Raw genomic sequence first — 257,780 nt, forward strand, 5'->3', positions numbered from 1 at the left:
GTATCGATCACATTATACAAGCTTATGAGCATATCCGTCACATTCAACTATTCAATGGGTGTATCTGTCACATTCAACAAGCTTACGAGTATATCCGTCACATTCAACTATTCAATGGGTGTATCTGTCACATTCAACAAGCTTACGAGTATATCTGTCACATTCAACTTTTCAATGGGTATATCCATCATATTATAATTATACTGGCAATGAGTATATACATCACCTACAACTAGACCAGGAGTATTTTCATCGCCTACAACTAGACGAGGATTTATCCATCACATTCAACTAGTTAATGAGTTAATCTATCACATACACCTAATCCATGAGTATTTCCGTCACATACAACTAGTCAATGAGTATTTCCGTCACAATCAACTAGTCAATGAGCATAATCATCACATTCAACTAGTCGATGAGTATATCCATCACATTCAACAAGTCAATGAGTATATCAATCACATTCAACAAGTCGATGAGTATTTCCTTCACATTTAACTAGCATGGGTATATCAATCACATCCAATTAGTCGTGGAGTTTATAAATTTCATTCAACTAGTCGATGAGTATATCCATCATATTTAACTTATCAATGAGAATATTGATCACATTCAACTAGTGACTAATTATATCCGTCAAAATCAAGTAGTCAATAAGTATATCCATCTCATTCAACTAGTCAATAGGCATCTCCATCACTTTAAACTAATCAATGAATATTTCCGTCACATTCATCTTGTCAATGAGTATATATCCATCACATTCAACTAGTCCATGTGTATTTCTGTCACTATCAACTAGCCAATGAGTATCTATCACATTCAACAAGCCAATGAGTTTAACGGCTATTGGTACTTTACGGAACGGAACGGAACGGAAAGGAATTTCATTTAAGGTATCCAAAGGCATTCTGGTACAGGATTGTGTAAATGTTCGCTAACGTTGCCAACGTCGCCAACATTTACGAAATCATTACTGTTCACCAACGTCGCCAACATTTATGAAATCAATACTGTTCGCCAACGTCGCCAACATTTATGAAATCAATACTGTTCGCCAACGTCGCCAACGTCGCCAACATTTACAAACTCATTACTGTTCGCCAACGTCGCCAACATTTATGAAATCAATACTGTTCGCCAACGTCGCCAACATTTACAAACTCATTACTGTTCGCCAACGTCGCCAACATTTATGAAATCAATACTGTTCGCCAACGTCGCCAACGTCGCCAACATTTACAAACTCATAACTGTTCGCCAACGTCGCCAACATTTACAAACTCATTACTGTTCGCCGACGTCGCCAACATTTACAACTCAATACTGTTCGCGAACGTCGCCAACATTTATGAAATCAATACTGTTCGCCAACGTCGCCAATGTCGCCAACATTTACAAACTCATTACTGTTCGCCAATGTCGCCAACGTCGCCAACGTTACCAGCATTTATGAAATCAATACTGTTCGCCAACATCGCCAACGTCGCCAACATTTACAAACTCATTACTATTCGTTAATGTCGCAAACATCGTTAACATTTACGAAATCATTACTAATGACTGTTCGCCAATGTCGCCAACATTCAGGAAAACATTACTGTTCACCAGTGTCGCTATCATTGCCAACCTTTACGAAACCTGTACTGTTCACTAACATTTACTGTTCGCCAAGTGTGCGTCAACTTCATTGTTCGCCAAACTTAACATATCATAATAATTATTGTTTACCAAGTTCGCCAACATTGTTTTAAATTTAATGTTGGCCAACTTACTGAAGTTTGCCAACTTTTATAGCCAAGTTCGCCAACATTTATTTTTGTATCTTTTTATATTCACCAACATTTCCAACATTATTTTTTATTTACTGTTTGCACAGTTTGCAAAAAATATTTTTTATGTTTTGTTTAGCATGTTTGAAAACATTAAATTTAGATATAAATATATTATTATAACTTTATGGTGAAAAATTAAATTCGGATTTTGGCCTTATTTAGCCGTCCTTGTCTCTGGAAATACACAAGTTGTCAACATCCGTTTTCTCTAACTTTTCCTGGACCGCTAACTTTTTATTGAGTCTTACTTGGTCATGTTGATGCTATAGAACATTATAATGCTGTGAAATGGTATACAGTATGTCCCTTAAGTTATTTTTGTAAGTTTCAAACATTAAATACCTACTAAAAAATTGAATTAAATTTGAGTACAAAGGTGATCACATTGACACATACTGTATTTTTAATTTAAATTATTTGCGAATATCCATGACCAGCAAATTCAAATTCAAATATATTTTATTGCTAAGGGACTGTGCAATATTTATCTGAGGGTGGGGCCGGTGTACAGCAAATATTAAAAAAAAAAAAACTGTATGCCCCGCCAATATTTATTATAAAAAAAGTTCTTGCCCCGCTTCAATTAATGAAAAAAAAAGTCCTTGCCCCGCTGGAAAAAAAATGAAACACATATATGGAAACATGATATTTTTTAACTAAAATGCACAACATTCAATAATACATGTATATCAGAGTTGATATTTCAACTCAAATGCATTTAATTCAATATTATAAAGATTTTATTTTTGAAGGAAGTCAACTTAGGAGCGCTGTGATTGAATGTAAGGGTACAATATATTTTCTTGTATTTATCTATGAATAATTGCAGTGTGTATATTTACAAAATAAACTTGATAACCTATTGAAATATTTTCTAGACAATTATTTGAAAAGACTTCCAAAATTTCATAAATTTGGTGTAAAATGATAGTGGGCATCAGACTTCAGTTATTTTATACTATTTTGAAGCTTTTTATAAGTACATTTGATTTTTATCACAAAGAATAAAAATTATTCACTGAGAACAATACTGTGTTGAGAAAAGTGCTGATTCATCAAAATAAGTTAAATTGATGGGTACTGATATAAAACTTTATTCTGGGAGTTCAATATTAACTATATTGTATAAAATGCACCAAACTATAGTTCTTTTGTATTTCTTTTCACCTTTCGCAATAAATAGTTCAATTGGAAACACCAGAATTCAAGACGCGACAAATGTTTTTAACTGAGATATTTGCCTTCTTTGCTGTGTAATTCCCTAATGTATCACTTGGGTATTTCTCTAGCTATTAAAATTGGAAATGTTCTGGTTAAGTTTGTACTGTTTATGGAGTAAGGCAATATTTAATCATACTAGAAGCATTTTCAGCGTTAAAATTGTCCATCTAAGAAAAAAAGATGCCCACTTGAGGCCAAATTTAGATAGAATTTATATTCTCCTGTGTAAAGAATTTGTTCACATTCTTGGCAATTCATGCAGAAAATATTTCAATAGTGCTTGATTTTGTAGTTTATATCTTTAATTATATCAGGCATACATAATTTTTCATTTTCTACTGTTTGCAAGGACTTTTGTTGGAAATTAATACTCCCAAGGGACATAATTCAGCTTTTTCATAGATTAAGTTGTAATTCTTTTAATGTTTAAGAATTTAATTTTGTCATGTTAAAGATTTATTTAAAATACAATTGAAGTTGTTTTATGTTTAAGCATTTATTACCATATGTTATGTCATATGTTTAATTTTCAAAACATTGTTTATAGTTTTCCAGAATTTTGATCAGAATTTCATTTTTTTTTTATAAATGATTATTAAAAGCATAAACACACAAAAATATATTGAAGCACTGTATTAGGTTATTTTGTTTTAGATTCAATTGTTCTTTTTCTATCAAGTTACTTTTTTTAATCTGTTATACTCTGATTTAATTTTTTTATGCACACACGAAGGGTTTTTAAAAAAGTGTGCGCCCCGCCAAAGGTTTGTTACAAAAAACTTTGCGCCCCGCTCATTAATTGCATGAAAAAAGTATGTGCCCCGTCCATGTTTGCACCGGTCCCACCCTCAGATAAATATTGCACAGTCCCTAATCAAAGCGCCCACAAGGAGCAGAACAATCAACATTAATTACATACAAATGATTACAAGTGATTTAATATGATTAAGACACTTAATGAATGGCTATTATCTATTTTGATTTTATTGAACCATAAAACTAAAGTAAAATGTGAAGAGTCAAAAATTAGTTTTATGGTTCAATAAAATCAAAATAAATTATTGCCATTCATTATAAATAAATTTCTATCAAAAATAAGGCTCAAAGAACTTTTTATATTATTTATATTAACAATAACAACGTACACACATGTTGGCGTATGAATACACAACGTCAGAGTGGGCGTGTCGCCATAAAAATTGACAACATTGAAAATAAAACTAATAATTTTAACCAATCAGAAGACAGTAAAAACACCAAATTTATTTATGTTATAAATAAAAAAAAAAAAAAAAAATTATTGAGACAAGTAGAAGAATACAACAAGCACAGTGTTTAATAATATAACTAGGTTAAAAAAGGGGGTCACTGGACATTACTATACATATATATCATTTAAGGAAACTTTCCTATATGTGGATAAATTTTCCAATAATTCTCTGAGTTTCTGGAGTATGAAAATATCTTCAGAGGACATTATCCAAATAAATTGTGATTTAATATCTAAACCAATAAAATTTTTAAACCGTAGTTTTATTTTATTTAAAAAGTTGAAACGAATATTTGAATGTTTTTGGCACTGAAGAAGAAAATGAATTTCATCCTCAACCTCAGTACCACACAATTTACAGATACATTCTGACACTGTTAGATTTTTGTACCTTCCCCTCTCAATTTCTAAATCGTGAGCACTGATACGGAATTTCGTTAAATAATGTCTATATCTAAAATTTTCCTGCAAAAGGTAATTTTCTAAGCAAAATCTGCTTTTAAAAAGTCTATAAGTTCTAAGCTTGTTACCATATAATTTATTGCCTCTGAAATCATTATTAAGCTCAGTTTGCCATATTAAATCATATTTTGATTGCATCTTTTTGCATAAATAGTTTTTTTAACTTAATAAAACCTTCAAAAATAGAGTATATATCTGCCCAGTTCACCCATAACTGCAATATTTGTTGCTTTTTTACTTACTCCAAGTATAAATTTACAAAAGCTTAAATGAGCGTTCTCTACTGCCAGGTCTCCACATAGTTTTTTTGAAATAGTTATCCCCTTGAGTGTTTAGTTTGTGAAAGTTAATGTCACCCCATATTTCACTGCCATACAACATGTACAATAAGACTGATTTTACTGTATGGTCAAAAACATGAAGTTAGTGTTTTTAGCATGTTTTAACTTATAAGAATATTCCTTTTTACTACTATTACTATCAGACCACTCAGGGACGAAATGAGACATTTTTAAAAGGGGGGTTCCAGCCTTCACCTGTTCACGCTTAACTTTTGAGTCCACAAGCCAGACACTCAATTTTTTGAAAATTTTAGTTGGATTCTGTTGGCTTGTAGAGAGAATTTTACAAGCCCGAGAGCAATTTTACAACCAATGCCGAAGGACTTGTGGTTAAGCTTGAAGACTGGGGTTGCCAACCTAGGATAAAAGGGGGATGGTCCAACTAAATGTTCCCATTTTAATGCATAGTTTGTCAATTTAAAACCCTCACCTCCCTTGACGACAGTAAACTGGTTAATATAAAATAAATTAATGTTTTTGTTTTAAAATTATTATTTATTTCTTTTCTTATTTTGCTAGTATTTTTTGGCTTTTAAACTAGCCTTGAAACATGAGGTTTAATCTTTAATCTTCAGTGGCGGATCCAGAACTTTTCCTAAGGGGGCCCGTTGGATGACCTAAGGGGGGCCCGCTCCAGTCATGCTTCAATGATTCCCTATATAATCAACCAAATTTTTCCCACAAAAGGGGGGACACGCCCCCCCCCCCCCCCCTCCCTGTATCCGCTTATGATCTTTTCACAATTATTTATAAATTTCCCTTATTTTATTGAACAGAAAATTATTTTTTCAATGATTTCTTCAAGAAAGTTAATATTAATATGATCAGTCATCATTGTCAGTTATGATTCACAGTGGACAGGTGTAGTTACTGATAGTGTCAGAGCTACTAAGTATAACAACTCAATAGTAAAATGGGGGAAACAGTTAAAGAATTGTGATATATTACTCTTTGTAAGGGTAAATGATATTATGTAAAGCAAAATTATATTCGGGTGAAATTTGATCCGGTGGAAAAAATGTCACAGTAGTTGTTCTTATTTTTTTATCCGGAGGAAAATATTTTCCTGGGATATTTTTTCCTCTGCCGTGAAATTCTATCTGGGTAGTTAACTTATAGAATAGTTATTAGAAAAAACTTATCCTTTAAAAATACTATGAAATAATAATAGTGTATTTAAACTAAAGCAAATTGTTAAAAAAAAATGTATTATAATGAGAAATAATTTCACAAATTATCCTTGAAAAAATTTCATGAACATAAGGAAGAAAACCAGAAGTAATTTCAAAGATCGTAATTGTAAAAATAATATGATTAAATAAGGTTAGTGAAATACATGTAAAAGTGAGTTGTTTTCAGATCTTAGTACAAATATAAATTTAAAAGTAAGGTAGAAATATAGTTGCATTACTACTGTAAACAGTAATAGAAGAATTTGCTTATGATGATATTTTTAACTATATAAATAGTTTTGTCTGGGGACAGAGATGTAGTTGTTGATTATATTGAAATCATATAAATCATAGCAGAACAATATATTGGAACAAAAACATGTTTAACAGCTGGATAGTTTTTACCTGTGAAATGTTATCTGTCTTATTAAATCAAGTTGTAAGTTATCTTTTTATATAAATGAATATATAAAAAATAAGATTCAATGAAAAATTTCACTATAAAATAGATTTAGAAATATATTATAATAATATCTTTAAAATTTAAATAGCTCACAATTACCTCCCTTTGATAAATTATGCAAATTTGGTCTACCTTTGTGAAACATTTTATAATTATAATAGTCGGGTATATATTGATTGTGAATAACTTACATAGTAGTTAATGGAACTCTATTTTACACGGTTCTGTGAAATATAGTACGGCAAATATATACCAGTACATACTATCCGCATAACACAGATAGATTTTCACTCCTCTGGAAAAAATCAACCTGTGAAATACTATGCCTGGAAAAAAATTACCCGGACAAATTATCCTCAGGATAAAATATCACAGAGGAAGAAATAAACCGTTACATTTACACTAAAACTGATATTTTTTAGCATGATTTATAGAGTAAAAGTTATAGTTTTGAAGGATAGAAACTTAGAGAACTTATAAGTTAAAATGAAGACATACATAGAAACATAAATGGTGTTTATAATTTTAAACACATTTATTAGGTCTTTCCACTTTTCCATGGAAAGACCTATTGGTTTTCTTCTGATTATTATTATTTTTTTCCGGCTAATTTTTTTCCTTCGCTGTTTTTTTGTTTCGCAAGATGTCGCTTAGATTTTTGGAATATCATATCGAACAGTTTATACGCTTTTGAAACTGACCCTGCTTAACCGAACACTTTCTCATATAAGAGTTATCTCCCCAAACACTGTTTTTCTTGTTAATCGCTTAATATTCGCAACCGTATTTATTTTACCAAATTGCTCGTTATATCCTCAGGATGATTTGATTAATTTTGACCGAAGCTATACAGAGACTCCATATGAGATTTATTTCCCCTTTTATATTTGATATTAGTGATATGCATTTTTAACTGGAAAACCATAAGTGTTAGAGGCCTAGGGTCTTTTGATTTGAGGTTCTTGGTCCCAAAAAAAGAAAATGAGGTAAAGGTCAAAGGTCAAGGTCATGATTAAAATTTTGATTTTGGCTTGTTATCTCTTTTTTTCAGAAATCATATGAGATATCGACAAAATATTTTCACAAAATTGTTAGTTACGACATGTCGTAACACATAAATCTTAGTCGAAAGGGTACGTAGATGTTCCAGACCATATGAGTATTTGGAGCGTACGCGTACGGTCCGGACCATATACGTATACTCGTACGGTCCGACCATACGCGTACGGTCGGACCGTATGAGTATACGTGTATGGTCCAGTACGAGCTGACCATACATGTTATTGGATCATATGGTTTAAATTTAAACAAACATTTATCACAATCTTTATTTTTAGTTTTACAAATTGCTATTATTACAATTACTAGTAGATAGATAAAATGAACAAACGAACAATTGAAATTAAATATTTGTTTAATTGTATATCTGAACCCTGTTTTGGTACTCTCGCCCAAGGTGGCACTTGCTACCACAAGTAACGTAATATTGTTTTCGTTTACATGTTTGCAGTTCATGCATGTTCCTTTGCATTTGCATTTTTTTGTAAAAGTGCTAAATATTCTAAAACAATTGTCCTTCCACATTATGAGGGGGAGGACAGGGGTAAGGGAGACAGGGAGAAAGGGGGTAGGAGAAAGGAGAAAGGGGGTGGGAGAAAGGAGAAAGGGGGTAGGAGAAAGGAGAGGAAGGCTGGGAGAAAGGAGAAAAAGTTGGTGAAAGGAGAAAAAATAAAATATCTCTCCTTTTAAAAAAATTTCTAATATTTCAAGAAAAAATATCTCAAAAGGAGATGTTTTATTCTAATGGGAGAAAGGAGAACGGTGGTAGGAGAAAGGAGAAGAGGGGTGGGAGAAGGGAGAAGGGTACCCCCCTGTCCTCCCCCTCCATTATGTTTACTTACGATATCTTCGATTTCAGTGATCAGAACTAAATGTATTACTGATCGACATGCTAAATACAAGAGATTAACAGATTTAATTAGCGTGAATTTTTGAAATAGTTAAAATATAAAGTTTTTATTTCAATTACCATTGAACTTTTTTATATTAATTTGAGCGTTAAGTTATGTTGATCTGCTATATGCATTTGTATCTAATACACTTGACCAACTTCCTAATATCAGTCAGACCGTACGCGTACAGTCCGACCGTATGAGTATTTTGAAAAAGTACGCATACGGTCCAGACCGTACGCGTACGGTCCAAATACTCATACGGTCTGGAACATAGACATTTGGCGCGAGTTTTCCCCCTTTTTATATCTAATATCATATGTATGGCAATATAACTCATTAACAATATAAAGTAGAGGACTAGAGTCTTTTTATATGAGGTCCTTGGTTTATGACCTTGAAATTGAGCTCAAGGTCATATGCTTATTTAACACTCTAGATTTTGACCTTTGCTTTTACCTCATATGTACACATGATAAAGCCATGGGACTTTTTGCATTAGGTTGTAAGCAATTTGACCTTTAAAAAAACAACTGGAAGTGACATTTTGTCAACCGGAAGTAGCTATTTTTTTTACTAAATCAATGTAAAAGTATATAGAACCATATATTTTTGGAATCAGTGTCAAGTAAACTATCAAACTTTTAAACCGGAAGTAAAAGATTATCTCCCTTTTTTATATATTTTTCTATATAGAAACCATATATTTTTGGAGTCAGCTTAGAATAAGCTGTCATTTGATACTGAAACTGACATTTAAAATCAAATTTTAATATTTTCATTTTTAAATAGATTCTTGCTGGTGGAAAGACCTTCAATTGTTCTCTGAACAATTGGTTTTTAATTGTATCATGTTATGGTGTTTTAATGGAGATGAAATTATAAAACAAATATTTGATTACATGTGTATTCATTGGTCTACACTATATTTTAATTTTTATCATTACCCGCATGATTTTGATTTTTCTTTTAATCTGATGTTCAGTAATTGTCGTTTGTTTATGTGGTTCATAAGTGTTTCTCGTTTTTTATGTAGATTAGACCATTAGTTTTCCTGTTTGATTGTTTTTTTCACTAGTAATTTTTGGGGCCCTTTATAGCTTGCTGTTTAGTGTGACAGTGAGCCAAGGCTCCGTGTTGACAACCGTACTTTTACCTATAATGGTTTACTTTTATGAATTGTGACTTGGATGGAAAGTTGTGTCATTGTAACTGATACCACATCTTCTTCTGTCAATCATGTCTATGACATCCTGTTTGATATATAGTTAAAAAAAGGATAGAAATATATGTTTTCTTGAATTTGACAGTTATATATGCATATGATGTCAAGATATACCTGCTTTTCATTTAAGAATATTTTTTTTAACGTATATCTTGGGAGTTTTATAGCACTATTTTATTTTTATTTAGTTTTTTTATAAAATTATAAAATGTTTTTTTAAATTTGAGGATACATGGTTAAATTAATTTTAAAAGCTTGTAAACAGGAGAAAATTTGTTTACCTCCACTCTTCCAGCTTTGTGCAGTGATGGTGATTTTTTTTTTAAATACAATGAAATCTTATGTGAAATTTTGCTGATTTACTGAACAGGATAAAACTTTATTCATATCAAGTATTTTTTTATTTGAATATGTTGACACAAATAAATTATGCACACTTTAAAAAAAAACAAAATTAACAAAGACTGATATCATAAATATATAGGAAAACAATGGTGGTATTAATTCTAGTAATAATACAATAGTAAACATGGTAAAGTTAAATATATGCATTGAATTTTGACAATTTTTATTTTTGACTTATAGTTCTTTATAAATTGGAAATTTGCACTTTATGTTGTTTTTATGCAATTTACTAATGAACTTATAAGTCAATGCTTTTATTATGTTTATTGATATGCTTTAACCATTGTTACTGCATTACAAAATGGTGATCAATTTAAATATTTGTATTAAATATATTTATTTTTCTGTTTAAGAATTATGGTACTTTATAAATATGAAAGTAGGCATAGAATGTTGATTGTTATAAATGCCTGAAAACGCGAAACCCAATTTGATGTTAATTAAATTTTACAACTTAATTCTTGTTACCTTTTAATGTATTACAATGTACCTTAACATTTGTCATAAATGTACAACATGTACATAGATAAAAACTTTAATAAAGAAAAATTATGAGTAGGAATAGTTAATTTCCGTACATAACTTTAGTTTAAGTGAATGGATCTGTATGAAATTTAAACTCAAGGATGGAAACTTGAAAAGTAAAGTTGGGATTGATTTTTGGGGTTATATTCCAAACAGTTTAGGAATTAAGGTCCTAAAAAGGGGTCCAAATAAGCATTTTTTTGAAGATATTAATTTGATGTTTGGTTTTTTATTTTATCATTGCAAGTTACAAAGAAGTTTGAATTTTGTTGCAGTGTAATGATTTTGGGCAGAGTTATGGTCCTTTTACTTTTGAAAATTCACTAAAATAATCAGTTTTCCTCACCTTTTTGTCATTCTTGAATATATGGATTTGATAATTAGTATATAAATTTATCATAACAAGTAACAGTTCAAGTTTAAATTTTTTATTTGGTCTGATAATTTTGTGCAGAGTAATGGTTGTTGGGATTAGAAAATTATCTGAAATAATCAGTTTTAAACACTTTTTTTGTCATGCTTAAATACATTGATTTGATATTTGTTTTAATGTTTACAATGACAAGTTATAAATCAAGTTACAATTTTGTTCCAATACAATGAATTTTTTAATTTGTAGGGGATTTTGCATTGCCATGCAATACTCACAGAATGCTTATTGTACGCCCGTTTACAGTCAGGGGTACTACTTGTACAATTTATTTTTATTTACTTGAAGAAGTAAAAAAAAATAAGTAAATAAATAATTTTTGAATAATCTCCCCTTAATTTTCTTAAAAATTTACTTGTATAAGTAAATTTTTCTTACAATCCCACAAAAGTTTTGAGATTTAAATTTATGCCTTTCATGATTTTCCCCTGGTTTGCTGATTTTTTTTATTATTAGAGTTCAATGTTTCATCTCATTAATTCAACAAAGAAACTGATTGCGCAAAGATCTTAGTAATTGCGCAAGGCCTTCAAAAATTGCTCCTTGGAAGCTTGTAAATGAGTAGTGTTCTGAAGATAACAGACAAATGAGATTTTCATTGCCTATTAAATTACACCTAAATGATTAGTAAAGACATCTGCAAAGGGCAGATAATTTAAAATTCTATTACAGCAAAGAAATTATAAAAATTTAATAAAAGAAGATAGGATGACTTTTTTACTTTCAAAAGTTAAAAATCTGAATGTTTAAGGGACATAACTCAGCCAATATTATTTTTAAAATATATTTAAATTAATATTACTTCTGCAAGTATTTAAAAATAACTTGTACAAGTATTACTCCTGACTGACGTATTATGGTTTATCATTGAAAGTTTTTCCATCTGTGTGTTTGTTCGTTTTTAACATGTTGGACATTAACTGAAAAACGCTTTAACTAATATGCATAAAACTTTGGTAAATTGTTTATATCTATTGACATGAGTTGCTTTTCTTTTTATAATGATATACTGGATTTACCGTTTCCTACTTTTATTTATTAAAAAAGGGGAGATTCTCCAGTTTACAGACAATAACCTTAAAAATAATTTCACCAACTTGCAAGAAACTGTGGTGAATTGTTTAATTCTATTTACATGAGCTTCCTTTTGATTTTTATAAATTTTATACTACATGTATACCTTTTTTGATTTATGGGGTTTAATTCTATAAAAAAGGGGGATTTTCCAGTTTTCGGACAGTAACTTAAAAATGTCAATTTAAATTGTTTATATCTATATTGTTGTAAGCTTTCTTTTGGTTTTTATAAATTGAAGATTTTACGCTTCCGAGTTTGGACAATATCCTTAAAGTGCTTAAAGCAGTTTTTATTAAGAATTGATGACTTACCGGTATTTTTATTTATTAAGATAACCTCCCTTTAGTTTTTTTTATAAATTTTTGATGAAACATTGAGAAGTTATTGAATAAAATTGAGAAAGGAAATGGGGAATGTGTCAAACTGACAAAAGATTTACTAAGTATTGCCCAACAGCATACTAAGTATTGCCCAACAGCATACTTAGTATTGCGCAACAGCACAGTGTATTGCACAACAGCAAGAAATCTTTAGTTGAATATAAATTGAATTTATACAATGTTCATTTAAAATTGTCTATTTACATGGTTTACTTTAACAAAAATATAATCTGAAACTTGTAGGTAAAATTTTACCAGACATGGCTACAATAATAATTGGAGTATGTATTTTTTTTGTAAAATATGTACTCTGACCCTGTCAGCCTGCCAATGAAGATGGCAGACATGGTAAAAAAAATAACACAGTGTAAAATGCAATTTTGTCTATTATTTAGTTATTAGATAATCTGACAAGAGCAATGTTGGATAGTATGTGTCCTGTGTAGAATATGCACTTAGACTAAGGTCAACAACACAGGCTCTTTAGAGCCTATAGTTATTTTAAAGTTAAAGAATTGAATGCTTTTTACATTTTTTTTTATGCAGATATATAATGTTACGAAGTTATAAATGTCTGTCATATGTACATGTCATTGACCTGATTTTCACTGTTGAGTTACTGCTTTTTATTTTAAAAGCACTTGTTACATTTTATAATGATGTTTAAATGGCTGTTAGCAGGCTGGTAAGTCTTTTTTGAAGATTTTTGTATTCCTTTTTGGAAACTATTTATGGGCTATAGCTATTTAATTATAAAAAATGTAGCACTATTTAGTTTCTGGATAGGTTGCAATTGTTCAACTTGATTAAACTATTAATTTTTAGAGATGGTATTAGATTTGCATGATTTTTTTTTCTCACAAAAGATGGTCAAGTATATATCCCTTATATTCCTAAGTATTGATTGAATTTGTCATTATGAGTTTTTTATTTATTCTTATTTTTACGGTATATGTTTTTTTTTAATGATTTGAATGTTGGCAATTTTAAGGCAAACAGGTGGTACTTGTTTGACAGACTCTTAAACTGTAGAACAGGGGTACTTGTTAAAATCATTTGGAAGTTGTGGAATTTGGCGAACAGGATTATGGGATTATATCTATATATCGATATCCCTTCTGAATAACTAGGTTTTGTTAGCTTTGAGGAATGACAACATTTTTGTGTTTTGTATAGTATATTACCATAAAAGGTTGGTTATGAAATACCTAATTGTCCTGAACATGACATATAAGATGTCTGCATGTTGATTTATTTATGAATTATGTCTTTGTATCAATGATGAAATTTAGTTAATGTAATAACTAGTCAGTGATAATGAAAACCCTGGTGTAATAATTTTTTAGTAATGCTGAGATTTTTTTAATTTAAATTAAATGCATTGTTACAAACACAAGCGAAACTAAGAAGATGTTATATTTAAATAACATCAAATATATTTTAAGTTGGCGAACCTTTATTATGTTTATATTTGGCGACGTTGGCGAACAGGGGTACTGTTAAGAATGTTGGCGACGTTGGCGACGTTGGCGAACAGGGGTACTGTTCAGAATGTTGACAAAGTTGGCGACGTTGGTGACGTTGGCGAACAGGGGTACTGTTTAGAATGTTGGCGAAGTTGGCGACGTTGGCGAACAGGGGTACTGTTCAGAATGTTGGCGAAGTTGGCGACGTTGGCGAACAGGGGTACTGTTCAGAATGTTGGCGACGTTGGCGACGTTGGCGAACAGGGGTACTGTTCAGAATGTTGGCGACGTTAGCGACGTTGGCGAACAGGGGTACTGGTTAGAATGTTGGCGACGTTGGCGAACAGGGGTACTGTTTAGAATGTTGGCGACGTTGGCGAACAGGGGTACTGGTTAGAATGTTGGCGACGTTGGCGACGTTGGCGAACAGGGGTACTGGTTAGAATGTTGGCGACTTTGGCGACGTTGGCGAACAGGTGTACTGGTTAGAATGTTGGCGACGTTGGCGACGTTGGCGAACAGGGGTACAGGTTAGAATGTTGGCGACGTTGGCGAACATGGGTACTGTTCAAAATGTTGGCGAAGTTGGCGACGTTGGCGAACCGGGTACTGTTCAGAATGTTGGCGACGTTGGCGACATTTACGAACATTTCCCCAATCCTGTACCAGCCTGTCCAAAGGGGGCATTTATCAAAATTTCGAAAAATCTTTAAAACAAAACAAACTTTAAAATTTCTGTGTTTTACGGTTTTCCATATACAAATAACACAAATGTATACTTAATCTCATCTTCACAGGTGAAATGTGTAATAATGTATAACATCGGGAAATATTCTGTAGATGAATATGTCGGATTGTCCTGATAAATTATCATGAAATAAACGCATTTGCAAGTCATGCATTATGATATCTAGACTGACCTCACGTCGTCCTTGATTAGAGACAGTGATCAAAATGAATCTGATTTAAACTTTTTAATTTATTTTTCCGTTCCGTTCCGTTCCGCAAAGTACCAATTGCTCTGAGGAATTGGTATTTAACGGAAAAAACGGAAACAGACATCTTTAATGTAATTAAAGCAGTATGATAAAAAAAAATTGTCTGACACCTCTTTTTGCATGAGTGGTATGTGTTTTAGATAGCATTTTCGACTTGATCAATAATAAAAAATTTAACACAAAGGCAGGTTACACAAAAAGTCTTTCTCCTTCCATCGGTAATTATATTTTAAAAAAGAGGCCTTCAACAGCCCGTTCCGACGATGATTAGAGACAGTGATCAAATTGAATCTGATGTAACCTTTTTGATTTATTTTTCCGTTCCGTTCCGTTCCGCAAAGTACCAATTGCTCTGAGGAATTGGTATTTAACGGAAAAAACGGAAACAGACATCTTTAATGTAATTAAAGCAGTATGATAAAAAAAATTGTCTGACACCTCTTTTTGCATGAGTGGTATGTGTTTTAGATAGCATTTTCGACTTGATCAATAATAAAAAATTTAACACAAAGGCAGGTTACACAAAAAGTCTTTCTCCTTCCATCGGTAATTATATTTTAAAAAAGGGGCCTTCAACAGCCCGTTCCGACGATGATTAGAGACAGTGATCCAGTTGAATCTGATGTAAACTTTTTAATTTATTTTTCCGTTCCGTTCCGTTCCGCAAAGTACCAATTGCTCTGAGGAATTGGTATTTAACGGAAAAAACGGAAACAGACATCTTTAATGTAATTAAAGCAGTATGATAAAAAAAATTGTCTGACACCTCTTTTTGCATGAGTGGTATGTGTTTTAGATAGCATTTTCGACTTGATCAATAATAAAAAAATTAACACAAAGGCAGGTTACACAAAAAGTCTTTCTCCTTCCATCGGTAATTATATTTTAAAAAAGGGGCCTTCAACAGCCCGTTCCGACGATGATTAGAGACAGTGATCCAGTTGAATCTGATTTAAACTTTTTAATTTATTTTTCCGTTCCGTTCCGTTCCGCAAAGTACCAATTGCTCTGAGGAATTGGTATTTAACGGAAAAAACGGAAACAGACATCTTTAATGTAATTAAAGCAGTATGATAAAAAAAATTGTCTGACACCTCCTTTTGCATGAGTGGTATGTGTTTTAGATAGCATTTTCGACTTGATCAATAATAAAAAATTTAACACAAAGGCAGGTTACACAAAAAGTCTTTCTACTTCCATCGGTAATTATATTTTAAAAAAGGGGCCTTCAACAGCCCGTTCCGACGATGATTAGAGACAGTGATCCAGTTGAATCTGATGTAAACTTTTTAATTTATTTTTCCGTTCCGTTCCGTTCCGTTCCGCAAAGTACCAATTGCTCTGAGGAATTGGTATTTAACGGAAAAAACGGAAACAGACATCTTTAATGTAATTAAAGCAGTATGATAAAAAAAATTGTCTGACACCTCTTTTTGCATGAGTGGTATGTGTAGATAGCATTTTCGACTTGATCAATAATAAAAAATTTAACACAAAGGCAGGTTACACAAAAAGTCTTTCTCCTTCCATCGGTAATTATATTTTAAAAAAGAGGCCTTCAACAGCCCGTCCCGACGATGATTAGAGACAGTGATCAAGTTGAATCTGATGTAAACTTTTTAATTTATTTTTCCGTTCCGTTCCGTTCCGCAAAGTACCAATTACTCTGAGGAATTGGTATTTAACGGAAAAAACGGAAACAGACATCTTTAATGTAATTAAAGCAGTATGATAAAAAAAATTGTCTGACACCTCTTTTTGCATGAGTGGTATGTGTTTTAGATAGCATTTTCGACTTGATCAATAATAAAAAATTTAACACAAAGGCAGGTTACACAAAAAGTCTTTCTACTTCCATCGGTAATTATATTTTAAAAAAGGGGCCTTCAACAGCCCGTTCCGACGATGATTAGAGACAGTAATCCAGTTGAATCTGATGTAAACTTTTTAATTTATTTTTCCGTTCCGTTCCGTTCCTCAAAGTACCAATTGCTCTGAGGAATTGGTATTTAACGGAAAAAACGGAAACAGACATCTTTAATGTAATTAAAGCAGTATGATAAAAAAAATTGTCTGACACCTCTTTTTGCATGAGTGGTATGTGTTTTAGATAGCATTTTCGACTTGATCAATAATAAAAAAATTAACACAAAGGCAGGTTACACAAAAAGTCTTTCTCCTTCCATCGGTAATTATATTTTAAAAAGGGGCCTTCAACAGCCCGTTCCGACGATGATTAGAGACAGTGATCCAGTTGAATCTGATTTAAACTTTTTAATTTATTTTTCCGTTCCGTTCCGTTCCTCAAAGTACCAATTGCTCTGAGGAATTGGTATTTAACGGAAAAAACGGAAACAGACATCTTTAATGTAATTAAAGCAGTATGATAAAAAAAATTGTCTGACACCTCCTTTTGCATGAGTGGTATGTGTTTTAGATAGCATTTTCGACTTGATCAATAATAAAAAATTTAACACAAAGGCAGGTTACACAAAAAGTCTTTCTACTTCCATCGGTAATTATATTTTAAAAAAGGGGCCTTCAACAGCCCGTTCCGACGATGATTAGAGACAGTGATCCAGTTGAATCTGATGTAAACTTTTTAATTTATTTTTCCGTTCCGTTCCGTTCCGCAAAGTACCAATTGCTCTGAGGAATTGGTATTTAACGGAAAAAATGGAAACAGACATCTTTAATGTAATTAAAGCAGTATGATAAAAAAAATTGTCTGACACCTCTTTTTGCATGAGTGGTATGTGTTTTAGATAGCATTTTCGACTTGATCAATAATAAAAAATTTAACACAAAGGCAGGTTACACAAAAAGTCTTTCTCCTTCCATCGGTAATTATATTTTAAAAAAGAGGCCTTCAACAGCCCGTCCCGACGATGATTAGAGACAGTGATCAAGTTGAATCTGATGTAAACTTTTTAAGTTTTTTAGATGAAAATAACAAATCTTCCAACAAAATGACTAAAATGTATAAAACCAATGCATGAATATCGCCCAGCAAACATCCATGTAATCTATATTTATTGTAGCATGCTAACATAAGAAATCAGAGCTATTTAAAACGTTTCTCTTGTTAAAATGTTTCTTAGGAGAGGATCTGTTTTTGCCAAACTTTTAACAATTATTTAAGAGTGCTCAACTAAATAGAAATTTGTATAGTGAAAAAGTCTTCTCTATAATGATAACAATTATCTTTGCTGTTTCTGAACACCTCAAATATATGTACACAACTCTTAACATGGGCGATCTAATATTAAACAGAATTTTAATTTAACTAAACAAGTTAGTTTAAACAATATTTATTCAGATAAATCAACATTAAACATATTATACAATGAAATAATATTAGGGATTCAGAAACAAGCAATTTGCTTTTACAAATCTGTCTCCCTTTACAGACATAATACACTTATTGAACAATACATAAATATAAATACTGGCATGCTCTGTAATAAATATATGAATATGAAAAAGGTGAAAAAGGAAGAAAAAAAAATTCATGAGAAAAATAAAATAAAAATAATAATAAATAAACGTGAATAATTGTAATTTATATAGTGTGAAATGCTTGGGTTCCTATTGAGCGATGAGGCATTAACATCAAGGGTTAAAACGTTTACTTTTAATAATATATTTTTGCACCAAACTGAATAAAATACTATTTTGCTCATCTGAGAGTACCGTTGATCCAAAAAGCAAAGTTTTTGTGTTTACTTGGACAGGAAGAACTGAAATAGAATCTAATAGTTCATGTCTTAAATTAATGTATATAGGACAAGATAACAGAAAGTGAGTATTTGTTTCTACATCACCACAACGACAATTTGGAGAGTCTACTAAATTACGAACGAAAAGGTGAGAATTCAAAGAACTTGAATCCATTCTTAAGCGAGCATGAAGAATTTGACCAAAACGATGTCCTATATAATAATACGTTGGGACCTTACTATTTTGGGTACTAATTTGTTTTTTGAATAATGATAGAGATTCACATTTTCTTATGTTTAAGTTAAGAGTGTTCCATAGTTTTGTTGTTGCAGGGATGAAATATTCAGAATATAAACGGGTCCGTGTGTTGACTTGGGTAATATTATTTCTTTGTCTTGTATTATGATCATGCCTACTTCCTACTGAATCAGGCAATAAGTCTCTTAAATACTCTGGAGTTTTATTATTCAAAATTTTGTGATAATGAATTAGTCTATGATTGCGTCGTCTTTCAGATAATTTTTCCCATCGAGTTTCAATATATAAATTGTTTATACTGGTAAGTTTAGTACCCCCCGTGACGATACGCGCTGCGTCAAGCTGGATATTTTCAAGTTTAGCAATCAAATTCTGATTTTGGGAGTCCCAAACGACATCGGCATATTCGAGAATTGGGCGAACAAATGATATGTAAACTTTTTCAAGTGAAAATCTATCAAGAACATTTTTCATTTTTCTCATTATATTTATTCTTTTGTAAGCTTTAGAAACTATATATTCAATATGGTCGTTCCAGGATCCGTTGTTAGAAAAAAAGACACCTAGATGTTTGTGTTTGCTAACTGTTTGTAGCTCTTGGGTATTCATATTTAATGGAGGATGAAAGGGTCTATTTACTTTTTTTGAAATTATCATACTTTTAGTTTTTTGGGCATTAAAATTCACAAGCCATTTTTTTGACCAATTATAAATCTTATCTAGATCGTCATTTAAAATTGTAGCTGTTTCTGTTGGATTGTCAACCATAATATATAATGAAGTGTCATCTGCGAATAGCTTAATTTGAGCTTGAATGTCTTCTACAATATCATTTATAAATATCAAAAAAGGAGAGGGCCTAGAATGGACCCTTGTGGGACGCCTGCATTAACAGGTAACCATTCGGAACATGAACCGTTTATAACCACCCGCTGGACTCTGTTTGTAAGATAATTTTCAAACCACCTTAGTAAAGAACCTGATATGCCCGCTTGTTGAAGTTTAAATAGCAGTCCCTTATGCCAGACTCGATCAAACGCTTTACTTATATCACAGAATACTACCCTTATTTCTTTACCGCTATCTAAAGCCTTCCCAAAATCATTTGAAATGTTAATTAATTGATTAACCGCTGAATCCCCCCGTGTAAAGCCTGATTGATTTTTCGTTAAAATATTATTACGCATAAGGTGATTGTAAACATGTTTATATACACATCGTTCCATACACTTTGAAATTACACTCAACAAGGAAATAGGTCTATAGTTTTTAACGTCATTCGGTTTACTATTTTTATAAACTGGGGTAACATTTGTACAAGTTGTACTATTACACCATTGCTCTTGAGGGGATAGAGCGCTCACGGCGACTTGAACAGCGCCTCATTATATAGATCAAGATCCGAAATCGGCAGCTTTTAATTATGCGTGTTATATTTGTTTATTGCTTTTTTTTCTAGAAACCGGAAACGCTGTTTTTCTCGCTTTTTATTGGTTTACATTTAGTAGTGAGTGCAAGTAAAGGGGTCTCTTATAAATTACTATATTGGATGTGCTTTGTTCATTGTTGAATGCCATTAGGCATACGATGTTTTATTGGGGTATACATCATTATTAGTTCGTCTGTTGATAAAAGTTGTCTCATTTGTAATCATACCCATTATGTCTGCTATGTTTATATAGACTACACTGCATTGGCTCTGCGATTCTGAAATTTATAGTAGGATAAACAAAGAAGATTAACACATAAATTTTTATTTATATTCAAACCAAATTAAATCAAAATTCAAATCCCGTGTCTACTCTTAAAAAGTTTGCGTACAAGGATCTGACAACACTCCGTTTTACTTTCTGTCCTGGTAGTTTTTACATCAGCTAATAAAAATTTAAGCTTTCAAATTTTAAAAGTGTGTATTAATCCGACAAATTAAGAGAACCTCAAAAGATCTTTAAACAGAAAGTAAAATTGAGCGTTTTCAGATCCTTATAAGCAACGTATCGACACATTTTATATGATCTTTAGGGACGGACCATTTAACTTGCAGAGGGGGAGGCATGCGCGCATTTTATTTTTATTTTTGGGAAGTGGCGCGACAAATTATTTTTTTCAAATTTAACATTATTTTTTATGGTAAATATCCTCTGTCAAAATTTTTTTTCTCCCTTTGCTGGCCAAACTATTTATTTTCTCTATTCAGAATCAACATATTTATTTACGAAAAAAAACATTAAATCAATTTTCAATAAGGCTCTCTATAGACACAATATTAACAACATGAATAAACATAATCTACTACTACGGGGTTTTTTTAACGACCTTGACAAAAGCCCTTGCACGGTTGATATAAACCAAATCAATCTAGCAATACACAATGATGAATAAAAGTATAAATATTAAATTACATAAACAAATACATGAACAAAACGGATTACATGATAGTGTTTTGAGTTTTATTGTTAAAATATATAATGATTTGTAAGTATACTTGAATGACGATACATTTTTTTGATTTTTTGATTTCTTTGGATAGTGAATTCCACACCTTTTGACCACTAAAAGAAAAGCTTGGTTTGTATAATTCTGTATTTGATTTTGGAACAATACAATTATCTGAAAATGAGAGTCGAGTACTGTATGACTGTTTGCTATTTGTAGTTACAATAAGATTTGACAAGTATTGGGGTACCAATCCATTGTTTTATTCATACATTAATAAGGACTTGTGGTATAATATTCTATTACATGTATTTACTGGAATTATTCCAGATTCTTTAAAAAGTTCAACAGATGGTTTTTGAAAATCTTGTTCATTTAAAATAATTCTAGCTTCCCTTTTTTGTAATTTAAGCAAACTGTCGATTAAAAATGTGTTACAGTTGCCCCATATTGAACAACAGTAGTCAAAATTTGGAAGAATGTATGTATTATAAAATAAAATTCTTGCATTATGATTTAAATATTTCTTGATCCTTTTTAGTAGAGCTAAAGGAAGAATTTACCTTAAAGTTTTTAATAACATATTTGATATGATCAGACCAAGACAGAGTTGCGTCCACAAAAATACCAAGGACTTGTTCACGCTGACTTTCATTAATATATTGATTATTAATGAAGATATTAAAAGGTTCATTACACATGACAGAAAGTTTGTGTTTTGAACATAAACACATTTTCTTTGTTTTGGATACATTAATTAACATTTTGTTTTCATCACACCAATGAGAAATATTTTCTAACACAGTATTTAGTGTCTGGCTATACAACTTTTGTTTTTACCAGTAACAGAAATAGTACTATCATCAGCCAAAAGATCACTGTTATGATTTGGATTACACAAAGGCAAAAAATTAATGAATAATAAGAATAATATGGGACCTTAAACGAACCCTTGAGGTACACCTGTTTTTACTTTTAATACACCTGAAAAAGTATTTGAAATGTATACAACCTGCTGTCTATCAGTTAGATATGAAGTAAGCCAGTGCAGTGAAGAATACGAAAATCTGTATTTTTGTAATTTCTGGAGGAGCAGTTTATGATGAAGAACATCAGAAGCTTTACAAAGATCCAGAAATACTGCTCCTACTAATTCGCCTTCATCAATTGCTTTTAACCATTTATCTAACAAAGTTGTCATGGCAGTTTGACAGGAATGGTTCGAACGAAAACCTGATTGCAGGACATACAACAGATTATATGTGTCCGTATAGTTCATTAAATAAGTTTTTACGTGTCTCTCAAGTATTTTAGATACTAATTGTAAAAATGCAATTGGTCTGTAATTAAATACATCATTTTTTAACATTTATTTTCAAAAACTGGTATGACTTTAGCTAGTTTGAATAATGATGGATAAACTGATTTTTTAATGCTTGAATTAAAAATTTGACATAAGGGAACTGAAATAAGATGAGAAGTAATTTTTAAAAACTTTGCACTGATATTATCAAGACTGCTTTTATTACATTACAGATGCCTGTTTCCGTTCGATTCCGTTAAATACCAATTCCTCAGAGCAATTGGTATTTTGCGGAACGGAACGGAAATCAGATTCAACTTGATCACTGTTTCTAATCATCTTCGGAAGGCCCCTTTTTTAATTTATAATTACCAATGGAAGTAGAAAGACCTTTTGTCTAACCTGTCTTTGTGTTATTTTTTATACGTATGTCAATTTTGACGGGACGTATTATGGTATACAAATGTCCAGTGTCCGTCCGTCTGTCCGTCTGTCCGGTGTAAACATGTCGCACCGTAACTTGAGAACGACTTATCCAAATTTCAGGAAACTTACCATAGTTGTTTCTTATGATGGTAAAATGATCTGTATACTTTTTTGTGAAAATAAGATTACAACTTTTTGAGTTACGGCACTTTGTAACTAAAACAGGGGTGTGTTTTTTTCACATGTCGCACCGTATCTCAAAAACGATTCTTGATTATGGCTTAAAACTTTAAATACTTCTTAGTTATATTAATCTTAATATCTGTATACTTTTTGGTGATGATTCAAAATTTCATTTTTGAGTTATTGAGTATTTTGTAAAAAAAAAAAGGGGGGGGGGGTTACATGTCGCACCATATCTCAAAAACGATTTATGATTATTGCTTAAAACTTTACATACTTCTTTGTTATATTAATCTAAAGATCTGTATACTTTTTGGTGATGATTCATTTTTACATTTTCGAGTTATTGAGTTTTTTGTAAAAAAAGAGGTTTTTTTTCACATGTTGCGCTGTATCTCTATTGCTTAAAACTTAACAGGCTAATGTTGCGTCGGGTTTCCAAATACATCTTGTACAATCTTCCTATTGAGCGGGAATAAGGAATGAGTCAGGATATACTAAGCATGACATCCTGTACAACCCTGTGTTATTCAAAAAAGATTTATGTTTTTTCACAAGACGACGGGCGTATCATGCGCTCATGGCGCAGCTGTTTATTTAAATATTGATCAAGTCGAAATGCTATCTTAAACACTTACCACTCATTCAAAAAAGAAGGGTCTGACTTGTTTTTATCATACTGCTTTAATTACATTAAAGATGTCTGTTTCCGTTTTTTTCCGTTAAATACCAATTCCTCAGAGCAATTGGTACTTTGCGGAACGGAACGGAACGGAAAAATAAATTAAAAAGTTTAAATCAGATTCAACTTGATCACTGTCTCTAATCATCGTCGGAACGGGCTGTTGAAGGCCTCTTTTTAGCTCACCTGTCCCGAAGGGACAAGTGAGCTTATGCCATCACTTGGCGTCCGTCGTCGTCCGTCGTCTGTCGTCGTCTGTCGTCGTAAACTATTTCAAGAATCTTCTCCTCTGAAACTACTGGGCCAAATACTTTCAAACTTTAACTGAATGTTCCTTAGGGTATCTAATTTATAAATTGTATCCGACGTTTTGATCTATCAACAAACATGGTCGCCATTGCTAAAAATAGAACATAGGGGTCAAATGCAGTTTTTGGCTTATAACTCAAAAACCAAAGCATTTAGAGCAATCTGATATGGGTAATATTGTTTATCAGGTCAAGATCTATCTGCCCTGAAATTTTCAGATGAATCAGACAACCCGTTGTTGGATTGCTGCCCCTGAATTGGTAATTTTAAGGAAATTTTGCTGTTTTTAGTTATTATCTTGAATATTATTATAGATAGAGATAAACTGTAAACAGGAATAATGTTCAGCAAAGTAAGATTTACAAATAAGTCAACATGACGGAAATGGTCAGTTGACCCCTTTAGGAGTTATTGCCCTTTATAGTCAATTTTTAACCATTTTTCGTTAATCTTAGTAATCTTTTACAAAAATCTTCTCCTCTGAAACTACTGGGCCAAATACTTCCAAACTTTAACTGAATGTTCCTTAGGGTATCTAGTTTGTAAATTGTATCCGAAGTTATGATCTATCAACAAACATGATCGCCATTGCTAAAAATAGAACATAGGGGTCAAATGCAGTTTTTGGCTTATAACTCAAAAACCAAAGCATTTAGAGCAAATCTGACATGGGTAATATTGTTTATCAGGTCAAGAACTATCTGCCCTGAAATTTTCAGATGAATCAGACAACCTGTTGTTGGGTTGCTGCCCCTGAATTGGTAATTTTAAGGAAATTTTGCTGTTTTTGGTTATTATCTTGAATATTATTATAGATAGAGATAAACTGTAATCAGGAATAATGTTCAGCAAAGTAAGATTTACAAATAAGTCAACATGACGGAAATGGTCAGTTGACCCCTTTAGGAGTTATTGCCCTTTATAGTCAATTTTTAACCATTTTTCGTAAATCTTAGTAATCTTTTACAAAAATCTTCTCCTCTGAAACTACTGGGCCAAATACTTCCAAACTTTAACTGAATGTTCCTTAGGGTATCTAGTTTGTAAATTGTATCCGAAGTTATGATCTATCAACAAACATGGTCGCCATTGCTAAAAATAGAACATAGGGGTCAAATGCAGTTTTTGGCTTATAACTCAAAAACCAAAGCATTTAGAGCAAATCTGACGTTGGGTAATATTGTTTATCAGGTCAATTTCTATCTGCCCTGAAATTTTCAGATGAATCAGACAACCTGTTGTTGGGTTGCTGCCCCTGAATTGATAATTTTAAGGAAATTTTGCTGTTTTTGTTTATTATCTTGAATATAATTATAGATAGAAATAAACTGTAAACAGCAATAATGTTCAGCAAAGTAAGATCTTCAATTAAGTCAATTTGACCAAAATTGTCAATTGACCCCTTAAGGAGTTATTGCCCTTTAAAGACTTTTTTCACAATTTGTTCATCATGTTGCCTTACTTTAAAAAATCTTCTCCTTTGAAACTGCTGTATCAATTTCAGCCAAACTTAGGCTAAATGAGTTTCAGAGTATCTAGTATAAATTTTATATTTTATTTCCTTGTATGTCAAGAAACATAGCTCCTATGGCTAAAATAGAACATAGGAGAAAATGATTTTTTTGGGGGCTTTTGAAGAAAATAGGACGATCCAAAAAACATTTAAATAAATTGAAAAGCCAAAATAATCATTGATGAGAGATTTAACCAAAAGAATTAAGGTGAGCGATTTAGGCTCTTGAGAGCCTCTTGTTTAAAATATAATTACCGATGGAAGGAGAAAGACTTTTTGTGTAACCTGCCTTTGTGTTAAATTTTTTATTATTGATCTGGTCGGGAATGCTATCTAAAACACATACCACTCATGCAAAAAGAGGTGTCAGACAATTTTTTTTTATCATACTGCTTTAATTACATTAAAGATGTCTGTTTCCGTTTTTTCCGTTAAATACCAATTCCTCAGAGCAATTGGTACTTTGCGGAACGGAACGGAACGGAACGGAACGGAACGGAACGGAAAAATAAATTAAAAAGTTTACATCAGATTCAACTTGATCACTGTCTCTAATCATGGAACGGGCTGTTGAAGGCCCCTTTTTTAAAATATAATTACCGATGGAAGGAGAAAGACTTTTTGTGTAACCTGCCTTTGTGTTAAATTTTTTATTATTGATCAAGTCGAAAATGCTAACTAAAACACATACCACTCATGCAAAAAGAGGTGTCAGACAATTTTTTTTATCATACTGCTTTAATTACATTAAAGATGTCTGTTTCCGTTTTTTCCGTTAAATACCAATTCCTCAGAGCAATTGGTACTTTGCGGAACGGAACGGAACGGAAAAATAAATTAAAAAGTTTACATCAGATTCAACTTAATCACTGTCTCTAATCATCGTCGGAACGGGCTGTTGAAGGCCTCTTTTTTAAAATATAATTACCGATGGAAGGAGAAAGACTTTTTGTGTAACCTGCCTTTGTGTTAAATTTTTTATTATTGATCAAGTCGAAAATGCTATCTAAAACACATACCACTCATGCAAAAAGAGGTGTCAGACAATTTTTTTTATCATACTGCTTTAATTACATTAAAGATGTCTGTTTCCGTTTTTTCCGTTAAATACCAATTCCTCAGAGCAATTGGTACTTTGCGGAACGGAACGGAACGGAAAAATAAATTAAAAAGTTTACATCAGATTCAACTTGATCACTGTCTCTAATCATCGTCGGAACGGGCTGTTGAAGGCCCCTTTTTTAAAATATAATTACCGATGGAAGGAGAAAGACTTTTTGTGTAACCTGCCTTTGTGTTAAATTTTTTATTATTGATCAAGTCGAAAATGCTAACTAAAACACATACCACTCATGCAAAAAGAGGTGTCAGACAATTTTTTTTATCATACTGCTTTAATTACATTAAAGATGTCTGTTTCCGTTTTTTCCGTTAAATACCAATTCCTCAGAGCAATTGGTACTTTGCGGAACGGAACGGAACGGAAAAATAAATTAAAAAGTTTAAATCAGATTCAATTTGATCACTGTCTCTAATCAAGGACGACGTGAGGTCAGTCTAGATATCATAATGCATGACTTGCAAATGCGTTAATTTCATGATAATTTATCAGGACAATCCGACATATTCATCTACAGAATATTTTCCGATGTTATACATTATTACACATTTCACCTGTGAAGATGAGATTAAGTATACATTTGTGTTATTTGTATATGGAAAACCGTAAAACACAGAAATTTTAAAGTTTGTTTTGTTTTAAAGATTTTTCGAAATTTTGATAAATGCCCCCTTTGGATACCTTAAATGAAATTCCGTTCCGTTCCGTTCCGTTCCGTAAAGTACCAATAGCCAGTTTAACCCTCACATTCAACTAGTCAATGAGTATATCCATCAAATTCAACAAGTCAATGAGTATATTCATCACATTCAACTAGTCACTGAGTATACGCATCACATTCAATAGTCAAGTATATCTGTCACATTCAATTAGTCAATGAGTTCATCACAGTCAACTAGTCAAAGGGTATATCTGTCTCATTCAACTTGTCAATGGGTATATCTGTCTCATTCAACTAGTCAATGGGTATATCTGTCACATTCAATTAGTCAATGAGTTCATCACAGTCAACTAGTCAAAGGGTATATCTGTCTCATTCAACTTGTCAATGGGTATATCTGTCACATTCAACTATTCAATGGGTATATCCATCATATTATAATTATACTGGCAATAAGTATATACATCACCTACAACTAGACCAGGAGTATATTCATCGCCTACATATATCCATCACATTCAACTAGTTAATGAGTTAATCTATCACATACACCTAGTCAATGAGTATTTACGTCACAATCAACTAGTCAATGAGTATTTCCGTCACATACAACTAGTCAATGAGTATTTCCGTCACAATCAACTAGTCAATGAGTATTTCCGTCACAATCAACTAGTCAATGAGCATAATCATCATATTCAACAAGTCAATGAGTATATCCATTACATTCAACTAGTCAATGAGCATATCCCTCATATTCAACAAGTCCATGAGTATATTCATCACATTCAACTAGTCGATGAGTATATCCATCACATTCAACTAGTCAATGAGTATATCAATCAGATTCAACAAGTCAATGAGTATTTCCTTCACATTCAACAAGTCAATGAGTATATCCATCACATTCAACTAGTAAATGAGCATATCCATCATATTCAACAAGTCCATGAGTATATTCATCACATTCAACTAGTCGATAAGTATATCCATCACATTCAATAAGTCAATGAGTATATCAATCACATTCAACAAGTCAATGAGTATTTCCTTCATATTTAATAAGCATGCGTATAGCAATCACATCCAATTTGTCGTGGAGTTTTTAAATTTCATTCAACTAGTCAATGAGTATATCCATCATATTTAACTTATCAATGAGTATATTGATCACATTCAACTAGTCACTAATTATATCCGTCAAAATCAAGTAGTCAATAAGTATATCCATCACATTCAACTAGTCAATAGGCATCTCCATCACTTTAAACTAATCAATGAGTATTTCCGTCACATTCATCTTGTCAATGAGTATATATCCATCACATTCAACTAGTCCATGCGTTTTTCTGTCACAATCAACTAGCCAATGAGTTTATCTATCACATTCAACAAGCCAATGAGTTTAACCCTCACATTCAACTAGTCAATGAGTATATCCATCAAATTCAACAAGTCAATGAGTATATTCATCACATTCAATAGTCGAGTATATCTGTCACATTCAATTAGTCAATGAGTTCATCACATTCAACTAGTCAAAGGGTATATCTGTCTCGTTCAACTTGTCAATGGGTATATCTGTCGCATTCAACTAGCCAATGAATATTTCGTTCCCATTCAACTTGTCAATGAGTATTTCGGTCACATTCAACTAGTTGATGGGTATATCGGTCACATTCAACTAGTCGATGGAAAAATTAATCACATTCAACTTGTCAATTGGTGTATCGATCACATTCAACTAGTCAATGGGTATAGCGGTAACATTCAATGGGTATATATATCACTTTCAACTAGTCAATGGGCATTATAATTCACTTTCAACTATGGGTATATCGGTCACATTCAACTAGTCAATGGGTATAGTAGGTCACATTCAACTAGTAAATGGTTATAGTAGGTCACATTCAACTAGTCAAAGGCAATATCCATCACATTCAACTAGTCAATGGGTATTTCGGTCACATTCATTGGGTTTAATATCCATCACTTTCAACTACTCAATGGGTATTAAAATTCACATTCAACTAGTCAATGAGTATGACAATTCACATACAACTAGTCAATGGGTATATCTGCCTCATTCAACTAGTCAATGGGTATATCTGTCGCATTTAACCAGTCAATGAGTATATCGAACACATTCAACTATAGTCAAAAAGTATACTTGTCACATTCAACTAGTCAATGGGTATAACTGTCTTATTCAACTAGTCAATGGGTATACCTGTCACATTCAACTAGCCAATGAATATTTCGGTCACATTCAACTTGTCAATGAGTATTTCGGTCACAATCACCAAGTTGATGGGTATATCGGTCACATTCAACTAGTCGATGGGAAAATCCATCACATTCAACTTGTCAATGGGTAATTTGGTCACATTCAACTTGTCAATTGGTGCATCGATCACATTCAACTAGTCAATGGGTAAATCCGTTACATTCAACTTGTCAATGGGTATATCGGTCACATTTAATGGGTATATCCATCACTGTCAACTAGTCAATGAGTATTTCGATCACATTCAACTTGTCAATGGGTATACCGGTCACATTCAACTAGTCAATGGGTATACATTGACCTATAATGGTTTACTTTTATAAATTGTTATTTGGATGGAGAGATGTCTCATTGGCACTCACACCACATCTTCTTATATCTATATAATATGTCACATTCAACTAGTCGAAGGGAATATCCATCACATTCAACTAGTCAATTGGTATATCGGTCACATTCAACTAGTCAAAAGGAATATCCATCACATTCAACTAGTCAATTGGTATATAGGTCACATTCAACTAGTCAAAGGGAATATCCATCACATTCAACTAGTCAATTGGTATATCGGTCACATTCAACTAGTCAAAAGGAATATCCATCACATTCAACTAGTCAATAGGTATAACAGGTCACATTCAACTAGTCAATGTCTCAGTCAACTGGTCAATGGGTATAACAGGTCACTCTTTCAAAAGTACACGGGTACAGTTGTCAAATTCAACTATGTATAGTAAGTAGGTATATTCGTCACACGTAGCCAGTTATTATGTATATTTGTCTCATTCAACAAGTCAGTAAAATATTCGTCACATTTAAAAACTGAGGATTTTCTTATCCCAGGAATAGATTACCTTAGCCGTATTTGGCACAACTTTTTGGAATTTTAGATCCTCAATGCTCCTCAACTTTGTACTTCTTTGGCTTTACAACTATTTTGATCTGAGCGTCACAGATGAGTCTTATGTAGACGAAACGCGCGTCTGGCGTATTAAATTGTAATCCTGGTACCTTTGATAACTAATTAACCAATCCTTAGGCATATTCGTCACATCCAGCCATTCAGTGGGTATGTACGTGATATTCAACTAGTCAGTTGGTATATGTACGTCACATTCTACAAAGTCAGTAGGTATTTTGCGTCACATTAAAACAAATAAGTAAGTTTATTCGTCACATTCAAATAATCAGTGGATACATTTGCCACATCCAACGAGTCCGTGTGTTTATTCGCCACATTCAGCTAGACAGTAAATATATTCGTCTCATTCAACTAGTCCGTAGATATATTCGTCTCATTCAACTAGTCAGTAGGTATATTCGACTCATTCAACAAGTCAGTAGGTATATTGGTCTCATTCAACAAGTCCGTAGATATATTGGTCTCATTCATCTAGTCAGTAGGTATATTCGACACATTCAACTTGTCAGTAGGTATATTCGATTCATTCATCTAGTCAGTAGCTATATTCGTCTCATTCAACTAGTCAGTAGGTATATTCGTCTCATTCAACTAGTCTGTAGGTATATTCGTCACATTCAACTAGTCAGTAGGTATATTCGTCTCATTCATCTAGTCAGTAGGTATATTCGTTTCATTCAACTAGTCAGTATAAGTATATTCGTCTCATTCAACTAGTCAGTATAAGTATATTCGTCTCATTCATCTAGTCAGTAGGTATATTCGTCTCATTCATCTAGTCAGTAGGTATATTCGTTTCATTCAACTTGTCAGTATAGGTATATTCGTCTCATTCATCTAGTCAGTAGGTATATTCGTCACATTCAACTAGTCAGTAGGTATATTCGTCTCATCCAACTGGTCTGTAGGTATATTCGTCACATTCAACTAGTCAGTAGGTATATTCGTCTCATTCATCTAGTCAGTAGGTATATTCGTTTCATTCAACTAGTCTGTAGGTATATTCGTCTCATTCAACTAGTCAGTATAAGTATATTCGTCTCATTCATCTAGTCAGTAGGTATATTCGTCTCATTCATCTAGTCAGTAGGTATATTCGTCTCATTCATCTAGTCAGTAGGTATATTCGTCTCATTCATCTAGTCAGTAGGTATATTCGTCTCATTCATTCATCTAGTCAGTAGGTATATTCGTCTCATTCAACTAGTCAGTAGGTATATTCGTCTCATTCATTCATCTAGTCAGTAGGTATATTCGTCTCATTCAACTAGTCAGTAGGTATATTCGACACATTCAACTTGTCAGTAGATATATTCGATTCATTCATCTAGTCAGTAGCTATATTCGTCTCATTCAACTAGTCAGTAGGTATATTCGACTCATTCAACTAGTCTGTAGGTATATTCGTCACATTCAACTTGTCAGTAGGTATATTCGATTCATTCATCTAGTCAGTAGCTATATTCGTCTCATTCAACTAGTCAGTAGGTATATTCGTCTCATTCAACTAGTCTGTAGGTATATTCGTCACATTCAACTAGTCAGTAGGTATATTCCTCTGATTCATCTAGTCAGTAGGTATATTCGTTTCACTCAACTAGTCTGTAGGTATATTTGTCTCATTCAACTAGTCAGTATAAGTATATTCGTCTCATTCATCTAGTCAGTAGGTATATTCGTCTCATTCATCTAGTCAGTAGGTATATTCGTTTCATTCAACTTGTCAGTAGGTATATTCGTCTCATTCATCTAGTCAGTAGGTATATTCGTCACATTCAACTAGTCAGTAGGTATATTCGTCTCATCCAACTAGTCTGAAGGTATATTCGTCACATTCAACTAGTCAGTAGGTATATTCGTCTCATTCATCTAGTCAGTAGGTATATTCGTTTCATTCAACTAGTCTGTAGGTATATTCGTCTCATTCAGCTAGTCAGTATAAGTATATTCGTCTCATTCATCTAGTCAGTAGGTATATTCGTCTCATTCATCTAGTCAGTAGGTATATTCGTTTCATTCAACTTGTCAGTAGGTATATTCGTCTCATTCATCTAGTCAGTAGGTATATTCGTCACATTCAACTAGTCAGTAGGTATATTCGTCTCATCCAACTAGTCTGTAGGTATATTCGTCACATTCAACTAGTCAGTAGGTATATTCGTCTCATTCATCTAGTCAGTAGGTATATTCGTTTCATTCAACTAGTCTGTAGGTATATTCGTCTCATTCAACTAGTCAGTATAAGTATATTCGTCTCATTCATCTAGTCAGTAGGTATATTCGTCTCATTCATCTAGTCAGTAGGTATATTCGTCTCATTCATCTAGTCAGTAGGTATATTCGTCTCATTCATTCATCTAGTCAGTAGGTATATTCGTCTCATTCAACTAGTCAGTAGGTATATTCGACACATTCAACTTGTCAGTAGATATATTCGATTCATTCATCTAGTCAGTAGCTATATTCGTCTCATTCAACTAGTCAGTAGGTATATTCGTCTCATTCAACTAGTCTGTAGGTATATTCGTCACATTCAACTTGTCAGTAGGTATATTCGATTCATTCATCTAGTCAGTAGCTATATTCGTCTCATTCAACTAGTCAGTAGGTATATTCGTCTCATTCAACTAGTCTGTAGGTATATTCGTCACATTCAACTAGTCAGTAGGTATATTCCTCTGATTCATCTAGTCAGTAGGTATATTCGTTTCACTCAACTAGTCTGTAGGTATATTTGTCTCATTCAACTAGTCAGTATAAGTATATTCGTCTCATTCATCTAGTCAGTAGGTATATTCGTCTCATTCATCTAGTCAGTAGGTATATTCGTTTCATTCAACTTGTCAGTAGGTATATTCGTCTCATTCATCTAGTCAGTAGGTATATTCGTCACATTCAACTAGTCAGTAGGTATATTCGTCTCATCCAACTAGTCTGAAGGTATATTCGTCACATTCAACTAGTCAGTAGGTATATTCGTCTCATTCATCTAGTCAGTAGGTATATTCGTTTCATTCAACTAGTCTGTAGGTATATTCGTCTCATTCAACTAGTCAGTATAAGTATATTCGTCTCATTCATCTAGTCAGTAGGTATATTCGTCTCATTCATCTAGTCAGTAGGTATATTCGTCTCATTCATTCATCTAGTCAGTAGGTATATTCGTCTCATTCAACTAGTCAGTAGGTATATTCGTCTCATTCATCTAGTCTGTAGGTATATTCGTCTCATTCATCTAGTCAGTAGGTATATTCGTCTCATTCATCTAGTCAGTAGGTATATTCGTCTCATTCATCTAGTCAGTAGGTATATTCGTCTCATTCATCTAGTCTGTAGGTATATTCGTCTCATTCATCTAGTCTGTAGGTATATTCGTCTCATTCATCTAGTCAGTAGGTATATTCGTCTCATTCATCTAGTCAGTAGGTATATTTGTCTCATTCATCTAGTCAGTAGGTATATTCGTATCATTCATCTAGTCTGTAGGTATATTCGTCTCATTCATCTAGTCAGTAGGTATATTCGTCTCATTCATCTAGTCTGTAGGTATATTCGTCACATTCAACCATTCCGTCTTCTCATTCAACCGGTCTGTGGGTATAATCGTCTCATTCAAGTGATTCATCTAGTCAGTAGGTATATTCGTCTCATTCAACGAGTCTGTAGGTATATTCGTCACATTCAACCATTCCGTATACGGAGGTATACTCTTCTCATTCAACCGGTCTGTGGGTATAATCGTCCTTCTCAACCAGTAAGTGGATATTTTTGTGACATGCAATTAATCGATTGTAACAGTATCCTCTTCACATGCTTGATATCACTGTTTGACTATTGAAACTATGCCTGTGGGACTGGCTTTTTTAATAAAAAAAATAGTGCTTTCATGCATAATATTGTTGGTAGGATTTATAATGTTTTATATCTGTTTAAGCTGTTGTGAAGTATCCTGCATGGAGCCGATAAATTGCGATTTTTGTCGTACTTCATAGAAGACCTTGTAACGATTCTGTTGTTCATCATATCTTTAGAACATTATTTTGATTTTTTTCTTGCCTAACGTCCAGTGGCAAATATTAGATAGACCCTTTACCTTTGGCCGTATTCACTCCAAAATGCATGGATTTTTTTCTGAAATGACTTTTTGGAAGGAATTTAACAAAATTTCCAAAAGGGATGTGAACTTAACATATTTTGAGTTTAAATTTCTGTTGAATTAAGAATTATGCACTTTAAAATAAAAATACAACAATGTTTGATTCCATTGAAATACAGTATTCCTTATAATGGTCGTGTGTCAGCTAATATTCCAAAACCACATACTAGTGTGTACTACGGTCGAGGTGCGTTTGTTGTATTTCCTTTTTTTCTAAAGTACATGTAAGAATTGTAAAATACGGAGTTCCCCCTTTTTAGCTCACCTGGCCAAAAGGCCAAGTGAGCTTTTCTCATCACTTGGCGTCCGGCGTCCGTCGTCGTCCGTCGTCTGTCGTCGTCGTCCGTCGTCTGTCGTCGTCGTCCGTCGTCCGTCGTCGTCCGTCGTCGTCGTCCTGCGTTAACTTTTACAAAAATCTTCTCCTCTGAAACTACTGGGCCAAATTTAACCAAACTTAGCCACAATCATCATTGGGGTATCTAGTTTAAAAAATGTGTCCGGTGCCCTGCCCAACCAACCAAGATGGCCGCCATGGCTAAAAATAGAACATAGGGGTAAAATTCAGTTTTTGGCTTATAACTCAAAAACCAAAGCATTTAGAGCAAATCTGACAGGAAGTAAAATTGTTGATCAGGTCACAATCTATCTGCCCTAAATTTTTTAGATGAATCGGATAATCGGTTGTTAGGTTGCTGCCCCTGAATTGGTAATTTTGAGGAAATTTTGTTATTATCTTGAATATTATTATAGATAGAGATAAACTGTGAACAACAATAATGTTCAGCAAAGTAAGAACTAAAAATAAATCAGTATGACCCAAATAGTCAATTGACCCCCTAAGGAGTTATTGCCCTTCATAGTCAATTTTTAACAATTTTCTTATTTTCAATAACATTTTCCACAGAAAGTACTGTTATAGATAGAGATAATTGTAAGCAGCAAGAATGTTTAGTTAAGTAAGATCTACAAACACATCACCATCACCAAAACACAATTTTGTCATGAATCCATCTGTGTCCATTGTTTAATATTCACATAGACCAAGGTGAGCGACACAGGCTCTTTAGAGCCTCTAGTTTATTTTTTTTTAAAGATAAATGATTTTGAATTGGACACATGGTTGAAACCCCCCTTTTATCCTGGATTGGATCTCCACCGTATGGTCGCAGGTTTTTCTTGGCTCACGTCATCCTCCTTCTTTTATCGTTTATATATTTTCATAGAGCCTGTCAATAATGTCACTTATTTCGGTGGATTGAAAGTTGATGAACAAGGAATATGAAATTAATGGCATTTATACATTGGTATGAGCATCATCACATATTATGATTTAGGAGATAATGATGATTATATGCAAATGCAATTAGGTTTATCATAAATTTTCATCTATTGATAGTGACATATTCATTGCAGAAATCATTGCATGTACAAGTATCAAATTTATTATAAGGCAGTTACTCTTGATTAACTCTACAGCAGCTAAATTCTGTTTCATGACACAAATAGTTCGAATTGGCATGTGACGCATAAACAAATTGTATAGTTTATATATAATAAATGAATGGTCAACAAGATGACAGTCTTTAATTGTAGAAAACATGTCAATATATATAGTACTCATATAATAGTTATCATAAAATATTGCGTAAAATTTCAATTTATTAAATCCGTATTCGTATAGTAAAAATATCATATTGGACGCCCTCCTCTTAAAAGAATAATCGATTATACTTTTTTATAGATAAATATGCGAGAAATTTCAATTTATTAAATCCGCAAATTAAAAATAGCCCCACCCCCTTAATAAAAAAAGCCGGATAGAAGATTCTAACTTAATTTAAATCGTCCCATTCGTAAATTAAACACATATGGAAAAGCATTACAATTGCCCAAACTTATTGACTACATTTATACTAACTTAGAGGTTAGAATTAATGTTAACTGTAAATAAAGTTAACGAATCCTGCTGACACAAGTGAAAGTCAATTACTATTTTCACACGGACAGAAACATCTATGAACATAGATTTCATTGATAAGTATACAAATATACTAGTAACAAAACAGCATGTTCACGCTGTGATACTCAGTACAAAAGTAACATAAATAGTATACGTTTATCTGATCCAGTTGATAGAGGGGAGAGTTAATTACTTTCTTAAGTAGACCCATCAAACTGATATGACATAATGGCAAAGTTCATCGGGTTATTATTTAAATAAATCCACATTATCATTATTCTTGTGTGGTAATTGAATGATTTTTATGTGCTGACTTTCTGAAGTTTCAAATACTCTTTCATAACATACAAATCATGGCCTATAATTGAGATGTCAGGTTGGATAAAAAATATCGAGTCAGCATAATCATAACAATTCTATTTTTTTCAAATCACGTACCTTTTTATATCTGAGGTTGGGGATTTTTGAAAATTGATATTCTGGTCTCTTAAGAAATAGAAGAAGAAAAAAAAAACTCCCCCAAAGCAAAATGAAAATAAATATTTCTGCCCATTAAAAAAAAATTATTTCGTCACTTTATTTCGGTGATGATAAAAAAAAGGGAGGCGTATGGTGGCCAGTTAAGACCATTTCGCGTTTTCGCCTTTTATATTCTATAGGGCGAAGTCGAAAACGCGAAATCGCGAAGTCGAAAACCAAGTCGAAAACCAAGTCGAAAACGTGAAAAGGCGAAGTTGAAAACACGAAAACCTCGAAGTTGAAAAGTCGAAAACGCTAAGTCTTCGACTTCGCGATTTCGCGTTTTCGCCCTATAGAATATGAAAGGCAAAAACACAGAAACGCGAAATGGCCTTAACCGGTCACCATAGAGGAGGGTAATTTACCATGACTATCAAATTATAAACAAATTTATCCAGTTTTCAAATAAATAGGACCTCTGGCTTTTCCTTGAAGATAAGTCCTGGTCCATGAGTGGCACCCACCATGAGGCTCATGGTAAATCCTACACCATTAGTAGGCACCCATCATGATGCTCATGGCAAGTTCTACTCCTATAATGGCATCCATTGTGGTTCATGGCAAATCCTACTCCGTAAGTGGCATCCATCATGTAGCTCATGGCAAATCCTACTCCATTAGTGGCAACAATCATGAGACTCTAACAAGTCCTACACCATTGGTGGCACCTATTATGTGGCTCATGGCAAGTTCTACTGCTATAGTGGCATCAATTGTGGTTCATGGCAAATCCTACTTCATAAATGGCACCTATCATGTGGCTCATGGCAAATCCTTCTCCATTAGTGGCAACCATCATGAGACTCATGGCAAATCCTACTCCATTAGTGGAACTCATAATGAGGTTCATGGCAGGTCCTTCTCATGTAGTGGTTCATTGCAAATCATACTCCATTAGTGACACCAGGTGACTTCTGGCAAGTCCTGCTCCTTTATTGGCACCTATTATGTAATGCATTGCAAATCCTACTCCATAAGTGGCACCCATCATGTGGCTCAAGGCAGTAAGTGATTGTTTGTTTGCACATTATAATTGTGATCCTTATTTTGATGCCCATTAGGGATATTAAGTCAATCATTGTTATATGTTTGCAATACATTGTTCTAGGTCAAATAGAGTATGAACAAGAATGTGTCCATAGTACATGGATGCCCCATTCGCACTATAATTTTCCATGTTCAGTGGACCGTGAAATCAGGGTAAAAACTTTAATTTGGCATTTAAATTAGAAAGATCATATCAAAGGGAACATGTGTACTAAGTTTCAAGTTGATTGGACTGCAACTTCATCAAAAACTACCTTTACCAAAAACTTTAACCTGAAGCGGGACAAACGGACGAAAGGACGAACAGACCAACGGATGGACGAACGGACATACAGTCAGACCAGAAAACATAATGCCCCTCTTCTATCGTAGGTGGGGCATAAAAATAAATTTGGTAGGTCAGAATAAAGTGGAGAGAATGAAGAATCAAATACGAGCCAAGACTGAAGTTCAATTTGTCTCTTGAAAAAGAAATCATTTTCAATGGACGCTTTTTACTTAAGTTTCAGTTGGGAATTTTTCAAGACCCTGCATGTAAAGCACAAGAAGAAACTTTTTTTCATGTTTCAAGGGTGAAAAAGGATACTATGAATGAGTACCTTTTATACACAGCAAAAGATCATACTGGTCTGCTATAATAATCTATTAACATTCTATTCAAGTCAAATAAAGTCAAAAGACACCAGAGGTACCGTACCGTACATTGAATCTCACAAGTTGAAATTAACTGACAAAAAAAAAATGAAATGGCAAAAAAAAGATGAAAAAACAAACAACAAACAAACAGTTTACAAAACACAACATAGAAAACTAGACTGAGCTACACAAACACCACCAAAACCTTAACTCAGGTGCTCCATAAGGATAAGCAAATCCTGCTCCACATGTGACATCAGTTGTATTGCTCTTGTAAATTAAACTCCAGTGATAAATATAATTCGGTAAACATCTGTTTAAAGTCTGAAAGGTTTGTTTGAATCAAGGAATGTCAGGAGCCTGTTGTTCTGTGGTTGTCATTTGCTGATGTGGTTCATAAGTATTTTTTCATTTCTTGTTTTTAAAGAAATTAGACAGTTGGTTTTCCAGTTCGAAGTAATTTTGAGGCCCTTATAGCTAGCTCTTTGATGTGAAAAAAGGCTCCATGTTAAAGGCCGTACTTTGACCTACAAATGTTTACTTTTTACACATTGTGACTTGGATGGAGTTGCCTCATTGGTACTCATACGACATCTTCTTATTTCTATACACCAAAGAATTGGCAAAATGTCAGGATTAACATGCTTGATATAAATTAATACAATTAATAAGTATGCTCTATATTTATTTAGCTAAAAAAAAATAAGCAAAAAAGAAAACAAAATAATAAGTGATGAAATTACAAAATATGTTATTAGTTCATGATGTACAACATACATATACCGGTATATGAGAAAAAGGATGTACAACAAAGAAAAAATCAATGGACCAGCCATTTTGACAATATAAATATATGTATAAACAATTTTAGTCATTAAACAAAATATGGATGGAATGTCAAACAAGTGGACGGAAAATATCTACAATTCCGATAATCTACAAAAAATGTGTTTTCCATTTGGTCAAAAATAACATATCATCAAACAGTGCCATTTCAAGGGACAGTAAAGTGTGTTCACACCTTTAATAGTGGAAAGAAATACTACTGCTTCTAACAATTTATTTGAATTTTTTTTTGGCATAACATCTTTAATTTTTTTTATATCTATATTACAAATACTGAAATAACCCCCCCCCCCCCTTTTTTTTAAAATCCAGGATCTGCCCTGGTTAAGTCACAAAATTGTTATCTCTAGCAACTTATTAATAATTACATATAAATTCTTATTCAATTGTAAAGACATAAAATATAAATCTTAAAATCTGTAAAAATCTCTGAAATTAAAACAACTATAGGTTTGGGGTTCTCTAACGTTATTTGTAACAAAAGTTCTTTGATTACTTTTGGTTTTGATTTGATTTAAATTGTCCAAATGAAAATCACATATAAACATATATATTGCAAGAGAAGTATAAATATTGCAGATTTATTATTATTATTATTAGTTATGATTGCACATTATTGGAGGCTAATTTTAACCTTTGTCATCGTAAAAATCATTTAAATAAATATGTTAGTAAAAGTACTTTTTGATTGAAGCTTAAAATTGACAGCAATATTTGATAATTTTAATTGACAGCAATATTTGATAATTTTACTACAGAATATTGAAACATGATATTTTTGCAGCAAATAAAAGAAGATTATCAACTTTAGGTTTTTAGTAATTCTATAAATAACTTGAATGTTTTTGGTGTATAAATATAAAAATATAAATCTATCTGCAAATTCAACAATTTAACAATTTTAACCAAAATATTTGTAATGTAACCTTCCCCACAAAGGTTAACATTAAAATATTTTTCCTAACATCATTGCATAAATATATAAAAAAAAATTTTGAACAAAAGTAACCTAAGAAATAACATTCATTTGGGAAAAAGGTCAAAGATTAACAAGGGACATAACTGTGGACAGAAAATATTCATTGCAACATTTGTAATGTAACTCTCCCCACAAAAGTTAACATTAAAAATATTTATCCTAACATCTTTGCATAAATATATTAAAAAAATTGTCATTGGAAAAAAGTAAAATACATAAAAAATCAACTATCATTAAAAAAATTAAGTGAACTAGAAAGGACGGGAATAGATATCATCTATTAACAAGGGACATAACTTGGGATGGAAAATATTCATTAATATCACAGAATGCTTTTTGGACAAGTTTTTTCGTTTTAACAAATATTCTCCTTATTTCCAGGAGAGCTGCATAAAGTTGATGAATATAACATTCAACATGTTCAACATTTCAAAATATGATTAAAATTAACACTCAAAAATCATTATTTAGTACAAATGTATTACAATTATGATATAAATCTCTTGTATTTTGAATCATAAAAATGTTTCTCTACAAATATTCTAAGTTTCTCAACAGTTCATGTAAAAGTCAAATTTGAAAATCTGAAATTATCGCTTTTTTGATTTGAGTTCTTTCTCCTTCTTTGTGATATCTGCTTCAGTATAAGCGATTCTCTTCATCAGATCTTCCTTTTTGGCGAGGAGGGAGACAAGTTTTTCTTGTTCCGTGGGAAGACGACTATCGTGAGAGTTTGTCATGCTTTTGATACCTTCACGAAGCTCTGCTTCATTTTTCATTGTCTGCAATAGATTTTGATAAAGAGTTATAGATTTTTTTAAATAGAAACAAGTTTCAATTAACAATCAAGAAGGTCTTTTTAGAAAAAATCTAACAAAACATGTATAAGCTAAATAAATGTAAAAATGTATCACTATAAACTTCTCATTTCTAAAAATATCTCTATCCCTGTATACAATTTCAAGGGAGATAACACTCATTTATTTTGTGCTTTATGGAATGATATATTTATTGAAATAATAGATACTATGATAAGTTCTTGAAGCCTTCAAAAAGAATTTTTATTTTACTTTTTTAGATTTCAGTTGGTGGAAAACTTTAAGACTACACTAATATGAACAGAATCACAAATTATTATGTCATTCTTCAGCCATCACCAACTCTGTCATTCAAACCTTTGAAGGATAAATAAAATCAAAATCTCAGTTGGTACAGACTCTATAGTGCCTAGATTGAGGATAAAAAGGATTGATAGGTACCAGAGCCCCTTTTTTGTCATTACAATTATTGTACTGTACTGTTTTTTTACTATCTTGAACATTTTGAAATATCAACTTCAATTTTTGTTATATAGTTTAAACATGTTTTTTTTTGGCTAAACATGCAAAAGCAATGAGACACAAGTGTAAGTTAATTTTCAATGAGAGGAACTACTGATTATAAACCAGCTATACTGCCAAAGGCACTGAGGGGAGGGAGATAAATACAGGATACTCAGGAGCAAAAACAATAGTTGGGGTCATAGTTGTATAGTATATATACCTGGGCTAATTCTTCATTTAGACTGTCATTTTTTGTTTCAAGGTCCATCAACTTTGAGTCCAGTAGATCTCGTGTAGACCCAACAGGTGGTGGAGCTATCTGCTTCTTTGGACTGAAATACAAATTTAAATTTATTAAACATTTTAATATAACCTAAGGGAAATAATTTCATTTCACAGTTTCAAATTATACACACACAAAAAAATGATGAGACATGAAATTCACAGAGACAACATCTTTTCAAATATGATTAAAATTATTCAAGTTTATACTCATTAGAATAAAAACCAGTATGAAGAAAAAAGTGTATTTAGGTGAATTTTCTAAGTCCAAGGACCATAACTCTGCACAAAATTATCAGACCAGATCTTTATCCTGTTATTATAAAACTATAAAATAATTATCAAATCAATAACCTAAAGCATGATGAAAAAAAATGTGGAAAACTAATTATTCAAGTGAAAGGAGAAAAATTGCGACAACATCATCAGACCAGAAATATATCAGAACTTGATTTGTAACTTGAAAATATATACCAACTATCAAATTAATATCTTCAAGCATGATGATGAAAAGTGTGGACAACTGACAGACAGACAGACATACAGAGTGCAAGCCTAAAGTCCTCTTAGATTTTGTCAGTAGGGGACTAATAAAAAGAAAGGATGTTCTTACACTTTTGTCATGATAACCTACCTGGATTTTGGTGAAGTCAGTGGACTTTTGAGCCCTCTAAGTTCTGCCATTCTGACACTGACAAAGTCACTGGTTGTCATGATTCCTCCCTTAGCCATTAAGTACTGTCGTAATCTGGCATTACTGGCAAGACTTTCTGCACCATACAGTCTCTGTGACATCCTCTGTACAAACAAACAAAATATAATGTACAAATTTTGTATTTTTTACCAAACTAACTTGACAAAAAATAATTAAAACAACTTTTAACAAACAATTACAATGAACTAAACGAAATCAAATAAACAACATATTTAAATTTTAAATACTTCATTGATGTTTATTCAAGGTGAGAAGGAAGGTACTTCACTTAATATCATACCTTAAAAATATAGGACAATATCAGACTTATCACCAATTATTTTTTTTAAACATTTAAGCAAAATAAAGTTCCCAAAATGTTGACAAAATTGTGATTTTATATTATTTTTTATTCAACAGAAATTTTAGAATATCCCTGCACAGATTTTTAGTGCATGAAAACTTTTAGTAGAGAAACTTGAACTTTACCTGTTCAGAGAAATCAAGTTGTGTTGGTCCTTCAACTTTCATATCTACAAGATCTCCTATCACATTCATCTTCTCATCAGCACTTCTGGTCTGACCCAGGGCTGATTCCAGTGCAGTACGGGAACCAACAGAGGGTGCTCCCATCATGGATGATGCTGCAGATGAGCTATTAGTTCTGGAGAAGAACATATCTTGGCAGACTACTCGTAATGCCTGAAAAATTAAAAAACAAAAAATGAAGTAGATCTATGATAAGAAGTTAACCTGTGTTCATTTTTGTCTAATATTTGACCAAATGTTTGTCAGATATTCAGTAAATAATATAATGATGGCAAAATTCTTACTTCATTGTTCAACAATCATAATAATGAATGCATGTAAAAATTATAATTTATAGTATTTGTTTTTATAGGTGAGCATTTTAATTGACATATACATCACATCTTTTTAAAAATTTTACTTCAATCTGTTAGTTCAACTGAAAATTGTGCATTTCCCTTTCCCTTTTATAAATAAAGCCCAAAAAAATATGTACTTATTTCTTGCTTCCTAGTAGAAAAATATGGTACCAGTAGTTGTAAATTTCTGTCATTTTATCTCTGGTAGGAAGTTGTCTCATTGTAGGGCATACCACATCTTCTTATTTTTATAGGCATGATAGGTATGGTCACCAACTTGTATTTTTAATAATATTTTACATAGACTATCTACGGAAATAATGACTCCTTACTATAAATGTCTTGACTTTAACACTGCTTAACCAAAAATTTATGAAATATGCTATCATGGTCGTGATAATGAGGAGAAAGTATAAAGTAAAGAAATATTTATAAGTATATTGTGTTTGCCTTACCTTGTAGAATTCTCTCAAGAACAATGTGTTGGAATCATCAGTCATATCACCAACTTTAATATGAGCAAGTGTGTGTAAAATCACTACAACAAATTCACCAATGGAATCCATCCTCTCACGACGAACAAATATAATCCTACGACCATTTTCATAAAAGACAGAGTTCCTGAATGCATTCTTTCCGTAGTTGTTTGGTGGAAGATTTGATGCCAGAAGGAGGCTGACATCAGGTGTACCGATACTTTGATGGAGTAAGCGGATGACAAACACACCGTAACGATAGATGACGAACTGACTTGGTGTGATGTTGTTGATGTCGACTGGGACAAGGTCACCTTTACATTGCCATTGTGCGTCCTTGACATCCATGTAAGCCTGGCTGTAATCACCTCCTGTAAATAGAAATAGATTGAAATTAGTCTTTTATTCATTACTAGCCTTTTATGAATGAATATACAGATATGGTTTTGCTAATTGTTAAAGTTTGTACAATCCCCTATAGTTTATAACATTTATGAAAAGTAAAATCACAAAAATACTTAACTCCAAGGAAAATTCAAAAAGGAAAGTCCCCAATCAAATGGCAAAATAAAAAGTTCAAACACATCAAACGAATGGATAACAACTGCCATATTCCTGACTTGGTACAGGCATTTTCTTATGTAGAAAATGGTGGATTGAACCTGGTTTTATAGCTAGCTAAACCTCTTACTTGTATGACAGTCGATGTCATTTAAACTCTGGTGGATAGTTTATATCTCATTGGTGATTATAGAATATCTCTGTATTTTCATATGTGGTTTAAATTATTTTAACTAATCTGGCTGAGCCTAGTTTAAAAGTTATCATGAATGATAAACTATGAATTCATTCAAGATCGCTAAACTTTACTCATAAAATTACTGAAATAAAAAGACATTTCTGTTTCTATAAGCAGTTGCAAAAATTTGAATATCAAAGCTACTTACCCATTATTTTATCACTGGTGGCTCCACCTTCTGGTGTTTTATCTAACATCTCTGCAAGGTCATTAATCTGTTTAAATAGAGGAGACATCATTAACATATTGACCCAGTCTTGTTCCTGGTTTCCTGTTGACACAAAGGAGCCAGGGGCACCAGCACCACTAGGTCCACCTGGAGTGGAGTCAGAGCTGCCACCTACTGGTGGCAATCTACTTGTGAGGTCATCTTCTGCTTGTAATCTGGCTAAATCTTCACGATGTTCAGCATCCATGTCTAACAATGATTCTTTCTCTAACTTAGCCTTATTCGAATCAATACGATTTTTCTTCCTGGCATCCAATCTAGCTTGGAGGTTAGCTTTGCTGCGAGCCTGTTCTTCCTCCATGTTTGATTTCATTTTGTTGATATGTTCTTGATGTTCCCTTAGCAACCGTTCCTTCTCATCTCCATTGACATTCATCTTTTTGATCTCATCTTGTTGACGCCTATCACGTTCCTCAATTTGTTGTTTACGTAATCTTTCTTTCTCTGCCTCTCGATCTTTCTGTCTCTGCATTTCTCTACGATGTTCTTCTTCCATCTCTCTTTCCATATTTCTTTAAAAGATACAGATTTGGATATAGATGTAATGAACAATATTAACTTTATGTTCCTAATTCTTACTGAATAATCATTGAAATTTTAGATTAATTAAGGAATGACTAGCATAGCGGGTTATTTAACAGTGTGCACCACATTTTTTATGTTATTTCGAATAGACAGAAACAATATTACAGTCATTTCTTATAATTTAATTCTAAATTCAATTCTAAACCGTAGAAAACCATGAAAAAATTTTGATGACGTCACGGTCACATGACTAAATGATGTCTATGGGCTAATAACAAAATAACTTCAGCTAATCAGAAGACGCGTTGCATCCAAAATTAAATTATGATTCTATTATTGTCGATAGAAAGAAAGGAATCATCAAGTTAGATGAATTGACCAAACTAATAAAATAAAGAAAATAATTAAAAATGCAAATTTTCATATTTCCAATACAGTTAAAAGAAGATTCATGGAAAAGAAGTTGATAAGTGTATATAAAATCTTCCAAAGGAGATCCGACGAGGTCAACTGCAAACAAATAATCATTTAACATTCATACAAATACCATTAATGTGGTACCCAACACTTTAACTAAAATTAATTTGGCTTGTTTTAATTTCTGAAAATTTTGACAAAGTATTTACTTTGACCCTTTTACAAAAATATAAAAATTTCAAAAAATTTGAACCAACCGTTTTATTAGAAAAATTACACTGGTTATATAAAAGTTTGACAAACACTTATTTTGATCATTCAGAAGCTTGATATTCCCTTAACAACACAACGTAATTAAAACGTTAAGCTGATTTTACAGAGTTATCTCCCTGTAGTGTTAGGTACCACATTAATGCAGAAATTTTCAGATGTTTTTACTTTTGTAAATATTTTGATAATTTCAAGCTTTTAAAGGAGTAGGTCCAGTAAGACCCCTTTTTGGACCCAAAATATAGCAGTTTTATAAAATTGTTCAAATGTAAAATTTTAGTTATTTATTGAAAAGTAGAATGCTTCTGCTACATAAATATGGGCTGTTTTTGAACAAAACAATGCACATATATCGGGAACTAGTATCATTAAGTCATGCTAAATTACTGAAATTGTCACAATTTTAGCATTTGAGTTAAATTTTAGACGGTTTCCGTCGTAAATGAAAGTGGTCGCATTTGTGTTCATTCTTAATATTGAAATGTAAGTTGTATTTGATGATAATAAATAACATAAATAAAGGTTGAGGATGAACACGGATGTGGCCACTTTCATTTTTGACAAAAACATCTGAAAAGTGACATTTTTTGGCATATCTGATAGATTTTTCATATTTGAGCTTGAATCAGACCGTTTTTAATGACTTAATCCGTTAAAATATATCACATAAACTAATTGAATCAACTGAAATAGACACTTAAGTGTTTAAAAAGTGTTCAAAATCTTTCATCAGATGAACCTGAAAATTGAGGCCAAAATCGGCCCTTACCGGACCTACTGAAATATAAACATTTTTTAAAAGATCTCACATTTGGTCTTTTGTTGTACAATCACATTAGTAAAGCACAAAGAATCTTTTCATTTTTTTTAATTTCAATTAACTATGAACCTTATCAGAACAAAACAAGAATGTGTCCACAGTACACAAATGCCCCACTCGCACTATCATTTTCTTTGTTCAGTGGACCCTGAAATTGGATTTAAAAATATAATTTGGCATTGAAATTAGAAAGATCCTGTCATAGGAAACATGTATACTAAGTTTCAAGTTGATTGGACTTCAGCTTCATCAAAAACTACCTTGACCAAAAACTTTAATCTGAAACAGGACAGACGAACAAACAGACAGACCAGAAAACATAATGCCTCTACTATCGTAGGTGGGGCATAAAAACTCACTTAAATTGCTCCATCAGTTTCCTTTGTTTTTCTTCCTCTCGTTGTTTCTGTTCAGCTTTACGTCTTTCGTACTCATCTTGCATCTTTTTCCATACATCGTCTTTATAACGCTTAGCCTCATCAGTTGCTGATCGTGCATCCTCCTGGTATTTTTTATAGAGGGCGTCTTTAGGCGAGTACTGTTTCATGGCATCGGCCAGTTCGTTGAGTTGTTTTTCTTTGAGTTGTAATCGTGCATGAGTTTCCTGGATTTTCTGTTGTGGTGTTGTTTCCTTCTCAGCTTGTTCAAGAAGTTTTGTTGTAACATTGTCAAAGTCCTTTAGTTGTTTCTGAAAAAAATTATAAGATTTTTTTAAAGTATATCATATGTACCAGATTTTGAAGCTATTAATAAAGTATGGTGATCTTTTCTAGTGGTTCTGTAACACCAAATAAATGACTTATGAAAATTTGAAGTACACTACAGTAAGCTTAATTATGAAAGTTACACTGATTCAGAATTGTTCACAAGACTAATCTCTTAGATCACCCCCTATCTAAGAGGGTCTGGATGGGGGTCTGTTATTCTGTAAACATTTAATTTTCATCCCTTTTTTGTCTAATCTTTAAAAAATTAACCCCTTTTTTCTCTCATCTTCAAAAAATTAGACCACGCATTTCTTTAATCTTCATTTTTTTTGCCCGTTATTCTCTAATCTTCATTTTTTAAGGGCATTATTCTTTAATCATTTAACCCCATCAAAACCCTCATCTAAGGTGGGGTTCCTGATGCTCAGTCTTTAGTTTTCTTTGTTCGTTTTTTTTTTTTTTTGCAATGGCATTTTCAGTTTTATTTCCGACTTACATGAGTTTAAATATCCTCTGGTATCTTTCATCATCTCTCTCCATAATCTCAAAATCTAAGATTTATGCTGAGAAAATCAAGAGGTTCCAGAAATCAAAAGGAGTGACTAAAAACCGTTCAAAGGTGGTGCTCCTGACCATATTTAACTTTGTGGAACATACAGATTATATTTCTTACCTCTTGTTGTTTCCTCAGCTGTTCTTTACGAAGAGCCAGTTCTTCAGGTGAAAGGTCACTGCTGTCAGCAATCAGATCCTTCATTTCCTAAAATATCAAATGCAAAACTATTTATAGCTTCATTTAGGTCATTTTTACATTTTTTTTTAATTTGCTATTTAACCAGTCAGCAACAAATGCAATTATTCAATGATTAAAAAAATAGATGTCACATTGTGTCCATTGGACACAGATGATGCCATAGCTTTCATATAACCTTATAAAGGGGCATAACTCAAGAACAGTAAAAGTGACACCACCCAAATTTTGACCTAGGTCTGTGTTTTTTGGTAATATGAATTTTGATTAAATTAGTTTTTAAATATTTGGTAGAGGCAAACTCAAGTTAGAGAACAGAAACCAGTTTTGAGACATGAGTACGGACAAGGTTAACACTTAATGACCCATCCAGTGATGACTGAGTCATAAAAATAAATGAAAACCAACCTCCATATTATTCTAAACCTATTTCCTCCCAATACATACCTCTACTGATCTCTAACAATTTAATCAGTTATGAAAAAATATAACAGGTTTGCATACAAGCCCCATTGTAACTTTATTGGAACAGTTGCCTGTTCAATTTCTGTACCAGTACATACCTGTTCAAATACAGCTAATAATCTGTCTCTTTCTTCATTTCTTCGTGATTCAATGTCTGCACGAGCCCTACGACGTGCTGCTGCCAGTTCACGTGCGAGTTGGTCTTCCAGGTGAATAGCTTCCTTCAAATGTCTCTGTCTGAGGACTGAGTATATCATGTTTTCTGCTGTGTCATCATCTTTTCCCTACAAAACATATTTTCCATCATATTATAACATGTAATAAAATTGAGAATGGAAATGTGGAAAGTGTTAAAGAGACAACTACTTGACCAAGGAACAGAAAACCGCAGAAGGCCACAAATGGGTCTTTAACACAGCAAAAAATATCTCACTACCGGTTCAGCGAGCCCTAAACAAAAATGTTCATTTGTTCAGTGAAAATGGACTTCATACTAAACTTCCGCACTTCATACAAAATGTACTTCAGTCAACGCTTTTACATCCCAATGAAGTTACAAAAAGAAGCATTCTTCATTAAAACTTTTGCTTAAAAGGGGAGATAATCATATAATTAAGTTTTATAAAGGATTGTGTAGTACAGGATCAATAATTTTAGTTTCTACCAATTGTTCCATTATATTTATATTTGTATGCAACGTTTCCTGAAATGGTAATTATTTATCTCCCATTTTTGGCCATTGTTCAACAACTGCAATAACATACAAGGGTCTGAATGAAGATCCTTCAATTCTGTATTCTTATTTATTTAGCTACATTTCTCTTTTCTTTTAAAAATTTTCCTCATATTCTCTAATTCTTTATATTTGAGCACCCCATTATTCTCTTTTCTTACATTTATGGAAATTTTCAGCTATTCTTTATAAGTTGTCCTTTGTTCTGCACGATTTGTCTACCATATTAATCTCTACTCTGTAAACCCCATCCAGACACACATTAATGAATTTACCGGATACATGTATATGTGTAATTAAAGCATTAAAACTCAAGTACTAATAAAAATCTGTAGTTTAAAATGTATATTCCTCCTATATCTACTGGATAACCTCAAACACTAACCTTGACATTCTCAACAAGTGCTGACTTCTCAATAATTCTGGCTAGTTTCTCATTCAGTCTGTCTCTCTCTTGTTGTTGGCGAGCCAGTTCTTGTTCTCTTTCTATCCTGTGTTTATCCTCCAATGTCTCTGCTCTCTTTTTCTGTCTCTGTTTTATCTATTTAAAATATATTCTTATGTAATTAATATAATCTTGAGTGTAATTAAAATATTTATCAATTATAGAAAGCTCTTTACCTCATAGCTTAAAGTCCTCTGAATCGTGGAAACTCTCATCATAACATTTTCAAGTTTCAATTCAAACTAGATATCATTGAGATGGGAGCCATCTCTGTGGGCCCCGCGGTGAATAATGTGCATTAAAAAATTGTATCTTTACCATAGGACATGGGTTTGTCAACTGAAATCAAAGTTTTTGACCTTGACCTTTGACCTAGGAAGTTGTAAATAAATTATGACACACCCTTTGGTGTTGGTTTATAAACATGTCAAGTATAAACTTTGAAATGATAACGGTTCTCAAGATATAGAGCGGACACGATCTTTACCATAGGACATGGGGTTGTCAACTGAAACCAAAGTTTTTGACCTTGACCTTTGACCTAGGAAGTTTTACATACATCATGACACACCCTTTGGTGTTGGTTTATATACATGTCAAGTATAAACTTTGAAATGATAACGGTTCTCAAGATATAGAGCGGACACAATCTTTACCATAGGACATGGGGTTGTCAACTGAAACCAAAGTTTTTGACCTTGAACTTTGCCCTAGGCAGTCGTTCATAAATTATGACACACCCTCTGGTGTTGGTTCATATACATGTCAAGTATAAACTTTGAAATCATAACGGTTCTCAAGATATAGAGCGGACACGATCTTCACCACAGGACACAGGGTTGTCAACTGAAACCAAAGTTTTTGACCTTGACCTTTGACCTAGGAAGTTTTACATACATCATGACACACCCTCTGGTGTTGGTTAAAATGGATGTTAAGTATAAACTTTGAAATCATAACGGTTTTTAAGATATAGAGCGGACACAAAGTTAAAGTGTTACGGACGGACGGACGGACAGACGGACGGACGGACGGACAGATGGACAGACGGACGGACGGACAGACTGATCACTATAGGGCGACCCGCCTTAGTCGGCGGGGCCCTTATTGTTTGTCAACTGAAATCAAAGTTTTTGACCTTGACCTTTGACCTAGGAAGTTGTAAATAAATTATGACACACCCTTTGGTGTTGGTTTATAAACATGTCAAGTATAAACTTTGAAATGATAACGGTTCTCAAGATATAGAGCGGACACGATCTTTACCATAGGACATGGGGTTGTCAACTGAAACCAAAGTTTTTGACCTTGACCTTTGACCTAGGAAGTTGCACATAAATTATGACACACCCTTTGGTGTTGGTTTATATACATGTCAAGTATAAACTTTGAAATGATAACGGTTCTCAAGATATAGAGCGGACACAATCTTTACCATAGGACATGGGGTTGTCAACTGAAACCAAAGTTTTTGACCTTGAACTTTGCCCTAGGCAGTCGTTCATAAATTATGACACACCCTCTGGTGTTGGTTCATATACATGTCAAGTATAAACTTTGAAATCATAACGGTTCTCAAGATATAGAGCGGACACCATCTTCACCACAGGACACAGGGTTGTCAACTGAAACCAAAGTTTTTGACCTTGACCTTTGACCTAGGAAGTTTTACATACATCATGACACACCCTCTGGTGTTGGTTAAAATGGATGTCAAGTATAAACTTTGAAATCATAACGGTTTTTAAGATATAGAGCGGACACAAAGTTAAAGTGTTACGGACGGACGGACAGACGGACGGACGGACGGACAGACGGACAGACGGACGGACGGACAGACTGATCACTATAGGGCGACCCGCCTTAGTCGGCGGGGCCCTAATTAGTTGACAGATAGTGGTTTCTGTACATTGTTTGTGAAAGTAATTCTTACTCAATTTATCTCTTTCTTGACTTGATAATTTTTATTTACTCAACATGTGGCTCGTTTGATCTCAGTTCTTCATTGGTTGAAATACAATTATGATGTTGAAATTTTCTTGCTTTCCTCTGAACTTCCTGTTGTGACAGCATGAAAAAAAGGTGAGGATACCTAATGACTTCACATAGAAAGAACAGATCTTTTTGCAGGTTTTTGAAGGTTAAGATTGTCTGAAAATCAGCTGAGAAACAGATTACACCACCAAATCTTGTGCAGTAATAATAATTATCCACTCTTGATAGTAAAATTTGAAATATTAAAAACACTCAGCAAGCATTGCGTTTTATTTTGAAAATTCAACTTTCTCGAGTGGACAAATACTGTGGATTCATTATTTTTCGTTGGATACCAATTTTCGTGGATTTCTTGGGAACAGTTGATCCACGAAATAAAATGTTCCAACGAATTCAAAATTTTCTATAGGCTTGTATGCAGACTTCGGCAAAACCACGAAATTAAATATCCACGAACATGTAAGTTTTCCTCAATCCACAAAAATTGGTACCCACGAAAATAAATGAATCCACAGTATTGTATCACACTAGATAGTGATATAATCTATATGTAAAGAAATTATAACAGACCAATCACATGCTTATATTTGTAGACATGTGAATCTATAAGATTCATTACCTTTGCTTTTAGTACATTGTTTTGTCTTTCTCTCTCTTCATCAAGATTTCTCTCAAGGGCAGCTAACTCTGCTTTATGTTTGGCCAAGAGTTTCTGGTATTCTGCATCAGTGATATTAGGATGATGCAGTGCGATGTCTCTCTCAAATTTAGACGTGTGGGCCTCTAAAGACTAAAAAATAAATAAAACAAAATTAAAATCAGTTTGGAAAGATTTTATCTTTTAATTTAATAAAAATTGTCTTTGAAATTATAAATATATAAATATACCTAGTTACACAATAAAAAAAATAAATAATGCATTTCAAATTCAATATTGTTTGTCCCCAATGGTTTTTGCAGATTTAAAACTGTTTGTGTGGTTATTATTTTCCATGATCTTTGTGGGTAAAGAAGAACCTTGAAAGAATCTTAAATTATATCAACTAAGAATAACATCTTTTTTCCACAAATACAGATTTTTTTATTGATTTTTTTATTGATTGAACCTTTGCTTTAAAAGGGGAGATAACCATATAATTGAAGTGTATAGCCAGTCAAGGTCGTTAAAAACTTCCATTTGTTAAATGAAATGTAGTAAATTTATCTATTTTGTTGTGGATGACCCATTTCTTTTTTTTTGTTCTTAATTTAGAGCTGTTTTCTTATATTTTATCTAAAATTTCAATCATTCATTTTACTTCCTATTTACAATTTTTTGAACAACCTGTACCCTTGAAAGAAAAAAAATTGATGACCAATATTTTGTTAAATGTATTTTTGAAATTAGCATGATATAAACTTTGTCTATGCAATGAATACTCCATTAAAATATGTTACTGTGGATTCATTTATTTTCGTGGGTACCAATTTTCGTGGTTGGAAGAAAACATGCACATTCGTGGATATTTTATTTCTTGGTTTTGGCAAAGTCTGCATACATTCCTTTAGATAATTGAAATTCGTTGAATATTTAAATTCGTGGTTACCCTGTACCCACGAAATCCACGAAAATTGGTATCCAACGAATATTGATGAATCCACAGTAATAAAACATGTCATACCATTTTCATTAATAAATCCCACTATTGCCAAGTGTATTAGGTATAGTAAATTTCACCATGCAAATAACAAAAATATTATGATATGTGATAATGAACCAACTATTTCAAATATTGGATATCAATGACAGATACAGATAATAGGGAGGAATGTGGAATTTGTGAAGGGTAAAAGATATGCGAGTGTAATCTGTGTGTGTAATTTCAGGTAATTTGGCACATGTAAATAAAACATGTTTCTTGTTATCTTTGTCCTTGTAACAATGTGTATAAATTCTGGTATGGATGTATCAAAATAATTAGATGATTTTAAAAACCATGCATGCACATCATTTACATTAGAGATTTTAATGTAGGATTAGGATTAATACCAACAATAATGAAACAAAAACAACCATGCACCATTTTACTTACCACCTGATAATGTCAAATAAAAAAATAAAAAGTTGATTAATTATGAAAAACATTTTTTTATCCAGTCATGTATAAAGTAATTGCAATTTTGGGTGAAAATATAAATATATAGTTGGGATTGGGATATCAAAGTAAATTAATTTATTTAAGAAACTAAACCATATTTTCAGATTGAATTATAGATAGCAGGCATACGACATACAAATGTATAATTATTGGTCTTTTACTCTGATCATCTCTTCCTGAAATTGCTTTGCGACGTCAAAGGAGAAGGTTCACGAAGGGTAAAAATTGGCCCTGATTTTTTTATGTTTTTTAAATTGGGGCAAAAAATTACAAATGTCACATAGAAATACTTGTGATAATACAACTAAGACAAAAATATTTTTTCTGGCACTTTCCTCTACTATTTATGGAGCAAATGACCCCTTAAATGAGCATAATTTGTATTAAAAGGTCAATTTTGGTACTTTTTGTCCATAATTTTAATTGTTTTTGGCATAATTAATCTTGGCCTTCATCTACGATCCAAAAAGTCTTTATATTGATGAAATCTATATCAAAATTGGAATCTTTTGGTTACAACACATTCTGGATCATAGGTGGCGGCCAAGGTGTTTCAAAAGCTTTTAGGTTTGAAAAATGCACAAAATCATCATATTTTGACAAAATGTCCAAACTGGGCTTCTTTTGGCTAATATCTTGTAGTCTTATGAAAAGAACTGATATATTTAGCATTTATAATTTTGAAATAGACCCATTTACGAACCAAGTTGAGACCTTTTTGGTGTTTTATGATAAAGTTGATATTTTAGGCCATTTTGTGCCATTAGTGAACCTTATCCTTTGCTGGAGCCTGCATAATAACTTTGAAATAGACTTGTATCATCAAACATTTAAAATAGCTTTCTACATGGTATGAATTTTAATCATTGTTGAAGGCGCAGCATGGTTACCTATATTTGCATATATCCACTTCATTTTGGTTTTTGTGGTTATGTGTCTCATTGGTGTCATACAACATACCCTTATTACAAAATTACAGCATGGAAAATTTGTGAAGAACTAAAAATACATGTCATAATACTAAATGTTTTCATGTAATTGTCTGAACAACATACCAATTTCTTCTGACTGGCCATGTTACCATCAATGCTCTGTCGTTCAGCATCAAATTCATCCTCAATGTTTCGGTTCATTTTCCTGGCTTCGTCTAACTGTTTCTTCTCTATTTCTTCCTGTTTAGCTATCTGTTCACGGAGAAGTTTTTCTTGATCTGCGGTCATCTTTTCGCCATTGACCTTATCATTAATTTGCATAATGACTTCAGCTGTGTCAGCATCACCCTTAGCAACCTATAAATAAATTAAATCATAACTGATTAATAAAATCCTTTTTTAGATTGAAGCAATCAACTCTAAGACATATCTTTTCACTTCGTAAGTCATATCTATATTACAATAAACAAGAACGTGTCCATAGTACATGGATGCCCCACTCACACTATCATTTTAAATGTTCAGTGAACCGTAAAATTGGGGTAAAAAATCTAATTTTGCATTTAAATTAGAAAGATCATATCATAGGGAACATGTGTACTAAGTTTCAAGTTGATTAGACTACAACTTCATCAAAAACTACCTTGACCAAAAACTTTAACCTGAAGCGGGACAGACCAACCAACAAACAGACGCACAGACCAGAAAACACAATGCTCCTCTACTATAGTAGGTGGGGCATAATTCTAATGTTAAGTTAATAAAATGCAATAAATGTAAAAAGCGATGAATTAACACATATTAAAACTGTTTCAAATTTGTATTTAACTCACTCCAGTTAATGTGTTTAAGTTATACTATCTAACTTCCACTTAGTAAACAAGACTTGGTTATATTATCTACCGTAACTCCCATTTATCTGGTAGATGTGTTTTGGTTATTCGATTATACTCCCAATAACATGTGTTTTTGTTATTCTATCTAACTCCCACTTACATGTGTTTTGATTATTCTATTTTACTCCCACTAACATGTGTTTTTGGTAATTTTATTTAACTCCCACTAACATGTGTTTTTGGTAATTTTATTTAACTCCCACTAACACATGTTTTGGTATTTCTATCTAACTCCCACTTATATGTGTTTTAGTTATTCTATTTTACTCCCACTTACATGTGTTTTGGTAATTCTATCTAACTCCTTGGAAACTGCCTTCTCCTTTTCAAGTTCATCTTTCAGACGTTTCTTGGCTGCTAGTTTGGCCTTGACCTTGTCCTCCATTTCTGACCTTTCATCGTCAAAACGATTGTTCATCTTTCTCATCTGTTGATGGAACTGACCCATAATACGATCTCTCTCCTGGGCAGACTCGTTTTTCAATATTTCCTTTAATGCATCTTCTTCTGCCTTTCTCTTTTGTTCCTATATAAACAAGATAAAGAATTTATGTACAATTGTTTTAATGTTGAAAAATAAAATGCTTCAAATTTCACATACTAGAAGGTCATTTAGTTATTTAAAAACAAATAATAAAATGAGGGACAGAATATTAAAAAAATTATGTGAAAAATAGTAACACGACAATAAGTCACAAGACAATAGATAGCAATTAATTCAGTTCACATTTATTTTAATTCTTGAAATATTATTTTTTAACTAGATTTAGATAACCTCAATGTAAATTTTGAAAACAAATCAGAGCTTAAATCCTATACTACTAAAATTATGTGTTCTAAAGGTAGGCAATTCATGCATAAACAAAGAGATATTTTATAGAAGTATTTTATAAAAATTGACAAACCTGTTCCATGAGTTTCATTGTATCCAGGATAGCTTGTTCTTCCATCATTCTATCAGCATCATTCTGCATTTCCCTGGCTTCCATCAGTTTTCTCTTTTCCTCTTCACTGAGATTCTGATCTTCATCTGCTGTCAAACTTCCTGCCTTCTTTCTTTCCTTCCTTTCTCTCAGTTTCCTCTTCATTTCTTCAACCTGCTTGCTCAGTTCATGTGACTTTTTATTAGCCAATTGAATCATTTGTTCTTTCTGTGCTTTGGATAAGTCCATGGCTCTGATTTGCTGTTCTAGTTCTTTGTCAATGTCAGCAGGTTTGACCTTGTCTCCTTCATCTGCACTCTTCTTCCTCATTTCTGCCATCATTTCCTCTTGTTGTTTTTGTAATCGTAACAGATCCTTCATCAATTCTTCATAAGATTGGTTTTGGATGCTAGGAACTGAATCAGCAGGAAGTCCCTGGGCCTGTGCTTCACCGATGTGTTTCCTGTGTAAATCTTTCTTTCCCTGTCTACGGTGCTCTAGAAGTTTCTGTCTAAGTGTGTCCAATTGTTTCTGTTTATTTTTCTCGAATGATTCGTTCAACTTTTGCATATTAGTAGCATAGTCCATCATGACCTTCTCTTGTTCTTGTTCAGTTTTAACCTTTGCTAACTTTCTCTCTAAATCAGCCTTGGCCTCGTCTATAGCTCTCTGTTTATTTTTCTCACATTCATCAAGAGTGTCATTAATTGTATCCAGTTCATTACGTTTTAGGTCATTTTCTAGTTTTGCAGCCTCATAAGCTTGCTTTTCAAACATAGCTCTCTGTAATTCTGCTTGAGTGCCTTGATTCTTTCCACCGAAAATATTTCCATCATCTACAGATGAATTTTGTCCTCCTGTTCCAATCACAGTACCGCCCATACTTGAAGTCACATGTTTAACTTCTTCTTTGTCTTTCTTTTTAGATTTTTTGTTGTTATCTTTTCCATTCTTATCCTTATCTTGATTGTTACTTCCTCTGTCCCCATCTTGACCTTGACCTTGGCCCATATTAGTAATGTTTGTAGTGTTTTGAGAACCAGCAATGTTCTTGCCTGAATTGATCAAGTTCAATAACTCTGACGACAAAGTGAATGGTCCTCCTGATTCTAACATGGCTATCAGTTGTTTGAGTAATGGTATAAGTTCAGAGTCTTTTTCACCGGTATTTTCAACATCGCCATAAACACCTGACAATTGACAATCGAAATCACCAGCCAATAGAGCCTCGTGTGTCAATACCATCTTAGCTTCGGTAGCACACAATTCAGATCTCTCTCTAGCATACTCTAGAGCTGAGTGTGCCTCGTCAAGGCCATGCATTCTGGTGATAATATGATCCTGAAGTTCTGCTTGAAGTCTATTCTTAGCTTGACGATATCGTTTCATAGCAGTGTTTTCTGCATCTGGATTCATGGCCCCATCAAGGTCACCTAATTTGTCCTTGAACTGTTTCTCTTCCTGTTGAAGTTTGGTGTAGAATTTTCTAAGAACATCACACAACTTAACATGGGCAGCTATATGAACTTCTTCATGGCTGTGTTCATTGGCATCTCCTTGTGTCAAGACAGCAACGACATCTGGTGGGACAACCAATGAATATTCCTGTTCTGCGCCACCACGTCTCTGGAACTCTCGCTTCTCACTTTCAGACATATTGTGCACTTCAACATCAATATCTTCCAAGAATTTCTGAATTGTCTTAGATGTAACTGAATCCATGTCAAACAATAATTGTTGGGCCGTCTGGTGTTCTTTGTATGTGACTTCTTTCTCGTGTTGTCTTTGACGTCTCCAGTACGTACGACGAGCAACTAACTCCTCCTCTAACATAGCGAGGGCACCTGGTGGTGGTTTTTTCTTCCTAGCTCCACCTGTTGATAGAGTTACTGGTATTGCAAGACCATTATCTGGGTTGCTACGGACACTGATGACAGGGGACATAACTCCTGTTACAGGATCTACTGCTTTCTTACCAATTGAAATTGGCACCAAGCCTGTGAAATAGAGATTAAAGAATGTTTGAAAGTGACACATTTCAATTATCTTTTACCAAAATTGTACAACATGAATGATGGCTGAATATTTACAAAAATCTCATTCTTAAAAAAAGCACAGATTCCCCAACTTAACCATTCAGTAATGTGAAAATTTTGAAGATTTTTGAGAATATTTACAATCAAAATTCCTACGACACTCACAAGAAATCTGACTTAAAGTTAGTGATTTATTGTTGTAAGCTTTACAAATGCTTTAGTTTACTCAATGATGATGAGATATAAACAACTTGACTGATTTGTAAAGAACTTCTCAGTACAAATCCACCATATAAGTGAATTGTTAAACCATAATAAAAATATGTTTTTAGATTCTCATCCAACTCACTGAATTTGTCAGAGCCACAACAAATTTTAAATAATTTTGATATTACTCTATATTTTTTCTAATTGTACAATTTATAGCTCAAAATGAAACCATTCCACTCAAATTAAAATAAATTATCAGATCAGAATCTATGATTTTTTTATAATGGCTTTATTTGGTACATTTGGAGATATGAAGTCAAATGCAGATAAACAAGTCCACCTCAGTGTGCAGGATTTTCTTGCTGTGTTTGGCCTTCCACTGTTTTTTTTTTTACTCTTGTTGTCTTTTTGACACATTCCACATTTTCATTCATTATTTTATAGTGAGACTATTTCTAACTTTGGCTGGGAGAGTTTGTTTTAAAAGATCTTAGGCCACTTCTATTTTTTTTAGAATAAGTATAAAATAATATAGCTTTACCTCCTCCTTCAGGATCTTCCATGGTGCCACCTAGTGGTACTGTGTTTCCTGTCTTTTTGTCTGTGGCAGCACCTAGAATGGGTACTTCCTGTCCACTACCTGCAGGGTCCATCATGGTTGTTCCAACAAGAATGGGTAGCAATTGTCCAGTCTTTGAAAATTCATACATGCCTGAAAATTAATTAGATTTTTGAACTAGAGCTTCTTTTGTCAATCATCTGACAAGTACAATAGTTAATCACTTGAATTTACTTTCAGTAATATTTGTGTAATAGACAAATTCAAAAGAAAAGAGTTAGGAAGATTTTTTTGAATAAATTTGTTGGTAAAAAAAAATCCCGTTTTTTAAATTTAATTTTGCAGGCCTTTTGAAGCTGACTATACGGTATGGGTTTTGCTGATCAATGAAGGATGTAGTGTGACCTTTAATCTAACATCCATGTCATTTGGACTTTGATGGAAAGTTGTCTCTTGGCAATCAAACCAAATCTAGTTATTTTCATCTTCATGCATGGTAAAGGATTTGTTTGATGTTTTAGGCTGTAGTCCTCTAAAGTTGCTCATTTCCACATCATTTGTACACTAGTGGATAGTTGTCTCATTGTCAGTCATACCACATCTCCTTATCTTTATTTTCAAACAATTCTAACAAGATCTTACCTGGACAGCCTCCTGTGACAGCTAGTACTGAGGCTCTCTCAAGTCTTCTCTCAGTATCATGTTGATTTCTCAGTAGATGTGACTTCATACGAGCTCTAGCCTTCTCTAGCTCGGCAATGGCAGCCATCATGTTACTCTCTTCCAGTCTAACATTGATGTTGGTACCAGTCTGGTTAAAAACAGCCTTGGTGTAATGATCCATGACGTCATTGACTCTGGCTTCACAAGCAAATACACTGGAATCTAACAGAGCCTGGAATCCACCAGATGATGGTAAGACAGTTGTATCTTGTAAGATTCCACTGTGGACTCTTACGACCTTGCCACTCAATGGTTCCACATAGAGGTCACCTGGAATTATGGGTATTGGTCTTCTGTCACCCTGTTTGACTCCTCCTACTGGAACAACATCACCTTAACAGAAAAATAAAAAAGATTAAATATAAGATTATAAAAAAGCTACTTTGATTGAAGAGTAAATTCTGTTTTCAGATAGCTTATTTTTTTTTAACCAGAACTTTATAAAATGATGGCTTTTGTTGCAAGGCCAAATATTTTTTATTGATGCTTCGTTATGTGTCTGAAAGACATGCAATTATTACTTGTCGGGTAAAAGTTCATAGGTATAGTTTCTTTTAAGAAAAGGTCTATTTGAAATAATTACCAAGGTGAGTTGATTTCTACTTCCCTAAATATTCCCAGGAGGTTATCCCATTAAATCTCTATATGAAACATTTATCTATGGATAGCATGAAGGTAGAACAATATCAGTTAAAATAGTCTGGTCATAAAGGGAACTATTTTTTGTGGATGTTGTAAGTTAAAATGATCCACTTATATAAGTGTTGAATGAAAAAAGTTCTCATAGGCTCTTGATCAATGAAAATAAATTAATTCACAGCAATGAAAAAAAAATCTGCATCTCACCTGAAGATGGATCCAGGGAGACGGCTAAGATAGGTACTGCTTGTCCTGAGTTAGGATCAACCATTACTGATCCAACTTCTACTGGTGTTGGTAAACCAGTCACTGGATCAACATGAGTACAACCAATTGGTAGAATAGCCCCAGTCTGGGGGTGCATTGTAACAGCCATGATGGGTACATGAATTCCTGTTACGGGATCAGAAATAGGTGCACCAAATTTCATGTCACTCTTGTGCTCCATTGGTTTAAGCTTAGTTTTGATTGGTTGACCATCTCTGGTTGGGAATGGTACGAAAGGTATAAATGGTTCATCTGCTCTGGCTGCCTCACCTTTTGAAAATATAAATCAAAAGTTTATAACAAGATAGCCAGCTAGAAAATAATAAACCCCCACTTCAATCTATTGGTATGGAAAGAAATTGAATAGAGATTTACTGTAAACACTTATTTTCATGGATATTTTGTAGTGTTAAGCCCTTTCTATCCTTTAATGAGACAATATAATTTCGAGATTTTCAAATTTACTTGAAGTAGTTGAATAACAAATGATCTAATTCTTACATATATGTGACGATTTATATTTGAGTTATGTTTTTAACTAGGGAAAGTCGCCAACAATAAATCGCTCAGGAAAATAATTTGGTTTACAGTATTGCTGTCAAAGTCAACAATATAACTCTAACCTGTTGCTGAGTCTACAACAAACACAAGTCTGGAAGTGACAGGGTCATATGCTACATTTCCTTGTATTGGTAAAACATGGCCTGTCTGTGGATGAACGAAATGATTTGGTGGAACATCTATTAAGCTGCCATCTGCTAATACTATTTTGGTTCCTGGTTTTGGTTTGATTAACCCTGTGTTGTTGTCTATGGCAACTAGATCAGTGGCCTTGACACTCATATCAGGTCCTATAAATAGACATAAAATATAATGAATTCCAAGCTCATATCATAATAATATTTTGTTTGCCTCTATCAAAATCAAAATGCATTACTTAGTTATAAAATATGTCTGAAAATTCTATTCAACTCATAGGTTACTAATAAATTGACTGGAGAAAGTACAAAGTTGAAAAACCTGGAAATAATGAAAAATTCAATATTTTGCAAAAGATAGTATACAGACAAAATATATTGTAATCCTAAAATCTGTTTAATTTCAGAAATCATTGATGCACGAAATTGTCAATCTGTTCCCCTGTACTTACCAAATAGTTGGTCCCTCTTCATTGGTGATGTATTACCAGCCCTGACCAGACGACCTCCTGTTCCTTCTCCAGTAATTCCCCATGCTCCAACACGCTGACATTCAGATTTACTCTCGTCCACCATGTTAGATACTAGCATTGTGACACGAGAGTTATTCGATGTGTGAGCTTCTAAGTCGATGTCTCCATCTTTATTTATTCCTCCTTCCTGTATGTGTTTGACATGCTCCTGTAATGTTCTCACTGCTTCTCTGAGAGAGGCTTGGTATTCAACCTGAAATACAACAAATTTTGTAATGTTTTAATTGTTGTCACATATCAAGGTACATTTGTACTAGATTTTGTAAAAACAAAAACTTGCATTAAATTTTTTTGAAATATCACAATAATTAATCCCACTTTTTTTTCAGTTGTCCAAAAAGCACAACAATAAATGCATATATAAGTTTTCAAATTCACAGTAGCAAACAACCTGTCAATCTGAAGTTTTTATTATTGTGAATAATGCAACTGGACAAACAACCTGTCAATCTGAGGTTTTTATTATTGTGAATAATGCAACTGGATGAAAATCACAATAATAAGAACTTCGATGTGCAGTCTGACACATATATTAGTATCCATATTTTCTTGTAGTCGCAATAATTATTCTCACTGATTTTGGTCCGTCATGTCCAAATTTCAATGATAAAAGCAAGCAGAAATTTCTAAACTTTACAGTAGTGACCAAAAATTTTCTCTAAATTTTATACAAATCAAGAAACCTTTGGTGAGCAAGCCTTACATCCTGCTGTAAATGCTGTTTCCTTTATAGATACATGTAATACAGAATGTCAAGAGTGGAGAAATATCGTAATACGCGAGTTATAGTGGTGGAATCTATTTTTCTAATGATTTTTATCCTTCTTTTTCAAAGATTTGAAGAAAGTTGTGTACTTTTTATGTGATGTCATCAGGCATGGTCTCCTTTTTTCATGACGTCACAATAGGAAAATTCAGAAGAAACCAAGAAAATTTAATGACACAATTAATTTTGACCAATCATTTGCCGATAACAGATTTTTCTCTAGTGAAGAGAAATATTTTTCACATACAGATCAAGAAATATAAAAATAGCGCAAAAATTAAAATAAAGTAAATTTCCCCTACCTGATGTTTTTCTCTGCATGATTCATCATCTGTCATCAATTCTTTCTGTCTGATGAGGATTTCTTCAAACTGTCGTCCTACATCCTTCCTTCTCTCAAGTTCATTTTCTAGAGCTCTCAACTTTTCATCATACACTTCAATGTCACCATCTGTAGCCAATACACCAGGTCCTTTCAAATTCATCTTGGCAGCCCAGAGTCCTTTCAGAGACTCATTTTGATTGGCTACTCTTTGATACATGTTTTTGACCTAAAAACATATTGATGTTCAAAATTAGTAATATCATATTTAACAAATTTATTACATGTACCACCTATTAGTCGTAATGAAAGAAAAAAAATAATGATAACAATGGATTAGTTTTTAATGTCCAGTGGCAAATATTACTGGGTTATTAATTAAGATGATGTAAATGTGAAATTCATATGAACCTGTTTTTATTTTCAGCACAGAAGTTTACATGCTGGTTAACAAAAAACAATAAGCAAGAAGACATTGCACCCCTGGACAGATTATTCCAACTCTTAGCCGACCAGTCTTTCGTCAAATAAATGTTTGATAATTCATTATTATGAGACTAAGAACCTAAAACAAATTACAGCTTTGTAAGTTAAATCTTCCTACTAAAATATAGTAACAAACCTCATCTTTCTGTCTGCCGATTGTCTGTGTGACTTTGTTAGATTGTTTAGACAGTGTATCATATAGTGTCTTTGTGTTGAAAGCCTCTAGGTCACATTGTCTGTCATAGTCCCAGAAATCATCACTCTTCACTTCAACAGCATTGGCTGGAATTGAAAAATGTTATTTATTACAAAGACAAGAAAATATTGGTATATGGGTGAAAAAGTATTTACCTCATCAAGACATAGCAGTTTTAGTTTACAAATTAAGAAATAATTGATGCCAGCTATACTTTATTGTTGTAACATGGGTAGGCATTATATTCGTGATTATTTTTGCCAGAGCGATAGCGATAGTGTACAGTATTTATGTAGGCTCTTCCATCAACCTCCCTTTCGATTTTTATCCAACTAGTTCAAACCAGTTTAATTTCGCAAAGTTGTATTTCTAAAATTCAAAATTGAAATAGAAATTATCAAATTTATTAACTTAAACAATATTTGTGTCACAGATGAAATTCTTTATTTTTGTTATACATTTTTAGCACCCCATTATTCTCTATTCTTATTTTAAGCACATATCTTTGTTGACTTTTTATTTTTTGGGTCCATTATTCTAAATTCTGTAACACCCATCCAGACACACATATAATATTTCCCAGCCTTACCGTCCAGTATAGCAAGTCTGTTATCATCTGGATTATCTCTACGTAGAGCAGCTGCCTCCATATTCCTGTGGAATTTCCTGGCCGGATGTACAGTGGATCCTTTACTGGAATAGTCATCAAAGTTATACTTCCTGGTTCTGGCTCGGTAGAATGGGAATAAGTATGATGTCTTTGTCCAGCCATATTTACGGAATAACACCTGAAAAGTAATAAAAAATATTTCAAATACCTTGAATATCTAAGAAAAGTATGAAATTTTGGCCGGCAAATTTAAAATGACTGTATGAAAGATATATTATTACTGACAAGAATTTCAATATTTGATTAAAATCTTATTTAGGATTTAAATTGGAACAAAATATTGAACAATTTAAAGTAGCTTGGTAATTTCTAAGGAAAGGGTGAGAAAAGGGTTATGAAATGATAAAAAAAAGTTGAAAAGTGAGCTTCAAACCTCTTCTATCCATCAACCCCATAATTTAACAGTCTTGGTTTTATACCTACCAATGCAATCAGCATTATAACCATGGCTAACAAATCTATACCTTTTTACCTACCAATGGGCTAAAAGATCTTAACCTTTTGGTTTAATACTTACCAATGCAATCAGCATTATAACCATGGCTAACAAAGCAGCTCCTAGAATGATGAAGATGATAGCCCAGTCTGGAGCTTGTAGGATGTCAGAAGCAAGTCCAATACCATTCTGTATAAAGTATCGTGATGTAGGTGGGAAGAAAGGTCCATCTTCAGAACACACTGAGTTCTGGGCCATTACTCGAATGTACTGAAAGATATCAAACTATTTTAAGTAACTTTTAACAAACTAATTCAAGTTTTGTTATCCATTACAAATTTTACATTGAAAGCAAATCTTTAATTATCTCTATTAAATATATTCACAACTGGTCTAGAAAGCAATTTAAAGATTAGTATAAGGTGTGGAGATCTTGCCTTATGCTGAAGAGTTATATCCTTAAAATCCCGGAAAATCACCTGCAAACTGTCTGTGTGTGGGGGATTTCTGCCATTAAATTGAAATTATGAAAGAGCAATTTGTCCTCAATTTATAACAGTACAATCAATTTTACCATAGCTATGGGATTGTAAGTCTGAAGAAGCCAAAAAAAACCCCACACACATTAAAATAGAAGACCCCCTTGAAGGTTTTGTAGGTATAAAGAACTATCTTGCCAACAAAACCCCCATGGGCATTTAGAAATGTTGGCAGGTATGGAAAATTGATACCCTAAAAGGGTAGCCAAATCAGATATAGTATATTTATTACTTACCATTTTCTTGTTGACATCATTGCTGACATAAAAGACGTAGACACCAGGGTCATTGAACTGGTAGAAGAAGAGAGTGGCTGATGAGGTGGACTGAACCATACTCTCCACTAACAGTCTGAAGCCTCCATAGTCAAAGTTACCATTCGTGTTGAACAAGTTGTTTCTGAAATAAATAGTTGAACTATTAGCAATAATGATCACTTATATTCTAATATACCCTCTTTGAGTATACAGAAAATAGGAAGTTGATAAGCGATGAATGTGAAAACATATTGCACAGTAAGAATACTTAATGCTTGTTCCAAATCAGAAGCCTGTAATTCAGTGGTTGTCGTTTGTTGCTGTCATACTTTTTTTCGTTCATTATTTTTAACATAATTTAGTATGTTAGTTATCTTGCATGAATTGTTCAACATTTGCATACCTGCCAACTTTTCAAAATGCCCATGGGGGTTTTGCGTGAAAGATGGCTGTCATAGTCCTAAAAAAACCTTCAAAGGGGCCTGCAAATACATTTTAATGCTGTTTTTTGGCTTCTTGATACTTTTATAAGCCTAAAGTCATTGTAAAATTAATTGTTTTGTTTAAATTGTGGACAAAATTGCTCTTTCAAAATTTCAATTTGGGAGCCTCCATGAGGGAAATCCCCCGCAAATAGTGACAGTTGGCAGGTATGCATTTGTAATTTCCTTGCCTTTTATACCTTACTATTTGGTATTGGTGTTGCTCATTGTTGCAGTGACCTATAGCTGTTAAATTCTGTGTCATTTGATCTTCTGTGGAAAGTTGACTTATTGGCAATCATACAACATCTTCTTATTCTTATATCACTTCAAGTTTTATTCTTGGAATTGATTTTATTTTATGAAAAATGCAATAAAAATGACATATATAGCAATGTTGTGTATAAAGAATACGTAAGTATTTGGTATACAGAAAATTGAATGAGAAATGAATGTAAAAAAGCATCACACAGTATAGCATAATGGTAGAAAGTATGCTACCAATATTCTGGAAGATCAACATTTTAAGCTTAGACCCTTTATCTAGACTCCAAGCAGATGATATAGTACTTACATGTCATAAACTGGGTAATATGAGTTACTAACTGCCCATGCCATTATTTCACCATATTCCAAACACGTTACTGGATTAGCTATTCCAGTAAATGTAGAATTTGCCAGTGATGATGTAGCCAGCAGACGACGCCTTCCTGTATATTGGTTACTATCTACTGATGCATTGTAGGTAATTGATGAGTCCTTGACATTGGATGTGAAAAGGGAGACAACATCACTAGTGGTGGGATTATACACGCCCAAAAATCCTGACGGACCCGATTCAACAAGATGTATTGTGTTTTCTGTACCATCTAACAAGCTACACTGATCCTGAGTAATGGCCTCTCGGGAATTAATGGATGAAAGCATGTTGTCTGATGTTATTTCATGCTGAAAAATTAAATAAAAATCATGAAAACTAGTCATTAAGATTTAATATTCTATAAAATAGTGTGGATTAATCATTATTTCTGTGATACCAATTTTAATGGATTTCATAAATATAGGCAATCCACAAATCTAAATGTTAGGCTAAGTTCAACTTTACTATTAAAGGTTTGTATGCAAATTGTTATCATATATCCATTAAACTACAATTTTTTTTTTAACCAGGAAAAATTGATATTCACAAGAATAAATGAATCCACAGTAGAGGGGGGATAGGACCTTTTTCAGGACTCTGGGATCGGGTGTTATTAAGCTCGGGATTTCAGGATTTACCCATTCAGGATCCGGGAATTCTTTTTTTCAAATTACAGGATCCGGGATTTAACTTTATTTAAATTCGGGACCTCTGGATTTTGTGTTCTTAAGCCCGGGATTTCGGGATCAGGACCCCTCCTACCCCCCTCATAGTACCTAAGTTAAAATATCAATCACCATGATCATGATCTTTTGAATAAGAATTAAAAATATACTGTAGTAGTTGTTTCGATAATCATGAAATTATCTGTCAAATCAATGGTTTTGCAAATAAAATTTATACCAAATTTCTATTTACATTCCTGGTCATCATTCAGTATTGAATTTCAAAATTTTACTTTGTTTTAAAATCATATTTTATACTTATCTAAACAGATATGCAATTTAATGCCATAAAGCTTACAGAAACATTTTCAAATCATATCCTCAATGTATATTGACAAGATTTAGATTTTCTTATCATATTTATCATCTAATATACAAAGATATATTCATATTTATCACATAATATACAAAGATATATACTGCTTAAAAACTTACAGAAACAGAATCATTTGCATGTCGTATCACAACGTGTACTTCTAATGGAGGTTCAGCACAGACAAGACCAATTCTATCACGCTGAGCTATTCTACATTCCAGGTTACAAACATCCTCCAAGTAATCTGATTGACATAGACATACGCCGATGTAACGATCATATCCAACGTAAGTGTCACACACCTGTATAAAGAAAATATAATAACGATATTTACGAAGATAGAAAATATATATGCAATATATAATAATAATATAATAATTTTTAAGGGAATAGGATTGGGGAGTTTATATCTCTTGAATTCAGCTAGCAAAAAATATAAATTAAAAAAATACATATGCAACAATCATTATAAGAAGCATTATTTTCTCTCTTGTATTTAGAGCCCAAGTTAATACAGGGTATTTATAACAATGCTGGCATGAAACAGCAAGCAATAATTTATCAGTTCTGACTGAACAGAGCAAAACTTTGAAGATTTGTAAAGTTGCTTTAATCAAATACCTAGACAATTGGGCACTAGGGAACTGTAGGTAAAATGTGATGTTGATATGACATTTCACTGAACACAGCAAGAGAATTTTCAGTTGATTAGAGATTAGACAACTAAGTCAGTGTGAGTGAATTGTGAAGATAATTTGACATTTTGCCACTATGACACTGTGACTAAATTGTAAATTGTAAATTCATTTAAGCGTCCCTTACATAATTACTACAGTAGTCCTCCCATTCTCCATCGGTTAGACACTCCCCATTCTGTGCTCTTGTTGTTCCTGACAAGCAGAGGTCATATACTTTCTTTGTACAATCTATTATATCTGTGTTCTCAATGAATCCTGCTCCACATGGACAAGTTCTATCACTCTCCTGTAAAAAGAAAAATCAAAGCACTGAAAGAACTTTTAGAATGTTCCTAACAGACAATAATTACAATATTATTTTTTTTTTACATTATAAATTAGGTAAACATGGTAAAGTCCATTATTCTCTAGACATTTCTGTCTCAAATTCAAAGCAAAATACTGAATCATACTTTAACAGTGAGTAGTTCTAAATTTCTGTAAATTTAGAAATTATTACTGTTATTTTTGTAATATGTAAAATTGCAATGGGAAGTGTTTTGCAACTTAAAAACTGGCATGCATGCATTCTGAAAGCATAACTTGTATGAAGCAATTTCTGAAATCCCATTAATAAATCTCCCTTTGTCCGTTGTTCAACATTGTCAATAACAAATTCAAACATTAATTTCTGAATTAACATTATTCAAAACAAGTATTTATAATCACTAAAACTTTTAAGGTAAAATACTATTTAATAATACTGATATGACATAATAATCTGGAGGGTTAAGTAATATTTTTGGTATGTTTGTGTAAATTACCTGGAAATCTCTTCCAGATCCTGTGCAGTCACAAGTTGTCTGTCCTCTCTCAGATTGGAAGGCCTGACCTCCACAGAAATAACACCCTTCTTGTGCCTCCCATTTGTTGAAATGATTGACAGGGCAAAGTTCACAGTCATTTATACTCTTTCCTTCACTGTATGCATTGTAACGTCCTGCAGGGCACGGTGTGGGAGAAGAACTATTCTGTGGACAGTAATATCCTGTAAACGAAAACAAAAATTACCTACTAGTACCTTAATAACATTAAATCCAAAAAAGTTCTTCAAAGGAACTATATATTAAGTGCTATTTTCAGAAATTTGTATGCACAATCCCTACACCATCTTTGCAAAAACAAAGGCAAGACAATAGTGCTGTAGTTGGTCATTTTTATCTCAAAGTGAAATCAATATCTTCAATGGCAGCAATGCTTTGATATAAACTATTATTTATAAATATGCTCTTCAAATAGAGTTTTATGTACACTTACTGACTGACTAATCATGGAATAAAAAATAATCGAAATTCTAATATTTAAATGGTTAAATAAAATAAATTTCAGTCAGTTGACTCAATCAAAACTAAATTAGTTAAATACAGATATATAATTGCAGATACTCTATTTCACGTTAAGTCCTTTTCAACCTAACACGTGGCGATTTAATTTCAAATTTACTTGATGAAAATGGCTTGTGACTTTTTGTTGATCAACAGTATATAAACTTACCAGCTGGACATAGGTAGGAGTTTGTAGCATTCGGTCCAAATATTTCCGCTATAGAACTGGCATTTGCCACAGGTTGATCTGTTGTTGCCATTGCCAGACATACAACTCCCGCTCGACACGCTTCACATACAGCTCTGCTCGTGTGTGCTCCAAATGTTCCTGGTTTGCATGGTTCACATGTGTCCTCGAAAGTGGCTCTGGGAGATCCATCATATTCCTTGTAACCAAGGGGACACATGACAGGTTCAATGGCACCTGGGAAAAAAATGATCATATGGAATACACTTTATTAATTGTCATTGAGTATTTTCAAGAAACTCAGACAAATAGTGTGATTATACACATAAAAATTTATATTTTGTGATTAAAATTGCAGAGTGAATATCATAAACTAATTCTCGACATTGGCATGAACATGATTTAAAAATTGTTCATCTTGCTTCCCTTTATTAAATTTTACTTAAAATGCTAGAGATAAAACTTGGAAGATACTGCTATTAAGCCAGCAACATCAGGTTATGATTGCATTTTTGCAAACTTGTTCCACCAAAACTTCCAATATATATATAGATAAAACATTACTTCTAATGCAATTTGTATGTAACAATTTTTTTCATTGGCTAAAAGTTGCCGTCAAATCCACAGTTGACCAGGCGTAACTAAGGATGGACCCGCCATTTTGAATTGTTGAATCAACAAATGTTCGATTACTACTATATAATCGAAAATAAAACAACACCTACCTCGAATTCGCCGTTTTAATGTAATTTTATCCGAATTTGAATCGTACAGGTAACGTAAAAATCTCTAGTTTGTAAGTTTTCATTTGTATGACGTCACGTTTAGCCATGACGTCTTTGCGCCAAAATCATTCATGAAGTTTCGCGGATTTTTTTTATTTGTCAAATTTAGACCTTTTTTCAAGTTTTATCGTAATATTTCTTTTTGTAATGCATTAGAATCGGAATAACAGTACTGTAGTTGAAGAGTTGCCATCGTCAATTTTGATTTGACGGTCGCAAATCTCCGTTTTACTGTCTCCGCTACGCGTCGCCAGTAAAACTGCATTTGCGACCGTCAAATCTACAATTGACGGTGGCAACTCTTCAACCACAGTACTGTTATTCCTTAAGTATCTGGCACTCAAACAGATAAAATGCTTCCAAAATATTTATTTTTTCACTTAAAAATACATAAATGGTTCAGTTAAAATAGCTTATGCTATGCTAATGATAAAACCTTACCTGCATCTGAAACATTACAACTGTCCAGTTTTCCACAGTAATGACCTTGTGGGCAGGGTATTGGATAAGCTGTTCCATTAGGGCAGTAATACCCAGGTGGACATGGGACTTGGGCCATAGAGAAGTTACAGTAATATCCTGCTGCACAAAGGACTTGGATCTGTGCGCCATCAGGACAATGGTATCCCTCGTCACACTGTATTCCTGAGTAGGTCATGCTTTCGTTTGGACATCTGTTTCCAGCAGGACAAAGATGGCAATCTGAGATATTACCAGCTGCTATTGTATCTCTATAAATAAAACAATTACAATCAGATATCAAAAGTGTACTTTATTTCTGTACAATTGAATTTTTTGGGCCATTTTCACTATTATTTTTTTGTTGTTGTACATTATTCTCTATACTTTATATTTTAGCACCCCCTAATTATTTTTTATTCATTTATTTAATATTAAAATAATTACATAATCAAAATCTATTATTACTATCAATAGGTAAAATTTCAAACTGAGAGTAAAACATTAATAAGCTATTAAAAATATATTGAATTTTTTTTCTTCTTCAAAATTACAAAACAATTTATTACATTAGTATTTTTCAAGATTCCATGGAAAAAACTGGATTTACAAATGAGGGCCCTCATGGGGTTTTTGATTATGTGATTACTTGGCCGTTTTTTTAATGATTATTTGATTATTAAGCCAAATATTTCATGATTATTTGATTACCTAGGACTGTATTTTTAGTTATGATTATTTGATTACTAAAGATAAGGAAATATTTAATGATTATGTGATTATATTGGCAAAAAAATGGTGATTATGTGATTACTAGGACCCCCCCCCCCCTTCCATGAGGGGCCTCACAAATGAAATGATTCAAACAGAAACTTTGTATCCTATTCATATTGCACAGTTACTCTATTGAGAGAGCAATTTACCTGTAGGTTCCAACAGGGCAGGGCAGTATATCCAAAGACCCATTTGGACAATAGGTCCCCACAGGACATGGATATATAGTGTAGTCTGCTATTCCAGTTTCATTACATCTATATCCAGACGGGCAAAGTTTACACCAGGCAATGTCGTCTGCTTCTTGAAGGTCATTGTATGTCTCTACAGGACATGGGACAGGATTGGCAACTCCAAAGGGGCAATAATATCCACTGTAACATGGTTCTGACAATGTGGAATTGTGGGCACACACTCTTCCTCCTGGACATTCATTACAATCGGCAGAACTGTTGGCGCCCTCTATGGCGATAAACTTTCCAGCTGGACAAGTCAGCTTATCTGGTGTTCCTGTAAATAAATTATAATTAAATGCTTTTTAAGAATTGTTACAATGTGAACAAAAGTCTGGAAATAGTTTATATAAGAATGTTTCAGTAACTGTTATAATTATGAATATTTATGAATTGAACCGAATTTCATTTTTCAATTTTCAGTTGTGCTTAGAAATAACATTTAAATTGAATTTCATCTAAAACTGTATAATGAATTTTCGAATTGGCTGAGAGGTTTTGACATGTTAAATAAATACCTAATAGAAGTTTATGGCTTAGAAAATATTCCCTATCATCAAGTAGTATTATCCATTGAGGCAGAAACCATTTTCAAGTCAGGGGGGAGTTGTTAGGATAGAACTTGATATGTTAGTTCAATAAAATTGTCTAACCAATGTAATACCTACCTTCAGGGCAGTAATATCCATAGGGACAGAAACCACCATTAGGTCAGGGGTTGTTGTTAGAATGGATCTTTTTATAATACCTTAATACAAGTTTTTAAAGTTTTCTAACCAATGTAATACCTACCTTCAGGGCAGTAATATCCATAGGGACAGAAACCACCATTATGTCAGGGGGGAGTTGTTAGAATGGATCTTTTTATGATACCTTAATACAAGTTTTTAAAGTTTTCTAACCAATGTAATACCTACCTTCAGGGCAGTAATATCCATAGGGACAGAAACCACCATTATTAGGTCAGGGGGGAGTTGTTAGAATGGATCTTTTTATAATACCTTAATACAAGTTTTTAAAGTTTTCTAACCAATGTAATACCTACCTTTAGGGCAGTAATATCCATAGGGACAGAAACCACCATTATTAGGTCAGGGGGAGTTGTTAGAATGGATCTTTTTATAATACCTTAATACAAGTTTTTAAAGTTTTCTAACCAATGTAATACCTACCTTCAGGGCAGTAATATCCATAGGGACAGAAACCACCATTATTAGGTCAGGGAGGAGTTGTTAGAATAGATCTTTTTATAATACCTTAATACAAGTTTTTAAAGTTTCCTAACTAATGTTAAACCTACCTTCAGGGCAGTAATATCCATATGGACATAGGCCACCATCAGGGCGTAGGGAGTTGTCAGGGTTTGGTATAGTCATATTAGCCAGACAGAAGTAACCTGCAGCACAAGGACCTGTGATTTGGCCTCCTGTACAGTACTTTCCTGAAAAATATAAACAAATCAATTGTTATTATTATAAAAATAAGTGGAACTCTTTGCAGATCATTAGCAGCAAAATGGTTGTCATATCTCAAGCATGAATTAGAGAATGTTATTATATAAAGAAAACAAATAATTTAAAATTACTTTATACTTTGTCCTTTTAAATTTTTAAATTTCAGTTGGTACAAAGGAGTAGGTCCAGTAAGGGCCTATTATGGCCTCAAATTTCAGGTTCATCTAAGGAAAGATTTTAGACACTTTTTAAACATTTAATTGTCTATTTCAATTGATTCGATTAGTGTAGGTGACAGATTTTCACTTATTTAGTCATTAAAAACGCTCCGATTCAAGCTGAAATATGAAAAATCTATCAAATATGCCAAAAAAACATCACTTTTTCAGATGTTTTTTGTCAAAAATGAAAGTGCCCGCATCCGTGTTCATCCTCAACCTTTATATATGTTATGTATTATCATCAAATACAACTTATATTTCAATATTATGAATGAACGTGAATGCGGCCACTTTCATTTAAGACGGGAACCGTCTAAAATCTAACTAAAATGCTCAAATTGTGAAGATTTCAGTAATTTAACATGACTTCATGATGCTAGTACCCGATATATGTGCATTGTATTGTCAAAAACAGTCCATATTTATGTAGCAGAAGCATTCTACTTTCCAATATATAGCTAAAAGATTACATTTTCACAATTTTCTAAAACTGCTATATTTTGGGGCCAAAAAGGGGTCTTACTGAACCTACTCCTTTTCATGGATTGAAGAAAAACTGTATTTGCTATGTTTGATTTGAACATAATTTTGCCTATGTACCCATGAAATTTGTACTTCATTGGACATATACATTTGTGGTTAACATATAGTGACTAAGCCTATACCAGCAAAATCCATGTAAATTTGTATCACAGGAATAATAATGAATCCTCAGTATTTGAAATTTATAATTACCTGCTGGACAGTAAGGACAATCATCTGCTCTTTCTAATCCTGTTGTGGAGTTGTCTGTGTATTGACCGTCTGGACATTGTATTGGATTGATTGTTCCATTTGGACAGTAAGAGAATGGTGAACATGGCTCGGGATCACTGGAATTTAACATGCAATAAAAACCACTTGGACAGTCGATACATTCTATGGAACCATAGTTTGGCTGGTACTTTCCTAGAGAAATAAATTATATCCAATGTTTACAAATAATTCAGGTCATATTCAAACTAATACAAGAACAGGTCACCAAATCAACAAGTTGTATGTGTTGTCCTTATACCCCTACTGTTATCCAAAGTATCTGAAGACAGGAAGTGTCTGACAGATCTGAAAGTGTTTCCATGGCACAACTTACCACTGTCAAGCTACTGACCAAATGTGAAATAATTCTGTTTTGGACAACGGGAGAAAAGGTGCAATGAAGACATTAACCTTAGTAAATTTAACATATCATAAATTAACAAATTATCTGCAAACTGGAAGTAGAATTCTGAAAGACTCATATGTTACAACCTATCACTTCCATGCTACTGACTGAAAATGTAACCATTCGATTACTAAATATTTGTTAAGCTGCTCCCTAAGAAAAACCTGGATAGATATTTTTGACAAAGTTCATTTATTCCTTTACCTGGTGGACAAGCTATTGGATTAGCTGTTCCTTGTGGACAATAAAATCCAGGTGGGCATTGGTAACCAGATGGTGCATCACTCTGGATCTTAGAAGTATCTGGACAGTAGTATCTTTCCTGACATACTCCGGATGGACCTAACATTCCTTCGTTGGCACAATAATATCCAGCATCACAAGGGAAACAATCACTCTCTGATGCTCCATTTGTCTGGTTACGTTGGGTTCCACGTGGACAGAGAGTGGCTGCTACTGTACCTGTAGAAATTCAAGAAAATATTAAATTTGCATCCATTTAAAATTGTTACATTGATGTGGCAATTGACTTTCTCATGTTAATTATATTTTATATTGTTCTTTTACTTGTCTTTGTAAATTATTAACCTTTACTGTTTAGTACATTTTTGGTTATAGCATTTTTGGCAAATCAGTACTTATATCTCCTGAACTTGTGCTAGAGTGCTATGTTCTTTTTTTGTGTTTTTTGTTTTTCATTTTTGCTTATGTGCTTTGTCTATAGGCCATGTTTTTTTCTTTGTTGACATATTTGTTTATTTGAATAAAAGGAAAACTTGCAAGAACAATATTTTTCTTACCTTCTTCACAGTAATAACCATGAGGACAAGGTCCATTGACTCCATCATTTGGTGCCGCGACTGTGGCATTTCCTAAACAGAGGAAACCAGCAGAACAGTTACCAGCAGGGGCAGATAATCCAGACTGGTCACAATACAAACCAGGTGGGCAGGCAAGACATTCATCTTCTGATGACAGGCCTTCATGTGGATTGTAGGTTCCTATAGAAAAGATATAACTTGTAATTAATAGAGCCATTTTAAAATTTGACCTATTATTATTTGACAGCAATTTGAAAAAAAACAACCATATTTGATTGATTAAAAGATTTGAAAAAAGTCTGCCATCTCCAAATAATTAAAGCAGAATGACAAAGTCTATGTTTTGGTACTAAACATTTTAAAGAGTTGTAAATAAATAAAGTGTGACAGCAACAAAGACACATATTATCTGGATTTTTCTCAATGTGTCTCTTAATTACCTATAGAACAGGGTATTCCATCATTATAAGTGCCATTCAGACAGTAGTGACCTGACGGACAAGGTAGTGTTGCATTCATTCCCATAGTGGGACACGTTGTTCCCTCTAGACAATCCAAACAAGCACCTGTCAATAGAAACATAAATATGAAGACAATAGTTCTAAAAACTTGAATAATATTTATAATTATAGATATCCGATATATAGGCAAACAATAAATTTTAACATTCAAAGAATTAACACATTTTTTGTTTTTTGCAAAATTTGTCAAATTCAAAAAAAAAGCAGTAAAGAAAATACAATTGTTTCTGAATCTGCAAATTGGTTCTAAAAAAATAAAAGATTCACGAAAATGTATTAAAAAACAAAATTTATAAAATTTTGGCAATAACAATGCCAACTTTTTTTAATTTTAGGTCTTACAGTTATCTTTTCCATCATGAAAATCTCAATCTAATTTGCCTTTTCAGAATCTTCAGAACCGTAGAAAATCACATCATTGGTTAAATTTCCATTGTTTATGAAGTTACTAGCCAATCAAAATATTTTACACTTTTTAAATTTTTTATCCAGAATGCATCAGACTCTGAAATAGCAAATTACTACTAATCATCTTTGTACCCACCTAATCCAGTACTTGGAGCATATGTTCCAATATCACAAGGAGTTTCTGTGACAGCACCAGATAGACAGTAGTGTCCAGCAGGACATATGTAGCCAATTAATCCATCAGTAGGACTAGCAACATTGGATCCTGTCATACATATGAAACCAGCATCACAGGGCAAGCTGTGGCCTAGAAAAGACAAATTGTTAAATTACAAACCCATGCTCTCATAACTGACCTGTTTTAACAGTTTGGTTTGATCCAAGCATTTTTCACAAGGGTTAAAAAGGACATTTTTTTCCAGACACCATACCAATTGGTGTTTGAATCAAATCATTTCACAGCTTTGCAAATGTAACCTTGACACTATTTGAATTTCTATACACATATTTTCTGATTCATGACACAAAAAACTTCACATTTCATTTAACCAAAATCTAACATTTTTTAATTCATTATGTCTTAAACATAATATTCGAACTAATCTTTTTATGCCATTGTTTTATAACTTACCATCCAATATGCCATTGTTTTGTTACTTAAAATTATCATTCAATATGCCATTGTTTTATAACTTAAAATTATCGTTTCAATATGCCATTGTTTTAGAACTTAAAATTATCATTCAATATGCCATTGTTTTATAACTTAAAATTATCACTCAATATGCCATTGTTTTATAACTTAAAATTATGTTTCAATATGCCATTGTTTTTATAACTTTGCATATTTATGTCATTGTTGTTACAAGTTATAATTTTTCATGCCATTGTTTCATTATTTACCAAATTTTATAACTTACCATTTTTAGAACTAGCAGGAGTACAGTAGTTTCCTGGTTTACATAGCTGACAGTCGGTAAGGTTGTCATTTCCTGTAGAGGCCGCTATAGTTCCATCGGGACAGGCAGTCGGTTGATAACTTCCTTCTGGGCAGTAATTACCAACTGGACAAAGACCGTCTGATGGATTAGGATCAATGGTGCTTCCATTACAATAGTAACTGAAAGTGGACAACAAAAAGTTTATATGATTTTCATGGAAATACAATATACATTAATCTTTATCATGTTATTGTATCATTGCGTTTTTTTTTTTTTTTTTTATCAAATTCCTTGTGGTACAGGGAAATCTAATAATAACAGAGGACTATTTTTGCAGATTTTGTGAGTACCAGTGTATTAAAGTAAACCACGAATGTAAACATATACAGGTTCAAACAATACTCAGTCCGGCAGTGGGTGGAGCTTTAAAGCGATATCTGTATGGTATACAGATACAGCATAGCGATATCTGTAGGGCTGTATCTGTATAGTAGGACACCCAATTGCAGGATAATATTTGATAATGGTTATCTTTGCTTATTTTGTTTTATATTCTTAATCAAATATGATTTATTAATGACATTTAAATGTTTGAAGTCAGTTATTTAAGTTTGATGTTTTTTTCTCTAAAAAAAGGGTGAAATTAGGTACGTCCAAATTCATTGGGAATACAAAAATCACAAACTAAGTAAATGTAAAGAAAAAGAACATTCTCTCATGTATCCTAAGAAGTAGTAATGAAAATGAGAAAACAAACCCCTGAGGCTCTGTCAGAATAGTAATATAATACATACCCTGGAAAGCATAGTCCTTGAGGCTCTGGAAGACCCGTATTCTGACAATAATATCCTGGTGTACATTGCTGGCAGTCTGTCTCATTCACCATACCACTTCTGTTGTTAAAGGTACCAGATGGACAGGGATACTGGTTACCATATTCTGTCTGGCCTGGACAGTATTGACCAAGAGGACAAGTGTAGTTGGTCAGATCTCCTATAGCTTCTATGCTGTTATCACAATAATAACCTATAACATAACAAAGTACAATTGAACATTTATACATAGAATTAAATTATATGAGCAAAACTCATGCCGTCTCTAGCTGTCTTATTTTAGCTTGCAAAAGATATTCCTAAATGAAAATCATATCTTTAGTAGCATAAAGTTTGCACTTAACTTTTATACCGAACTGTGAAAAAAAACAGTTCAAAGGATAATATTGTATTTTATTTTTTCTGAGATGATTTTTTAACATCGCTATTTGTTCTTATAGTATGTGGAATCATTTTTATTCTTCGGGTTAAATATTTTGTGGATTTCAAAGCAAATTTTTATCCTCTAAAGTAAAAGAATCCACAGTAATAATTATGAATCATAAGCAATGTTTTTGTCATACCTTCAGTGCATGGTTTACAGGAGTCCTTCTCTAACTCATTTTGGAAGAATCCATTATTACATCTGGTGGGTGTGGCTGTCTGTACCAGACAGTAATGTCCCAGGGTGCATCTGTAATCATAGGGGTTAGGTTGTGTCTGTCCTGGTGGGCAATAGAAACCTAAAATAAAAAATATGTTCAATTACAGTATTATGCAAACCTCTTAAAACATATGAACAAATCACCAATGTCATATTTTGTGTAGTTTCTCTTCAGATTGTACATCATAAAAATATTCAAGGTCATTTTAAATTTATTGTTTTCTCCAATAGAAAATAATCATGGGTGCCATTGTGTCACTAAAAATTGTTACTTTTTGTTTAATGTGGTATGATTACCGATGAAACAACTATCCACCAGAGACAAAGCCAGTTCTTAAAATGGTATATTTCAAAAATAAGAATGTGTCTATAGTACATGGATGCCCCACTCGCACTATCATCTTCTATATTCTGTGGACCGTGAAATTGGGGTAAAAACTTTAATTTGGCATTATGATTAGAAAGATCATATCATAGGGAACATGTGTACTAAGTTTAAAGTTGATTGGACTTAAACTTCATCAAAAACTACCGTGACCAAAAACTTTAACCTGAAGTGGGACGAACGAACGGATGGACGAACGAACGAACGCACCCACTGACCAGAAAACATAATGCCCCTCTACTATCGTAGGTGGGGCATAAAAACATAATGCCCACTATGGGGACGGAAAAATTTATTTTAGTTTCTGCTTCCAAAAATAAGTCCTACCTGCATCACATTGTCCACTAACTGCATTTAGTCCTGTTCCGTTACAATAATATCCTCCATCACATGGAGTACAATCACTAGGGACCTGGAGACGTATTACAGGTCCATAAGTTCCATTAGCACATGGGTCTGGGAGGTCACTTCCTGTTGGGCAATAATGACCGACTGGGCAGTCAATCTGTTGTGGTGAAGTGGAACTTGCTGGGCAGTAGTAGCCGGCGTCACAATCTGCTAGGGGTGCATCCAGGCCATTAGTTGGGCAATATTTCCCTGCTGTGCAGTTCTGCATTTCGTATGATCCTTCAGGGCAGAAATTACCAGCAGTACATTCACCACCTGTTACGGTAGGCTGTAAAATATAACAAGATAGTTTAAAAGACAAGAAACTCAGGTTTCAGTGCAAATGAGAGCAATTGAAAGAGAAATGGAGATTGGACAACACTTTTTCATGTTTAACCCTGCCATACATTTTTTTCTGTAGTAGTCATTACCATGAGCTAGTTTGTATGAATGAAAGGAGATGAAAATAACATTGTATGTTTACAATATAACAGTTTTGTTTTTAAAGATTTTTGGGCATCAATTCATTATCAAATTGGTTATTTGATGATCACAAACTGAGTTAACTGGAAACAAATAAGAAAAGCCAGTTATGCACAGTCTATTTTGGAACTACATGCATCAAACTATTATTACAATTTTAGACCTGTCTTCCTCAGAGAGGGGGGGGTAGGAGGTGTCCTCATCCAGAAATCCCGGACTAAAAAACATGAAATCCTGAGGTCCCGAATTTAAAGAAATTTAAATAAAGCCATCACGAAATTTCGAAGAAAAAAAAATCCTGAAAGGATCAATACCCAAATCTCAAGCTTAAAAACACCAGATCCCAGAGTCCTGATAAAGGTCCTTCCCCCATCCTCAGACAATTCTGTTAAAGCTTCTGAGAACAGATATTAAATGCAGACAAAGATGTGCTTTTAAAACTCTCAAATTGGACAGTTTATTTTGAAGAAGAAAGATGGCAATTGCCTTTAGCTCCTCCCATCACTTCTCACCTGTGCTATACTTGATCCATTAGTACAATACCATCCAGCTGAGCAGTTTCCGGTTGGGTAAGCATTTCCGTAACCTTGACAATACATTCCCTGTGTACACGATTCACATGCTGCTATACTGTGCTGTTGTGTCAAATTGTTGAAGGTACCAGGCGGGCAGGGATACTCATAAATGTCTGTGGTATTCAGCTCACAGTAATATCCACCGGGGCAGATATTTGGTGTGTAATCTGAAGTGTTAGCATAACAGTAGTGACCCAAAGGACAGGCCTTACAATAGTTCTGATTGGTCAGATCTTGGTAAGATCCAGCAGGACAGCCAATGGGATACTCTGTACCAATTGGACAATAGTGTCCTGCTGGACATTGGTGACCAATGATTGGATGGACAGTACCAGTTGGACATTGTGAATCGTTCAGCATGAGTGGATTTGCTTTGTCCACACCAGAAACACAGTAGTAACCTGCTAGACAATCTCCTGTCGGCTGGGTAAGGTTTGTTCCTGTAAGATAATATGAAACAATGAACTACATTAAAACCTGTATACAAACGTAGCCCTGTTCACCAGAAAGTGACTAAGGATATTTCTGAATCTGTAGTCAAACCTGTTTATAAAGGTAATCTTTTGGGAGCGGGGAAAAAAAATCACCCTTTAAAGAGAGTAGACAATTGAACTAAGGTTTGAAATGCATAGGTATTACTAGACCCAGGCAAGAAGTGATTGAACTGACATAAAAACTTTTTATTTTGCAAAACAACAAAGAGGTGACTTTATAAACGGTTTAACTGTTATCATAACATGTCTAAATTGACTTCTCTGTTCAAAATATATTTGTCTGATTTAAGAATGTGCTCAGTGAAGAATTTTCAACTTGACAAACTCACTACCATATTAACAATCCTTTCACAAATAGTTTCTCACTTTGAAGGATAAATTAGAGAGTAAGGTCATACTTAATTTTAACTACATGAGTTTAAACTATCATTACAGAAATTATACCTTCACAATATTGTCCTCCTGTGCATGGTGTACAGTCTTCAGCTTTCTTCAGTCCCTGACTTAGACCATAAGTTCCAGCTGGACATGGCTGCCAGTCATGACCTGTTCCATTTGGACAGAAGAATCCCATTGGACAGATATTCTTGGCTGAAGCTGAATTTCCTTCTATTGAGAGTTCTGGTACACAATAATAACCTGAAAAGCAATAATACAAACAAATTATATATGTATAAAAAACGTAAACTATTTGCTTACTCAAATTGTATTGATTGTATAATCCTTTGTGATATACATTGACCATATAAAGCCTTGTTTGCGATTTTGATGACATTATATCTTTGTTTTTTCAGAAGTTTTGGATTAATCTAATGATAATTTACTTATATGTCTTATATGTTTAAAAAAAAAAGAGGCTTATATCACATTTTAGCATCATTTGTTTACGTTTCCTTGTTGTGATGATTTTCGGTTTCACAAGCGGGTATTTTCCCGTAAAATGCTTATATTCTTACGTCATCTTTCTATGACGTCGGGAAGCTCATTCATAAAAAAGCATATGACGTGGTAGTACGATCGGAACAGCCCAGGAAATATATTTAATTTTACCACTGGTGTGTACTCAAAGCATTTGAAGGACGTCATGTTAGAATTAAACAATATTGAGTTAGGTGAAAATAAATTTTCCTTTACCTTCAGGACACACTGAACATGCTGCAGCACCATCGTAGTCCACAAACATTCCTGCTGGACATTCCTGTGGAGTGGCACTTCCTGTAGGACAATGCATGGCTGCTGGACAGATTATCTGAGTCTCCACACTAGAACCGTTGGGACAATAATATCCTGAAAAAAGATAATAGGAATTTGTTTATTCACTTTTTTTGCAATGAGACTTTTTCTGGACTTGAGTTACTTAGAAAAACAAGATGGAAAGAAGAGTCCAAGCAACATTTAACTCAAATCATAACATTTTTTTTCTTAAAAAGTAAACTTTGAAATAAAGAGACATACAACAAAACTAGGATTTTATTCAAACAAGAAGTTGATAGTCTTATTATATTTCTTATTTCACATTTATTTAAAGCGTTCAGTTGACCATATAGCAGAAACTTTGAAAAGGACAGAAACATGTTAGGCCTTATTTCAGCTATTTTTTAGATGAAATCTGAACTTTATATTCATGGTACTCATATATATATATATATATATATATGTTGTAATTTATTCCAATGAAGAAGGCCGTAATGGCCGAAACGTATGGGAATTTGTGTTATAGTTTTTATTATATATATATATATATATTCATTAAATAAAATAATAAAATAAGTAAAAAGTTAACAGTTCCATTCTATCGATTTCATCCTTCCATTGGGACTCTTCAGAATATATATATTCTAAGACATCATTTTAAATATGATGTTAATATTTCTGAGTCACAAATACGTACTATTGAGCAGCATGATTTTTGTTGCTTAATCGTCCCGTTATAATGTAGTGTTTTGTGGACTTTTGTCTTTTTGTCTTTTTTTTTTTGTCATGATAGTTGTATCTCTCCTCGGTTAATAAGTTTTGATTCTTCCTCAAGTTTCATTCACCCCTTTTTAAGTATTTTACTCACCTTCTTTACAAGGTCCTGTTACATTTGTCATTCCAGTTGTTTCACAGTAATATCCTTCGGTGCAGAGACTGCACTGTGATTCCATACTAAGTCCTCCCACATCCGAGTACTTTCCAGCAGGACATGGTACTGGATTTTCTGTTCCTATTGGACAGTAGGCTCCAGCAGTACATATGATCTCTGTTGATACTTTAGACCCTACTGGACAATAAAAGCCTGGCAGACACTGGCCAACAACAGCTGTCAATCCTGTAATATAAAAGTACACATGATCTTCCTTATAAAACAAATCAGGCCTATACAAAGCAAGTGTGTACTATTGAAAAATAAAATTTGATATGACTTTTGTTGATCATAAATATACCTTTGTTGTAAAAAAAATCAAGTTGACAAAGCCCAAATAGAACAGTTGATAGTGTAATATCAAAGTACATATAACTTTTGAGTATAAAAGTGCTTTTACCCTTTGTTGTTATATATCAGGCCTAAAAGACATAAGCAAACCAGAACAGTTGAATGCGAAATATAAAGGTATATATGACCTGTAATTATAATAGAAACCGGTGTCTTATAAATTGGTCTGGAGTCAGTTTTCCATACGGTATTTTGACAATAGTACAAAACAAATGATTATCTCTTATTGATTTAACACAGCTATTACAATGTCTTATTATATTGTGCAAAAATCCCAACCTATTCAACGATGAAATCTGCAAGCTAATTTTAAATTTCTCTCTTTGGTAAAATTTTCATATACTAAATTAAATCATCAGGAGAAAATATGTTCTTATATAAAAAAGAAGATGTGGTATGATTGCCAATGAGACAACTATCAACAAAAGACCAAAATGACACAGACATTAACAACTATAGGTCACTGTACGGCCTTCAACAATGAGCAAAGCCTACCTGTCTCATTACAGTAGTAACCTCCAGTACAGTTGATACACTGACTTTCCATCTGTAGTGCCATGGCAGAGCTGTAACTTCCCTCAGGACAACCTATTGGTTCTGCTGTCTCTACTGGACAATATGATCCTGCTGGACACTGGTCAGCCAATGATCCTATAAAAGAAAAAATGAATGTGCATTTTAGACCTAAAGTAATGTTTAATGATCCTATTTTAGTTTAATCTTACATTTTTTATACATTTGAACTTATTATAATTGTCCAGAAATGTTCCATCCCCTTTTCATATTACAAGCATTCAAACAAATATCTCATTTCAGTACATCTTAAAAATAAAGAGAACATTTCTTTAAAGACAATTTTAGAACCTTTTAATATGTATGGAGTACATTTTGCAATAAAAAAAATAGTTTTTTAAGAGATTTATATTTTGTGGTATGGAATTTTTAACTATCAAATCAAAGAAAAATTTCTGTTTTAAAAATATTTACAATTTGCAAATATTAATTCATGTAATACCACCATTGCAAAACACTATAAGATTTACCTAAGCTTGGTGTTGTTGAGTCAGCACTCTGTCGACAGAAGTATCCAGCAGAACATGGCCTTATGGGATAGGTCAATCCTTCAACATCACATGCCATACCTCCAACACACTCCGAACACTCAGAGGTACTGTTCAAGCCTGTGTAAACACACGTACAAATATGTTAATACATTGTTTGAATAAAGATATCACAAAGGGTGTCCTAATTTCTTATTTCATCACCTTTCATTTATTAAGTAACTAAGATATATTAATATTTGTCATCATTTTCAGCAGTCCATGCTACTGACAAAATTCATAAAATTCTTCATGGACATATTTAAAAATATCAAAAAAATATCGTTTCAACTCCCTCAGGCAAAGTTGACCTTAGGTTGATCTGGAAATTCAGAAATATTTCGAGGTTTTTATTAATACATATAAATCAAATGGATGAGTATCGCAATAATAAGAGCTCACAATTATATATCTGATACTTATATTTGTAAGCAGATTTTCCTACAATTGCAATTATTAATCTTGCATGTTTGTCAATTCTTTAAAAACTGCAATAATAAATGCAAGCAGTAATTTGGGAATTTAACAGTATTCTTGCTCACAAATGTTCAAATTCCTGGTTTTAGAAATTTTTCAATTGAACTTTCCTGATGAACGGTTGCAAAAGCTTTATCACACCTTTAATCTGTATGACGTCACGTCATTGATTGCAGTCACTGTTGCAAAGGCTTTATCAAAACCCTAATCTGTATGACGTCATGTCAAACCTATAATCTGTATGACATCATTTCAAACCTTATCTGTATGACGTCATGTCACATAAAAAACATCTACTTGAGGTATATGTATATAATAAAGTGTATATGATATAGCTTTTTCAATATCACACACCATATCAACCCTCAACCAATATAGTCCCTCGAGCAGAGCTCTTGGGATTATATTGGTGTCTCGGGTTTATACATATGCGATATTGAAAACGCCATATGATATTCTCTATTTACGTAGTAATCTGACAATATCTCCAGTCTAAGGTATGTACCTGTTCTATTGTTGAATGTTCCTTCAGGACATGGGAATTCCTCTGGATATCTGGTTCCGTCTGGACAGAAAAATCCCTCTGGACAGATGTAGGTAGCATAGTTAATAACTGGACCAAATGTGGCATTACAGTAAAATCCTGCTGGACAGGTCTTACATGTACTTTGAATTGGTTCATCCTAAAATACAGTAACATTATTATTACCCAATGAATGGAAGATATATACCCACTTATTGAAAAAATAAATAAATTGGAGGCCAACCTTAAGTGTACAGTTGACATTGTCTGCCCATCATCTTAGAAAGTAGAGATTATATTATTTTAATTTCCTTTCGAGGAGTATGGCACTTTGTTGTATGTAAAATTACTAAAAAAAGTATGTTAACATTTAAACTGTTTTTTGCAGGAAAAACATACAATAATATAAGGGTCACACTTCATTTTTTCAATTGTGGATAAAATGACTTTAATCAGCCAATTTTGTATTGTCATTATAAATCACATTATCCTAAATTTATAAATATAAGATATGACTGCCAATGAGACATCGATCCACCAGAGTCCAAATAAGGTGGATTTAAGCATCTATAAGTCTCTGTACATCCTTCAACAATGAGTACAACATTTAGAGAATGTTTACTTTTTTTTAAGATAGATGCATACCTGATATGTTCCTGATGCACAGGGTTCTGGTAGCTCTTTCCCTCCCACACAGAAGTATCCTAATGGACAGCTATAGTTGGCAGGTGTGGCCACAGTTTGACCTTCAGGACAGTAGTAACCAGGGTCACAGTCTCCAGTTTCTGCAGTAAGTCCATAGGATCCACAATATTTACCTACAGTGAAATCAGTATTTCTTAATATTATTTTGAAAAGTATGATTTGATTCACAAACTCTATAACAATTAATTTGGTCTTATGACACAATCTTTGAATTTTTAATCTTTTACTTAAAACAGCAATTAGTTTTCAACCTTTTTTCAGATTAATATATTTGACTTTCAATAAAAAAAAAACTTTAGAGTTATATGGAGTACAATATTACTCATCTATTTAAACATCTTATACAGTAGCGGATCCAGCCATTTAAAAAAGGGGGATTGAAACCTAACCCAGGACAAAGGGGGTGTTCCAACTATATATTCCCATTCAAATGCATTGATCGGCCAAAAAAAGGGGGGTTCCAACCCCTGGACCCCTCCTGGATCAACCAATGTTATACAAATCTAAAGTACATATGACATGAATTCAAATGTCATTATATATAAAAGTACAACTGACCTTTTGTACAGATGACACAGTCTGATTCTTGTGTAGCTCCAGTTGATCCATAGTAATATCCAATAGGACAAGGTGTTGGTGTACTACTCTGTATTGGACAGTAGTGACCTGTTGGACATCTGTCACCTGTCATACCAGGAGGTGGTGTCTGTACAAAAGCACTTATGTTACAATAGTATCCTGTGTAAAGAAACAATATCATGTATTTAACATGGAATTTAAAGAAGGAAACCTTCGGTAGGGTATATGTCAATGAGACAGCAACCTGATGACACAGCACACTGAATGGCATTCAGAGGTCAACATACAATCATGTCATAAATAAATATGTGAATGGAAATGATGTTTCTGATTAATTTTGTGATCTGAAGACATGTTTCAGAGAAAATTCTCCATACATTTTTATGAAAGTTTAACTGTTTATCTACCTAGAAAAAGCTTAGTGTAGACTTGTCTAATTTCTAAATATTCAAGCAATTTTTTCAATATGTAATTTTAAAGCTATTATTATTGCAGAAATAACCCAAAAAAGGTATTTTCATTATTTTAGCAGAATATAGACTGGATGATGTAAGATTAGTGCACATGTACTCACACAGAATTTATCAAACATCTACCGATGAAGGTTTCTAGTTAAATCTAGAATATAACACTTTAATTTGTCAATTGTTCTTGTTGAAAAAGATCCTGTAATTCCAGATCCTTCACATTAATATGAAATTAAATATTTTACTCTACCTTGGAAACATATTCCAGTAGGAGTGGACAGTCCAGTGGTCTGACAATACTCTCCTCCTGGACATTCTATTGGTGCTTCACTACCTTCTGGACAATACTGACCAACACTACATCTACCTCCCTGGACAGGGTCAGAGGGCATGGCCATAATTGAACTTCCATAACAATACCAACCAGCACTGAAAGAAACGTACAGCAAAATATTATTATATATCTCAAAAATTAGCAAATTTCCAAATGTCAGATATAACAACCTTTAGTTTTCAAGGTTAAAATATAGGACATGCTGTAAGGTAGAAACTTTTGGTGAGGGTTTATATGCTCATTTTACAACTAAGGTTGAAATGGTAAAACTATTTCTTCACATAAATTTGAGCTTGTAGAATATCAGATACCTTACAACCTAGTATGGACTTTGAAAACTAAAATTTAAACACCTTTACAAAATTTATTTAAGAAAGAATAGAAACAAAAGACTATTTATGTTAATATTGTACATTCAATGGATATCTAATAAATTGTCATTTTATCACATATGATTTTTAAATTCAAACAACTGTATAAAAATTCCTACCTGCAGTTACCAGCAGGGTTTTCAGCGCCATCTGATGGACAATATTTTCCTCCGTCACATTCCAAACATGATGAGATATTTGTTTGTTGTTGTGCTGGATTGTATGTTCCCTTCAAACAAGGATACTGGTTAGCATGAGTTGTACCGTTTGGACAGTAGTGACCAACTGGACAGGGCTTGTCAGAGAAGTCGGTGGAGTTGGTCGTACAATAAAATCCTTCAGGACATGTCTTACATGTACTTTGACCTTCCTCATCTTGATAGGTACCAGATGGACACTCTGTAGGTAGCTCACTACCAACAGGGCACATGTATCCCTTTGGACAAATGTCACCATATCCTGCAAGATTAATTGTTTTTTGGGGTTTTAAAATTTATATTTTCTGAAGTTGTCAAATAAATTAATTTTTAGTACCCTGAATTTTGAATAAAATTACTTTCCCGAGAAAAGGAATACTGTAACAATATTTAATCATTTTAACATCAAAATCAGTCTACTTGGGAAATAAGTTCTTTCACATTATCTATTCATTTAAAAATAATCATGGAACCTTTAATCACAATATTTTTGCTCTGTTCAGCTTTACAGAATTTAATGGAACCATTTCATATTACCAGTATAAGTTTCTTCAACCTTAGTTTTAAATCACTTTTTAAAAAGGGGAGATAACTAATATTGACTTACCTGTATGACCTCCAATCAGTGGACAGGTTGGTGGGTAGGAGCTATTTGTGGCAGAGTTATCTGGGTTTGGTCGATCTACTCCTGACTGACAATAGTAGCCTGCATCACAGTCACCTGTTACGGTAGTGGCTCCATCTACTGAGCAATGTTTTCCTCCATCACAATCAGTACATTGACTGACCTGTTAACCACAAAGAAAAGATAAATCATGTGAAAACCCAATGGCTTTTTTCACAACAAATCTGACAAGTACATGTACGAATATAATTACTATTATTTTTTTGCAGTAAAAATGGAAAAAAAAAGATTTTGAAAATTCAGCTCTGTAGTAATAACACTAGTAAGTCATGAACATTTCAGAATTAGGATCAATTTTTTTGTGTAAATAGTTGCAGAAGCATTACAAGTACAAAATCAATGAGCACAGTAAAGGGGGCCTCATTGGGGGTTCCAATCCCAGATCCCGCTTACTGTTTGTCAGATTCCCGTATCTCGCTTACACTATGTACGTAAGCAATTCTCATTTTTTTGTCATTTCCCGGGTCCCGCAAAACCTCATTTCCCATTTTCACAACACAATAATTTGACTTTCACGTATCACGCTTACAAAAAATTGGCAATCCCGCGTCACGTTAAGACCCCAATGAGACCCACAGTAAAGGCAACTTTTGTTTTGTTTTATACCCTTCACAGAGATCCTATTTTATCTTAATTCCTAATTTATTTCTGGGCTACTTTTATTCTGAACATCTAAAAAAACATTCCTACTTACTGCTGCAAAGTTATATATATAAAGGTCAGGTCTACTTTTCACATCTTAATTAAGAGTAAATAAATATAATACCATGTATAAGTTAGTCTTGGCACTGTATGTTCCTTTAGGACATGGCATCCAGTCTAGTCCAGTACCATTAGGACAGTAGTATCCGGCTGGACAGTCGAAATAACCAGAGGTAGGTACACCTGCTGTTACATTCTCTGGTAGGCAGTAAAATCTACAGACAAAAAACATAAGCTTGTTAATACAGAACTTTAACTAGAACACTTTATACAGTAGCGGATCCAGAGGGGGGTTCCGGGGTTGGAACCCCCCCTTTTTTCGTCCGATCAATGCATTTGAATAGGGACATATAGTTGGAACCCCCCATTTATCCTGGGTTGGGAACCTCCTTTTTAAAATGGCTGGATCCGCCCCTGCTTTATATTCAAGCATTTTTGCATGCATTTATTACCATGATTGTTGAATCATTTTCAAAAGATACAAGATTTCAGATAATGCTGCATACAAAGGATGCTATAAATTTTAAATGAAAGTTTTAATCTTAGGATAACTTATTCCCTCATAATTTTTGCAATGACTAAAACTTCAGAATTTTTTTTTTTTAATTACAGTAACTGTAAAATTCATCTTTTCAAATTTCATTTTTAATGTTTATAGTTTAGAAATCTTGTTTCAAATGTTTCTTGTCCAATTGATATCATAATGCATTTCTCTTTTTTTTTCATATGGTAATTAGACAAGGGATGCAGCTCTGACATCAACATTCAGATAGGTATAAAGCTTCCACTTTTGAGCCCTATAAGGTTGTATTGTTATCTAGTACAGAACAGGGGAGGTAATCAGACTTACCCATTTGGACAGATATCACATTCCCATTCTCCAGTTCTGTTGGTATAGTAACCAGATAAACATGATCTTGGTTCGTCACTTCCTACAGGACAATGTAACCCTATAGGACAAATAATGTTGTTTGCTTTGTCGGAACCTGTAAAATCAAAATAAAACAAATTACTATCAGTTCAATTTATTTAGTTACTTAATACAAGTATTTTAGTGGCTTATTCATTAACAAACTTTTTATGTCATTTCATACTGAAAAACTACATCTACATTTTATTATTAAATTGCTAAGAGTAATCGTTTTCATCATTAACAGTCAACAGCGGAAAGTACTATTAAAATAAACTGGGTCAACTCTGATATTCAAAACCCTTCCAAATTATTTTATGGGAGTGTAAATTTGGAAGTTTCTAGGGTCAAATAAGTTTGAGAGGTTTTATAAAGATGTTTTTTCTCATTTCTTATCCTGATCTTCCTTAAAGACCAACAAGAGAAAACTTTTGTGGGATCTGACAATCAAAAATGAATTAATAATATTAGAATTACATAGTAAGGATAATTTGTTTGGCCTAACATACCTTCAGGGCAGTAGTATCCTTGAGTACAATTTCCCTCCACGTCTGTTAGTCCTGTAGATTGACAATAAGACCCTTTAGTACAGTTTGTACACTCTTCTACTGCTGTAAGACCTGTTGTATTGGAGAATGTTCCGGCAGGACATCTGGTTGGCGTGTGTGAACCTTCAGGACAATACCTGCCAGCCGTACAGATCTCCGGGGCATGGTTATCCGAGCCCACAACACAGAAATATCCAGCTGTACATAGACCAGTTGGTGCGGTCAAAGCTGTGTCATTACAATAAGATCCTGAAAAGTTTAAAAAGATAAAAATCATTAGCCATTTAACAGAAAAAAATGACAGTGAAGTGATCCCTGGCAGTTTATTGTGGATTACAATTGACTAACAATCTGCTAATCTATTTATAATAAAGACACACTCCTGCAACAGGAAACATATCCCATGGTAAAAATTTGGAAAATAAATTACTGCAATTTTTTTTAATTTTTTGTGCTTGATATGACATTTCTAATGAAGAACCTGTTCATGAGGTTTAGTTATTGAATATTGCTTGTTCCTTTCTATTATTTTCCTTATAAAGCAATTTCCTGTGAAGAGGAAATGTGTACAACTTTCAATTGATCACTAAATTAGCGAAAATTAAACCCTTTGCCAAAATTTGTAAATGTACATTCTAACATTTTTTTTACGGATTACCCATGTTAGACTCTTTGTGTCAGAGACAAATTTCTAAGATATGGTAAATGCAGTACAATCTGACTCGTCGCTGTAAAAAGCCATATCTAAGACAGAGCACATTTAAGTCTATTTTTTCTATAAATTATTACCTTGAGTACATGGAGTACAATCTGATTCATTCCTTAGTCTGACATTGTTGGAAAAAGTTCCTCTAGGACACTTTATTGGTTCAGTTGTTTGTTCTGGACAGTAGTGACCGACTGGACACTCGTCAGCATTGACCCCTTGACTTGGTGCTGCAGTCATGGCTCCGGTATGACAGAAGAAACCCTCACTACAGGGTAAGGATGGGTTTGTTGTACCACTGGTACAGTAATATCCACCTGTTATAAATAAAGATAATAGTTAGAAATTTAAAAATGGACACAAATACATACTGTTATCCGACTAATTTTTGCAAGCTATTCACAAGACCAAAACTATAGTGAATTTAAATTGTTTCAGATTATTACAAAATAGGATCTTCCCTTACAAGAATACATCAACGAAGTCAGGATATCAAAACATCCTTCTGAAATTGGCAAGAAAGGGCTAAATCCCCCAAAATGTATCATTCAATATGAGTTGCTTTACAGCTGTCCAAAATCTTATGTTCTCCTTTTTATCTTGTACATATGACTATAAAGACAAATTACCTAGACAGTCTGAGCATTCAGTATCTGACCGAAGACCTGTTCCATTGTTGAATGTTCCAGCTGGACATGGGTACTGGCTGGAAACTTTGGTTCCATTTGGACAATAATGACCTGAAATCACAAGTACTGACTTTAAAATTTTGTCTTTACAATCATAATATTAAAATAAAATAACAAGATATAAATATCGGGTGGAAAACATCTTTTTCATCTGAACAATATATTATGAAGTGAAAATCACTACCATAATAGCTTTTTTATCCCTAAAGATCGAATAAGGGTGATCTGTTCCTTTATAACAAAATTACCATAAGAAAACTAACTAAGTTTTAATAAAAGTTTCAATAATATCTCCAAAAACACTGCCAACAGTAATAAATTTATGAAGGGTGTATAAAGTACTGGAAAATAGGTCATTTTCAACGCACTGTACAAAAAATATGTGCGAAATCAAAAAAAATATTGTTTAAGTCTTAAATTTACTTTCCATTAAACAATAATCTTAAAGGGCATACGATACCGTTACAGGGGAGGTAATGACGTTGCTAACGTAAATTGTTATTTTCGCGACGTCAAACTATGACTTATCGTGAAAAGATTCAGTTTTTGACTGATTTTTACCATTCAAACTTATTTAACTTGAAAACAAGTTCATGGACCCCTCTTTTTAAAAATGCCATTTGGTTTAATTACGTGAGAAGATTATGTGTGCCAATTTTCATGTAAACGTAAATAGTGCATTTTTTTAAAATTTGATAAATATACAGCAAAAAATGATGTTTTTTTCTACATTCATGAACATTTGATAAATATGAGTTATTTCTGAATAAAGCATGTATAAATTTTTAGGATACTTATAAATTACAGAAATTACAAATATTTAACAAGAAACAATTTGTGTTTATCTTTTAAAACAGAAAAGTTATGTCTTTCTTTCTAAAGGGAAAATACGGCCACAAATCCGAATTTTCAGCAAATATACAAAATTTCGGCCTCATTTTTCTCAAAAAGTAGCACATGAAGGTATATTTTTTATTACATATTTGATTTAATCAGGTAAAAAATAGTCTATATGGAAATTTTTATCAAACTGTAAATACGGGATCAAAACTGTATCGTATGCCCTTAATATATGGTTCCTTATGATATGATGAAAACATATTAAAACTGAAGACACTTCCCCATTATAACATTAAACCCACCTTCGGGACACACTTCCCCATTATAACATTAAACCCACCTTCAGGACACACTTCCCCATTATAACATTAAACCCACCTTCGGGACACACATAAAGTGTGTAGTTGACTATTGGTCCTACAGAACTGTCACAATAGAAAGCTTCAGGGCAATCTTTACATGTTGACTGACCAGTCTCATCTTGGTATGACCCTGACGGACACAATGTCTCACTAGGTGACCCCAGTGGACAGTAATACCCTGCTGGACACAGGTATGCTGAGGGATCTCTGACAACCTGGCCCTCGGGGCAGTAATATCCTAAAACATAATTAATCTCACATTAAATCATATATTTCAATGTTAGGCAATAGAAGAACGTATACTTCATCGGTAATTCATTCAAAGTATTAGAAAACAAGAGAAAGATATTTTAACAGATCCAAAATAGCTCTCTGCAATTACAACTTATCACTATGGACCTGCTCATCATTTGAGAGATCATTTTGTAGTAAGTATAATGGATACAGGAGAAATATGTGAAAAAAAGTTCATTCAACATATTGAATATTTCTATGTGTCCACAAACAGGAAGTAGATATCTGTGGCATCTGAAAAATGCCCAAACGTTAAATACAACTGATCACTGTAAAGCTGCTTACCAAATATGAAGCTATTCTGATTGGTACTTTCTACACATTCTAAGATACATTTGAAGAAAATATTTGTTGAAAGACAAGAAGTACAGACATGCACTTTGACATATAATGGTTTACTTTTACAAATTATGACTTGGATGGAGAGTTGTCTCATTGGCACTCATACCACATCTTGTTATAACTAATAAACAGGAATACATATCTAGAGTGGGGGTTTATATAATCAGTTATCTCAATTAAGTATACTTGAACATTTTTTTCACTACACATGCAGAAGACCCTAAATAAATGGTTTGCTTCGGAATTTATCACCCCTAACATACCTGCATCACAATCTCCATCTTCTGTTGACAATCCTGAAGCATTACAATATTTGCCTCCTGTACACAGTATACACCAGGTGACATTCTCTGCTCTGTAACTTGGCTGGAAATATCCAGGTGGGCATGGACTAGGGGTGTGGCTTCCGACCTCACAATAATAGCCTGGGGGACATCTGTCTCCTACAAAATAAATAAATGATAAAAAATGAACAACAGAAAATCTCCTGAAGAGAAGGCAAAATTTCAAGTCGCTAATAAATAAGTTGAGCAATGTCTGAAAAGGTAACTCCCAATCTCATCAAAAATAACGTTAAAACATTTTTCATCTAAAAAAACCATTCAATTTTCCTTTCAACTTTGACTTTTTTTGAAACCCCAGGATTCCATTCACATGTATTGCACACAACTATACCACAAAGAAATGACATAGAGATTACATAGGCTAGAAAAGTTGTTTTATCAACATGACATGGTCTATCAAATCAAAAATGCTTACAGACCAATCACATTATATAATGAGAATAAGTAGATATGCAAATCATATGCAAATTATCATGAGTTATCTCCCTTACCTCCAGTTCCTGTTGGTTTGTCTGTTGAAGAGTTGCTGTTACAGTAATAACCAGTAGCACAGTCACCACGTGGACTGCTCATCATGTCCACATCACAATACTGTCCAGGTTCACAACCCAAGGGGGCGGAGCTTCCCTGAGGACAGTACTGACCAGCCACACATTTGCCACCTTCTGGTGAGGTGGGTTGGGCTAATGATGACCCAAGTGTACAATACCATCCAGGGTCACACATGTCTGTTGGCATAAACAGTCCTGGAGAGGCACAGTAATGTCCTGGGCTACATTGTTCACAGGCAGAATCATTGGCTTGACCTAAAATATAAAAAAAAACCATTCATATATTAAGAAATATGATCTACTTAAGGCACAATGAAGATGTATGTTGTATTTACCAATAAAATAAATAAGTTGGTATTGCTGACTAATTATAACTCTGCTTTAAGCATTAGTAAACAGGTTGTTGATAAGCTTTGAGAGAGAAACTCACCAGACAGTATAACATGCTCACATGAAGCTTGATATAGAGTTTCAGGATGCCCTGATTTGTAGTCTCAGAAAAATGCAATGAAGGTTCATAAATGGCCATTGTGTGTTAAAATAAATAAATATTCTGTTAACTGGAAGGTGTTGAGCCATGAACTCAAAATATCATCACATTTCAAGCTTCATGAAAATGTCATGTGACAATGAACCAGGTAGATATTTTGAGAGCTTACCTGTCAGATTATTGAAGGTTCCAACTGGACAAGGATACTGTATATCATACTCTGTAGATGTTGGACAGTAGTGACCAGATGGACATATCTTGTCAGAGTAGTCTGTACTGTTAGAAATACAGTAATATCCAGCCATACATGGTTTGCATGATGCTTGGTTCTCTTGATCCTAAAAAATACATATATCTATAAGTATATGGTATTTCATTTGTGACTATAGTACCAGTCTAAAATACTACGGCCAATTATTTTACATGTTGTTACATTATTAAACATTCAGGTAATAGCTCTAAATATTTCAGTAACAGAGCTCTAAATATTTCAGTAACAGAGCTCTAAATATTTCAGTAACAGAGCTCTAAATATTTCAGCAAAAGAGCTCTAAATATTTCAGTAACAGAGCTCTAAATATTTCAGTAACAGAGCTCTAAATATTTCAGTAACAGAGCTCTAAATATTTCAGCAACAGAGCTCTAAATATTTCAGCAACAAAGCTCTAAATATTTCAGCAACAGAGCATTTTACATGTTGTTACAATATAATGACATACTTTTTGAAAAAGATAAAAGTTTTTTTTATAAAATGAAGACCAATATTATTATTTTTCAATTACAGAGTATAAAGTGTGGATATTTCTATCAAAAGAATAAAATTGAGAATGGAAATGGGGAATGTGCCAAAGAAACAACAACCCGACCATAGAGCAGACAACAGCAGAAAGTCACCAACAGGTCTTCAATGCAACAAGAAATTCCCGCACCCGGAGGCTTCCTTCAGCTGGCCCCTAAACAAATATATACTAGTTCAGTGATAATGAACGCCATACTAAACTCCAAATTGTACACAAGAAACTAAAAGTCAAAATAATACAAGACTAACAAAGGCCAGAGGCTTCTGATTTGGGACAGGCGCAAAAATGCGAGACATGTATTGTTTATCTACATGTATCATACTTTAATAATGAATAGAGGCAAAACACTTGAAATTTTTCTGGACAGTTTGCGTTGCAGGCCATATATTATCCATAATACAATTACTGTACCTGGTATGATCCTGGTTCACAGCCTTCTGGTAGTACAGTTGCGCCAGGACATTTGTATCCCAGTGGGCAAATTCCTCCTGTTCCTGTATGGTTCCCTGTTGGAGTTGGGGTGTCTACACCAATGGAACAATAGTATCCTGGGTCACATGATGCTACTGGTGCTGTAAGATTTGTCCTATCACAATACATGCCACCAGTACATTGTTGACATTCTGATTGGTCAGCCAGACCTAACTGGTTACTGTATGTTCCAGCTGGACAAGCAGACTCGTTCCTTCCTGTTCCAGCCAGACAATAAAATCCTTTGGAACATGACCTGTATCCTGATGTTGAATTTCCTGTAACCAAGAAAATAAATATACATTCTATGTTGTATCATAATATCAATTTAAAAGAAGGAATTTATATTTCATCATATGAGACTTTGAGGGGAAATTAGAACCAATAGACCACTTTCGAGTTCATCCGTCACCGGAGAAAACTCGTCAATTATACACACCTTTGTGACATCATTTACCAGATAGAGGGGATCGCCTGTATCCCTGCACTATAAACATTCATCAAGCGTCTACTTGGTCGTCATTTTGCAGTGTAAACTAGAAATAATATTTGTTCCGTAGGTAACTTATCACAATTCCCTAATGACAGCAGTGCAGATTGTCAATTATGAGAGTTTGATTTGCCGAATTATTCGTGCAATATAACTTTATAGTTTTTCAACCACTCGCTCAACATTGAAACGGAAGTCATGACGCACCTAAACGCACGAGTGACGTTCACTAAAACCAAAGTTTTTGACGGAAATGCATCGAACTCGAAAGTTGTCTATTAAAATGTAGTTTTATTAGATCACATGTGAAACAGGAAGTTTTAGATTTAGTTAGAAATATCAGTGCTTATCAACTTTTCATTCTTTGACCATAACCCCACTCCCAACCCCCTCAAAAAAAAGAAGGGAAAAGAAAAGGAGTGACCTCTTCTAATTTTATTTCTGTATATTGAGAGAAATTTACATAAAAAGCCATGTCATCTTTTAGGAATACTGTTGTAGTAATTCAAATGAAGATCAAGCTAACAATAGGGTCAGCGTGATATTGAAAATGGCAAACATACCTTGAATAACTTCTTCTGGTACACAATAGAATCCAGCAGGACAAATCAGACATTCTGATTGCTGTGTCAGATTGGTATGACTTCCTGGTTCACATGGTACTGGTAGACCACTTCCCATTGGACAATGAAGACCAATTGGACAAGGCGTAACAACTGGGTTTGGTACTGAATCTCCTCCTGGACAATAGAATCCTGGATCACAATCTCCAGTATATGTTGAAAGTCCTGTTAAAAGTTCAAACATGGGTTAAAAGACCATGCAACCTGTATATATCATTTTTGTATGTTCAAAGCCCTGTACATAGCGACGTGTGCTAAAACTCATTGCGCAAGCTGTTTGCAATTTTCATTGCAGGTCTTTTTTGTGAAGACATTTATTATTCAACATCTTTCGTGCAAATGGTAATTAAGCAATTTGCTGTTCATCATCAAACAACTTTTGTATTTGCCCATAAAGATTCATCCAATATCTCTAGATCCTAAGTAGATATTTCATGCATACTGGATGGCAATGTTTTGTTTCAAATTTAGGGGCCAGCTGAAGGACGCCTCCGGGTACGGGAATTTCTTGCTACATTGAAGACCTGTTGGTGACCTTCTGCTGTTGTTTTTTATTTGGTCGGGTTGTTGTCTCTTTGACACATTCCCCATTTCCATTCTCAATTTTATTACTATGAAATGTAAACTATTTTGAATGGCTCATTATTAAAGTTTCTTTTCCCTGTAAACGGATGAACTTCCGACAAACCATAAATTCACTATTTTTCAACAGAATTTCACATTTAAACTTAAGTATGTTTTACCTGTATCATTACAGTATTTTCCAGGATCACATGATGTACACTGGGTTACGTTTGCCAGACCTTCTGTGTTAGTATAGGTTCCACTTGGACATGGAGTTGGGGAACCAGATCCTTCAGGACAATAATTACCAACAGGGCATATGTCTCTTCTTGAATGGTTAGAGGCTATCTCACAGTAGTATCTGAAATTTTAAAATGGCAAGTTATGAAAATATGCTTGTAAAGGTGTATCACCAAATGAAAAGAAACATACAGTGCCTCTTTTCAACTGTGTAGTACATAAGTCTCCAATCATCAACAGTATGTTTGATATAACTTAGTACTAGCGCTATTATTTAAAGACAATATTTAGATATTGCATTGCATAGTGGGGAAACCACTGATTAAGAGTTTGGGATTGATCAACATCTCATTTACAAGGACCATCACTGTCATTGTGGAAGTGATTGAGACTGCAAAAAATTATTTACAAGAAAAGATGTGCAACTTCTGAAAGAGTCCATCAATCAAACATTATTCACCACCGATCATGAACAAGGTGTATTGGCAATGCCTTTTTCAACACAGTTTGATTAACTCACCCTTCAGAACATGGACCACTGGTATTGGTCAAGCCTGTTTCAGCACAGTAACTTCCTGCTGGACATAGTACACAGTCCACTTCAGCCTCTAGTCCAGTACCATTACTGTAGGTACCTTTGGGACAGGGGATAGGATTAGCTGTTCCCACCAGGCAGTAATATCCTTCTGGACAAATATTAGCATCCACTCCTAAAAATATAAAGAACAATAAATATTAGCATCGAATCTTAAAATCATAACAGAAATACTTTCATTCACAGTAAAATCTAAGTTGCCAAAAAAAAAATAAGCATTGGAAAATATTTGACATCAAATTTTCTTTATTAACACTACAATCAACAAAATAATTATAGTTTACAACCTTAGCAATTTTTATACTTTGCCAAAATTGCTACATGACAGGTGTTCACAAATTAAAAAGTATCATTTTTAATTTTGAAAGCATTAATTGTATGCAGCATTCCAATTTTTTAAATAATTGTTCACAATATTATTAGAAATGTTTTAGCAAAAAATTCAACAGAAATTGATATGAAAAAACATTGATTTCACACATTTGACAAGAACATAAATTCCTACCTTGATCTGGTGCTGAGATATTGGCAGACTGTTTACAGAAGAATCCTGAGTCACACATGTCAATTGGTGTTACCATGCCAACCATAGGACAATAATATCCTCCTAAACATGGGGTACAATCTGATTCCATTTGAAGACCTACAAACATAAGTAAAAGTAAAATTCATACCATGTATCAAAATCTGTGCATGAGTATCTGACTTATCCTCTTGGTTAGATTTTAAACCTTGATTTAATCAAGTGCTGTTAAAAAAGAGTATTACTAAACCATATTGTGAATGGTTTTTTTTCCCATTAAGATGGAAATAATCATATTCAACAAGGAAAAATATGAAAAAAAGACATATAATTCAAACTTCATAAATTGTAAAAAAAAAAAAAAAATTAATAGAGTATTGAAAATTATGCCAGATGTCTGCAGTTTCAAAACATATAAAACTTCTGACCAAACAAAATAGACATGATAAAATTTCCTTTTTTTCAGCTATAACATGATATCGAACATTCCTACAAAATATATATGCCACAAGAAAAAAGGTCTATGTAGAATAATGAAGTCTTAAAATCAGATGAGTAATTATACCTGTTCTGTTATTGAAGGTTCCAATAGGACATGGGTGTTCCAAGCTGTACCTCGTTCCTTCTGGACAATAGTATCCCATCGGGCAAATGGTCGTTGTGTTGTCAAGGACAACAATACTGACAGTATTATCACAGAAGTAGCCAGATGGACAGATCTTACACAAACTTTGTGTTTCCTGTTCTTGGTATGTTCCATTCTCACATCTGAGGGCTGCATCTGTACCCTCAGGACACCAATGGCCAACTGGACAGCTGCAATGGTTAAAATATTAAGTTATATACATAAATACCCATACTGCAGATGTTCAATACAGTTTGAACATTTTATTGTAAATTGATCACAGTGAGTCTCAACATACAATGTATAAATTTGGATACAGTTTTGACACACATCTTTTGAATATCCATGACTCATTGACATATAAATGCCTATACATTGGAATATTACGTCCCTGAAATTGCACCCCATTTATATATATCTGAAATTCTCAAAAAGTGACCCATACCAGTGACATGTCTCTGTATACCTACCATATAGAAGACACATCCCCATGAAATTGATTGAATTATTTTAAAGATTTCTTTGCCATTTTTCTGTTGCTTGTCAGTATTTTAATGTCTGTACCAAGTTAAGCTACCTGGACCATGTGTTGTTTGCTATTGTTTGCTATTGTTTGCTTAGCTTCTATCTTTTAAGGATGGTGGGTGTGGTCTGTTGTGCTGTAACTCTTTTTATAAAATACTAAATTAATACTGTCTCCTTTAAGAAGCTGCATCAAGGGAGACAACTGCCTGCTTTAATCTTAAATAGTTACTTCAGTTGCATATACTTACTTGTATTCTGTAGGCATTGACATGTTTTGACCACCAGAGCAGTAGTACCCAGCAGAACAGTTACCAGTAGGTAATTCTAGACCAGATCCTGCACAGTACTGACCACCTGGGCAAAGTTTGCAATCAATGATTTCGTCCTGTAAAGTAACGTCAAGATAATAACCCATGGTACAAGGTTGTTTGTCCGCACTTCCCTCTGGACAGTAGTGACCGACTGGACATTCATTTCCTGTTATGTTGTCAGTTGGGTTGGGGACTGAAGCCTCCAATACACAGTAATATCCTAAAATAATAAGACATCAACTTTCAAACCAGTAAAAAATCAATTTAACTCCAAAACAAATGTTCAATGAGGTCTGAAACAAAAGTACAACAATTTTTGGACAAACTGATGTTTGTGGCTGGTTTTATAAACAAATTATGGGATAATGTTCTTGCCTTTTTACATATGTCTATAATATATTCTCTGTCATTTAAGACAAGATGAATCTTTAATAATAATCGAGTACAATTTTTAACTTAAAGGAGCATAACACCTTCAACTCATTTCATTGTGATTTAACTGTGTTCTAATAAGTAACAGAACTGGCATGAACAACACAAATGGTCCATGTACTGATCTCTAATTTCAAATTATGGTTATAGCACTTGTTGCTTAGCACATCAGGATGGTGGTACAGGAGGTTGAAATTCAACCTTCGATATCCAATCATGTTAAAATACTCATATTTTAGACTGGAATAAACATGGAAGGAGGTTTGCCCATCCCCCTTTTTTATAAATTTTAATGTTGGTTTTATATGCATTTGGCTTGTTCTTGTTGTTTTTAACCAATTTCTACCTTAAATCTCAGTTTTCACTTTAAAGTTATTACAAGAAAATACATTTACCTGCTGTACAATTGCCAGTGGGTGTGGCTAGTCCAGTTGTCTGACAGTAGGTTCCTGGTGTACATTGTTGTTGGGCGTAAGATCCTTCTGGACAGTAGAACCCTGCCTGGCATTCCCCACCCTCAGGACTAGTGGGTGTGGCTGAACTAGAATTACTAGTACAATACCATCCTGTAAAGAAAAGGCAATATAATTTTGAATCTTTGGTCATTTACTTTAAGATAATTATGTTTGCCATAAAACATTGATTGATCGTTGGTTGCATCAGCCAAAAAACATATCTATCTTGTAATATGAGAGCTTTGTTACTGAAGCATAGTGGTTCTTTAATAAAATATTAAAATTATGACTTTAAAATCATTTTTTTTTCTCTAAAACATTATAGCATTCTTATTATGTCATAATACTATTAATACAAATGTCAAATTAAAAGCACAATCCTGATTCAGCTGAAAATGAATGATGTTTGAACTAAAGATGACTGAAGATTGTTTTTCTTCAATTTTGATTTAGATATCAAATCTTTAAACTGTAATTCTTAGTTTCATGGATATAAACATATATATGGGAGATATCTATCTTTATATTGGATTAACAAATTATGATAACAGATAATAGTACACCTACTGAACATTAGAATAATGCATAAATGAAAACTTCAAGGGGGATAACTTATAAATATACCTTGTGAACATTTTCCAGTTGGATAACCGAGTCCATCTGTTGCACAATATTCTCCTCCTGGACAGGGGAGACAATCCATTACATCTCTTGCCATTGTTAGGTTGTAATAGGTACCAGCAGGACAGGGATACTGTGTAGATGAAATAGTACCAGATGGACAATAGTAGCCTGGGTCACATGGTGTAGCTGCATATTCTTCAGCACCTGAACAAAATAAAAAAATAAAAAAGATTTGAATATAAAGATGTTGCTGCAAACTGAAATAGTAAAATATTTATTCAACATAGGGTGAAAAGTACATATAATTTAAGTTGAGATCCATTTCTATACTAAAATTAAAACAACATTATTCTATTTTAATAACATGTTTTAGTATTCGTATAAGGCCAAATAAAAATATATGTGTGGTTCCAGTGACCCTACCTTCCCTTCTTTTTTGTCTTGAAATTAGCCTACCCTTAAGGTTTTATTGTCATTTTTATTAAGCACTGTTAAAGTCAGAATGATGCTCCCATAGACTCAATGTAAAAAGAAAACCATAAAATAAAAAAAAATCCCTACCTATCTATCCTAACTTTTCTTCAGATGTAACTGGAACCACACATACTATTTTATTTGGCCTAAGAAAATTTACTGTTTTGAATTTAACCTCTCCTTGTGGACTATTAACACCCTTGGTACTCAGTACCTTGGTTATGGCTTAAAAGTACTGATACTTTTCAATTTACATTGATGGTTAAGAAAAAAACAAGAAATTTTGGAAAGTATTTCCTCATACAAGCAACTGAAGCTTGTGCTTTTGAACAAAGAAAAGATATAAGTTGTTGAAGTTATAAATTTGTATTGTTTTTTTTAATAAGCCATCAAGCCAAACAATATTTGCACACAGCTACTCTTATTTCATGCTCAATTTCAATGTTGTTGATGCTATTCCAAACCAGACTAATTTGTCTAATCAGCATATGGACAAAACTTGATTTGCATCAATTCATTATAATGTATGTTTACCTTGTAGACAGTAATATCCCTCTGGACAGTTGTAACATGTAGATAGTCCTGTCACATTACTGTATGATCCTGCAGCACATGGTATAGGATGGGTTGTTTCTATTGGACAGTAATGACCAACTGGACAGATTCCTCCAACTCCAGTCTGACTACCTGTTATTATATACACAATAAAATTTTAGGTATTTTTTTTTATTTACAAAAACTGATTTTATAATAACCATTAGAAACTAAAATTACTTTGAATAGACAAACAAGATAGCTGGACTTCATTTTAATTTCACAATTTTAATTAGAAGTATCATACTTTATGAAACATCTTAATAAAGATCCATAAGATTTCATAGTAGTGGCACTTATTACTTCAGCATTTTGATTCCTGGGAATGAATCTCCATATCTACACTTCAGGGATGAAGAGAGTAATAAATTTGCGTAGGAAGTATAGTACAATTTTAAATTAAAGAAAGTCCTGTTGATTATAATCAATAATGCCATACTAGAAAAAATTCAGCGCAATCTTTCCTAGATAAGTAAGGATTCCCTCACTGTGTCGTTTATAACCATATGTTAAAAAACAATCAAAGTATTAATTACAGGGAGGAGTGTAGTATGTATAGGTTTACCCACCTGGACCAGTACACGTTCCATTTCCATTTGGATCATGTCTATCTACACCGTATTCACAGAAGTAACCAGCCAGACATTGTCCGGAAGACGTAGACATTCCTAGGGAGTCACAATAATGGCCGCCTGGACATGGTTTACATTCACTGTCTATGGTCAGTCCAGTCTCGTTGTTATAGGTACCTACTGGACACTGCTGCCAATCAAATCCTGTTCCAGCTGGACAATAGTGACCGATCGGACATTGACCCACTACAGATCCTTGTTGACAATACCTAATGTGAAAAAGTAAATACATCAAAATACTGAATTACTGAAGATTTATAAGTCATAAAATTTAAAATATCATGATAACAATTATCATACCTGTCAACCTGTGACGATGAAAATGCAGGCCATGACCTGCATTGAAGAATCAAATCTCAGGTCATAACGCGTACGAACTTTTTCGAGCTGAATTTCAGTATTTATGGTACATTTTCTTATAATGTATATCAAAGATACCAAAACATCAATGCATGTTCACTTAATGGTTAAGTCATTTAAATCCTATTAATTATTATTTCATTGCACTTTTACTGATTTTTATGAATTTGTGTAACACAGTCTTATGTTCTTTACTTTTTGTCATCATCAAATACTACAATTATTTTCATGTAATTTTAAGATGTTTGAGACTACTGGCTATGTAGTCTTATAAAACATACCATCAGCCGTTTGAAGAGGAAATTAGACTATGATAAAATATAGTAATACAGTTAAAGGAAGTATAAATGTAAAAAATAATTTTCAATTTTTATTTAAAAATTGTATAAAGGTATAAAAATAATGGAAAGTTATTTTTAAATATATATTTGAATTTTATATTTACATGATTTAATCTTTTTCACCCATAAAACGTAAATATAAGGAATAATTTTGAATGGTGACAAATAAGGGGAAGTAACTCTCTAGGTGAAATATGTTTGTAAACCAAACAAACAATTATTAACGACCTAAAGCTAAGGTAATTGGTGTTAATTAACAGTGTGTTTGACACCAAAGCTGTCAAGTGAAGCCATGGGTCACTTCATTTGACAGTTTACATAGCTAGATGAACTTCCTGTTCATGGAAGAATTACGAATTTGCCGATATTTCAAAGGAATATTACTTATGAAATCAATCTCAAGGCTAAGAAATACGGGTGAAATCGGGTCATTTTCGGAATTCCCGGGTTATTTCAATGACCTGGCGGGTGTCCCGGGTGATCCCTCAGAATTGTGAAAATCTCGGGTCACACCCGCAGAATACGGGTCAGTTGACAGGTATGAATTATATCAGGTTTAGAACCATCAAATTTTCAACTACCGGTACACAACAATACTTGACAATTTTACAATCAGCTGGAGACAAAGAGTCAATCATATAAAAATATATCTGTAAGTCTTGTGTTTATTTAGTTGTGACAAACCATTAAAACTTATGTAAAGAATTCAACTAATATTCTAAAAGCTTTGTTTTCTGACAGTTTTCTTTCATGGACTGTTTAAATATAGAATCTATTATGTAATCCTGTTGATTACAATATTTATGCACTTGAAATTGCTAAATTTTTGAACTTTAAATTTCATATTATCTAATATACCAATCAGCAGCAAGAGTGATAACTACCAGTAAGGAGATAGCATTTGTTTTTATTAACCACCATCAAGGGAGATAACTATTGTACATATCAGCCATTAGCAAGGGAGATAACTATTGTACTTATCAACCAGCAGCAAGGCAGATAAGTTTTGTACTTACCAACCAGCAGGACATGTATAGCATTCTGATCCTTGGGTATGATTCATGTATGTTCCATTGTCACATGGTATTGGTTGTGACGAATTGATTGGACAATAATATGCCACTGGGCAAGGATAGTCTGATGGGCGAGATGAATTTTGCCCAGGTGGGCAGTAATAACCAGGTTCACAAGGTCCAGACGTAGCATTCAAACCTTCGTCCATACAATATTGTCCTTCTGTACAAGGTGTACATTGATCAGAACTGTTTAATCCTGTGTAGGAATTAAAGGTGCCCTGAAGGAAAGAAATCAAATTCTTAAAATATCTTCAAAACAAAACAACAGGTAGTATACCTTTTACTTAAGTGCTATTTCAGAAAAAAATGTATGGGGGGGTTGGATAGCACATTATATTAATAATACATGGGTGATGGGTATCAGAGCAACTTTTCACACTATAATGCACTATAATTCTCAATTATAATTGTCTGGGTGGCAGGTGCTGACAAAAACTGCCTTCCAACCCCCCATACATTTTTTTCTGGAATAGCCCTAAGTCAAATAGCACTGCATGCATACTTTCTTATGTAATATTATTAGATAAAATCTCCTGTCATACTTTTTTTCACTTTTCAACCTTTCTAGTCTTTTTTGAAGGAAATTTAAAATCTAAAATCATTACTTTGGGTATTTATAAAAGAAAAACAACCTTGCAATATGTTTTATATTTATATTAATTATCTACTAAAGAAAATCTTGAAAGATAAATCTCATGTGAAAAATATATGTTTTTTCAGTATGCAAGACCAGTAATTTCTTATCACTAAATGCTATAGATCACTATACATGCTTTTTTTGGAAAATATTTAAATAAAGGATCTTATGGACAAACATAATAAAGGGTCAGCAGCTTATCACATAACTTACCTCTGGACATCTCTCAGGTGTACCTGTACCCTGTGGACAGAAGTGACCACTGGTACATATCTCTTGGTTAGGAGAGTCTGATCCCTCTACACAGAAGTACCCTGCATTACAGAGACCTTCGTTGTTCAACAGTCCTGGTGTCTGGCAGTAGTATCCTGCTGTACATGGTGTACATTCAGTCACATTTCTCAATCCTGTTGAGGCTCCAAATGATCCAGGTGGACAAGCCTCAGGAGTAGTGGTACCCATGACACAATAAGACCCTGAAGTTAAATAGAAGGATTTATTTTAACTTATAATAATTTCTTTAGTGTTAACATTATTTGGTAGATAGAATGCATTTATAGATAGTGGATGCTAATAAAACAGCAACCCAAATGACAAAACAAATCAACAATGTTTGGGTTTTAATCAATAGTATTTTCCTCTTGCATCTTGTATATAATGTGCTAATGAACATGCAAGTTTTGTCTAAATGAATGTTTTGGATATTCTGAGTTTAGATTAGTCTCAATGTCATGCATATGGTTGTTGAGAGTCTCAGTCTGAGACTGTTCAATGTCATGTATATGGTTGCTGAGAGTCTCAGTCTGAGACTGTTTAATGTCATGTATATGGTTGCTGAGAGTCTCAGTCTGAGACTGTTCATTGTCATGTATATGGTTGCTGAGAGTCTCAGTCTGAGACTGTTCATTGTCATGTATATGGTTGCTGAGAGTCTCAGTCTGAGACTGTTCATTGTCATGTATATGGTTGCTGAGAGTCTCAGTCTGAGACTGTTCATTGTCATGTATATTGATGCTGAGAGTCTCAGTCTGAGACTGTTCATTGTCATGTATATGGTTGCTGAGAGTCTCAGTCTGAGACTGTCCATTGTCATGTATATGGTTGCTGAGAGTCTCAGTCTGAGACTGTTCATTGTCATGTATATGGTGGCTGAGAATCTGTATTTTGACTGATTTATCTCTATATTTACAAGTTTTTATTTCAAGTTTTCCAGTTCCAGTATCTAATTACATTCATTTATTCATTAATACTATATATGGGCTAATTATCATAGAAGACATTTATCCCCAAAATTTACCCTACATGATCATTTCACTGAACGATTGAAGGCCATGTTCAAGGGCATGAGGCAAGAATTTTGTACAATACTTCATCTAGGGCCCAAATCTTACAAAAATAGCCAAATATATGATATTTTGGACACTATATGATTGCATCAGAGGTCTTATAATGTAATCTTTAGTACCTTGAGGACAAGTGTCTGCATTTGTTGTTTGATTGGGTGCTGACATCTCGGCATATCTCTTACAGAAATACCCTGCATCACACTGAGCTGTTGGTGTAGATTGTCCCACAATTCCACAGTAATAACCACCAGTACATGGGGTACAGTCAGAACTCTGATTCAAACCAGTTAGATTGTTGAATGTTCCTAGTGGACAAGGCCATTGGTTGCTTCTCTCAGTACCTAAAAATAACAAATTGTTGAATGAAACTGTCCCGACTTCTCATTTTCAGAGAAAATGCAACTTATTTTGAGAGAAAATACAAAAATTATATTCAAATAAATGATAAATTAAAACGAAAGACCCACCCTCCCATAAAATCTCTAATCTATAGTCAAATCCTACCTTCTGGACAGAAATATCCCTCAGGACATGTGACTGTGTCATTTACGACAACCACTCCTGCTGTGTTGTCACAATAATAACCACTGGGGCATAATTTACAGTCCCATTGGCCCGTCAAATCCTGATAGAATCCACTTGGACAAATTGTAGGTGTCGCTGTTCCTTCTTTACAATAATGGCCGACAGTGCACAAAAATGGGGTGTCAGTTGTCTGCCCTTGCGGACAGTAGTAGCCAGCAGTACAGTTTCCTGGAAAATAAATGAAATATTTTAAATTATTAATTTTTTTTTTAATTGTGAAAATATTTGGTCTTTTTAAGCAATTTTACAACAATACCTTTTCAAAGCTTACCTTTTTTTTCATCTAATTCCTTACGGTGATATAACATTCTCATATATGTTTATGGCCTGTTATATATTTCACCCATGAATAAATATTTCTCACATCACACTGAACAGATTTGTTCTGTAACACCTGTTGCCTCCCTTGATCAAGAAAATATTTGTGTCTAAGGATGCAATATAAACCCAGTCATTTTTTGGATAGTAGGTTTGACCAAGGTTACTTTTCTGTCAAAAGAATGCACAAAATCATATCCTAAGATGATAAAATATATTAACCTAGCATTAAAAATTTGTAAATAGATCCATGCAAGAACCAAATACAAGCCTTCTTGATTTTTTATGAAAAACTTTCAACTCAAGGTCATATTTTGCCATTTTACCTGTTGTTTCAGTGAGATTGTAGCTGCCACAGTACTCTCCAAAGCTACACTGCAGACAATCACCAGACTGTGTGTTTCCTGTACTACCAGAGTACGTTCCAGGGCTGCATGGTGTAGGGTAAGATGCTCCTGCTATACAATAATATCCAGCAGGGCAAAGGTCACCAGTAGTGCCATCTGTTGGTGTTGGAGTTGTTGCCCTTGCTATACAGTAGTACCCAGCAGAACAGTTGTCTGTTGGCATGTCTAGACCATCAAACTGACAGAACTGGCCTCCAGGGCATGGTGTGGGATCAGAAGAATCTGGAATGAATCAAAAACAAATATTTTTTTATAAAAAACATTTCTTTGCATTTAAAAACAAAATACATTTCTGTATGTTACAAAAACTATAAAGGAGAAAGTTTTGTAAAAATAACTCATTTTAAATTTTGATAGCATTATTTGCAAGCGGTGTTAATCTCCTATTTCTGCACATTCTTCAACAATCATATTAATAAATACACACAAAAATTTCTGAACTTCCAATATCAATTTTACACAACAGCTCTTTTATTGATGCATTTAATTGATTTTCCTTTTAAAAATAAGTCAAATTGACCTTTCTTCCCATGAAATAAACCAAAATCTAATGAAATTTTCAAATACTGTAAACTAACTTATTTTCGCAACTTTCTCAAGTAGAAAAATAACGTGAATATAAATTGTCACGAATATGTTAAACTTGGATTATTCCTTATTAAACTTCATGAAGTAAGTCAGAAAAATGCAAAATTAAATAGCCGTGTAGTGGTCCAGAAAGGGTAAAATGCAAAATAAAGTATCCGAGAAAATGAGTTGGTTAACAGTAAACAGAATAACCTCCATGGGATTTATTGTTTCTTAAAATTATGGTGATACTTACATATAATTTTTTATTATATTTTCATTTTAAATTTACATTTCGAATAATAACTTGTTCTACCACAACAACTTACGTTCAGGACAATAGTATCCAGGCTGACATTTCCCGCCATTTGTTGTTGTATTTGGACTATCTGCACCACCAGAACAGTACCATCCTGCTGTACAATTTCCAGTCGGTGCAGAGTTACCTACTCCTTCACAATATTCTCCACCAGGGCAGTCAATACAATCGGTCAGTGATGTTCTCTGTGTGGATGGGTTGTATGTTCCTGCTGGACATGGGTACTGTGTTCCAAACTGTGTACCATTTGGACAGTATTGACCTAAAGAACAGTGGTAGAAATAATACATTATATTACATTACATTCTCTGAACATGTTTATAAAAATTCTTTTTACCACTTTTCTTTAAATTTTTTACTCTCGAATATGAGTCCTTATTTTTTTTCCCTGAGACTTATATAAAGGTGGAAATTTGTGTCTTTAATTTGAAATTTTTCTAAAACTGGAAAATTGCCATAGTTAATTTTCTGCTTATTTCTATCTATATGAGTATAGGTGAACTATAAATCTAAATGTTTATTGAAGTACATATTTCCCAAATGCTTGTTAACAGAATTTCGCAAAACAACAATATATTCAAACATCCACATATTTTCCTTAAAGTTAAACCACTTAAAATGGCAATTTCAGACTACACAATAATGCTTTGTAATAAGATACATACCAACTGGACAAGGTGTTGACAAATATTCTGTAGCATTGGTCAGGCAGTAAAATCCTTCTGGACATGTTGTGCATGCAGATTGACCAATCATATCAGTATAGCTTCCAGCCAGACATTCTTTGGGTACATCAGTACCTGTTGGACAGTAGTGACCGATTGGACAGATACCTCCCACACCAGTGAAGTAAGTCGTAGATGGACAGGAACAGTTTGCTGTGGCTGTGTCGTTACTGGCTCCAGGCATTGAACGATCCACTCCTGATGTACAATAGTAGCCTGAAAGATAAGAAATAGTGTTAGATTGGGATTGCGCAATAAATACTTTGGACAATCAATACAGAAATGAAGGAACCTTTGGTGAGCAAGCCTCCACCTATGTTAACAAATTAATATAGCATATTTTCACTGCTTTAATAATTGCTCCCATTGTAAAGAGGATCAGCTAATTAATGTGGGATTATGTTTTTTCTCTTGATAATTTAGCTTTTAGCGTGTCATTTTTGTGATTTCGTTTAACCATTCAAATTCAGTTCATTATTATATCTCAATCTTCTTCTTAAAAACATATTAATCATAAATTGTTATCAGGCAAATGCATGTGCCTTTCCTTTATATAAACAATTTTCGTGTTTTATTTATTGAAATGAAATCATAATTCTAAAATATTAGTAAAACAGTTTTTAAAAAGTACTTTAAAATATAACACAAACCATACCTGCAGAACAATCTCCACTGTCAGTAGTAAGATGTGTTCCCATACAATATTTCCCAGCAGTACATGGTAAACATTGACTCTCCTCGTACAGACTCAACGCATTAGAATATGTCCCTGATGGACAGGACATCCAATCTCTTCCAGTACCTGTTAAAAAAATTAAAATCGTAGTTTTTCCTTCAAATTTTTAATCTTTCTTCTACAGAACTTCTAGTTTTGGTATCACTATAATATTGAATAGCCTTTTAAAGATCTTGATGTTATATCAAATTTGTTAACACTGTATTTTGAGGTGCAAAAATATATTTGAAATAGTTCATAATACTATTTCAAGGTTATCTAGTATTAGGAAATGTGTTTTTTTTCCAATATGCAAATCAAATCTATGTTTTTTTTATATTTTTGTGTTGTTTGGAAATGATATTCTCTGTAGGATGATCTCACCAGTTATTGGTGTTGCTGTTTTGTTTGCAGGATAGTAAGCTATTCAACCAAAAGTTCCAAATGGTGAAGTTGAAATCATCCCTTCATAAATTTTACGGACGCCATCACAAGTTGGTTGACCGTTATGGAATAACCGTTTCACAGATGATATCCGATATATTCCTTATGTTGTAACTACAATCCCCATCCCTTTCATGAATGTGACCTCCCGAATTAGCCTTACCAGATTTGTTATAACATGAGCAACATGACGGGTGCCACATGTGGAGCAGGATCTGCTTACCTTTCTGGAGCACCTGAGATCACCCTTAGTTTTTGGTGGGGTTCGTGTTGCTTATTCTTTAGTTTTCTATGTTGTGTCATGTGTACTATTGTTTGTCTGATTGTCTTTTTCATTTTTAGTCATGGCGTTGTCAGTTTATTTTCGATTTATGAGTTTGACTGTCCCTCCAGTATCTTTTGTCCCTCTTTTATAGTATTAAAGAGTGTTGCATAATTAGTCAATTATAGAGACGGTCTTGGTCTTGCTTAGAAGTGGCAGTTCTTTAGATCATTGTTGACACTGTATATTTTACTATAACATAAAGAACATGTATTAAACACCTTTCCTTACAGAAATTATCTATTATGATACAATAATGGGAGGTAATTCTATTTTCTCACCTTGAGGACAATAATATCCTTGTGGACAATCTTTGATGTTATCTGTAGAGTTATCTGGTATGACAGGGAGGCAGTAGGAACCTTGAGTACATACTGCACATGAACTCTCCCCTGTTGTACTGGTGTAAGTTCCATCTGTACATTGCTGTAAAAGTTATTCACAATTAGTTAAACGATGTTCAACAGTTTTCAATGCACCGATAAATCCCTTTGTTCATTGTCTATGATCCAGTACTCAAGTATTCTATCAAGTATTTCTACCTTATTACTTTTGTTGTATTTTTTCTTCTTCTTGAATTTTAAGATGTCTCTGAGTTAGATGAATTAAAATAAGTCAATTATGTGAAAAACATATAACTTTTGATGGAGAAAGCAGTATCATTGTTTAAGTGGAAATAGGGTAGAAATTAGCATTTGGCATTCATTTACAGTCAATCTTTCCTTTAGATGTTTAACGGTCATAACTGAATTATTAATGTTGATAGATGTAACATATATACAAAGTATGGCTCTGTCATGGTTCACTTGAGATTAACTTAAATATTACCTTGTAAATTTCACTTCCATTTGGACAATGCAGTCCCTGTGGACAGAGGTACCCCACAGGGTTTGGAACAGATATTCCTGTGGGACAGTAGTATCCTCCCCAGCATTGGTATCCAGTGTCTGTCATTCCTACAAAACATAAACATAAACATATATGTATATTGAAAAGTGGTGAATAATCACAGAGTTTAAGTTACAAAATTTCAAATGCCAAATTTGTTTATGATGGTTTATTTTCATATTTTTCTAATCTTTGATTCTTACTAAGCAAAGCATATTTTAAACCTTGAATTTAGTAAAAATGAACCTCAAGTGAAAGTTTTCCCTTTTATAAAACAGTAATCTAATTCTGTTATAAAAAGATTAAACAAGTGAATCTGAGAATAAGTGCTCACTGACAGACTAACAGATGGACAAACAGACAGAGGTAATACAGTATACCCCATTTTTAATAGGGAGAGGTATAATGAAAATTATTGTTTCTGTATTACAGTTAAATGCACATTTTCAAAATTGAAAAGACATAAATTGAATGAGCTATGATGAGCCTGCAATTTAGAGGTTGTCGGTAGTTGCATTTAAATATATCCTATTTGTGTTTTGTTTATTGTTTTGTACATTGATCAGGATGTTAAGTTTTCTTGTTTGAATTGTTTTAAATTTGTTCTTTATTGGCCTTTGATAGAGTGCTTTGAAGTATGGGTTTTGCTCATTTTTGAAGGCCACACAATGACCTTTCATACTAGATAGCCTTTTTATCAAATGAAATAATTACCTGTATCAGGACAGTAGTACCCTCCAGTACAATTAGTACACTGAGCTTCTGCTGTGAGTCCTGTCATGTTTGAGAAAGTCCCTGCTGGACAGGCTGTTGGTGTACCACTTCCTGTTTGACAATAAGATCCAGCTGGACATATAATGAAGGCAGCTACATCAGCCTTACTGGGGCAGTAATATCCTGGAAAAAGTATTACATTTGCATAAAAATGTATACATCTTATTCAAATTAGATCATTTTACATTGTAAAAATATTTTTTAAAACTTATCAAGGAGTTTTTCTAATAAACTGATCTCCTATATCCTGTATATTTAGAAACTTAAAATTGTTTTTATTCAAGAAACATTTCTAGTTTTATCTTTTTTTTTGCATTTCTTGGTCTGGCAAAAAGTACTGTTTTACATTTTCAAAAGAAAAGATATAATTAATATATCTTGCCTTCTTGTAGAAATATCAAATACCTGCTAGACACTAATCAACAAACATGCTAGACACTAATCAACAAATGTGCTAGACACTAATCAACAAACGTGCTAGACACTAATCAACAAATGTGCTAGACACAAATCAACTACCAACTAAACATATATTTACTTACCTGCTTGACACAGATCGACTGCTGCTGTCATGTTGTAACTAGGACAATAATAACCAGAGGTACAATTAGTACATTCATCTACACTCTGTCTTCCTGTTGTAGGATTAAATGTTCCTGGAGGACAAGACTGAGGGCTGACTGTACCCATTGGACAATAGAGACCTTCAGGACAGATATCAGCATTACTTGGTTGAGACGGTGTAGAACTATTTGCTCCATAAAGACAATAATAACCCGACTGGCATTGTCCAACAGGTTGACTGAGACCAGTTTGGTCACAGTACATACCACCGGAACATTGTTGGCAATCACTCACTGAAGATTGGTGTGTTCCGTTATTAAATGTTCCAGTTGGACAAGGGAATTCATTGGACATGGTTGTATTTTCTGGACAGTAAAATCCTGTTGGACAGTAGGAATTGTTGTATAGTACCACCGGATCCATAACGTTATCACAGAAAAATCCGTCTGGACATCCCTTACAAATCGACTGTCCGAGCTCATCTTGGTATGAACCTGAAGCACATCGCAATGGTGCTGAACTACCCTCTGCACAATAATGTCCTAGTGTACAATTGTATCCCGTCGGCATGTCCGTGTCTTGACCACCTGGACAATACCATCCAGCACTACACAATCCATCGGGAACACTGTTACCACTTCCACCGCAGTACATTCCAGGCGTACACAGAATACAGTCTGACATATCGTCATTTCCCGTACTATTGAGGTAATATCCTGCTTGACACAGGGTAGGAGATGTACTTCCTTCTGGACAATAAGCTCCCTCTGGACAGATGTTTCCTGTATTATATCAGATCATAAAATTTATGAAATTAACTATATTTACTACAAAACTTTATATACAAAATTTACTAATTTGTTTTGAATGCCCATATTCAATATGTTATAACTAACTTTGTAATCATTTGATTTAAGTTCCACAATACTATGCATTGTACATAATACAGTTTTAAGAGTTGTGATAAGTTCTTAAATTTGCATTTTGAAGGTCAAAGGGAAATTTCTGTATGAATCAGACAAGGGAACTGCCAGACTAAAAGTCTTTATTATGCCATTTACAATTCAATCTACTCCATTCTGGCTACCAATGAAATTCCCTAACCACAAAATGAGGCGTTACAACTACAGAAAATAAATGAAAAAGGTATTAATTCCCCTCTCCTACTTAGATTCCTCATTTCTAATCTATTCTGTTTAAAAAAAAAACTGGATGATAAGAAAAATTTGAAACAATGTTTTTAAAATTTACTTGTATACCTATGAATCTATACTTCACATGAACACCGCCATATAAATTAGCAGTTTAAGAAATGAACTGGTTACCTGTTGTTCCATCAATAGGATTAGCTACAGTAGCAAGACTGGTACAGTAATATCCAGGATTACATTTTCCAGATGTTTCGTTAAGTCTGTCATTAGCACAGTAATAACCTGGGTCACATGCTACAGCAAAAGCTGAGGCTTCAGGACAATAGTACCCTGCAGTGCAATGGTTCCCACCAGCACCAGATGGCATGTCAACAATGGAGCCACCATCACAATAAAATCCTGCAGCACAGGGACCAGATGGTTCAGATAAACCAGTCTGTCCACAGTAATATCCTCCTGAAAAAAGGAAAATCAATTAAAAGATTTCATTCAGGCCAAGACAACAGTCATAAGGGGGAAAGTCCAATTTGAACCTGTCACCTGCTAGGGAGGTCAAATTCTTTCAGTATGAATTTGGGTATATCAGCTTTAGATATCTCAACTTCATAATAAAAAGTAAACCTGTTCCAAAACTCCAGCTTGAGATTGTTAATAACAGAATGAAGATCTTTTATAAATAGTTAACATCAAGATATAACTCACTGTTTGTAATTTTGAAGGTTGAAAATAAAATGGCAATATGTAAACATGTATAAACTATGTAAAACATTCAAAGTCAGCAAGACAAATACTAAGATATTTATACCTCCACAAATATGCAGTTTATTTACAAATTCTACATAATTTCTGGCTTAAAGCTTGCTTAAATTTAATGAGGTTTTCTAGACTTGATTTTAATAATGTGTTGACCTACCTGTACAACTTAGACAGTCTCCACTAGCAGTTCTCATTGTTTGGTTGTTAAATGTTCCCGAGTTACATGGATACTGGTTCCAGTTCTTGGTACTAACAGGACAGTAGTGACCAGTAGGGCATGGGTAATCAGTATAATTGGCTGTTCCTTGTGGGCAATAATAACCTGAAAAAATAATTAACATAATGATATTTCCTTGCACCTTTATCTCACTGCTCAGTTGCTCGATTATTCTCATATCATAACTTTGAAATGTCATCTTTGTCATCGGTCAACAAACATAAAATTGTTCAGGAGTGAAAACCAGAAACTGTACTTTAAACAGATTATCAATTTTTTTGGCATAAAGATATCATCTTTCAGCTGCTAAATACATTGTGAAGTTCTTCAGCCTGTTCGCTACGCTTTTTTTTTTTTTTCTCGAGGAAATGCATCAAGAATGCAGAAAATACTGTTATAGGTCATGTACAGATAAAATCTTACCCATTGGACACTGATCACATGATGATAAGCCTTCTACATTTGCATAAGTTCCATTGTCACAAACGATTGGATAAGATGTTGCCATTGGACAGTAGTGACCACGGAAACAAATACCACCATATCCGAGCTCTCTGTCATCATAACATGTGTTGTTGAGCAGACTAGATTGGTTAAGACCATTTGGATAATCTCTGTCTATTCCCTGCATACACCAATGACCAGCAGAACAATCACCTGAAATATTAAAGCAAATATAATTTTGAACATCATCTAAGTTGAATTATTTGTACCAGCTATCGAAGTGTTAACAAATTTCATAATCATCTTGTTCAATATAAATACACATAATAATAAGTGTATACTGTGGGTTAATTATTTATCCTGTGTTATTATTTTTTCGATGTTTTCATGAGGAGGGTGAAACTATAAGTTTAAATACTTGAGAATCTTTTACAGAAAATGGAATTATTGTGGATTTTTTCTCAAAAAACTTTTTCAAGCCCAAAAATTAGTGGTATATATTCCCATTACAAATTCCTCTACCACAAAAAAGTATTTGAAAAACTCCCTATGTTTTACCTGAAGGTGTTGTAAGATGTTCCCCATCACAAAATTGCCCAGCAGGACATGGTTTACATTGGCTTTCATCGTATAGTCCTAGTACATTACTGTATGTTCCTCTTGGGCAGCTCTTCCAGTCCAATCCAGTGCCAGCAGGGCAGTAGTATCCTGCAGGGCAGATCTCACTTTGGCCTGAGATGGCACAGTAGAATCCTGCTGGACATGGGTAGCATTCAATGGCATGGGTGTGGTTATTCTGAAGAAAAAAGTTGTTATAATGAATGTCACAACAGCTTCCAAAATAAGTCCTGATATCAGCCATGTTACTAAACCAAGGACTTAAATGAATAAAAAATATATAGCATATGCTGTTTTCATTTCATGTGTTTTGTGCTTGAAGCCCACTATTTATTGTTTCATGGCAATTGGTTACCCAGCAATATACAAGCAATTTTTCCATTCTTCGTTCTTCTTAGTACACCTCCCTTCACGACAAGAAAAGAAAGGTTTGACATAGCACATTCTTACTATACATACCTCTGTCTGATTTCTACATGGTATAGGTTGGGAGACACCTGTTGGACAGTAATTTCCTACTGGACAGAAGGTCAATGGTGGTTCTTTTTGTATGGTTCCATCTGGACAATAGTATCCTGAAAATAAACAAAAGTATGAGGTTAGAGGGTTAAACCTGTAATATACATGTAAAAATAAGAAAAAAAGTCTTTCAAACAGTATTCAGATATTATCAATATATGTATAAACTAGATGTGTCAAAGTGACATGAATGGCCCCGTCTCAAAAAGTTGAAAAATCTGCAATTTCAATAACACATGTGGACACAAACATGATGGTAGTCTCACATATCAAAAATCAGTCTGTATAACTGTGATTTCAACAATTTATCAAAGTCCATAGCCCATAATTTCGGCAAATATTAGCCGAGCAGAACATAACTTAAACTTCATCTGTAACTCATCATGGTTAAACTCACATGCCAAAAATCAGCCCAATATCTGAAAGCGTTTTAAAAAAAGTCTGTATAACTGTGATTTTCAACAATTTATCAAAGTCCATAGCCCGTAATTTCGGCAAAAATTAGCTGAGCGGAACAAAACTTGAACTCAATCCATAACTCATCATGGTTAACTCACATACCAAAAATCTGCCCAATATCAGAAGGCATTTAGAAAAAAGTCTGAATAATGGTTTGTTGCGGAATGACAGAATGGCGGAATGACAGAATGACGGAATTATGGAATGACTGTATTACGGACAAGGGTAACACTATATGGCACCGACAACTTCGTTGCAGGGCCATAACAAAATTCATTGAATATATCAAAATATTATTGATATTGAATAAATACTACATCATATGCAGTTTGTGAGTTAATATATATATATGCATTTTCATCAACTTAAAAGTTTTTACTCAGGTAAATTAATCAATGAGTGATCGATTTCTCTTTCTTAGAAGACATTTAAAGGTCCCTGAGAATAAAATACACAGGGAACAATAGCTATTGGATTTATTCAATGGGACGATAGAACAGACAAAGGTTTGAATACCTTAACCAAGAGGAGATAACTCTGTAGAAAACTTTCATTTGGTTTGCAATAGATAAACTATGAGAAGATAATTCTCCTACCTTCTCCACACAATCCTGTTGGTATTATGAGTCCCTCTGTTTCACAATAATAACCACCTGGACAAATTGTACATTCAGAACTCATCTTCAAGTTGGTTGCATTTGAGTAGGTTCCTAAAAAAATTAAATACAGTGTCATTCTGAATTCCTGATTCCCTATAGATGTCAATTCAGAAATTCCTGAAAAATAAAAGCTCAATCATGGTTTCTAGAAAAAGTTCCTTCCGCCTTTCACTTATAGACTAAAAAGCATGGAGAGGAAACATGTTACATGATAATTAAAAAAAAGAACAAAGTATTTTATTTCTATGCAAGCCAAATTATTATTTCATACCATTTGGACACAGTGTGGGTACAGCACTTCCTGTTGGACAGTAGGCACCCATTGGACAGTCCAGGAATGTAGCCAGGTCAGAACTTTCAGGACAATAGTATCTCTCCTGACAGAAACCCTCTGGATCTAGTAAAGCAAGCTGTCCACAATAGTAACCTGAAATATATGAATGCAATGAAATAGTGATTTTTCATTAAAGTAAAAAACTAATGGTTGCTCTTGTTTAATTAATCAGATAATAATGTGTGTTGATTAGTTGCATCACAAATGAATTGAGAATGCCAAAAATATGATAAAATTCCTTAGATTTTGTTTTACTTGATTAAAAAGGCCATGGCCAAAATTGTAATAGAAAGAACAGCTAATCAAAGAATTTAGATATTAAATCATATTCATTTCAAGATCAAACAACAATTAAAACTAAAGAGTGTTTTTTCTGTCATTATGTAATTAAATAATTTTCTATATCTTGAATTCTTGGAATAGCTTTTCTGTAAATATCACCACTGATTTTGATAGGCTTACTCAGGCCTTTTGGAAATCTAAAATTGATTATCTTGTTTCAAATCATGAAGTCACAGAAGCATAAACTATATCAGTTTGTGGTGTTGTTGAGTTGACATCTTTTTATTCTTTAAGGTGGTACCTAACACTACAGGGAGATAACTCTGTAAAGTCAGCTAAACGTTTAATTATGTTGTGTTGTAAAAGGAATATTAAGCTTCTCAATGATCAAAATTGGTGTTTGTCAAATTGCTATATAACCAGTGTAATTTTTCTGGCAAAACGGTTGGTTCAAAAAATTTTTAATTTTTATATTTTTGTTTAAGTGTCGAAGTAAATACTTTGACAAAATTTTATAAAAATTAAACGAGCCAAATTAATTTTAGTGAAAGTGTTGGGTACCACCTTAATGTTTAATTTTATCTAATTTTGTAGCATACCAGCCAATCAATGAGTTGGGATATAATAAGACATTACCTGCAGTACAGTTGACACATTCACTTTCTGCAATCAGTTTGGTCATGTTTGAGTATGTTCCTTTTGGACATTTGACCGGTTCAGTGGTCTGGATTGGACAATAGTGACCAGCTGGACATTCATCAGCATCTGTTCCTTGGTTAGGTGTTCCAGTCATTGCCCCTTGTCGGCAGTAGTATCTGAAAAATGACATTTGGATTTAGATATCATCATTAGAGCAATAAAACAGTCAGCTATGTTATTCATTCTGTTTAATCTTTAAAAATAAGTTATGCATGCAAGAGTTGTCATTGTGAACAGTCTCATTAATTAAAACAAGTAAATGCTTGCAAGATTTGTCATGGTGCTTCAATATAACACTGTGAACACTATAAAACTTCAATAAAACCATCTAACTCCATCTGTAGACATGTGTAGTTCCTTTCTGTTATTGTGGGACATTTTTGTTATTGTGGGACAGAGGTAACTTGTGGCTTTTTGTGGGAGTATATATCAGGGACAAGTCACATGGTATAGTTCTTGAACACCTACCCTGCAGAACAAATCTTGGAATAATCTGTCTGGGCTTGTAAATCACAATAATATCCACCAGGACACAAGAGACAGTCAGACTCCGTTTGTAGACCTGTGTAGTTACTGTATGTTCCAGTGGGACAAGGGTACTCATTGTCATACTTAGTACCATTTGGACAGTAATAGCCTGAAATTAAAATAATAGGGAATATTGACCTACATCATTCTTTCAATGAATAAAGTTACTGTGATTAACATTGCTTTGATCAAATATTTTGATATAAAAAGTTTGCAATAACAACCAATGATATAAAGGTTAAAATTTAACGCTATTAATAAAAAGTAATAGGTGTTGATCAAGAATCCATCAAAAATATTTTCTTTGGGGCTTATTTATTTTGAAAACAGTCTAGCTGAATTTTAAAAATCATTTGTGTAAAAAGTGAATTACTAGGTCTATGGCAAAAATGCATCAGATAAAAATAGTACCAGTAAAATACTTTTTTTAAGGGTTTTTTAACAGAAATCATTTTACCAACCTTCTAGACAAACAGAACTGTTATACAATACTACTGGTGCTTTGACATTGTCACAGAAGTAACCAGTAGGACATACTTTACAGGTTCCCTGTTCAGTCTCATCTTGATAAGTTCCTGAATCACATCTGATTGGCTGATGGCTTCCTTCTGGGCAGTAATGGCCTATAATTACAGAATAATATTTAAGCCCATAACATTTCATTTTTTGTTCTTTTTTTCTACTAAGTAATTTTTACTTTCTTATTGTATATGATGATCAAACAGGTGTCACTACAGAATGTAAAGTGAGTGGCTTTGTTGCTAATTTTGTACCCCTAAGATTCCAGGCTTCTAAAAAAGCTCCAAGGAGAAGTTTATGTCTGCTTCTATTTTCAGTATATTTCTGTGTGTTGTTCCCTGAACAAATACTCCATATTTTTCATTTAGGAGTTGACTTTTTGCTACTTTATATATATTCACTCATTCAGTAAAATTGTGCCTGCATGTATATTATTTATGTAATAGAATACCACTGCATGAGTGTGAAGCCTGTTATTGATTTTTTTATAACAATCTAAAGGCAATATATCGCAACATACCTTGAGGACATGTGTATTCTCCTGGTGTTGTGATATTCATTCCAGTAGGACAATAATATCCCACAGTACATGGTCCTGATGCTGCAGGGTTTCCATACCCAGCACAGTAATACCCTTGTAGACAGGTATGACAGTCAGAGAGGTCTGTACTCCCTGTTGTATTAAGGTAAGTCCCTGGGGGACAGTTAGTACCACTTGGACTACCAATAGGACAATACTGACCCATTGGGCATACATCACCTGGAATTTATGGAAAAAAATATTACTATATAATGTTAATATAGGATCTATAAGAATGACATTTGATAAATTGAATATCATACTTTAGCATAGAGTTGAATTAAATTATTTAAAAAAAATAAATATTTTGTATGATAGCCAGTACAGCTGTTGCTAATAGTCAACAGTATTTTCATGAATTCTCCTTTATGAACTTTAAGAATCAATTTTTCAGAAATATCAATTATCCTAGAAGCCACTGTCAAATACACCAATTTCACCCTAATTTACAAAATACAATGGTTTACCTAAACTAGCATTGACTTTCAACATGTCTTGACAAAAAAGATCCTCATATATAGCTGGTTATTAATGCACGCCTGAGGAAATAGGTGAGAGTGGAAAATATTTGATGTAATTTCAATAAATCTGGCTCACAGGTTATGGTGTAATCAAAAGTACTTTCCAAATCAGATATAGAAACAAAGACAAACAAAGAATACATGGTCCAGATAACAGGTACAAAAACAAAATGTTGTATGGTCTGGACTATGTTGTCTAGCTTAAACAAACAATAAAACAAATACTTACCATAAGCCTGACCTACTGGTGTTGGTGTAGAAGATCCCCCATTACAATAATATCCTGCTGAACACAGACCAGTCTCATTGGATAAACCTGAAATACAAATCATTTTATTCGTCATAAAATGTCCTGCATCTGCAAAATTAAATTTTGTGAGCACATGGAATTATAATTCTATTGTTATTATATTGTTGAAACCTTTAGTTTTTAAACCAAATGTTGTTTTACCTTTTTTTCCTCATAATTGACTAAAATGATTTTAAATTGTCCAGCTACTTTCAAATGGTCATGCAGTGTTACAAAATATTCAATTCATCGTCTAATTTAACTTTGTTGTCAAAGATTTGCAAGAATACAAGAAATTTACAACTATTGTCAAAGATGGGCAAGAAGGCAAGACATATTACCATTATTGTCACAATAGTATCCTGGTGTACAAGGTGTCTGTGTAGAACTACCATTAGGACAGAAGTTGCCTGCCTGACACTCCCCTCCTTGGGCCACCACATTAGGTTCTGCAAACTCTGATCCTTCTATACAATACCATCCTCCATTACATTCCCCTGTTGGCATGGCAAGTCCTTGTGTTTCACAGTAATATCTGTGGTAAACAAAATTAAGAAACTTCATAAATATTTCCAACTCATAATGCTTATGTCATAATTCTTAAAATTTGTTTTTGGCTTAAAACACTATATTCAATATAATTCTTTATACATTCAAATTATTAAAACACTAGCTCAGCATTTTTTAATTTGCAAGAATTTGTATACATGTCATTGTGAAAATCAATACATCTATGGAGTTTTAACCTAACATCATAATAACCACCTATACTAGTATTAGACCCATAAGGAGTTTTACATTTTGTATACGTAGATATTTCAAGACAGATTGTTGACCTTCAGTTCTTTATTGAAATTGGTATTCAACACCACCTTTAGCCATCTTTGATATAGCATGATGGCTATTTTTTATTTGTGGAGGAAGAGCCATAGATCACATATAGAAACAACGATCATTGACAGGAAAACAGACAGCCCTAGCCAATTAAGGATGTTCGCTCCTCTGTTAAAAAATAACAAGCTTTTTAAAAGACTATTATAAATTGATAGTATATAAATAAAGTAACTTAAGGTTCATGTGGACCCTATGGCTAAAATGGCCGTATTTTCACCTCAAAAGTTACTCTGAGTACAGACAAACCTGCGCATCTGTAAAACAATTAAGGCATAGCATGCCCTAGATAAATGAATTTTAAATATGTTTTATGATTTAGAAAAATAAAAACTTACCAGGATTTTGCCATGCACTTTTTTTCATTCCTCCAGAAGGTGCCAAAATAAACTAAGTTGGGAAACAGGTTTGAGAACTTCCCCACAGGTAAAAATTAAAGTGAGCATTTTTAATTGACATGGACATTAGATGGACAATAGATACCTGACAATAATTGGTTATTTAAACTGTGTACCTGAGTGGACCATTTCAAGGTAAACTCAACTGTTTGTTAATTTTATCACAAAAAAAGTGTACGGCAAAATCCAGTTAAGTTATGAATTTTCTAAATCATACAATGCATTTGAATTCTATTTATCTAGGGCATGCTATGCCTTAAAACTTTTCCAGATGCACAGGTTTGCCTGTACTCAGAGAAAATTTTGAGGTGAAAATACGGCCATTTTAACCATAGGGTCCACATGAACCTTAAACAGTAGAAAAAAATGGAGGGTCCATGTGCTTGTTTTCGAGATATAAGCCATTGAAAATATGGAGGGAAATAATTCTCTCTAGGTTTTTCATATATTTAACATTGGCACCTTATTCATTTCAAAAACTATGAAAAAGTAACAAGAATTTTATAAAATTTTGAAATATGGCTTCTTAAACTTTATGTTATAAAATTATGAAAAGAAAAGTAAGGGTTAGTGGGCAAATTTTTTTCATTGACAATACCTGGATAAACCAGAGGATTCCGAAAATCTGACAGAAAATCAAAAAATAGAGTTTGCAAACATCCTTAAGACTGGAGTCAGACACACCTGCTGATTATGAGATTTCAACCGAAAACTCTGTGTTGACAGGTAAGTTAAACAGTAGATGCACTACTTGACCATTTTGTTTTTGTCATTAAGTTTCTGTCTCATTCATATATTCCTCACATCATCTTGAATTCTTATATAAAATCATCACAATCCTGTACTCACCCTGGTGGACAAGCAGTACAATCTGTAGCCTGATCCTGTCCAGTGTTGTTATTGTATTTCCCTGTAGGACATGGATTTGCATATGGTAGCTCTGAATTGATAGGACACCAGTATCCCATGGGACAAGGTTCTGGACTTGATGTACCGACTAAGCAATAGTGTCCGACTGGACAATTGTAACATGATGCCATTCCTGTCTGATTGGTGTAGTACCCTGCTGGGCATGGTGTAGGACCTTGTGATCCAATCTCACAGTAGGATCCTGAAAGTAAAATAGATCAATGGTATAATGTAACATGATGCCATTCCTGTCTGGTTGGTGTAGTACCCTGCTGGGCATGGCGTGGGACCCTGAGATCCAATCTCACAGTAGGATCCTGAAAGTAAAATAGATTAATGGTATAATGTAACATGCTGACATTCCTGTCGGGTTGGTGTAGTACCCTGCTGGGCATGGTGTAGGACCTTGTGATCCAATCTCACAGTAGGATCCTGAAAGTAAAATAGATCAATGGTATAATGTAACATGATGCCATTCCTGTCTGGTTGGTGTAGTACCCTGCTGGGCATGGCGTGGGACCCTGTGATCCAATCTCACAGTAGGATCCTGAAAGTAAAATAGATCAATGGTATAATGTAACATGCTGACATTCCTGTCTGCTTGGTATAGTACCCTGCTGGGCATGGCGTGGGACCTTGTGATCCAATCTCACAGTAGGATCCTGAAAGTAAAATAGATCAATGGTATAATGTAACATGATGCCATTCCTGTCTGGTTGGTGCAGTACCCTGCTGGGCATGGCGTGTGACCTTGTGATCCAATCTCACAGTAGGATCCTGAAAGTAAAATAGATCAATGGTATAATGTAACATACTGACATTCCTGTCTGGTTGGTGTAGTACAGTGTTTCTAAATGCATTATTCCTACTTTTGATTTATTTTATAAAGAATAATATAATATTTTAAATATAGAAAACTGTTGTTCCCGAGATGCATTGGGCCAATTACTATATCTGACAATTTAAAAAAAGTGAAGTGCATTAAACAAAAAATTCAAAAGCAGGACCTAAAGATAATGATTGTTTGAAATGCCACTGATTCAAAACATGGTCATGTTTGTGTATGAAGGGAATATATGACTTCCTTAAGTATCTACCTAATTATTGTCAATTAGATAGACCTGGGTTTTTTTAGTGTACATTTAATAAACTTGTCTCATCAGTTATATCCCATAATGAAGGCATGATATGCATGTTCCTTTTTTAATGTATCAAGTACAATAACTCCTCAATGTCATATTACAAATTTATGAAAAACTAAAGGGAGCTTATTTTAATAGATATAAACCAGTCTCATTTTTTTCCATCTAAAATCTGCACCAAGTCTATACATTCTTATATAAATAGCTAGAGTGATATTTGTTTGACATACCTGCAGGACATATATCTCCAAAGGTTTCATTGACAGGTGTTGGTTCAGGTGATTTAGCGCTACAATAGTACCCAGCAGTACACTGTGGTCCTTTGTCGGTCATGTTCTGACTGGGACAATAGTATCCTCCATCACAACTTGTACAGGCAGCCTCAGATTGTAGCTTGATCGAAAATCTGTAATAATGAAAAAAGTAAGGCTGGTCCTAAATTAAATGTGAGGGAAGGAGATTTTATAATTAACAACCTATTATTAATTTTTAGCTTGTTCTCAATGATTTCAAAGATGTTATCCAATAACCCTTCAATGAGAATAAAATATATCCTTTTTGAATTAGATTGACTCAGAGTTTAATAAAACTTGAACACTTGATATATATATAATTTAATTTATAGTGCAACCTGATATAACATTTATTTTACATACATTGATACAAAGTCAATCAGCCAGCCTTCAAAGGCTTACGAAGCACTGTCAATTAATATCTATAATTTGCGCTAATATAGAAAATATGAAATTAATACTTCAAGAACATTTTATAACAAGATTATTTAAATATCACAATGAGAAAGTAACTGAGTTCTGATTTTTGAAATATTGAATGTATAGTTTGACACTAGTTTACAGTCTGTAGTTAGCAATTTAATGAGTATTTCGTCAACCATTGAAGTATGACCAGCTCTGTAAATATTAGCCACAACCCTAAAAACTAAACAGCATTTGATTCATTTATTTTCATTGATTTAGAAAAAGTTGTATTATCTAATGCAGCCATAAATCAGTTTAGATACATTTTTTTTACAAATAACTGTTAATCAGTTTTGCAAATAAAATAAAATAAAAAAGTTGGAATTCTGAGAAAAATACAGAATCCATAGTAATGAAAATTATGTTTTGAAGGACAACCAAGGTCATCACAATAGATACACAAAGAAAATCAACAACATTTTACTGGATATATTTTTGTTCAAGACAAAATAAGTAATAGAAATTATTCAACAATAATCACTATGGTAACCTTTGTGATGTACTTACCCATAAGTTCCGGCTGGACAGGATGTTGGTAGAGAACTCTGCTCAGGACAATAATGACCTTTTGGACAAACGCCAGAAATGATTCCAGGGTCGTCACCAGGGGTGGACACTCCTGATCCATATTGTGAGAAGTGTCCTGCTTGTATAGGACCTGTTACATTGGTGAGAGCTATGGAAAAAATAAAACATAGAATCAAAAATATGCAATGGTTTTAAAAAAAAATACTGTATTTCATATAATTCATTGTCAACGTTCAACAAGTTTATAATGTATTTGAAGAAAATATAGAAATACGATAAACTGTCAAGATTTCAAGACTGTTTAATTTTTGCTATATTCAATTTTGTCATTCTTATGCTAAATGCTTATGTCACTGAATTTTCTTGTTCTGTAATCCTACTCTAATATAATAACAAATAATGAAATATATGACAAAGATAATGCCCCTGATGGCATAACAATGGATTGAGGCAATGACAAAGATAATGCCCCTGATGGCATAACAATGGATTGAGGCAATGACAAAGATAATGCCCCTGATGGCATAACAATGGATTGAGGCAATGACAAAGATAATGCCCCTGATGGCATAACAATGGATTGAGGTAATGACAAAGATAATGCCCCTGATGGCATAACAATGGATTGAGGCAATGACAAAGATAATGCCCCTGATGGCATAACAATGGATTGAGGTAATGACAAAGATAATGCCCCTGATGGCATAACAATGGATTGAGGCAATGACAAAGATAATGCCCCTGATGGCATAACAATGGATTGAGGTAATGACAAAGATAATGCCCCTGATGGCATAACAATGGATTGAGGCAATGACAAAGATAATGCCCCTGATGGCATAACAATGGATTGAGGTAATGACAAAGATAATGCCCCTGATGGCATAACAATGGATTGAGGCAATGACAAAGATAATGCCCCTGATGGCATAACAATGGATTGAGGCAATGACAAAGATAATGCCCCTGATGGCATAACAATGGATTGAGGTAATGACAAAGATAATGCCCCTGATGGCATTACAATGGATTGAGGCAATGACAAAGATAATGCCCCTGATGGCATAACAATGGATTGAGGCAATGACAAAGATAATGCCCCTGATGGCATAACAATGGATTGAGGCAATGACAAAGATAATGCCCCTGATGGCATAACAATGGATTGAGGTAATGACAAAGATAATGCCCCTGATGGCATTACAATGGATTGAGGCAATGACAAAGATAATGCCCCTGATGGCATAACAATGGATTGAGGCAATGACAAAGATAATGCCCCTGATGGCATAACAATGGATTGAGGCAATGACAAAGATAATGCCCCTGATGGCATAACAATGGATTGAGGCAATGACAAAGATAATGCCCCTGATGGCATTACAATGGATTGAGGCAATGACAAAGATAATGCCCCTGATGGCATAACAATGGATTGAGGCAATGACAAAGATAATGCCCCTGATGGCATAACAATGGATTGAGGCAATGACAAAGATAATGCCCCTGATGGCATAACAATGGATTGAGGTAATGACAAAGATAATGCCCCTGATGGCATAACAATGGATTGAGGCAATGACAAAGATAATGCCCCTGATGGCATAACAATGGATTGAGGCAATGACAAAGATAATGCCCCTGATGGCATAACAATGGATTGAGGCAATGACAAAGATAATGCCCCTGATGGCATAACAATGGATTGAGGCAATGACAAAGATAATGCCCCTGATGGCATAACAATGGATTGAGGTAATGACAAAGATAATGCCCCTGATGGCATAACAATGGATTGAGGCAATGACAAAGATAATGCCCCTGATGGCATAACAATGGATTGAGGCAATGACAAAGATAATGCCCCTGATGGCATAACAATGGATTGAGGCAATGACAAAGATAATGCCCCTGATGGCATAACAATGGATTGAGGCAATGACAAAGATAATGCCCCTGATGGTATAACAATGGATTGAGGCAATGACAAAGATAATGCCCCTGATGGCATAACAATGGATTGAGGTAATGACAAAGATAATGCCCCTGATGGCATAACAATGGATTGAGGCAATGACAAAGATAATGCCCCTGATGGCATAACAATGGATTGAGGCAATGACAAAGATAATGCCCCTGATGGCATAACAATGGATTGAGGCAATGACAAAGATAATGCCCCTGATGGCATAACAATGGATTGAGGCAATGACAAAGATAATGCCCCTGATGGCATAACAATGGATTGAGGCAATGACAAAGATAATGCCCCTGATGGTATAACAATGGATTGAGGCAATGACAAAGATAATGCCCCTGATGGCATAACAATGGATTGAGGCAATGACAAAGATAATGCCCCTGATGGCATAACAATGGATTGAGGCAATGACAAAGATAATGCCCCTGATGGCATAACAATGGATTGAGGCAATGACAAAGATAATGCCCCTGATGGCATAACAATGGATTGAGGCAATGACAAAGATAATGCCCCTGATGGTATAACAATGGATTGAGGCAATGACAAAGATAATGCCCCTGATGGCATAACAATGGATTGAGGCAATGACAAAGATAATGCCCCTGATGGCATAACAATGGATTGAGGTAATGACAAAGATAATGCCCCTGATGGCATAACAATGGATTGAGGCAATGACAAAGATAATGCCCCTGATGGCATAACAATGGATTGAGGTAATGACAAAGATAATGCCCCTGATGGCATTACAATGGATTGAGGCAATGACAAAGATAATGCCCCTGATGGTATAACAATGGATTGAGGTAATGACAAAGATAATGCCCCTGATGGCATAACAATGGATTGAGGCAATGACAAAGATAATGCCCCTGATGGCATAACAATGGATTGAGGTAATGACAAAGATAATGCCCCTGATGGCATTACAATGGATTGAGGCAATGACAAAGATAATGCCCCTGATGGCATTACAATGGATTGAGGCAATGACAAAGATAATGCCCCTGATGGCATTACAATGGATTGAGGCAATGACAAAGATAATGCCCCTGATGGCATTACAATGGATTGAGGCAATGACAAAGATAATGCCCCTGATGGCATAACAATGGATTGAGGCAATGACAAAGATAATGCCCCTGATGGCATAACAATGGATTGAGGTAATGACAAAGATAATGCCCCTGATGGCATTACAATGGATTGAGGCAATGACAAAGATAATGCCCCTGATGGCATTACAATGGATTGAGGCAATGACAAAGATAATGCCCCTGATGGCATAACAATGGATTGAGGCAATGACAAAGATAATGCCCCTGATGGCATAACAATGGATTGAGGTAATGACAAAGATAATGCCCCTGATGGCATTACAATGGATTGAGGCAATGACAAAGATAATGCCCCTGATGGCATAACAATGGATTGAGGTAATGACAAAGATAATGCCCCTGATGGCATTACAATGGATTGAGGCAATGACAAAGATAATGCCCCTGATGGCATTACAATGGATTGAGGCAATGACAAAGATAATGCCCCTGATGGCATAACAATGGATTGAGGCAATGACAAAGATAATGCCCCTGATGGCATAACAATGGATTGAGGCAATGACAAAGATAATGCCCCTGATGGCATTACAATGGATTGAGGCAATGACAAAGATAATGCCCCTGATGGCATTACAATGGATTGAGGCAATGACAAAGATAATGCCCCTGATGGCATTACAATGGATTGAGGCAATGACAAAGATAATGCCCCTGATGGCATAACAATGGATTGAGGCAATGACAAAGATAATGCCCCTGATGGCATAAAAATGAATTGAGACAATGACAAAGATAATGCCCTGATGGCATAACAATGGATTGAGGCAATGACAAAGATAATGCCCCTGATGGCATAACAATGGATTGAGGCAATGACAAAGGTAATGCCCCTGATGGCATAACAATGGATTGAGGCAATGACAAAGATAATGCCCCTGATGGCATTACAATGGATTGAGGCAATGACAAAGATAATGCCCCTGATGGCATTACAATGGATTGAGGCAATGACAAAGATAATGCCCCTGATGGCATTACAATGGATTGAGGCAATGACAAAGATAATGCCCCTGATGGCATTACAATGGATTGAGGCAATGACAAAGATAATGCCCCTGATGGCATTACAATGGATTGAGGCAATGACAAAGGTAATGCCCTGATGGCATAACAATGGATTGAGGCAATGACAAAGATAATGCCCCTGATGGCATAACAATGGATTGAGGCAATGACAAAGATAATGCCCCTGATGGCATAACAATGGATTGAGGCAATGACATAGATAATGCCCCTGATAGCATAACAATGGATTGAGGCAAACTAAAATTAGAGAACGGAAACTACTTTCGGTAGTACAGACAGACAAGAGTAAAACTTGGTGTGACATAAGAAATTTACTTCTTGTGAAATTTGCCGTATTTATTACAGTGAATGAATCTATAGTCATTAGTAAAACCTACCTGTGGTTTCACAGTAATATAGTAAAACCTACCTGTGGTTTCACAGTAATATCCTCCATCACATGTTGTACAGTCTGTGTCCGCCTCCAGACCTTCACGATTACCATAGGTCGCCACAGGACAGGCCTTGGGTTGACGTAATTGTTGGGCGTTTGTACTAGCTGGGCAGTAATATCCTGAAATTATTTATTTAAACATCAAATGAAATACAAATAAATTTCAAAGTTTTTGTTATGTTTTCGTTCTGCGAAAAATTACAACAGGAAAGATTTTTTGCAAAATTAAAACTTGCATATCCTGATATCGTAAATATAGATTCCACAACTGCAACAAGTGTATTACGAGATTTATCGACTCAAGACAGTTAAATTTTAATATTTAAAGTGTGAGGCTTAAAATTTAACTGTTGAGAGTGGAGAAATATTGTAATACACCAGTTACAGTGGAGGAATTTGTTTCTCTAATGATTTTTTTCCTTCCTTCTCAAAGAATTGAGGAAAGTTGTGTACATTTGATGTGACGTCATCAGACATTGTCGCCTTTTTTCATGACGTGACAATAAGAAAATTCAAAGGAAATCAAGAAAATTTAATGTCACAATTAAATTTCAACCTATCATTTGCACAGAACAGATTTTACACTAGTGAGGAGAAATATTTTTCTCACACCAGTCAGGAAATGTGAAAATAACACAAAAATTAGAGAATATCACACATTGTTGTCCCTCACCAATAATTCAAAAAATTATACATGCAAAAAAATTCTAATTTTTACCACAACATCAACATTTTTTAATAAAATCAAATCTAAACTTCTGGAGATTAAGCTTTTTAGAGAAAATTATGCCAAACTTATATTTTAATTTAACAAAATTGTTAACATTATTGATAACAATTAGTACCAGCTGCCTGTGTAGTTAAAGTCAAACCAGCACAGACAGGTATTGTTGTCATAGAAACACATCTTACCTTGTGGACATATTTGTGGTGCAACACCTGGATAACACATGTATCCTGCTATACACAAGGTACACACAGATAGACCAGTGTTGTTGGCATAGTAACCAATGGCACATTGTTGTGGTGCATCACTTCCTGTTGGACAGATGTGATATAGTGGACAGATGTCACCCTCGGTACTGTTAACTGGGTCAGGAATCCACGATCCTGTTGTGCAATAATATCCAGCATCACAATCACCTGTGAAAAGACAAATGAAATTCCACATTATGAAATTAATATTTACTTAATATAGTTTTCTTTTTCTTTTGCAAAATAATTAGTTATTTGCACCAGTCACAAAATAGAATATCAAGCTTTCTAAAGTTAGATTTTTTACAGTAATTAATTAACTGTTGTCCTTATTCAGCAAAAATATTATTAAAGTTATTTTTACTGCAATGTTGATTTCACATTAGGTCACATTTCTTCACATTGAGGCTAATTTAGGGATGAAAAATAATTTGTATTATTGTTTTTAAATTTTAATGACTACAATACACCTTTATGCTATTTGTCCTCCATTACTGGACATCACACAAGTTCCCGTAAAATTTTGACATCATAATATAAAAAGAACACATGAATTCCTGACAAACAGAAACTGCCACTTACCAGAAACATCAGTGAGTGCTGTGTCGTTACAATATGTCCCAGGATCACATGGTAGACATGCTGCTGCCTCTGACGTGCCGCCTCTGTCAGGGTTATATGTCCCTCTCGGACATGGTGTCATCACTGCAGTACCAGCCAGACAGTAGTATCCAGGATGACAAGAGTCTCCATATGTAATTATTGTCTTATTTCCAGCTGTATCATTGTTATATACAGGATCATCCGACAGGGCGTTTCCGTAACAAATGTGGCCAGCTTTACATGGCCCCGTTACATTCACAGAACCACGATCCTGACAAAATGACCCAGCTGGACAGTCGGTACAATTAAAAATGTCTGTCATATTCTCTCTGAAATTCAAATTTTATATGAAAAATTTTGGCAATGTTATTAAATTATAAATCTTGCATTATTTTCATTGTAAAACTTTCTAACTCTACATTTCTTATAAGAATATTTATGATAACTTTAGAGTGTTGATACCAATGTTAATGTATTAAATGCTCATTTTCAAGAAATAAGTAACTTTAATCATGCTTGCGGTCAATATCTCCAACCCTTAAATCATTATTTGCACTCTGAAACAGTTGATAAGAACTTAAAAATAGAATCTCAGTTTTTTAATATAGTTTAGACCGTTGGTTTTATCTGTTTCAATGGTTTTACATTAGTCATTTTTGGAGCTCTTTATAGCTTGCTGTTCAGTGTGAACCAAGGCTCCTTGTTTAAGACTCAGTGTGAGCCAAGGCTCCTTGTTTAAGACTCAGTGTGAACCAAGGCTCCTTGTTTAAGACTCAGTGTGAACCAAGGCTCCTTGTTTAAGACTCAGTGTGAACCAAGGCTCCTTGTTTAAGACCGTCATGGACTTAAAATGATTTACTTTTACATATTGTGACTTAGATGAAGAGTTGTCTTATTGGGACTCAACCTATACCTTCTTACATCTATATATCAAGCATCATTATATTGGCTGTAAGTGAATTTGTTCTTTGCAAATTGATTTCTAAATAAGGTATTATACTTTTTCTAGCTGTTCTTATAATTCACGTAAATCTACCTAAAGTGTGCCTGTCCTAACTGCACTAACTGCAGCAACTTTTGAATTATACATTTACCTATCAGAAAATGTTCCTGGTGGACAATCTAATGGCACATAAGTTCCGTTTGCACAGTATTTTCCAGCTGGACAAATGAAGAATTCTGTCATGGCTTTATTTGGACAGTAGGCTCCAGGTGGACACTCGAAACATTCAGCGTAACCATGGTAAGGCATGAACGTAGCTATCTCACACTCCTCCTGGGCTGTAGAGCCATTTATAGCAAAGTGACCTGAAAACGCATTATTATGGATTAATTTTATTTATGTGATATCAGTTTTTCGTGGATTTCATGGGTAAAGATGAACCACAAAATCAAATGTTCGACAAAATATGAATGTTCTATAGGCTTGTAGGTAGACTTCAGCAAAACCTTGAAATTAAATATCGACGAACAAATTGATATCCATGAAAATGAATGAATCCACAGTATTTCATTTAAGAATAAGAGCAAAGACTGGTCAGCTCCGAGTCAGAATTATGAGTCAAGGTAATGTGATATGTCTTCCTACAGACAGTTACCTTGTCAACTAGGATGTTAAAAATCAAGCTTAGTTTGTCGGTCTAGTACATATTAAAGCAGGGATAATATCCTATTTCATCAACTCATTCTTGTCCTGAATATGCGTTTTAATTTGCCACTGGACGTTAAGCAGCTATCCATTACTATTTTGTACATAAATCTGGCAGTTAGTTTTCTCATTTGAATTGTATTACATTTTTCATTTGTGGGCATTTTATAGCTTTCTATGTGGTATAAACTTTTCTCATTGTAGAAGGCCATACAATAATATATAGTTGCTAATCTTCTACAATCATTTAGTCTGTAGTGGAGAGATGTTTAATTGATAATCATACCACATCTTCTTATTTTCAGAATCCAAAAAATGAATGTTTAAGGCAAATTTAACTGTTGTACACCAGTTTATTTCTTTGCAAGTTGTTGTTTCATGTTTCATGTTTTTGATACATACATTTTAGTGTGGAGGACAAATTCTAACATTAACAATCGCTTGGGATTACATATTGTGCAATATTGTTGCATTCTAGATACTATTTGCAAGTAAGATATTTTGATTTTGGTGCATTTTAAGTGATAGCAAAATGAACCCAGTCGCAAAAATTTCCATAATTAACACTACTGTTGCTTCACTTGGATACCAAATTTTGTGGTCTTTGTGGGAAGAGGTGAACCACTAAGTCAAATGATCAACCTATTACAAAATTTCTAAAGGCTTTGAATGCAAATTGTCAAAACCAAAAAATCAAAAATCCTTGAAAATGGAAGTCTTCTTTAATCCAAAAAAATTGATTAACATGGAAATAAATGAATCCACAGTATTACGTAAACTTTTCCTAAATCTTACCTGGATCTGTCTCCCACTGGTATGGTACTTTAGCACTACCATTACAAAAATGTCCTCCCCAGCACTGTCCTGTAGGAGCACCTCCAGCCACGGAGGAACAATAATATCCTTGGTCACAGTCCGTACAATCATAATCATTCACAGCTCCAGAGGTATTACTGTAAGTTCCTAATGGACATGGCGCTGCTTCATAGGAACCTAAAATTATAATTATATGAACGTACAGTCAAACCAGGACTTAAATATCACATTTGGAATCAGAGAGAAATTATCTAAAAAGGGAGGTGACATTTTACTAGAGGTTCAAGACACACACATAATCAAAAAGGAAAAAAAGGGACAAAAAGAAAGTGACAAAAAAAAAAAGGATTTGGCTTGATAGAGGTTACTTTGATAAAAGTTACCTTATAGCCACTTTGACTGATATTTTCACTCCCTATGAATGCATCTTTAAAATATTCAGATGTATTTTCTAAATGGTTTCACATTACTCTTTCTTTGTTCATACAAATTTTACATAAAAAACCAATAAGCAATGAAACAATACAATTGGCATTAAAATAAACAATTTTTCAAAATATTTTTGAACTTTTTGTACCTAGTACACAATATCCTCCTGCTGGACACAATGATCCAGTGACGCCATCTGTTGGTGATGAACTGGTAGCTCCTAGAATACAGATGTAACCAGGGTCACAGGGAGCTCTGGGCTGGAGGAGACCTGGTGCATCACAATACTGTCCAGGGTCACAGAGTGGGCAGCTCTCCAGGGATGGTAGTCCTGAAAACACAAAATTACAAGAATATGCAAATATCTGGTAAACTAAGCATTTGACTGTATCATTGAATCATATTGACAGCTTCTCCTCAGGTGACTTAATATTTCTACAGTAAAAGGGGGCCAAAATAGGATGCTAAAAATACAACTTTTTTCACAAGGCATTTTAATCCATTATTTAAAAAGTATTGGGAAAAACTAATAGACTGCATATAAAAAGGGAATACAGAAATCTATATCTTTGAATGATTAAATGATTATTTGACTCCACTTTCATGTTCCCTACGTCGTAACTACAATCCCCTTCCCTTTCATGAATGTGACCTACCGAATTAGACTATTTACCGGATTTGTTATCACATAAGCAACACGACGGGTGCCACATGTGGACCAGGATCTGCTTACCATTCCGGAGCACCTGAGATCACCCCTAGTTTTTTGGTGGGGTTCGTGTTGTTTATTCTTTAGTTTTCTATGTTGTGTCATGTGTGCTGTTGTTTGTTTGTCTTTTTCATTTTTAGCCATGGCGTTGTCAGTTTGTTTTAGATTTATGAGTTTGACTGTCCCTTTGGTATCTTTTGTCCCTCTTTCAGTATTCAGATCATTATTTGTTGGTGGAATGTCTGGAGTAAACCACAAACCTTCAGATGGAAAACTTCAATTTAGTCAAATAAGATCTGAGGGGGAACACATTTTGTCATAAAGGGGTTTGAATTTACAACCTTGTTGTTTAAAGGCTAGTGATAATGTAGATGAACTACTCAGACCTCTCTGTCACTGAGGTCAAATCTAATACAATATGATACGTACCAGATACATTTCCATATCTTCCTATAGGACAAGGTTCTGGTTTGGAGGAGTTGGCAACACAGTAATATCCTCTATCACATAGGGTCTCAACACTGGAGGCTATGGGACAATAATATCCAGCACTACAGGGTTTACAACTGGCTAGATCAGGGGTACCCTCAACATCAGTGTAGGTACCTTCTGGACACTGGGCCTGTAAAATGAAATGACAGAATATGTTGTAAATTCGGAAATTTCATATACTTTTATTTTTGCTTTTTTTTTAAGAATGGACAAAAATCTGAGAATAATTATTGTCATCTCAGTAAATGCTGTATACAAGTATAAATACTATCAACATTTCAATTAATTTTTTTGGCAAAACCTATAATGATATAATTTTTTGCAATAACAAAAAAATCTCCAACAATTTTGAATAAACAGTAACAGTAAGTTAAGCCTCTTTAATTGGGTAAAACAAATTTCTGTTAAGTGGAAAATTTCACAATGAGTTGAATTTTCTATAGTTTTGCAATCGATGAAAAAGGAAAATTGTCCTCACAAAATTTTGATCTATATGGAAGATGAGTAAGGAAAAGAAAAGTATAAAATCTCATTAACAGATCTGTACTTTTAAATTTAAGAAAATAAGCCATTTTACATTAACTGTAAGTTTTACCTGTCTAGAACCATATGAACCAATCAGAGCTGGCACTGAGCCGTAGGTATTAGTTATATCGGTAGGGCAGTAGTATCCTTTCTCACATAGTCCCGTAGGTACTGACGAGCCTTCCAAACAATAGTATCCAGCATCACAAGGAGCACAATCAGTAACAGCTGCTGCACCAACAGTCTTTCTGACTGTTCCTACAGGACAGTTTGTTTCCTCAACAGTGGCTGGAGTAAAAGATTATCATGAATTGGACAATTGTAACTATTATTCAAATGATACATTGCAGAGAAAGTGATAAAGCAGATTGTTACCCCCAAGAACATTGTGAACCAAGACAAAGCAAAGAACTTGAGCAATGTTTTTATAATTATCAATGTAAATGCAATTTATTGTCTTTTAATTTAATAATATTTTTTTTATCACATGGAGAGGACGACATTTAAAATTATGTCTCATAGCAAAGCACTTCAGATAATTTCTGTCAATGTCTTGATCCTTTCATGTAGCAAAAAAATAATTTTGCCTATTAATCAAAACAAGTTTTATTTCTGTACCTTCTAAACAGTATTTTCCAATAGTACATGGAGTGGCATCACTGAGAGTGGTTAAACCTGCCACACAATAACTTCCTGCAGTACATCGTTTATCAGTCAACATGGCTTCCTCTGATGTAGTGGCATTGTCACAATAGTGTCTGTAAAAATAAATAAATTAATATTTTAAGTTTAATGTTGCTTTTTTAATGATGAAATACTGTGGATTCATTAATATTTGTTGGATACCAATTTTCGTGGATTTCATGGGATCAGGTAAACCACGAAATTAAATGTTCAACGAATACCAAATTTTCCATAAGTTTGTATGCATACTTCAGCAAAACCACAAAATCAAATATCCAAGAACATGTAAGTTTTCCTCAATCCACGAAAATTGGTACATACAAAAAAATGAATTTACAGCAATGTCTTTATTTGTATTTTCATTCAAATTTTTCCAATGTCAAAAAGTAAAAGGCATTCACACTACATATCAATTTAATCTTATAATTGATTATCATACTTTTTACTGTGTGCCTACATGATAACTAACTTACCCGATTTCACAAACTTGACATATAGATTGGCCTGGTTCAGAATACCATCCTACAGTACAGTCTATAGGTGTGGTCGTTCCTGTACCTTGAGGGCAGTTGAAGCCTCCTGGACAATCATAACAGTCAAACTGTCTTTTAGCTGGAGTGCCTGAAAGTAAAGTAAGCACTGCATAAATATTCAACTACGAGATTGCATCCAAAATTTTTTGCACTGAAGTTATTTGTGTAGAACTGTCTTTAAGTAGATGTGTCTGTGTTGTAACCCAAAATGATTGCTTTGAAGTTAGACATTTTGTAAAATTTAGTTTTTAACAATTATGCCTGAAAGTATATTAATCAATGCATGAATAGTAAGTAATTTATCTTGTGTAAAACCAATCTTTATTTACTTTGTTGGTGTCCTTAAAACAAATTGTAAATTTCCAAAAAAATTATAAGTATCTAACATCAAAATAGTAGATATCAAGGAGAATAGCACAATAAGCAAATAATTATAAATAAAATTGAGAAAGGAAATGGGGAATGTGTCAAAGCGACAACAACCCGACCATAGAGCAGACAACAGCCGAAGGCCACCAATGGGTCTTCAATGTAGCGAGAATTCCCGCACCCGTAGGTGTCCTTCAGCTGGCCCCTAAAAATATGTATACTAGTACAGTGATAATGGACGTCATACTTAACTCTGAAATATACACAAGAAACTAAAATAAAAATTCGTAAGGGTTCCACGGAACCCAGTGTCTCGCCTACTTTTGCTGTTAATCGCAGACTCAACAAAAATGAGGAAAAACATCAATAAAAATTTCCCTCTCGATACTGTCTTTAGTTTGAAAGAAGCTTCCAAGTTTGGTAAAAAATCCAGGATAGTTTATGAATCTAATAAATGTTTTATAAACTTTAACTGCAGACTGTATGTAATGTTAACTGGAAGAAAAACTAAGTCCATTTATAAATAAAATACGGAAAAAGTGAATTTTTTTTTTACAAAATTTACTTCTGAATAATATCTTATGATCAGAAACAAGCTTTTGTCTAAGCTTGGTAGAAATCCAGGATAGTTTAAGATCATTATAAAGATTTTAAAAACTTAAACCACAGAGTGATTAAATTATGTTTTGTTTCTGGCAAAAAAACTAAGTCCATTTATAAGTAAAATACGGAAAAGTGGAAATTTATTTTTACAAAATTTTCTTCTTGATACTATCTTATGATCATAAACAAGCTTCTGTCCAAGTTTGGTACAATTCAAGGATAGTTTATGAAATTATTAAAATTTTAAAAACTTTAACCACAGAGTGAATGTAATGTTTCCTCGCAGAAAAACTAAGTCCATTTATAAGTAAAATACCGAAAAAATGGAATTTTATTTTTACAAAATTTACTTCTGGATACTTTCTTATGATCATAAACAAGCTTCTGTCCAAGTTTGGTAGAAATTCAGTATAGTTTAAGAAAGTTATTAAAATTTCAAAAACTTTAACCACAGAGTGAATATTTGTGGACGCCGCCGACGCCGACGGAATGTAGGATCGCTTAGTCTTGTTTTTACGACTAAAGTCAAAGGCTCGACAAAAATCATACAAGACTAACAAAGGCCAGAGGCTCCCGACTTGGGACAGGCACAAAATTGCGGCTGGGTTAAACATGTTTTTGAGATCTCAACCCTCCCCCTATACCTCTAGCCAATGTAGACCCCACTTTACAGTAATCTGAATCTCAAACTCATCCAACAATCAATTTTAGTTTGATAATCATAAACACTTTGTTTAATGGCCAGCTGTAGCCTGCCTCAGAGTGAAGTATTTTCTCGCTATGTTGAAGACCTATTAGAGACCTTTGGTTGTTTTCTGCCCTTTAATCGGGTGGTTGTCTCATTGACACATTTTCAATTACCATTCTCAATTTTATACTGTAACCAAAATAATAATTATCTCAAAGTTCATATCTTATTTTTACAAATATAAACTAACCTACGACAACCCCAAGTGTATCTGCTCCATAAGGCATGTAGGTTCCAGCCTCACATTCAGTTGGTACATACACAGCAAACTCACAGTAATGTCCTGAAATACACATACAATAGATTAAAATCCCTTATTTCATTTTTGAAATATGAAATTTTGTGTACAGGTTAATTGTTTTATACTTGATAAGGTAGATATTGTCACATGTTGTATTTCAAATTAAATTTTTTACCACCCCCCCCTTTTTTTTTGGTATTTATTGTGGGTCTTTAGTAGTCTTTGGTGGTCACTATTGAGTTTATTGTCATTTATGAAGGTTGTCTAAATATAGAAAATTTAGAACTTGCTATACAATTCATACGTTTAACTGTTATTCTATCAAGTGATCCAACACCAAGTGGTAATTGTGTGGTAAGGTAAAAACGAGTGGATACCGCTAGGTATTCACAGTTGTCTTAAATAAATAAGAATATGGTGCCACAAAAGACAACACTCAAATGTCCTGAAGATGCCACGCTTGCTGGAGAAACATGTCAACCTAATAAACCAATATCATGCAGTGAAAACTTGAGTGTTGTTGTCTTTTGTGGCGACAAATTCTTACATTTGTCTAATTAACATAATCTTTGTAAATTCGGCAAATAGTTAGTTGAAAGGGCTTAATAAACAGATGGGAAACCTACCTAGTGTACAATTTTTACACTGAGACTCAGCATACAATCCTAGTCCATCATTATAGGTACCGTTAGGACAACCAAACTCTGTAGCTATTCTAGTCCCCTCTGGACAGTAGAACCCTGTCGGACATATCCCAGATACTGCACTTTCTCCTCCTGTAATTCATAGATATCTGATATCTTAATACTATTTAAATTATATTATTATAGCCTTGCATAGATATGTATACTGTAGAAACATTAATTTTCGTGGGGTTAAAATTTCGTGGTTTTGTCTCTCTGTAAGATTTCATGGGGATTTAATTTCGTGGTTTCCTTAAACTGGAAGTGGTTTTATATGGAAGTTAAATTTTCGTGGGGGTTTTAATTTCGTGGATATCTACTTTCCACGAAATAAACGAACTTAAATCCTCCACGAAAATTTCTGCTTTTACAGTATTACACATTTGCAACTTGAGCACATGTTACACATTTATATTGGATTTGTTGCAAGAATAACATATAAAATGTGGTACAAATTATATTAAGTACAGTTTTGTATAAGATATTAACATTTTGACATGGCTTCATTCATCATTCAATACAATTTATTTTTAAAAGTACTCACCATTACAGTAATAACCCTGGGTACATGGTGTACACTGTGAAGCATCATACAAGTCTGAAGCAGTAGAAAATGTTCCTGATGGACAAGGGTATGTACTGTCCGATGGTGTTTGTAGTGGACAATAGAAACCAGGCTGACATGGCTGTGGTGGATTATCGGGCCATCCTGCAAAATAAAATAGGATTTATAAATTGTCATTCAAGATCTTTAAAGGCATTCTGGGTACTGTGGATTCATTTATTTTTCGTGGATATCAATATTCATGGATTGCTGAAAAATCCCATATTCGTAGATATTTGATTTCGTGGTATTGCCAATCTTTGTATACAAAGCCTATCAAAATATGGTATTCGTTGAACATTTGAATTCATGGTTCACCTGTACTCACAAAACCCAAAGAAATTGGTATCCAACAAATAATAATGAATCCACAGTAATATTTCAAAAGTAAACAAGAATGTGTCCCCAGTACACGGATGCCCCATCCGCACTATCATTTTATTTGTTCTGTGGACCGTGCAAATGGAGGAAAATCTCTAATTTGGCATTAAAATTAGAAAGATCATATCATAGGGAACATATGTACTCAGTATCAAGTTGATTGGACTGCAACTTCATCAAAAACTACCTCGACCAAAAACTTTAACCTGAAGCAGGAGAGACGGACGAACGGACAAACGGACGAACGAACGGACCCACAGACCAGAAAACATAATGCCCATAAATGGGGCATAAAAACAAACATTGTGATTGGCTAACAGCATTCCAGAACAAAAGCAGTTTAACTAATGAGTTGATGCTGTATTCAAAATTCATAATTACAAAATCACAAGCATTTTGGGGAATATTTTTAAATGCATCATACAAACTATTGTTGTTAGGTAAAAAACATCCTAATTCAAAGTTCAATAAATAAGGTGATGCTAATTTCATTTTGCTTACAAATTGAATCTACTGATGGTAAATATCACCTGATTTAGTGGGCAAAACATTTTTCTCTAATTGGTCATGTATGGTCAGGTCATATGTTTTCATGAATTTGTACTATGCATTCTTTTTCAATGGAATTTGTGACGTCACAATTCATTCTTGCGATGTCACAATACATTCTTAATTGTACGAAAACCCATTAGACGAGGATAAACAATCTGCTTGGCAAAGGGCTTTTCCATAAATTTGTAAATTATTTTTAAGTACATGTGACCTCACCTGAAGCCCAATCACAATACATTCCTAGTGGGCAAGTGCTGCATTCGTCTGCAGACGTCAAGTTTGTACTGTTTGTGTAAGATCCAGGCGGACAAGGGAACTGGTCATCCACTATAGTTCCAGCAGGACAAAAATAACCTGTTTGAAGACAAAACATCCTTAGTAAACAAGATAAACATAACAAATTTTATGCAGCTTGGCCATGCCAAATTTATTCAGTTTTCACAAGTTCAAATCTACAAATTCTATGCAGCTTGGCCATGCCAAATTTATTAAGTTTTCACATGTTAAAATCTACAAATGATGGAGACATTTATCTTATTATCCTTGTACATAAATTAAGTTGCCAAAAATTCTCAACATCCATGCTATATATTCAAATTTTCTGTTCCCAAGTTGGAACATTGTTTTTCTATCATTATCATTCTTTCTTTTGTTAGTCAATTCTTACCATGCTTGCATGGCATTGTTGATGCAGTCTGGTTGATTTCAGGACAGGCAAAGCCTTTTTCACATGCTTTACAGTTGAGAGGGTGACCAGTATGTTCTGTTGGATTGTAGGTTCCTGGCTCACATGGGATTGGTGAAGTCCTCGGTTCTGACTGGGTTCCTGCTGGGCAGTAGAATCCAGCTGGACATGCAGTACATTCACTGGCATCTAAAAGAGACAGAAGTCAAACATATTTTTATTGCATAATGATCATTTTATTTTTCTCAATATTTCTTTTAAGAATTGTTACTGTGTTTTGAAACATTTTTGCTCTCAGTTATTAGTATGGTTCGCTTCTAAGACACATTTTAGTATTTATTTTATCATGTGTTTTCAATTTATGTAGTTAAGTATTTTTTTATTTTTGTAGAACCGGTTTCATTTATCTAATGGATTTAAATGAGCTAACATTTTAAAAAAAAGTTGTTTTTACAATTAAAATTTTCTATGCATTTATGCTAATTTTTTAGTATCATTGGTAACAGTTACACCAATAGTCAAGAGTATATATGATCAAATCTCTTCATACATTGACATACAAACTAGATTTCTTTTCAAATTTATAAGAGTCAAAATGCTTCTTCTATACTCAAATTTTGATTTTGATAATTGAATTGAATGCATTTTATGAACTTTGGTATATTTAAGTGTTAACTAAGATTTTGTTGTCGTTTGTATACAAAAATGTGAGAAAGGTCAAAAATCAATCCAAACTAATCTATGTAGGTGGTCTATAAATTCTGAGTTTTATTGTGTCATAAAGCTGCACTTCATGAAACTATCAACCAATCAGAAAGCCTGAATCAGGGCTCACACTACTTCAGAATTATAGGGAGAAGTGACTTCTCTTTTTGAAACTGATAGGGAGAAGTGGTGAAATTTGAAAGAGAAGTGCTCATTCGCGCGGTGCGCTACAATGTTTGGATTTTACAATAGTATAAAGGGCCATATGTAAATAATGTTCTTTTTATGTTGTTCAATTCATATGAGTAAAAAATTACAATTAAAGTAACATTTGAAATTAAAAGTTGTTTAAGTTTTACTAAGGTTCTTGTGAGAAACTACCAACTAAATATCTAGCACTAAAAAAAAAAAAATTTATTTTAAAAAAATGTAAAGAAATTATAATATATCAATTACAATTTAATTAAACATTAACATTATCTTGTGTATGAAATTCAGTGTTTCTCATAAAAAAATATAAAAGTTATTAAGCTGGGCCATAATATATTGATATTAGTATAATAGTCTCAGAGTTAAGCAACTTTAATCAATAGTTTGAAACAATCCATAAAAAATATAGGGAATTATATACACCAATCAATTAGATGTAACCAAAAGTCTCTTAATGCGTGTGGAATGCCTAATTTTTCCCTTTGGGCTCAATATTCTGTTAGCTGTTCCATCCGTACGTCCGTAGTAATTATTGTAAAATTACGGATTTCGGTCATAGCTGGTCCGGTTCAGATCCGTAGTTTAGAATCGGTCAATGGCGGACGAATGGAAGAAAATTTACAAAATAAACGATGTTTGACAAGTTATTTGGAAAGGAACATGACGGTTTTAATGCAATAAATGGATTAAACATTTACTGGAGGCAACTTTTATCACCTTTAAATGAAGTAACAAACTTATTTTGCCGCCGAAATTTAGGTTGATGTACGTTTTCGAGTAACAAGCACCGGAATTTGCGAAAATACACGAAGTGATAAAAAGTTGTATTTTTATCAAATAACCTGCTACACACTGCGAAGGCAATGCTTCAACCTCTTTTCTAAAGATTATGAATCGTTTATGTCTGAATTTCTTTAATTATCAGTAAAAAATTGATGTTTCATCAACTTAGTAAAAATTGAAAATGTCCGATGACGGAAGCGACTGAAAGCGACTGTCATCAAGAACAGGGCGACTTGTTTTCGCTTTTGGGGGTCGGGGAAAGCGAAGTGATGGTCGGGAAGGCGACTTCTTCGCCGAAGTCGCCTGGTAGCGTGAGCCCTGCTGAATTATATGATTTCATAAAACTATCAACCAATCAGATGACCTGATTCATTTGATGCAAAATATAATGTAAATATTGACATTATCTATTTAAGTATGATGCTCTTTAATGACTTACTTTTATAACCAATATCTGGTCCATACGTTCCAATGGGACATGCATTCTGGAATCCTGATGCTTGATTTCCAACACAAAAGAATCCTGCTGGACAATCTATTCCATCTGTAGTGGATCCTTGTTGACAGTATTTAGCTTCAGGACATGGTTTACACAGGGAAACACTGGTGGCATTCATCTCATCAAGATAGGTGCCACCTGTTATAGTGAGGATATAGTATTATTGTATTGGTAATATTCCTGTATAATTTTATGAATTCAGAAATTCATGCAATATTTTTATAATTGTGATAAATGTGCCGAGGAAGATTTTGGAAAAATAAATCATATTTGATAACTTTATTTGATTTACCATTCCCTGAATTTAAATAAACTAATCTAACATTTAAAAAAAAATCATTCGCCTTATTCTTACACATTTTTATTTCTGATTCACATCAAATGACTAACATTTCAGATTATCTTTGCACTTTCGAGTTTCGCACCCCTGAATATTTACATCCTCTCCCTCTCCCCCTCCAAAAATAAAAGATCAAACAGCCAATAAAAGGAAGAAAAAATATAGAGAACTATGCTCATTCAACTTATTAAGAACAATGAAGTTAACAGTTTACAAAAGGCAAAAACAAGAAGGTGTCCCCAGTACACAGATGCCCTATCAGCCCTATCATAAGTTCAGTGAACTGTGAAAATGGGGGAAAACTATAATTTGGCATTAACATGAGAAAGATCATATCATAGGGAACATGTGTACTAAGTTTCAAGTTGATTGGACTTCAACTTCATCAAAAACTACCTCGACCAAAAACTTTAACCTGAAGCAGGACGAACGGACGGATGAATCACGGGATGGACGCACAGACCAGAAAACAGAATGGCCATAAATGGGACATAAAAAAGGGGCATAAAGATAAATAATATTATTTCCACTTTTGATGTACTAATTGAACCATACTGGTACTATACTAAGCTGCCCAAGCTCAGAAGTAGTGAATAGAACAGAGAACTGGATTCTGGTTATTTCCCTTGTTTCAACTTATCTACCCTGATTCTTACCTGGACATGGGTACTGTACACTGAGTGTTGTCCCAGATAAGCAGTAGTGACCTTCAGGGCAGGGATAATTATTGTAGTCCACTTCTCCAGGTCCTTGGCAGTAGTATCCTATGATATACAAAAAGGAATATGAAATATAACAAAAATAGAGTAGTGAATATAAAGATGATTTGAATGAAATATACTTTAAAACTCATGCATTTAATTCCATAACCAACATAGCTTATCTTGAATACAGATAATGCTGAATCCATTGTTGGAAAAATGTTGAAACAATGCAGACATACAGTATTAACACATTTTAATTGGATCAATATCCATGAAATAGCACCAAAAGAAATCAGTTTTACATTATGGATGTGTGTTCAATTGTGTTGTTGGATGTCATTGTAAAATATCAAAAACTGCATTTAATAATTTTGTATCTATTTTCACTGTCACTTTTACCATATAATCTCTTAACAATAAATGCATATAGACTCTTTAAATGGTAGGCTAACAATAGATAAGACTATTACTGTCTAAGACATAGGACAAAATATATAAAACTTTTACAGCAGAATGCATTGAGTGTGTAGGTAAAGGATGAATCTTTGGTTGGCTTGCTTGTTAGCTGAACCGTGAAGTCATTATAAGGTTAGGTAAACTACCCTCCTTTAGTAGTAGACTAGTCTGACAGATAACAAATCTCTCTGTCTGTAGCAGAAGCGAATTCCTTTGTGAGAATAAATTTGGTTGAATACTTAGGGAATCACTGAAGCATGACAGGAGCGGGCCCCATTTAGGCAGGCAAGTGGGCCCCCACTTATGAAAATTTCTAGATCCACCACTGTGTAGGACTAGACTACTCTGAATTGATGAGGTAAACAGATATAAAAAGGAAAGGCTGGTTACCTGGTGGACAAGCTACACAAGCACTTGCATCTGTAGATCCATTATATTGATTATAAAGTCCTGGTTCACAACGGTAAAAGTTCTTCCCGTCACACCATCCTCCAGCTGGACACAAGCCATCAGCTGGTGATGGACTGGTTGATCCCATAGCACATTGGTATCCTTCATTACAATTAGAACAGGCAGTAGCACCACCATTAGAATAGGTCCCTGGAGGACATTCTGATCTTCTTGAATCTTAAAATAAAAAATTCACAGAAATGATTCTTCACTCTGAATACAGTCTTTAATCTATTCTCTATCCTTATTTTACAAAAAACTGGCACTATCTTTTAAACAAAATATTAATGAAGGTACTGCAAATTTTGTGATGTTTGCAATGTTTTTATTATTGCAAATACTTCTAAAAGAAAACTCCTACTTTTATAAAATTTAACTATCAATCTAATTAATTGTGTTTAATCTCATCTTTGAAGCAGGAGCTATTCCATCATAATTAACTACTATATAAGGTACATAATTGACCACATGTCAAACAACCACTTACATTCCGGTTCAGGACAATAATATCCTGATTCACACCCAGTACAATTTGTTGATCCAGCAGCACTGTAGAATCCTGGTTGGCAGATTGTTTGGCCCTGTGTTGTGTGTGGACATTCATAACCTTCATCACAAAGAGTACATTCCTTCTGGTTGCCAAGGGAATAGTAACCAGGATCACAGTTTTTACTGTAATAAATATATTCATAGAGTTAATCAAATCCCAACTATTTTCAAATATTTAATGATCAAACTTTTTGGTGTTATTCAAAATTTGAAGGGTACAAAATATAATAAAGTATTTTTTTTCTTTGAAAGCAAAATTGATATTGCATCTACATATTTGAAATTGAAGTTCGTATAACATTGTAGTATTCTTTTCCTGTGAGAGACTGGTGTGCACTTCTGATATCTTTTAGTAAACAGCAGTAATTTAAAACATTGAGTTTGATTGGCTAACAACTGAGGTCACATTATTTATGTTTGTACTTGTGCTTGTATGGTCAGATCCTATGTTTTCGTAAGTCATATGAATTCGTATTATGCATACTTTTTTAATGAAAATTGTGAAGTCACAACGCATTCTTAATCATGTTAATATCACAAAACCCATGAGAAGAGGATATATTGACAATATGTACAAACTGTTTGACTGGCTAATAAATAAGATCACATGTCTACTTAATTTTTGTAATTTGTATTTTGGTCTTTTGATTGGCTACTGACTTAGGTCACATGACTACTTACATGGTAGAGTTTGTGTCTACATCAGGGAATTCTTTTCCTATTGGACATTGTGTGCAGACGGTCTGATTGTCTAATGAGTATGTTCCTGGGTCACATGTTATTGTATTTAGACTTTTTCATTGGCTAACTAAGGTCACATGACTACTTACATGGTAGAGTTTGTGTCTACATCAGGGCATTCTTTTCCTATTGGACATTGTGTGCAGACTGTTTGATTGTCTAATGAATAAGTTCCTGGGTCACATACCACTTCTACATCTTGACTTGTTGTTGGGCACGCCCTGTAAAGATAATGGGAACAGTTGAGATTTGATTATGAATCTGTGACTTCTGCATTAATTGAATAAATTGTTAATCATTAATCATATTTTTTTCATTGGGGGGGGGGGGGGGGGGGGGGGGGGGGTCAGATTCACGTATCTCGCTTACACTATATACATAGGCAATTCTCATTTTTTGAAGAATTTCATGTGTCCCACTCAACTTCATTTCCAGTTATCATGGCACAATAATTTGGCTTTCACATTTCATGCTTACAAAAATCATCAATCCAGCCTTACCCCTAGACCCCATTGAGAACCACTTTACTGTTATTTGCTTTAAATCTATTCGTGAATACTATAAAATTTTTGACTTCATTTTTCATTGTGATTGTTAAATGGCAAAAAAATGCAAAACTAACTAGCACACTTTAAAGAAATGCGGAATACAAGTAATGTGATATAATATTGTTAGTTTGAAATGCAATATAATCAAGTTCTAGTTTTCAATAATGCGAACTTTTATAAATTTCTAAATTAACAGTTCATTATTTCTATCAGTTTATTCTACAAAATAATATTTCTTTGCATCACATACAAGTTCATTATAGTTTTTCATGATTGGTTATAAACAAAAAAATATAGATTTACTGCAATATAAAAAAGCAACAAATATAAAGATGTTTGAAATAGATTTGAAAGATATTTTGGTCAGGTGATCAAGTTTCCTATACAATAACATTAACAACTTCTATTTAAAATATCATACTTTCCAGCGGGACATGGTGTACAAGATGTTGACTTGGCAATCGAATATGTCCCTGCTGGACATTCATCAGTTTGTGTTGTTGTTGTGGACGGACAAGCATGACCAGCTGGACAATCGGTACAGACAGTCTGCCCAGCGGTAGAGTAGGTTCCTGCTATACAATCTTGTATGCCAGTACCATCTTTGTTTGGACATATTTTTCCAGCCTCACATACTGTACAAACGGTTGAATTGATTAAGGAATAATGACCATCTGCACACGGTATCTCTACACTTGACCTGCAAAAATAAATAATTACTGATTGATTTTTTATTTTAAATTCTCAACATCACTCAAGTACATAATACTGTTTTTACCGCCACTAATGAACAATATCTGTGTGAACACTTGCACTACAATACTTGAAATTGAACCGGAATTTACATAAAAAAATCAATGGTTCATAAAATAATGAGTAATGCAGTAGTAGTCACTAGTAATACAGGAACCAAGTTCACCTCAAGTTTATGCCAGGATGGAATCATAATTTTTCTGCCTAGTGCATTTTGATGTGTGTTTGTAAAATACTTTTTTATCTTATTTCCTTCGGCCTTGTTTTTTTTCTTCATCCTTTCTGATTGTATTACATTTGCAAATAGTTACATGTAAAATTTAACAGAGGCAGGAGATAATTGATTTGTAACGAAAACTTAATTTGAAGACTTCAGCTTTTCAAAGAGTACAGACCATTCAAAATATCCAGATACTTACGAAACACTAAAACAATAAGATCCAGCTGTACATGGAGTACAAGCCATATCTCCAGCAACTGAGTGCCACCCGGCAGCACATTGTTTATTTTGGGATGCATCGGTATTATCTGGACATTCGTAACCAGCTGGACACTGGACACACTCGGTAGCTCCTGGACTACTAAGATATCCTATAAAAGAAAAGATAGTTTTACAAAATTTTAACTCAGTGGATGATACAATACACCTTATGGCTATTTGTCAGCCATTACTGGACATCACAAAAGTTCCTGTTACATTTTGACTCCACAAAAGAAAATATCTAACGCCACAATGGAAAAGTGATTGTAGGCTACAATCTGTAGCATGACGTCAATAGTTTGAGAGGCACAGATTCTTGGGTTAAGCAGGGCAGATTTTGAAATAGTGATAAGGTCTATGAACACTGTTGTAAACTGTATTTATTGTACATGATCAACTTATAATATTGAGGATAATCAATAGCCTATGAAAAGGTAAAAACAAATATAGAAAATGTCTTCACAATTTGGTTAAGACAGATATTGTCAAATGCTACTCATTAAAACATCAGAAAATACTAGAAATACTGAAAACAGTTTCCACATTATGCAATCCAAAACTTGAACCAATTCTTTGGTCAATCAACTTACCTGCACTGCAAGCTATTGGACTAGCGGTTGTTACTGGACAATAAGAACCTCCTGGACAGGTCGTACAATTGGAGGCAGATCCGGCTAGATTGTATTCTCCTGGATCACAAGGGTTTGGTGATGTTGATTTGTCAAGTACTTCATATCCTGTAAAAAAAAAAATACAATTGTTAAGAATTTGTTTTTCGGTTAAGACAAACAAAATAAATATATCCTCCCTTTTTGCATAGGGTCTTATCTTTTTTTCATCTTTTAATTTGATGAAATTCTAAATTTCATGTGTTTCGTTTTATAAAATTCAAACTTCGAGCATACTTGATAAGTTATTTGAGCAAGCGTCAAACATGCAATTATAGATAAATGTTCAAGGGTCCGTAAACAGTCATATTTGTCAGTCATGTCCTAAACTGAAAGTGTTTGTCCTAAACGTGGAATTGGGATTTAGGACAAATTTTATTTTACAACAGAAATAATTTCGGTAATTTCATCGAGTTTTTAAATTGCCATTTTGAACTTGTTTTTGTTTTGGTATTTCTTTCCTATAATAAAACTACCACTCCAGTAAAGTGTTGTAATCCTGAGGGCCCTCCTAATTAAAATATTAATGCATTGGGGAAGTATTGGCTAATGATCGCTAATCTCTTTATCTGTGTTTTTAATTCACACCTGGCTATTGATCACAAGCTCAGAACTAATATTATTTAGAAATTAAAATTCCATAACAACTGTCGTCATTGTTAAATTACTTTTAAGCTAAGACAATTGTCAATTCTGATTTTAAATTAAATTAAAACTTGATTTAATTTACGTAGAAAAAAGTGTTTTGTCACTACTAACACCCATGCTTTGTTTACTATGAAATATGCATGTCGAAATCCTCTTCCGCAGATTAGACACTAAAACGTAAATATTCAAACACTATCAAAGGTAAAAAAAATTAAAAAGCCGATGATTTCTTGTGAATTTGATAAATAAGACTAAACCCGGAAATGAGTTTGGAATTACTCGTTTAAGAATTTCTCAAAACATCCGGTTTCAATTTTGTCTTCTAAATCGAAAGAAACGTAAGCCTTGTCTGAGAAATTTATCATTTTGAGTCATTAAAATCATTTCATTTTTAAACTATTGCCTTCCCTCTTTCAATTGCTCTTGAACAATTTTAGGGAAATGGTAGGACAATTCATTAAGTAAATGCGATGCAAGCAACAGCAAGTTCTTTGAGGCTACGAGTATGAGCATACTCAGTGATGTGATTTTGGCAATCTTTTTTGAAAAAGGGCACCAACTTTTAAGTTATCTCAAAATGACTGAAATTAGGTGAAAAAATTTCAGGGTCCTTGCATATGTTCAAATAAAACTAATATCATACTGTTTATTGTAAATCCTGACAAATAAATTAGATTTTGAGTAGATGAAAAACAATTATAAATCCTGCAACAGTGGAATTGAGAAAGTATTATAATTTTAAACATGCAACAGTACAATATATTAGGAGCACATATCATTAAGTTTTACAATATAAGTGGAGCAATATAGTTTGAAAATTTTCAAATGTTTTACAATAATTGTTAAAAAGGTTTAAAATATCTATAAATTGATACCACTTGCAATACTCATTATTTTATGAGTATGTGTAAACGTAAATTTGTGTTTTTTAATTTTATGTAAATAAAAGGAAAATAAAACCTTACGATTTTATCCAAATTTTGCTGATTAAACAAAAGTTCCAAACTTATTTCATATAACCTAAACATTTAGGGTAAATGCTAAGAAATCAAGTGGTTCTGGAAATTCAAGAATGTGGGAAAAAAAATTAAGGGTGGAGGACAAAAGCTTAAATAGCTTGTGATCCTTGTGAAATATTCAAAAAGTAGTTATAAACCCGATGATCTATGATCAACCTACCAGCCCCAGCTGCTGTACAACTGGTTTGTAATCCAAATGAGTATGTCCCAGCGGCACAATCTGCAGACTGAGTTTTATCAGAACATTCCTTCCCGGGTTCACACGGAGTACACGTTGCTTGACCGGCGGGAGCATAAAATCCATCAGGGCAATCTGTTTCAGCAGCAGCTTCATCTGGGCAATACTTCCCAGCAGAACAAGTAGTACAGGTCATTGCTGTAAACAGATCAATATATATTTTTTAGTATTTATTAGAATAACAATATTCAGGAACTAGGGAAATTGTTCATGTTCCAAGCTTTGATAGTTAAACCATGTAAAAATTATTTACCCTAGCAAGGGTCCCATTGGTGGTCATTGGCTGTTATCTGTTATTTGGTCAGGTTCATTCTTAATTTTATCATACATAGTAAATTAAATATCATTGATTTACCATTATTAATTCCACTTAAACTGCTATATTTTTACAAGTACTGACAACAATGCCTATGTCTAGCTTTTTTACTAATTTTTTTATTTGTGGAAACATTTTTCCTTTTCTCTTATCATGCTTATAACCATTTGTGATCTTGTCTTTGGAAGGTTTTGAACTTGAAAATACAAAGAAAAGTTTTTTTAAAAGTTGAACATACATTATTAACCAATCCATGAAATGATCTGAATTTGAGCATTCCATGGAATCTTTTGAACTTGAGCATACTATGAATCCTCATGAACTTGAGCATACTATGAACCCTCATGAACTTGAGAATACTATGAACTCTTTTGAACTTGAGCTTACTTTGAACCCTTTTGTACCTGACCTTAATAGGAACAATTTTGTACTTGAGCATAATGGGAACCCTTTTGTACTTGAGCATAATAGGAACCCTTTGTACTTGAGCATAATGGGAACCCTTGGAAGTTGAGATTCTATGTTTAAATATTCCAACTTACTAGCAGCAGCACTGTACTCTCCAAGAGCACATTTTACTGGTACTGATGCAGCCGTGTCACATTTATATCCTGCTGGACAATCTGTACATGACATTGCTCCTGCTGCTGAATACTGATCTGAAAAGGGAGATAATGTAAATCCATTAACCTCCATCGGCAAAAAAACATGCATGCAATATCAAAAACATATATATGTGATATTAAATAAGCCATTCATATTAACTGAAACTATACATTAAGGTGGATTTCTAACCTATTAGTACACTAAATGCATCATGTAATGCTAACAATAGATGTAAATTGCCTAGCTTGTCTGGAGATAGGCTTGACATATACTTGTTTTTACATAGTCTTTTGTTAAAGAAAATTATGTTGCCTTTTAAATGCCTTTTCTAAATCCCCTCTGGGATTCCCTCTTAATGGGTCATCTCTCACATCTCTTTTCTTTAACAGATATAATTATGTTAAAAAAAAAATTGCTTACTTGCAGGGCAAACTACAGGAGTGGCTGTTGTTGTGGCACAATAACTTCCTGCAGGACATGTTGTACACGCAGCATCTCCTAACGCTGCATATTCTCCTGGGTTACAATCTACTGGGTCATTTCTGTAAGTAAACATTTTTCTAATGATTGATATATATTTTAAGCACACCTGATTTTCAGCATTGAATATATTTTTTTCTTAAATAACTTCTATAAGATTTAAATTTTATATAGCGAATCATTACCAAGATCTTCAATATAAGATATCACAGTAAAAGTTACAAAATCTTAATCACAACTTCACAATAAATCACTGAATTTTAAACCATGTTTTAACATTTCTGTAAAATAGTCACAAATATTTCAAAGGTTTCAAATTTATAGCAATGTCCAAACACAAGCATACAGGAATGAACTGAGAAATGTGTACTCCATTTGAAAACCAATATTGGAATATTGATCGAAGAAAACTAAATGAATTGGGAAAAATTTTCCAATTGATAAACCATATTTCTGTTACCGGTAAATATGTTCCTGTTCCCCAATTTTTGACATTTTTACCTTTGACTGTGTTTGTTTATTTTGTTCACACATTGCTGTCAATATAATTGAATTTTGTGTGACTGTCATACAAGTGAGAGGTTTAGCTAGCTATAAAACCAGGTTTAATCCACCATTTTCTACATAAGAAAATGCCTGTACCTAGTCAGGAATCTGACAGTTGTTATCAATTCGTTTGATGTGTTTGATTTGTTTGAGCTTTTGATTTTTACATTTTATTTATTTTTTTCCTTCACCAATGTCATGTTGAATATACTCACGTTGGATTTGTACATTGTTTTCCTGCAGGACATTGTTCACATATATTCTGGGTAGTACTTGCTACTTTATCTGAAAGGAAAAAATAACGTTACGGAAATAAAGCAACAGAGAAATATGCCTTCCAAAAATGTTTAATTTAAAATAAGAGGAGTTACATGAAAGAGCCTCATTAAATTCTGATTTGGCAGATTTGTTATTCTTTCTTAAATATGTCAACATCCTTGCAATTTTCTAAAATTACCTTTGATTTTACCTATGATAATTTTCAATTGCACCCTACTTGAGTGGTGTGGATTTTTCTCATACAAGTAAAAAATAAATGAACTATAAACAGATCCCTATAGCTAGGACAAGTTTTAAAATTGGTATTATTACTATGAAATATACTGTGGATTCATTATTATTTATTGGAAACCAATTTTCGTAGAATTCATGGGTATAAGTGAACAACAAATTTAAATGTTAAATGATGCTAGTATGTAGACTTTGTCAAACCCTAAAATCCAATATTCATGAAAAAAGCAACTTGTCCTCAATCCATGAAAAATTGACACACAGAAAAATAAATGAATCCAAAGTAATTGGCTTTTTATACATACCGTTATCACAAAGTGTACATGTGGATGATCCCGCTGCAGCCACATAGCCTTTACCACAATCTGTTGGTATTGATGTGGCATTCTCACATTTCTTTCCTTCTGGGCATGTGTCACAAGTAGTAGATCCTGAAATAAGTTCAAATAACCTTTAGTAAGCAAAAAAGAGTATATTTACCAGTCCCTTTTACAATTTAGAATACTCTTGCAATTCATTTCTTTTCAGTAATATCAAATTTATCCAGGATGTTGAATTAGTCATTAAAATTTGAAGATTATTTGACAAAAAACAAAGGAGTTAAAACTGGCAACAATTAAATGATGATAGATTGATTGTATATAAATATTTTGATGCCCTTTCAAAAAAACATTTGTGGGGTTTCATAAAATTAAGATTACCAGTAAAAAGAAAAAAAAGAAAAGCCACAATGCAATGTGTAAAAAGTTATAGAAATTTCCATAAACTTTACAATGGTTGATGTAGTAAAATGAAACTTTACAAAAATTTACTTTTTTAGATGTTTTCCAATCCAGATGATTAAGCTGCATCCTTTTTTTAAATATAGTTTATGTGGATACCTAGTGTTATAATTAATTACCCGTTGAGCCTGTATATGAACCAGGGGCACAGGCTGAGCATGCTCCATCACCAGCATTGCTATAGAAACCTGAAGGACAGGCAACTGCTGCCCCTTGATTTGGACAACTGTGACCTGCTGGACACTGGGAACATGACTGCTGATCTATAATAAAAAGAAATTCATTTAAATTCAAATTCGAAAAATTGTCTATTTGTAAGGAAAGCATATTTTAAATACCTTAAAAGATATTTCAACAAATGTAAATTTCTGGTGTTTTTTTCCACATTTCTGATTCCACATTCAACTAAAATTCCTGTTTCTTGAACCCACCAGAAAATGCCATTTTTCAAATTCATTTCACTTCCATTTTTCAAATTTGGATACCGGTAATACACCCTTTTTCCACTTAATAATTCATTTGGCAGTTCATTTTTCTAATCCAGTTAACAATATAAAGGACAATTTTCCCATAGCAAAACTGATATCATAGATCATAGACTCTAAGCATGCCATCCTTTTTTCAAATCTAAGTTCAAAGTCACAATGCCAAGGTCAACTTTCTTTATATCAGACTCCTTGCCACAGAAATCAGCAAGGCCACAAAAAAGTTTAAAAAAATTATTGTTTCCTGGCCCTTGAAGAATACACTAGGATGTGCAGGCAGATAAAATACTACCCTTAAAAAAATATTTCATGTGGACTATGAGAAAACTGTGGTCTTCAGGGTTGATATACAATGTACCAAATATTTTTATAAAAGGTGTTAAGGTAGATATGAAATTTTAGGGTAGGTAAGAGACTGGAAACTGAGATATGTATTTTTTGGTCTAAAAGTATTTTCTAACTTACTTGAGCTGGCTGTATGTTGTCCTGCTGCACAAGCTCTAGGCCCATCATCTGTTGCTGGACAGTAACTTCCTATTGGACATGGTGTACAGCTGTCGTCTCCTCCTAGAGAAAATGTTCCATCAGCACAGGAAGTGGGGGTTCCTGTTCCTGCTGATGGACAATATTTACCTTTCGGACAAGAGATGCATGCGGTTGCTCCTGGATCACTGTATTCTCCAGCTGCACAATTCTATGGGTTGAAAAAGAAAAGAATATATGACTTTTCCTCAATGAACAAAAATAAATTAATCTACCTAAGTTGCGATCTAGAATGATAATATTTTAAGAAAAGAATAATACCTAAAAAAACATCATCTCAATGATTGTATGTACCAAAAGTATACATGAAACCTGAGAATAAACTCCAATAAAGTTCTACATGGTTCTATCAACAGGCAATACACAGTCAGGAGCCTGAAATCCAATAGTTGTCGTTTGTTGATGTGTTACTGACTTGTTTTTTTGTTAATTATTTTGTACATAAATAAGGCCATTAGTTTGTTTGCTTGAATTGTTTTACATTTGACATTTTGAGATAAACTCATCATAGATACCAGGACTAAATTTTGTATATACTCCAGATGCGCATTTCGTCTACAAAAGACTCATCTGTGACGCTCGAATCCAAAAAAGTTAAAAAGGCCAAATGACCTTTTAAAGCTGGCTAAGTGGTATGGATTTGGCTCATTGTTGAAGAACTATAGGTCACTGTATGTAATTAATTTCAGTGTCATTTGGTCACTTGTGGAGAGTTGTCTCATTGGCAATCATACCATATCTTTTTTATACATATACTTACTAAACAATCTGTTGAAGCTGATTTACTAGGATCAGGATTGTACGTCCCAGCTGTGCAGATCGTCTTTGCACTGGCTCCTCCTGGACAGCTGTAGAAATTTAAAAAATATTAAATTTTACTGATCACTGACACTTCATACATAGTTTTGGCATTTTTTAAGAATACTGTCGATTCACTGACTTTCATATGCATGGGTACTAGTTTTTGTGGATTTAGGAAATCTAGTCTGTTTATGGATATCTAATTTTCCTGGTTATGCCAAAGTCTGCATAAAAGCCTATATATATAATTTCTTATTTGTTCAACATCTAAATTAATCATAGGCGGATCCAGGGGTGGGGCCCTGGGAGGCCCGGGCCACCCTTTCGTGGGAAAAATTTGGTTGATTATATAGGGAATCATTGAAGCATGACTGGAGCGGCCCCCTCCTTAGGTCAGTCAGCGGGCCCTCCCTTAGGAAAAGTTCTGGATCCGCTACTGTTAATGGTTGTGTGACCTGAACTCATGAAATCAATGAAAATTGGTATCCAACGAATAACGATGAATTGGCAGTAACACTGCAGACATGTTCTTGACATGTTCTTGACACAGAATTTGCCAAGACAGCTGAAAACAAGAATATTGGTCCATCATATCGATAGAACATCATGCCAAGCTAGCGCAATTACACTTTCATGTTCAGTGAACTGTGAAATGTATGTCATTACGTACCCTAATTTGGCATAAATATTATTAATAAATAGTTCAATTAATAGTGTTCTTAGTTTAAAGTAGATGTGGCAAACCACAAATACCTAAAACCAAAACTTGAAACTGAGACAAATAAACTGACAGTCCTGACAAATCATACAGTACAGATAGGAACAATGTACATTGATACATGTTGCATTGTATTTGTAAGTCCTCAGTACTTTATTCATTTATATGTTCCATTATTTAATTTTGGATGCAACGCGTCTTCTGATTGGCTGACTTTATTTTGTTGTGAGCCCATAGACATAATCTAGTCATGTGACCGTGACGTCATCGACGTTTTTTCATGGTTTTCTACGGTTTAAAATGGCATTTAGAATTAAATTATAAGAAATGACTGTAATATTTTTCTGTCTATTCGAAATAACATAAAAAATGTGGTGCACACTGTTAAATAACCCGCTACACGCGTTATTCAGTGTGCACCAAATTTTTTATGTTATTTCTTCATAGACAGAAAAAATATTACAGTCATTCCTTAAATATATATCACTTTTTTTCTTCATATATGGATGTTTACTGTCAATGGTGCCCCTTTCCATCATGTGCCTTTCTTACTGCATTATAAACCCTATTAGAACTTTCTATCTGCATTTGTACGAGATAATCTACATTTTATACAAAATGAGCCTTTTGTGTTATTTTGAAAAAAACTTTATTTGTAAAAGATTTGAAGCATAATCTATGGATAAAGATATTTATTTTTTGTCAGATATAATAATAACAGTACATGTATTCCAAATTTTTCAATGCATGGGATAAATGATATCAGAACCTATATGTACAAAATGTATGTATAGTGTTGACTTTTCCTCATTCCGGAGGTGATATAAAACTTTGTTTGTAAAAGACTTAAAGTATAATCTTGTCAGAAACAGAGTATATGGAGCTTGATTTATTGTAAATTTTATATTGTTTACCCACGGATATTAACGGTTATAAATTCTTGACGATTTCTATATATCATGTGACGGGGATCTACCTTTAATAGGTTCTACAAACAAAAATTGCAGATTTTATGATGTAGTTAAACCTATTTACCCTGTAATGTTTACTGTAAAATCAAATTTGTTTAGAAATTTCAATTTAACTTGCTTACTTGTATAAGGATCAGCACACACAGAAAGGATTATGTAACTAATTTTTTCTGTGTTTTATGCAAAAGAAAAAAATCTAAAGGCATTTCATTATAAGTTTAAATATATTTATTTATATTGGATTGGGAAACAAGTTTTGCAACTTATATTAATCCCTTTCCACTTTGCGGGTGCGAGTGCTGCCTTGAAGCGGCATTAGCCTACTCTTTTTCAAAATCTACAAGGGTGTCTTTAATGTGCAAGAGATATGGCTCTCTCTTTCATCATTAAACAACAGTATAAGTAAAACTTTAAAGAAGATAGCCTCTTCTGGTTTTTGGTTTATTGTTGAATCATGCTACTCATGTATTTCTTTTTATTACCGTACGGCCTGTGCACATGTAACTGTTGCATAAAAGAGGGTCTTACTGAATGGGGTTTACAGAATAGGTAATGGGTTTAAAACTAGAGGCTCTTAAGAGCCTGTGTCACTCACTTTGGTCTATGTTCATATTAAAAAATTACACAGATGGATTCATGACAAAATTGTGTTTTGGTGATGGTGATGTGTTTGCAGATTTTACTTTACTGAACATTCTTGCTACTTACAATTTTTTTCTATCTATAATAAACTTGGCCCTTTCATTACAGAGGGATATGTTTTGTAAAAATTTACAAAAATTTACCAAAATAATGAAAATTGTTAAAAATTGACAATAAAGGGCAATAACTCCTTAAGGGGTCAACTGACCATTTTGGTCATGTTGAATTATTTGTATATTTCTATCTATAATAATATTCAAGATAATAACCAAAAATTGAAAAAATTCTTTGATAATTACCAATTGGAGGGCAGCAACCCGACAACCAGTTGTCAAATTTATCTGAAAATTTCAGGGCAGATAGGTATTGACTTGATAAACAATTAAACTGCTTGTCAGATGTGCTCTAAATGCTTTGGTTTCAGAGTTATAAGCCAAAATCTACATTTTACCCTATGTTCTATTTTTTTGCCATGGCGGCCATCTTGGTTGGTTGGCCGGGTCACCGGACACATTTTTTATAACTTGATACCCCAATGATAATTGTGGCCAACTTTGTGTAAATTTGACCCAGTAGATTTTTTGTAAAAGTTAAGGACGACAGACAACAACGAAGACGGACGCCAGGTGAGCTAAAAATCTGAAAAATAGCTTAATAAATGAATAGAAACCTTCTGTCAAGATGGAACTCTTACTGTATACTGTATCCCAATTACAATTTGTAAAGACACTTGACTCTTTTCACAAAAGGTGTAATGATTAATGTGTACCATACGCCAAACTGAATTATAACACTCAGGAGAAATTTTCATGATAAAAAATTTCATGATTTTCATAATCTCCATTGTAAATCATCTACAATATTGAAGGCTTATGGCACATTTGATTTTTAAAGAAAAGGGAGTCTGGGGTTGATGTAGAAAACAGGAATATATATATTTTTCAAAAAAGTTCTTCTATTGTCGTTCTTCATCCGTTCATTTTTATCCGTCTTATACTAAATTTGTCAATGTCAATTTTGACTTAATTATCGTGTTAATGCATTGATGCACAAATTGTATGCAATGTTTAAAATTCTCATACAAATTAAATCACTTCAGCTAATATTTTATCCTTCACGAAAAATCAAATATTTTAAAAAAACTCAATGCATATGGATAATTTCATCTTTAATAGGAAAACGGATATCTCAATAGAAGTAATTTTAAACTTAATTGGGAATCTATATTTTAATCCTATAATTCTCTATAGTTACCAAATATACTTAAGACAGAAATGTATATTTGTACTACATTTAAATAAAATACCCTAAACACAATTATACCATTGTATACTGTCAGGCTATTCAATAAGTTGACATTGATATAATTTTTTTCAGTTAATTATGCTATGTTTTATTAAATATCTTGTTTTCCATACACTATACTTGAAAATAAAACAGACACACATGAATACCAATACATAAAACCATCCATTGGCCATGTTTACAGGAACTAAATCTTTAATGTGTTGTGGAGAGAAGTTTTAATATCAAGGAACTCATTAAACAACAACTTTTATCTTTATCTGTTTATTTAACAATGTTTAAAATTAATAAAGTTCACAATGATGTGGAAGCACATCTTAAATAATTTCTATTTAATTTATTCACATCTTTTTTAGAATCCAAAACATGACAATCTTTATTAACATGTTGTATATCAATATCTATCATTTTGTTTGTGTCTATCGATGACCTTGACCTAATAAATTCTCATGTCCTTTTCATGATTTCTGTTATTGGGTTACTGTCTCATCTGCCTCACTGATGTTTACATTTTTACCTAACATCAATTTTTATAAAAATGTCTTGTGATAAAGGGAATCCAGTGTAAAGAGTATCTTTCTTATTCAATTAGGTCCATTAATAATTAATGTATGCCATATGTGCAGAATGACGGCCAAATCATAACTTTTCAAAATATTATTTAATATCCACATGTTTTAACCAATAATGTCACCAAAATTATTACAGTCTTCAATACTCCTTTACATGCATTTGTGCCCTCAATTAAAATGTGTTTTCTGCATACCGTTCAGTTAAATAAATATTTTAATCATGCATCATTTCAAAATTTAAAAAATATGATTAAATTTTTCAATTTCATTGGCAAGGCATTCTAGAAATTTTTGTTTTCTTATTTTTCTTTCAAAATATTAATTTTTAAAATTAAATATAAGAATTAAATTTAAAAAGTCAACTTTTTATTTCTAATACCTCTTGTAATGTCTTATTTCAATATTGACATTTTACCAATGGATTTAAACAAACAGTTTATAACAGGTTATAAAAGCAGGTCTTGTTCACATGTTAAAATAAAAGTACAACCAAATTTCAATGTATAACTTAAGAAAATTTTAAATCACAAGTACAAATATTTAAAGGAATTGAATTAACATATATAATGAATTTCGAAGAAGTAAAACTAATTCCCTGTGAATACAGTCAGTTGTCTTATATTTGGAATATATGCAATATATTATCAAGAAATATCTAATTCTTAAAATAAAATGCTTTAGAAAACATCCCCAGTATATAAGATAGACAAATATTTTTCAATGGGTTTACATGTACCTAAACTTATATTTTAATGGATCTTGACCTACTTTTTTTAACATAATGATTCTTAGTTAATGAGGAGTGTTCAGCATATATTCAGTACATTGCAAGCAAAGGGTTTAATCATTAGCAAGAAATACATGTACATTTAAACGTTTAAACCCATTGGCACTCATACTACAATTTCTTAACCCTTTCCTCCATGGATACTTTTTTTTAAATACTTGATTTGCATAGAATTTTTCAATAAAAAAAATTCTGCAGGTTAAAATTATTAATCCATTGCCAAAACAAATATTTCATCAATAAATTCCAGTCATAGATTCTCATGAATATCCTTTTTCTATTAAATACCATTTTTATTTAGTCTGATGAAGTTTTTTGTAGGTGAGACGTTTCAAATGAGGGACTACGCAGGCGTCATTATGGAGTAAAGGGGGTGGCATCAACAGGCATCATTATGGAGGAAAGGGTTAAATCTTCATAAAAATGTATACAGGAGTTAGTTTTAAACCATGTTATAAAACTCGAAAACTATTTTCATACTAACAATCAAGCATGAAAATTTATATATCTTATTTACTGCATAAAATCTCCTATAAAAACTTTATATATGTTATATTTTGAATTCTATAGTTAAACTGTGGGACTTTACTGAAAGGTTACCACAATTAACTGCATCATTTCACAGTTCAAAATACTTCAAATGAAAACTTTAAAATTTTAAATTAGGATATTTAAAAAGCCAATTTGAATATATGCTAACTTTTGAATTGATTAATCAGTGAGTTCTAATATAATTTGATTTCAAAGGTTTGATTTTCTGAAAAAGATTGAATTGCTCTACGACAATGACCCAAAAAAACCTGGTTCACATTATGTGGTAACAGCACGATTTAAATCTCAGCTTAAAAATGATAAACCTTCTAGAACTACAAATGAACTACATATCTTGACAAAAATAGGTATAATTTTAGACATTTCTATTACATGACGTACACCTTATAAATAATTATTTAGTAGTGCAAATGTACTTATTTATTGAACATCAGTCATTCCCTATTTTGTGTATTAGACCAGGATAACCAGCAAGCGCTTATATTATATCATGAATATTTACACAGATCTTTTTGGTGGTAAATAATGTTTAGGACCTATTAGCATGATTAGTATATACTTTTTTTGAGACAATTGACCAGTCAAACCATGTTTATTTCCTCTACTCTGGAGACTTAACTATTCTACCTTGATACTAGATCTAGACTGTTAATTGTAACCTTTCAAGGACCCATAATATAACTCTCTGATTTCTAACTTATATGTGAGAATTCAATATATAAATTGAGTTGAGAAAAATCAAATCAATTTAAAATAGTTATACAGTTATTTATTGTCGGAATGTTAGTATCAACTTTCGTACTGATCCGTACAAATTTGTTAAAACACATTATTTGGTTTTCAAATTACAGTAATTATTTATTTTCTGTCATGGTTTTATTCAAACAGACAAAATATCTTGGCATCACTCCAATTAAAGGGGTGGTTTAACTAATAAATTATGTAAAAGAAAGTAACTGATCTAGCATGTAAGGAAGTAAATCTACTAGACCTTGGTAAACTTAATTTTTGTTTATTTAATCAAATGTCTTGTTTTATTATTTGTACTTGCATAGACTGTGCCAATAAAAAAACACTAGCTCTTATCCTGGGGCTATTTAGTCCTGATTCATGTTTAGGAAATGTTAAAAAAAAAATGGTTAGACATTGGTCATGTTGGTTAAACTTCAGTGTTTGTTTATTAAATCAAATGTCTTACTTTATTGTAAGTACTTTGCATGCAAAGACTGCCAAAAACATTAACTCTAAGCCTGTAACTAGTTAGTCTTGATTCATGTTAGTGAAATTTTCCAAAAAAATGGTTTGACATTATGTAAGTGTTTTCTCAAATTAACTTTCTGACTAGGAGTTTTTTTTGTCAGCCTGCCAGCCCAATCGAAGCTAGTTATACAGTTTTTATGTCAGCCTGCCAGCTCAAGGTTCTAGGGTTTGGATCCCCCCCCCCCATTTTTTGACGATCAAATCAATGCATTTGAATGGGGACATATGGTTGGAACCCCAACCCCCCTTTTTCGTCTTGGTTGGGAACCCATCCTTCTTAAATTTGCTGGATCTGCAACTGAGACATAAGTACATCAGAAAGTGCAAATAAGCAAAACATAAATGTATAAAGATGATAATCAATTCAGCGGCCCCAAAAATAATTGTATTTTTGTGGTTTTTATTTCCTTATATTTGACAAATTCTGCATGTAACATGTGATCAGACATGTGACAGATTGTAGTCCACATTTTAGGCAAAACTACATGTGTGTATCTACCATTACTATTTTATTTTATTTCAAATATTATCTCCCTGTTCAAAATAAGTGTTGTACTTACTAGTAACCTTGGGGACATGCTTTACATAATCCAGTATCATAGTAAGTTCCTGCAGCACAGCTAGTGAGACAATCTGTTGCACAGTTACATGCTGAAATAGATAGAAAAAATGTTGGATAGAATAAACTTTTTTAAATGTGTCTACCAGTACTCTCTATTTGTTCAGTCAATAGTTTTGTTTGACATGAAAGATTTTTTAGCTGATTTGTTAATCCTTTGTTAACTGAAAAATGTGGAATGGGTTAGAGTGGGGGGCCCATATTCGCCGGGGACACAATTTCGCCGTTTTATGATTTTGAGGTGTAAACACTTCAAAGGATGGCTGAAATGGAAGAAATATGCGAATAAATTATAATTTTATAACAAATATGATTATTTTTTAAACTTAAACAAAATTACGGCACTTACTGCAAAAGATCGAAAAACGGACAACGATTTTCGGTCAATTTCCTGAATGAAAAACAGGATTTTCATAGATTTTTTTCTTCGCATTTTTTTGACTGATTGGCCTAAATTTCTGTTTTTTACACCTTTGAAATGTCTGCTGTTCATCTATAATGAAATTTATTTGATAAATATTATATAAAGCTGCAGTTATTTGGTTTTAAATAGATGTGTAAAAACGGCGAATATGTGTCCCCCATTGACAAAACTTCAGGAAATTTCAAACACCTTTTAATCTAACTTTACAGATGATTATTTTCAAACAAACATGTTTTCAAGCTTAGGAATGTTTTGCATTTGAAGTTATCTTCATATAGAAATATCAGTATACTTCAAAAACATATAGACCTGAACATAAACTGTAGAAAACATGGAAAGATATGGCGAAAATGAGCACCCCACTCTAGTTCATTGTTGAATGATTTATGGTTATCTATACATGCAGATGTAAACTTAAATGTCATTTGGTCTCTGGTAGAGAATTTTCTCATTGGCAATCATACATGTACTTGTACCATATATTCTTATTTTCATAATACCTTACATGTATATATTGCATTGATCTGAGGCACACTCCAAAAACAAAATAATCATTCAATATTTCAGGAAATTCAATTAGTTACGAATAAGAGTTATTGCCCTTATTTTCTTTCCTTTTTACAAACAAGAATAACATTTACTTTGTCAAATAACTATGTTCTATTCAAAACACTCACATATTCAAGCCCCCATTAATTATTTCAATTCTAATAGGACAAATACATTTATTGTTTTGGATCGAAGCGCTCTAGGTGGAGGCAAATATTTGCCTTTCCCATAAATAAATGCACTATCAAATTGGCGTAAACGAACGGAGCAAACTGAATGTTTTGGAGCTGTCTTAAAATAACATAATTTATAAAAGTGAAGCTGGTGCTTTTGCTACAAAGTTTACATATTGAAATGTATCATGCATTTTCATTTCAAAGAACAATCACTTTATAAAATTGAGAATGGAAATGGGGAATGTGTCAAAGAGACAACAACCTGACCATATATAATAATAAAGAGTGCTCGATTAGCACTTTCTTGTCTGAAAAATAACCATAATTTTCATTTCATGTCGGGGGCCTTTTATAGTTGGTTATACAGTTTGTGTTTTTCTTTTGTTGAAGTCTGTACAGTTGCCCTTTGATTGATAAATTGGTGTTAAACACCAATTTCTCAATCAAAGGGCAACTGTACAAACTTCAACAAAAGAAAAACCCAAACTGTATAACCAATTTCAACAGTCAACACTATTATGTGTTTTCATAATTGTCAGATCTATTGGTGGAGCGTGGAAGCCAGTGTCCTCAGAGATAATTATTGACCTTCGATAGGACAACTAACAATTAAGATGATAGAGTTGAGTGTACCAGTTAGACCCACCAGGATTCAAACTCACAAACTCAGTGTTGACTGACTAGAGATTACAACAGTAGTTAAACTACTCAGACAGTGAGTCAGACTACTCAGCTACAGTGTACCAAGGCCTCCAGGTACCCATACATTTTTTTATGTAATTGCTTAGGCTTAAATTAAAATATTGTTTGTTTGCAGTTTACTGACCGTCCCTTGAAAATCCTCCCGACTGTGAAAATTTTATTGCTTTAAATTTTAAGAAATTTTTTTAATACATCTATTGACGCGATCCAGAACTTTGGGTCCTTTCCGGAAATGATTTAAAGTCTGGGTCAATTACGCATTTCAAGTTCGGTTTTTCTTAGCTTCCCGTCAAGCGTTCATGTGACCATTTAATGATAAAGCACATGGAAATTGTTTACAGGTATCCATGAAGTCACGGAGGAGTACTTTACGCTGTCGTCTCGTATCAATTTTAAGACAAATAACTGCCCCACTCATTGCAATTATTCTCTTTCTTACAATATTAAATATACCCCAAACTGTGTGGCCTGTGTGAATTCAATTAAGAAATGTCCTTGGGAGCTATTCTGCCAATTTTTTTTTATGCATTAAAAACATTTCAGTACAGACCATTTACTTTTAATGGGGTGCTATGGATTTCACCCCAAACTTTAGATTTCTTTGGTTTTCATTAAAGCCTGTTAAAAATATAACCTTGGTTTTCATTAAAGCCTGGCAAAATTATAACCTTATCACATATAATTAAATATTGTTAGAAATATGAAAACAGTCGAATGTCTTAATACTTTTTTTTCAAGTTGCCTTTTTTTCAATTGAGGAAGATTCAATGGTTATTTTTTTTAATTAAAAATACACTCTTTAATACATTGTCTTATAAATCTTTAATATCTACATTTTTCTGATGAAAATACTCTACTCATGAAAACATTCTAGTCAAGAAGCATACATGTCTGAATATATTTCTTTAAAACAGTTCTAGTCATAATGACATTCCTTGTTTATAAGTGTTCCAGTATTTAATAATTATACCATATTTTATGTCATAAATTGGATAATGACACCAAGTTTCAGTTTTGGTTAAAAGTCTTTTATCTGAAAATGCCTGTTCATTTGATGTTGGTTTTCAGCATGACCAGTGTTTGTTGTTTTAAAATGGTGTTTTTTTTCACAAGAAACTTGGTTTAGTGTAACTGCTTGTTTAAACTGTATTTTGGCTGATAAAATAAAATATTTTTCCTACCTACCGACCCTTCAGTCTGAAGGTACAGTCGGAAAACAGCAAACAAACATATTTTTAAGGTTGGCCTTACATAACTTCCTTTGATCTTTTTTAGATGACTGTCTCATTTACAATCATACCACATCTCTTTTTTGATGAATTATTGGTATCTTTTAGTAATAAAAAGCTTTTTCCTATAGTTAAAATTGTGTTTTGCAATGAAGAGCATTGATCTTCTCATAGAAAACAAAAATACATACATTTGTACATGTAGGGCATGAAGAAAAGGGCTAAGTAGTGCACAAAAAGGCATAGGGGAACTGCACCTAACCTTAAGTCCTAGGTAGACACTGATTAAGCTAAGATATAGGATAGACAAACGGTAGATATACAAAATACTCGGAACTAACATTAATCAAGATCAATATGATATATGATATAAAAAGCCAAGGTGACATACTGAAGTCCGCCAATTATAAAATCAAGTCGTAATTACACTAATTATATAGAAGTTTTAACTTGTATGAATGTTATTTCTCAACCAACTTTTTAACTGATACAGTAATTTCTTTTTTTTTAGCATAGGTATATAACTCTTGCCAAATTATTTACATAAAATCTCAAACGAATATTTATCCAAACAAAATGTATTTGTTTAAGTGATTTAAATGAAATATGCTGCCTTTGTCAGTGTTATTTATGAACAAATTAGGAAGACCTTCTAATGTTGTAATTTTCAGGACAAGTACGTCAGACTTTAGATTATTTACTTATTTACTTGGGCGACACAGGAGGCCATCTTTTATAATGAATAAAACATGAAGTTTTAAAGCTAAAATCTGTACTTGTAACATGTATGTAAAATTAAAGAATTAATGGGAAATCTAATTTTACAAACTTGTACAATGTAGATAGACCCTTATAAATTACATTTTAAATTTTGAATAGTTCTCAACCATTTCAATTTTCTCATTATATTTTGAATTTTCTAATGAATTTGGCATGTACATGTATTCTTGCAGAACAGATAGAAAAAAATATATAGGTGCATAAACAATAGTTAATATTTATCATAATGGGTGTTATATTGTAATCTTAAGTCTTAATTATGAGAATTCCAAATTTTTTACATAATTTAGTAAGTTTACCATCATAATATATAATAAGTTCCATTTATGATTTGACTACAGGGAATCTGTATACCAATAATTTCATTACTTCTCTTTGATCTTAATTTAAAAGATTATCAATTACAGATTCCACTCAACATCATTTATGGCCCTTTATATTATATAAATGTGGTAAATTGTCAACGAGACAGCTTTCCTCAAAACTTAGAAAGACCAAAGGATAATGATGTTAACAACTAAAGTTCACTGTACGTCTTTCAATGATAAGCAATACCAATATCTTATAATAGGTCCGAGTACACAGTTATCGTCCCTTGATTTTCGTTGTCCACGAATATAGTCCCTACTGTGGACAGTGTGTTACTTGTCAATTTTTTTTTATACCCCTTCCAAATTTATTTATTTATGTTTTATGCCTCAAGTAGCAAGAAGGGGGATAAAATTACACTGTAAAAAAATTTGATTCATGAATTATAATGTAAAGTAGTGATTTGATCCAGTTGAAAAAGGTCAAAAATTAGCATTTTGGAAGCTGTCAAAAGATTTCAAGCCCCCCTTCACATAAAATTGTCCATATTTTGAGTTAGAGCTGCTGAAGTTTTCTATAATTTTGATATAATTTGTCCCAAAAGTAGTACAACACACTGTAAAAATATTATGGAGAAAGCGCAGGTGGGATTTTTTTTATTTCCATTTACTGTCTAAAGGAAATGCACTACGAAATAACTGTGTACTCGGACCAATATATGAAGCTAAAAATGTATAAAACATTATAAACGGTATGTGATGTTAAAATGTGAAAAGTTTCAAAAGATTATCCTGGTTCTGATATCTACATCGTGTACATGTAAAACAGAAAATAAAAAGATTAGATTGAATAAATTTTAATGCCATGAATGATAAATTCCTGAAAGTGCCAAAAAAGATTAGATTGAATAAATGTGTACGTCTTTTCCTTACTTTTATTTTCAGATTGAGTGGAGATTTCAATTAATTTGTCAGTGTACCAGCTTGAATCTGAAGGCAGAAGGGTGCCAGTTGAAAAAAAGGCACTTTAGAATAGTGTGTCACTGTATTTTTTTTAGGGGTTTGATTCTGAAGTGAGTCCAAGTCTATGGTGCTAACCTGTTACTTAGGGGAAATATCATACATATGTTAGCTACATGTACATGTATATGTCCTTGCATTCAGTCTCCTCTTTTATAGAAAAGATTCGGCAAATCAAACATTTCTCACTTTTTAAAGATTTTTTTTGGAAAAGAAGGTTATTTAGAAATTCTTGGGAACAAACTGTCTATTGATTTGTGTAGATTTAGGACTACAAATCACAAGCTCCCTATTGAACAGGGTAGATGGTAAAAAATAGTTAGAAACAATAGAATTTGTCTTCTATGTAACAAAAATGATATTGGTGATGAATTGCATTATATACTAGTATGTAAATACTTTGAAGAAAACAGGAAACATTGTCTGTCACATTATTATTTAAAAAATGCCAACATTGTCAAATACAAACAGATTACGTCTTCAAAAAACAAATCAGAATTGATTTAACTATGTAAATTTATAGATTATTAAAACAGGTGTATGTACTCCTGGCTAAAATGGACTTCATATATTGTCTTAGCAATTGCTTTGTTTGGTCCGTCTTGTTGTAAATATTGTACATAATTGTCTTCTCTATACCTATGTATATGGTTTATTGAGAATAAAGATATTTATAAGTATAAGATCTTAACAAAAATTAAGTGTGTATCAGCTTGGAGATCGGGTCATACCCTTGTTTATTGCACAGGATGACACTTGTTAGGATCACAGTCAATTGAACACATAAATATTGATGGCTGTTGATTGTACTAAATTCTTTTATATACAGTGTTTTCCATTCGGCATTTAAGCCGGGTGTGCCGACCACCTTCTTTTGAAAGCCGACCACCTTTCGATTTTAGGAGGTGGTCGGCTTTTTTTTCAAATTTCGGATTTTTTCGGTTCCGTACCGTTAAAATTTGAATACTAATCGCGCCTCGCTGATTTGTTTTCATTGACAAAGGTGGTGTCCAATCGTCAAATTTCAATGTTTTCATTTATCAATCGGGGTACAAGAAAGGCAGATGATGATGATGATAAAGAAAATACTAGACCAAATAAGTTAAATAAAATTGATAGTAATGTTGAAGTTGTGGAAATTGAACAAAAATCAACCAAACAACGGAAAAGACACGCAAGTGAAGACAAATATGAGCAAGACTTCAAATGGCTTATAAGTTATAGTCACAGAGGAAGGATACTACTGTTCTATGGGCCTAAAATACAGCACAAAAGCAAGAAACAGGACATAAAATTATAAATGAAAGAAGAGAGAAAAGAGATAAATTGTTGAAAAAAATCAAATCAAAGAATATTTGACAATTAATATGACTACGTCTATTTATGTTTGTTCAACTCCATTAAATGTGAATATTATACTAATCTTTATTTTTGTGACCCCCACGTGCACCCACAGTAAATTAAAAAAAAACGGGTGGACATTTAAAAAAAACCCACCCGGTTGCAAGTGATTTTTTTAAAACACCCACCTTCCCTTAGTGAAAAAAGGAAAACACTGATATACATGTATGAATTTATTATGATCCAATAATCTTGAAAACTTACAGTGTTTTCCATTCGGAATTTAAGCCGGGTGTGCCGACCACCGTTCGATTTTAGGAGGTGGTCGGCTTTTTTTTCAAAATCCGGATTTTTTTCGGTTCCGTACAGTTAAAATTTGAATACTAATCCCGCCTTGTTTTCATTGACAAAGATGGCGTCCAATCGTCAAATTTCAATGTTTTCATTAATCAATCGGGGGAAAGAAAGGAAGATGACGATGATGATAAAGAAAATACTAGACCAAATAAGTTAAATAAAATTGATAGTAATGTTGAAGTTAAGGAAATTGAACAAAAATCAACCGAACAAGGGAAAAGACACGCAAGTGATAGTGTTTCCTACAGGTGGTTTTGGCGTGTAATGGCGCCCTGCCGCGATTTCTCGACGCCCTGCCCTTTTTGGGAAAAAAAATTGGCGCCCTGCCCTAATTTTGTCGAAATTCCTGACGCCATGCCTTTATCGTCGTAATTAACAACCGGTACTGAAAGACATATTTTATGAATACCGCTCGAGTTATTTCCCTTCAAAACAAAAGTTCACTAGGTCGCCATTTTGTAATCGATTTCGTAATCAGCTGATTAGCAAACTGCAATAGATTGAATAGTGAATACAGATACTAATCACGGGTCCTGATTGTATCCCCCAAGTCCCAGAAACAACGTTTTGCCTAGAAGATTAATGATAAAACATCGATGTGATGCTTAGATAATTTTTTTTTACAGCTGATAGATTTCTAATTTACATAATTTACATTGTTTGCATGGTTGAACAAGCCAATGAACGGCGATCATGAGACATTTGTCAAATTGAAAAGTAAAAATTCTTTGCAAACTATTTTTTAAATACAAATGCTTGACTGTACCTTAAATAAAATGAATAAAAATCCAAACTAAATTATTAAAAGCAGAATAATCCAGAAAATAAATGAATTCCTTGATCAAGTGTTTTCTTTTGTTTACAAACATGTCACATGATCATTTTAGGCGGGAAAAATACTTGGGAAAACACCTAAGTAACAGACAACTATGTCTGGCTATTTATAGACATTTAAAATAAACAGCTGATATGGTAGTGCCATGAAAGTAGTAAAACTTGTTGTATCTATATTAATTTAATTTGGAAAAGGGTGTAGAGGGGAAGGGGTTAATTTTGTAAAGTTATTTTTTTTTGTAATTTAATAAATTTTGGTTACTAAAAATGACCCTGGATATCAGGGAATGTGTCAACCTGTTTTTAGGGAAAAAAAAGGAGGATTTGTCAATGACAATTGATATGACCAAAGCAATATTTTTATATACCTGTATATGACATAGTGCTTTCTTGTTTTTAAAGAACTGATTTTGTTTTTAATTGTGTTTATTGTTTTAAATATTTCATATATATATGTTTTAAACACTTTTTCTTGTTTAACAATTTGTTTTAATGATTGATTACAGATGTATATGTCCTTTTTATAGTATTAAACTAGTATGTTTTAAATGAATCCATTTTATAGAAATTGCCTGTTTATGTTAAGTAAGTGCCCTAAAATTGTTGTCCATCGCGCTTAATGTGCCCTCTGAGCTAACAATTACCCTGCCCTTTTTAAAAGCTGCAGGAAACACTAAGTGAAGACAAATATGAGCAAGACTTCAAAATGACTTATAGTTATAGTCACACAGGAAGGATACTACTGTCCTGTGTGGCAAAAATACGGCACAAAAGCAAGAAACAGAACATAAACCTGGATTGAAAGGCCTTAAATCCATGCTGATGCATAAAATTGTAAATGAAAGAAGAGATAAAAGAGATAAATTTTTGAAAATAAAATCAAAGAATATTTGACAATTAATATGACTGCTTCTATTTATGTTTGTTCAACTCCATAAAATGTGAATATTATACTAATCTTTATTTCTTTGACCCCCACGTGCACCCACAGTAAATTAAAAAAGGTTGGACATTTTAAAAAAACCACCCGGTTGCAAGTTATTTTTTTAAAACACCCACCTTACCTTAGTGAAAAAAGGAAAACACTGACTTATAGTAAAAATGTAATCAACTCAGTTGTTTTATACTCATCCAATGTGAATATTTGTCAACGGCCAATTTTTTTTACGTAACATCCTTTACATTATTATAAAATTCATAACCCTTTATGAATTACAATATATATTTTCCTTTTTATTCCTTATAAAAATAATTTTTTATTGGGTTTGGATCAACTTTAAATATGGGGCCGGATCAACGTTAGGCCAGATCGACTTTGGAGGGATTGACATGAAAGTGGTTCAATGTGTGTGCTTCAGCATTCATGTTTCCAAGTATTTTTTTCCGTATTTCTGCAGGGTTTTTTTTGGTGCTTGTCCCACATTCCATTAAAAAGTAAACAGGGACAAATTCAAAGTCAGTCGGAATTTGTTTTAAATTATGAATAACTTGTTCCAACGATATCAATTGTTCTCTTTATTAATAGCCCATTACTATGAATAATTTTTTTTCAAATCAGATGCAACTAGAGCAGGTTAGTGACCACAGGCCTAAGGTCTGCATGTACATTAATGACTGCATGATCTCAAAAACGGCTGGGTAATATCTCCTGGTTTGTTTTTCCCAGATTTTTATTTCAGTGCAATGTTTTTGTGATTTTTATTCATGTGTTTTCGTGTTCAGACCTCTCTTTTCCACCCTCAATTAAAATTAGTATAGAATAGACAAGAATAGATAAAAAAAAAATTAGAGAAAAGTAAGCAAGAAGGGTTGAAAATAAAGAAAAATAAATCTTCTATCAATATAAAATTGAGATGCAAAACTTACTTTGAGATTTGACTAATGGTATTTGTGACCAGCACAAACATATCAATGAAATTAAAATAACTTCCTCTTTCATAACGGGTAGTCGGTGTGCAGATTTTTTTTTATCCCAACTACTGTTGTATTTCAACACTTATTAACAACACAATTTAAAATAAAGAGACCCGCTCTTAAAGTACTGTATGCATATCGAAATTTTGGTTCCTTTTTACATGATGGTGTTGCAGCTTTTCACATAAAATTCGAAAAATTAAAGCTACGAAATAACTTCCATTCGTCCCAGTCTTGCACCCGTAAACAAATATTCATGCTACATCCGGTTTGAATTATAAGCATGCGCCAGACGGTTACCTGGTAATTATGTCAACATTGTAATTTTTTGAAAACTTTTTTAAATATAGAAAATTAGTAATAACATAAAAGGGATCAAAAGGGAGAAAAGGAAGAAAAAAAAACCTATCAATGGAATATAAACAGCGTTAATGATTATGGTTTTCTTTGACGTCCGCGTTTGATATATAATTCAATTGTTTAACAACATTGATATTCACTTGGTTAATAGAGACATATATACACATATGTTTCTGGTTAATCATAACTTGAATCTTCTTTAGCAGTTACATTAAACCATCAACATTTTGAAGATTACTTTCTGTATAACGTTTTCGACAATATTGCCGTATTTATACTACAAGCTTTTTTTTATCTGGAAAAGTTTTAGATAATGGCTGGAGCAAGGACGTATAACTAACATACGTCCTTGGCTGGAGCTAGATAAATTAAAGTTAAGTTATAGTTATTGACCAAGCAAGTCGGATATTTCAGATCCGGACATCCTGGCATTTAAATTTTTCAAGGGGTGATGCAGATAGGATTCCTCTAGATTTTTCATCTATTTGAAGGTGATAACTGATTATTTATATTGTTGATTATTTTTTAACCAGAGGATATATAGTATGATAAAAATCAAAATGGAGATATTATATAGTGTCTTTAACAATATTAAGTGGGTAAAATAACTAGATTCAACTGGCGTCAATATATATATCAATTAAATTAATCGCATTGAAGTGTATGGAAAATCTAGAGGATTCTTATCCGCATCACCTCTCAGCATTGTTTATATAACACATATGCTAATCATTGATTGGTCAGTTACATGTTGTGATGTCACTGCAGATCTGAGATATTCTCATTGCCATTTAATCTGCACAGCACGAGATGACCCAATAACCCGAACGACGTAGGAGTTCGGATTATTGGTCATCTCGTGCTGTGCAGATTAAATTACATATACCGACTTGCTTGGTCAATAACTATAACTTAACTTTAATTTTGAATTAAAATTTGAATCTGGAAATTTAAATAGTCGTAGGGATAATAGTGAAGAATTATTGGTACAAGTAAGGAATAAAGTCACAAAATTTATTGTGGACAAGATTGAAAATGAATTGGATAAATTATCTGACAATATTACTGAAAATAATGATAAATCAAAGGATACACAAGATCATGTTAATCAACAAAATGTGAAAGATAATTCAGAAAATCAATATTCTCAACATAATTGGGGTTATCAAAATTATTATCAACAATATCCATATTATTATGATCATCAGAACTCATATTATATAAATAATTATGGAACTGAAAATGAGAGTCATAGCAATTCAGAAAGTAGATGTGATTATGAAAATCAATGGCTTCAAGATTCGTCTCCGTACAATATTCAATCCGTTACTCATGCGAATCTTATTGATGTATTAGCGTTAAACAACCAAGTAGGGACACATTGTGATTCACAAAGTAATCGACCTAGGAACTATTTGGGACAAAACTTATATTTCCAAAGTAATAACATTGCCAAAACTTTACATGGAAATAATTTTTTATGGAAAACAAGCCTCAGTGTCCAACCGACATAATGGAACAATTAAATCATGAAAATAGTGAGAATGATAAAAAGAAGGAACTTAATATTTTAACTTTTAATTGTAAAAATATACAAACATGTGGTATGCTTTTTGATGAACTTTTTAAATCAACAGATATATTTTTAATTCAAGAACATTGGCTGTTTAATTTTCAACTGAATTTACTTAATGAACTCCATCAAAATATTCGTGGAATTGGAAAAGCTGTCGATGATAAAGACCCAATAAATCCAAACAATTTACCTCGTGGTTATGGGGGAACAGGAATTTTATGGAGAAAAGACCTTGACAATTTTATAAATCCATTAGATATAGGAAATGATAGAATTTGTTGTGTTGAACTTTTAGGATCTTCAAAGCTACTCCTAGTATCTGTTTATTTACCATGTAAAGGAACACCATCTGACTCGTTAGAATTTTATAACTGTATAAACCAACTACATGAAATTGTCCAAAGCTATAGCGACTCTCACTCTATCATAATTGGTGGCGATTTTAACGAGAATATTTTAAGTTAAATTGATACGAGAAGAAACAAATATTTAGTAGACTTTATGAATGAAAATAGTTTATATACTGAAGAAAATGGAATTACTTTTGTAAATTGTAGTGGTAAAGGAACTTCAACTATTGACTTTTTACTTTTTAAACAAGATTTTAAAGAGAATGTGATTAATATGGAAACAATGGACAATGTGGCTACTATATATATCATTTTATTCTGGTATCACCTAAGTTGGACAAAGGTATACAGAAAAACACATTAGTTTACATTACATTGCATATATGTACATTTGTTGAGGAAGCATTAAATATGAGTTTTTTACAACGGTATGATCAGTATAGCCGACAGGTTAACATCAGAGAGAATCCAGTTTGTCATTTATAATTCTAATAAATTGGCACAATTTTCGAAGTTTAGATTTCTGTTTTTGATTCATAATAGCATTAAATTTTAAAACATTCAAGTTCGTTAGGTATTTCTTGTCAATAAGTAGTGTTCTATCTGTCAAGAGACTGCTGCATTCCATTACATAGTGGTATTCGTCACCTATAGCAACTCTGCACAACGGACACTTTCTCTGTTCTCGGGGAATGTTTTGCCATCTACCATTTTCAATTGGCAGTTTATGGTTCATTGTCCTAAACCGCGACATTGTTATTACATCTTTATCATCAAGTACGTTAAGGTAGTGTTCGAAATTGTGTGATGTCTTGTATAGGCGATAATTCAGGGCTTTCGGCGAATCGTTTACCTTTCCTGACCATGACTGTGTAAACTGATCTTCTAGTCTTTGTTTAATTATCGATTTAATGTTAGGTGATGTGTTTTGGAATGACCATAAGTAAGAGAATCCACAATTGTCTAGAATACTTTTCATCTTGTCTAACGATCGCGATCGAAATGTTGTTTCTTGTGCTAACTTGAAAAGGTATCTAAACATTACAGCAGCGAGCTTACTTTCTTTACCGGTAATTAACTTTGTCCAATAAGATATAATTCTAGTTTTTATATCTATTTCTAGGGGATACAGACCCAGTTCTCCATAAATGAAGTCGTTTTGAGTAGATGGCTTAAGATGTAAAAGTAGCTTAAAAAATTTAGTTTGAACTCTTTCTAGTATATCTAAGTTTTCGTAACCCCATATTTCGCATCCATATAGCAGAATAGGTTTTACCAGTAAGTCAAACAAATCTACATGGCATTTAATTGATAAATTGTGAATTCTTCCCTTCCTTAAAACTTCGTACATTGCACTTGTTGCTTTGTCCTTTAGATGTTGTTTGCATTGTTTAAAGCTGCCTGTTTTGCTGAAAATAATTCCTAAGTAGTTAAAGTGTTTTACAGTTTCAATATGATGGTTGTTGAATCGGAAAAGTGGAGGGTTTGTAGTTCTTCCTTTTGAAAAAATTAAGATTTTAGTTTTAGCAACATTTACTCGCATCTTCCAAGTTTCGCAATACTTTTTAAATTTGTTAAGTGCATGTTGCAGTTGGTCAGGTGATTCTGCCATGATTACAGTGTCATCTGCGTAGAGAATTATGAATAATTTCATTAAAGTTCCAAGTTTTTCTTCTATATCTTTACTTATTGTGTTCATACCTAAAACATTTTCCGAGATGAGATAGTCTTCTAGGTCATTCAAGTATAAAGAAAATAAAAACGGTGACAGATTTTCTCCTTGTCTGACACCGATTTCACAAGCGAAAGGTTCACAAGTTTGACCATTATAGCTCAAGCTGGATTTAATATTCTGGTACATGCTAAAAATAGTATTAAACATTTTCCCCTTTATATTATTGTTCAACATTTTAAACCATAAGAAATTACGATTAACCGTATCGAAGGCCTTTTCAAAGTCTACAAATGCGCAAAATAGTTTCTTTTTTGAGTGTTGTAAAACTTCAATTAGAGAGTTCTGAAGAAACGCACAATCAATTGTTGAGTATTTTTCTCGGAAACCATTTTGATTTTCTTTAAGAAGAGATGTTTGTTCTGAGAATCTTTTAAGGCGTTCATTTAATACCGCTGTAAAGACTTTTCCGAAACAGCTCACAATAGTTATTGGTCTGTAATTTTTGGGGTTTTATCATTCCTTGGACCCATTGTTTTGGGATTTTTCCGGAGTCGAAAACTAGGTTGAAAATTTTCACATATATGTCGATAAGAACATGAGCGGATGTTTTTAAATATTCATTAATCAGTTTGTCTTCGGCGCATGCTTTGTTATTTTTCAGATTTTTCAGCGCTTTAAGAATTTCATGTTTTGTAATTTTGCTATTTAACTCATCGTTTATTTCTTCGTGGAAAATAGTACTTTCGATTTGTTGCTCTTCTGTATCATCACTCAGATCACTGTTTAACTCTTTGAAATATGAGACCAATTTGTCGAAATCAATCTTAGGCTGAGCTGTACTTTTGTTTTCATTAAGAAGTCGCCAAAATTCCTTAGCATCCTTTTGCTTTAGATCATCCATTTTCTTTCGGAAATCGATTCTGTATTTCTTATGAGCTTTATTCATTGTATTTTTATATCTCTTCTCGGCATCTGACACAAGTGCTGTGTGGAACGGTGACTTATTTTTATTTCGTTTCATCTTACGGAATTCTGACCTAGCGGCTTTGCAGTCATGGTCAAACCATGGTTTATTTTTTCTATGTTCTGACTTCTTTCCTGCACTGACTTTAAACCCAAAAGTGTTTCCCGCTGAATTTATTAACACTTTGCCTATTTTACTGATTATCATATCTACTGTTTCTTGCGTCACTACTGTTGTGCCATCAATTTCAGAATTAATATTTTCTATTTCTGTAAGGTTCAAGCATTTGTTTATTTTTTGTTCATTTGTTCTAGTATCATCGCTACATTTGGTGCTGACTTCTTGATCTGGTTGTTTCAAGGATATCTCGATTGGGGAATGAACATCTGAATAGAGACTTGAAAAATCATGTACTTTAAAATCGGTAAAATTTTGAATAAGTTCTGCGCTGCATAGGCAATAATCAACAACGCTTGAATTACGGCATGTGAACTTTCCATCTATGTCACCTAGAGTTCTCCCATTCATGATGAAGAAGTTATTTCCCTTGCAAAATTCTAGTAGTTGATTTCCAAACCTATTCTTGTTTTTATCTCTACTGTTCCTTTTGCGAGAAAAATCATACTGGTCTAAATTGCAAACAGCATTTATTTGTATATTTTCAATATCTACGACATGAGATTCACTATCGGGAACAAATATAAAATCATCCTCGGACCCGGTTCTTGCGTTAAAATCACCAACGAGTAAACATTTTGAAAACTTATGTGATAGTTCAAATAATTCCATCTCAATTTCGTTTATTGCATCAATGGATGAATATGAAGTATATTCAGGAGGGATGTAAATAATTCCCAAAAGAATGTCATCTAATCTATTTATTACTTTCGATATTTTACACCACAAAACAAATTTACTTTCAGTTTTGATATATGCAATGTTATCTTTGAGATGGTTTTTGTACGCTACAGCTAAACCCCCCGACCTTCTTTTGCCAATTTTATTTCTGTTTTTATAAATCAATTCATATCCCTGTAATTGTATATCATCAATATCGTCTAGTTTTGTTTCTACAATGCCAGCAATATCCGTTTTATACAGCAGTTCCGTAAATTCAGGATATTTGAGTTTTGATTTAATTCCACAACAATTAATACAAGTAAGATTTAAATAATTTAACTGATCATTCTGATTTTTTGAGGACTCTCTCGACCCGTCCTACATCGGCGTGGTTATGGTTTCCTCATTAATGGCGTCATTGTTTCCGGATTCCTGTCGGGACCTTTTAAAAGGGCGTTCATTTACAGTTTTGTTTCTATACGAATTTTGTTGGGCTTGACGTAGTAGAACATCCCTATATTCAGTGCCGTTTGGTTTTGTGTCGAGTGATACATGCGGTTTCCCATTGATATATAATTTATCTCTTACCAGTTTAACTTTTTTACCCTCCTTCTTAGCCTTCTTCATTACAGGGTAGAGTTCTTTCCGTTTTCTTTCAATTTCAATCGGGAATTGTTCGCTTATCCCAAATTGTTTCCCTTTCAGCTTGAATGTATTTTTAAGTACATCTTCAAGCTCATCTCTGCGGATAAATTTGGCTACAATAGGACGGGCTCCGTTCAGTCCGGGTTTTCCAAATCGATGAACGCTACCGAGATTTACTTTATACGGTATGTCCAGTTCGTTTAATAAAAAGTTCTGAATTTTCAATTGGCACGATTCTTCCCGCTGAAACGCTAACCCGGAGAATACTAGGTTATCGCTCATGCTTCTGCATTTTAGGTCTAACATATCGGCTTTTAATTCCTTAATGGCTATGTTTGAGGATGTTCCATTATCCTCCCTATCGTCTCCATCCTGTCTTTTATTTGAGATATTTCTTCAGCATTTGCTGAATATTTGTCAACTATAGTATGAACGATCTGACCCATTTTTTCAACACTTTCTTCAACTTTGCTATTTCGGTCTTGGATTTCGACAATTGTTTCCTCATTTGTCTGTACTCTTGTAGACAAATTTGACAGGCCTTCCTTTATACCATCGATTTTCTGTACTTCTTTCTCTATTTTCTCGATCCTATCCGTTAGAACTCGTAGCGACTTCAGGATTTCCATAAGGATAACTTTAGCATCTTTGTCATATAACAGGTTTCCCGATAATTCATCGTCGGTTTGTTGGGTATTCGCGGCCATTTTGACGTTGCTTTGGTTATCCGATTGTTTTCAATTGTTCCGACGTATAGTGACGTTATGACTATAGATACAAATTCCTTCTTGTTTTGCCTAAGTTTTTTGTAGAAAACGGTTTTAAGAGAATATGGCCAAATAAATCACACAAAGATCAGAGTTAATATCAAACGAAATCTTCTTACCGTTTTAAATCGTATATTTTAGTTGTTCGGCTGATTATAGTCAATCTTGTAGCGATTTTGTTCAAGAGCAAATTTTGCGTGCTGCTTCCTCAACAACGTACCGGAAGTCCTACTAACGTATCTGATAATTTTCCTGTTAAAGCGAGAGTGAAATATATCATCAATGCTATGTATGTGAAGTTAGCAGCCGGTTCGTTATTCGTTATTCGATATTCAATATCCAACCAGCTGCTAGCAGCCGGTTTGATATTCAAAATCTGGTGAAAAATTATACGAAAATTAAATACTTGATAACATATAAAGCATGATTTTCATAGTTAAAAGGACTGATAAGATATGTAGAAAAATCGTTAAATGACTTATTTGAGCTGTCGTAATTTCTCGTTGTCCTCGCATGTAAACCCTTTTCCATGTTAAATATTTTGACTTTATGTGATATAGAGTTTTGTCAATAAAACGACTTCAAAGATGTACTTTTGTGTATAATGTCTTTAAAGACAAAAAGAAAAACCCATAACTCTAGGATATTGATAACTATAAATAGAAATATATATGGAAAGCCAAAAAAAAAAAATTCAGTCAAAAGCTGTCAAAATTTTAGGACAAAGGGCACAGGGTTATGGTGAGATCCCCCTGATCTCTCAATCTTTCTAATATTTTACAGACATTTAGTCAATAGGTAGATACGAACGTGACTAAAAGGAATTTGTGTACACTTCATGTCTTCTATGTTTACGGTACGCCAAAAGTGCCAGTTGGATATTCAAATTTTATATCAAAAATCGACCCGAGACCGCTTAAATGAGGTTGAGACCCCCCCTGGTTTTTCAATGTCCATAAAATTCAACCAAATCATTGACTCTATATATATAAAGGTTGTATTGGATGGATTTTTGCGAATAACGTCATCTTCAATATCTACGGAGTGCTTAGGTAGTCACTTTTCAGTCAAAAAATCTCAAAACTTTAGGACAAAGGGCACAAGGTAATGGTGAGAGCCCCCTGATCTCTCAATCTTTCTAATATTTTACAGATATTTAGTCAATAGGTAGATACAAACGTGACTAAAAGGAATTTGGGTACACTTTATGTCTTCTATGTTTACGGTACGCCCAAAGTGCCAGTTGGATATTCAAATTTTATATCAAAAATCGACCCGAGACCGCTTAAATGAGGTTGAGACCCCCCTGGTCTTTCAATGTCCATAACATTCAACCAAATCAATATATATGTATCTACCTATTGACTAAATGTCTGTAAAATATTAGAAAGATTGAGAGATCAGGGGGCTCTCACCATTACCTTGTGCCCTTTGTCCTAAAGTTTTAGCATTTTTTGACTGAAAAGTGACAATCTAAGCACTCCGTAGATATTGAAGATGACGTTATTCTCAAAAATGAGGTTGAGACCCCCCTGCTTAGATTGTCACTTTTCAGTCAAAAAATGTCAAAATTTAAGGACAAAGGGCACAAGATAATGGTGAGAGCCCCCTGATCTCTCAATCTTTCTAATATTTAAAAGACATTTAGTCAATAGGTAGATACAAACGTGACTAAAAGGAATTTGGGTACACTTTATGTCTTCTATGTTTACGGTACGCCCAAAGTGCCAGTTGGATATTCAAATTTTATATCAAAAACCTACCCGAGACCGCTTAAATGAGATTGAGACCCCCTGGTCTTTTAATGTCCATCAAAGTCAGGCAAATCATTGACTCTGTATATATGAACGTTGTATTAGATGGATGTTTGAGAATAACGGCTTCTTCAATATCCAATGAGGGCTAAGATTGTCACTTTTCAGTCAAAAAATGTCAAATTTTAGAACAAAGAGCACAGCGTAATGGTGAGAGCCCCCTGATATCTCAATATTTCGAATATTTTACAGACATTTAGTCAATAGGTAGATACAAACTTGACTAAAAGGAATTTGGGTACACTTCAAATCTTCTATGTTTACGGTACGCCCAAAGTGCCAGTTGGATATTCAAATTTTATATCAAAAATCGACCCGAGACCGCTTAAATGAGGTTGAGACCCCCCTGGTCTGTCAATGTCCATAAAATTAAACCAAATCATTGACTCTGTATATATAAAGGTTGTATTAGATGAATTTTTGAGAATAACGTCATCTTAAGTATCTACGGAGTGCTTAGATTGTCACTTTTCTGTCAAAAAATGTCAAAACTTTAGGACAAAGGGCACAAGGTAATGGTGAGAGCCCCCTGATCTCTCAATCTTTCTAATATTTTACAGACATTTAGTCAATAGGTAGATACAAACTTGACTAAAAGGAATTTGGGTACACTTCAAATCTTCTATGTTTACGGTACGCCCAAAGTGCCAGTTGGATATTCAAATTTTATATCAAAAATCGACCCGAGACCGCTTAAATGAGGTTGAGACCCCCCTGGTCTGTCAATGTCCATAAAATTAAACCAAATCATTGACTCTGTATATATAAAGGTTGTATTAGATGAATTTTTGAGAATAACGTCATCTTAAGTATCTACGGAGTGCTTAGATTGTCACTTTTCAGTCAAAAAATGTCAAAACTTTAGGACAAAGGGCACAAGGTAATGGTGAGAGCCCCCTGATCTCTCAATCTTTCTAATATTTTACAGACATTTAGTCAATAGGTAGATACAAACGTGACTAAAAGGAATTTGGGTAAACTTTATGTCTTCTATGTTTACGGTACGCCCAAAGTGCCTGTTGGATATTCAAATTTTATATCAAAAATCGAGCCGAGACCGTTTAAATGAGGTTGAGACCCCCCTGGTCTTTCAATGTCCATAAAATTCAACCAAATCATTTACTCTGTATATATAAAGGTTGTATTAGATGGATTTTTGAGAGTAACGTCATCTTCAATATCTACGGAGTGCTTAGATTGTCACTTTTCAGTCAAAAAATGCTAGAACTTTAGGACAAAGGACACAAGGTAATGGTGAGAGCCCCCTTATCTCTCAATCTTTCTAATATTTTACAGACATTTAGTCAATAGGTAGATACGAACGTGACTAAAAGGAATTTGGGTAAACTTCATGTCTTCTATGTTTACGGTACGCCCAAAGTGCCAGTTGGATATTCAAATTTTATATCAAAAATCGACCCGAGACTGTCCATAACATTCAACCAAATTATTGACTCTGTATATATAAAGGTTGTATTAGATGAATTTTTGAGAATAACGTCATCTTCAATATCTACGGAGTGCTTAGATTGTCACTTTTCAGTCAAAAAATGTCAAAACTTTTAGGACAAAGGGCACAAGGTAATGACGAGAGCCCCCTGATCTCTTAATCTTTCTAATATTTTACAGACATTTAGTCAATAGGTAGATACAAATGTTACTTAAAGCAATTTTGGTACATTTTCTTTCTTTTATGTTTACGGTGCACCCAAAGTGCCTGTTTGAAATTCAAATTATTTAGCGAAAGCCTACCCGAATCCGCTTAAATCAGGTTGAGACCCACCTAGTTTTTCAATGTCCATTAAATTCAACCAAATCATAGATTCTATATATATAAATATTGTATGAAAAGGGGAATGCTGTTGAACGGACTGTTCGCTTCTAGGACCAAACCAGAACCCTAGTAGAACCGAGGACCTTGTTTCAAGTACAAACGGGGATGATTTACAGACCTTTACAACGCACCTTCGCACAGCTCACACAAGCACCCCTTTTGATGTAAATTCCAGGTCCAAATGCATTGCTGACGGCTATTTCAACCAGGCAACTTAGGGCTCCAACACCTCATGCTGGCAGAATTGTGTTCGCCAACATAGACTTGCATTGCCCTTCCCGCTTAAATGGGTAGGAATCCACTTTCTTTTTGAATGTTTTTTTTTCAATTGTGTAGTGCTTATTTCCATAGTCGTACCACTAGAAACGTTTCTTAGGAGCTTGGTGATATTTTTTAATCTGTTGCTGGGTAAGCACATCTTGTATTTACCTTGCAGGTTTGTGTGGGATAAACGAATGGTGAACAGGCAACCTTTTTTTGCTGCTCCGTGTAATTTATTAGCTTGACCTTTTATCAAATTCAACCCGTATTTTGATAGACTATTTTCTCATACCTCTCGAAGATGAAAACGGATGGTGATATATTTACTGCGGAGATTGATAGGATCACCGTCTTGGTCGGTTACGTATGTCTGCATGCGATTGAAAAGCTGTAGATATTGGACTGTTGGGTGGAGTTTACGTAGCTTACATTGATGATGCCAATGTTCACCAAGATGCTGTTGATACTGCTGATGCTAACAATGTAGTCAATCTCTTCGTAACTGTTTGTTGCCTGATCAAATGTGTAGAGCTGTCGCTAAAATCCCAATACGGTCTTCGATTTCTTAAATTGTAGGGGTGAACCGGGTAAAATGCGGCTATCGTTTCCAGGGACAAGGATGGAAAACCCTTGCTTTTAGTCTGTGTGGTCGACGATTTGCTGCAACAGTGTGGTGTCCATTTACTAGTACATGTATTCATTAAATAACGACGTTCATCTTCTGACCATCCGATTCGAACTGGAGGACTCCTTCGGAGATTGCAAGTACAAATGCTTCGGTGTTGGCGGGAACATTACGCTCGAATTCCGCTCGAATCTGGAAGTCCACTCGGGCGAATGACTTACTTCGATCACAAACAGCGGCTATAGGTAAATAAAATCAGAGGGGTTGACACCACCGTTACTGAGAAGGTTTTCAATGTCGTAGAATTTCTTTCTGAAGTCTACAGCCTCCTTGAACACTCTGGCAACCTTGTTTTGTAAAAACCAGGCATTAAAGTCGACGGCTGAGTCGCGTTCAGCTTTGAGGGTGACATAGACACTTTGCGAAAGAGGATCCAAGAGATCTTATACAGGATTATTTTTGCCACGTTATTGACGGCGGCAGCCCTCGTAATGACATTGGCATCTGAATAGCGAACGAGTGGAAGTTCGTGCCTGAACCCGTACACTATTTTATAGTAATAATCCCATAATATGTTTCAGGGGAATGGCAAACGAGTACGATCCTTTGTTGGTGGGCTTAGTGATAATGTATTCATGCCACGCTGTAAATCCAGTATTCTCAGTCTCGGCATCGTTAGAAGAATCCTTATACCACAGTCGGTTGAGACCCTACGTTTTGAAAAAGTCGCTGAGGAAGGTTTACATTCCAAGCATAGTGGTTGCGATGCCGGGGTCGTTAATGTGTTCAATCTGCTGACCGGAGAGTCGATATCATATAGTTTTGAAGAGATACATGATACCATTGTGAATGAGATCAACGTCTGCATATGCAGTGCCGTCGTAATTTTGAAGTCTTCCTTCTACTAAGAAATAACTCTCGATTTTTGAAGGAACAGGTCTTGTGTTTCGATGTTGATTCGGATCTCCGCTTCAGAGTTGGTAAGTAGGGCGCCGGCTTAAGGTACGAATTCGTGAACCTGGTATTAATATTTTTTAAGATTTCCATCGTAGGTTAATCCTACTATGATTGTAAGGATGTCGGCATTATGGATTTAGTGAAAGCTTTGGACAAAATCATGGACGGTAGCGATGCCACGGGAGATGGGATTGTTTAACTGTGTTTGGTTTTGGGGCTTACTGCGTTTAATACTGAGCTGTTAATTGGGCTTGCTGCGCTGGACACTGGGTTTTCGAAGGCGGGTCACTTTTTCAACGACATGGTCGACGACTTTGGCTACCCCCTTTCAACTCCTATCATGGTTGCATTGGTGTAAGCGCTCATAGTCTTACTTTCTAAGGCCTTGGCAGCAGAGGAGGTGAACATGCGACCAGCGATACCGGCGATAATGTCAAACAAACTACCGCCGTATGCATACTTTCGAACAAAACCTTAAACATTTAGTTAGAGGATACTACGATGGAATTGCTTATTTTCCTTGGTGCTGATGTGTTCACCTTTCTTCATGGCATCGAGGATCGCCACAAGCTCGTTGCACACACCATTATTTCAAGCACGGTCGGCAGCGTAACACAGATCCAGGCGATATATGGAGGAGCTAGTTAAAGTCAGAGTGTCGAAATACGGTTTGCAGTCCGCTACAATGCTTATCTTGCTTTAGATGTGCGACACAATATTCGTCCACTTGTAACTTTTTCATCGCCTTCGAGTTCTAGAGAGGGTCAATTGCCTTGTCGATTTATGGCACCGAAACTGTTCAGGATCTCTGCATAGTCGACAAGGTTTTAAAACTTCGGGCTCAAACGATTCTGGTTTCTTTTTCACCATGAGTTCCAAGAGGTCAAGGGTTCCTTTGTACCTCAGAGCATTCCCGAAATATCATCACTGTCAGAAGTAACTGGTTAGCTTCCGATGAAGATACCATCGTTTTCAGAACGCGATCTAAAGGTGTGGTCGGCGGAAGGACTGTTACTGAGCTGCAAATACTGCTGTGCTCGAGGTCCGAGGACGGTGTCTGAAGGTGGTGCAATGGGTAGTGGGTAGGCAAACATTGGTGGTGGAGGAGGGAGGACTGTCACTGCTGCAGGAAGGTATACAATCGTTTTGGTATTGCTGAAGCTGCCTCTCGCTGAGCCTCAACCACAGGCTTAACACCTTTGAAAGGGCCCGGTTGAGTACAATCTTCTCGAGCGGATGCTGCATGTTACTGGCTTGAATCTTCCGCTTGATCTCTTGCAACTCCCTGGCGAGCGCCTCACACTGTTTAGTGTCTGTAATTTTTATAACGTCATTTATTTATAGCGTTGTCATGACCTCCCTGAGCGATGGTTTGAACACATCTAAGCGTTTGTTTGAACGCTCCTAAGCGTTGGTTTTCTGAAACCATAGGCATACATCTATCAAAAGGTAAAAAAAAATCACATGCATTTCTGCTTGTTTTTTAATAAAATTGAATTGAAAAGATCGATTTTTTTTAGCTATTGGATCAATGTCTTTATCCTAACAATCCAAGATAAAATCAATTTAGGTCACCCAAAACCACTATCCCCAATTCAATGTTTTTAGACCCTGTTTTTGATCTTACGGTCCTATCGTCAAAAAATATACAATTCATGGTAATCATACCCGGTACGCCTGTTCTTTTGTTTCATTCAATAGCTCACAATTTGAAGATCTCAATCGTTCCCTCTCTTTTCCAAATTGGTGGTCAGCGGCTTGTTTAATCTCTTAAAACCCCAAGTGGTGATAGTTGCCCCCTTCCAGAATAAGGTTTTAACTTTTGTCTTCCTATTAACTAAATGTCTGCATAATAAAAGAAAGATTGAGAGCTTGGGGGATTCTTACCATTGCCAAGTGTCCTTTGTCCTACATGTAAAAGTTTGACAATATGTAGCTAAAAAGTGACAATAAAAGGCCTCCATAAATATCGAATATGAATTCTTTCTAGTACAACCTTTATATACACAGCGTCTATAATTTAATTAAATTTTATGGACATTGAACGACCAGGGGGTCTCACACTCATTTGAGCGGTCTCAGGTACGTTTTCACTGTATATTTTGAATATCCAACTGGCACTTTGGGCGTACCGTAAACATAGAAGACAGGAAGTGTACCCAAATTCCTTTTAGCCACGTTTGTATCTACCTATTGACTAAATGTCTGTAAAATATTAGAAAGATTGAGAGATCAGGGGGCTCCTACCATTACATTGTGCCCTTTGTCCTAAAAATTTGACATTTTTTTACTAAAAAGTGACAATCTTAGCCCTCCGTAGATATTGAAGATGACGTTATTCTCAAAAATCCATCTAATACAACCTTTATATATACAGAGTCAATGATTTGGTTGACTTTTATAGTCATTGAAAGACCAGGGGGGTCTCAACCTCATTTAAGCGGTCTCGGGTCGATTTTTGATATAAAATTTGAATATCCAACTGGCACTTTGGGCGTACCGTAAACATAGAAGACAGGAAGTGTACCCAAATTCCTTTTAGCCACGTTTGTATCTACCTATTGACTAAATGTCTGTAAAATATTAGAAAGATTGAGAGATCAGGGGGCTCCTACCATTACATTGTGCCCTTTGTCCTAAAAATTTGACATTTTTTTACTAAAAAGTGACAATCTTAGCCCTCCGTAGATATTGAAGATGACGTTATTCTCAAAAATCCATCTAATACAACCTTCATATATACAGAGTCAATGATTTGGTTGACTTTTATAGTCATTGAAAGACCAGGGGGTCTCAACCTCATTTAAGCGGTCTCGGGTCGATTTTTGATATAAAATTTGAATATCCAACTGGCACTTTGGGCGTACCGTAAACATAGAAGACAGGAAGTGTACCCAAATTCCTTTTAGCCACGTTTGTATCTACCTATTGACTAAATGTCTGTAAAATATTAGAAAGATTGAGAGATCAGGGGGCTCCTACCATTACATTGTGCCCTTTGTCCTAAAAATTTGACATTTTTTTAACTAAAAAGTGACAATCTTAGCCCTCCGTAGATATTGAAGATGACGTTATTCTCAAAAATCCATCTAATACAACCTTCATATGTACAGAGTCAATGATTTGGTTGACTTTTATAGTCATTGAAAGACCAGGGGGGTCTCAACCTCATTTAAGCGGTCTCGGGTCGATTTTTGATATAAAATTTGAATATCCAACTGGCACTTTGGGCGTACCGTAAACATAGAAGACAGGAAGTGTACCCAAATTCCTTTTAGCCACGTTTGTATCTACCTATTGACTAAATGTCTGTAAAATATTAGAAAGATTGAGAGATCAGGGGGCTCCTACCATTACATTGTGCCCTTTGTCCTAAAAATTTGACATTTTTTTAACTAAAAAGTGACAATCTTAGCCCTCCGTAGATATTGAAGATGACGTTATTCTCAAAAATCCATCTAATACAACCTTCATATATACAGAGTCAATGATTTGGTTGACTTTAATAGTCATTGAAAGACCAGGGGGGTCTCAACCTCATTTAAGCGGTCTCGGGTCGATTTTTGATATAAAATTTGAATATCCAACTGGCACTTTGGGCGTACCGTAAACATAGAAGACAGGAAGTCTACCCAAATTCCTTTTAGCCACGTTTGTATCTACCTATTGACTAAATGTCTGTAAAATATTAGAAAGATTGAGAGATCAGGGGGCTCCTACCATTACATTGTGCCCTTTGTCCTAAAAATTTGACATTTTTTAAACTAAAAAGTGACAATCTTAGCCCTCCGTAGATATTGAAGATGACGTTATTCTCAAAAATCCATCTAATACAACCTTCATATATACAGAGTCAATGATTTGGTTGACTTTTATAGTCATTGAAAGACCAGGGGGGTCTCAACCTCATTTAAGCGGTCTCGGGTCGATTTTTGATATAAAATTTGAATATCCAACTGGCACTTTGGGCGTAACGTAAACATAGAAGACAGGAAGTGTACCCAAATTCCTTTTAGCCACGTTTGTATCTACCTATTGACTAAATGTCTGTAAAATATTAGAAAGATTGAGAGATCAGGGCGCTCCTACCATTACATTGTGCCCTTTGTCCTAAAAATTTGACATTTTTTTAACTAAAAAGTGACAATCTTAGCCCTCCGTAGATATTGAAGATGACGTTATTCTCAAAAATCCATCTAATACAACCTTCATATATACAGAGTCAATGATTTGGTTGACTTTTATAGTCATTGAAAGACCAGGGGGGTCTCAACCTCATTTAAGCGGTCTCGGGTCGATTTTTGATATAAAATTTGAATATCCAACTGGCACTTTGGGCGTACCGTAAACATAGAAGACAGGAAGTGTACCCAAATTCCTTTTAGCCACGTTTGTATCTACCTATTGACTAAATGTCTGTAAAATATTAGAAAGATTGAGAGATCAGGGGGCTCCTACCATTACATTGTGCCCTTTGTCCTAAAAATTTGACATTTTTTTAACTAAAAAGTGACAATCTTAGCCCTCCGTAGATATTGAAGATGACGTTATTCTCAAAAATCCATCTAATACAACCTTCATATATACAGAGTCAATGATTTGGTTGACTTTTATAGTCATTGAAAGACCAGGGGGGTCTCAACCTCATTTAAGCGGTCTCGGGTCGATTTTTGATATAAAATTTGAATATCCAACTGGCACTTTGGGCGTAACGTAAACATAGAAGACAGGAAGTGTACCCAAATTCCTTTTAGCCACGTTTGTATCTACCTATTGACTAAATGTCTGTAAAATATTAGAAAGATTGAGAGATCAGGGCGCTCCTACCATTACATTGTGCCCTTTGTCCTAAAAATTTGACATTTTTTTAACTAAAAAGTGACAATCTTAGCCCTCCGTAGATATTGAAGATGACGTTATTCTCAAAAATCCATCTAATACAACCTTCATATATACAGAGTCAATGATTTGGTTGACTTTTATAGTCACTGAAAGACCAGGGGGGTCTCAACCTCATTTAAGCGGTCTCGGGTCGATTTTTGATATAAAATTTGAATATCCAACTGGCACTTTGGGCGTACCGTAAACATAGAAGACAGGAAGTGTACCCAAATTCCTTTTAGCCACGTTTGTATCTACCTATTGACTAAATGTCTGTAAAATATTAGAAAGATTGAGAGATCAGGGGGCTCCTACCATTACATTGTGCCCTTTGTCCTAAAAATTTGACATTTTTTTAACTAAAAAGTGACAATCTTAGCCCTCCGTAGATATTGAAGATGACGTTATTCTCAAAAATCCATCTAATACAACCTTCATATATACAGAGTCAATGATTTGGTTGACTTTTATAGTCATTGAAAGACCAGGGGGGTCTCAACCTCATTTAAGCGGTCTCGGGTCGATTTTTGATATAAAATTTGAATATCCAACTGGCACTTTGGGCGTAACGTAAACATAGAAGACAGGAAGTGTACCCAAATTCCTTTTAGCCACGTTTGTATCTACCTATTGACTAAATGTCTGTAAAATATTAGAAAGATTGAGAGATCAGGGCGCTCCTACCATTACATTGTGCCCTTTGTCCTAAAAATTTGACATTTTTTTAACTAAAAAGTGACAATCTTAGCCCTCCGTAGATATTGAAGATGACGTTATTCTCAAAAATCCATCTAATACAACCTTCATATATACAGAGTCAATGATTTGGTTGACTTTTATAGTCATTGAAAGACCAGGGGGGTCTCAACCTCATTTAAGCGGTCTCGGGTCGGTTTTCACTATATATTTCTTTTTTGGGCGTTCCATAAATATTTCTATTCATATTTCTTAATGTTTTCTAGAGTAAGCGGGTTTTCTTATTGTTTTAAGAATTATCATGTAGAAAATAAATCTTTGCAGTTTTTTTATTGACACCAATTTATATTATATAAAGACAAATTTGCAACTTAGAAAAGGGTTTATATTCTAGGACAACGAGAACTTACAACAGCTTGAAGAGGTCATTTTGATAAGTTCCTACGTATCTTATCAGTCATCTTAACTATGAAAATCATGTTTTTAATGTTATCAAGTATTTTTTTTTTTATGATTTTCAACAAAATTTTGAATATCCAACCGACTGCTAGCAGCCGGTTGGATATTGAATATCGAATAACGAATAACGAACCGGCTGCTAACTTCACATACATATCAATGCTAAAGAAAAACTGAAATGTTCAAATTCAAATATTTTACCCTCTGGGAAAACTCCTTGGAAAAAAATAGATAAAGACGCATATAAAACTTTAGTTGAAAATGGTTTAGATAATTTTTCATCGTCTTTAGAAAATAAATATGAAGTGGATATTGCTTTTCAAAATATGAACAGTTTACTCTTCAATTCAGCAAAAAGTTTCTGTCCAGCTCCTCGAAAAAGATATAGAAAACCAAAATTAAAAGTAATGAATGAAGATATTTCTGGCGCAATTGCAATGAAAAAAAAAGGCTTTTTATCAATGGAAGATTAATGGGCGGTCGGAAGATCCAAGGAATGAACTTTATATTCAGAAAAAAGAGACAACTTATAATTTACGTAAACACTGTCGTAAGGCAGTTGCGATGAATAGAATTGATGAAAGAGAAAAAATAATGGAAGCAAATATCAAAAACAAAAATTCATTTTATAAACTTAGAATCATATTCAAAACAGTGTAGCTGTGGCCATTGATTGACAACCTTAAATTATCCCATTGACTGGGGCAGATTATGTGAACGTTTGTCTGTAACAACCGCTTCTCACTATGTACTTGTTAAAGGCACTTAAACTGTGGGGTCACAAAAGGTTCTCAACACCTAAATAAAAAAATTAGAAAAACTAATCAGGAATAACACGATGTTTTGATTGATATCAATAATATAAATCAAAACATAAAGTTAATATTCCTGATTAATTTTTCGAACTATTTTAATATTAAAGGCGTTAAGAACCTTTGGTGATCCCACAGTTTAAAATCTATAATAAGCGAGTAGTGAGCAGTTGTCGTTACAGACACACGTTCACCTAATCTGCCCCAGTCCATGTGATAATTTAAGGTTGTCAATCAATGGCCACAGCTACACTGTTTTGAATATGATTCTATTAAAAAACAGAGGGGAAGATTAAGTAATCATATAGATGAACTATCTGTAGGAGATACAGTGTATAGTACAGAAAACGACATTCTAAGTGGATGGAAACATCATTTTGAAAATTTAACAAAAAATTATATTCATGAACATTTTGATAACAAATACCAACAAAAGGTCGAACAAGAATATATTGATATAATTGACATTTGTAGAGCTATGTTTCAGCACCAAAGTATTACTGAAAGTGAAATAGTAGAAGCTTTGAAATTATTAAATTTAAATAAATCACCAGATATATTTGGAGTTTCAACTGAAAACTTACTATATGGAGGACAATCTCTTATTTATCACCTTAAAGCACTTTTGGATAGTACTTTTAGACTTTGTTATATACCAGACGAACAGAAATTAGGGATAGTAATTCCACTCTTTAAGAATAAAGGCAGTTGTAAAGACAGTAAGAATTATCGTGGAATAACAATTACTCCTACATTATCCAAACTCATTGAGGCTGTTTTAAAGATCAGAATTAATCCTGACATTATAAAATATCAAAATCCATTACAACGTGGTTTCACTAAAAGAACAGCTTCATTAAACTGCTCTTTTATTATAGAAGAATATCACAAGGAATGTATTGAGTTAAATGATCAAACAATAATAACTATGCTTGATGCAAAATCTGCATTCGATGCTGTTAAACATGCTGGGCTTATCAGAAGATTATATCAAATGAAAATTCCGGAACAATCTATTTTAATTATTGATAATCTATATAAAAATGCTGTTTCTTGTGTTAAATGGAATAATCAAATATCGGACACTTTTAGAATAGAACAAGGCGTAAGACAAGGAGGGCCTCTTAGTGCAGACTTGTACAAAATCTATATAAATACACTTTTAGACATTTTAGCTGATTCAGGATATGGAGGGAAAATTGGATCGATTTCTTGTTGTGCTCCTACTTGCGCAGATGATTTAGCCATTCTTAGTAACTGTCCATATGAAACGCAAATTTTAATTGATATGGCCTTTGATTTTAGTAAACGTGAGGCATACTTACTACAACCAGCCAAAAGTTGTGTTATACAGTCGAAATCACGTCATCATGAGAAAGTAAATGAAAATTTTTGGAATTTAAGCAATTCTGTTCTTCCAACTTCTAATAAAGCAACACATATAGGAATATGTCGTACAGACGATGATTCATGTAAAGCTACAATAGATGAGAATTTAAAGAAAGCAAGAAGGACACTTTATAGTTTAATGGGGGTTGGACTTTATGGCGAAAATGGACTAGATCCACAAACCTCAATGTCAATTATGAATACTTATATTATACCAATAATGTTTTATGGATTGGAAATAGTGATCCCTAGAGGAAGATGTTTAGAAAATTTAAATATACAATTTAAGAAGTTCTTGAAACAATTGTTATCTTTACCAAAAACAGTAGCAGATCCTGCTATATATATGATTTCTGGGATGTTACCTGTAGAAGCTCAAATAGATGTAAAAATTTTAACTTTTTATGGAAATATTACTAGACAAGGAAAAAATTCTATTGAATGGCAACTAGCGGAAAGGCAATTAAATGTTAAAGCTATTAATAGTAATAGTTGGTTTAGTTTACTGAGGAAAATATTTTTGAAATATGAACTTAATGATCCTGCACAATACTTAGTTAATCCCATTAGTAAATGCCAATGGAAAAGGGAAATAACTTCCAAAGTTCACAAATTCTGGATTGAGAAGATACTGAATAAGGCAAAACTTTATACCAGTTTAAAATATTTATCGTTGATATATAAACCAGGACAATGTCATCCTATTGCAAATACAAATACTATGAATTCAAGGTAAATTATTAGAATTCCTACAAAATTGAAAATAGCTACTGGGAGTTACATTCTGCAAACAGTTAGAGCCAAATTTATAAGTAATACAGAACTGTCTATATGCAAACTGTGTAATGAAACAGAAGAAACTTTACCACATTTTTTATTAACGTGTAAAAGCTTAGAAGATATTAGAAAACCAATTTTGGAAGATTTAATTAATTCCTGTAGTGAAGAGTTAGCTGTCTTTAATATGAAAGATGAACATTTTGACATTTTACAACTGATCATAGATCCCTTTACTTACATGACAATGTTAAGTTTTCCTCAGTTAAGAAATGAAAAAGTTTTTAAAGTGATACAGAACATTATAGATCCAAAATGTAGACGATTATGTTACAATCTCCATTGCGAAAGATATAGACTGTTGCAATTAGATGATATAAAGAAAAAGTAAAGAAAGTAGATAATAACATTTTATGAATCCTAAGTGAAGATTGGTTGTCTACTCTTAAACAGTGATAACTTTTGATAAATATTTTAGATTTTAAAATATTTAATGAGTTGATGATATTGACATTAAGCCCAATTTTATCGTCAAGAATAAATTGTACAATGTAAATAGTGTATACACGGCCGACACTCGGCTAACTGAGAGATTGGTCGGTTAATCTATATTGAGTATGTGGCTATATCGGCGGTGGGTCTGTTAATCGGGTTGGCTAAAGTCTGTTAATCAGGTGTTATCGAGGAAATCATTGGAAATTCTGCATGTTTCATTGAATAACTTTTTAAATATATATTTATCATAAAAATTATTCATGTCTAACAAAACAATTCAATGTACTGAATCCAGTGGTGTAATTATTATTTTTCTAGCTTCGATGTACGATCTATAAAATGAAAAGGCGTGTTACTCATCAATAAATTTATACACATTTTACACACACAAAATTTACACAAAAAGACACGTTGGTTGAATTTACTTGCATGCGATATTTTTAACATCGAACAAAGACAGGCATTATGTTTGTCAACCAAATTGATATCATTGTGTGGAAAATCTACACAAAAATCTGTATTTTGGTGACATAAATCAATCTTTATTTAAAACCTGGTCTGTTAATGGGTCGGATGTATAAAACCCGGTCTGTTAGTTGGTCTGTTATGAGTAATGAATGGCAATAAAAGTATAATTTTATTGCTGTATGGGTGTTATCGGATAAAATGGGTAGGCTCAAGACGAATGGCTAAAATATACGGAAACAACACATGAGCAATGAAACATAATGATATATACGGAAACACTGACATGAACAATGAATTTATGCCATGCATATTGAAAACTGATATAAAAAAGTGTAATATTAAAGTATTATTATACATCATGTTAAAATGCCATATTTTGATTGCCTAATACGAAGGTGTTAATTTACTCTATCACATGGCTGAGCGGGTGACAATTTTTTGGAATGTCACCCTCTCGGCTAGACCAATCAAAAATCGGCAGTTTAAACGACAATGAATTGAATCTACATCAAGTTATTTTATAGACAATGCTTAAAGTTCTAATTTACTGTACAACGAAGCGTGGAACGACTCAAACTTATTTCTTTTACAATTGTTGGAAAACGTATTTCACTTGTTAATATTTTTACTTTAAAACCTATAAATCGTTGTGTGTTATGCTTATTGTTGATATTAAACGCATTCGTTCACCATCGATGGGTTTCAACTGGTGATGTACATTTCATCATGTTCATTGTGATGTATATTTCTCCGCCAGATATGAGGCCTTTTGAAAGGGGTATTTACCCAAAATTTAAATAAAATAAATAACAATAACAAAATAACAACAATTGAAAATATTTTTTTTCTTGATAGCAGAGCTTTTTTTTCCCGTTTCGGCCTAATCCTTGTATCGTTTATATGTCAAGTCAATGCACTACTATTGTCTATTTACTTCACTTTTGATGATTTTTCAAATACCCGTTACGCTGTCAAGTACGTGACTACATAGAAAATACTTTATAATAAAACTCATCTGTTATAGAAAATGATGATAGGACATTCATTATAATAAATCAAATATCACATAGCTCAGAGGGTGATAGAGCAGATTGGTATCCCTCGAAAAAACATTGTCAACCTTGGCTTCGCCGCGGTTGACAATGTTTTCTCGGGACCCAATCTGCTCTATCACCCTCTCAGCTATGTGTTATTTATATCTTATCACATATTTGTTACGGATACGGATAAATTTTTAAGATTTACCTGTTATGTTTCATTAAATTGTTATAATTGAACTATTTTTCCCTCTTTTCTGCAACACTTAAATGTGATAAATAGCTTAAAGATTATAACATGTTTTTCCATATTTGCCCTGGTATCATCCCTCGACCCATATCGGCCCTCGGCTAAAGCCTCGAGGCCGATATGGGAGTCTCGGGATGATACCAGGGCTAATATAGAAAAGGGCATGTTATAATCTATACATATTGATTTCATCCAAGAATGGTCGCATATATCATGTGGATTCTGTTTAGGTTGTCATGAATGACACTAATTTGTATCTAAATTGGTATTAACCAGTATATAAATCAGAGATAAACGTCGTAATGTAACTAAACATCAGTAAGTAAAATATATTGGGATGCTAGAATATATAAAGAATAAAGAAATAATAATGAGTAAGATAAAATAAAATGTAGAGAAAAGTAACAGACATTTAAAGAATATAGAAATAAACAACACCCCCAATCCGGACCCTCAAGGTATACACGAGAATCTGGACGGAAACACAGAATATATAGAATACTAGATAAGGACAGTAGGAAGTGATGCATTAATAAAAAAGATAGAAAAAAATAATAACTGTTTGAGAATAAAGACATGAAACACCCCTGGGTGTTGAAACAGTAACGGATTGCTATGTACTCATATTGGTAATAAATGCTAAAAGTTTACATGCGGACAACTACAGTTCTCCTCTGCACTTATGTAGAAAGGAACTAAACGGAACAAAATGAATTAAAACTTAAGATAACCAAATGTAGCTGCATTCGCTCCTTTCCATTTACTTCTTTAGACTGATTTGTAAACAACAGATGATTCAGTAATAAAAGAAAAGAACCAATCGGATGATGTTGACCATTTAGAGTTTAACGTTTAGTGACAAATATCATGTGCATATGAGAATGACAACACGTTATATGTACCCTGTGTTGTATTAGAAAGACACTTTCGGACGGATTTGAGAACGTGCTACTTTGAACAGACACAAAAATTAAGGCTGAAGAAAACGTTAATAATAGATTCATGCATATTCCAGCAGGCAATCCATATTCATATATTGAAGTGACACACCCCTTAATAAAATGCAAAGGAAGTCAAAATAAAAATGTTCTTACTATAAGGATACTGTTGCAGCGTATTGTCATTTTTTTTTTACTCAAGAGCATCTCATTCTTAACTTTTTCAAAGGGAAAATACAAAGGTAGCACAACTATTGTCGTGGCTAAATAACTCTTAACTGACACAATTTCAATTGTCCAACCCATTAACAGACTTTATTCCCATAATGCTCACTAAAACGTGGTATTACTCACGTTATATTACAATTATGAAATATTTACTAATTTCAATTTATATTTTAGAACCAAAGTACGATTTTGTGTCCTTTAAATGATATCTAGAATTGTTTTTTTTTCGCCTTTCATTACAAAAATTGCTATGCGTATAAGCATAAATACTACATACTTGCTCGACGCCTTTTAGTTTTACTGAAAACTGCGCAGACTATGAAATGTTTTTACAGTTGGAAAATGTTCTATGATATATGTCATTTTGTCAGACACTTTTCTTTTTTTGATTTGATTCTTATAATGTACCTAAAATCTGTATATTAAATAGATTTTAATATTAAAATTGTGCGTTTTACTCTTAACAGACGTATAACCAACCCGATTAACAGACCAACCGCCGATATAGCCGCATACTCAATATAGATTAACCGACATATCTCTCGGTTAGCCGAGTGTCGGCCGTGGTATAGTGATATTGGTGGAAGATATTTTTATTCATATTGTGAAATCCAATACTCGGAAGAGGTGTGCCTACACTGGCAGAATTTATATAACAGATTACAGATTACAGATTACAGATTTGATTGGCCAATAACTGTTTTAACACATGACGCAATCAATTTACGTGAACGTTTTAGAAATGTGGACGTTATTCCGCAATCCACTGATCCTAGGAAAGTTTCTTGTAGAGGAAATACGACTTTGGTAAGTTTAAAATTAATATTTTTTTTTATATTTAGACTCATTCTAAAATTGCGATTTAATGGTGTATTTATTTTTATCGTTTCCGTTAAATTTATTCCCAATTTTTATTAAATTGGTACCGATTAAGACTTTGACAAATTGTGTACTTTCAAATTAGTGTATGAAAAGAAAAATAACTGCAAGGGTTATTGAGTTTAAATTAGATTAATTGCTTTTGAATTTCTTTCCCTCAATGATATGCTTAGAGAAAAAAAGAACCGAGGAAGATGTTATATTGCCTAAATTTTAAATGTTAAATAAACAGAAAATACATGTCTCTTTTAAAACATTTACCCCCCCCCCCGCCAACCATTTTCCTTTTTATCTACTGTATTACTTTTTAAGACATGCACGTCCATCTAAATAAAGTCTGATTGATCTCCAGCTAACCAGCTAATCCCCGTTTTGAAACTAACTTAAATATAATCCTCATTAAATTCCACCCAATCCTTTACTTTTTAGCCTATAATATAAGAAATTTGTTAGCATTATTAGTCCCATAGTATAAGTAACAAATTAAGACCGTGAGACCATGCGGTCTAACAAATGTCTTATAGAAGCAATAAAAAGTATCATAATCCGTACTTCCCCTGCATTACTGTAAGACGTTACAGTATCCGTTTTAACTTTTATAGCAAGCTGCCGCCATTTTCATGTATCACGAAAACCAGTAGGCAATATATATACATATATATTGAGAAAACCAGATAAATAGTAAATATATATATTATACTTATATAATAGTACATATTATATGTCTCTGGTAAAAGTAATCGTGACTATTTCCCGCACCGTTTTTTTAAAAAGTTATATAAATAGCAAATTAGTATTGGTTTCCTTCCCCTTACTTGCATTCCCCTGCACAAACATCCTGATTTTCGTTGTTACTGTTAGAATAAAGTACGCAGAAGGAGAAGTGTTGCTTTTAACTGCAATATTGTTTGCCGGCGGAACAAAACTATCCATAACCGCTTCATTTTTATGCATCTGTCCTGAAACAGAAGCCTGTTGTTCAGTAGTTGTCGTTTGTAGATAGCCATAGGTATTTCTCCGTTTGTATATACTTCTTCTTCTTCTTCTTCCTTTATAGTACAGGCCTCCCAGGGGAGTATTATCGTACTGTTTTATGTACATGTTCGATGTGAGAACAACAAATGTGCGGGTAGGTGCGAAATATCTACAGTGAAACGGTGATTCTTTAAAATAAGGTTAAAAACAAGGTTGTACATCTATCGAAGCTGGACCACTTGCACACCCCTTTTGAATGAATCAAGGGTTGTGCAGCTTACTAGTTGTTGTGGCAGTCCGTTCCAGATTCTGATGGTGTCTGGGAAAAACGAGTATCGATATACTTGAGTCCTGGCAAAAAGAACAAGGAATCGTTCTTTGTGCCCTCGTACTGTTGTTGTTACTGGCTGTAAGTTTATAGATGGGATAGCAATGAGTTCGTGCACTACTCTATAAAACATGATGGCTTTACATTTAGCTCTTCTTTCCTGTAATGTATCCCAATTTAAAGTTTGTAGCATTGTTGTTACGCTGCTTGTTCTTCTATAATCATTAAGTACAAATCGTGCGCATCGTCGTTGTATGGCTTCTAATTTGTTTATATTGTCCTTAGTAGCTGGATCCCAGATGGTGCTCGAGTATTCCATGAGTGGTCTTACGAGCGTTTGATAGCATAAGGCTTTTGTTTCACTAGGACAATTTTTGATGTTTCTTTGAAGAAAAGCTCGGGTCGAGTTGGCTTTCTTTGCGATGTTGTCTATATGTTTGTTCCAACTCAATGTTTTGTGTATAGAGAGGCCTAGATATTTCGCCGAGTCAACCTCTTCTAGGATATGGCCATGTATGTTGTAGTTCGCCTTAATCGTGTTCCGCTTTGTTGTTACTCTTAGGAGTTGGCATTTTTGGGGATGGAATTCCATCTGCCAGTCTACCTCCCATTGTTGTAGTCCATTTAGGTCGTTCTGAAGGGTGGTCGCATCTTCTTGGTTTCTTATTTGGCGGTAGAGGACACAGTCGTCTGCGAAAAGTCTAACGTTTGATGCTGACACATACTCTGGGAGGTCATTTATGAAAATGAGAAACATCAGAGGGCCAATCACGCTACCTTGTGGAACTCCAGACTGCACTGGCGAGGTTTCTGAAGATTCTCCTTCCAGGAGCACACATTGCTGTCTGTCGTCCAGAAAATTTCTCAGCCAGTTTATTGTTGTCCCTCTTATGCCATAGTGGTCGATCTTGTACAGTAGTCGCTCATGTGGGACTTTGTCAAAGGCCTTTGAAAAGTCTAAGAGGATGAGATCTATTTGCTCTTTATTGTCGATGTTCTTTGCTAGGTCTTGAATTGTGAGAATCAGTTGGGATTCACAGGACCGTTCTTTTCTAAAGCCGTGTTGAGCATCGTTCAAGATGGAGTGACATTCAAGGTGTTTGATGATGTTGGTACAGATGATATGCTCCAATAATTTGCATAGAATTGCAGTTAATGAGACAGGTCGGTAGTTTGATGCTTGGCTACGATCCCCTTTCTTGAATATTGGGACAACGTTTGCATTTTTCCAGTCAGATGGTAATGTGCCTTGATCGACAGAGGCTTGGAAAAAGGTGGTAAGTATTGATGATATATCAGGCGCTATTGATTTCAATAATCTTGTAGAAATTTCATCTGGCCCAGATGCTTTATGTATGTTGAGGTTTGAAAGTAGTTTGTGTAGTCCGTTCTCCGAGATAGTGATGTTTTTCATCTCTGGGTACGGGTTTGTTTTCATTTTCTTTATGGTAGATTTGTCTTCATTGCTGTTGAATACTGAGGAAAACTGGTTGTTAAGTATGTTTGCCTTCATCTTGTTATCTGAGTATGTGAGCCCATCTGTGTTTCTAAGTGGTGCTACTCCTCCATTTTCGCATCTTTTATTCTTTATGAAGCTCCAGAACTTCTTTGGATTGGATTTCTGCTCTGGGCTGATAATGTCGTGGATATATGTGGAATAGGCTTTCTTACATTCTTTCTGTGAGCTCTTTTTAATAGTTTTGTATCTCTTGATGTCTTTTGCTGTTTTTGTTGTTTGAGCTTTTTTAAAAGCTTTCTTTTTCCTTCGTGTAATACGTTTGATTGTACCAGTTATCCAAGGTTGATGGAAACGTGTTGATGACATTTTTGATGGTACGTTTTTGTCTTGGATGTTCTTGAGTCCTGTTTTTATGAACTCCCACATCTCTGATATTGAGCTCTGAGCGTTATACAAGCCATGAAATTTTTCAGATAGTTCCTGTGCATCTGATTTCATTTTTTCTATGTCTGCTCTCTTCCAGATGTAAATTTTTCTTTGTGTTGGTTTTGGGTGCATTGCTATGGCATTACTATCAATAAAGACGATGTCGTGGTCGCCTATTCCAGGAATTGGCTCGCATCTATTTACCAAGGATGGTCTGTTTGTGAGGAAAATATCGAGTGTTGCGGATCCTCTAGTGGGAAATGTTACCACTTGGTCTAGGCAGCAGTTATTAACCATATCTACGAACCTATTATTCAGTTGTGTAGAATATTGGTTGCCGCATACTGAGTTGGATTTCCAGTCAATATCAGGAAGGTTTATGTCTCCTCCTATCCATACTATAGATGATTTATTCTCTTTAAATACTTCTTCTGTTGTGTTGCACATTTTTTCCATGTAGGTGATATCGCTACTGGGTGGTCTATAGAGACATCCTACTATGATAGATTTACTGTCAGGTGTTGTTACTCTGATATATAATGATTCTGTGTCACTTTGTATGGGTAGGTCTTCGCTGATGATGATATCTCTGACAGCTATCAATACACCTCCGTATCCATCAGAACGATCTTTTCTATATACTGAATATTGTGGTGGAAATATCTCAGAGCTTAATATGTCTGGTCTTAACCATGTTTCAGTCCCTAATATAATTTCGGGATTTGAAGTGTCTATCATGTTCAGTAATTCTTCTTTTTTATTTTTAATACTTTGAAAGTTCACAACTACGATTTTTGTGTTTTTACCCTTCTTGTTTTGTTTCTGCTGGTCTTTTTTGCTTTTCTGCTTAGGTGATGATGAGTATGTGGGTGGTCCTGGGCTTGATATTGATGTTTCACTGGATAAAGATTGGAACGAGTTATAAGTTGAGTCGATGATGAAGGACTCAAATAAGGATGACGAAAAATTCGGCATTCCACAATTTACACAGTGCCATGAAATGTTGGAATTGGCCAGTGCGTTATATACAGGTGTAGATATTAACATGCAGTCTGCGTGGTACCATTTACTGCAGTCATCACACGCCACCCCTCTTTGTTTCCATGTTACCGCTTTGGAGCATATTTGACAAGGATATTTAGGAGTACGTGGACCAGGATTTAGTTCGATATCTGCTGATCTTATTAATAAAATAAAACTCAAGTATATGAGAGTGTGTTGTGTTTTTTATTTACGTTGTTCAGGGACTGTAGCTTCCTAGTTTTCGATGTCAGCTGAATACTACGTGCAACCCATGTTGTTTGGTCGTTATGATGTTTAATATTTATTTGCTGCGTTGTGCCAATAGTTGTGGTTTGTAATTGTTTATTGTAGATAATTGCTATCAGCATACCCGACAGCAATACTACTCGAATGTTGATCAAGTTCATGTTTGTTTACATTGGATTCAAAAATTTTATTGGACAAAATTACAAAAATATAGATTAGATCGTTGGTTTTCCTGTTTGAATTGTTTGACACTAGTCATTTTGGGGTCCTTTACAGCTTAATTGCTGTTGGTCTAGGCCAAATCCATGTGTTGAAGGCCGAACTTTAAATGGGAACACCCCTCCAAATGAATAATCCCTTAAATGAGGGACTGTCCCTCAGACAAGGGATCATTTTACTGTTGTAGAAAAGAAAAACTTAGATTTATGAACTTCAAAGGGGGCAAAATTCATGAGATTTAAAACAACTTATGGGCCATTTTAAAAACAATGAGGATTTTTACTTTTTGTGGTATATTTTTATATTAGTTAAGTTTAGAATTATAACACAGGTGTTATAAAATGCAGAATAGTCAGGGCTAGCTTGCTGTCAAGTTTCATGAAGATATCTCAAACCACTTCAGAGAAATGTTTTAAAAACAGGCCAAATTGTCAGGAGTGTGACGCTTTTAGCGTGACATTTAAAAAATTAGAAATTTTCAAAGTAGTATTGAAAAAAGTGGATCGTGTTTTTGCAGTATACTGAAATATTTCTGGTAGTTGCTACATTATTAGTCTTAAATATTTTTGTAATTTTGTCCAATAAAATTTTAAAATAAGTAAACACTGACCTTTATTGTGAAAGTATGTACAAAAAATAAAGCTTTCAAAAAATGACACTTTTAAAATTAAAGCTTCCTTGTAATTATGTTTAAAAGTCCAATAATGTCAGTATGTGAAATAAGTTTGTATTGGTATATTAGCACTATAATTAAGGGTATGTTGGTGCTCTAAATCACATATTTTATTATTTTAATGGACACCAAAGTGAGGCATCCAAAAATGTCAGGAGTGTGACAACTGTCTTTAAACATCTACCAAAGAATACATAGGACTTAAATATTTTCTTCTTCTTTATTTTTCAGAAGTGGCTATTCCAAAGAGAAGAAAAAAAATTATTACAACTGTGATATGTTTATATCATAGATGTGGGAGTGCATTATATATGTCAGGAGTGTGACGTTTTTTTTGAGGCATTTTCTGTCAATTCATAATTTCACAAGGACAAGTCCCACAAGTTTCTTTGTGTTAGAAATGTTAAAACCAAGTTATATTCCTATCATTTACCTCTTAAATGTGTTATTTATCATGATTGTTTGGGCACAATAAGTTTTAATTAGTCATTTTTCTATTTTTTGTGCACAGTAATGCAAATTTATCAAAGGAAATAAGTGTGTACAACTATAATATCATATAGGAAAGTGAGGAAATGTGTTTTGTACAAAATAGAACAATTATTTTGATTTAAAATGGTATATTTAAAGATGTTTCAAGGATTAACCATTCAGATGTAATTCGTCACACTCCTGACATGAATTTAACAATTTTTAAGAAAAATATGAACATAAGCTTTATTTTTAGGACAGATAGTTGAAAGACAGCTAGTAAAATGAAGACGCTTTTGGTAAATCTTCCATTCCTTAAAACATCCACTAGACTTGCTGACATAAGCCAGGCAAAATTCTCTAGAAGAAATGATTCAAAGAAAGAGACTTGGAAAGAGAGAACCCGCTAATACTGGCTGAATATAAAATTGAAAAATGATCAGAGGAAGTTGGACAATCTTAAACAAAATAAAAAACTACAAAACCAAGCTAACAAAAAAAGGCTTAAAGAAAGAAAAGTTTTTGTTCGATTCTAAGTCCTTATTCAACCCAACATCTTTTTCATCTTTCTTCCTTTTTTCTACTGTTTCTCTGCCACTGCCTTTGTTTTTCTTTATATTGTTTATCAAATTTGGAATTCAAAGTTCTTCTTTCTTTAAGCCTTTTTTTCTTAGCTTGGTTTGATAGGTTTTTATTTTGTAAAAGATGGTCCAACTTCCTCTAATCATCTTTTAATTTCAGATTCATCCAGTATTTGTGGGTTCTCTCTTTCGAAGTCTCTTTCTTTGATTGATTTCTTCTAGAGAATTTTGCCCTGCTTATTTCAGCAAATCTAGTAGATGTTTTAAGGAATGGAAGTTTTACCAAAAGTTTCTTCATTTTACTAGCTGTCTATCAATTATCTGTCCTAAAAATAAAGCTAATTTTCATATTTTTCTTAAATTGTTAAATTCATGTCAGGAGTGTGACGAATCACATCTGAATGGTTAATCCTTGAAACATCTTTAAATATACCATTTTAAATCAAAATAATTGCTCTATTTTGTACAAAACACATTTCCTCACTTTCCTATATGATATTATAGTTGTACACACTTATTTCCTTTGATAAATTTGCATTACTGTGCACAAAAAATAGAAAAATTACTAATTAAAACTCATTGTGCCCAAACAATTATGATAAATAACACATTTAAGAGGTAAATGATAGGAATATAACTTGGTTTCAACATTTCTAACACAAAGAAACTTGTGGGACTTGTCCTTGTGAAATTATGAATTGACAGAAAATGTCTTAAAAAAAGCGTCACACTCCTGACATATATAATGCACTCCCACATCTATGATATAAGCATATCACAGTTGTAATAATTTTTTTTCTTCTCACTTCTGAAAAATAAAGAAGAAGAAAACATTTAAGTCCTATGTATTCTTTGGTAGATGTTTAAAGACAGTTGTCACACTCCTGACATTTTTTGGTGCCTCTCTTTGTATTTTTTTTAAATGGCCCTAAACAGAAAGTCCTGTTCTATGGCAAAAGATATCAGTAATTGAAATCAATGATATAGCAATGTGTTAAGTGAATTTTTGTGAAAGTTTAAAGCATTTTTCAATCTTTGTAACATATGTCAGGAGTGTGACAAAATACTGAAAATAGAAGGCTTTTTTCTACATACAATTACATAAAAACGGTACAATGAAATGATATTTTTTTTTTTTGCAAATGATCACAAAAACTCGGGGCGTTCAAAGTTTACTATTTTAACTGAAATATATTAAGATTCTTTTTATTGGCAAAAACTTCAATCACTAGTTATCATTTTTTTTCAAATTAAGCTATTCAATTTGATTGTTATTATATGATTTAGCAGAAAAGATGGAAATTTTGGTTTTAAAATTTTTCTTTTTCTATTGACTTTCATTTGGAAAAGGTTTGAGCAATGTTTTCTTAACTGTTTTATTACCAAACTTGTTTATAAGTAGTATGGTTTCTGTTTAATTTTTTTGAGATGTATGTTATTAAAATTTAAGATTATTCAATGTGTCTGTTTCATTCTGCCTGAAACTTTGGAATTATAAATTTTAAAGTATCGGTAATAGGGTAAGACAAAAAGAAATACAAAATATTGAGTTGGAAATTGGACCCCCCATCATGGCCATGTCACACTTTTGCTTCATTTTTTTAAAAATGGCCCTTATCTAAAAAAGGAGTCCAATTATTTGTTATAATAAAGAAGATAAATGAAGGAATATTACAAAATTCTTGGACATGTGTTGACCATATAATACCAGATAGATGTATAGTTCTTCGGGAAAAGGTTTTCACATATTATAAATGTGTGCCCTTTCATACTAAAAAGTGGTTTTTACAAAAAATACTTTATATTATATACTTATAATGTACCCCTAATAAAAGGGATAGTTACTGCATTGAGGAGTTGTTCCCAACCTGATTATGAATTGGATGGAGAATGTCTCATTGACACTCATACCACATCTTATTTATATACAAATTTAAGTGCCAAAAAGACAAAGAACATAAATGAGAACACTAAAACCACAGAGACACAGATACCCAACACACATATAAAACACAAAAAAGACATTGTACACACATCAACAAACCGCTCAAACCCCAAAAACCTGAAGGTGAACGCAGGTGTTCTGGAAGGATGAGCAGTTCCTGCTTCTTGCAAGACAGCCGCCATGTTGCTAGTTATAAGTCATATGCAGAAAAGGAGGAAAGACATCTAAGACAATTCAATGGAGATAATTTAAAGCAGTTGAAATAATAATTCACTTATAAACTAGAGAAATGTTAGAATACACCTGGTAAATCAAGTTTTATACCATCTTGTTTTGATTAATATTGTCAAAACCTATTATTTTATGTTTACAAAAAAATATATAATCGCTTGCCTTTACTTTTCAAGCTTCGCCTCAAAAATTTGCAAATAAATTTTATTCTTATTAAAATTTTCAAATTGCTCGCTCTCCCCAATTTTTGTAGTCGAAAATTCCTAGAACAGGAAATTAAATTGGTGTGGCCTAAGGCTTAAATGGTCTCAATCTTCGTCTACCTTTCTTGTCAGATGTTTAATAAATTAATATTAAATTGAGAATGGAAATGGGGAATGTGTCAAAGAGACAACAACCCGACCAAATAAAAAAACAACAGCAGAAGGTCACCAACAGGTCTTCAAAGTAGCGAGAAATTCCCGCTCCCGGAGGCGTCCTTCAGTTGGCCTTTCTGATAGAGTGTTGCTGAAGTGTTGTTTTCATGCAACATGTTTTGCCATTTTTATTTCACGTGCAGCCTTAATTAAAAAGGTTCGTTTTTCACCTAGTTTCGTGAAATCTGGTTAAAGAGCAACTGGCCAGCATTTTTTTTTCGTTCTGTGTATATTTTTTTGTGGGCCAATAACATGAGAGAGCCCGCTGCCCTTTGGAAATTGGTTCTGATTATCATCTCTTTACTGGCCTTAGTGTAACTTCAGATTGTAGAGGTACATGTTATGGTTTTTTGTATGACATTAGGTCTGTCAACTGTCGTGCATGTTGTTGACGGAAGTTTAGGATAAACCAATTTTAAGCATTGACCAAATATACATCCCCAATTCAAATGCATTGATCGTCAAAAAAAAGAGGGGTTCCTGAACCCTCCCTCTGGATCCACCACTGGTACTAATGATATTCACAATATTAAATGATTAGATCTTTTAAAATTGTATGGTTGATAAGGGTAATTTAGGCTACACCACTGAGTATACAATACCAGAAGTCCATTACTACAGGCAGTCTGCAAGCTGTGTTATATATATAGTCCATGGGCAATCTGAATGTCCCTATTCTCAGTGGAAATCAGTTTTGATGGCCCTCCAAAATCTTGTTTTGCAACAAATGAATCATATTTAAAAATATTACCATAGAACAGACAGTTACTAATTAGTCTCCCTCAGTTTTTAGCTCACTTTTACTAAAAGGAAATGTGAGATTGCTTTTGCTATCACTTTATGTCCGTCATCGTCCTTCCTTTCGGTGTAAACTATTTCAAAGATCTTCTCCTCTGAAACTACTGAACCAATTCTAACCCAAATTAAGCTGAATGAACCTTAGAATAAAGTGTGTGTTTTATATTCTGTCTCGTCAAAAAACATGGCTCATCGTACATCCTTCTACAATGAGCAAAGCCCATACTGCATAGTTACCTATAAAAGGCCCTGAAATGACAAATGTAAAACAATTCAAATGACCTAATTAATGTTCAAGTAAATGAAGGAAAAACAAATATGTATTATTTACATTGTTACATAGCAAATGTAACACAGCAACAAACGACAACCACTGAATTACAGGCTCCTGATTTGGGACAGGCACATGCATACATAATGTGGCGGGGTTAAATAAGTTAGCGGGATCCCAACCCTCCCCTAACCTGTGACAGTGATGTAACAGTACAACATAAGAATGAACTATAAAAATCAGTTGAAAAAGGCTTAACTCATCAGTTGGATACAAATTGAAATACATGTGTAATCTTTTAGAATAAGTTTGCTAACTTTAAATAATGTTTTCCTCTGAAACTACTGAACAATGCTAGTGTTTTATAAGCATCAGCTTTTAATTTGCACATTTGTTTTGCCATGTTTTATCTTTATAAAGGTTCAATGTGACTGTGGGCTAATTAATTCGCAGTGTGCTATGCATAAATTATCTAGACCCAGAATTGCAAAAACAAGATTGCTACGTCATTTAAAAAAAAAATAACACAATAAGCATTTCAATAGTTTTTTTCCCTACTGTGTACTGTCTATAAAGCATGATGAATTTATGTCTGTTTTTTTTTTTAGATTAAATGCCTTTGGTTAGGAAAAGAGGAATACCTTATGCCCATAATACATATGAGAAAGGTAAAAGGAAATTAAAGAAGGGTGTTCAGGTCATCAAAAAAATCAAACAGGTAACAAAATCTACATCTGGACTCCAGTTTGCTTCCATACATTCAGGAAATGACCCCAATTCAAATCCTCCTTGTTCAAGTTCATCAACTGTTGACATTGAAGAGGAAGTAACAGGTAACTCATTTATATTAAAAAAAAAAACAAACAGATTTGAATGCTGAATTTCTAAAAATTTGAACAAAAATTATAATTCATATCTTTTTTAGTTCACCTGACCTAAAAGCTCTACTTCATAGGACATACCATTAGGGAAATACATACAAATGTTTTCTTTTGGAGAACCACTGGATGGAATGAAACCAAACATGGCTTGAATGATCCTTATGAGGTGCTTACCAAGTATTGTTACTTTGTAGCCGATTCATTATCAAAGATGGCTGCCAGTGGGGGACTTAGTTTAACATAGGAATCTATGGGAAATTACATACAGATGTCTTCTTCAGGAGAAAAACTGAATGGAATGAAACCAAACAAGGCATGAATGATTCTTATGAGGTTCTGACCAAGTGTTGTTACTTTGTAGCCAATCTATCATCCAAGATGGCTGCCAGTGGGGGATTTAGTTTAACATAGTACCCTATGGGAAATACATACAAATGTCTTCTTTAAGAGAATGACTTAATGGAATGAAAACAAACATGGCTTGAATGATCCTTATGAGGTGCTGACCAAGTTTTGTTACTGTCATTTGGGCTCTTGTGAAGAGTTGTCTCATTAGCAATTACACCACATCTTTTTTTATATTTTATTGTATATCAAAGGTAATAGTATTATACCAATGTTTAAATAATTAACAGTCAATATTCTTTTTTAATTATATTCAGGTAGGTTTTATACAAGTGACATAATTTATATACTCCTGAAATTTGGTTTGGTGTAAAACAATATATACAATTTACCTATTTTTTTCCTTCAGCATATTCAAAAGCTAAATCCAAGCGCCTTGAAAACTGGGAAGGGTTTAGAAGTCAGTTATTGGAGGTCTATGTCTCTCATGAAGAACTGTGTAATTCCATATGTAATTTTTGTGGTGTGGAATCTATAGATTTGTACAGATGTCTTGACTGTGCATTGTGGATAACAACATGTCAGTCCTGTATGACAAAAAGTCATTCCTTTCCACATCTACATACAATTGAGAAGTGGATGGTTAGTATTAATATAGTGTACTTCAACTACATCATAGTCCAGTGTCCAATTTATGTAAAGCCTTTGTTGAAACACTTGATTATTTTTATTTCTAAAAAATATTATTTTTGATGCAAAGTATTTAAACTAAAACCTTTATTAAGATAAAAAGTTATAATAATATTGTAACCTTCATAAAAATTTATGAATTGATTCTGGTGTCCTCAAGATTATGTTTTGGCCTTACTTTATTTTCATTTTTTAGAAATGATTAACCAGAAATGTTAATAATTGGAATGTCCCAGGTGATGGATTCTGCTGATCAATGCTTGCTATAAATACCTGTCAATAATAAAGGAAACCTTTAATCACTTAAAAATACCTATCAACTTTATAAAAATTGCATCTTGATTTGCAAATGAAATAGAAATGTTTTATGTATTAATAAAACCAAATCATGATCATCTTATTTAATATTCAATTTGTTCTTTACATAACCATCATATCAGCCATTATCTTGACTGGGGACTTCTAATTAATAATATCACCAGTAAGGCAACTTAAACATTACTCTTTGTATGTCGCACTATGAAAAATTGTACATGCAAGGTTTAAGAAATATATTGATCACATGCTACAATTTTTTTATTTCTGTATGGCCAGCAGCTAGATTGTTTGAATGCCCATTGCCTAGTGAAATAGCACATTTGGAAAGTGCTTTATTTATCGTTTTTAAAAAATAATAAATAAATGTATCATTTTTATGTCAACTGCCACATATAGGGATCACCATTGGTCCTCTTGTGTCCGTGTCATTGTCTGTTTAGATATTATTACTGTTGCTTATCAATTTTTGTTGAAATTTGTCATTTTTTAGTTGAGTTGCAACAAAGTTGAACTCCAGTATTGATTTGGTGATGGCAACTACTGGCGACTACTGGCGTTAGCAATTGGTTGTCATTGTGTCAAAGGTCAAGGTAACAATTATATCTATATCTGAAACAATATGGTTTCTTGATGATTACCACAACTCGGCTTGTGCACCCTGGTGCCATTACATTATTTTATATGAAATTCGTGAATTGTTGATTTTCACCTATTAGTTTAAAATATGTGTAAACTACTTAATATTTGTAGCATGGAACATTTATTGAATGCCCTTTAAACAGCAAAGTGTGGAAAAGAACTGACCATGCATGTGAGAGCAACTACCAAAAAGAGTTGGTGATTGTAGATGACAAAGGTAAGTGTACTCTTTACAAATATGGATACTGACCATGCAAGGGGTTTATAGCCAGTCAAAATCCTTAAAAAAACCATTATAATGCATTCATTCTACATGAGCAGCCAAAATAACATTCATGCACTGAAAGTATATCAGTGTAATCCTTATTTCTGATTTATTTCAACAAATCAGATATGTTAACAGGACACCATAAGTAACTTTTTTTTTCATTTTTCATTTGAGCTCCTCAAAGGATTATTAAAAACCAATTTAATTTAAAATATTTGTTATATCTGAAAATAATTGAAAAAAATAGCTTTATACAGTGATTAAGATTGTAGTATAGGAACAATAATAGTGTCATAATGATACATGTACTATATATTTCTGATTTGGCACAAAAGAGAAAATGCTTGGCACAGCCTGTATACATGAATGAAAAAAACCTTCCATTCATTAATTAAACAAATCATGCTTATATATGTTCCTTAGGCTGAAAGAGTTTGGTAGATCATTTTTCAAGTAAACAAAAACCAATCATTTTTCATTATTTTCATATTTTTTTAATATAATTTCTAAATTATTAGTGACCATAAAAGGAATATTGGCCATATTTCTGATACTGACCTTTATCTTGGTGATTATCCAGCCCTATCTAGAGAATTATTGAAAAATAGGATAAGGTCAAAATTGTGTTTAACATTACTTTATCATGTAAGAAATGTTGGAGAATCCTTTAAAAAATATTCATTTTAGAAACTTCTTACATTAGAAATATTTATATGATTACTCCGATTAAGATATGGAAAATGAAAATTTTAAGTACTCCCCTAAAATTCATTTTTAAATCATCTCAACTACAGAAACATAAATATAATCCACACATTTCTAATAATTCATGCACTTTCATTTTTAGACAGACAACATTTAAGACATGTTCAGTTTTGCAGTTGTGAGCAGGAACCTATAACATTGCTACGGTTTAACCTATGGCCAGCATCACCAAAACACCCTAGACTAGCATTTCATGTTCAACTTTTGATGCTCTTGAATGGACTTCTTTTAGAGAGCCATGTCTTAGTAAAAAGCTTCTGTGCTGTTTTGACGGCTAGACATTCAAAACACAATGCTTTTTATGCAACTAAAGAGGTTTGCTATTATTCCATCTTACAAGAACATTTAGTTTAAAGATATTTTAATTTTACACAAATGTAATGTTACACCCTTTCATTGGTTTTCATAATTTAATTAAACTCCAGTCAATTATGGCCTGCCATGAATGTGGATTGGTCCCACAGATTTACAGCTGTCACTGTAGATATGTCCATTTATATCGAATTAGTTTTGCGTTTAGCTCCATTTCTCTGAAACAATTAGTATTATTCAATGATATCTATACACTACAAGCTCCTTGTATAGTACGATACAGTTCAGAATCACTTGAGTCACTTTGACCTACATTTCTTGCTTTACTAATTTTAGTTAAGTTTTGCATTAAGTTCCATTTCTTTGATACATATTGTATTTTAACTATTCAGTTTTCTAGTATAGTACAAGACAGTTCAACAACAATTTCATCACTTCATTTTACAATGTTTGAAGTTCAAGAATGGATAAAGACTAACTAGCACCTTTGAAAAAAATATATTTATAATGTGGCTCATTTCTTCAAATTTGAATTAACTATTGTATATGAATGATTACAGAGGCAAGACCTGTACAAGATCCTGATGAAGGAAACAATTCAAGAGTTTAGACATCTCTTGTACAAAAAAGAACATCCAAAGCACCTTTGTGAAAAACTTGATGATGGCACTGAATGTCCTGCTTGCTATAATGTAAGATTTTTCATTAATATGCTGATAAGGTATTTTTTTTTTAATTACTGTGAAAATATACTATTATCGTTATTTTACAGTGGTTTCAATTTATGTCTTCCTGATAATAATCCTTATTGTACTTCCTTATTTCTATATCAACCTGCTCAGCTGATTTTTTTTTTCATATTTAGGCTTTGTGACATGGTAAAAAAAAACTATTTCACCTGAACTTATCCCCCACTTCATAATGTTTGACCCAACATTATCAAAAGTTGAGAACTTCTCAGCCAGCTTTTCATGTGATAAATATTTTATCTAATTTTCTTTATAAAGATATGGTAAACTATCAGGTGTTTGTAAAAACAGGAAGGTTTTTAGCTTGTTTTCTGCACTCACTTGCCAAAAGACATATTTTCATCTTATTTGTTTTATGAAATCTATATGCAGAAAACCTTGGTAGTACTTCTTACATATCTTGCAGGTGAGCATAATCGAAAAATTACTGCCAATTTCTTAGGGAATTACTAAGGCCCCAATAAAATATTGTTGACATGTTATTTTTCAGTATTCTATTAATGATAGGTGATGATATTTTTGATTATCGTTACAATGTAGTGATATTGAGGAAAGATAAATGTCAATGCTAAATTTATTCTAGTCTCCATTCAAATTGGTCTGTTTTCATGCAGTTCAAAGGAAAATGTTATAAATTGTGAAAGCTTCTATAAAGTTTTACTGTTTTATACATCATACATATATATATATATTATGTTACACCTTTAAATTAAACTGACGAGGAAAGTTACTACCGGGTCACCGAAAGCCTGATTTTCGTCGAGCCTAGGTGGTCAAGAGGTTTAATGGGCAGTATATAATGCAAGGCGATTTGGTGCCACAATATCACAGTAGCATGAGTTTGAATCCCGCCGAGGGAATAACAAAAATTTGCAAAAGCAAATTTTCATATCTTACATTGTTGGGCTGTTATTTAAAGTAATTATATATATAGTATGTGTTTTCAGCCATGTATCACCTTCACTGGTGATCCAATGGAAAAGTTTATCGTAGAGTTGTCACTTGTTCAGACGTACTTAGTTCGAATCCCGGCTAGGGAAGAACAAAAATATGCGAAAGCAAATTTACAGATCTAACATTGTTGGGTTGATGTTTAGACGAGTTGTATTTACATTATGTACACAGCCATGTATCACCATCATTGATGGCGATCCGATGGATACATCTGTTGTAGGGTTGTCACTGACTCAGACGTACTTATAAATATAATTATTTTCTGTGACTGTATCTTACATTAATTTGTAGGATCCTTTACTATAGATAATTTAGCTGATCTGTAACAATAACATCTCCATGCCTTATATATCATGTACTGCAGTACGCCGCTAGATTAAAACTGACGTGGAAAGGTAACACACGGCCAGCGAAAGCTCTTTTTTTGAGAGCCCAGGTGGTCGTGTGGTCTAGCGGGACGGCTGCAGTGCAGGCGATTTGGTGTCACGATATCACAGTAGCATGGGTTCGAATCCCGGCGAGGGAAGAACCAAAAATTTGCGAAAGCAAATTTACAGATCTAACATTGTTGGGTTGATGTTTAGACGAGTTGTATATATATATATATATATATATATAAGTGCCTATAAATAGCAGCACATGACATACAAATCTATGGGAGTGTGGATTAATCAGTACAGATATTAATTCAATTACACAAATAAAATTATAGATTGCCTAACAATGTAATTTTAACACACTATTTAATATGTAAATATAAGAATGTTTAAAATATTTACAAAATGATGAAAATAAACGCAATATTTCGCTAGACCAACTAGCTTTATCAAGCGTGCATCTATCCAGGTGAAATCGGATGTAGATGATAAGAAACTTTTGCAGCTCAATGTATATGTTGAACTTAGCTGCCTTGAAAATAAGAAAAATGTTTAAGAAAATTTTGCAGCCTAATGTCTATGTTGAATTTGGATTGAGCTGCCTTAAAAATAAAAAAATAAATAAATTTTTGCAGCTCCATCAGTTACAGATCTGTTAGATAGCTAAATCCAAGAGCAACATATACATGGAGCTGCAAAAATTTATTTATTTTTTTATTTTTAAGGCAGCTCAATCCAAATTCAACATAGACATTGAGCTGCAAAATTTTCTTAAACATTTTTCTTATTTTCAAGGCAGCTAAGTTCAACATATACATTGAGCTGCAAAAGTTTCTTATCATCTACATCCGATTTCACCTGGATAGATGCACGCTTGATAAAGCTAGTTGGTCTAGCGAAATATTGCGTTTATTTTCATCATTTTGTAAATATTTTAAACATTCTTATATTTACATATTAAATAGTGTGTTAAAATTACATTGTTAGGCAATCTATATATATATATATATATACAGCTTTATAAATGTTTTAAACCAATAATAATTTAAATTTATGTGCTGAAAGAACTTATAACATACATCCACAATTTATAATTAAAATATTATCTTATATTTACTCATACATTTTTATTGGTAGGTTACTCAACCTATTGTTTCATTTGATGCCGACTTTCAGCTTGTAAGGAAAGGCTCATCAGGAAATAATTGGAAACCACCAAATCATGAAGGACACTTTTTTGTTAATCAAGATTCTGTGGACAACTTCATGTCAGAATATACTACTGATAACAAAAAAGAAGATGTGGTAAGTGCTAAATCATGGAAGAGGAGGGAAGCATAAAAAATAAATAATTAATGGTTAATCAAGGACAGCATTCTAAAAATTTCAATTGTGATGCCCCATTTTTTTTATCAGGTTGAAAAATAAACTATAGAGGGATGGAACCACAAGAGAAAACAGTATAACCCCAGATTAGGTTTATTCCAGATTGTACTATAAATTATTTTGAATTTGATATATACAAGAAACAATTTTGTAGTTTTTTATTGTAGAGAATCTGCACATATAGCATATATATATACTTTTGCAATCTTTGCTTCAGGAATGTAATGAATTTCAAGCTGGAAATCAGTTGAGATCCAAAATAAAGAACAAAAAACTGTCTGAAACAGCTGTGTTTGGGTCTATTTGTCGCCATGAATGTCCACAGCTGTTCTGCAGTCTAAAACACGGTGAAAGGTAGTTATAGTTAAGACAAATACAGATCATCTACCACTTAAAGTAATGGAGAAACTTGTGATGTAAACTTTGTGAAAAAATAATAATAATTAGAAACCAATATAGAATTCTAAGTTAAAGTTTTAAAAATAAAAACGTCAAACAGACTTGTTTACCATCTATTGAGTTATTTTCATTTGAAGTCTTATCAATCAAATTTAGCAGCATTATTTAAAAGGATATATTGTATGCATTTGAACTTTTATTAAATCTTAATATTAGCAGTATTATTTAAAAGGATATATTGTATGCATTTGAACTTTTATTAAATCTTAATATTAGCAGTATTATTTAAAAGGATATATTATATGCATTTGAACTTTTATTAAATCTTAATATTAGCAGTATTATTTAAAAGGATATATTATATGCATTTGAACTTTTATTAAATCTTAATATTAGCAGTATTATTTAAAAGGATATATTATATGCATTTGAACTTTTATTAAATCTTAATATTAGCAGTATTATTTAAAAGGATATATTATATGCATTTGAACTTTTATTAAATCTTAATATTAGCAGTATTATTTAAAAGGATATATTATATGCATTTGAACTTTTATTAAATCTTAATATTAGCAGTATTATTTAAAAGGATATATTATATGCATTTGAACTTTTATTAAATCTTAATATTAGCAGTATTATTTAAAAGGATATATTATATGCATTTGAACTTTTATTAAATCTTAATATTAGCAGTATTATTTAAAAGGATATATTATATGCATTTGAACTTTTATTAAATCTTAATATTAGCAGTATTATTTAAAAGGATATATTATATGCATTTGAACTTTTATTAAATCTTAATATTAGCAGTATTATTTAAAAGGATATATTATATGCATTTGAACTTTTATTAAATCTTAATATTAGCAGTATTATTTAAAAGGATATATTATATGCATTTGAACTTTTATTAAATCTTAATATTAGCAGTATTATTTAAAAGGATATATTATATGCATTTGAACTTTTATTAAATCTTAATATTAGCAGTATTATTTAAAAGGATATATTATATGCATTTGAACTTTTAATAAATCTTAATATTAGCAGTATTATTTAAAAGGATATATTATATGCATTTGAACTTTTATTAAATCTTAATTTTAGCAGTATTATTTAAAAGGATATATTATATGCATTTGAACTTTTATTAAATCTTAATATTAGCAGCATTATTTAAAAGGATATATTATATGCATTTGAACTTTTATTAAATCTTAATATTAGCAGTATTATTTAAAAGGATATATTGTATGCATTTGAACTTTTATTAAATCTTAATATTAGCAGTATTATTTAAAAGGATATATTGTATGCATTTGAACTTTTATTAAATCTTAATATTAGCAGTATTATTTAAAAGGATATATTATATGCATTTGAACTTTTATTAAATCTTAATATTAGCAGTATTATTTAAAAGGATATATTATATGCATTTGAACTTTTATTAAATCTTAATATTAGCAGTATTATTTAAAAGGATATATTATATGCATTTGAACTTTTATTAAATCTTAATATTAGCAGTATTATTTAAAAGGATATATTATATGCATTTGAACTTTTATTAAATCTTAATATTAGCAGTATTATTTAAAAGGATATATTATATGCATTTGAACTTTTATTAAATCTTAATATTAGCAGTATTATTTAAAAGGATATATTATATGCATTTGAACTTTTATTAAATCTTAATATTAGCAGTATTATTTAAAAGGATATATTATATGCATTTGAACTTTTATTAAATCTTAATTTTAGCAGTATTATTTAAAAGGATATATTATATGCATTTGAACTTTTATTAAATCTTAATATTAGCAGCATTATTTAAAAGGATATATTATATGCATTTGAACTTTTATTAAATCTTAATATTAGCAGCATTATTTAAAAGGATATATTATATGCATTTGAACTTTTATTAAATCTTAATATTAGCAGTATTATTTAAAAGGATATATTATATGCATTTGAACTTTTATTAAATCTTAATATTAGCAGTATTATTTAAAAGGATATATTATATGCATTTGAACTTTTATTAAATCTTAATATTAGCAGCATTATTTAAAAGGATATATTATATGCATTTGAACTTTTATTAAATCTTAATTTTAGCAGTATTATTTAAAAGGATATATTATATGCATTTGAACTTTTATTAAATCTTAATATTAGCAGTATTATTTAAAAGGATATATTATATGCATTTGAACTTTTATTAAATCTTAATATTAGCAGTATTATTTAAAAGGATATATTATATGCATTTGAACTTTTATTAAATCTTAATTTTAGCAGTATTATTTAAAAGGATATATTATATGCATTTGAACTTTTATTAAATCTTAATTTTAGCAGTATTATTTAAAAGGATATATTATATGCATTTGAACTTTTATCAAATCTTAATATTAGCAGTATTATTTAAAAGGATATATTATATGCATTTGAACTTTTATTAAATCTTAATTTTAGCAGTATTATTTAAAAGGATATATTTATATATGCATTTGAACTTTTATTAAATCTTAATATTAGCAGTATTATTTAAATGACATTTAAACTTTGTTTGCTTTATTTTTTTTATCAATTGTCTACTTAAATGATGTCTACACAACATAGTAAAGTAGAAACCAATAAAAACAAACCAAACCCTTAACGTGGGCATAGTATAGACCTGCTAAGTTCTGAAAATAAAATAAAATGTGACAAGATACGACTCGACACTTGACACATTTCACTAACCTGTCACACTACCAAAAATCCTAAAGAAAAACTGTTTTATAGAATCAATAATATGCCTTTTTTACATTAGTTAGTGTTTTTGATAGATTGTTATGCTAATATTTTTTGCACTCTCATGCTTATAATCTTTATAATGTATGACACATTTAATATTTTCTGAAAAAAATATATTGTTGAAATTATATCTTATGTGTTACTTAATTGTATGTATTGCATAAAGGTATCAAACAAAATATGTTTTTACCCTTTAATGGCAATGATGACTTTAATTTACAATGTAGACTTTTTATTTAAAACATTTTTCTCATTTCAGAAATACAAAGTTGATGTTCTTGATCGTATTTCATTATCCATTCCAATTTTCCACTGCTTCGGGCATAAGTTTTCATGTCAGGTATTTTGATTTATGCAAACTTTTTTATTTTACAGACATCAATTATTTTTATTGATGAAGACTACCTAAGTCAAAGAGAACTTCCTATTTCAGCAGTTCATAAGCAGTTTTATAGCAGTTTCTTGAGTTATGGCAGTTTAAAGCAGTTTTATTTTAGGCAGTTAAAAATATATGTTCAAGCCTGCTATCATAATCTTGCTTTATTAGTTAATTTCTAGGGATTTTACAAGCTTAAAGCATGCTTTTACAAAACTAAAATCACCCATCTTAAAAATGGTTTTGTATCATAACAAATAAGTTTTTTCTATGTTATGTCCTTTGATAGACTGCATGATAGTTATTTCATTTGGATGGATTATTGAAATCTTACAGATCTTTGGGAAAATAAAAAAATAAATGAAGTGAGATTTGTATAAACAATAAAAATATATATATATTCGTAATACACATTGGTAACACGATAAAGTTTTAGGTTTTTTTCCCCCAGTTTTAAGGTACCACACTTTATGTTGATTGAATATCATAACATGTTGTCAAGGTCAATAAAAAAAACTTGTTGATGTGACCTCAAACATTCCTAGTTGATATTGAAGTCAAATCTTTCCTTTGTAGCTCAGAACATTATTATATGCATGTATGAACACTATAAAATTTCAAATTGTGAAATAAAATGGTCAAATGTTTAATTAGCAACCATTTAATCATAAACTTAAATGAAACTGTGTCACTGTTTACAATGTTATTCCTAAAATTCTATAAAAGATAATTTTATTTCATCAGATTCTTTTTAATCCAAGGAAAACACTAGGCATTGGCTTAACCGATGGTGAAGGCATGGAAAGGTTATGGTCTTACTTGGGGAAATTTTCAAGTATCACTAAAGAAATGACCCCCGAAAACAGGATTGACTTACTGACTGATGCCTTGATATATTATGGGCAGAAAAAGAAACAGAAACTGGGTAAGTAATTTAAAATTGTCATAATCATGCAGATTTATTTAATTGTCATTAAATTTTATTTTTTTTAAACTGGCATCAGATAAATCATGAGGGAATTTTTCCTAAAAGCTTTGAAAATAACCATACTTACCTCAGATATTGTTTTGGTGTGTTCTCCATGCTAGACATTCCAGAAAGACAGTCATGCTTGAACTGGTCCTAGTCCTAGTCTTACAATGCATTTTTAGCCCATTTGAAATTGTCAAATGAAATATATACATAGTAGTTTGAATGAACGATGTCTGATATATTGAAATAACTTTTTTCTTTTATTGAATACTTATGGATGGACTGTTTTGGTCAGGTTGTTGTGTCTCTGACGTATTCCCATTTTCCATTCTTATTTAATGATAGATATTGCATGCATTATTAATTTAGTGTGCATGTCCTTCTGTGTAATCAACATTTCAACTTATGAGTGTGTGAAACCTACATGCTCTGTTCTGATATTAAAACAAATACTTTAACTCTGCCAAGCCAGTAAAGATCTAGGATTTCTTTCACTTATATGAGAAATTCTATGGCTTTTACTCAATCAATGCAGTTCACCTGTGAAAAAACACAATTTCTTGCACTTGTTGAAAAAAAATACCACAGATCTAAGCTAGCCACTAATGTAAAAAGAACATCTATAGGTCTTCAACCTCCAAGTCCTATAGTCCATTCTAATTCATTTCCTCTTTCTTACTTTTATCTTCAAGATTTATGTTTAAGGTGCATCATTGGTGACTAAAATAGAAAAATCCAAAAAGTTACTGGAGACAAGTGAACAAGTCTTAAAGGATTTACTTTCTCCCTTTCAAGGTAAGAAGTTTAACTTTATTTCATATTTATTTTGAATTATATTGTTTGCATTTAATGTATATTGATAATAGAATATATTATAATAAAAGGTGTAAGATCTGAACAACTCAGTTGGTTGATTATTAGTCTTATTGGTTGCTTGATTTACAATTTATGAACAGGCAAAAAGACTGTTTTGAGTTATTTGGATCAAAAGACATCATGTTAACTTATTTATTCAACTTTAACATATATCCTCTCTTAATAATTTTACATTCATCTGACAACTGTGAAATGCCATTATGCACTGACTTGTTGCTTATTCAGTTTTCATGTTTTTTTTCATTCTCTTATCATACAGAGGAAACAAAGTTGGAGAGGTTATAATTAAACACTATTATTATATAAATCTGACTAGCATTATAATTCAGGTTGATGGTATATTAAATATCAAAATAATAATGTTTTTTTAGGTACAGATAAAGAAACTATTGGTAATTGGTTAAATGCAGAGATCATTCATGCTTCTAGCAAACAGGTCAATGTTGATGGTTTGTATAATTTATTTTTGCCCCACTCTTCACATCTTCACTGGAAGTACCACTTTTATCGACCAAAACAAGAATGTTTTTCTGAAATTGTTAAAAACTCCTTCAGTCAAATGGGTTTTTAATGATTAAATGGCTAAAATCATCAATTCGGTTTATAAGTCACAGTTAATATGCTGATTTTCGACACATCTCTAGGTTACTTGCTATTCTCCATGTAGTCACACCTACATAGGAATATTTCAACCTCTTCATCTGCACAGCATTTTTTTTATATTTTATTGAACACTTAAATTCATGGATAGAGCCATCCATGAAAACCACTAAAATTGGTATTCCACAAATAAAAGTCCTATCACACAAACTAAATTCACCTGCTGTAATAAAGTTATTATTTTGCCTTCATGCACTACCACATTCAAAATACTCACCTAAGATATATATTCTAGGCATGCTAATAAAGATTCAAAATGGTTGAATTTCAAAATTAGCTGATTACTTGTTGAAAGTTATTTCTGAAAAATAACTGGAGGTGAGAGTCTCTGTGATGAAGAAAATATTATGACCGATTTGGGTCAGGTGAACCAACAATCGGATCATAAATTTTAAAATATGATTAAATTAAATGAAAGCACTTTAAATTAGTATCAGAATATGAAGTTTTAATCACATTAAGGGCTATTCCCTTAAATAGAATAATAAGCACTCTGAAAATAGGTCAGCCATACATAGAATCAGTTTTCAGATTTTTGGTGATTTTCCTCATCAAAACTTTGAAAATTGCTACCATCAATAGCAGTGATTATAATCTAGGAATCCATGTTTATTTGTTCAATATAATTAAGTTATCGTTTGTTTTTCTCTCATTTTCAATTGGAAACATCAGTATGTAATGAATTTGGAGAAATTGTTTTCACACAGGTATCTATTTAACTATCATTGTTCCACCCACTTTTGACCTGTGTCAAGGTGAAAGCAGGTCTAGTAACCGCTTGACTCCATCCTGTCATTCCGAAGGAAATGTTTTTGATTTGCTAAATAGAGCAAATAAATATGCAGTGATGCAGGTCCAGACTAGTATTGGTCTTGAATGCTGGATACTATCCATGCATGTCTGTATCCACACTTGTTGACTTCATTGTTATATATATATATATACACTTAATGCATTGAGTTTTTCCCTGTAAAAAATATTAACACAAATTATCTTTGATCACCGGATAGAGAGGTCATCAGAGATAATGTTCATCAAATACTCACAGTGAATGTTATTATTTTTTTTATACATAGCTTTTTTCAATAAATGTGGTCTTCAAAATCTTTATAATATCATCACATATATAAGAAAGAAAAAGGGTTATTTGATGATGAAATGAAAACTTTGTTCTTTGTATACTAGTATTTATCTGTCTGTTTTCTAATAAAATTTTTTGCAAGGACATCACTGTCACAAAATTCTTGAATTTAATTAAATGAATGTTAGGTATTTTAAGATAGGATGAAGTCAGAAGTTCAAGCAATTACTTTTTTCTTCTATATTTTAGGGCAAAAATAGATCTTTATGGTGAAAATCAAGCTGAGAAAGAAGTCAAAAGGTAATTTATCAAGCATTCTGTTAGTATTGCTATGGCATTATAATATTTCCTGCCACTCGTTGTTGAAATTTTTTATTTTTAGTTTAACGCTAGCAAAATTTTGAGCACTTATGTATCTCTCACAAATAAATTGAGATCAGTGTCATACTTGAACTTATAAATACATGCACCAATACCTTAAAACAATAAAAAATTAAAAATTAAAAACAAATACAAAATGACCAAAATGAATTAAAGCAAAAAAACAACAACATTGGAATCAACATGAAACTCAAAGGTAAGAAGGTGACCAGGGAGATAATCTTTTCCTGATTTACATGTGGAATCTGTGATGGCGCTTTAAGACTTGTATGATACCCATGTTACAAATCTGGTGAAAGGCTTTTATTTTAATTTGACAATTTGCAATAGTGGACATTTAATTTTTCTATCCATTATATAGTTTGCCTTTTTTTAATTTGAACTCCAAAACATTTGATTCTCAATACAACCAACTAGTATTAAACAAAATTATGAACAAGACAGTATTCTTAGGAATAATTCTTGAGTGATTCAGAAATAACAATTTCAAACTTAATACAAGCTATATAAAAAGATGAACCATGTATTTTTAAAATCAACTTATTTTTATATTTTTCATATGCCTAATATATGCACTTGCACAGTATTTTATTAGCTTTTTATATTTATGTGTAGACTAGAAGCTAGCTTGCTGAAAATTGAGAAAAAATATAAAATTCAGAGCTGGGACCAAAAGTGTGAGGATTATACTCAATTTCTAAAACAAGCCAACAAGCAACAAAAAATTAAACTGCTGGCAAGTCTTAAACAGTTGGTGGTGGAGAGATGTTTTCTTCTAAGTCTTGTTAAAAGATATGCAAGTATGTACTATCTATAGTTGAAAAAACATTATACAAGTAACAAAAGTAAAACATTGACAAAATAGTTATTAAATATTTAATATTTGCATAGTTAAGATATATAATTATCTCTAGTAAGGTAAAAGTGAAAATGTCAAAATTGAATTGTACCTCCTTTTTGATTTAATGGACAACATATCTGAATTTGGATAGGACAAATGAAAATGCAGACATTGTGTCAGTGTTCTCTCCACAAATTTCAAATAGCATCCTGGAAAACAGGCAAATTTGAAATACCACCTTGTTTCTAAAAAATACAGCATTATATCCATTCACTTTTAAATCAATGCGCAATGATGTTTTTTTACTCAATGTTAATGCCTGATGCGAAATATTTACAAATTTCGACTTAAATTGTTTCTTTATCAAGACGATTTTTATTAAAACACAAAAAACGGTTTTAACACTGTTATTTGTCACTTTGAAAATAATAAATTTTAAATGATTCTCCTTTGCAACCAGACTTAGCATCGTAATAGAGTACTCAGACCCTCCTTGGGCCTGAGTAATAAAGTGTTAATTTATCAATTTTTTGCATTTTTATATTTTACAGAAGGACAAGCTGTAGCGATTAGATTAAATCGTCAGCTTAAAAGAGTAGGGAAGAATATGACAAAGGCCCTAAACCAGTATAATGGTATTGGTGAACACACTGGGCAGCTTCCTGACCTCCTAGAATTTAATGACATTAAGTCCTCAGACTGTATCATCAGTTCCATATTCTGTTAGAAAGGAAGCAGTGGAAATTAACTGTATTATAGAACGTTGCCAGGAGGAAAAGATCTTAGTTGAAGAAGAAATGAAATCATTGATGAGTTGGTTACTAAATCAGCATACTGTTCTTTTAAACACTATTGAAAACAGTGATAGTAATAGTTCCCAAGGAGTGGGATCTATGCTGTGTAAAGAGGCTCTTTACATTGAAATGGAACTTGATCGAAATAATTCCATGTTTTCGCCATACATAGGCCCAACCATAATTCCAATTACTTTCAGTCAATACTGTTATGATGAAGTGAAAGTTTCTGAACTTCTTAACTATATTGCTGAATTTGAAAACATCAAAGAGGACATTGAAACAGAAGATGAAAGTGATAAAGGTAGTGAGTGTGACAGTGATATGGATAGTGAAAGTGATAGAGATGAATGAATGCAGTTAAATATTAATTCTTTTTTTGAACTTTTGTGCTTTTAAAAGATTTTTTCCGGCCGTCAATTTTGACCCCAATTTCACGGTCCACTGAACATAGAAAATGATAGTGAGAGTGGGGCATCCGTGTACTATGGACACATTCTTGTTTTATATGTCGTGCTGTATCTCAAAAACAATTTATGATAATTGCTTAAATATTTACACACTTGTTAACAGTGATATTTTAATGTTGTAATAAAGTTTTATATTTAATATATGTATATTAAAAGTGAAGCATGTGTTATAACTGGTACAAAACTTACTAATTCCTTTCCTATCAATTTATGGTGAAAAAACAAGGGGACAATCTAAGACCCAAATTTCTTGAGAATATTTTTTAATTATTTACCCTTTCATCAAAGGGTTGTATAGATTTAGTAATGTTACAGCCTGAAAAGATAGACTGTTTTGTGTATGCAGACAATATCATGATATTTTTCTACAGCACCACATGGCCTTCAAGGTAATTTGAATGCTTTAGTAAAATATTATGAAGATTTGGGTATGAAAGTTTATAAAACAAAAAACTACTTATTTTTGATAAGGCTAGGAGAACTATTAGGAAAAATACAATGTAATTAAATAAAAAAAAAAAAATTGAATGTAACATCAAGTTATAAATGATTTGATTTCCATTTCAATAATAATGGCAAAATATGAGCCTCACAAAAAAGCTGAAAGTTCATTTTAATTATGTAAAGATTTCTTTTACCTCAATCCAGGAATAAAAACTGCAGTGTCAACATATTTGAACACACTAGTAAGACAATTTTTTTGTTATGGCTCTGAGATATGGATGTTACTTAATGTGAATAATTCAAAAACTTAACCAGTCCAACATTTGCATTAGTGATGATTTCTACAAGAATTTCAAAGGGAAGAAATCATTCTAAAATTCTGGAAATTCATACATGGAATTCATAAAAAAAAAGGGTTAACCATGCTTCACCTTCAGAATTAGGTAGACAATCTTTTGCATTATGATATGGATAAATCCATGATAAAATATTGTTATAGAATCTAACAACAGAGTTTCCATTGCTTGAAGATGCTTTCACATGTAGCAAACTATTCCAATTTAATCTTATTTTATGTATTCAACTTCGTTTATTTTCAAATAAACAAAACATATTTTTGATATTTAAAACTGTGATGATTATATTATTTGAACTCTGTTGATAAGATTCCTCCATGAAAATCAGCAATAATCATTGTAAAATCACTGAATATACAGAATTTATTCAAAAACAAGATCCAACAAAAAATAAGCATATTTTTGTACTTATAATTATTGTTACTTGTTTGTGTATGACCTGAGGATTGAACTTTTTATGTATACTATTGAATAAGAATGGAAACAGGGAATATGTCAAAGAGACAAAATGCTAGAAATCAGGCACCCACAGGAGGGCTTAAACAGGCATCGAAAACCTAATGTATACTATATCAAGAAAATGGACGCCATTCTACACTTTGAAACACAGAAAAATCAAAAGTAAAAAAAAAATATACAAGTCTAACAAAGGCTATAGGTTCCTGACTTATAGGACAGGCACAAAATATTGCAGGCTTAAACATGTTTTGTGAGATTTCAATCTTTCCCCTTCACCTTTAGACAATGTATTTAACTACAACGTCGGCAATTTATGTTCCATTGGTTATCAAATCTGCACAGAAGCTAGTCTATCGCCCACTTGGTTAGAAATTGTCACAAGAGCTACATTTTTTTAAGCCTATCTGATAGATAACAATGCCCAAATGAAGCATATAAGTAATGATACCTTAGTTAATTTACTAAATAGTTTTCTAATCGAAATAATTGAAAAGCCAACGTTAGGCATACACACTCTACTTCTGACAAGTCATTGTAATTACTTGGCAGCATTATTTTGAATTGAAAAATCATACAGAAGCCTTGAAGTAAGATTGTAAGCCAAGCAGGGTTCATTTTAATTGCCTTCTAACATGTTATCATCTTGATAGGCATAAAGCCTTGCTATAATCATTTGTGAGAAAATTACCATATCCCCTGTATAATGTAAGAATTGGCACAAATACATGTTAAAATATAACTGCACAAAAAAGAGTGTTAAACAGTGTATACACTAGTATCTAAAAAAAGTGCTATGTTGGATTTGCCACTGGACGTTGCAGAATTTGTCAAAATATAATTGTGAAGAGTAGAAAGCGAAGCACAATGTAAGATTTGCCACTGGATGCTTCATATAAATACCTGTCAAACTATAATACTGAAGAATAGAAACCTAATGCCATATACCAGAAGATAGTAAATATTGCTATTTATGATCTCCTTCGCTTTGCTCATACGAACATAAAACTTGTCTTAACTATGCGTATAAATAACTAAAAGACCTAAATGGAATTGAGAAGTTCACACTGACCAGCTTTATTCTAAATGTTACATTGATAATGTTCCGTAAATTTTGGAAAATAGATAGATCATTTGATATGGTGCCTTCAACATCAGTTATTACATTTCATACATGAACACAATCTACAAAAGAAAACAAAAATTGATAATAACTGTAAAATGCACGACTATTCATTATAGCTTAAAATAAATGAAAATATAAGTGTCAAACTGGTCAGGTGTGAATTTTTTCTAGACGGAAGAAAAGCGGGAATATTCGTGCTTATAAGCAGGTGAAAAACCAAATCACTTCATGCGTAGGAATAAAGAACTTGAAAAATCTCCTAACGCAACGTTAAGAAATGAATGTAAGATTAATCACACTCAAATACATGTCAAAATAAGATTGCAAAGAATAGAACCTGAAGCGCCATAAGTTTGAACGTTGTTTTCAATTTAAACTTGCTTTTACAGATATATATATATATATATTGTAGTGCTGTGTAAGATTTGCCACTGGTCAATACACACAAATACATCAAAATATAATTGCAAAGAATAGAACACAAAACACACTATTTACTATACAGAAAAAAGTGCTACGTGAAATTTGCCACTGGACGTTACACATACAGAAATACATGTCAAATAAATAATTTAGTCAGATATATTAACATGCCTTCCTGTTTAACCATGTTCTAGTTGGTTTAATGAGAAATAGCGATGATATACTGGTTGGTTTAGCTTGATGCACTTTTTAAAGATATAACCATGCATGTCTGCCTGAATAACCCTGTAACAAAGGGGTTTTATTAGAAATACCGATGATATACTGATTGGTTTAGCTTAATACAATCATTATATTGAGATATATTACCATGTCAGCCTGTATTACCCCGTAACAAAGGGGTTAAATGAGAAATAGCGATGATATACTGGTTGTTTTAGCTTGATGCATTGATTATATTGAGATTTATAACCATGTCTGCCTGTATAACCCCGTAACAATAGGGTTTAATGAGAAATAGCGATGATATACTGGTTGTTTTAGCTTGATGCATTGATTATATTGAGATTTATTAACCCCGTAACAAAGGGGTTTAATGAGAAATAGCGATGATATACTGGTTGGTTTAGCTTGATGCATTGATTATATTGAGATTTATTACCATGTCTGCCTGTATAACCCCGTAACAAAGGCGTTTAATGAGAAATAGCGATGATATACTTGTTGTTTTAGCTTGATGCATTGATTATATTGAGATTTATTACCATGTCTGCCTGTATAACCCCGTAACAAAGGGGTTTAATGAGAAATAGCGATGATATACTGGTTGGTTTAGCTTGATGCATTGATTATATTGAGATTTATTACCATGTCTGCCTGTATAACCCCGTAACAAAGTAGTTTAATGAGAAATAGCGATGATATACTGGTTGGTTTAGCTTGATACAATCATTATATAGAGATTTATTACCATGTCTGCCTGTATAACCCCGTAACAAAGGGGTTTAATGAGAAATAGCGATGATATACTGGTTGGTTTAGCTTGATACAATCATTATATAGAGCTATATTACCATGTCTGCCTGTATAACCCCGTAACAAAGGGGTTTAATGAGAAATAGCGATGATATACTGGTTGGTTTAGCTTGATACAATCATTATATTGAGATTTATTACCATGTCTGCCTGTATAACCCTGTAACAAAGGGGTTTAATGAGAAATAGCGATGATATACTGGTTGGTTTAGCTTGATACAATCATTATATAGAGATATATTACCATGTCTGCCTGTATAACCCCGTAACAAAGTAGTTTAATGAGAAATAGCGATGATATACTGGTTGGTTTAGCTTGATACAATCATTATATAGAGATATATTACCATGTCTGCCTGTATAACCCCGTAACAAAGGGGTTTAATGAGAAATAGCGATGATATACTGGTTGGTTTAGCTTGATACAATCATTATATTGAGATTTATTACCATGTCTGCCTGTATAACCCCGTAACAAAGGGGTTTAATGAGAAATAGCGATGATATACTGGTTGGTTTAGCTTGATATAATCATTATATTATCAGATTATTACATGGCATTTTTCATATCGCATGTATTATCAGCCCTAGGTTCAATATCAGCCCAAGAGCCGCATGGCTCGAGGGCTGATATTGACCGAGGGCTGATAATACATGCGATATGAAAAATGACATGTTATGATCTTTTTATAATATGCTTCAACAATGGAGAAAAATAACAAATTCATATATTGATCCTTTTACGTGGTTCTCAAATAGAAGTTCAAAGATTGAAAAGTTCAAGGACGTCGGACCCAAATTTAGTACATTCGATATCAAATCTTTCTACCATATGCCTCAGCAGAGCAGAACACATTTTTAATATGGACGACTCGACCAAAAAAAAACCAACAATATACATAATGAACACTGTTTGGAAAAGTCAACCTTTTCAAAGTAACTTTCTAAATTATGTTTGAAACTTATAAAGAATGCATTTATTTAATATTTTTTTTTTTTTTTTTTTTTTTTTTTTTAATTAATTTACACAATATACTTTTCAGTATCAGACTTAGTAAATAATTGTTTTGTACACTATTTCGTAATGTTTTTCACTGAAAACGTAGCATTTGGGTGTATTTTCCGGAATTTGCCGAGTATCACCGGAATGCCATGTGATAACGTTACGGAAAGGCATGTGATAACAATTGAAGCATGTGATAAACTTTTCATATCAGCCCGCTAAGCACCAATTCGAAAAATATGGAATTTACGTTAATTTAATGCTATTATCATACAGTAAAAATCATATGTTATTTAGTCTAAGTATATGATAAAGAGATATATTACCATGTCTGCCTGTATAACCCCGTAACAAAGGCGTTTAATGAGAAATATCGATGATATTATACTGGTTGGTTTAGCTTGATACAATCATTATATAGAGATATATTACCATGTCTGCCTGTATAACCCAATAACAAAGTAGTTTAATGAGAAATAGCGATGATATACTTGTTGTTTTAGCTTGATGCATTGATTATATTGAGATTTATTACCATGTCTGCCTGTATAACCCCGTAACAAAGGGGTTTTAATGAGAAATAGCGATGATATACTGGTTGTTTCAGCTTGATGCATTGATTATATTGAGATTTATTACCATGTCTGCCTGTATAACCCCGCAACAAAGGCGTTTATTGAGAAATATCGATGATATACTGGTTGGTTTAGCTTGATACAATCATTATATAGAGATATATTACCATGTCTGCCTGTATAACCCAATAACAAAGTAGTTTAATGAGAAATAGCGATGATATACTGGTTGTTTTAGCTTGATGCATTGATTATATAGAGATATATTACCATGTCTGCCTGTATAACCCCATAACAAAGGGGTTTAATGAGAAATAGCGATGATATACTGGTTGTTTTAGCTTGATGCATTGATTATATTGAGATATATTACCATGTCTGCCTGTATAACCCCGTAACAAAGGGGTTTAATGAGAAATAGCGATGATATACTGGTTGGTTTAGCTTGATGCATTGATTATATTGAGATATATTACCATGTCTGCCTGTATAACCCCGTAACAAAGGGGTTTAATGAGAAATAGCGATGATATACTGGTTGGTTTAGCTTGATACAATCATTATATAGAGATATATTACCATGTCTGCCTGTATAACCCCGTAACAAAGGGGTTTAATAAGAAATAGCGATGATATACTGGTTGGTTTAGCTTGATACAATCATTATATTGAGATTTATTACCATGTCTGCCTGTATAACCCCGTAACAAAGGGGTTTAATGAGAAATAGCGATGATATACTGGTTGGTTTAGCTTGATGCATTGATTATATTGAGATTTATTACCATGTCTGCCTGTATAACCCCGTTAAAAGGGGTTTAATGAGAAAAAGCGATGATATACTTGTTGTTTTAGCTTGATGCATTGATTATATTGAGATTTATTACCATGTGTGCCTGTATAACCCCGTAACAAAGGGGTTTAATGAGAAATAGCGATGATATACTGGTTGGTTTAGCTTGATACAATCATTATATTGAGATTTATTACCATGTCTGCCTGTATAACCCTGTAACAAAGGGGTTTAATGAGAAATAGCGATGATATACTGGTTGGTTTAGCTTGATACAATCATTATATAGAGATATATTACCATGTCTGCCTGTATAACCCCGTAACAAAGTAGTTTAATGAGAAATAGCGATGATATACTGGTTGGTTTAGCTTGATACAATCATTATATAGAGATATATTACCATGTCTGCCTGTATAACCCCGTAACAAAGGGGTTTAATGAGAAATAGCGATGATATACTGGTTGGTTTAGCTTGATACAATCATTATATTGAGATTTATTACCATGTCTGCCTGTATAACCCCGTAACAAAGGGGTTTAATGAGAAATAGCGATGATATACTGGTTGGTTTAGCTTGATATAATCATTATATTATCAGATTATTACATGGCATTTTTCATATCGCATGTATTATCAGCCCTAGGTTCAATATCAGCCCAAGAGCCGCATGGCTCGAGGGCTGATATTGACCGAGGGCTGATAATACATGCGATATGAAAAATGACAAGTTATGATCTTTTTATAATATGCTTCAACAATGGAGAAAAATAACAAATTCATATATTGATCCTTTTACGTGGTTCTCAAATAGAAGTTCAAAGATTGAAAAGTTCAAGGACGTCGGACCCAAATTTAGTACATTCGATATCAAATCTTTCTACCATATGCCTCAGCAGAGCAGAACACATTTTTAATATGGACGACTCGACCAAAAAAAAACCCAACAATATACATAATGAACACTGTTTGGAAAAGTCAACCTTTTCAAAGTAACTTTCTAAATTATGTTTGAAACTTATAAAGAATGCATTTATTTAATAATTTTTTTTTTTTTTTTTTATTTTTTTTTAATTAATTTACACAATATACTTTTCAGTATCAGACTTAGTAAATAATTGTTTTGTACACTATTTCGTAATGTTTTTCACTGAAAACGTAGCATTTGGGTGTATTTTCCGGAATTTGCCGAGTATCACCGGAATGCCATGTGATAACGTTACGGAAAGGCATGTGATAACAATTGAAGCATGTGATAAACTTTTCATATCAGCCCGCTAAGCACCAATTCGAAAAATATGGAATTTACGTTAATTTAATGCTATTATCATACAGTAAAAATCATATGTTATTTAGTCTAAGTATATGATAAAGAGATATATTACCATGTCTGCCTGTATAACCCCGTAACAAAGGCGTTTAATGAGAAATATCGATGATATTATACTGGTTGGTTTAGCTTGATACAATCATTATATAGAGATATATTACCATGTCTGCCTGTATAACCCAATAACAAAGTAGTTTAATGAGAAATAGCGATGATATACTTGTTGTTTTAGCTTGATGCATTGATTATATTGAGATTTATTACCATGTCTGCCTGTATAACCCCATAACAAAGGCGTTTAATGAGAAATATCGATGATATTATACTGGTTGGTTTAGCTTGATACAATCATTATATAGAGATATATTACCATGTCTGCCTGTATAACCCAATAACAAAGTAGTTTAATGAGAAATAGCGATGATATACTTGTTGTTTTAGCTTGATGCATTGATTATATTGAGATTTATTACCATGTCTGCCTGTATAACCCCGTAACAAAGGGGTTTAATGAGAAATAGCGATGATATACTGGTTGTTTTAGCTTGATGCATTGATTATATTGAGATTTATTACCATGTCTGCCTGTATAACCCCGCAACAAAGGCGTTTAATGAGAAATAGCGATGATATACTGGTTGGTTTAGCTTGATACAATCATTATATTGAGATTTATTACCATGTCTGCCTGTATAACCCCATAACAAAGGGGTTTAATGAGAAATAGCGATGATATACTGGTTGTTTCAGCTTGATGCATTGATTATATTGAGATTTATTACCATGTCTGCCTGTATAACCCCGCAACAAAGGCGTTTAATGAGAAATATCGATGATATACTGGTTGGTTTAGCTTGATACAATCATTATATAGAGATATATTACCATGTCTGCCTGTATAACCCAATAACAAAGAGGTTTAATGAGAAATAGCGATGATATACTGGTTGTTTTAGCTTGATGCATTGATTATATAGAGATATATTACCATGTCTGCCTGTATAACCCCATAACAAAGGGGTTTAATGAGAAATAGCGATGATATACTGGTTGTTTTAGCTTGATGCATTGATTATATTGAGATATATTACCATGTCTGCCTGTATAACCCCGTAACAAAGGGGTTTAATGAGAAATAGCGATGATATACTGGTTGGTTTAGCTTGATGCATTGATTATATTGAGATATATTACCATGTCTGCCTGTATAACCCCGTAACAAAGGGGTTTAATGAGAAATAGCGATGATATACTGGTTGGTTTAGCTTGATACAATCATTATATAGAGATATATTACCATGTCTGCCTGTATAACCCCGTAACAAAGGGGTTTAATAAGAAATAGCGATGATATACTGGTTGGTTTAGCTTGATACAATCATTATATTGAGATTTATTACCATGTCTGCCTGTATAACCCCGTAACAAAGGGGTTTAATGAGAAATAGCGATGATATACTGGTTGGTTTAGCTTGATGCATTGATTATATTGAGATTTATTACCATGTCTGCCTGTATAACCCCGTTAAAAGGGGTTTAATGAGAAAAAGCGATGATATACTTGTTGTTTTAGCTTGATGCATTGATTATATTGAGATTTATTACCATGTCTGCCTGTATAACCCCGTAACAAAGGGGTTTAATGAGAAATAGCGATGATATACTGGTTGGTTTAGCTTGATGCATTGATTATATTGAGATTTATTACCATGTCTGCCTGTATAACCCCGCAACAAAGGGGTTTAATGAGAAATAGCGATGATATACTGGTTGGTTTAGCTTGATACAATCGTTATATAGAGATATATTACCATGTCTGCCTGTATAACCCCGTAACAATAGGGTTTAATGAGAAATAGCGATGATATACTGGTTGGTTTAGCTTGATGCATTGATTATATTGAGATTTATTACCATGTCTGCCTGTATAACCCCGCGACAAAGGCGTTTAATGAGAAATAGCGATAATATACTGGTTGGTTTAGCTTGATGCATTGATTATATTGAGATTTATTACCATGTCTGCCTGTATAACCCCGCAACAAAGGCGTTTAATGAGAAATAGCGATGATATACTGGTTGGTTTCTTCTTCTTTAGGTTTCTAGCGATCCTTCAATTATTGAAGATTATTCGCCGGGCGTCGACTATAAAATTTATAATTTACACTAATTTAGCAACAAAAAATCAAAAATAACAAAATCAAAAAATCAACATAACGTATGTACATTTGAAAAAATAAATTGTGATAAAACTATATACATTTGATAACAGAATAGTTAGGGATAGAATATGGGGATGAGAGCAGATTCTGAGATCATACTCTTGAATCCCTCTACTGTACTGCATGATACTATTTGTTGTGGCAGATGATTCCAATTTATAACTGTTCGAGGATAAAATGAATATTTATAACTGTCTTTAGATGTTTGTATTTGCCTAAATGAGTGTGGATTGCTATGTCTGGTTCTATTGTCAAGTGGGATCAAAAGATTATGTGTAGGAACTGCAACAATTTCATGAATAATTTTGTAAAAGAAAACAAGTCTGTATCGTAAACGCCTAATTTCGAGTGGGTACCAATTTAGGTCTGTCATCATTTCAGTAACTGAGCTGGTGTTATGGAAGCGGTTGCATGAGAAGCGTGGTGCTCTTCTCTGAACCTTTTAAATTTGTAGAGTTTGTTGTTTTTGATGTGGGTCCCAAATTGTTGAGCAGTACTCTAATTTTGGTCGGACAAGAGTTTTATATGCATGAGCTTTAACTTTCGGTGATGCTATTTTTAGGTTTCTACGAATAAATCCAAGGGACTGGTTTGCTTTTGATGTCATGTTATCTATATGTTTGTCCCATTTTAAATTTGATTGAAGAGTTAGGCCTAAATATTTTGTAGAGTCAACTTTTTCTAAAGAGTGATTGTGTAATTTATAGGTAAAGTCTAAAGGTTTGCGTTTTTGGGTTACACTGAGAATGTTGCACTTATCAGGGTGAAAATGCATGAGCCAGTCCTGCTCCCACCTGCCGGCCGCTTCTAAGTCAGACTGTAATTTAAATGTGTCATCTGTTTTTTTAATTTCCCTATAAATAATGCTGTCATCTGCAAACAATCTTAATGTACTGTGTTCAATATATTCTGCCAAATCATTAATGAAGATTAAAAATAAAATTGGACCAAGCACTGTGCCTTGAGGTACCCCAGATGTTACAGGAATTTTATTTGATGTTTCACCTTCAAGGACTACTGTTTGTGTTCTGTTTGTTAAGAAATCTTGAATCCAATAATATGCATTACAATTTATACCATAGAAACCAATTTTATACATGAGGTGGTGGTGTGAAACTTTATCAAATGCTTTTGCAAAATCCATTATTATGATGTCTATTTGGATGTTTTTATTATTTGAATTTGCAAGATCTTGATACAATCATTATATTGAGATTCATTACCATGTCTGCCTGTATAACCCCGCAACAAAGGCGTTTAATGAGAAATAGCGATGATATACTGGTTGGTTTAGCTTGATACAATCATTATATAGAGATATATTACCATGTCTGCCTGTATAACCCTGTAACAAAGGGGTTTAATGAGAAATAGCGATGATATACTGGTTGGTTTAGCTTGATGCATTGATTATATTGAGATTTATTACCATGTCTGCCTGTATAACCCCGTAACAAAGTAGTTTAATGAGAAATAGCGATGATATACTGGTTGGTTTAGCTTGATACAATCATTATATAGAGATATATTACCATGTCTGCCTGTATAACCCCGTAACAAAGGGGTTTAATGAGAAATAGCGATGATATACTGGTTGGTTTAGCTTGATGCATTGATTATATTGAGATTTATTACCATGTCTGCCTGTATAACCCCGTAACAAAGGGGTTTAATGAGAAATAGCGATGAAATACTGGTTGGTTTAGCTTGATACAATCATTATATTGAGATTTATTACCATGTCTGCCTGTATAACCCCGCAACAAAGGGGTTTAATGAGAAATAGCGATGATATACTGGTTGGTTTAGCTTGATACAATCATTATATAGAGATATATTACCATGTCTGCCTGTATAACCCCGTAACAAAGGCGTTTAATGAGAAATAGCGATGATATACTGGTTGGTTTAGCTTGATACAATCATTATATTGAGATTTATTACCATGTCTGCCTGTATAACCCCGCAACAAAGGCGTTTAATGAGAAATAGCGATGATATACTGGTTGGTTTAGCTTGATACAATCATTATATAGAGATATATTACCATGTCTGCCTGTATAACCCCGTAACAAAGGGGTTTAATGAGAAATAGCGATGATATACTGGTTGGTTTAGCTTGATGCATTGATTATATTGAGATTTATTACCATGTCTGCCTGTATAACCCCGTAACAAAGGGGTTTAATGAGAAATAGCGATGATATACTGGTTGGTTTAGCTTGATACAATCATTATATAGAGATATATTACCATGTCTGCCTGTATAACCCCGTAACAAAGGGGTTTAATGAGAAATAGCGATGATATACTGGTTGGTTTAGCTTGATACAATCATTATATTGAGATTTATTACCATGTCTGCCTGTATAACCCCGTAACAAAGGCGTTTAATGAGAAATAGCGATGATATACTGGTTGTTTTAGCTTGATGCATTGATTATATAGAGATTTATTACCATGTCTGCCTGTATAACCCCGTAACAAAGGCGTTTAATGAGAAATAGCGACGATATACTGGTTGGTTTAGCTTGATACAATCATTATATAGAGATATATTACCATGTCTGCCTGTATAACCCCGTAACAAAGTAGTTTAATGAGAAATAGCGATGATATACTGGTTGTTTTAGCTTGATGCATTGATTATATTGAGATTTATTACCATGTCTGCCTGTATAACCCTGTAACAAAGGGGTTTAATGAGAAATAGCGATGATATACTGGTTGGTTTAGCTTGATGCATTGATTATATTGAGATTTATTACCATGTCTGCCTGTATAACCCCGCAACAAAGAGGTTTAATGAGAAATAGCGATAATATACTGGTTGTTTTAGCTTGATGCATTGATTATATTGAGATTCATTACCATATCTGCCTGTATAACCCCGGAACAATAGGGTTTAATGAGAAATAGCGATGATATACTGGTTGTTTTAGCTTGATGCATTGATTATATTGAGATTTATTACCATGTCTGCCTGTATAACCCCGTAACAAAGTCGTTTAATGAGAAATAGCGATGATATACTGGTTGGTTTAGCTTGATACAATCATTATATTGAGATTTATTACCATGTCTGCCTGTATAACCCCGTAACAAAGGGGTTTAATGAGAAATAGCGATGATATACTGGTTGTTTTAGCTTGATGCATTGATTATATTGAGATTTATTACCATGTCTGCCTGTATAACCCCGCAACAAAGGCGTTTAATGAGAAATAGCGATGATATACTGGTTGGTTTAGCTTGATACAATCATTATATAGAGATATATGACCATGTCTGCCTGTATAACCCCGTAACAAAGGGGTTTAATGAGAAATAGCGATGATATACTAGTTGGTTTAGCTTGATACAATCATTATATTGAGATTTATTACCATGTCTGCCTGTATAACCCCGTAACAAAGGGGTTTAATGAGAAATAGCGATGATATACTGGTTGTTTTAGCTTGATGCATTGATTATATTGAGATATATTACCATGTCTGCCTGTATAACCCCGTAACAAAGGGGTTTAATGAGAAATAGCGATGATATACTGGTTGTTTTAGCTTGATGCATTGATTATATTGAGATTTATTACCATGTCTGCCTGTATAACCCTGTAACAAAGGGGTTTAATGAGAAATAGCGATGATATACTGGTTGGTTTAGCTTGATACAATCATTATATAGAGATATATTACCATGTCTGCCTGTATAACCCTGTAACAAAGGGGTTTAATGAGAAATAGCGATGATATACTGGTTGTTTTAGCTTGATGCATTGATTATATTGAGATATATTACCATGTCTGCCTGTATAACCCCGTAACAAAGGGGTTTTAATGGCTATACCGATGCTATACTGTTTGTTTTAGCTTGATCCAATGTTAATATTGAGATATATTACACTGTCTACTTGTATAACAACTATATCAAAGATATACTTGTTAATTTAGCTGGATGCAAAGATTTTATTAAACAATATCACCAAGTCTGCCTGCATAACCCTGTTACAATCTCATAAGTAGAAAATGAGATAAGCAAAGATATACCGAGATATATATCTCATTAAAAAACCTTTAATATGGGGTTATAATACAGGCAGACAGTGTAATATATCTTAATGTTATCATTGTGTTAAGCTAAAACAACCAGCATAGCATCCGTATATCTTACTGAACTACACTTCTGGAGCACCTGGTTGTCTTGCAAGAGGCAGGAATTGCTTACAAAATGTGGACTAATTAATTAGTTTTAAATAGTCCCAGATTTCATTCCCATTTTTTTGGAGTAGTATGTGTTGCTTAATAGTGTTTTTTAATTATGTGGTAATGTCCTTTGATGTCTTGTTTACTTGTCATTGGTTGTGTTTCCTCTTGTTTCTATTGATATTTTTGGGGTTTCTAGTGTCTTTGCCTTAATGTTCATATCTTACAAACCTCAAGTATTATATATCAATGATCCTAGTATAAACATATAGTTATAAGAATTAAATGCTTCTTTAAATGATTTTATAGAGATGTAAAAGTGTTGATTTCCCACATATTTTTAGAATTAAATTCTTATATAACATTACATTTCAATAACAGTTGCATACCTGTGACCTTTATTTAAGGGCACAGCATCTTGTATATCATTGACAATTTTTTTAATTTGTTTTTCTTCTTAAAATTTATAAAAAAAAACAGAATACTTTTCCTTGAGTTTGGAAGAAGAATTAAGAAATTCCAAAATGTGAAATGTTTTACCAGAAGCACATGTACATGACATCAGACATTAGACAAAGTGCTAAATGATGGCATAAGCTTGTGTGGACTTATGGTCTAGGTGACCTTAGTAAAATTTTAATTCACAAATTGCTTTTAAATGAAAAAAGTACTTGAGATTCGGTCTGACCTGCATAAAAAAATAAAATAACAAAACATCTCATTTCATAAAATAATATCACATTTATTCATCAAATTATATTTTATGACAATGTAAAATATAACAACATAAATAGTATTGATATAGAGGTCTTTACATGAATATAAATGATATATATTTCAAATCTAATCTGTACTAGGAATAGGTCAATCATAAAGCTTTTAAAGTAATAAAAATATATGTTTATATTTTTATATGATGGTGTCTGGTGGAGTTGCACACATAAGGATTGATTTGTTATTTTACATGTGAAAATTTCCATAATCTCCCACCAATTTTGTTTTTAAAATTAACCATCAACACAACATTGAACTTTTAAATTAACAAAAAGAAATATCAATGATGCGATTTGAAAAATTGTTAATGGCATAAACAAATCCTGATCAGTGATTTATAAAATTTAGAAAAAATATTGTTTGGTGTTGTTTGGTAGTTATGTGAAAGGCTCACAAATGGTGTAATATGGAGCGACAATGGTGATTTAAAATTAAGTTGAGTTTCAAAAAATACATATCTCAACAAATATTAATATTTAAGGTTTAAACACAGATTCCAAGTATTGTGAAGATGCCATCGAAATTTTGAACTAAATAGATGTTTGGAGCAAAATTCTAGTTAATTTATTATGACAGCAATAAGTGTGACTTAAATATATTTCATTCATTTATATTTTTGATACAAAGGTCACATAATTGTTAACACATGATTCACACTTCCAATAAGTTTTAGCTATACTGTTTGGAAAATATAACCAACGAATCAGAAGATATGGTTCTAGATTGTCACCAGAAAAAGGTAGAAAGACTGAATACCAAATTTATTTTACTCTTATTTTTTCTTATTAAAATTTGTTATTAGTGTTTTTGGAATATTCACAGCTGGCTCCCAACTGTTGGATTCACTGGAGTATCCTTCCCATTTAATATAATACTGTTTTTTGTTTTTTATCTTTTTACACGCTAAAATCTCCTCGATGATGTACAATTTCTGTTCTCTGAACTCTGAAAATTATAAAAAGATGATTTTACTTTAATTAAACTTGAAACTGAAGTTTACACGAAAAAGAAAAGTTTTGGATTGTCCAATTGGTCCTTAATTTTTAGGGCTGATATATCCTGACCTATTGAACATTTTTACCCCGTGTCAGATTTGCTCTGAATGCTTTAGTTTTTGAGATATAGGCATGAATCTGCATTTGACCCCCATGTTCTATGTATAGCTATGGCAGCCATGTTTATCGATGGATCAAAACTTTGGACACAATTTATAAATTAAATACCCTGAGGAACATTATGTTAATGTTTGGAAGAATTTGGCCCAGTAGTTTCAGAGGAGAAGATCATGGCATAAGCTCACGTGGCCCTTTGGTGAGCTAAAAAAAGGTACACATGTTATGTATGTTGCTTCAGAAATGACTTGTAAATTTCTTTTTAGAAATGAAGATAGTAATCTAAATAAAATATGTAGAAGTGTTATACAACTAATGACCCTTGAGTTCAGACCAAATAGTATATAGTTTTAACTGTAATATACAAATATCTGATCATATAGAACATAATAATGGTTAAATAGATAAATACAAACCAGGTTTTAATTCAATATTTTCAGTACTACTTTCTCCAACAATGGCAAACAATGTTTCTTCTGCAATATCTATGAAAGAAAATTACCCTAAGAATTAAAAATGGTCATCTTTTTCAATGTTTTGTTAGCATTCATCCATTTGAACTGAAAACAGTTTGTTTCATAAAAAGGTTGGCGGTTGCTACAGCTCGCTCCTTGTCAGAAATTTGCAGGAATAAATTTTAAAAAAAAGATTTCCTCAAAAGACTAGGATCTGGAACATTATATTAGTATGCCATGGTATAATGCATCAGTATCTAATGAGTTTTAATTTTGATTCCAAAATGTTTAGGATGAATGCATCACTCAAAATAATTTTATATGTAAAATGCAGTACATGTATGAAGTAAAATATTTTTAAGTCAAGAATATTTATTTATCTTTAATAAAAATAATTGACTGACTCGTTTTCAACCATTAAAAATAGAAGTATTCAGTGCTAACTGTGCGATTTTTCCTACTTCAAGCTGCTGCAAAAAAACTTTAAAAAATATTAGTTTTGCCTGTTCAAAGCAAACATAATTCTTTACTTACCAGCAGGAATATACGGTGGATCCAATTGTTCTGAATCATGTACCATTTCTGAAATTTTATTAAAAACATTTTGAAATAAAGGTTGATTTTATTATGACACATGATTGTTGTTTACCAATAAAACTACTAGATTTTTATGAAACATACATCTAATGTAATCATTTGTTTCTATACTTAATGCTTAAAAGTGTGACATATTATCTGTTTCTGTCTTTCTCTTCAAAATTCATATATATAGTGACTTAAGTGTGAATTAACAACATATAATAAAGCAAGAGAACGTAGTGATATATCATTGATATATTTCTTTAGGTTTCTGCAAAATAAACAAATTTAAAGCTTAACCAAAGTCATTGTAGCATAAAATGTAATTCATAGTGTCACAAGTGTATTGAGATGTATTGTTATACATGTATGTAAGACACATGAAGTTAACAATATCAATGATATTTTTACATCAAAGATGAACTTCACATTGTAATGAATTCCTACACAAATTTTTTTAATGGAAACATGAACAATATCTTTCAGCCATTGAAAGAGAGCCTTTAAATTTAATTGGAACAAGTGAAACTGCGAGCTACTGCTCACTGATGATACCCCCGCCGCAAGTGGATAATATTAATAGTGTAAAAATATGCAAGTGTTCGGTAAACAGGAAGTTGTCAAGTGATGAATCTGAAAACGCATCACACGGTATAGCTGACTTATATAAATCCTGAAACCAAATTTCAGAAACCCTTGTATTATAGTTGCTGAGAAAAATGTGATGAAAATTTTCAACTTGGCTATCATGTGTAAAATCATACAAGTGTTCGGTAAACAGGAAGTTGTCAAGTGATGAATCTGAAAAGGCATCACACGGTATAGCTGACTTATATAAATCCTGAAACCAAATTTCAGAAATCCTTGTATTGTAGTTGCTGAGAAAAATGTGACGAAGATTTTCAACTTGGCTATCATGTGTAAAATCATACAAGTGTTCGGTAAACAGGAAGTTGTCAAGTGATGAATCTGAAAACGCATCACACGGTATGGCTAACATATATAAATGTTGATACCAAATTACAGAAAGGGTGGATGTGTAGTTCCTGAGAAAAATGTGACGAAAATTTTCAACTTGGCTATCATGTGTAAAATCATACAAGTGTTCGGTAAACAGGAAGTTGTCAAGTGATGAATCTGAAAACGCATCACACGGTATGGCTAACATATATAAATGTTGATACCAAATTACAGAAAGGGTGGATGTGTAGTTCCTGAGAAAAATGTGACGAAAGTTTCATGGGACGGACTGATGGACCGACGGACAGACAGAGGTAAAACAGTATACCCCCCTTTTTTAAAGCGGGGGTATAATTACATTACATCAGTTTTCTAAGAAATGGACCTAAGCCAAATCTGAATGCATAAATTGACAAACAGACAACAGATTGACAGTGTGCATAGGCTTGTTTTAACCTCTAACCAGTACATTATTCACTTAAGGTAAATTTGTGTTGTATTAAAACATCAAATATACAAACCAATAAGACCTAAAGGGGAAGATATCTCTGAAACAATTCTTTCAGCACAATACTCTGAAAACAAAATAATATATTATTATCATCTGATAGATAGAACATTTTAATTATCAGTATCTAATGGAAAACTGAAAAGCAATTTATAACAAACCAAAACATCATATTATGATAAATATATTGCCTTTATTTCAAATATGTTGAATGTTGAATTAAAAAAGACAATTTGTACCTCAATAACAATTTCCTCTTATTTTTTTTTTCAAATATCTTTAATTTTAGCTTTACCAGAATTTAATCGATAAACATTTGTTTAGAAAGAATTATTATAGTAGTTGTATATGCAATTCAGAATAGCTTTTTTAAGGTAATGGTGCATTTCATAAAATTATAGTAGTTAAAAATGCAATTTAGAATAGCTTTTTTAAGGTAATGGTGCATTTCATAAAAATACCCTGTTTATTAATTTTGTTGTAAAACCAGAAATAAATTATTCAATTCCATAATAGAATTTGCACAGCTTCAACATGCCTGCAAGCTTCCTGAAAAGTTTCAATATGGGTTGATAACTGCAGGTTTTAAATGATTCCAATATAGCAGGTGCACAACTTCAATATATATAGAAGTTTCCTAAAACTTACAGGGATCTGAGTTGAAAACTGTAGAAGGATTTGATTACACAAAACATGTACCCTCCTTTCTTGTTCTTGCTTAAAAAATGATGAAGTTCCAAATTTGGAAAATTGAGACGAAATATTAAAATGATTCCAAAATAACATCAGCCAGTTTTACGAACATGTCATTAGTGATTAGCCTAATGTGTCATTAAGTCTTCCTAAGCCTAATTCATCACAAGGCCTAAAAGACACATTAGGCTAATGGCATGTTCGTACAACCGGCTGCAGGTGTACAACTTCAATATATATAGAAGCTTCAGGACTGTAAAGTTTCAAGGATCTGGTTTGAAAACCAGTGGAGGAGTTGATTACACAAATTATTTACACATTTTCCCGTCTGCCAGACATCACCATACTATACGATTTTGATTTCATCAAACCCAGCAAAAAAATAATTTTGACATCTGAATGCCTTAAATACTGGTGGATAGATTTAGTCAATCAATGAAATTGTAAGGTAGATAAACATTTATAAAAAAAGACCAACCTTGTATACTTCCTTCACTGTCAGTTTGTTGCACAGTTGTACCTAAAAGGGTAATTAAATGAGAATTTTTCATTTTTGTTCATGGTGGAGGTTTAACAAATGAAAGGCAAACAAAAGTTAGAGAACAGATTCCACAAATTAGGACTTTTTTCCATTAATAAAGGGCATAACTCAAGAACAGTAAAAGTGACGCTAACCAAATCTAAACTTGATTAGTATTTTAAAGTAATTAGCATTGTGTATAAGTTTCATAACATTTTGTTGAGGCAAACTAAACAAGAGAATGAAAACAAATTTATCATTTTTTTCCATTATTAATAAAGGGTGATAAGTCAAGAATGGTATAAGTAAAGCCATGCAAATTTAAACTTATTTTGAGGTAATGAGCATTGTGTTAAGCTTTATAATATTTAGTTGATTGAAACTCAAGTTAAAGAATTCAATCAATTGAGGGAACTACATTAGTACAGACAGACTAGGGTAAAACCTTATTCCCCCTTCGCCTAGCAGCAGTTGCAAAGAAACTGAATTGCATATGTTTGGCTAATTCATTGTTTATGTACAATATAGTACGTTCAAAGAAAAAAGAATGCTGAGATAGTACCTAAAATCATTTTCTTCTTTGACAGTACATTGCATAATTTAAACACTTTTTCTTGCAATTCAAAACATATTAATATACATAATGAAATTGAAATGAAAGTATTAATTTATCTCACCTGATTGACTGCCAATACTCTCGTTTCCTTTATTAGCAATGACCTTTTCTACAAAAATAAATAAATAAAATAATTCATTTCTGGATTGCGAAAATTTACCTTAAAACTGGTGTACAATATTTATTTAAACACTTTTTTGCAATTCAAAACATATTAATATACATAATGAAATTGACCCATGAGTGGTATTACTGCATTGTTATTTAAACATGTACTGTGTATATATATTATGTTTTTGTAAATAAAATTGAATTACAAATATTGTTTGCTTTTTTTATTCAGAAATAAAAAAATATTTTTACCAGTGTTCATTTGTTATATTATATAAAGCAGCTCCCCACACCCCAAAAAAATAGAATATATATTATAGGATATGGAGAATGTGCTTTTATGATATTGAAGACAGCAAGTCATTACCACTGTCCTAGCTTAGGCTGTAACATGTTGTTTGAATATTCTATTTGCAATCATTCCATATTAGGATAAATGGGTCAGTTGACATTAACAATGGATTTCATATAAATGGCCAAGAATTATTCCCCCAAAAATATAGTGTCCATTAATTTTAATGTCAAAACTGTTATTTTCTCAAGTTTCCCAAATTTCTCCTGTCTAGTCGTTCAATCAGAACTAGTCCGTTTAATGAACTTCAATTATATACATAGTGTCCATCCACTGTGTTACATAACATAATTATCAATTAAAATACATTTGATATCAAGTAATTGACTTCTTTGACACCTTTATTGTCCGCTATTATAACACAGGTAAACTTGTTCCCATTGTAATCAAACTACGATCTTCTCTAGTTTTATCGTATTACGGTAACGCAACCACGTGGTAATTATTTTTCTCCCTCTGGTTTTATCGTTTAATCAATGTAATTAATATTGCATTAATAGCACATCTTTTAAAGTCCTTAAAGTGACTAGTACCTATATACGAAAATGTTTAGAACATAGAAATGAGATTTTATCTTGTTAATAATAACATATTATTTCTATTTCATCATGCTGTATCCATTGTAATAATGTATTGTAACATGGGCCTTTGCCAATTATTGTAATTGTGTTTGTGCCAATAAAATATTTGTATTTGTAATGTTACGATTTTTCTGTTCATACAATTTTCCAATAACTAAACAATTTGGCTTCTTTTATCTTTTGAAATATCATTTATCTGTGTTTTTCCAACATTTAATGTTGTTGCCAGTTTCTTAAATATTCGAATTGACAAAACATACGCAACAGTCGGGTCAAATTATAGGACGAACGATCTCCTTTCAAAATAATAACATTTGTTTTACATGAAAACATCGGTTGGTTGTATTTTTCTAGAGGATTTTAATATTTTCAACTTGAAAAAAACGGCAGCTGACCATATTTGGGTAGGATTTTTAACTTTCAAACATGAAATTACTGGCCGCTGGCCGGATAACAGAATTGGCCGTCCACGGGAGGTACTTTTGCATGTAAATGCGTTAATGCAAGCCAAATGTGGCCACACAAAGGAGGTGGCCATCCCAGGGAGGGGCTGTTTCATAGAGGGACTACTGTATTAATTTATCTCACCTGATTGACTGTCAATACTCTCGTTTTCTTTATTAGCCTTGACCTTTTCTACAAAAATAAATAAATAAAATAATTCATTTCTGGATTGGGAAAATTAACCTTAAAACTGGTGTACAATATTTATTTAAACACTTTTTTGCAATTCAAAACATATTAATATACATAATGAAATTGAAATGAAAGTATTAATTTATCTCACCTGATTGACTGCCAATACTCTCGTTTCCTTTATTAGCAATGACCTTTTCTACAAAAATAAAAATATAATAATCTATTTCTGGATTGGGAAAATTAACCTTGAAAGTAGTGTACAATATTACTTTACATGTGTACTGTAAATTCATTTTTAATCGTGGGATAACAGTTTTAATGGATTTCGTGGGCAAAAACAAACCACAAATTTAATGCCTGACAAATAACAATGACAACAATTGTGTTGCTTGTTCAAACTCTATTTGACGACAGTCGTATATTTTCAGTGCTTGTTCTATAATTTAGTACCCTTTTTTGTATGACGTCAAGGCATCATTAAACAACCAACATTTCTTATTTCTATGTCCCCAAAGCGTAGCACCAGGGACAATAAAAAATATATTGAGAAGATTCTTTAAATATGATTCATAATTTTAATCATTTATGATACAAAGGTACCCATTTAGTAATAAGTAGTATTTGCAGTCTCTTAGAATATGATACACATATTTACCTTCTATTGTCTCCTCTCTTGAACTAAGTAAATGAAAATTGAAATATAATAAGATTAATTTATCAGTTCAAATAATAAAAAATGAAACAATAAATAGTATTTGTTTTTAAATAGATAAAGAATAGTTGATACATAAAGCTTTGAATTATGTTAATAAGATGACAATTAATATTGCTACAGTCATTTAGGAGGATTTGTGCTATTTATTGTTAAGTAAATTCAATTGTCTCCCTTGAAATAATTACGACCAGAAATAATTCATGCACATCCTCAAGTTGTGTACTACAATTGTGTGATGTTTCATCAATATTGGTCCATCCATTAAGGAGGAGTTGCGCTAACACACATATGGACAGACAGACAGGGTGATTCCTATATCCCCCCCAAAACTTTGCTTTTTTTAGAGGTATAAAAAAAAAGTAGTTTTTGAAAGTCTTGATTGACACTGATTGTTAATTGTTTTGTGTTGGATTTCATTGTTTGTGTGCAATGTATTTCATGAACAAACATTGATGTTCTGAATTGAGTTTTCTGTAATTGAATAAAAGATTAAACCATAGATATGTGTCACAGTCCATATAAACTATAGCTAGTTGATATAGAAATATATTGATTGATAAAAAATATTTTCTTTCCTAATTGCAAACTATGAAACCATGCAGTGTTAAATGCCTGGGAGCTTTATCTAACTATGCAAGTAATTTAAGGATTTTTTTCAGCTTTGAATAGGGTATATGATATATCCTGGTCAGGATTAGATTACACATAATTAATGCAAAAGCAGTTTATGAAAGAATTAGTCATATGAAACGAGTTGATGGAAAAAAATATGACCACTAAATTATTCAACCAATACATGCACATATACTAAACTAAGACCTTTGTAATATATTTTCACTTTTTATATTGAGTCTGTAATGTGTAATTTACAAACAAAATAATGCGTTCGATGATTTTATATGGAAACCATCTTTCCTAATTAATCTCCGTGACGAACTTGCGATGTTCTCCGACAAGTTTATATTGATAAACAATCTACAAAAGTGTGCACTTAAAGCACGTGGTTTATAAGTGTGACAATTGAGCTGTGTTGATTAATCAATTTTAAAATTTTTATTGTGCGTATCTGTTTGTTAATCAACCTTATAAAACAGTTTTAAAACAAATTTGTGTATAAAAATATTTCTTTCATCATCGATCAAAAAAGATCTTTCCAATGAGATGTCAACGTGGTATGTTTATTTTTAATTTTACTATTTGCTCTTGCGCAGTAACGCTTTTCACATTGTTTACGAGGAATATCATGCATACGGAAAAGCATTCAATGAATATCGGAACAATTACTCACTGGAAGTAAATAATTCAGAAACCGTACATTTCATGAAGTTTTACATTAAAACATTAGAGTTTTTACTAAAACAAGTATGTGGATAAAAGTTTTATACTATAAACTAACTATTTAGCTAAATAAAACGCATTCAACTTTTTTTTTCAACAACTCGTTTCATATGACTTTAACCATTATAGATGTATAATTTCTTAAAATATTTCTCAAATGACTTGTATAGATAATAAGAGTTTTTCAGTTTTGGCTGTGTTTTGTCATTCAATTTATTTTTTGCAATCCATTTTTTTCGAGAAAAAAAAAAAAATACTTACATTTTTGCTACATGTATTTGGTCTTTCCTGCTTAGTATAGATTCCATTGTAGAAGTGGAGTAGCTGCCAGGTTCTTTAAAAGTTATTCCCTCTGGCAAACCACTAACAGAAAACCACTAAAAGAAGTGCCCCAAAGACAAAGCTTTATATGGCACCTTTTTCATACATTTTTCTAAAAGAAAACAAACAAGTGAATCTGTGAGCTACTGCTCACTAATGATACCCCCGCTGAAAGAATAGGGCAAACAGGAAGTTGTTAAGTAATGAATCTAAAAAAAAAACATATCGCATGGGTATAGCTTGCATATATAAACCTTGATACCAAATTACAAAGCAATAATTATTTCTGATCACCCTGCTAAATAACAATCACAGGGATGCTTGATGGTTTTTAATCCTGCTTGGATTAATTAATTAATTCGAAAGTGGTCTATTAATTGAAAGTATTAAGACTGGAATTTTTCACAAATGCACTTCCCAAACAAATGTGGACACAGACATGCATGGATATTATCTAGCATGATCAAGCTCTGGACCGAATATAAAACCATTCCCTTCATAGAAGCCAAGAATGTAATACTCCTTTATTACACTGAATACAACAATAATTAGGTCTAGTTTTCTTCACACTCTTATTTGTTTGTGTAAGAATAATTCCAGTTAAACACAATTTACCTCTTTCAGAAACATTTTCAATCCTTTATAAACAAGATATAGTAAATCTTATGTTCTATAATTCTGATATGATTTGCATATTAGGGAACATGTTCATATGATTGGTTAAGAAGACTTCCGGTCGTCACTCTTGAAGTTGTTTATTTTTCAATAGACAATGTTGACAGAACTACTTTTTTGTAACCAATGGCGCTAAAAATAACACAGTCTGGTTCGACGTTAAAAAAAACTTATTTTCGCTTATAC

General features: G+C 33.0%; 4 protein-coding genes across 4 annotated transcripts; 3 read left to right on the plus strand and 1 right to left on the minus strand.

Moving 5' to 3' along the window:
• Nucleotides 1–38,191: 38,191 nt before the first annotated feature.
• On the plus strand, nucleotides 38,192–38,578 carry LOC139504076 (uncharacterized). The gene has a single exon (XM_071294136.1). The coding sequence runs from the start codon at nucleotides 38,192–38,194 to the stop codon at nucleotides 38,576–38,578; it is 387 nt and encodes a 128-aa protein (XP_071150237.1).
• Nucleotides 38,579–40,031: 1,453 nt separating this feature from the next.
• Nucleotides 40,032–179,548, minus strand: LOC139503561 (uncharacterized). The gene is made up of 134 exons (XM_071293363.1): nucleotides 179,238–179,548; nucleotides 169,593–169,683; nucleotides 162,185–162,272; nucleotides 161,347–161,575; nucleotides 160,516–160,659; nucleotides 159,920–160,045; nucleotides 159,320–159,389; nucleotides 158,499–158,620; nucleotides 158,015–158,131; nucleotides 157,079–157,294; nucleotides 155,174–155,320; nucleotides 154,522–154,693; nucleotides 153,771–154,049; nucleotides 152,891–153,022; nucleotides 151,999–152,183; nucleotides 151,452–151,688; nucleotides 150,558–150,665; nucleotides 149,502–149,699; nucleotides 147,347–147,553; nucleotides 146,896–147,033; nucleotides 145,687–145,851; nucleotides 145,086–145,235; nucleotides 144,409–144,501; nucleotides 142,439–142,586; nucleotides 141,900–142,039; nucleotides 141,352–141,569; nucleotides 140,694–140,886; nucleotides 139,704–139,886; nucleotides 139,106–139,303; nucleotides 137,757–137,970; nucleotides 136,642–136,991; nucleotides 135,997–136,227; nucleotides 135,061–135,204; nucleotides 130,500–130,668; nucleotides 129,465–129,640; nucleotides 128,033–128,294; nucleotides 126,236–126,429; nucleotides 125,835–125,921; nucleotides 125,025–125,264; nucleotides 124,447–124,608; nucleotides 123,926–124,094; nucleotides 123,395–123,573; nucleotides 122,414–122,569; nucleotides 122,080–122,193; nucleotides 120,965–121,080; nucleotides 120,446–120,683; nucleotides 119,867–120,100; nucleotides 119,384–119,548; nucleotides 118,645–118,926; nucleotides 117,298–118,101; nucleotides 116,696–116,878; nucleotides 115,922–116,049; nucleotides 115,375–115,519; nucleotides 114,268–114,414; nucleotides 113,553–113,828; nucleotides 112,898–113,149; nucleotides 111,921–112,223; nucleotides 111,196–111,444; nucleotides 110,811–111,032; nucleotides 109,559–109,821; nucleotides 108,649–108,926; nucleotides 106,869–107,140; nucleotides 106,240–106,392; nucleotides 105,232–105,435; nucleotides 104,548–104,718; nucleotides 103,658–103,940; nucleotides 102,825–103,075; nucleotides 102,242–102,379; nucleotides 101,662–101,851; nucleotides 101,081–101,262; nucleotides 100,278–100,502; nucleotides 99,165–99,502; nucleotides 98,123–98,291; nucleotides 97,404–97,718; nucleotides 96,832–97,011; nucleotides 95,949–96,170; nucleotides 94,671–94,781; nucleotides 94,125–94,358; nucleotides 93,297–93,584; nucleotides 92,728–92,863; nucleotides 91,942–92,092; nucleotides 91,098–91,278; nucleotides 90,413–90,752; nucleotides 89,839–90,017; nucleotides 89,101–89,280; nucleotides 88,483–88,655; nucleotides 87,820–87,997; nucleotides 86,781–86,918; nucleotides 86,233–86,388; nucleotides 85,324–85,572; nucleotides 84,396–84,548; nucleotides 83,706–83,900; nucleotides 82,705–83,207; nucleotides 81,650–81,998; nucleotides 80,858–81,016; nucleotides 80,256–80,487; nucleotides 79,441–79,640; nucleotides 78,657–78,827; nucleotides 78,032–78,157; nucleotides 77,571–77,771; nucleotides 76,975–77,232; nucleotides 76,305–76,517; nucleotides 75,195–75,335; nucleotides 73,811–74,171; nucleotides 72,870–73,159; nucleotides 71,626–71,880; nucleotides 70,896–71,119; nucleotides 70,217–70,378; nucleotides 69,514–69,696; nucleotides 68,288–68,661; nucleotides 67,211–67,373; nucleotides 66,517–66,705; nucleotides 65,919–66,117; nucleotides 65,270–65,415; nucleotides 64,628–64,876; nucleotides 63,479–63,752; nucleotides 62,952–63,179; nucleotides 62,269–62,598; nucleotides 61,342–61,755; nucleotides 60,682–60,852; nucleotides 57,877–59,891; nucleotides 57,249–57,497; nucleotides 56,199–56,432; nucleotides 53,625–53,795; nucleotides 50,951–51,106; nucleotides 49,931–50,116; nucleotides 49,290–49,376; nucleotides 48,269–48,597; nucleotides 45,797–46,389; nucleotides 44,829–45,220; nucleotides 43,976–44,188; nucleotides 43,427–43,590; nucleotides 42,731–42,842; nucleotides 40,032–41,970 (listed from the first exon to the last, which is right to left on the minus strand). Exons 1-134 carry the CDS (start codon nucleotides 179,308–179,310, stop codon nucleotides 41,779–41,781), a joined length of 29,892 nt encoding a protein of 9,963 aa, XP_071149464.1. The 5' UTR covers nucleotides 179,311–179,548; the 3' UTR covers nucleotides 40,032–41,778.
• A 36,972-nt stretch (nucleotides 179,549–216,520) lies between these two features.
• On the plus strand, nucleotides 216,521–227,518 carry LOC139504077 (uncharacterized). The gene is made up of 9 exons (XM_071294137.1): nucleotides 216,521–216,593; nucleotides 216,960–217,192; nucleotides 218,309–218,414; nucleotides 219,313–219,545; nucleotides 220,103–220,234; nucleotides 222,760–222,927; nucleotides 223,226–223,433; nucleotides 226,455–226,567; nucleotides 227,348–227,518. Exons 1-7 carry the CDS (start codon nucleotides 216,521–216,523, stop codon nucleotides 223,364–223,366), a joined length of 1,086 nt encoding a protein of 361 aa, XP_071150238.1. The 3' UTR covers nucleotides 223,367–223,433; nucleotides 226,455–226,567; nucleotides 227,348–227,518.
• A 2,257-nt stretch (nucleotides 227,519–229,775) lies between these two features.
• On the plus strand, nucleotides 229,776–233,890 carry LOC139503562 (uncharacterized). The gene is made up of 4 exons (XM_071293364.1): nucleotides 229,776–229,819; nucleotides 230,443–230,493; nucleotides 231,190–231,374; nucleotides 231,967–233,890. Exons 1-4 carry the CDS (start codon nucleotides 229,791–229,793, stop codon nucleotides 232,140–232,142), a joined length of 441 nt encoding a protein of 146 aa, XP_071149465.1. The 5' UTR covers nucleotides 229,776–229,790; the 3' UTR covers nucleotides 232,143–233,890.
• The last annotated feature ends 23,890 nt before the right edge of the window (nucleotides 233,891–257,780 follow it).

This window comes from Mytilus edulis, chromosome 14, assembly GCF_963676685.1.
Source record: "Mytilus edulis chromosome 14, xbMytEdul2.2, whole genome shotgun sequence".
Lineage (NCBI taxonomy): Eukaryota > Metazoa > Mollusca > Bivalvia > Mytilida > Mytilidae > Mytilus > Mytilus edulis.

What these genes read in the sequence shown, in the direction of transcription:
- LOC139503561 (XM_071293363.1), bottom strand. Translation starts at nt 179,310, where the DNA reads ATGAAAGAGGAAGTTATTTTAATTTCATTGATATGTTTGTGCTGGTCA. An exon ending in TCCAAGATTTGTTCTGCAGG is followed by an intron (nt 123,574 to 123,925) that starts GTAGGTGTTCAA and finishes GTCATTTTTCAG; the next exon opens with ATACTACTGCCGACAAGGGG. An exon ending in ACCAGAAGAAGTTATTCAAG is followed by an intron (nt 99,503 to 100,277) that starts GTATGTTTGCCA and finishes TCTTGGTTACAG; the next exon opens with GAAATTCAACATCAGGATAC.
- LOC139504076 (XM_071294136.1), top strand. Translation starts at nt 38,192, where the DNA reads ATGCTCATGGCAAGTTCTACTCCTATAATGGCATCCATTGTGGTTCAT.
- LOC139504077 (XM_071294137.1), top strand. Translation starts at nt 216,521, where the DNA reads ATGAATGATTCTTATGAGGTTCTGACCAAGTGTTGTTACTTTGTAGCC. An exon ending in ATCATCCAAGATGGCTGCCA is followed by an intron (nt 216,594 to 216,959) that starts GTGGGGGATTTA and finishes TTTTTCCTTCAG; the next exon opens with CATATTCAAAAGCTAAATCC. An exon ending in ATAACAAAAAAGAAGATGTG is followed by an intron (nt 222,928 to 223,225) that starts GTAAGTGCTAAA and finishes TCTTTGCTTCAG; the next exon opens with GAATGTAATGAATTTCAAGC.
- LOC139503562 (XM_071293364.1), top strand. Translation starts at nt 229,791, where the DNA reads ATGAATTTGGAGAAATTGTTTTCACACAG. An exon ending in GAGAAATTGTTTTCACACAG is followed by an intron (nt 229,820 to 230,442) that starts GTATCTATTTAA and finishes TCTATATTTTAG; the next exon opens with GGCAAAAATAGATCTTTATG. An exon ending in GCTGAGAAAGAAGTCAAAAG is followed by an intron (nt 230,494 to 231,189) that starts GTAATTTATCAA and finishes ATTTATGTGTAG; the next exon opens with ACTAGAAGCTAGCTTGCTGA.